This window comes from Anastrepha obliqua, chromosome 3 (assembly GCF_027943255.1).
Source record: "Anastrepha obliqua isolate idAnaObli1 chromosome 3, idAnaObli1_1.0, whole genome shotgun sequence".
In the NCBI taxonomy this organism is placed as follows: domain Eukaryota; kingdom Metazoa; phylum Arthropoda; class Insecta; order Diptera; family Tephritidae; genus Anastrepha; species Anastrepha obliqua.
The window spans coordinates 37,611,772-37,900,129 of NC_072894.1; positions in this window are offsets into that span (position 1 = coordinate 37,611,772).

The window sequence follows — 288,358 nt, forward strand, 5'->3', positions numbered from 1 at the left end:
AAATCAACCCAGACGCTGCCAACAATGACTGGATGGAAGACCGATTGTATTCAACTAAACTCACTTTATACATTTCGTTTTCAATTTACTCGCTTCTCTCTCTCTCTCTCTCTCTGTCAAATCCCGTATGACGTTTCTCGTAAACTTACCTACGTAAAGCTGCTCTCACAATTGGTCTACGGATGGTCAAAACTCGAATAGGCTCTAATAGTGGTACCTACCAACATAAATATATCCTATTCGTTCATAACTGACAGCAAAATGAAGCGAAATGGTTGCAATGTCAAACTGTCGTGATTGGGCAGCAGCGTTGTGCTATTGGTTAGATTTATTTTTTATATCATATACAGACACAAATAATAATGGTAAAAGTAGAGAATTTAAAATGTTTGCCGGAAATTAATGATGGACGGTTAGTGTTCCAAAATAAACTATTTCTTTTCTTGTGACAACTCTGCGGCACATACTCGCTGGCACATGTTGCTACTGACTATAAACGGGTCGAGTGCAATGTCCAAAGCCAATAGAGGACAGAGTCAACTACTGTCGTTGCAAGGAAAAGATGTGCAGTAAAATACAAAAAGAGAAGAGGTAAAAGGATATCATTACTGAAATTTGTTTTGAAATTCACCGAACTCTACTGTGTACGCGTATAAGTGCATATGATAGCAGTTACTGAGATAGCGACACTTACATATGACTGATTGCTTTGTGCTACGGAGCGCTCGAGGTGGTCGAAGGGCACAGAGCTTATCACAGCTTTTAGAACAAATTAAATTTATTTACAAGTATAAACTGTATCTATGATCTACATTTTCTGATATTTAAACCTTAAACTTTTTAATACATCTTTCAATTAAATTTTCATATTATAATATATTTTATGCTTCTTACTGTTTCACATCAGTTCGTCTTGCTCTTAAATAAGCAGAAGGAAAAGTAGTCATAAATATTTGAATGAAGGTGATTTAGTATTGGAAATTTGGAAGCTCAGCGTGCCTATCAGAATTTCCCATAGGAGACTAGTATGGCTTTCTGGCAACTCCTCAGGTGTATTTAAAAAATGAAAATCTTAATACTCGTAGGTGAATCTTGAAGTGCAAATGCCTTGCCTGATTCCACTTCAACAACCTTCAGATAGTTAACAGTGAATGGACCTAAAGTCCCACCTAACAAGAACTGCAGGTTTTTTAGTCTCAGAAGCTTATGCAGTTTCTTCTCACTCACTCAGTCACATGTTGCAGCTTTGTAACCTTATCTGTCAATTCTCTCATCCAGAGTTTACTGAGCTGGTCGAATGACTCACTTTTGAGGTGAATTCAAACATTTCGTACCCACACAGAGTAACTATTTTAGCCAGATCATTATATAACCGACCGTTTTGACGACTGGAGTATTCTACTGACAGTTCTGCACAAAAAGGTCCGAGGAAGTCTAACTCTAAGACGAATTTCGTACCTCTGTATTTTTTAAATTTAGTTATTTTTTTATGCTTAATTTTTTTGATAGGAAATGTATGCATGTGTGGGTTTTGGGTACAACAAAGTGAGTTTTTGATGTTTACTGTTTTAAAAAACCCACCGCCATAGAGCGTAAGAATGCAAAATTTACATAATTTGACTATTTTTAAAGGAAGAACCCGGAGTCTTCCCATATTTAATTAATAAAAAGATAGGAAACTAGAAGGAATTCTGTTCAATGTTCTCCTCCAATATTTTTCATTAAAATACTATCATAATGTGGTCCTTTATCAATTACTATTGTTTGACAGTCAAGAATGGTGAACTGTTCCGACATTTCTATTCACTAAAATTTGGCAAGCGAATGGCAATCGCGGTATGCTGACTGAATTTTTGGTTTCCAAAAACTAATTAGCTAAATATCGACGTCATCAGTATAGGTAGTTCTCATCCGAGGCTTTGCTTCGTTTTTATTCGATAGAATTTTCTTGTGACGGGTCCCAAACCCAGCACATCCCATGTTGCTTCGCATTATCACATTAGCTCAGAGGATACTTGGGCTAAGCCCGGAAGTTGTGAGCTGCTTGAACCATATGCAGAAGAATCGTCCTAGCCACTCCCAAGAGAAGGGACCTTGTCCACTTGCGTGGACTTCTACGTATGGAACCATCCCCCGAGGTTGTAAGAGACTTCGTTTAGTTGGTGACCAGCATTAACACCCATAACAATGCCAGCTTTGAAATTCAACGAAGAAACTCTCTTTGTAAAATATTCTCTCGATGAAAAAAACTAACACTCTACAAGGTTCTCATCATGCCCGTCCTAACGTATGGCACAGAAGCGTGAACGATGACAATATCCGATGAAGCGGCGCTTGGAGTGTTTGAAAAGATTTTTGGACCTTTGCACATTACCAACGGCGAGTATCGCAGGCGATGGAACAATGAACTATAAGAGCTTTACGACGGCATAGACATAGTGCAGCGAATAAATATCCAGCGGCTATGTTGGCTGGGTCATGTCGTCCGAATGAATACTAATGCTCTGGCTCCGAAAGTATTCGAAGCGGAACCAGCTGGTGGAAGAGGAAGGTCCTCTCTGCGTTGAAAAGATTAGCTGGAAAAGTACTTGGATGTGTCCAACTGGCACTGGTTTGCACGATAAATGGCGGCCAAAATCGTGGTTATCGTTCCAATCAAGAAGAAGAAGAAGCATCGACGACTTTTGGTTCCAACACTTGTCATACAGCCCACTTAACAACCAATTCATTACAATACTTAAGCATCATCTATATAATACATTAGAAAAATCGAAAGAATCGGACCTCAACCGACACGTTATCCCCATAATTGCATTAATTTGAAAAACTGCTAGTTGTAGCTGATACTTTGCTCTACAGTAGAGAGTTTTGACCAAATAAACATCGAAAATTTGTTTCCAGTGCACAAAAACCACATACAAGCATACATTTGTTTCTAAACTGATTTAACAAAAACAGAAAAAAAACTAATTCGAACTAATATACACATTTTAAACCGTTTTTTTAAAAGGCTACTTGGCAAAGCTAAAAACAAAATACGAAAATATGTGCTTTTAAAAAAGCTGTGTTGGCCCTTTTTTTACATTTGAAAAGTAGCAACTCTTGCGGCATTTAAATCATTGACTTTAGCCCACAAACAATTAAACAAACTCATTCAATATAAGCGGCTTAGACTTCCAAACTTTTTATGCCAGACCATTGAGTTCTACTGGAAAACACTAAGCATATTATACCCGCCCGAGTATGTTTTGCCTGGTTTACAGCAGAAGGACTCTACTAAAAAAAAAAAGAAGAAAAAAGGAAAAAAGACGTACTAGCACACACAAACAAAGAAAGTGCAAAAACAGGTTTCCGCTTAATGCTGATCCGCTGTAACTGAGCGACGTCGTCTATACCTTGTGTTAAATGATTGGAGATTAGAAACAAAACAACAACAAAGCCCAACATCATACTACTGAAAGTTTTTGCTATGGTTTTTTGTAGCTCCATTTTTTCTAAATTTTGTGTAAGCCAACAAGCAAATGCTAGCCTAAGTACGTACGAGTACTCGTAAATATGTATGGTGATGCTGTTGCAGTTCTAGTGCTTCCTGCCAATAGCGAAATTGGAGCGATATTTTGTTAGCGTAAAAAAAAAATTACTGAAGTTTTTCAAGCTTTCACAATAAGGTTAGGTCGATGTTGAAATGGAACAAGATAAGCTGTGTGTGAGGTATTAACGAAATTCTGCTTTCACTTGAAGGTCTCATGTACGGCATTATCCATGGAATAGGACACGATTTAAGTGCCTGCAGTAGTTTGGTGTGGTGGGATGACAATGATCGGAGAGACTTTTCAGTGATTTCGCTCTATTGATCTGGCAAAAATTGTGTAACGGCCTTTGTTATGTTAGTCATAGGTCGATTGGGGCTAATTGGTAACTCAGCTCCTCAGCGACTTCCAGAATGGGTATAGCAGGGTCAAATTGCTCAATTTTGTTATCCTATTTATATCACCTTCGTGGGAAGTGGTCATACCTGCAAGCTGTTATAATAAACTTTATTATTTGCACCTGCTGACTAATCGTGTTTTGTCACGGTGATTTGGCATTAGCCACTAAATAATAATTAGCAGATTTGATGGGAGCTGCTAAAAAAGCTTGATTACATCGGCCTGTCTCTAATACAAAACTCTTTTACGTAAAATATTTAATTGACGGATCTACGCTTTTTATTCCATATAAAAAACGTTCGAGTATGTAATTTATACGGAAGAAAAGTTGTGACACCTCATTAAAAAAATATCATTAAAAGTCAACAGTTAACATCAATCAACACTTTGTTATATTGGTGGTGGTGGAGGTATTGTGTGAGTGGCACAGCCCAGACACAATTCCAAAAAAAATGCCATTTTGACTCACCACTTGTAGAAACATTTGATATTAGTCGAACCATCTTGGTTTGAATATGAATCTGCCCGTTTATTTTCTTTTCTGCAATTTCTTTCAAGTTAAGCATTGAGAATTCTCGGAAGGATTCATTTGACATTTTACAGTTTTGTTGTTTTATAACCAATTTTCATGATTTGTGCATGTTTAGAAAGGCTAAGGCTTTTACAATTACGCGCCAAAATTTCAAATCAATCAGAGCAAAGCTGAGCGAATAGTAGCACTTGTACTGAAAGGTTATATGTCAAAGTTTCAGGCCAATAAGAGCCAAATTGAGGGAGTTACATCATCTTTACCGGGGAGATTTGACAGTTTTGTTGTTTTACAACCAATTTTCATGAGTTTTGCATATTTAGAAAGGCTTAGCAAAATATCAGGTCAATCGGAGCAAAATTGAGGGAGCTACAGCATAGCGAAAATTTCAAAACATTAAGGAAGACAAACCATCTACAGCAATCCAGTGCTGTTGATGTAGCAAAGTAGATAAAAGGTATCTGGGCTGAAGAGCTGCCCCAGGCTATCCCCAAAGGCACACTAAGTAACTTCAAGTGGGACCAAAGCGTTTTCGAAATAGCACATGATAAGAAAGAACTCCAACTCTCTTGTGATTTTTTAAGAAAGAAATTGTCCTGTTTCTCTTTAGCAACGGCCAAGAGAATACCAATGTCTGGGATGAAAACAACTGAGTCCGGTTCTGTCGAACCCTTCTTGGCAAGCTCATGGGCGATTTAATTTCCCTGTGCGCATCCCTGGAACCCCAATAAGAGAAATGTTTCCTGCTCGTTCGCAATATTGAGATGTTCCTAATGCGGGTATAACATACATTTTCGTTCGGTTTTTGCTTATAAAGTCAGCTGGACCGCCCTGTATTACCTCAGCACTAACAACTTGAACATATAACTCTTATTTATTATCCATTCTTTTGTGCTTGCCCTTTGGCAAGTGTTGCATTGTTCACAAGTGCACCGTAGAAACACAAAAAAGCAGTAATATCAATAACTTAATAAACAGGTGCCAAAGGCGCTCAAAGAGCAAACGAATAAATAAAAGAATAGAGCAATAAGATAACATATCCACTAACAAATATCACTTGCACACTTGAAAGTAAATACAATAAAGCGTGAAATAATAGAAGCCACTTAAATGCAGATTATTGCATTGGCAAATCCAATTTCTGTTTGCTATTTGCTAAAAGCGTGAAATTTTCAACGAGGTGACTTTAATTTTTTATTTATGATTTTTTTTGTGCTTGCTAGAATTATTTTTTTCTCCTTGGTTGTTGGGGAGTATATTTTTGTCGAAAGATTCAAGCAAGCAAAAATTTAAAATCTGCACAGTAAAGTGATTTAAATTGACATGACTTGTATTCAATTTTATTTTACATCGGTGTTAGTGATTTGTATTGACTGCAATCAGGCAAATGGTGCAAAGATTCTATAATATTTCGAATTTTAAGGCAGCTCTTTCTCCACGTGATCATTCCAGCCTAAAGGTAGTATTCTTCTTCGTCTGCCACCACCTTCATGGCATCGAATACATTCTTTAAAGGTTGGACACCTCCAATAATTTCGTATAACTTGATTTACTAATACATTTTTCAGCCATGGAAATGAACTGACTAAATTTTTAAGAAAGAAAAAGCCTTGAAAAGCCTTTCGTAAGCCAAACGGTTTTCGAATAACAGGTGTTATTTCGCTATTTCGGTAGATATCACTTTTGAAGCTGTCGTCTTTTGATATTTAACAAGTCGTACCTACGCCATTAATAAAAATGGAACGATAGACGCTTAAACAACGCATTGAAATTATTAAAATTCACTGTAAAAATGGCAGAGACGGTTCGTAACACTCGAACATTTTTGGGTCATCGTGAAGCACCTTGTCGCACGGCAATACAGAAATTGGTGAAAAAATTCAAGCTGTGGGGACAAGTTAGTGATGAGAAGAACAAAAACCCGTGCACGTCGCTCAAAAACAGCCGGAAATCGAAAATATTGCTGTTGTAGCCGAATGTGTTAAAAAAACCTCAGATTTGCATTCCACAAACGTCATTACACCGTATTTGGGGCCTAAGACGTATGAAGTCCAGTTAACACAAGAACTTAAGCCGGCCAATCATCAACAACGTGTCCTTGCTAATTGGGTCGTTGAAATGCATGAAAACGATCCGGAATTCCATCGAAAAATCATCTTGAATGTGAGGCCCATTTCCACCCCGGTGGGTTCGTCAACAAGCAAAATTGTAGAATCTGTAAAATCCAAGAGTTATGGTGGAAAAGCCTATCTAGCCTAAAACTGTGACTGCGGTTTATGGTCCGGTGGAGTCATTGAACCTTACTTTTTCGACACGTGAAGCTGGAGCAACAGTTGCGGTGAATGGATTGCGCTATCGAGAGCTGATTAACGATTGGCCGGAATTGGGTGGTATTGATCTGGACAACGTTTATCGTTTATTTTCAACATAATGGAGCCACATCAAGCACCGAAGCCATTGATCTTTTACGAAAAAGTTTCCGGACCGTGTTATCTCTCGAAGAGGTGATCACAATTGGCTACTGAGATCTTGTGATGTAACACCTTGTGACTTTTTTCTTTGGGACCACGTGAAAGATCTACGCCAATAGTCCAGGGTCTCTTCGAGACCTCAAAGATGGAATTCGTGAGACTATCGAGGACAAAGGGCAGCCACTTTGCAATTCGGTTATGGAAAATTTCATGAAAAGGATATTGTCACGTAAGCGTGGTCGTGGTAGTCTTTTGCCTGATGTTATTTTCCACTATTAACGGCATACCTTCCTCTTTATAATGAAATAAACATCCGATCGTTTATATTAAAAAATAGCATTTTTCTTTGAATATCAAAATTACACCTTTTATTTGAAAACTTTTTATTTGTATATTACAGAAAAAAACGTGTGCCCATAGACGCTTTGCCCTGCTTATGGTTATTATAAAATTTAGTATCGAATTTTGCATACGTAGTGCCGCCACCGTCCTTTACGGATTTACTCCAACTGCCTATTACTAGCAGCAGATTGCGGAATTCAATTAACTATTATTTTGCTTTTTCTTCATATGGCTAATAATAGTTAAAAAAATCAGGACTAAAATATTTCACCAAACCAATTCCTATGAAGAAAATTCCTTTCAAGCATTTCAAACTCTTTCAAAACAGTTCAAATTCAATCAAAACAATCAGCTGTCGACTTGTCAATTTTGGAGCTTGAATTTAAATATAGAAATATGTATTGGCTTATGCGTAAGCAATCACCACTATTTATCCGAAACAAGATTACTTTGTACAAACAAATACTGAAACCTGTGTGGACTAACGACGATTGTTCCAGCCACAGCAATATTCAACTAATTCGGAAGTTTCAAAACAAAGTGCTAAAATGTGCCGCGTTTGGTGCTCCTTGGTATATCTGTAGCTTTTGTCTTGAACATGACCTCGTACCTGACTCAATTTCAGGCACAATATGGAAGCTAGCCAATTCTCATAGAGAGATACTGATTAAACACATCAATAAAGTGGGGAAAGAAGGCTTAAGCGCAAATAGCCGCTAGACTTGGTCAATTAAAAAATAAACAAAAACATTATTTATTTCCATAATGCAAAATCCCCACAAAATGCTCGTTAGTTTAAATATTTTGTAAAATTTGATTAAGTAAAATTAGGACCTGCATACATCCTGATGTATAGAACGAGTTTCAAATCTATGAAGAAACGGGCTTCAAAAATTTCAGCTTAAAAGAACACAAGATAAATGAAGAAAAGGAAAAAATAAAATATTGGCTTAGGTAATCTCTAACAACAAAGTTCTTGCTTCGAATTTTTTTGACAATTGACTTCCATAAATATTAAGGGCCATGATTAAAATCAATTTCGATGAGAAAAAAAAAATCCATGAAAAAATCCTCTTTCCACTTTATTTACATTTGCTCGATGCCATCAGCATTTGAAACTAGTGGCGCATACTACTTTTATATGTAAATATGTTTACTTAATTAAATAAGCCTCTACTCTAATGGACAGCTCATACGAGCACATATTGCATGTCGTTCAAAGTGACGTCCTTCAAAAACAATTGTTGGGTGTGCGTGTCACGCATAAAATGGCCAACCAACCAATGCTCCGACAAACTAAGCAATATTGCATATGCAAATAGTAGTCAGTAATTTATAATCACATTAAGTACATGCGCACACCTCAATTGAGCGCCCATCAGTACATGACAAACTTAATTAAATCGTCGCATTCTATGTGTGGTATTGTATTTGCGGAGATATGGGTCAGTTAAATTAGAATTGCCAGCTGTGATGAAATATTGTCATTTGTAACTTAATGATAATACATTTTATTGCTCCATAATTGAGGTTCGAAAAGCTTTTGGGTATATTGAATGTGTTAGAAAAATGAAAATAAAATTGAAATAAAATCAAAAACAAATATTGCAAACACAGTCAAACACGGAGGTAGATATTTTCCTCGGCTGGAGCAGGTCAGCTTGGCTAAAGTGACTTCAAAAAATATGATGCAAATTATGTGCACGCATGAAAGGAAAGTCTTCGTTTAAATTGTCGAATAAATTGCTTGAGTGACTCTACCTTTCAACAGGATACTTCAGCTTGGTTGCATACGAGCAAGATAGCAAAGCAGTTTTTTTTTCTGGGATTAATAAATTGAAATGAGTCAACCATTTGGGTCACAAAAATTGCATACAAAGTTTGGTGTTGATTAGAAAATGTTATGTAGAAGTACTAGAATAGCAAATAAAAATACAGGATTCAGGCAATTTTTTGTTTGCTGTTTGTAAATTTAAATCATTTACTATTCTTTCACGCTGTATTTTTCATTATAAGAAGTAGGATGTTTAAGAGTTTTATTTTTATATAGAGTTCTAAGCTCTTGAAACTCTAATTTTCAAGAAAAGTAGTTTTCCTTTTTATTTGAATAACTATCCCTTCTTTCTTATCTTATTTTCTCCCAGATGATTTTTGTCTATATTCTCTTTGGCGGAAAGAGTGAGTGTAATGGGGCTAGGGGTAGTTAGTCATATTTTGACTTGACTTTAACAAAATTTCAGAAAAATATATTAATAATTGTAAAAGTTATCGCTGTTTGTAAAGAGCTCGTTTCTCCAGAAGTCCCCTTGCGGTGATCATCACAACCTTGGAGATTCATCGAAAATCAATCGGGCAAAAGATATTAGTTTGATTAATTCATAATTTTGTGCCTGATCGAACCTTTTTCTTTTTCAAAATTAACAATATGGCGGCCTTAGGAAAGATTTTTCAGATTTTCAAAAAAAAACCGTAGTAAAAGTAGTATACATTTTATTGAAATCTATCAATCGGTTTTTAAATTGCAGAGATCAACAATTCAAAAAATAAAGTTTTGAGAAAAACGCATAAAGTTTTGCTATCGAGCGCCCTTTGTTAATTATTGAATAACTCGAAAAGTGTTTGTCGGATTCATTTCAAATTTTCACACAATATTTTTAAGATATTCTACTTTAAAAAATGGAGAAAACAGATCAAACTTTTCGAAAATTCTGACTACCCCTAACTCATGAAATTCTCAATCTATAACAAATCTAACAACAGATTTGACACAGAAAATAAAACTTGCCCAACGTGTAATTTAGGCGAGTTTGAAAGGATAGCACATTTCCTGGCGCGCTATCCAATATTAAGAGAACAGAGAAAAGTCTTTTTCGGAAAATTTACGTTTAATAACTTAGGACTGTTTGAGATTCTCAATGGAGAAAATGCTAATTGGGATAAATTCTTGCATTTAATTGAATATGTCCTTAGATATAGAGATTACTTCATAAAATATTTTAACTGGTTTTAAAACCGAAAACCAGATAATTGTTTTACACAAAAAAATAAGTCGACAGATGAATCATGCCATTGCTGGTAAATTATTAAGATTTTTTTTCTTAATACTAAATAAGCAATTATAAAAATTTTGTATATTTGACTTTTATTGCCAATAAATACTACCACTAGTATATTTCTCATCTTCTTCTTCTTTCATAGCGTTACAACGCGGGGTGCGTCAAAGCTTCCTTCAAAATGCTCCCCCAAAGCGGTCTACTTGAGCTGTTGCTTCATAGTTACGTATTCCCAGCTTCTTAAGATCGTGTTCCACTGCGTCTATCCAACGGTTCCTCGGTCTGAATTTGGACTGCACGTCCATTAGCTTTCCTGTCAAGGCTTTCTTCACGATACAGTCAACAGGAATACGGATCACATGACCACATGACCTAGCTTTCTAGTTCTGAGTTAGATCGTTCAGTTCAGAGTTCAATCGGATTCTATAAGTACCATTCTAATTGAGCCAAAGTTCTTTTTTAAAATTTTATTTACATTTATACTTATAGTATCATAAGTAACCTCAGGCAGCCTTAGACGGTATGGACGAATCAAACCGTAAAGAAAGTATTGAAAATAATCTAGAAGAGATACGTTGTGGGTACACTTCAATTAAAGATTATTTTTTTAATTATTTATTTAATTACGTCTAGAGTTTAATGTTGCAGATATTGGTATAGTATACTCGTAATGCCAGTAAGACAACAACTTAAACAACTAACCTTAAAAAGACAGTAAGTAAAATTTCATGATATCCTATTCATTAGTTTGTGAGTTATTGTGCTAAGAGTGACGCTGCTTTTGTTATTTTCAAAACAATAGATCAAAAAGAATTTCGTGTTTTAATTTTACACTGCTTCTCGATGGAAAAGAATAGCGTTCAAACGAAGCAATGACCTGATAAGTGTTATGAGGACTCCACTGCATCAAAGCCCGCCATAAAACGATGTTTTGCTGACTTCAAACGTGGTCGTAGAGACACCGATGATTTGGCGGACCTCGTCCAAAGCACGTGAAAGCACAACTATCGACTAGAAAGTTATGTCTTCAATATTTTGGGATGTGTGTTGTGTAATATTCACTGACTATCTTGAGGAGAGAAATACCATCAACAGTGAATATTATGAAGCGTTATTAGAGCGTGTGAAGGCCGAAGTTGAAAACAACCGTCTGTATATAGAGAAAAAAAGGGTTTCATCAAAACAACGCACCGAGTCACAAGTCAATCAAAATAGTGTCAAAACTGCATGAATTGAACTTCGAATTGCTCCCACATCCACCATATTTACCAGATTTAGCTCCCAGCGTCTACTAGCTGCTAGCTGCAGTCCTAAAAAAATGCCCGTCGGTAAGAAATTTTGCTCAAATTAAGAGGTTTTCGTTGAAACTGAGGCCTATTTTGAGGTAAAAGATAAAACGTGGTAAACAAAAGTGGTAATAAAATGTTAGAGCCTCGCTGGAATGATTGCGTTCCTCCTGATGAAAATTACTTAATTTTTAATAAAAAAAATATATATTCTTATATTATATTATATGCTTAGTAGCTTCAACAATTTTTTGACGTTAAGGAAAAGACGATTGATTACACACCAGTTAGTATAGAGTTCTGGCGACCGCCGTAGCCGAATAGGTTGGTGCGTGACTACCATTTGGAATTCACAGGGAGAACGTGGGTTCGAATCTCGGTAAAACACCAAAATTAGGAAAAAGATTTTTCTAATAGCGGTCGCCCCTCGGCAGGCAATGGCAAACCTCCAAGTGTATTTCTGCCATGAAAAAGCGCCTCATAAAAAAATATCTGCCGTCCGAAGTCCGCTTCAAACTGTTGGTCTATGGAATACCATCAATAACAACTCTAGAACTCATGTTGTAACAAGATGTAATCCAATTCAATATTTTGTGAGAAATCTTATCAAAAGTTTTATAGAAATCAGTGTATATAACACCCATTTGGACGCCAATAACAGTTTGCCGTAAAAATTGAAATCTTAGTTGATGTAGGTCGAGCCGCCACAATCCCGTGCTGATTAGGACTAATCAGTTGTTTAACAATAAAATAGAGTTTTTCTTTAATGAATCATTTAAAGTGTTTAGAGGCCGAGGATAGTTTTGAAATTGGCATATAATTCGCAATGTTGCTCTTATTACGACTTTTATAGAAATGCTGAAAATTGGGTCCTCGCTATGAGCAATCCAGCCGAATCACACCACCTGAGCAGATTGTTTGTGTTTGAGAATCTTTCTTCAGCGCCTCGTTGCATACATTTGGCGTAAAGATTAATATTTTCAATGCCATTCGAGCAATATTCCTGTGTCTGAAACTTACTCTGGCTGATTTGGGTATCTCATCTGATCATGTAAAGTCAATAGGAGTAAATGAGTACTACGCGAGTCCCAGCGCACTACTTTCGATCACAATTGAGCCTGAATACTGTGCACTACATGCCTGATGTGTTGCTGCTTGCAGCAGAAGTACTTCGAGTTTAACATTGACTGAAACACTATATTGGTGCAGAATGGGAATTGTTCGACCGATTTTGTTCAAAAGCCCTAGAGAAATTAATATGCGACGGATTTTAATAATTTTTTTTAAACACTCGTAAATGATTTTAGAAGAGTTTGTCTTGATCCAAATTTCCATTTTTGTTTTTATAAATCAAAACGGACTCCTGAATAGGGGTACCTTTATAAAATATTCAGAAAAACTTGGAAAACAAAATACGTATTCAAATTTGGTTTGGATTTGTTTTCTTGCAGTTGTAAGCAATACAACAGAGCAAGTACGTCCTTGTATGGGGTGAAATTATCCCCTAACTACCTAAAAGTTCAAAAACAAGTTTTTTTCATGGAGAAACGTAGAATATATACCGGAAAATTAAAAACAAAATTGATATTTATTTTTTGAGGTTGCTGATACGTTTGTCTTTGAGGGGTCCAATTGAAAGTCAGTTTACGGTCAAACCTAGAATACTCACTTGAAAAGTGTACACAAATTTATGTAAGTATTTACACAAGATCAAGTCCAAAACAAACAAGACTGAGCTAAAATAGAAACGACAAGAGGTTTGTTCTGATAACTTAGAGTTTATTTATTATAAATAGTCCCCCTAGCCTCGATGCACTGTTTTGCTCGCTCTAAAAGCTTTTCGAAAGCTTGTTTCAAGTCATTGACCTGTACGTGCCTCAGGATGTCGGTACAAGCCTTTCGGATGGCCTCTGCGGACACAAAACGTTCTCCTTTCATGGTCAAAGGCAATTTTCTGAATAGGTCAAAGTCATAAGGAGCCACATCAGACAAGTACGGTGATTGATTGATGTTTAAAATGCGATTTATAGTCAAAAAATTATCACTGGAGTGGATCGATGAGATAGTGCATTATAATGCAATAAGCGCCAACTTCCTCGTTTGCGGTATTCAGGGCGAATTCGACGAATGCGATGCAACAAACGCCTCAAAACGCCAAGATAGAAGATTGCATTGACGGCTTGGCCTGTTGGCAAGAACTCCTTGTGGGCAATTCCCTTGGAATCATAAACACAAATGAGTATCGACTTGATTTTTGATTCCTCCAAACGCGATTTTTCGGGTGCTGGCTGGTCGAGGTCTTCCATTCGGCACTTTGACGCTTAGTTTGAGATTCATGTTGGAAAAACAAGGTTAGGAAGGAAGTTCTCGTCTTTTCTCGCCTCTTTAATGAGGTCTTTCGAATGTTGAATTCTGAGCAATTTTTGGTCCTCAGCTAACTTGTGCCGAATGAAACATGCACAGACTTTCGCAAGCCCAATGATCAGTTAAAATGCGATAAATCGCCGATTTTAAAACAAAATTTGACATTAGCTCTTTGTTTGAAACTCATTTTTGTACCAATGACACAAACATACTGACACTTTAGACGCAAAAACTTCGCTTTCACTAAACCGAATATCACCAAGCTTTCACTGGCAGTCAGCTAGGGATGTAACTTCCAATGCACTAACTCATTAAAAAGATGGCGCCATCGAAAACATTTTTATGATGCCAGTCTTAATTATTTTGGACTTCACCTCGTATACATGTTTGTGGTTGTTTACGAGGTCAATCTTAGCTCTGTATCCATCAGGGTTGATTCCAAGGCAATAAATTAATAAATAGCCTTGAGATCAGCGAAAACACCCCTCAATTACCACAAAGCTCCTCTTCAGCATGCCGCTACTTTCAATATTTGTGGACAGATTTTCATCCGATTGAGTTATGCGCGAGTGGCGGAGGATTTTTTGTAGGTCATAAGTTCCGGAGTATATGGGGGATTTTAATTATGATATTCTGAGAGTTTCTGCTTTTTTGTTGCTAAATTTTTTTTAATTTCCATCTTTTCTAAATTTCATTATATGTGTTCGTCCATCTGGCAGTATTCCGCAATAGAAAGAGTAAGGAAATAGATACAAGAATATGCGGTGCAGCCTCAGAGAGCTTCGCTAATGAGGTTTTCACCACTTGGCTATATCTAACATTTTTAAAGATTGCTGTAAACTGTGCACCTAGCAGATTTTTTCATATTGTTTTGTCGCGTACACTCTTAGAAGCAGTTCAAACGATAGTAGCTTTACAGTTTGCCATATTCATTTAAGTTCATATTTCATTCATAAAAAAGCATGCCTTGCCTTTCAGCCACATTGCCATGAGTCGCTTTTTATTACATGCTGCGAATCGTAAATAATAACTTACACATACATACCCAAGCACTTTGTTTCATATTCAAATATAAGTACACATATATTCTCATTATTGTAATAGCGCAGGAATATTTATTTCCCACAACCAGCAGACAAATACTTTATGGACCTATTGCCATAACTTTTGCAACATTTTTCAATTATTTTTGTTTCACTGCATTTCGCTATTATTCTCAAAATCCTTTGCACTCAAAGGCAAATGCTCAAATCCCTTGGAATCTATCTTGAATATGTCATCACTTTTTCATAGAATTTCTACTATTGCAATATATGAAACTTTGCCACATAGCAATCATAGTTCTTCGTAAAAGAGCAACAACAATAAGTGAACAGCCAGTTGCAACAAAACTTACATAAAAGCAGCTTTCAACCGCTAGCAGCTGACTTCATTACCATTTGTGGCGGTTCATATATTACATTCACACCAATGCAGTAAAAAGTTGCACCGTTGCCGGATGGCACTATCAGTAGACAAGTAGCAAGCACACAAGAATACGAGAAATAATGTGAATATTTTCTTTTTCGTTCAAAATGGCGAAAACGAAGAAGCAAGTAAGCAGCAATAAAAAGAGCGTGGATTGTATGTATTAGAACCCTGCTTAGTGCCAAAATTGAGACAATGGACAGCTGGAGGTGACCGAGAAGCCAGCTAGAATATGTGTTTGTAAGAGAGAGCAAAAGCAAACTGCTTGCGGGACGATTTACGACCGCAAAATGTGAAAACGGATATAATCAGTACAATTTACTGAAGTTCTTCTAGCGACGCGTTGCTGACGAGAAACGATGGATTGCAAATGTAAGAAGGAAACTGAGCGACGGGATGCAGCAACAACTGCATTTCTGCTCTTGATAACCAGTGAGCTGATTGACTCAGATCCGACCAGACTGGCAGTTGACTGTGCGACAGATTAATGCTTAACGCATTTGACTAATGGATATTCAAGGCATGGATCAGCAGAGAAATATGACGCTTCTTGACATAAAATCTTCTACAGTGCAAAGTAAGTAGAGTACGTACGCTTTTGATGTGCAAAAATACAAGTACCTCGGAGTCGTACTATTTCTAATGAGGAGCACAATAAGCGTATAAGCGAAAATGAATGCATATTACAATACAAATAATCTTGAAACGAGAGGCTTGCAGTTTGCAATTGAAGCAATTATTTTTGCATTAAAAGTTAATTCGATGAGAACTGGGAGAAAACTGAATTGAAAATTACAAGCCTTAATACGAGAACTACATGCATCAACATCTTATAACATATCTTACAACAATCAGAAAATAAGTATGTAAGCAGATGCTTTCCATTTCAATTCAACCGGGCTATACGGGTCATGGTCTTCGATTTCGATGTAACTCAAATATTTTGCTCTCTGGTCAAAATAATGAGACACGTATTTTTTTGTTCGCCCGAAAAGTTTTTTTTTTCAAGAGTTAACGGCAATTTTGTTCTTCGGCTCAAAATCGATTTTTTATTCAATATATAGAAAATTTTTTTTTTTTAAATGCTAATAACTTAGTCCAAAATGAACCGATTTTAATCATTCTGGGTTCAAAATGATCGTCATTACTTACACGAATGACTTCATGTAGAAACAATTGCAAAAAAGTAGTTAAACATTTTTTATTTTGCAAAAAACAAAAAATGCGAAACAGGTTTTTTACTCAAAAATTCATTACTCAAAAACAACTCATTTTAGCTACTGGGCATTCAGTTTAATTGAAGTTTGAGGTGTCCTCTTGATTTGGAAAAAGTTATACAAACCAAAAAAATATATCTTTGAAATATTGAATTTCGAAAAAATTTCAATTTTTTTCGTTTTTGCTAAATAAACAATTTTCAACTACGTTTTTGCAATTGTTTCTACATTAAGTCGCTCCTGTAAGTAATGACGATCATTTTGAACCCAGAATTATTAAAATCGGTACATTTTTCATATTTTTTAATTTATAAAATTAAAAAAAATCGATTTTGAGCCGAAAAACAAAATTGCCGATAACTCTTGAAAAAATTTTTTTTCCGGCGAAAAAAAAATACGGGTCTCATTATTTTTACCAGAGAGCAACATATTTGAGTTACATCGAAATCGAAGACCATGACCTGAATAGCCCGGTTGAATTGAAATGGAAAGCATCAGCAAATAACAATTCACCGGATGTTCCAATTAGGGCAGGATTTTTGTATTTTAACGTTTGTCCCACTTGAAAGGTTTTGTTTTTGCATAAAATGCAGAAAAGGTAAACGAGGTGGATCAATATTTGTATGATATTAAGTCACAGTGACAATTGTACCGTTTGCTTTAGCCTTAGCTGTCATTATATATTACATACATACATATGAACATCTTTATATATAAGTGTGCTGTTAGCATGTCATTGTACCGTTTGTCGTATGTTATAAATGCCAGATTCTCGGCGTCAGTTCTTTTAGAATAAACAGTACTCAACTCTTTAGTTCACATTTAACATACAATAGTTTTAGGAAAACGTTAAGAAACTTGTTGAATTAGTTCCTCCTATGAAATTACGTATACGCCATGGATACCTCTACATCATCTTTTCCTTTGAAATTTTAAAAACTTTTAAAAAATGAAATTGTTCAGTAAACGAAGAACTGAGTATGCAGCATTGCTACTAAAATATATACGTTAACGCGCTCATAAATTTTTTAAACGTTGATATTTGCAGCACAGATTAGTCATACACAAATTTTGTTACTGCAAAACTTAATTTTTTTTGCAATTTTCCACTTAAACATTATTAATTTCTTTACAATTTCGAAGCAAGTGGTCCTTAATATCGTTTTTCTTTCTTTAGCTTTGCAACTTACACATTATTAAAATTAATTACCATGTTATTGCTTATGTTATGAAGAACTTTTCACTATAATTTTATTAATTTATGATACAACCAGAAATCTGAACGAATTTTTATCAAACACTACCCAATTTTTTTTGCAAGGCATTCATCCATTCTCATGATTTCCAAACACTCTATCTAAATCTCTCAGCAGTTACGTTCTATCCATTTTTCAGAGAAATAGATGCCAAACTATTTTTCTCGTGAAATTAATTGACGCGTTTATATTTGCAGCTCACTTCTATTTGGCTTGGCTGTAATATAGAATAAGTTGCTTCTCGGGCCTACATCACCATCTATGGTCTCATTTCTCAGGAACTTCAGAGTTTTAATTTTTTTTTTTCAAAACTATACTTAGCAAAAGGCTTGCCTCATTTGTTGATTTTTGCGTGAATTCAAAATACTCAAACATTTTCGTAATGCAATAAGATCACCTAAGTTTAGTGAATCGTTCTTAATTCGCTGGTCAATCTTGGTTAGTCGTCTATTTTGGGCCTGTACTCAGGTTCCACTTACGTCACTATAATAGTTTTTAGGAATAGTTTGTTGGAAGTGCCCAACATTGTTACGTCATAGAAAGTGAAGGCGGTCACAAGCGAGTGTCTTCAAATGCTATGCCATCAACATTTGCTTTTTGCTCCAACAAAATCTGAAACCCATTTAGAGTAATGGCAAACAGAATTTTGCTGTGAGAGCTTTGAAGTTTGTCTTATGTTTTCTCTGTAGCCTGTGTTTTCGTGTCTGCATGTGAACTGTTTCGAGTGAAACTCAAAGCAAAATATCCCAATGCGTTGCTAAATCATATGACTTTTCCATACTAGTAAAAACTTTTTTCTATGTTGCCAATTCAGTGAACTTTCATTAGTTCTGACGTTTATTGAGCTTCCTCAAGGGGCAAAAATGAATGACATCCGTTGTGTTGAAAATATATTAACAAATACTACGCTGGTAAATAAAGTTCCAAGAGAAAGTTATATAAAGGTATGGCAAGCAACGGCAGAGAACAGCAGAACATAGAAACGTTATATACGCAATGGCTGTATGCGCGACATACCGACATAAATTATTAGAAACTACTGAGGAAGATGTGATTGATGTGATGATTTCCGCAAGCTTGTCTTTGCAAGCGCGTAGTTCTAGTTGTGTTCATCGCATCGGTTCACGCTAGAGCATTTTGGAAAGCTCTTTTCACGTGCTAACACGTGTTTGATTAATTGTTGTTTGCTTTTAGTCGTTCGTGAGTTATAGCGTCGCAAACATGGAGCAAAATAAAGAGAAAACACGGCATATTTTACAGTACTACTACGATAAAGGCAAAAATGCATCTCATGCTGCCAATAAAATTTGACCCGATACAGTTTCCATTTCCACCGCACGACGATGGTTTCAACGTTTTCGTTCTGGTGCAGAGGTGATCGAAGATGCGCCACGGTCCGGAAGGCCTGTCGTCGAAAATTGCGCTAAAATCGCTGAATTGATCGAAAGAGACCGGCATAGTAGCAGCCGTAGTATCGGCCAAGAGCTGGGCATGAGTCATCAAACCGTTATAAACCATTTGAAGAAGCTTGGATTCAAAAAGAAGCTCGATGTATGGGTGTCACACGATTTGACGCAAAAAACATTTTTGCCCGTATGGATGCATGTGAATCGCTTCTGAATGGCAACCAAATCGACCCGTTTTCGAAGCGGATGGTGACTGGCGATGAAAAGTGGGTCACTTACGACAACGTGAAGCGCAAACGATCGTGGTCGAAAAGCAGTGAAGCTGCCCAGACGGTGGCCAAGCCTGGATTGACGGCCAGGAAGGTTCTTCTGTGTGTTTGGTGGGATTGGCAGGGAATCATCCACTATGAGCTGCTCCCCTATGGCCAAACGCTCAATTCGGACCTGTACTGCCAACAACTGGACCGCTTGAATGCAGCACTCATGCAGAAGAGGCCATCTTTGATCAACAGAGGCCGAATTGTCTTCCATCAGGACAACGCCAGGTCACACACATCTTTGGTGACGCGCCAGAAGCTCCGGGAGCTCTGATGGGAGGTTCTTTTGCATCCGCCGTATAGTCCGGATCTCGCACCAAGTGATTACACCTATTTCTGTCCATGGCGAACGAACTTGGTAGTCGGAAGTTGTCCACAAGAGAGTCCTGTGAAAATTGGCTCTCCGAGTTTTTTGACAATAGGGAAGCGAGCTTCTATAAGAGGGGCATTATGAAGTTGGCATCTCGTTGGGAACTCGTCATCGAACAAAACGGCGCATATTTGACTTAAATCGCATTATTATAACCAATTTATGAACAATTGAAAATTCAATAAAAATACCGCAAGACTTTTTTGACAACCTTATATTAAGTGAAAGACATGGGAATAAATTTATATGAAAGTGGTGTAGTACCTCAAAGAGATCCGAAACTTTCAGTAAAACAATGAAATAAATTACTTCAACACTTGTTTGTTTATTAGCTGGTAGTCTACGACCATAAATCGTCTAAGAGAGACTTCTCACAGACTACCATATAACCCAAACTATCTCAAACCCTATTTAAATAAATAAAAGGTAAGCATAATTATATGACAGAAGCAAACAGCAACCGCGGGTACCTTAAAATGGGTTCATGACCCCTTAGAGCAAATAAAGTTTTGGTTCATCGCATTCGTTATAAGTTACAATGATACAGGTAGCATCGCGAAACGTCATGGAGGTGGTCATCAAAAGATTGCAACGTCATGTGAAATGGTGCAAAAAGTGAAGAAGCGGCTTGAACGAAATCCTCGCGGAAGTGCCAATCAAATGGCAAGAGAACTGAAAATATCCACCATAGCATCCTCGACATACTGAAAAATCAAATAAAATCTCAAAGTCAAGCCTTACATGATCCAAAAGGCGCATGATTTCACACCCAATCAGCGACAAGGCAGACTTGAGCGAGCGAAGGAGTTGCTGCGCTTGGTTGAAAGCCCTCAATTCCCGAACATTGTATTTTATGACGAGAATATTTGTCAAATTAAGCAATTCATAAACTCCCAAAACGATAGGATTTATTCCTGACTATTCATAAGAGGAATTGAGTCATCGATTGGCCACCACGGGACAGCATTTGCCACAGGCAATGGTTTGGGCCGCTGCACTGTGGTCAAGTAGCCCGGCGTTCTGGCCAAAAATCCCAAAATCGAAAGTTACCGTTTGAGGTAAAGCTTCATATATTCGTCAACAGATGGCACTGGAGCATTAAAATCCAAAGGGACAGATGTTTACATTGAACAGATGTTCCGTGGTGAACGCTCAAACTTGACATTTGTCGGGAATCGCGCGCGACAGTACGCATGCACGTTTTCGAGCGCCACACAAAAATAGTTGCAAATTCACCATTTTTCAACGAAAAAGGGCAAACTAAAATGGATGTTTTTCGGAAAGGTACGTTTATTACGAAAATACTTTACGGTAGCCATATTGTTGTATTTTTAGAGGCAATATTAATGACGCAATACAAGCTTTTTTTCCCCCTTTTTTTTCAATTGCACTTCTTCTCGTAGATAATTATTTTTATTGCCACGAATTGCCACGGAGATATTTACGTTTCCTAGTGCAGAAAAGTATACAAATTTCGAATCCGTTTAGATCTTGCTCCCGCGCTATCCCCGCTCGTCAAAAATACGCTTTCTTTGCAGCAGGTCGCTGCCGAGCTTGAAGCGCGTGTTGGGGCATTTGAGCCACGGGGGGCGATCGAAACTGGCTTTATTTGTGTGTATGCCTGGGAAATGTTAGGAATGAATGTAATATATGCAGAGTGTTTATTTCTACTTTTATCCCAATTTCTGTAGTGAATATTGTTATTAAAACAATAAATAATTATTAATAAATGCAAAAGAGTGCTAAAAATCATGTTTTGATTATATTCAAAAATCATATAATAATAATAATAAAATAATTAATGTAATAAGTATTTTTAAATGGTAATTAAATTATTATTTTAAAGTAATTTTTTTTTAATAGGATTCAAGAGCAAAATTTTTTCATGGACAAGGATGAAAATATTCGATGCCATCCATGATGTTTTTCTGTCAGAAAAATTTGATAATTTAATAGAAATTATCTGTAATAAACTAATGGATGACGCCACACCTTCCTTTGTTATCGAAAAAAAATCAAAAATGGCTTTGATAAAAGTTATTTCGGTTTTGAAAAAGAAATGGAAAAATGCTCGCAGTACGGAAAATCGTTTTCTGGAGAGTAATAAAAGCTGGTTGGACGATTCAACGAGCGAAACGGTGAATAGTTTACATAAATTTACATTAATATAAATATATTTATAGTAATTTATATACATTAATGAAGTTTTCATTAAACCAGATCAACTTTATGGATCTAAAAGTCAGTGCTGATGACAGTTTGAAGTCAACGACACCAAGGAACAGTGGTGGGCGCGGGCGTCCAGAAACTTCTTTTTCGGAATCCAGTGATCGCTCAAAGAGAAGGAAAGCTCAGAAATTGCGTGACAGTTACAGTGCACAAGAGCTATCGTACGCCACGAAAATGGTTCTTCGTGAGTCTGGAGCTACCTTAGCATCGAAAGTCGTCGCAGATGTTACCACCACATCTCCCATGCGAGCAAGCAAGTACATCAATGCCATGAAGGCTAAAACGGAAACACAAATGTCCCCAAACACCGCTTTAGCACTCGTATTTGATTCGAAATTTACTAAGTCTCAGTACATAAATATGAGACACATCACGCAATTGCATAATTGTAAAGTTTTTCCCAGTTACAATTCCGTTTTAAACGCGAAAAAACTATGCTATCCCGAGGATATTTCTATTTCCGAAAACTGCGCACAAGTTAGATTGCAATCACTTTTGAATCATACAGGGCAACGGATATTAGAACTCCAAAACGATGTCTTACATACCATGAAAGCCAGCATTTATGAAAATTTAACGCTCGTTGTAAAGTGGGGGTTCGACGGAAGTTCCGGGCAAAAGGAGTATAAGCAAAAATTGTCCGACCCTAATAACTGCGACACAAATGTTCTCCTCACTTCCCTCGTGCCCCTGCAACTCATTGGCTACGACAAGGACGAATACGATGATGTTGTTATTTGGAAAATACCGCGACCCTCCTCTCCATGGTATTGCAGACCTATTAGATTGCAATGCATACGCGAAACCGAAGAATCCACACTTGAAGAGAAAAATATTGTCGACGAACAAATCTCAAATCTGAAACCTTTGCAGGCAGTGATAGACGGAAAAGATTGTAAAGTAGGTTTTAAACTGACTTTTACAATGATTGATGGCAAAGTCTGCAATACAGTAACTGGCACTAAATCTGCAATGAGATGTTATATTTGCAATGCGACATCGAAAAATTTTAATGATTTGGAGGCTATGCGAGAGTTGGAAGTTGATGATTCAAAATTAATTTACGGATTATCTACATTGCACTGTTGGATCCGATTTTTTGAATGCTTACTTCATGTTGGTTATGAACTGAAAAGCGAAAAATGGCAAGGTCATGGCGAAGATGTTAAGCTTTCTTTGAAGGAAAGAAAAAGTTTCATTCAAAAGGCTTTCAAAGATGAATTAAACCTCCTCGTTGATCGCCCAAAGCAAGGCATGGGTAACTCGAATGATGGGAATACGGCTCGGCGTTTTTTTGAAAACACTGAGACGTCTGCTCGCATTCTAGGAATCGATGTTGAACTCATCAAACGATTTCATATAATTTTGCAAGTCGTTCCTAGCGGGTTTCATGTAAAAGTAGATAGCTTCGGCCAATATTGCGATGAAACCGCCGATTTATTTGTAAAGTTATATCCGTGGTACTGTATGTCGACAACTGTGCACAAAGTGCTGTTGCATGGCCCGCGAATAGTAGAACTGGCTATTCTGCCAATAGGACAGCTCTCCGAAGAAGCTCAGGAGTCACGAAACAAAGACATACGAAATTATCGCGAACACTTCTCCCGCAAATGTTCGAGAGAAAAAAATATTGAAGACATTTTTCTCCGACTTCTAGCTTCTTCGGATCCGTTGATTTCTAGTTTAAGAAAGACTCCTCCCAAAATAGGAAAAAGTTTGTCACCGGAAGCAATTGCCCTTCTCAGTTATGAAAGGCATGATTTCGCAGATGCCGAGGCAGACAGCATCCTTGATGTAAACAATGACGAGGAGATATGAATAAATGTATGTTCTTCCTATTAAAATTTAAGTTTATTTCATAAATAAATGTATGATACGTCACTTTCAGTTTAAGTGTATTATTTTTCAAGACTTATTTTCCCTCCTTTTAATGTGGCATATTCTTTTGAAAATCGTACGTCTACTGTCGAAATCAGCGACCCCAAAAACCTTGGTAATGTGAATTTCAGTAAAATCTGAAAACTTTTCGCAAAAACTGTCCGCCATTTTGGGTCCGCCATTTTGAATTTTGAAATTCTGATCTCATATTCACAATCAGCGACCCCAAAAACCTTGGTAATGTGAATTTCAGTAAAATCTGAAAACTTTTCGCAAAAACTGTCCGCCATTTTGGGTCCGCCATTTTGAATTTTGAAATTCTGATCTCATATTCACAATCAGCGACCCCAAAAACCTTGGTAATGTGAATTTTAGTAAAATCTCAATACTTTTCGCGAAAAATGTCCGCCATTTTGGGTCCGCCATTTTGAATTTTGAAATTCTGATTTCATTTTCAGAATCAGCGACACAAAAAACCCTATATGTAAAAATTTCATCAAAATCGTACTATTTCTCTTTGACTTATTGTTTTATGACCAAAACGTCTGGCTACTTGACCACTGTGCGCTGTAACCGCAGATGGGCGCTCTCCAATCGTTTTCATCGAGCCTGGTGTGAAGTTAAATGCGAAATATTATCGGAAAAGCATTCTGGAGGTTGTTTTGAAGGCGTGGGCAGACAAACATTTCTGTGGCAGTCCACAGACGTTACAACAGGACTCAGAACCATCTCATAAAGCTCGAGTGAACCAAGAATGGCTAAAAAACAACGTTCCTCACTTCATAACGTCCACACAATGGCTCTAAAATTTAGCAGACGTGAATCAGATGGATTATTCTCTTTGAGCCATTTTGGAGGGCAGGGAACGGACTAAGAGATTTCCAAGTCTCGGGGCGCTTAAACAAGCCATTACCTGCGACTGAACGAAAATACCTACAAGTCACATTCTTAATTCTTAATTTTGTATTATTTTCACACATTTCTTACTTTGAATTCACTAAAGCTAATTCTCCATATTAAATCTATGGCCAAGGTAAATGCAAAGAAAACACAGAGATACGAATTAATGGCGGGCAGGGTAAATACAACCTAAACTAATCAAACTACCAATTAAAAACAAAAAGATGCTATACAATAATTTTTGAATAACTTTTTTGCTAAATAAAAAAATGATTTTAAATGAGGGGAAGCTTATTTGAACGCTCCTTTTCTATATCTGTTTCTAGTTCAGAAGTGTCAAATTATAAATTTTCTGATAGGGTCATTAATTTTTTGCCACCTTGTACACGACAGAGGAAAATAGCCTCCACCGGACTCCCTAAAATAGATTCATGTAGACGATTTCCAAACCTCGTATTTCTGATCACCAATAGTAAGATGTAAAAAGTCCGCCAAAGTAGTAATTTTCCCACGGGCTCTCTTAATGCACAGACATTCAAATTTGCTTCATATAAGTATATGATAAAAGCACTTAACGCGTGTGTGCGTTGTACTTACTTTTCCCAGCTAAATTGAATTTTTGTCATAAATATGTAAAAAGTTGTATTTCCCTTTTAGTTTTTTGCCACTGGCCTGATGTGTGTTCGAATTCTCTCTTCATACTTGTGTAGAAAGCAGAAGCCAACAGTTTCACAAATAGCTTTTACAAAAATTTAGCACAAGTACCCACACAAAGCTTATTTAAAATCGATATTGAACCAATTGGAAATTTAAAACTGTCAAAAAGTTTCATAAGCATAAATTCCTGTTTTTGCTTCTTGATTTATTTAATTTAAATTTTTGGTTATTATGTACGGGTGTGGAGGTGAAAAAATTTTAACAATTTTATTGAATAACTTATTTCTAACTCACTGCCCACACCATTTCGTTGCATTATAACGGGTGATTTTTTAGCTATTATCTTTTTAAACAGTTGGTTTAAACAGCTGACGCATGTTTCGTGTTTTGCTTCACTGTCAAACATCTTCAGTTTGGTCAATAATTTAACCATGAATCGTCTTACAAACGAACAACGCTTGCAAATCATTGAATTGTATTATAAAAATGCGTGTTCTGTTAATAAGGACTTGATGGGAGCCTTTAGCGAGGTCGAGCGTTGCGAAATATTGGGCTCTTCCGAGTTTTTCGAGGATTCCTTCAATGTTTGGCATTGGAAATTTATCGTTCTCGATTATCTCGTTTAGCTTTCTATAATCGATTACAATCCGCCATTTCTTTTTCCCAGAATTGTCCATTTTCTTTAACACAATCCATAATGCTGAATTGAAGGGTGAATTGCTTTCCTTGATTATTCCCTGCTCTAACATTTCGTTTATTTGCATCTTTATTTCTGCTTCGTGTACTTGTGGATATCTATATATTTTCGCGTAAACTGGTTTACTAATTGTTGTAATAATTTCATGCTGAATTTCGTCTGTGTGAGTAAGTTTATCGCCTTCTTTAATAGGTCGGTATTTTTGTATATTATCTTTTCCAGTTGAAATATTTCTTCTTTATTCATTTCATTATGAATAAGTTTTTTCATTATTTCCTCATTCGGTTGACATTTTTCTAATTCACAGATTTGATCTATATCATAAGGGCAAGCCTTAATAGCTATTCTTATTTGTTTATTTCTTTCTATTTCTTTCTAACACTTGCAATACTTTTCGTTTCGTATTTCCTTTCTTAGGTTTCCCAATTGATGGGAATTGTGGTTAGCGTTTCATGTGACGTAACTCGCGCTTCTTCCTTTTTATGGTCAGTTTAATCGACCCACTGAAGCGGCTATTCGAGCTATTGTGACTAAATTTAGAGCCAAATTTACATTATTGGACATCAAACCACCAACACGCTTACGTAGAGTGCAAACTGAAGGAAATATCGCAGCTGTATCGTCCAGTGTTAATGATGACTTCTCGGCCTCTGTTACTCAACAACGTGGAACATTTTGCGAAAGGATTTAGGTGTGAAGCCTTTCAAAATACAGCTGGTGCAAGAATTAAAGCCGAACGACCTACCGCAACGCAGAACTTTAGGTGAATGGGTTCTTGGAAAGTTGGCCGAAGATCCACTTCAATTGTGTTCAGCGACGAAGCTCTTTTGTGGTTAAATGTTTGCGTAAATAAGCAGAATTGTCGATTTTGGAGTGAAGATCAGCCAGAAGAATTGCAAGAGCTACCAATGTATCCAAAAAAGTTCACAGTTTGGTGCGGCTTATGGGCTGGAGTTATCATTGGACCGTACTTCTTCAAAGATGCTGCGAATCGTAACGTAACTGTGAATGGAGAGCGCTACCGTGAAATGATGTCCAACTTTTTTTTGCCCAAAATGCAAGAGCTTGACTTGCATGACATGTGGTTTCAGCAAGACGGTGCCACATGCCACACAGCACGCGTAACAATGAACTTGTTGAGAGGCGAGTTCGGTGAACATTTTATTTTACGTTCGGGTTCTCTCAATTGGCCGCCCAGATCGTGCGATATAACGCCTTTAGATTATTTTTTGTGGGGCTATGTTAAAGCTCATGTCTATACAGACAAGCCTGTTTCAACTAATGCATTGAATGAAGACAATATTAAAGTACTTATATGTGCGATACCGGCCGAAACATTGGAAAGAGAATGCCAAAATTGGACTAAGCGGATGGACCATTTGAAGCGCAGTCGCGGTCAACATTTGCATGAAATAATCTTCAAAAATTAAATTATATGGACTCTACTATCGATTTAAATAAAAATTTCATGCATTTTTCTGAATTTTACGTGTTTTTTTTAACTTTCCTATAGATCTTAAAAAATCACCCTTTATTTGTTATAATATTGCAAAATATTTCTTTTTTAAAAATATGAAATGAATTTGCTTCAAGCGGAAATTTGAATCTTTGCCTGTAAACAAATTTATATGGACTGATATTTAAAGGTTGATATATGGCAGCAGAAGTGTGAATTTGTTTAAAAATGATAACGTGAAGCTTGATCTTTTCAATGGTGTCATACGATTACTAAATATTTTTGTTGCTTGCAAGTACTTCAAAGTTCCATCTATTTGAAAGACTTGAAATAAGTCATATAATTTTAGTGCGACAATTTTTTATCATTTTTGACGTGAATTAAACTAAAAACAATGCACCGAGTATTCACTTCGCCTTTTTGGAATGAAGCACCGTCTCGAGTCACCACCTCACCACCTTTCGTTGGTTTTTCGAACTCCATCGTCATCGCTCTTTGCTTCCATGCGAATTTCGTGAAGTTCGCCCAAAATTGGTCGTTGTGCCAGAAATAACCAAGGATATGAGTGAACTAATATTGCCAGATGCGATTTGGGGAGCAACATCAAAGCGTTAAAAGGATATAATAGTTTTTAAAGTAATTTAAAAAATATTTTCCCTACAATTTTTTTAATGATTTCTTCCCATCATAGAAATATTAAGTGAAAAATCGTAAATTCAAATCTCTACCTTGTTCTTCTTCTTAATTGGCGCGATAACCGCTTACGCGATTTTGGCCGAGTTTAACAAAGCGCGCCAGTCGTTTCTTTCTCGTGCTAACCGGCGCCAATTGGGCACACCAAGTGAAGCCAAGTCCTTCTCCACCTGATCTTTCCAACGCAGAGGAGGCCTTCCTCTTCTTCTGCTACCACCAGCTGGTACCGCATCAAATACTTTCAAAGCCGAAGCGGTTGTATCCATTCGGACGACATGACCCAGCCAACGTAGTCGCTGGATCTTTATTCGCTGCGCTATGTCTACGTCGTCGTGAAGCTCATACAGATCATCGTTCCATCGCCTGCGATATTCGCCGTTGCCAACGTGAAAGGTTCCAAAAATCTTACGCAGAATCTTTCTCTCGAACACTCCAAGCGTCACTTCATCGTCCAAGCTTCTGCACCATAGTTTAGGACGGGCATGATGAGAGTCTTATAAATAGAGTGTTAGTTTTGTTACTCGACTGTTTGTTTGAAGACAGGAGGTACTTCGTTTTGTCCTCGTTCACCACCAGAGCCATTCGCTTTGCCTCTTTATCCAGTTTGGAGAAGGCAGAACTAACAGCGCGGTTGTTAAGGCCGATGATGTCAATATCATCGGCATACGCCAGCAATTGTACGCTCTTATAAAATATTGTGTCTGAGCGATTAAGTTCTGCGGTTCGTACGATGCTCTCCAACATCAGGTTAAAGAAGTCACACCACAGCAAGTCATCCTGTTTGAACCCTCGTTTGGTATCAAACGACTCGAAGAGGTCCTTCCGAATCCAGCGCTTCTTTACCAGGGCTGGTTTTTCTCGAAACTACTTTTTCCGGCACGGTCTGCATGATAACTCATACTGTTTTTAATAGAGGGTTTTCCAATAACAGGTGTTATTGGTGAATGGATTGCGCTACCGAGATATGATTAACGATTTTTTATGGCCAGAATTGGATGGTATTGATCTGGATAATGTTTATTTTCATCAAGACGGCGCTACGTGCCACACAAGCAACGAAACCATTGATCTTTTACGGGAAAAGTTTCCGGGGCGTATTATCTCTTGAAGAGGTGATCACAATTGGCTACCGGGATCTTGTGATTTAACACCTTGTGACTGTTTTCTTAGGGTCCACGTGAAAGAGAAGGTCTACGCCAACACGGTCGATTCAAGACCTAAAAGAGAGAATTCGTGAGGTTATCGAGGACATAGGGCAGCTACTTTGCAATTCGGTTATGGAGAATTTCATGAAAGGATATTGTCCTGTAAGTGTGGTCGTGGTGATCATTTGCCTGATGTTATTTCCACTATTAGCGGCATACCTTCGTCTTTATAATAAAATAAAAATCCGATGATTTATATTAGAAAATAGAATTTTTCTTTGAATATCAAAATAACACCTCATATTGGAATACCCTTAATTAAAAAATGCAGTAAACAAATTTGTAGGGCGTTGGTTTACTTGTATGATTTGAAATGAGCTGCCTTTGCTATATTATAGTTGTTGTATATTTAGCCTTTTGAAATGGAAATTTTTTTATATTCTGAAAAACATTCTTCTATTATTTCTATTACTCAGAGCATACTGCATCCGTTAGATCTTTGATGAAAAAACATACCTTTTTGTGCACTCCATATCTGAGCTACCTGCTATACTGTGCTCTTTACAGCAACGGTAATCCACGTATTTTCGAGTTGTATTTATAATCAAAAATCGACTTTTTGGAAACATTTTGTTGAATATCTCAGTAGGGTTTTAACCGATTTTGGAAAATAAACATTCGCTTTTATAGAAAAGAAACATAGTCAAACTTGGAAAAAGTCGAAAAAAGTGAAAAAAAATTATACGCAAAGGTTTTTGCACCCATTTTTTAAACCATTTGTCTTTAGCAATGCGCATTGACAGTAACAGCTCTTTCATTTTCAACTTTGAAGAAAAACGGGCCAATTATTCCACCAGCCCAAAACCACATCAAACAGTAGAAGCAATGATTTTGCAGAAACTACACGAAGGTTTTCTTGTCCCCAGCTGTGGCATTTTAGTCTTGTTGACAATCCATCCAGTGTGAAATGAGCTTCAGCACCGAAGGTAATTTTGTTCTTAAAGATCGGCCATTTTCATAATAAGTTTGAATAATTTTATTGCATTGTTCTATCGTGCAAAACGGTGTAAAAAAGTTACCATCTAGAAATTATTCACATGTAAGGGTCACTTTGAAAGTACCGTTTATAAGTATTTCATATCCCATAGGTTTGCCAACAACTTTAGCAAATTGTGAATGTAACGGGCATCACTTTACTAAATTTTCATCTTCATATCTTAATAAAATACGCCCAAACTCGTTAGACGTATTGCTCTCATTACATTTAAATCTAACATCAGATCGGATTAGATCTGAGATCGGATAAAGCGACACCCAGTTTGAATATGTCAAATCTTAATTCCGTTCGCCTCTCTGATGTTACAAGCTATAACTTTCATTGTCTATGAGTTCTTTCCCTTAAAAAAAATTAAAAATCAGTCCAAATAAAATTTTACTTAAATGTGCGCGAGTATAGGAAGTTCGGCCCGACCAAATTTAGCCCTGTATTACTTGTTATTCATATTTTACTTCAGAGCTCGTTTGGAAGAGTTCTTTGGATATGTTTTTCTTCCTCGCTTATTTCTATATTGTTATGACAGTAGTGAAAATAATTGCAAAGTGAGTAAGCAAAAAAAATGGTAAACCAAATGAGCTTACTATTTTTTTCTGTTCCGCTTCTATTCTGAATTCTTCATATTTTATTGGGAATACAATTTTAATTGGGGCTTATTGCAAATGGCATCGTGCGCAATAAAATTTGACACTTGTGAACTAGACAGCTACAGAATACAAACAGACAAGCAATAGAGCGCTATACTTGACAAGAGCGTGAAATATTTGTCGTCGATTTCCTTATATAGGGTTTTTCAGTAAGAGCGCTTCAACTTTTGAACTTTTTTGAATAAAACACAAACGGTTTGACTTTTTTAACTAATTTTTTTTTTATTATCGAGTTTGAACATATACATTTAAGTACGAAATTCGATTTCTTTTGCATGACCACCGCGTGCACGTTTTACGAAGTCCAATCGTTGAACCCAATTTTCGACCACTCTTTTGCATAAATCGGCCGAAATTCCAGCAATTTCGCGTTCAATATTTGCTCTGAGCTCACAAATCGTCGCCGGCTTGTTACTGTAAGTAGACCATTGACTTCACATAACCCCAAAACGGGACTGCTTGTTAAATGGACCGTAAAATGGCCATAATGCTCTTAAAGTAGCAGCAACAGAACGATTATTTTCATAAAAAATTTGCACAATTTGCAATCGTTGCTCAAGTGTGTAGCGTTCCATGATGAAATATATACTAATGAAGTTTACAAATGATAAGCGAAAAATAAAAAGTATTGCGTCGTTCGCCCTCCCTATCGGAAAAAAGTTGAAGCGCACCGATTGAACAACCCCATAGTTGCGCACCAACTGAGCAATCATTTCGGCGCTTAGCTGCTTGACTCGAACAGACTAAAATCACACGAGACCTTGCAGGGTGTGACTACCACCGGACTGGTCGTACTGCCGATACCGCTGAAAACATTCACAGAATAGATCCTCGAGCAGATTTTAGTAAAAGACTAACATAGGTATGTTCCCATCCAAAGTGCAAGCAGTGCAGCAGTTCAACTGCGAAGCCATCCTCAATCTTAGCAACGAAGGGGCCGATTTTGCATCGAAAATCATTATGGGCGACGAGGCGCATTTTCAATTAAGCCGTCACATCAATATGCAAAATCTTCGTTCTTAGGGCACTGAAAATCCGCGTGTGATGCATGAAGAGCCATTACATCTACTAAAAGTCACTGTGTGGTGAGGCGTTCACGTGGGAGGTTTGATTGGGCCATATTTTTTGAGGGCGTCAGCGGCAATACGATCAGAGTTACTGTCAAATGCTGTCAAAATTCGATGAACAGGGTTTGGTAAATATGTGATTTCAAAAAAACTGTGCAATCGCACTCATAGCACGGGACACAATAGATATTGTGAGCGAAGCTTTTCCTAGTCGCGCAAACTCGCGTTTTAGCAATTTGGCGTGACCAGCAAGATCGCCTGTTTTAACCATATAAGACTTCTTAGTTTGGGGTTACTTGCAGTTGGGGCTTATACCAACAAGCCTCTGACAATTGCAGCCCTTAAAGAGAATATTTGACAGGAACAATTATCACCGGGAGTTTGGTGAAAACTCATGAAAAATGCGATACATAGGCATAAATGGTTGATACACATTGGCGTCAGGCACTTCATGGACATTATCTTCCTACTGAACAGAAAAAGTTATAACGATTCATATAAAATTTTTTCAGAATAAATTTTTTATTTACTAAGTTATTTAAAAACAAAATTGGATAATTATTTTGCCCACATGTTGCTCTTAACTTGTGTAGAAGTCACATAGCGTATGCCGCACTAAACGTACATAGGTATTTTGATCTAAAGTGCTTCAGCTGACCTAAAGTGCAGGTGAGTGGGCCACATATGGTTGCGACCGTTACGAAATTGCAAACATGTTTACACTTTTTAGGTGTTTTTATTTTTATATTTTTAATGCGAGTGGTTCGTGGGTGGTCCTTTTCTTCGTATGTTTCTTTCAGTGCCTTCATTTCCTACATTTTATTGTTTAACCTCTTTTTTGCAACATTACTAAGCCACTTGTGGTCAGCATAATATGTAAGAATTTTTTAATTTTTTTTTTAGCGTAATACACGTTAATGATTATACTACAAACATGTGTACATACATGCATTGCAATCTTTTAAGGGGACGCCTAGAGAGCCTGCTATGGGATATGACCACTTAAAAAAAATATTTGGAAAGAAGGGGAATAAACATTTATTGTAACTACAACCGTTCAAAAGTATCATTCTACTCTACTTGAAGACGATGCACCCTTTTCATTGCTCAGATAATGTTAATGGACTTTTTTTCATTTAATAGGTGAGAGTTATGAAACAGTGGAATAACTTTTTCAACATTTCTGGGGAGCAATTTGTCACTGGTTTAAACTCGATACGAATTTCACAGCAAATATCTAAGCCGGCTGGTGTCTGCTGCTATAAATATTACACGTTTGGTGTTTTCACTTGAGTTGAGGAATCACTTCTTCTTCTTTGTTTGCAATTCGTTACCGAGTGTAAGCCATCTTGTATAAAATAAAATGTAAAGGGTTTTCCAATAACAGGTGTTATTTTGAATAGCCCATTATTTCGGTAGATGTCACTTCTGAAGCCGTCATTTTTTAACATTTGACAAGTAGAAACTACGCTATGAATAAAAAAGGAACGATACACGCTTAAACAACGCTTTCAAAACGCAAATTATTCAAATTCACTATAAAAAAGGTGAAAATTTGGCAGAGACGGTTCGTAAAACTCGAACACCTTGTCGGACCGCAATACAGAAATTGGTGAAAAAATTCGAGCTGTTGGGACAAGTTAGTGATGTGAAGAATGAAAGCCGTACACGTCGCTCAAAAACAGCCGCAAATCGAAAATATTTCTGTTGTAGCCGAAGGTGTTGAAGAAAACCCTGATTTGTCCATTCCTCGTCGTTGTGTCAAATGTCAATACACCGTATTTTGCATAAAGATTTGGGTCTTAAGGCTTATAAAGCACAGTTAACACAAGAACTCAAGCCAGCCGATCATCAACAACGTCGTGTCTTTGTAGATTGGGTCGTTCAAATGCATGAAAATGATCTGGAATTCCATCGAAAAATCATCTTGAGTGACGAGGCCCATTTCCACATCGGTGGCTTCGTCCACAAGCAAAATTGTTGGATCTGGGTCTCAGAAAATCCAAGAATTATTGTTGAAAAGCCTCTCTATCCTCAACGTGTTATTGTTTCGTGCCGTTTATGGTCCGGCGGAATCATTGGACCATACTTTTCCGAAAATGAAGCTGGAGCAAAAGTTAAGGTGAATGGATTACGCTATCGAGAGATGATTAACGATTTTTTATGGCCGAAATTGAATGGTATTGATCTGGACAACGTTTATTTCCAACAAGACAGCGCTACGTGCCACACAAGCAATGAAACCATTGATCTTTTACGGAAGAGTTTCTCTGAAAGAGGTGATCACAATTGGCCACCGAGATCTTGTGATTTAACACCTTGTGACTGTTTTCTTAGGTCCACGTGAAAGAGAAGGTCTACGCCAACACGGTCGATTCAAGACCTTAAAAATGGAATTCGCGAGGCTAACGAGGACGAGGACATAGGGCAGCTACTTTGCAATTGGGTTATGGAAAATTTCATGAAAAGGATATTGTCTCGTAAGTGTGGTCGTGGTGATCTTTTGCTTGATGTTATTTTCCACTATTAACGGCATACCTTCCTCTTTATAATGAAATAAACATCCGATCGTTTATATTAAAAAATAGAATTTTTCTTTGAATATCAAAATAACACCACTTATTGGAAAACCCGATATTAAATCCAGTGGATTGGTAAAACACTCTTAACTTTTTTACTTTTAGTCTCTCCGAAGGGTTTGAAGCCACAGCTTGTACCTAAGACAAACTGATTTTTATGTCACGGTAGTCGCTTTGCTTTTACTAAATTAAGTCCTAAAGCTACACAATTCTATTAAAAAGCTATGTATTTGCGGCCCATATGTATGCTATCTTCTAAATCTAATGCTGCTTTAAGGACATTACGTAGTAGCTCAACAATAATAATTCTAATCTAACCCAAGGACTCAATATTATTTCTAATAATACATCTTACTAACCAGTTTTCACAGCGACTAAAAACGATGTTTACTTGCTCGAATTTAAAAATTATTTAAATTAATTTCTTAGATAACACAGTCCTGCGAGGGTGAGTTTCTAGAATGGCTGTACTTGTTTCTTGTAGTTTTTTATGCGCGGAAAACGAATCTGACCTTCAAAATGCTCCATCACCTCAGGATTTTTGGTAAATAAAGCCTAAAAGGTCAAAAAATGGCCATTTTAGCCATTTTTGATAATTTTTTTTGGGATAGAAAATTTTTGTTTTTCAATTTTCGACGAAAAGGTTGCATAGTACAACTCTTTCGCTTCAAAACCCATTTTTTTAAATTATTGTACGATTTTTAAAAAAAAAAGTTATGACATTTTGAAATTAACAGTTTCAGTTACGTATACGTTGGGTATAACGTCTATTGGTTGAGTTTTAAGATGAAACATAATATTACGAAATTTTTTAGCGAAATCTTAGAAACATTTCAAAGAAAGTGTAATGTGTTGATCTATACTAATATTATAAAGAGGAAAACTTTGTTTGTTTGTTTGTTTGTAACGAATAGGCTCAAAAACTACTGGACCGATTTTAAAAATTCTTTCACCATTCGAAAACTACATTATCCAAGAGTAACATGGATTACATTTTATTTTGGAAAGTTAGGGTTCCGTAAGATATTTGGATTTTTCGGACACAAACTGAAAAAAATCTAATATTGTATATTAATATAAAATAAAGTCAACTTTTTGTGTGTGTTAGCTAACCGGCCGTGTCTTTGCACCAAATTAAACCAAACTTGCACACATTGTTAAGAAGGTATTGAAGATGATTTCCGTATAGTTTGGATACCTATTGGTGGATAGGGCTCGAGATATCGGTCAAAACGTGGACCCGGGTAACCTTCGGATGTGTATGTACAATATGGGTATCAAATGGAAGCTGTTGGTGAATGCTTTAAAAAAAAATAAATAATTGGCGCGTACACTTCTGTTAGGTATTTGGCTGAGCTCCTCCTCCTATTTGTGGTGTGCGTCTTGATGTTGTTCCACAAATGGAGGGACCTACAGTTTCAAGCCGACTCCGAACGGCAGATACTTTTTATGAGGAGCTTTTTCATGGCAGAAATACACTCAGAGGTTTGCCGTTGCCTGCCGAGGGGCGACCGCTATTAGAAAAATGTTTTCATTAATTTTGCTTTCACCGAGATTCGAACCAACGACCTCTCTGTGAATTCCGAATTGTAATCACGCACCAACCCATTCGGCTACGGCGGCCGGTGAATGCTTTAGTTCAGAGTATTTTTCATGCCGCTCCGTGACTAGGGTCTCGAGATAGAGACCAAAACGTGGACCCTAGAATGTGTTTGTACAATATGGATACCAAATTGAAGCTGTTGGTGAATGCCTTAGTACAGAGTATTTTTCATTCCGCTACGTGACTGGGGTCTCGAGATATAGGTCAAAACGTGGACCCGGGTAACCTTTGGTTGTGTATGTACAATATGGGTATCAAATGAAAGCTGTTGATAAGTGCTTTAATACGGGGTAATTTTCATACCTATTGATGACTAGGGTCTCGAAATATATGCCAAAACGTGGACCCGCCGTGTCTTTGCACCGAATTAAACCAAACTTATGCACATTGTTAAGTAAGTATTGAAAATGGGTTTCGTAAAGTTTGGTTGTAATTCGGAGAAGTGGCAACGGGTACAGCGTTCTTTTGAACCAGCCATAATGTCGCTTACTTTTTTAACGCTTGGGGTGGAACTAAACTGTCAAATTGACAGTGTGAATTACAATGTGTCAATATTTCTTTCTGATTTGGATGCCATAAGGAAAAAACGTAAGTGCAACATGTAAAAATTGTTTGTGAATTTTTTTGGAGTGGATTTTGGAACAGTGAATAATTTCTTACGAAATTTGAGAATTTAATGTGAAATCCGAATGAAATTATGTGTTCGTGGAAAAAACAATTTTTTTCGTTTTTTTTTTTTGAAAAATATAAATGGATAATGGTTAAAAAAGCTCCAATGCTTAATAAAACATATAAATTGAAACGAAAAGTTTATGGATGATCAGGAAAAAAGACGATTGTTTCTTAGTTATTCATATGCGTTGATTTGAAATTTAAAAACAATCTTCTTTTTTCCTGATTTTCAATTAAATTTTATATTTACTCAAAAACAAATAGAAAAACAAAAAATATTGTTTATGCCAAAGCGCTTGAATAAAGAATAAAGAAATAAATAATATGAAAACCATATATTTTCTGTTCTAAACCATATCTATTCTATTTTAGTGTGTCCAGTGAAGGGGGCCGGGTTTGCTAGTATAACATAAAAGTCCAACAGAAATTTCAAATTACATTGCAGAACGCTCTTAGCTACGCTCTGTCAAAACTTATAATGCCCGAAATCATGTATGTTGGTGACATTATATATATTAAGTATTTACGTTAACAGCCTTTCCAAATGATTTGCTGCTAGCTTTGAATGACTGTTAATATGTAATTTGTATGTATGTATGTACATAAACGAATGGAAAGTAAAACGAATTATAATAACGAAATAAACTTAAATTAAATAAACGAAAATAAGAGAAATAATAGAAAGTTCATTTCCTTACGCAGTTACGATTATAATTAAAAAAACGTATAAAGCACTTGATTTTAAAATAATTAGAATTAGTTGCTAAAAGTTTCTTAGACGTCTATATTCTATTTCTCTTGCAAACCTACATAGAGCAAAAATACTGGGATATTTATACACGAAATTAAATGCTGTTAACATAAATATTATATTTGAAGCTTATAGAAATGGCAATGTAATTTGCAAAAATTTAAATAAATCGCTGCACCAATGTCCATATGAAATGGACACCCAGTTTAAGAAAGTAATTTTGAGAAAATACGTTTAGAGTTTAATGAAGACTTACAAGCAGCTTCAAGGTACTGTAGCAGGATGGCATATTGAGCTTTAAGAATATTATATATTCTTATTAAAATTTGTTTTTAAAACTCAATTTATTTTTTAAACTTATTGAAGAATTGCATTTTTCCCAAAGACCGAAGAGTGAGGTTAAACTGAAATTAATACTCACTTTATTAAGAATTTGACAAAAATATTATTGTCCAAAACTTTAATTTCATCATCTTATTATCGTGGGTTCGATATGATCAATATCAATAATAATGAATGAAAAAATAACTTTAATAGTCTAGTGGCATTTGCAGTAGCAACTAAGTCCGGAAGAAAAATATTTCTATACACAACATCTATACATATGTATATATATATATTATATATATAAGTAAATTTCTGTTAAGCAACGCACACAACTTGCACGTGCTTATTGAAAACTCAATTTCACACAGAACATTTAAATGGAATGGAATGGAATACTTGTGCGAAAAAGATGCTGTGAGAAGAATCAAAACGGAGCACGTTAATCCCGCCTCTGCACAGGTTGAACCATCGAGTGAGAAATACTTCAGATGGTTTGTACTAAAACTCTCAATTTAGCCGATAGTGATGCAAATTTCCTTGCAAAAGAAATTGTAGTAAACATTCTCAGCTGTAATTGTGCTGTTATGAATGCTGTACATCCACTCGGAACATTTGGAGTACTCGTATGCAATACACTCACAGTCCTCTCCGTGGCAAGAAACGTACACGAGTGATGCATGAGCGAGTAGGCTTAGCAGTGAGTGGCAAATAATCATTGTAATCATTACAGGACAGCAGTAGCAGCAGCAGCATGGAATTTTTTGTTATGTATGGCATCTCTGCTGTGAACCTATGAGTTCGTTTCTATATAAACACGAAACGAGTTGAGTCGAGTATTCGGTTAGTTAGCATTCCAATATTTTAGTATTCCACCTCATTCGGCGTACTGCTGGACCAAAATGGCAAGCAAAAGGTGGTATACGACACAGCATCCAATTGGCGAGCACACACCCACACACAGACGCTTAAACGACTGTTGGAGAAGTGGAATTAAAATAGTAAGAATGGCATGAAATCAAGCTTTTCGGGGCTTAGGCTACGTAATGTTGCTAGGGAATTTTTAGTACTTATTAAAACGCGTACTCTAACGAATCAACATGCGGCAGAAATGCGATTGAAGTTTGCTAAAATTTACGTGATGTAAAATTAATGTTCGCTTGTGGCTACAGGCGATAGTAGTGCAATTTAATGTGTCACGCTTCATTTCTTTTCAATGAATTTGTCAAGTCATTGGAATATTTAGCTTTCTGGTTTTCATTTCCTTGTTTTTCATTTTCGTTACATCTTATTATCACTTTGTTTGCAAAAAATTCTTTCTCACTCGCCATTTATGCAAATAAAATGAATAGCAAGCGGCTTAATATCATACTAAATTAGCACGAGCTTTGAGTTTACCCAAGTGCAAGGTACAACAAAAACTTTTTAGAGAGATAAACACGTGCACGAGTACTTTGTTAGCAAGCATAATCAAGTATTTCTGTTAGCTGTGTGTACGCGCTAGATATGTGGTGTTTAAACTGCAAGTGTAGAGAAAATTTAATACGGAGAAGCTCCTTTTTGGGTTGAATTGTATCGGGTCTTTTTTTTAAGAGTTTGAGAACTTAAAATGAAAATATAAAATAGAAATGTTGTGGGAATGAATTTTTGTTTAATACAAACTGATAGATTATTTCATGCAATTTATTTTTACATTCGATCAAACACATTTTTGGCCAATGTTGGCTTCCATTTTACAATAAATCGATTTTTAAGCGCGCTATATGGATATATATATTAGCTTACGCCTCATTTCGAAAAAAATAAAGACCGATGATGCCGCCAATGCTCAATGAACTTCGTCAATAGATTTGTTTATTTATTTTTCCTTAAGTAAATTTCCACAATGTTGTTGTTTCCAATGCGTTGTTCTGTGGTTAAATGGTTAGTAATGACTTGACAAACCTTAGTGAACAGAAATACAGACACAGTTTGCCATTCTCAGCTATTAAGCCATAGTCATCGATATCGCTAGTTCTCACTCGGCTAAAACGAACACCGCATATGTTCAAGGAATAAACAGCCATATGCGGAGGAGCTCCAACTAATGAGTAATCCCACAGGTATGTAAAAATTTTATTAGAAAAAATATTAGAGCTATAAATATATTTAAGAAATAAAATATACGGTTAGAAAAGTTATGAACTAAACAAACTTAAAGATATAGTAATAAAAAAGCAGCTGTTGTAGAGTAGGTTGAAAGTGCAAATGCCAGAAGAAATGTAATTTTGCAGCATTCGCCCCTTAAGGGGTAATACCCATCAAAAAGCATTTCTGTTATGGAAAAGCTTGTCCTGAAAAACCGTCTGCCACTCGGAGGTGACATAAAATTGTAGATACCTCCATTTGTAGGCCAACATCAGGCCATACACCACAGAAGCTCTGTCAAATATCGGGCAAATAATACATGCAGGTCACACAGAGGCTACAATCCTTCATCAACAAATGCCGCCGCATTATCTGCAGAATATTCTGGCCAAACACCATCAGTAACGACGCTCTGTGGTGATTAACAAACGAGGAACCCATCTTTAGGTAAATCAAACACAGAAAGTGGCGCTGGATAGGTCACATATTGAGAAAACCACCGGATAGCATCGCGAGAATGGCACTGTACTGGAACCCGCAAGGGAGCAGAGGTCACGGTCGACCAAAAATACTTGGAGCAGTTCGATGCTGCGCGAACTAGCAGATGCCTATATCTCATGAGACGGTGCAAAAACAATAGCACAGAACCATCTACGATGGAAAGGTTTTGTCGAGGTACTGTGCCCCGAGAGGAGTGAACAAGGAAAAACAAAAAAATACATGCTCGTGAAACAAGTACTTATAAATACCGCTCGTCAAAATAATACGCGGTTTTATGTGACTGCGTATACATATTTCGAATAACAACCCAATAAAACTCGACCAAAATTGTTCACACTTCATTTAGATCCATCATAAATATTATTGGGATCAGATAAAAAACACAATCAAATTTATTATATAATATTTTAAGTAGTGTTCCAAATAACGGACGACTCGGATGCAACATATTGGGGATGCCAGTATAAGGTGTGATTATTGATGCTAGCATTTAGAGATACTTTTGATGGAATCCCGAAATTGCGCGACGAAAACATGGTGTCTGTTTGTGATGCCAATGTTATGGGTAATTATTGATTCCATGATGTCGAGGTATTTTTTTATATAATTCCGAATTTCGGCAGTCATCCGGAGACACGATTTTTGAAAAATTGGAAAAAAATCAGAATGCCATTTGTTTATTGCTAAACCCAGAGGAATTTTAACATTTTTATTATGATACTCAATAAAATTAAGTAAATTAGTACTTTACATTTAGATTAATTCTTAAAGTAGTGCCTGCTCATAGATATCCCAATTCTTGTTTGCGCTACTATGCACTACCGAAGGTGACATCAAAACAAAATTTTTTTACAGCACCAGTCCCGTCAATTAACTGAGACTCCTCCTATTATATCTCTATTTTTCATTCTGTAAGGAGATTTCCCCTTTTCATTTATTTTGCCAAAGTATTTTTAAACGAAAAGCGCAGCCGAATACAAAGTACAATTGCGAAATTTTGTATGTATAAATACATGTACAAGGCAATTTATTTACGGACACGATTTTTCTACTTTTTCTGTACCACTTTCTTTTATATTCACCAATGTAATGATAGACACTGAAAACTGTCCTTCCTTTCAAGGTCGTGCTCTTGTAAATCCCTTCACCACAGCTTACTTCCCGAACGTTTTTGTTATAGGCGCAACGGAACAAGTATGACTGAGATGGCAACTTTTTAGACAGGGGAAGAGAGGGGAAGCAGAAAATTCTTAAGAAAACAGAAAACCGTGTGAAAAGAAGGAAAACATTTAACTGTAAAACAAATATCTCTCTCTCTTAGAAGTGGTGGCTGAAAAGTGGGGAATGGCCACTTAAGCTCTGCACCGTCTTATCGGTGCTCATTAACGCTTGATAAGACATGCAGCATCGAGACCTCTTTTTCTCGCCAAAAGAAATTTGCGCACCTACAAGGCAACGGTCAATCAAGTGTTGTTGGTTTTCCTTTCTTTGCTAGAGGTGTCGGTTGGTAACTTTGCCTTCAATGTTGCCTCGTTTCCTTTTTTCCCCCCTGCAGCTATTAAAGTTTTCGCATTACTCCGCCACTCGTAACACTCATGGATGGATGCTGGTAATTTCCTTTTCACTGCATTGCTTTTTTATCGCCCATTCTGCTACTTTATTTTGCAACATTTTAAAATTTTCTAATTGAATAGAGCGATGAGTCAAAGTAAAATGAGTGAAAACGATGCCGCCACGAAAATGATGCACAAAGCGTCAAAGGCTCTTGATGAAACATTCTTGTAGCGCCGTTTCCTAATTAGGTCAGCTAGTAAAAGAGATGAATGAGTAATACCAGCATCGCACTGCCGGGAGCTGAATTCGAAATGAGTATAATAAAACATAATTGCTTAATTACGAACGCCTACGCATTCATCCTACCTTATTCCATCACCTTTACACCTACAATAAGCGCATATACCTATAATCCATACATATAAACGTATTCTTGAGCAAGTGCGAAGCTACATAACTGTGTACATGGTTACACCTTAGCTGTCCGAGCTTTAATGCGCCCTCTTTCACAATTTTTTTTTTTTTTTGCTTTCATTTTGCAATGTTCTATTATTGGCTCCTTCTGTGCAACTCTTTAGTATCCGGCTCTACGCATAGCAATTTGCGTTAGATTCACTTTAAGCAGCAGCTATTTTAGTTTAATTAAATGGTTATTCACTTAAGTTTCGACGAAACTAAGTGCACCCACACTAGCTGGTGCTGAATGTATCGAAAACGAGAAGATGTTAACCAAGAATTAAATTCTATAAACAAAGGGTGATTTTTTAGCTATTATCTTTTTAAACAGTTGGTTTAAACAGCTGACGCACGTTTCGTGTTTCGTTTCACTGTCAAACATCTTCACTTTGGTCTATAATTTAACCATGAATCGTCTTACAAACGTACAATGCTTGCAAATCATTGAATTTTGTTATAAAAATGCGTGTTCTGTTAAGAAAGTTTAAGATCCACTTCTTTATCGAAAAATTGTGTTCAGCGACGAAGCTCATTTTTGGATCAATGGGTACGTAAATAATCAGAATTGTCGATTTTGGAGTGAAGATCAGCCAGAAGAACTGCAAGAGCTACCAATGTATCCAGAAAAGGGCACAGTTTGGTGCGGTTTATGGACTGGAGGTATCATTGGACCGTACTTCTTCAAAGCTGCTGCGAATCGTAACGTAACTGTCACCATCCACAGGGAAATGCTACGCCACGCGTAACAATAGACTTGTTGAGAGGCGAGTTCGGTGAACATTTTATTTCACGTTCGGGACCTGTCAATTGGCCACCCAGATCGTGCGATGTAACGCCTTTAGATTATTTTTTGTGGGGCTATGTTAAAGCTCATGTCTATTCAGACAAACCTGCTTCAATTAACGCATTGGAAGACAACATTAAAGCATTTATATGTGCGAAACCGGCCGAAACATTGGAAAGATTATGCCAAAATTGGACTAAGCGGATGGACCATTTGAACCGCCGTGGCGGTCAACATTTGCATGAAATGATCTTCAAACATTAAATTATATGGACTGTATTATCGGTTTAAATAAAAATTTGATGCATTTTTCTGAATTTGACGTGTGTTTTTTTGAAAAACTTCCCTATAGCTCTTAAAAGGCACCCTTTAGTACAGGAAATGTGTAGAAGATGTATATTGAACTTAGGAAAGTATTCAAGCTGATTTTCAAGTAATAATTTTTCTGGTTGGTTTCATAAAATAACATCTATTGAAGAGTATTGATTTTTTTATTATTAATTGTCTAGTCTAATATAATATTAGAGTATACCATAACTTGAGTGATATAACTTTTTGTGCAAAGGCTTTTGTCAAGGGCACACATCTCTTCTTCTTAATTGGCGCGATAACCACTTACGCGATTTTGGCCGAGTTTAGCAAAGCACGCCAGTCGTTTCTTTCTCGTGCTAACCGGTGCCAATTGGACACACCAAGTGAAGCCAAGTCCTTCTCCCCCTGATCTTTCCAACGCAGAGGAGGCCTTCCTCTTCCTCTATTACCACCAGCTGGTACCGCATCAAATACTTTGAAGGCCGGAGCGGTTGTATCCATTTGGACGACATGACCCAGCCAACGTAGTCGCTGGATCTTTATTCGCTGCGCTGTGTCTATGTCATCGTAAAGCTCATACAGCTCATCGTTCCATCGCCTGCGATATTCGCCGTTGCCAACGTGCAAAGGTCCAAAAATCTTACGCATAATCTTTCTCTGAAACACTCCAAGCGTCGCTTCATCGGAAGTTGTCATCGTCCACGCTTCTTCGCCATACGTTAGGACGGCCATGATGAGAGCCTTGTAGAGCGTTAGTTTTGTTCGTCGAGAGAGGACTTTACTGCTCAGTTGCCTACTTAGTCCGAAGCAGCACTTGTTGGCAAGAGAGATTCTACGTCGGATTTCAAGGCTGACATTGTTATCGGTGTTAATGCTGGTTACTAAGTATACGAAGTCCTTTACAACCTCGAAACCATAACAAGGGTACACATACATACATATAACTGCTATTTTTGTTGTTGTTCAGGTAGTTGAGTATTTGTACCAAATAGTCTTAATTAGCGACTAGCGCCGTTTTATTACCACTGTTCTCCTGTGATGTCCTTGTTTTTAAATTAGATCCATTTCGTGACATCCAGGTAGAACAGCAAATTTTTTATCTTTATGTCTGCGATTTCATTAATTTGCTGTAGGAAAGGTTTATCGAATGAGCGAAATTTTGTTCTGGTTAAACCCGGATATTCGCGGAAACGATTTTCTTTCACACGCTCCGCTTGACAGCTTCTGTAGATGGGATTGAAAGGAAGGTTGACACTGGCTGCATGATCCCCTACCTTCCAGTGACCTGTAAGAATGCGAGAGCATCCTAAGAGGTAGTTCGTCCTCCGGGTGTTGTACAACGGCCATGTTTTTCTTGTTGTAGTGCATGTATCATAGGTTATTGCTTCCACCTTATTTCGGCTAAAGCATAGTAGTGTGACGCAATGGATGTTTTAATGGTAGTGAATGGAGTAGCGACTGCCACCGCCTCTGTTATGTCTAGTGTCAAAACTTTTCTTGCTAGCTCGGCTGCTTTCTCATAACCCTCCATCTTTTCGTGTCCGGGAACTCATACCAGAGTAATTTGAAGCCAATGACCAAGCAGTACTAGTTCCTCTCTACATTGTGAAACTAGTTTGGATGAAATGGTGTTGAAGTGTAAGACCTTGATAGCTGCTTGACTGTCTGAAAATATAGCTACTCTGGCACCAATCCCTTCGTAGGCTTTCAGTGATTTGCAATCTTCCTGATTGCAAATAGTTCTACCTGGAACAAAGCTGGCATAGTCAGGAAGTCAAATTGATTTGGATAAGTTGAGCCGTTCTGCATAGAGGCCAGCTCTCACACCACAGTTCATCTTAGAATCGTCAGTGTAGATTTCGACATCTAATCTACCAATACTTTCTCTTTCCTCCATTCGGCTCTCATTGGAAAACGTACCGTAAATTCTTTCTCTAAGTTGAGGTCAGTGATCATAAAATCTTATTTGTTTTTGAGCAGTGAGGGTCCCTGTAGAAGGATCTTGCTGTGACCGTACAATCTTGTTGTTCAGCTTCCTACATGTCTGAGTCTCACCGCACTGCATGTGACGACTGTTTTTATGAATACACAAGTCTAGTGGTAACAGATGAGTTAGCATGTTAAGCGCTTCAGTAGGACTGTGCTAAGCGCTCCTGTGGTTAAAATGCATGCTGATCTTTGTATCTTGTTTAGCTTGGTTTGGTTGTATTTCTATTCTATCGCGGGCCACCAGACTGGTGCCGCATACATTACTAGTGGTCTTACAATGGTTGTGTAGGACCAGTTGGGTAACTTTGGTTGAAGACCCCATTTTTTACCCAACATTCTCTTATAGGTATAAAATGCTACAATAGCTTTCTTTACCCTGTATTCTACATTGAGTCTTCAGCTGAGTTTGGCATCAAAGATAGCTACCAAGTATTTTGTTTGTTTAGTTAGCGTTAGACTAACTCCGTTTAATTTTGGGAGATAAAGGTATCTTGGTTTTCTCAGTGAATAGGATCTGTAGAGATCTATGTCTGTCCCTAACGTGTTAAGACCCTCAATAATGGAGCTTGTGTTAACGTTGCTAAAGGCACCCTCTATGTCGAGAAAGGCGACAAGTGAGTATTGTTTGTATTCTATAATCAGGAATTTGTTGTACGCCTCTGAAGTCCAGTTTGCCATTCTTAGTTGTCACAACCTAGTTATCGATGCCGATAATTCACATGCAACTAAAAAAAACTCGATATTATTTTTTAATTGGTCAAGAAATATAAAGGGAAGCATTTTCATTATGGAAATAAAGCACCCGTAACTAGATAGTTGCCGAGAGTACTACCTCTAAATATTTTGAATGCCTTTGCGTGACTCATATTTTGTAATAGAAAAATATTTGTTTCTGAACGGTGCACCCTTTTATTTTAAGGCCAAAAAATAAAATAACCAAGTAATTGGTGTGCTCGCTTCTCTTAGGTGTTTGCTTCAGCTCCTCCTCCTATTTGTGGTGTGCGTCTTGATGTTGTTTCAAAAATTCGGGTACCTACAGTTCTAAGCCGTTTCCGTCTGGTAAATAATTTTATGAGGAGCTTTTTCATAGAAGGCATACACTCAGAGATTTGCCATTGCCTGTCGAGGGTTGACCGCTACGAGGGGTGCCTTGTATATGTCGGGATTTGGCAACCCTGGTGTTGGAATCTGCCAACTGTCAGCTGTATCGCAAAGTTTGACATTTTTTGGCTTTTACGTACTCAGAACGTTTTGAAATACCAGCGCTATTTGTGTTGTTTACAGTACTTAAAAGATTCATCTCGGTCCAAAATTAGAATTAAATCATGAACATTTTCGTGCGAATATTTTTTACAACTTTCGACGTGGATTAGCTCAGCAACATTGCATGGATGAACTTAATTCATTTTTTGGCGATGAAGCTCCATCAAGGACCAGTGTTTATCGATGGTATGGTGAATTCAATCGTGGTCGTAGTTCACTCCAAGACGAATTTCGTGAAGGTCGTCTAAAATCAGTTGTTGTTCCGAAAACCATTGATGCTGTGCGCGAACTGATATTGCAAGATCTTCATGTGACCTATCGTGAGATTGAGACAATCTTAGGCATTAGTGGGACCAGCATACATTCAATATTGCATAAACATTTGACTGTCAAAAAAATTTGTTCGCGTTGGATCTCACACAATTTGTCAATCGCTCAAAAAAAAGGCTCGTGTCGATTGGTCGAAGGAAATGCTCAAAACATACGATCGCGGGGCTTCGAAACACGTCTATGACATCGCGACAGGTGATGAATCTTGGATTTACGCGTACGAGCCCGAAAGTAAACAGCAGTCGACTTTATGGGTGTTTCAAGATGAGCCAAATCCAACAAAAGTTGTTCGCGCACGAAGCACTTCCAAGCAAATGGTCGCCTGTTTTTTCGGAAAAACTGGACATGTCGCAACCGTACCACTAGAACAATGCAGAACAGTAAATTATGAGTGGTACACAATCATTTGTTTGCCAGTTGTCTTCCAAGAAATTAGGAAAACCAATCGCCAAGACGGATCACTCTTCACCATGACAATGCGAGCTCTCACACATCGGCTCAAACAACTGCATTTTTGAGCACCGAAAACATCGAATTAATGGGTCATCCGCCGTATAGTCCTGACGTATGTAAAAAACAAACTGAGTGGTCAACGGTTTTCGACACCTGAAGAAGCGGTTGCGGCATTCAGAATGCATGTTTTGGAGGTACCTCATTCAGATTGGCGAAAGTGCTTCGACAATTGGTTCAAACGCATGCAAAAGTGTATAGATCTTCATGGAGAATATTTTGAAAAACAATAAAGTGATTTTCGATGATTAAAATTTGTTTTTGTTCTCTAATCCCGACATATAAAAGGCACCCCTCGTATAAGAAAAAAACCTTGCCTATCATTTTGGTGTTTCATACACGGATATTCGAACCTACGCACTTCCGAATGGCAGTGACGCACTTATCCATGCGGCAACGGCGGTCGCTTCAACTTGTGCTTTGAATATATTGTGACGCGATGCACTTTTACGTTCTGAAACATCTTTACTACAGCTACTTAAAAGTTTTTATTTCACTTGTGCTCACTATACATTTATGGAATGCCATATATGAGTATGAATGAGCTCAAGCCTTTTGTCTGCATCAAATTTTACGCTACACAACGAAGCAGAAACCAATAGCAACCGCAACACCATCATTATTACGGACTTAACAGTTCTTTATGCAAATGATATCAGCTGCAAAATACTTAGGTGCATATCATCAGATGTAGAGCAAAAATAGTTTGAAAACAGAAAAGTGCCTGCCGCAGCTTGTTTAGGTTGGTTGATTGCAGTGGTGATGGGATTAACAATACTGCTAATTGATTCACAAAAGCTGACGGTTGCTTCAGGCAAACTTAAGAGTTTAGTGCACATCACCAGTACTTGTGTACGTGTGCTTTGCAATGAAGCATGTGTCGGGGTGTGTTGGATAGTGAAATTCCACTGACATATCAACGTTTGTTGTTTTACCATTTAGTTCTGCGTAAAAATTGGTTTACTTGTGCAAAACTGCTTGTACGTATAAAGTATTTTTATGATATTTTCAGGTGCTTTCAATAACTTTTCAAAAAGTGGTTGGTACGAAACAAATCATATGCAATTGAAATCAGCAATTGAATAAAAGAAAAACTAAAATAATATCACAAAAACGATATGTGATTATCGTAAGTGGAGTCAATCTGTCGAAATCTTATTTGAGATATCAGAGAACGTAAATACATAGAGAAGGTTCAGTCCTGGTCCGTTCCTCATTTTGGGCAGTAACAAAAGTAGGGTAAAAAATTCAACTCAGAAATTACTTTACCACAAGTTGACATTAGGAAACTAGTTAATATCGCTGCCGGAGAGAAATGAGATTTAGAGAGAGACACCCAAGTATGAAAAAATGTAGTTTACATTAGCTTTAGCTTACATTAGTTTTGTTAGCATTTAACATTTAAACTGTTCATGTGTTCCTGAGCCTCCTCTGTAAATTGATCCTATGTTTGCAATATTTATACCATCCGTCGTAGGCCGCAATAGATTTTTTATTATCGTCCGATACGACGGAATCTAAAGGTGGCTGATAAAAGATTTTTACTGAAATTGCAGAAAATAAAAAAACTTTCGAAAGAATTCATCTCCAGTATATTTTCTGTCTTCATACCACCAATTCTAGGCCGCAATAGATTTTTTATTATCGTCCGATATGACAGAATGTAAAGGTAGCTGATAGAAGATTTTTATTGAAATTGCAAAAAATAAAAAACTTTCGAAAGAATTCATCTCCGGTATATTTTCTGTCTTATGTCGCTTTACTCAGCCAGTTGTGACTGGGATAGATCATCATCATCATCTTTTGGCACTACAGCTCTTTGTGAGTTCTAGCCTGCTGTACTTGCGACCTCCATACATCTCATCGCTTGCGACTTTTTTCCCAAATTCCTATTGATTTCCTCCTCTAATTCGTCGGGAAATCTTGTTCTCAGTTTTCCTTTTACTCTAGTGTTCTACGCTCTGGCTTCTGCAATTTTCTTCTGTGCCCTCGTTCCGTAGATTCTCGTTATATGACCCAGCATCGGTGCACTTTGATGAAACATATAATATTTTCGCCATTTTTAAGTTGGTCTAGCTCGTCGTTCCACCTTATGTGCCACTTGTCGTGATCTTTGATTGCTCCGAATATTTTTCTGACTATTTTTCGTTCGAAGGTTTGCAGTTTTGCTTTGTCTGCTTCAATTAGCGTCCACGATTCAGCTCCATAGCATAAGACTGGGCTAATTATGGTTTTGAAAGGCATCAAATTGCATTCACTGTTTAGTAATTTCACTTTGAAGAGTTTCGTTAGTGACGCACACGATCTGTTAGCTGCTTCAATTCTCTCATCGATGGCGAGGCTTGTTGAATTGTCTCTTATCAGTTTGAAGCTTACGTAGGTAATGGATTCCCCAAAATTGAAAAGGAAAATCGCCAATTTGTAGTTTGTCTGATGTAGGCTTATTTTGTTTGGTCATCATCATATATTTCGTTTTAGCTTCGTTGATTTCAAGGGAACTTCTACCAATTGCAATTTCAATATCCACGAAGGTTTTGGATATGGTGTGGATGTTTTTGCTGTAAATTGCTATGTCTTCACGTATCGGAATAATTGGGTACTTCTGTTAAATATACAAGTATGTCTAGTCTTTTTGCGTCACTTACTTCATCGATAAATCTTTTTCAAATTCCTCATCACTATTCTGGTTTCTTTGCGGAGGATTTTACATTTATGAATTAATGTGGGGGGAGCCATCTTGCTGATGCTATCGAAAGCTTGCTTAATGAACTGCATGTGCAGCCGAATGTTGTGCCCAAAATATTTCTCCATTGGCTGTTACAGGCAAAAGATTTGATCTATAGTTGACATTCCTGATCGAAATCCACATTGATACTCCGGAAGAGTTCTTTCTGCGTGATCTATAAGTCTATTGTTTACAATACTTTCGAAAATTGTATACGTACGTGGGAGTACTATTGCTGTGTTCTAGTCGCCTGGGAATATTTCATCCTTCCAAGTCAATGCTCTCAGGTGATGCATCCTTTCAACAAACCCGGTAGTTGCGCTTTTAGGATGTCAAGTATTTCAGTGTCTTCTCCAGGGCACAAACATTTCGGTGGTAGACTATGGACGGTTCAACAGGTCTCGGCACCATCTCACAAAGCTCGAATGAACCAAGAATGGTTTAAAAACGACGTTCCGAACTTCATAACGTCCACACCAGACGCGAATCCGATGAGGTATTCTCTTTGGCCCATTTTGGAGACTAAGGTCCGAACTAAAAGATTCAAGAGTATCGAGGCGTTGAAAAAAGCCATTGTCCGCGAGTGGGCCAAAATACCGGCAAGTCACATTCGTGCAGATTCCAATTCGTTTCTGGAGACTATAAATAAAAGTAATTTTCCAAACCAAATTTATGGCCTTTTTAATTGGTTACACTTCGAGTGCCAGACCCTGCATTACAAAAATATGAGCCCTACTGGATTTGTTAAAAATTCTCATTTATAGTATAAAGCGATTTTTTATAAAGGGTTTTTCAATTGGCGCGGGTCAATTTTGGCGCCCTGTGGCAGCCATTTTTTTTTGGTGACATCTGTTAAATTTTTTGTTTATTATTCAGTTGTTTATGCCAAATCATCATGGCAAGTTACACGATTGAACAGCACGTTCAAATGATAAAACTTTATTATCAAAATGAGTGTTCATTAACGCAAACGTTGCGCGCATTGCGCCTATTTTTCGGTAGACGTGGTGGCCCTTTAAAGTCGACTCTTCAACGTTTGGTGGCCAAATTTGAGACGACCGGGTCAGTAAACAATCAGCCAACAGCCGTACGTTCAAGGAACACAAGATCAGCCGAGAACATTGCCGCGGTCCGTGAAAGTGTACAGCAGAACCCGAGGCAGTCTATTCCTCGACGTGCACAAGAACTTGGCCTTTCGCAGACTTCAACTTGGCGAATTTTGCGTCGGGACTTGAGCCTACCCTAGGCAACGCTGTTTGTTCGCTGACTGGGCTTCGAATCGTTTGGAAGAGAACCCCAGATTTGGGCGAAAAATCATCTTTAGTGACGAGGCTCATTTTTGGATGAATGGCTGTGTTAACAAACAAAATTGCCGTTTATGGGACGACACCAATCCACACGAGGTGATAATGCATCCTCAAAAAGTTACCGTTTGGTGTGGATTTTGGACCGGCGGCGTCATTGGTCCGTACTTTTTTGAAAATGACGTTGGTGAGGCGGTCACCGTCAACAGCGAGCGCTACACAACGATGATAACCAATTTCTTATGGCCCATATTGAACCATATGGATCTAGACGACATGTGGTTCCAGCAGGATGGCGCTACGTGCCACACAGCAAACGCCACGATTGACATTCTGCATGAACGATTTGAGGGTAAGGTTATCTCTCGCAGAGGTGATGTGAAGTGGCCACCAAGGTCATGCGATTTGACCCCGCTAGACTTTTTCCTGTGGGGTTTCTTGAAGTCTCAGGTCTATGCAAATAAACCACATGCAAATAAACCACGGACCGATGCTCTATGCGGATGCCGGATCTATGCGGAAGACTCATTGAAAATTGGACCACTCGGATCTGTTCCACCGTAAGAAGCCGAGGCGGGCATTTGAATGATGTCATATTCCACACTTAATGGCATATATGCGCCTTTCAAATAAAAAAATAATTTTGTCAATAACTCACACTCCAATACTTTTATAAAAAAAGTTTAGTTAGTACGACCAAATTTGAGTATGCTTAATTATCTTATGAAATTTAAAGCTCACTACGAAGGTGAAGTAATACACCCGCTATCCTCGTGTGCTCCATTCAACCTAAGCTAAGGGGAATTTAAATATTATTTATTATTTTTTTTGTTAATTTGCTTTACCAAGAAATAGAACGTCTCATAATTGATAAAAGCGATGATTTTAAGCACATAAGAGCATTTATATACGTACAACCTTTGAAAAAGAGCAAGGCACCGACTCTTGCCGTTTAATTCTAAAACTGTTTTCCCAAACAACATATACCTGACTGCCACAATTGTTACCGCAAGTTGCAAGCTATTAGAGAAACCAGCAGTTATGGTATTTACGCAAATACACTTGTATACATTTAAACTTTGTTTTATTTATTTTTATTTATTATGGTTAGGTACAATAATACAATTATTATACTTAATAACTAACAGGAGTGCTAGCAGCCAAGGCCTTCGACTCTCTTTTAAAATTTTGTTAATCCTGTAAAATGTACATACATATACATATATTGTCTTTAATATCTAAGTAGAAAGTTTAAAATTATTTAGATTTTATGTAGTATATTACAAGCTTTAAGATAGTTTATGAATTTAGACATGTTTTCAAGGTTTATAGTAGTTAGAAGTGTGCTGGGTGAAATAGTTCCGAAAAATTTTAGTCGAAAGACATTTAGTTGACTGCAGTCGTTTAAAATATGCTCTGTGGACAGTGTGCTGTTGCAAAAGGGACACGCTGTACGTTGTGAATTTTGTAATAAGTGTTCATGTGTGAGGTGAGTATGGCCAATACGAAGGCGAATGAGTGTTTGTGTTTGCTGTCGAGTAGATGTGATTGGGAAAATAGCTTTTTCTCCATGTTTATTAATCAATGTGTACTTATTATTATAATTAAGCCATTTAGTTTTTTTATCAAGGGCTAATGTTCTGTAAATTGCGTTTAAAATGTCATTGTTGCTTGTTGTGTGAAACGTGAAGCAAGGTGTTACATGTGTATCATCCGCAGCGCGGTCTGCGAGTTCATTTCCTTCTAAGCCTTTGTGCCCTGGTACCCACATGATTCGGATTTTATTGCTGTTTTTAATACATGTCGTTCTGATTTCGGATACGATATTGTTAGCGTTGCCTATGTTGCGTATTGCATTGATTACGGATTTGCTATCGGAACAAATTACAAATTTCCCCTTATTTTTTTTTGCGTAATCGGTAGCTAATTTTAAGGCTAAAGCTTCGGCTGTAAATATTGAACAATGTTGGTCAATGATTCCTCGGGTAATTAGCGTGCCACTACTTCTCAATACTGCAAACGAGGTGCTATATTCGGTTTTCGAACCGTCAGTGTATAAAAAATTCCAGCCTTTCTTCCGGTATGGTTCAATTATATTAAGAAAGGATTGTTTAAAGGTGGCACTGGTAGTACTTTCTTTAGGAAATTTCTCTAATTCCAAAATAAATGATGATTGGTTTAAGTTCCAGTGTGGCTCTTTTTCCGGTTTGATCAGTTGAGGTCGAAGGATGATTTTTAATGTTTTAGCAAAGCTTATACATCGCCGAATCGTTGACTCGAGCTTGTAATTTTTTTTGCTTTTAATTGTTGATAAAACATCCTTGTAGAGGAGCTCATTGTGGGCGTTATAAAGTTTGGGGATAAGCTTGTATGTAGATTTAGTTACTAGCTCCAAAATACTTGGTAGTCCTGCTTCAGCAAGGATGGCAAACGTGGGAGAAGTTGGGAAGGCATGGATGCTTCTTCTCACTGCGGTGTGGTAAGGTTTGTAAAGAAGTTTCAAATTGCTGACAGCGCACCATCCATATACGGGCAGAGCGTATTCAATTTTTGAGAGTATTAATGCTTTCGTAACGTTAATTAGGGTGCTAACATGAATTAAACTATGTTTTGAGGAAAGAAATTTTACAATATTTAGTCTGGCTGCTAGGCTCTTTCTTAAATTTATACATTGTTGTTTAAAACTAAAATTTTTTTCGAAAATTATTCCTAAAATTTTAATATGATTAACAAATTCAATATTTATGCTGTCAAGGTACAAATTAAATTTCTTACAGTTAATTTTTCTACAAATGTGAAGCATTTTACATTTATTAATTGATAAATTAGCTCCGGACGAATTGCCCCATATTTTTATGTCACTTAAAATATTTGTGAATAATGATTTTATTATATCCATGTCAGTTATGTTTGTGAACAGTATAGCATCGTCAGCATAAATTGAATGCTCTATTTTTTTGTACTTGGATATTATTTTGCTCAGTTGTTCAAAAGCAATTATAAACAGAATCACCGATAATGGCGATCCCTGGGGCATACCGTTGTGAAGAGGGAAGGTATTTGAATACTGAGAGTTAATTGTAACCCGAAACTTGCGGCAGGTCAAAAAAGCTTTAACTACATTAAAGACTTTTGGACCAATGCCCCAAGCTACGAGCTGCTGAAGGACCACATGCACACCGATACGGTCGAAAGCTCTTTCGAAATCCGTTGCCAATATAGTAACGTGATTTCTGCATGAAAGTGCATTGGACACGTAATGTTGCAGGTGCAGCAGCACGTCGATTGTACTCTGTTTACCTCTGAAAGCAGTTTGGTTGGGGCTAATTAAGTTGTTTCTGGTAACAAACCACATTATCCTTTTGGCAATAATTTTTTCGAATGTTTTGGCAACGCACGATAAAAGTGAAATAGGTCTGTATCCGGAAATTTCCGATGTAGGTTTATTTGGCTTGGGGATTGGAACAACCACTGCGGTTCTCCAGTCTTGAGGGTAAATTCCTCTATCAAAAATGTTATTGAATAAATGAATCATTCGGCTTTTAACTGCCGGAGGAAGGTTTGCTATCATGGGGTAGTTGATGCGGTCGAAACCTGGGGTTTGCCCCTTAGATCTTTTTAGTGCTTGCTCTAATTCTACAGAAGTTATATTAGTTTCTATTTTCTTTGCAAGATTTGAGATGCTGGATGGTCTGTAGTTGTTGTGTAGTGTTGCGTTTTTCTGCTTAATAAACTCTGGATGGAAGTGTTTGTCTTCGGAATAGAGAGACCAATTTATACCGAAAAAATTTGCAATTTCTGTAGCGCTTGTTATGATTTTTGAACCGGTGTTTAGTAGTTTAATAGAAGTATTAGTTCTGTTACCTGTCAGAATTTTTATGTCATTCCATATCTTTTTAATAGGGGAATTTGGGTTAATTTTTGAGGTAAGGTTTTCTAGGCTCAAGTTTTTGGCGTCTTTGGCCGCCTTTTTAAAGTTTGATTTGGCTTTTTTGTATAAGATGAGGTTTTCCTCGCTTCTAGATCTTCTATAGTTTTTCCAAAGGGTTTGTTTCTCTTGTCTGAGCTTCTCAATGTTTGAGTTCCACCAGGGTATAACTGATTTTGCGCGGAAGGGTTTAGATTGTGGAATTGACATATTTCCTGCAGAACGAATTATTTTGTTTAATTTAGCCGCTTCTTTATTTATGTTATGTGAGTGATTAGATTGAGAGGAAAAATGAGTGCAAAGATTTTGGTATAAAGGCCAGTTTGCCGTGTCGGTTTTAAATTTAAGTTTTGGTCTAATTAGTTCATAGACGAGCGTGGATTGCATGCTAGTGACAATAGGGAAATGGTCACTACCGTGAAGGTTGTCCAGAATTTGCCAAGTGCACTTTGGGGCTAGCCTAGAAGAGCATATGGTGAGGTCTACATGGGTAAACGACTGATGTGTGGAAAAGTGGGTGGCTGATCCGTCATTCAAAACTACCAGGTCTTCGCAAATAATAACGTCTTCGATTAGGATACCTCTTTCATTAGATTTCTTTGAACCCCATAAAGGGCTCCAAGCATTAAAGTCGCCAGTGAGCATTATTGGGGGTGTGGCGTTGCGGGTAATTGTGGCTAATTCGTTGGTGGAAAAATTTTGGTGTGGTGGAATGTAAGTATTTATGATTGTGAAACTAAAATCAATTGCTATTTCAATTCCTATCGATACGATCGATGAAGTAACATGTGTTTTTTTATGAGGTATATGATTTTTTATCAATATAGCAATTCCCTGTTTAGAGGAATTTATTGTAGGTAGATTTGCAAAGTATCCGGTGTACCCTTTTGGGAGTACTGTGTTGTTTTGAGTATTGGAAAAATGCGTTTCTTGAAGACATATAATATCTGGGTTGAAATTGTTTATCAACAATTGGAGACCGAGAAAGTTATTGATGTAGCCTTTTATGTTCCACTGTAAGATCTTCATGTTCGTTAACAGAGTAAAAGAAAAAGGGCTTGCTTAACATAACTTTATAAGTTGTCATTCATGTCAACATTTTCATTATTGTTAGTGTTTGTAATATCGGAGATTGAGTAAGTATTTGTTGTGTGAGTGAATTGTTTATCGGATGGTGTGCCTGTTGTCTCTTCGTACATATCGTAATCGTTTTTGTTGTTGGAATTAGTTGTTTGAGAGTTGATAGAGGTAAAGTTTGTAAAAGCCGTTTGAGTAGTGGGAGCGTTTGAGTGTTCGTTAATTGAAATTGAGTTTGAGAGTGTATTTGCAGTGAGGATAAATTGTGAGAGAGCGTTTGAGTCTATGTTACTATTGAAATTGAGTGAGTCTCCTGAGAAAGGTTGAAATTTGTTACTGTATGCTGGAACAGTGAATTTGTTCAGAGAAGAATTTGGGAGTGATGCTGATGAAACTGTATTTGATGTTTGTTCTGCTGAAGGTGAGTTGGTTTTTGGTGAATTTCTGGATTGTTGATTTGTTGGTTTGGGGAGAGAAAAATTTATATTATTAGCAGATAAGGCTGCAGAATTTGTGTTGGATTTTTGTTCTTTCAAGGTTAAAGTCTTTGTTGGTGGCTCGTTGAGCTGAGTTGTTGAGTTGATAGTTGACGAGTGTGGAGTAATAAGTGTGGAGGCGTATGTATGCGGGGAAGAGATGGTTTGGGTTTGTGCTTTGTGTAATTGTCTAGCTTCGCGCATAGAACATTTTTTTGTGGTTTTGATTTTTAATATTTCTTTTTGTTGTATATATTTTTTGCATTCCTTGGACGTAGCAGGGTGATTATCGGCGCAATTAGCGCAAAAGATACGGGTACAGTCTTGTGTGGGGTGAGGAGGCAGATTGCAGTTAGCACAAGCTGATGCGTTTTTGCATCGCTTCATGGTGTGCCCGAGTAATTGGCAATTGCGACAACGCATTGGATTAGGTATATACTCACGTACTTTTACTGAATGCCAAGAAATGTCAATTTTGTCAGGGAGGTTATAAAGGTCAAAAGAAAGTAGGAGTACCCCACTTGGTTGCGATTTTCCGTCAACGATTTTAGGGAATTTAAATACGGATACAACACCTTGTGAACTTAGCTCCTCCGTGATTTCATCTTCGGGTATTTTATTGAGGTAGGGGGCGTAAATAGTGCCTTTAACTAAATTAAGGGAATTATGCAATGTGCATTTGATTTTGCAAAGTCCGTGTAGTTGGGTGGCAGATAGAAATTTGTTAGCGATAAGCTTATTTTGCACTAGCAGTAATAGGCTACCATCTCTCAACTCGGAAATTGATATTATTTCTTTGCTGATTAAATGTAGTGATCGCTGAACTGCAAAACATGAGAAGTCCGATATGGGTTTGGTTTCATCGAGGGAAGATATTATCACAAATTTCGGATTTGGTGATTGCACTTTGGGAAGCGCAGGGAAAGCGTCTATTAGTTTGCTACTGGAAAGCTTTTTTTTTTTTTGCTGTGGGACTGGATGCTAAAATAGCAAACCGATTGTCCCCAAAAATGGGAGGCCCAGAGGCCATTTCGTTCACTTACTAATACACTAGGTCTCTATGTGAGAAATATTAAATAGCACTGAGTAGTTGAATAAATGAAAATTCTTAAACACCACACACGCGGACTAGCGTAAGAAAGAGCAAAGCGCAGACAAGAACTCAGAGAAATCGAACCGATCGCTATGAGTGTTAGTCGGAGACTGAAAAAAAAACTTTGTTAGAAAATACCAGTGTTGCCATTCTAGTGTAGTTCAACTAATAGTTAGTTAGGTTATATAGCTGCTCACTTGAGCCGCTGTGGTTCCATTGAAAATATAAAAGGAGTGGAAGAGGAGGGGGGATATTATTCTATTGAAGTTGAAATATTTTAATTTAATAAATTGCAAGGTCTCTAAAGGTTATTTTAATTTGGCATATTCAAATTTTTAGAGACAAATTCTGCCGACTAAACTAAATATACAAAAAAAATTATATCAATTTTATTTACGTATATACATATAAGCATATATATAGTATATTAGCTGAGCAATACCATGCCATGTGAAACAATTATTTTTGGTATCATTGGTTCACTTGTATGAGCTGAGTATAATAAAAAGTGAACTGGAAAAAAAAATGTTGTCTGCTTCCCTAAATATAATTCAGTGGAAATCCCACTACTCAAAGCTGGTTGAATAAAACCTAAGCAATTAATAAAAAAAGTAAGAAAAAATGTGAGGCGGAGGTTTTTAAAAAATTACAAAAAACAAAAGGTGTATGTGTCAGCTCCGACACGCGACTGGAGTTTACTCCTTAAGAACGATTACCGTGATATTTAAAAATATATTTAATATGCAAAAGGAGTAAATGAAGACCTTTTCTATATTACTGGAAAAATATAAATTTATTTATTCTATTCGCTATAGTAAGCCACCTGGAATGAACAATTTTTTTGGGGTTTTTCTTTTTTAAGCTGTCGTTGCAATGTCCACTTATAATAGCACTACAAATATCAAATAGGTATTTTTGATCCGTACTTAAATCTTTTTCACTGGATATATCTGGTAGTGTGAATATAATTGGTTTATAATTGACGAAAGAAAGCTTCTCACAATCCTTAAATTTTTTCTCTATTTCACCGTTAAAGCTTTCAGACGTAGAGCCATCAATGTATTCAAACAAGTGTCTAAGCGGTAGTTCATTGGCGTGTAATTGGCAGAGTAAGGGTTTTTGAAGACAATCTCCTCCAAAGGTTCAGCCGATATCACTGGTATATGTAGGTTCTCAACGAACGCACAAGCACTAGATAGGAAACGGAAATAAGCACCAAAATGTGGGCAGTGTTATTTCTGACTAGAAATTAGCAACCACAAGGTAATATATATTTCCTACAAGTTTGCACCAACAACCAAGCGCTACATGGCAGGCAGCGCTATTTCCCACAGGGAAATTAGGGACCAAAAGGAAATATATATTTCTGACAAGTTTGCACCAACAACGAAGCACTACAAGGTATTTCTCACTGAAAATTAGGAACCACAAGAAAATATATATTTCCTACAACTTTGCACCAACAAACAAGCGCCACAAGGTATGCAGTGCTTTTTCTCACTAGAAATTAGCACCCACAAGGAAAATATATTTCCTACAAGTTTGCACCAACAAAGTAGCGCCACAAGGTAGGCAGTGCTTTTTCTCACTAGAATATAGAAAAAGGGCAACGCGTCACTTCCGTCAGCGTACACTTCCGGTGATTCACACGATTTTACTACCCATATTTTTCATACCATGGACCTTATATATCGTTTCTTAAGGGGTAACACCACTGTAGAAATTTCAAAAAATTGATTTTTTTTTTATAAGCTTAAAAGATTCTTTGAACCTTTTAAAATACAGAACAAAAAGTTTTATACGTTACCGAAGTCTATTTCATAAATATTTTAAGCTCCTAACCAAGCGTTAGTGACTGCTACCTAACGACTTCTCCAAATTTCCAAACTTTAAACGCGTTTTTCTCAAAACACGTTTTCTGAAATTGGCACGCAGCATAACTCAAACAATTTTAAATATTTTTAATCAGATTTTTCACTACGTCTGTATAATAACCTTCTTAAGAGAAGAGCGTAGGGGATTTTCGATAGATTAATTTAAACGATTGTTATAATTATTTAAGTGCCGTTTTTTTAGTCCAAAATAGAGTTTTTTCCTTCAAATGCTTGCTAATTCCACAAAAATAAATATTTTTTAAATCCCCTACGTGTTGCTCTAGCTATTCTTATCTAGATTAAGAAAAAAATGTTTCTTTGTTCCAGATTAAAATTTGCACCCTCTGTGCTGCGTGCCTCGGAGCTCCTTCAATAGAAACCACATTACAAAAATGTCTCCAATGCCGCCATTTTGTAAAATTTTTCGATCAAACATTGTATTTTTGTATTTTAGTACATAAGTAATAACTTCCCAAATCAGAGTGATTGTTTCCCCTTTCCTTCTACACAAAAAAATTCTTTAAAAATCGTGTTTATTTTACGCGTGTACAGTGGTGTTACCCCTTAAGGAGTAAACTCCAAAAAGTTACAAAAATTTTGAACAAAAAAGTTTAATTTTTTTTCTGAACATTTTTTTAAGCATATTTTTACTAGATTCGGTTATTTTCTCTTAAAAACTTTAACTCTCCATCATTCACATATTTCGATTGACACATTCGGTATGCATGAGGACCCACACGAAAATTGCTAGTAATTACACATAAATACAGGGACGAGCGACGTAACGATGAGAAAGACAGTAGTGCTCTAAGTATTTGAGATTATTTGCACGCCGGAAAACATCCGCTTATCAGCAGTGGCCGTAATCCATTTTTCCGTTGTCTCTTTGGTGTATCGTTCATTTTACGAAGACGAAGGGTTAAGAAAATGTTTAATGAACCGAAAATATTTTACTTTAAACACTCCAAACCAAAACTTACGACATTTAATGAATCTCTAAATAGCTATTTTTTTCAGTTTACCTCTTATTTTATGATGTGATGTCTACATTAGCATACGTACACATACATATCTATATCACTAGCGTTGTGTGTAATGTATCATCATCATTTTTTCGTAGAAAGTTTTACTAAGCTCTCTGGCTCTGGAAAATTTCTGAAAAATCTCTGTCAAATGATGAGTTAAAAAAAGTTTAAATGTTAAAACGAACTGAAATATTATATTTCATTTTAAAACACTCCGAACCGAAATTTTCTCTTAACTGTTAATTTCTTTTCAAAATATTTTCAGCTCACTTTTTATTATATTTGAGGCTACAAAGAAACTAATTTCCAGAAAAAGGCACCACAATTTCTAAAATACTTGGGTTACTTCATAAGGAATCGCTCATTTATCAATTAGCAACACTGGTGCAAGCTGATATTTTCCAACAAATGTGCGTTCGAAATTCGTTTTCCTATTTACTTTTTAACTCATTACAGTTGAAATTGTTCAGTTTACCTGCGCTTTCTCTTCGTTTATTTATTTTTCCTCTTTTTTATTTTACGCTTTAACTGCTTCCATTTGGCATGTGGTTTTGTGTTATGGCACGCTCTTTGTTTTCGGCTGACAAAGACTGCCACCGTTACTTGCGGAAAATGCCATTCACAGTTACCAGCGAGACGGGAACATTTGTTTAAAGTGTTTTGTTGTTTTGCCATTTCATTGTCGCTGTTTTTGCATCCACAAACCCTGTTGCAACCACAGCAGGCGTTGCCACCGGTGCGCCGGTCTGGTTATGTGTGTGCATGTGCGACAAAGATTTATGTAGTGCTCATTTGGTAGTGCGCAGCTTGGCTACGGTTGTCACTAAATTACCTTTTTTGTTGTAATTATTATATGTACACACTTCAAAGCGCCATAAAGAGTGTCGACATTGGGAAAAGTTTTGAGCACACACACTACATATTCATATACCTTCATATGTGTGTATGTATTGTACATACATACATATATGCAGTAAATGTTGTACCAGCTTTGTCCCGTAAGCGTCATTTGCAAATAACCTTAAAATGTAATTTTTTTGCATTTAAATTAATTTAAATAAATATTTATGTTCTACGTACACAAGTGCATACATACATACAAGCGTAAATGGTGTGTTGTCAGAGAAGGCGTTGAGTATTAGCGGTGCGATTATGTCCTAACCGACAATTACGCAAATTTAATGGAGCATTAGGGAATTCGGAACAAACAGTTAAAACAATAAATTAATATTTGTATGGCGGCCGCCGTAGCCGAATGGGTTGGTGCGTGATCACCATTCGGAATTCACTGAGAGGTCGTTGGTTCGAATCTCGGTGAAAGCAAAATTAATAAAAACATTTTTCTAATAGCGGTCGCCCCTCGGCAGGCAATGGCAAACCTCCGAGTGTATTTCTGCCATGAAAAAGCTCCTCATAAAAATATCTGCCGTTCGGAGTCGGCTTGAAACTGTAGGTCCCTCCATTTGTGGAACAACACCAAGACGCACACCACAAATAGGAGGAGGAGCTCGGCCAAACACCTAACAGAAGTGTACGCGCCAATTATTTATTTTTTTTTTATGCGCGGACACACACACAACATTTGCACGTGAGAATAGTTTATTATGTATGTATGCATTATTGATTGTGTCATACGAATTGCTAAAATATTTTAATTGTGGCCGGTGCCTTAATATGGATCGTTTGACAGCTTTAAAAAATGCGAGTAGAAGATAAGCACAACAAAACAATTTTTCTTTAATATTTTTAATAGAGAAAATCGTATCAAAATTGTAATCATGCTCTCTGCATTACGCAGTTTTTCATTACATAAATTAAAATTTTTCTTTTCGTATTTTATTCTATTTTTCTATATTCTTTTTGTGTAATTTAATTTTTTTTGTTACCGGTTACCGAGAAATCCGCTCTAGATTCTAGATTCTCTAGATTCTTAAGAAACATCATAAAAGTTCAACGATTAGCTTGTGTAGGAAAAACAGATGCGCTCCCATCGACGCCTCAGGTGGGGTTGGAAGTGATCCTAAATATTTCACCTATTGATATATTAGTTAAAGAGATAACAGCCACATTTGATTCCCGGATAAAGGAAGTAGGTGTGCTAAAAGAAAACATGCACGGTCATGCATCAGTTCTACAAAAACAGACTATCTGGTGCCCAAGATAGATTTGAACAGATACTATAAAATACGAATATCTGATGAGAAGGACCAGAAAGATCAGAGTCATATCAGATGATTATGGACACACGGATGGATCGGGAGTACAAGTAAATTAAACACTTAGTTTATTGTTAAACATTTTTTTTATTTCCCTTAGATTACCAAGGGCAGCCGGTCTCAGCGAATGAGTTGAAATAACTGGTTACATTAAAGCGACGCTAGCGTCTAAATACCTACACTCTTGCCCTAATTTCAGTTACCGCACGTTATTAGCCGCGTGACTTCTGCACTTTCAATTGCTCGGCCAGTTCCGCTTATTGTCTTGTATTTGTTTTGTTGTTCCCACGCACAAGCCTATAAGTGTCTTGCCGGCAGAATGGCCGTATGAGTTAGTAAATCGGTATTGAACTTTTGGTTGTTGTTATGTGCAAAGCTATAGACCCATCGTCGGCAAATTTGGTCGAATCGATGTTTTGGCCGGATGAGTGGTTACCTGTGTTAACTTACACTCGAAACAATTAGCCTTAATTTGGGAGCCTTCCCAGAATACAGCCTAGTGTAGCGTCTTCCAAGCTGAGATCTACGCTAGAAACCAATAGAAAGTGGTATCTGACTACTAACTGCAGGGTCTCCAAAGCGCTCTAGCCAAAACTGAATCTCAAGAGTACAAAATGTCTGCTGGTTTCAATAGATCAACTAACAGCGCCCTCACAGGGTCACTGTTTTATTGGAATCCTAGCCAATAGAATGTGTGCCTCACAGTGACTTCTGCAGGAGTCGTGGAGATGAGGAAGAAATCTAGTCCATATAACTCCTCTTTTGTAAATGTCCTGCGGTTAAAAAACGACGTCCCAAAAATCTTGGCGATTATTTCTGTGAACACCTGGAAAATTAGGAAAACGTCTTACTGGAGTACTATTTATCTTCTTAAAAAGATCTAAGGCTGGTTCGTTAAGGGATGGAGATCAACTGCAGGTACAACAATGGGCCTTAGAGCCACCAAGTATCTGGCTAACCTAACCTAACCTACTTAAGGACTATATTGTCCTACTCATTTCTGATTAATTTGGTTAGTCGGCATGATGTCTAAAACTTAACCGTTTTTGAGATATTAGATTTAAAATATCAAGGGTTCGCTTCTTTTTTTGATGTTTAAATTAATTAACTGTAAGGGCTTGGTTCAAAATTAATTAATTCTTATTATTATACGAATTATTTAAAAAATTAAGTGATGCATAATATTATGTGAAGTATGTGCCATTGGAATCTACAACTTTACTTCATCTTTCAGGCAGCATACGGATTCCTCTGACGAAAAAATGGAGTTCTCTCGTAAGAAGTGAATCGCTCTCCAATAAGAGCTGACTGCACTGATCAGTTTGTCATGTCAACCATCCCATTCAGACCGCTTTTCTTTGAGAGTTCGATTCAAACGGATAAGCTGTAGTCGGTACCGTTCGCCAGTGATGGTTTCAAATTGTTTAAGGAGTTCAACGATGGACCTGGTTCTCCTGGCTCCATAATTTTAGACGCTTACAGTTATCATAATGAATCCATTTTTCATTGCCAGCGACGATGCGATGCAGACAACCTTTTCTTTTCTGCCGTTCAACAAGCACCTCACACGTCACCAAACGTCTCTCGATATCCTTCTCCTTCAATTGATGTGGCTTCCAGTTACCTCAGTTGTCTGCTTTCTGGACCATTCCCATCGCGTGAAAACGTTCACCGGCGGTTTATCTATCAACATCCAACTCTTTAGCAATATCATCAAATGATAGGCATGCATCTCCATCCAATAATTGTTGTAGTTGAATATCTTCGATGCTCCTACGCGATCTTTATCACTCACGTCGAAATTGCCACATAAATATATTTAGAGCCGCGGTCGCTAAAGCCTTCAGAAGTGGTTCTCTTCATCGCTTGCTGAAAGCGTCACAGCTGGCTACACAAGTCAATTGTGAGTTTGGCTTCAATAGATCATTTTTTTAATGTAAAAAAACTAGCAACTCAGCCCCTGGACAAACAAGGTAACAAAAAAATATATAAATAAATAAATAAATTATTAAAAAGGGATTTAAATGTTACATTTATATCTGAATAAAAGTTCGCACAGTTTTATATTTTTTTCGTCTCACCGACTTTTTGCTGCCATAACTTTTGACCGCAGCCATTTTCATATTTCTTGTCACGATAGTTTGCGTTTCATTTCCAGTTTTATTTTCCCATGCCTCGATTTAATTTACTATCGCACTGTTAGCTGTGGTTGTCCTTGTCGGTAAATTATCACCCCAAACAATTTAATAATTAATGTAGAGTTCCTTAACTCGCAAAATAATAAGCATATAAAATTAGAAAAACAAAATACATGAATGCTATTGTACTAATACTGTTATATTTACTTATATAAAATTATATTTGATTGATATAACTGAAATAAGTTTCCACTGACATTTATGGAATGAAAAGCGTCTTCACTATATTTATATACTCTCGCGCGTATGTCCTTGAGGGTGTTATGGTTTCGTTCACATAGCGATTGGATGTAAGGTTTAATGGAATGAAAATAGATATAGACATATACAAGGTGTGTTCCAAAAATGGAGTGAATTTAGATTAAAAAAATATATATTATATATTTATTTATTCATTAATACAATAATTAACTCAGATATAATACTCCTGTGCCAGCGTTTCTTCCAATACTCGAAGCAGTTCGGGTATGCACTTTTTGGTATGTGTTTGAGCTCTCTCTGCAATTCGGGTTTTATCTCTTCAAATGTCGCAAAACACCATCTTCCGTCCTCTCATGGGTCTTTTTAATCTTGGGAATAGGAAAAAATCACAGAAGACCAAATCTGGTGAATACGGTGGCTGAGGCATGAGTGGTAAGAACTCTTGCGACGTTGTGGTAAGAACACCTGATTGACTACGCCATGGTAATCGAAGAAAAAAGTGAGCAAAACCTTGACATTTGATCGACCTTGGCTTATTTTGGCCTTGGCTCTCCTGGAGTCTTCAATGGGACGATTGAGCTTTGGACCTCCTCAGCAACTTCTTTAATTGTGATTCGACGATTCTGCATAACAATTTTCTTCACTTTGCCAACATTTTCATCGGTTGTTGATGTGCTGGGGCGTCCAGGATGAGCGTCGTTATTCACATCTTCTCCGCCTTCGGTGAAAAGCGTGTATAACATGTAAGCATTTGTTTTTACTCAAAGTACTCTCACCGTATGCCACTGTCAACATTTCAAGTGTTTTTGAGCAGTTAATTCCACTTTTTGCACAATATTTGATGCAACTTCTTTGAGCCATTTTTTTCGATAGCATAAAATCGCCAAACACGCAAAATACTTGCCTTATTTATGCCTCTCACAAATAAACTAAAACCGTGAACAAGACGAGTGTACCAACAAAAAAAAATAATCAAAAGTCGAATGTACGTAGCCTGCGAAATTTGAAAATTCATATTATTTCTTTTTAACTTCAGGTTGTTCCACAAATGGCGAGATCTACAATTTTATGCCGCTATAGACAGAAATACACTCGTCATAGCCTGTCAAGCGGGCTCGCTGTTAGATAAACCTTTTCTACCATTTGGTGTTTCATTATGCGCACAGTGGGTTTCAAACCCGAGCCCCGCCAAATGGTATTTACGCACACATCTTTTTGACTACGATGGCTGTGCCATAAACATACAATTATACAAATATATTCTACACATTTGTTTGTGTTACACTCTGCAGTCGTTAAGGTGGTAGTCTGGTCAAATACTCATTTTTTATAGATATTTTTTATGAATTTTTTTTAAGAAAATAAAATGCTATCGTTTTGATTTTGTAGTATGTTATTATTGACATCAAATAGTATACAAACACCATTTAAAGTAAGCGTCTTAAAAAAAGATAGGTGGCTTGTCAACAGAATTTTGGCTCTTCAAAACATCTGAAACGAAAAAGTTAAACTGAATCTTAAAAAAAAATCCTATAAAATATCTATAAAAAATTTTAAAGTAAGCGTCTTAAAAAAAGATAGGTGGCTTGTCAACAGAATTTTGGCTCTTCAAAACATCTGAAACGAAAAAGTTAAACTGAATCTTAAAAAAAAATCCTATAAAATATCTATAAAAAATGAGTATTTGACAAAACTACTACCGTAAATACCGGGCAAACCTTATATTAATATAACAGCGCCTAGTATTTTTGAATACTGCAAACACTAAGGTCGTTCACCAATTTCCCAATGGAATAGTACGAAACATTCATTAACTTGACTCAAAAGCCCAATTTAAGGGCTAACTTCTCATGGCGACCTCAGAGAGGCAGGACGCCTTTGAGCCACCACATCTCTTTCAGTGATAAATAAAAGTTCGTTCTAGCCGCATCACTCACACGTATGTTATGTGCATATATGTATACAACAGTACATAGGGTTGTTTATGCAAAGCATTGCTAACTAAATTTTGTACACTTTCTTACCTTTTATTCAAAATATGTACATTGCGTCGTCACAAATGAACACAGCATTCAAATAGCTTGAGAAATTCAATATCTTTGTTAAGCCGAATATTTGTTAAGAAAATAAATAAATGTTTGCATAGTAAGCTCAAATTCAAAAATAAACATTTTTTATCATCAATAAATGCAAAGGTAAGTTATAGTTGTGCAAACAAAATATTTATGTAGTCGATACGCACACATGAACAATGGGAACTGCAATAAATATTGAAATTTAAAAATGTGGATTCAAGCAAAATATCTAATATTTTAAGAATTTATTAGTTCAATAAACAATAAATATATTTCACACATCCACACTTCTTATAAAACTAAGATCCTAAAACATGTGTAAATATATTTACTATGTACGTACTATAATACTATGCACAGAATGCGCCGATTTGTACAACGATTTTTGTGCTGCAATGCTAATCTCTTTTGGGTGGTTTTTCGACATAAATTGCATGAACTTAAAAAGAGGCGTTTTTGTTGAAATTTGTTGAAAAATCATGAAATTAATATTCAAACTGCAACAAATTTGTTAAAAGAAATCATAAAATTAATATTCAAACTGCAGCAAATCAGAAATGATGTAAACGATGGGGTAGTGTTTTTTTTCGCAATACATCTTTGAAATATTTGCTATCGCTATGCATTAATAAATTTTTACAAATTTTTTCCCATTTCTTTGACTATTTTGACACCATAGTCGAACGCGTTGATGTGTAACTTCCATTTGGAAATACCCTGGTTCGTATCTGCGGGCATAAATGATCAAATAATAACTAGAACCTGTTTTTTCTAGAATCGTTCGCACTTTGGCAGGCAATGGCAAACCTCCGAGAGTATTGGTAAGAGAGTAAGTTTCCACCTTCGTAAAAGAGGTGTCGCTGCTGATACCATTTTTGTGTTCGCTCTAGTAACTCACTGGTGATCTGAAGAGTAAAGATCCTTTTTTATCTGACATCAAAAATGTCTACGTTCGTCCCAAAAAAACAGCATTTGCGGGAAGTCATGCTTGGGAATGGTCCAGGCTGCCACATTAAATGAAGGAGATGGATATCGAGAGACATTTGGTGACTTGTGAGATCCCTTTTTAACGTCAGAAAAGAAGAGGTTTTCTGCATCGCATCGTCACTGGCGATGAAAAATGAATCAATTATGATAACCCTAAGCTTCAAAAATGTTAGAGCCTGCCAGGTGGACCAGGTCCTTCGACAGCGAAAAAAGATATTCGTGCTTCAAAAGTTATGTTATGCATCTGGTAGGATCATAATGGTGTCATCTATTATGAACTGCTTAAACCATCTCGAACCATCACTGACCATCGTTACCGACCGAAGTTAATGAGTCTGAATCGAGTTCTCGAAGAAAAGCGGCCGAAACGGGTCGGTAGACATTACAACTGATTTTGCTGCATGACAACGCCAGGCCACCCGTTACTAAATCTGTCCAGAAATATTTAGAGAGACTGAATTAGGAAATCTTGCCCCACCCGCCGCATTCCCCAGACATTGTGCCTTCGGACTACCATCTGTTCCAATCAATACAGTCAGCCCTTATTGGAGAGCGGTTCACTTCTTACGAGAGCATCGCAAACTGGCTCAGCGAATGGATCAAGTCAAAAGAACTCTTATTTTTCGGCAGAGGAATCCGTATGCTGCCTGAAAGAAGGAGTAAAATTGAAGCTTCCAATGATGCAAACATCATACAATATCAGGCATTATTTAATTATTCGTAACTTTGGCTTAGAAAGGGCGGACATTTATTACCATACCCAATATTTCCGCTATAAAAAAGCCCCTCATAAAAAACCATCTGCCGTTCAGAATCGGCTTTTTTATTATTATTTTGCCTTTATGGCAAATCAGCGCTGGGCAAATAATTAGTAAAGATGTGCTAAATTCGGGCCGAACTGAGCTTTTTATATATCCGAACATATTAGTACAATAAAATTTATTTTGGACGGGGTACAATAAATATTATTATAAATATCATAGCCTATGAGCTTAATTTATCCCAAAAATCAGCAGCCCGGTTATATTATAACATTTAGTTCAAACGGAATTTAGCATTTCCTTACATGGTTCATGACAATTTCACTACAATTGAAATAAAAACTTAAAATTACTAGTTTCCATTATACTATTTCTATCAATTACTATTTCTATTATGACAAACAAAAAACCAAAAAATATCCTAGCTGATCTTATATCAGCAACTTTGCACGCCAGAAGCCAAGATGCCACTATCGCATTCGGAAAACAAATTTCGTCATTTTCAACACGAGGAGCGACGTGGTTTGAAAATAATAGAATCGTACTTGATCTGTGACAGTAAGTTACTTCACTAGTTCAAGTTTTACCTGCTTACTTAATGTAATCTTCAAAAGTCACAACTTTATATATATATATAATTGGCGCGTACACCCTTTTTGGGTGTTTGGCCGAGCTCCTCCTCCTATTTGTGGTGTGCTTCTTGATGTTGTTCCACAAATGGAGAGACCTACAGTTTCAAGCCGACTCCGAACGGCAGATATTTTTATGAGGAGATTTTTCATGGCAGAAATACACTCGGAGGTTTGCCATTGCCTGCCGAGGGGTGACCGCTATTAGAAAAATGTTTTTCTTAATTTTGGTGTTTCACCGAGATTCGAACCAACGTTCTCTCTGTGAATTCCGAATGGTAATCACGCACCAACCCATTCGGCTAGTCATAACTTTAGATACTCGAATTATTAGTTTCACTTCTAAGTGGTCATTGATGCCACAAATGTTCTGGAATTTTCGTTTTCTGATTCCACCGTCTTTAACTTTTTAATATAATTTAATATAAATAAATGAATTTTTTTTTTTTTGCCGCCAATAAATCTACATTTTGATTATATTAAATTCTGGGAAACTGAGTTATTTATAGCATCAAAAACTTTCCAAATTGCACTTATGTATGTAAACGGATATGCGTAGTGCGGCATTTATGCTTTACATGCACGAATGCAAGCATACAAAGGATGCAGGATATAAAATTTTCTAGAGGAAAATAATAAATGAAAAAAAATTTATAAATTGTAGCAACTGTTTTGGTTACCAAAAGGAAAAAAGAAATGAATATTTCCACCAATTTAGAGAAAATTGCGTATAATTTATAAAGTGCAGAGTTACATGCCGTTTTGAATTGAATTTTTCCTACTCCTTTAAAATAACAGCTGAAGTGCATTATACTCAAGTAGGTCCATAGGAAGTTAGGAAGTTGCAGCATCTAACTGCAATATTTTGTGCACTTAAACACGCTGGAATTCAAATAGATATGTATGTATAATAATTTATATCCTTACGTTTGAGCTATTTTGCATGCATATGTGAGAAAATTGAGAACTATTGCTTATTACAAGGGCAGTAAGGATTCAGCTCATCGCAGAGCATGAATTGCATTATTACTACTGCAATTTGCAGCTGAAAGCAGAAGCTAGCCTTTTATTACTTTTCTGTACTAGCCAAATGCGTCGCACTACGAAACCGTTAGATTATTTTTTTCATCAATATTTATTTTACCAATAAAATGGCGTATGAACCACCACTCGATCGAGGTGTTACAATTAGCGACACAAAAGTGCTGGGTATAGCAAATATTTTCCCCACAGTTCTTTTAGTGCGCTGATAATAAAAGTGAAGAGCCTCAATCCCAACGATCTCTATTTTATTGTGGGTGACATCAAGGTTTTGCCTGAGAACACTCCTTGTCAAATTTTCTGAATAATTTTCTAGGACAGTTTAATCCTCCAACGACTTTGCAAATTTTTTGAGTGGTTTCTTAAAGTAAGGATAAAAATGACGCTTGTGGTTATATTTCGGGAGCCAGGGGTCGATTTTGGACTGAGTTTTTATACCGTTAAATTCTTGACTATACTTGTGATTTAGCTTTCATGAATAACGAAAGTGAACGTCAGCTGGCGCACCCGCGGTGGGTGTGATTGTTGGAGGGTACGAAACGTGTTGAAAAATATTTTTAACAACTCATTTTATACCGACTGAAATTTTTTTCATGTATTGTTGACATTTAGTAGAATAAAAAACAAATAGTGAGTTGCGCGCTAGCGGGGTAAAGCACGCCAGCTGAAGAGGTGAACTTGTAAAATAAATTAAAAAGTAAAACTACTTTATGCCGATTGAAATTTTTTTACATAATTTTGGAAACATATGAAAATATAATAATGATGGTCAGCTGCGTTTATAGCGGTGGAAAGACCGTCAGCCGAAGCATTGAAAATTCTGCGCGGCGCCGAGATGCATGAAATAAAAATTTTTTTCGGCACGTTTCGCAGCATCCCACGCACTTACCCACCGCTACTGGATCAGCTGACGGTTGGTTTCGTCATCCATTGGATGACGTCTGCCGTCAGTTATAAAATCAGTCGGCATGAATTGTTGTGGTCAAAATGACCCCTGGCTTTCGGACTATTAGTAAAGAGTTAATAGGCTGAAATATTAAATGAATTATTGCAGGGAAAAAGAAATCCATTAAATTTTGAGTAAAACTCAAACCTTATTTAAGATGTTTCAGATTTGGGTCAAATACATACAGTTTTGTTGTATAATTTATTGCCATTTTAAAAGTAGCTTCATAATGCCTTTTTAATAGACGTATTGGTTCTTTTGTCGAAAAACTCTAGTAATCGATTTTCACTATCTTCTCTTGATACCAATTTTTTATCACCCAGGAAGTTTTGCAATGAGAAAAAGAGGTGGTAATCGCTTGGTGCTAGGTTCGGACTATACGACGGATGCTTTAAAACATCCCAACCAAGCTCCTGGAGTTTTTGTCGAGTCATTACAGACGTTAGTGGCGTTGCGTTGTCCTGAACGAAGACAACACCTCTGCTGTCGGCCAATTCTAGCCGTTTCAGGTCAATTGTTAGCTTCAAAGGGTCCAGTTGTTGACAGTTTAGATCTTCACTTCATGCTTGGAGATAAGGAAGCAACTCAAAATGAATTATTCCTTTCAAGTCCCACCAAAAATACAACAGAAACTTGCTGCCGTTAGTCCTGGTTTGGCCATCGTTTAAGCTGTTTCCCCACGCTTTGACCACTTCTTCGCACAATATTGCCGTTTGTGAGCCATTTCTCATTCTCAGTCACCATCCGTTTAAGAAATTGGTCGATTTCACTCCGTTTGACCAAGGCTTTGCAGACGAATATTCGATCTATTACGTTTTTTGGTGTTACTTCGTGGCATCCATATATCTAGTTCCTTTTTGAAACCAACTTTCGCGAATGGTTTAAAACTGTTGTATGGTCGATCTTTAGCTTCTGGGCGATACCACGACTGACCGCTAACATGCGGGTCGCAGTATCGGCACCAAAAACACCATTCGCAATTTCAGCGATCTGGCTTGCATTTTCGCCTTCATCAAGGAAAAACTGTAAAGTGTAGCAAATTTTCTCTTTGCTGACTTCAAATCTTAACAAAAAACAGCAAAATAATTTTTGTAATATAGTTTGAAATGTCACCTTGACAATGAGCGTATACTTTAAATTGTTTGATTGATACCTTACGAGATATCGATTCCTACAGCCATCTACCGAGGAAGTAATAGATTTCCTTTCAACAAAGTAATATATCCCGTGAAGCCTGTTTGCTAACAAACGAGGTTTGTTAAGTGTGGATCGTTCATGCATGCAGGGCTCAAGGTCAATTGAGTACCTTAGGTGGCGCCATTAAAATACAGTTATTATATTTTTCGCGATTTTGGCAAGTCTGACGTCAGCTTCCTTCGCAATACAAAGCAAACGAACAAAACAAACGAATAAAACAAACAAAAGTAGGAGAGGTTATATATTTGTGAAAATTCAGTGAATGGCTTGGTAGTACGGAGATTTGTCAGAAAGTGTCGAACTAATGAAAGTGAAGCACCGCATCTTAAATTGTTGAAACACAAACGATTGTAAAGCCTCCAAATGCACTTCCATTGTGGTTTTTATCGGAAGGCACCATGGCAAGAAAGTGGGTGTGTGCGTATAATTTCTTGTGGTTGGTTGTTTCTATTGCTTTCACCTAGTCTGCCTTTATACAAACTAGTAATTCCTCTTAATTTGGTTTGTTTATTGATGGACTCTTACGACACGGTGAATTCGGAAGGCGCAATCTATTATATTTTTCTATCATTCTTGTGTGGGGCTACGACCTTTGTCTTTTCTAAACGTTTGTTGGGCTCTTGCACATTTCATGAAATGGGTTTTCACCTTGACTGCTGATGAAGAAGGTCTCGTAAACCCGCAACTGCAAGGAAGTGTAAGTAAATTAAATTTTGTCTATTTTCCAATAAACATTTGAATTGTCAGGATTTTAGCACAAATATTTTAATAAACTCTTAAAGATAGTGAAATCGAATTGCTGTCTTGCGTGAAGAACTCAACATTAATTCGCTCAGATATGTATATATTTCACCTGAGCACTTCATTAAGCCGCAAAAATATACGAGCCAACTTTACTGAATAGGAATACTTTCAGAAAATATTAACATAATTTGGGTGGGTTGGAGCTTTCATAAAATGATTACACAGTGTATCAATTATATTTTTACTAATCAACCAGTAAATTGTTATCGATATTTTTGTCCATGTGGGGTAAACAAAAATTTTACTGATAATTGCAATTGTTAAGGTATCATATGAAGATGAGGTTGACAGTTGAGAAGGATAGCTTTTTATTCGCGTAACCAACCCCATTAGTCCACATAAGGTGGTGTTTAGTGCGCCGTCTGCCACCTATTATGTAATAGGTGATTATTATGAGGCCATAACTTTTGAGAGTATGTGACACTGGTTGCCTGTAATGAATAGAATCTTCCATTTCCAAAAGGACATCGCTTTTATTTGCAATCGAATCGATTTCCGACATCTCTTAAGTCAATAGAATCGATATTTGTTAACGTTCAAAACTTGAATTTGGAAAAGAAAATCAAACTTGATACAAAAGACTTACATACATCTAATTTACAAAGCCTTCATTAGTGGGTAAAAGGTATAACCCCTTAGTGGAATAATATAAGAATATCAGTAATATTTTTATAATCTATATATTAGGGTCGATTTCGTTCGATAGACCTTGCTACCCCGCAGGAACCCTAAACGAACAGACTGGTCTCTTCAAAAGATCATCTCGGCGTGTATCTCGCTGAACCACGTTCCTGCTAGCTGGAAGAAAACCAAAGTGGTCTTCATTCCTAAGGCAGGAAGGAGGGGCCACGTCCTGGCCAAGGACTTCAGACCTATAAGTCTTACCTCCTTTATTCTCAAGGTGTTTGAAAAAGTGATCGACTGTAACATCCGAGAGCACTGGGAAACCAGCATATGCCGATGACTTGGTCCTGATGGTCTCAGGTTCCTTTCCATCAGAAATGGCTGAAATTTTGGAAGGAGCACTGGCTATACTCAGCAGATGGGCCGCCAGTAGCGGTCTCAGAGTCAACTCTGACAAAACGGAGTTGATGCTATTCACCAGAAAATACAAGCCTCCACCTTTTAAGCTTCCTAGACTTAACAACCAGTGTCGTACACTTTCATCGGAAGTCAAGTATCTTGGTGTAATACTTGACCCCAAGCTCCACTGGAAGCTGCACATAGAAAATCGAGTTAAGAAGGCTAATATAGCCTTCTACGCCTGTAAATCTATGTTCGGCAAAAAATGGGGCCTCAAGCCACGTGTCGTACTTTGGATGTACAACTTAGTGGTTCTTCTAATTTTGACATATGGCTGCCTAGTTTGGTGGGTAGCTCTTCTGAAGGGCTACAACTTCACTAAATTAGAGAGAGTGCAGAGAACTGCAGAGAACCACCGCTGCGCTCAACGTTATTCTCCACTTAACTCCTGTGGATCTGCAGGTTAAATCCATTGCTGCTCAGAGTGCTATTATACTGAAGGAGTTTGGCCTTTGGAGACAACTCCCTGTAGGGCATAGCAGCATCTTGAAGCAGATCTCCCCTTCCTTCTCTGATATTCGCACCGACCTCTCCATCCGCAAACTGTGCTTTGAGGGTTGTGCTAGGGCTATCTTTCCGAGCAGGCAAGATTGGAAAGAGGGGAGAGTTGTTACGGATATAGATGCCTCTGTTTTCACTGACGGATCCAAAATGGAGTCTGGAGTGGGAGCGGGGGTCTACTCCAAATCAGCCAGCATTTCGGTCTCCTATAAACTGCCAGAGACCAACAGCGTCTTTCAAGCAGAGGTCTTCGCGATCCTGCAGGCATGCAAAATGCTTCGGGATCGCTATTGGGAGGGAGACATTAATATTTTTTCCGATAGCTAAGCTGCAATCAAGGCACTGTCGTCGCCGTATTGCAGCTCTCTTCTCGTGAACTCCTGTAAGGAGGAACTTAAACGCCTCGAACGTGCAGGAAACATTTCCCTCATCTGGGTTCCTGGGCACAGGAATATAGAGGGAAATGAAATTGCCGATGAGCTTGTCAGGAAGGGGGCGACAGAACCGAATCCAGCTGCCCTCTTCTCAGACATCGGTATCCCCTTGGCCGTCGTTAAAGGGAAACTACACAACTTCTTTCTAAGAAAAGCGCAAGACAGATGGAGGTCTGTCTCATCGTGTGCCATTTCAAAAGCACTATGGCCTCAATACGATATAAAAAGAACGCTTAAGGTGATGGGAACCCCCCGCCATTCAATTTCCAAACTCATTGCGGTGATCACTGGCCACTGGGTGATCGGCACTCACGCGGAGAAGCTTGGAATTCCGTACAACCCCCATTGCAGAAGCTGTGGGGATTCTACAGAGAAAGAGACTATGGAACACTTTCTCTGCAGATGTCCGGCTTTGGCGGCTATGCGCTTGAGATTCCTCAGCGTCCCCTTTGGGTATGACTTGATGAAATTCTCCAGCCTAGATCCCTTTTCTCTCCTCCGCTACATCAACAGCACTGGATGGCTGTAGACGGTCTTATCTCCTCCCTTAATCCTTTCACAGGTAGTGGTCCACTTTATGGTATCAAAACGGCACGTAAGTGCTAATTGTAGCGTACCTGGGTTACTCTTGCCATCTTACCTACCTACCATATATTAGGTACAGGAATATTTTCGTCGCGTTTTTATATTTTCTTTTATTTTACAACTATTTGTGTGCTGTTTGGCAAACGGTAAGTATTTATTCAATAGAAATCTTTCTGTTAATAGTAATATAAGTAATTAATTTTTTTTTTAGTTTTGAGGCTTAGGCATCGAATACCCAGGAGGCAAATATCAACATTTTCGTCACCTGCTCATCGAGGTCAAAAAGCAGCCGTATAGTATAAAGTTCCACAATGGGACTTTCACGTTGATGACACCTCTCTCAGCGGTATGCCTCTAAATTCAAATTCTTCATCCAAAGAAGATCATGATATGTGTTTGGTGGCACTGGAAAATACTTGTAAAGAATGCCACCACCAACAAGGAGCTCTATATTGCCCAGTTACACCACTTGAATGAGGCTATTCGACTGAAAATACCTAATCGACATGGTCAGGTTGTCAGAAAAGACAAGTCTTCAAAGCCGCACTGGAAGAGCTCGAATGGGAAGTGCTTCAGCATCCACAGTATTCTCTGAATCTTGCATCGACCACTTACCATCTCTTTCGCTCCCTGTCAAACAACTTCAATAACAAAGTGGTCCGTTAAAACTGGTAGAATAGTAGTCAGGTTGTCAGAAAGTGCATCGATAAGTGTGGGATAATTCTTAAGATGTCAAAGCTACGCAAGTGTACGTGTTTGCATGGTACAAAAAAAATCGATGATGCGTTCATACTTGACAGTTGATACATACGCACATATGAGCCTACAGCAAAACAGCCAACGAACGAACCAGCAGTACAAGTGAACAAATGAAAAGAACAAGCAGCGAGGTTGGTATTTCCGTTTGCCTTCACTGGAAGAAAAGCTAACGGAACTTTGTAGTGAATGGTACATTGAATTGTGTGCGAGCAGCCACACATACTCGCGCACGCACACCATACATACATACATATGCTAGTGTCCTGGCAAAAAAAACTGCACCAGTATGCAAATAAGTCAGCTACAGCTGTGAATGCCACCGCAACCGAGAACGGGTACTAGGCGATGTGTCGGGCGCGGGCGTTAGTTGCCATGAAACGCCCGCATCACTGTTGCACAAATTCTCTTTGTCAAATACTTTCTTGGTTTGTGCAAAATTCTTGACGGTTTGTATTTACTTGTATGTATGCATTTGTACATTGTAGTATGTGTGGATGTTTGAGTATTAGCTAATGTTTGCCTTTGACCACAGTAAAAAAAAGTTAAAAAATTCTTTGCTGATAGTTCAATTTGTGCCAATTAAATTAAAGTTGCTTGTAAAGTAAAAAAATGTTTCTGTAGAGAACTCAGCTCACTTTAAGTTTTATTTAAATGTATTACTTTCAAGTATTTCTCGCTTATAAAGGGTTTTCCAATAACAGGTATTATTTTGAATAGTCCGCTATTTCGGTAGATGTCACTTTTGAAGTTGTAATTTTTTAATAAGTGACAAGAAACTACGCCATTAGTAAAAATGGAATAGCATAGAATGGATACACGCTTAAACAACGCATTGAGATAATTAAAATTCACTACAATACAAATGGTGAAAATTTGGCAGAGACGGTTCGTACACTCGAACATTTTTGGGTCATCGTCAAGCACCTTGACGGACCCCAATACAGAAATTGGTGAAAAAATTCGAGCTGCTGGCTCAAGTTATTGATGTGAAGAATAAAACCCGTGCACGTCGCTCGAGAACAGCCGCAAATCGAAAATATTGCTGTTGTAGCCGAAAGTGTTCAAGAAAACCCTGTTTTGTCCGTTCCTCGTCGTTCTTTGGAATTAGGCATTCCACAAAGATTTTTGTCTTAAGATTTATAAAGTCCAGTTAACACAAGAACTCAAGCCGGTTGATCATCAACAATGTCGTGTCTTTGCTAATTGGGTCGTTGAAATGCATGAAAATGATCCGGAATTCCATCGAAAAATCATCTTGAGTGATGAGGGCCACTTCCACTTCGGTGGCTTCGTCAACAAGCAAAATTGTCGGATCTGGGGCTCAGAGAATCCAAGAGTTATTGTTGAAAAGCCTCTCTATCCGTAAGGTGTGACTTTTTGGTGCAGTTTATGGTCCGGCGGAGTCATTGAAACTTACTTTTTCGAAAATGAAGCTGTAGCAACAGTTATGGTGAATAGATTGCGCTATCGAGAGATGATTCGCCATTTTTTATGGGCGGAATTGGATGGTGTTGATCTGGACAACGTTTATTTTCAACAAGACGGCGCTAAGTGCCACACAAGTAACGAAACCATTCTTTGAACATCGAAATAAAACCTCTTATTGGAAAACCCATTACTTCACCCCACTACCCTATTTGATTTTTATTAACTACTTTTGCATGACGAAGGCGCCGAAACGGATTTATTGGCTTGGCTTATTTTCAATTGACTACAAGCTGATTATTTTCAAGTGGATTCGTATACCTTTCTAAGCCTTTAATTTTTTTTTCGTATTATGGGAACACTTCAGCTGTGCATTTCACACATTTGTTTATGTATACATATATAGCGAATTGCATGTGTACAGTGTTGGCGGAAAAGTCGTCGTTGATATTTAAAAACTTTATGTTGCCTTACCTGCTAATTCCATTCAACTACATTATTCTAAGAGTATTATGCTTCTATAGTTAGCTAAAGGACATATTAATTTTTCAACTAATTTTCATAATTTTTTTTTTGTTTAGCTAAGTGAAGTAGGAAATACTTAGTGAAAAATCGTAAATTAAGAAATTTTTTAAAGGGCCATTGGCAACTGTCGCGGATTTGTTAAAATAATAGATGATCTTAATAATTGATTAAGAACAGCCAAAACTTCGAACCCTTGAACTAACACCCTAACATTTAAAAAAGTGGACGCTGAAATACTTTTTTAAAAAATTTTTATAATCGAGTGCCACAGAAACGGGTCAGAATCGGACATCATGCCTTTTAATCAAATTAACCAAAAATTGCCTAAATAATAATATCCTTAAATATTTAAGACGACTTTCCCGGTAACCCTGAATGTATATCTACTTATCAGGCATGTTCTGAAAAACGCGCGATTTCAATGTTTGTTGCGCACTACATAACATATGTAGGAGTAATCAAATAGATGACATTGAAACAGAAAGCGTATTAGAAAACATCCAATTGATGAGGAAATTGCTGAAAATGAGGAAAACAGTAGTTTATATAGTGTTGGCAGAAATATAAGAGACTCTATTGCTAGAAATTTAATATTATGAAACATACAATTTATTCATATTAAAAGTAAATATATACATAACAGTTCAATAAGATTCTTTTATTTTATTTTTTAGCCTCTATCTCAAACATTTTAATTTTAATTTTAACTGTTTCATGTTGCAACTGCTCCATTTTGAGGTATTGTCTTTGCTTTTGCTCTATACTTTGAGTTTTCAAGCGATTTTGCTCTGCCAGCAATTCATTTTGTTTCTCAACAGCAGAACAAAGTCGTTGAATCTCTTCCCTTTCATCTTCCTGCAATTTTGCAATCTTGTGTTAGTTTTCGCAAATGTTATCTAAAGTGGTGGATATTTTCTCCATACAAGTATATTGCGTTGCCATACACGTCTGAAGGCTGTCCTGCGTTGACACTCGTGGCCTTTTTGCAGCTCTCGGGGTAGCCACCGCTTCCCTACTTGTTTGGGGACGTTCTTCCTCAGATTCGATAGCGCTATTATTTTCTTCTTCTAGAATGGTTTATGCCCTCAATGGCTACAAAAATTCCAGAAGTTCTTGCAACAGATTCTTCGTTGCTCGTCAGTACATGCATATTAAAGGGTCCACCTCCTGTTGTCCTCGATTATAGATTGTTATGGGCAACCTTTTTCCGAAGGCACCCCTTTCAGTCAGACCATATCTTGAAAAAAGACAACTCAAAAATATTTATTTTAATATTTGACTAAATACTTACTTTTTTCCATCCATTAACATCTTTTTGGGGGCGGTCCTTCTACATCTAGCAGCGTCGTTAGCTCTTTCCAGTTTTCCTCAACAGCAACTCTGTCGCCCTTCGAAAAATTCTTCGCCAAATCTGGATGAGATTCCAAAAACTCGACTAAAATTAGCTCTTGCTTGGAGTTCTTGTGCTTGCCCCTAAAAGTTTTTGAATAAGTTTTAAATATTTTAAATAAACACTTTTATTTACATAAATATATGCAGTTATTTTTAGTAAATACTCACATTTTGATAAATTTATTTCAACAAACGGCTTATAAGAATGCCACAAACCGCTAACGTTTAAGTTGCCGAAAATTTAACTGGAAAATTTTAACGATTTCGATTTCCAGAACAGGGTCACAAAACGATTTGCTGATGCTCGAAAAAAAACGAAAACGGAACGATTTACAGGACATGTCAAACGATTTGAAAACGGAAAATGCGAAAATATTGACCGAAAAAGATGCATTGGTGATGGTGGATGCATTCAGGGGATTGATAAATTTAAATACCCAGGTTTCTTCAATAGCAGAAAATCTGACACTCCCCTGGGAATAAATAACCGAGTAAGCATAGCAAATAAAGCAATGTTGGCACACGTAAAATTATTCAAGTCTCAATTGCTATCAAAAGTTCAAAAGATGGAAATATATAAAGCTCTACTACGACCCATACCAATATACAGCAGTGAGGTATGGGCACTTAAAACAACTGATATCGACCAAATATAAAGATTTGCAAGAAAGATACTGCAAAAAGTATGTGGCCCTTTCCGCCGGAATGACGAAACATATCGGATAAGATACAATCACGAACTCGATGCATTGATTCAAATTAGAAACGCAATACACTTTATAAAAAGTCAACGAATCTGATGGCTGGGGCACATGTGTGGGATCCCCAATTGGAGAGCTGCCAGTATAGCGTTCCATAGGCAAGTGGTTAGACGGAGAGTTCGAGGGAGGCCATACAAACGCTGGATTGATGAGGTCATAACTGACTTGCGGGAAATGGGGATAGCAAACTAGAAAGGCGTAGCAGAAGATAGATCGGAGTGGAGAACCGTAGTTGCGGAAGCAATGACCTGCACAAGACTATAGTGCCATTGATGATGATGATGAAATGATTTAAGTAAACTTTGTTTACTGTCTGAAGACATGGCCATAAATGTGAACACTAATTTTACCGCTCTATTTTATTTGTAATGCATAATCAATATCATTTCAATGGCACAAGCCTTTAGAACTGGTTGAAAGTTATCCAGTTATCTACAAATACAACGCATGCTATAAGACGAATTCACACTATCCATTTACACAAATTTTTCTTTACAGAAATACACTCAGAGGCTTGCCATACCAGCCAAGGGGCGACCGCTATTAGGAAAACCTTTTCTATCATTTGTTGTTTCGTGCCTGGACTTTCGAATGGTAATCGCGCACCAGGATCCGCTATGGCGGTTATCAAGCCATATGAAATATGAACTCTAAACCACCTTCAGTAAACTCGAAAACTCGACTTGGATTCAGAAAAGTATTATTATCTTGTAATCTTCTGTAGCGGCAGGCTAATCACCTACCCGGTCAGAAATCGAATAGAATAACGAAACCAACGCAAGGCTTGTCGTTGTCCTATGCTCCCGAGAGGAGTGAACAAGCAGAAAAAAAATCCACTGTAGACTTAGTCGATTTATTTTTATTACTATCAAAAATTACTTAGACCTAACGTCAGACCTTTCACCTAATTTTATGGGTTGCAATTCTAATTTCCCAAAGATGAACTCACGGCTAATCTGTTCAACAAGAAATAACATCATACTAAAGCGACTTATGCAAACTGTAGCTCTGTCTAAAGCACCACAAAACTAAGTCGTATGGAAGTAGCTACAGAGTGTGGTCTGCTATTGTTTTTAAACTAAGAAGCTAAAGCAACTTGCAGTTTTTTTAGTAGCACTCAACATATTGTGGTGACAAAGCCGATTTCAACGGAGTTAAAAAAAAAAATACTATGTGGTGAATTTAAAACAAGGCAGTGTAAAAATAGCTGCCGAACCTCTCGGAAGCTGTGAGGTTATTCCAGATGAAAGCTAAGAAAATGAAACTAAAGTATTTAAGTGACGTTTAGTTTACGTTTAATTAGACCACTAATGACATTGCTGACAAGAACTGAGAAAGAGGCATTTAGTAAACACCCTGCTGAAGTTTTCAAACCCTTTGCAAGTGAAGTGCAAGAATATAGTGTTGGCTAGTCTAAATTCTCGATGCATCTTTTTAGATGAAAAATACTGTAGCATCTTTCAGTGAATTGAGCTTATTAGCTAAATTAATAGTGGTGAAAGGTCAATAGAATGGTGTTGAACCAGCGCAAAACGATGTCTGTCAACAAGCAAACAGTTGACAGTTATGATTTTGAGCTTGTAACAATGTCAGCCTGGAAATCCAACCAAGAATCTCTCTTACCAACAAGTTCCACTTTGGACCAAGTAGACAACTGATTAGAAAAGTATTCTCTCGACGAACAAAACTAACATTCTACAAGGCACTCATCATGCCCGTCATAACGTATGGCGCAGAAGCGTGGGCGATGACAACATCCGATGAAGCGACGCTTGGAGTGTTTGAGAGAAAGATTTTGCGTAAGATTTTTGGACCTTTGCACGTTGGCAACGGCGAATATCGTAGACGATGGAACGATGAGCTGTATGAGTTGTACGACGACATAGACATAGAGCAGCGAATAAAGATCCAGCGGCTTCGTTGGCTGGGTCATGTCGTCCGAATGGATACAAACGCTCCGGCTTTGAAAGTATTCGATGCGGTAACAGCTAGTGGTAGCCGAGGATGAGGAAGAGGCGTTGGATGAATCAGGTGAAGAAGGACTTAGCTTCACTTGGTGTGTCCAGCTGGTTAGCCGGTTAGCTCGAGAAAGAAAAGATTGGCGCGCTTTTTTAAACCCGGCTAAAATGGCGTAAGTGGTTATCGCGCCCATTAAGAAGGAAAAGAAGAAGAAGAAATATCAATAGAGCATCACGTCAAGTAACTAAAACATTCTCAGGAAAGAGTCAAAGTAAGACTTGGCATACCTTTCACAAGCTTTGATTGCAGAGTTAGTGGAAGATAGCAGCGGTGAGGCTTGAACAGGTGGGCTCCTTCAGAATTTGGAATTTATTTCCATTCAGCTTTAAATAAATTGCTCATGCGTATTTTTCAAACAATTCTTTTCTGTTGTCATTAAACAGGAAGCCCAAATTTTCAATACTTCCCTCGATTTATGACTTTGTTACTTCTCTCAACCTTAATTTCACATCTCTCGCTCTTGTGGTATTTTAGTGGTTAGCGCAACATTTAAAACAGACAGCGGCTCATAAAAACAAGTAAAAGATTGCTAAATTCGACCCGTTCTTTATACAGCGTCCGGCACGAGTATCAGCTGTCTGTTAGTTGGCTAAATGATAATCCAGAAACATTTGGCCGAGAGTAAATGCGAAAAAAGAAAATCAGCAATGTATTTCAAACATAATAATGAGATGGCATTATATTTGGCTTGAAAATCACAACCAGCGATTGTTCGTGAGCTCGAGCATATTAAAGTAAATAAAGTTTTTGTTTATCACACCACTACTCGTTACAATGATACTGTTAGCATCGTGAAACGTCATAGAGGTGGTCATCAAAGATTGCAACGTCACGTGAATTGGTTCAAAAAGGGAAGAAGCGACTTGAGCGATATTCCCGACGAAGTGCCAATCAAATGGCAAAAGAACTGAAAATATCCGACCGAAACATTCGCTGTATACTGAAAAATGATCTGAAAGTTAAGCCTTTCAATATCCAAAAGGCGCACGCTCTCACACCAAACAGCAACAAGTCAGACTTGAGATAACGAAGGAGTTGCTTCGCTTGGCCGCAAGCGATCAATTTTTGAACATTGTGTTTTCTGACGAGAAAATTGCTTAAATTAAGCAATTCGTAAACTTCTAAAATGATAGGGTTTATTTGACCGAGTGAACCAAAAGTGGCTAAAAAGCATCGTTCCGAACTTCATAACGTCCACACAATGGATCACAAATTCAGCAGACGCGAATCCAATGGATTATTCTCTTTGGGCCATTTTGGAGAGCAAAGTCTAAACTATAAGATTCACCAGTCTCGACGCGCTGAAAAAAGTCATTGGGCACGCGTGGGCCAAAATACCTGCAGGTCACATTCGGGCAGCTTGCGACTCATTTCTGGACTATCTCAAGGTCATAGTCAAAGCAAAAGGTGATCATATCGAGCAAAAGTAAAAGGATTCTTAATTTTGTATTATTTTCACACATTTCTTACTTTGAATTGAATAAAAGCAATTTTCCAAACCAAATTTATGGCCTTTTTAATTAGTTACACTTCGAGTGCCGGACCCTATACCAGTATATTCGCGCAGATTTTAGTAAAATTCAATCTGGTCTCGGTGCTAATTTTTGAAATCAAACAAACCCATAGACAATGACATGCTATAGCTAACAACATCACCTGATTGACGGATGGAAATTTAGTCTTAGCGTATGCAAACGCAACAAGTTTCATTAAACATATTTTTTAAACATATATGTTTTTGTACGTACGGACGGATGACATGATTACATCGACATATCTCATCGTTTTGTACATTTCAGTGTGTCGACCTCGACTCCTTTATGCTGTTACATACAAACTCTTTTGTAGAAGTGCGCTCGGGTACACAAATTACATTATCAAATTTCGCTGAAGTGCATACATATGTACGCCACGTTTCATCGGAAGGCTTTTATGCACAATTATCTGTGCTCGTGAGAGCTAATTTAAAAATGATTTGCTCAATGGTGCGGAGATGGCATATTCGGTAGCAGTGATGACATTCCTTCCGTTCGTGTCTGCGCCAAAGCGACTGCCGTGATTACTTTCCTGTTAGCGCATATGCATACAGAGTACACATATACATACATGCAAAAAGTATACTCCTCAGTCTGGTTCAATGTCTGTATTCATAAAATTTTCAAAAAAGAAACTGCTACCAATTTTTCATCGACTGTTGATTTTATTGTTATCACAAATGTTATGTCTCGCCATTTTTTATGCCTCAGTTGTTTTTGTTTGTTTTGGTGTTTGGTTCCCATTGGTACGTGCTGATATATGTATGAGTATGTACTGCCGACTGTTCTCCATTGCCTCATATTCTTGAAATTTTCGGTCGCATAGACTTATACCGGCGTGTTTCGAAGCGCACAGCTGCTATCCTTTTAAGTGTTACAACCCAGGTCGACCGGTTGGTGTGGGTGCAGTGGTTGGTTGCGCCATTGAAGGATGTATTGTATTCGGAAATTATTTTTCACACCACGCTCAGTAATTCATTAGGTATAATTTTTTTCCTGTCGTTTTAAGAAATTGTACCAACAAAAAAAAAACTAGAAGTTAATAAATTAGTTTACACCTCCAATAAAAAACTAAGACACACGCAGCACCACCAGAAAAACTGGTTGGGAAAAGGTTCTTAAGCTATTGTAGAAATAAATTTAGAAAAATTCAGAAAATATTTAAGTGGTGAACAAAAAATTTCAACAAAATGTGGATTCAAAAATTTTAAGAAGTGGTTTTATTTATTAACTTAAAAATCTAAACAAACATAAGGAGATCAAGACTTTGATTTTATATTGACTTAAATTCATATGTGTGTATGTATTTACAAGGAGAAGTCCAAAATAAACAAGACGGAGCTAAAATAGAAATGACAGGAGCTTTGCTCTGATAACTTAGAGTTCATTTAATCAAAATAGTCCCATCCGGCCTCGATACACTGTTTTGCGCGATCTAAAAGCTTTTCAAAAGAGTATTTCAGGACCGGAATATTCTTCAGGATGTCGGTGCAAGCCTTTTAAATGGCCTCTACGGACGCAAAACGTTTTTCTCTCATGGCCAAATGCAATTTTCCAAATAGGCAGAACTCACACGGGGGCCACATCAGGGGAATACGGTAAATTATTGATGGTTAGAATGCGATTTCTAGTCAAAAAATCACTCACAAGAGTGAATCGATGAGATGGCGCATTATCACGGAATAAGTGCGCTTCCTCCTTCGCTGTATTCAGGGCGAATTCGACGAATGCGATGAAACAAACGCTTCAAAATGCTAAGATAGAAAATTGCATTGACAGCTCGGTCCATTGGCATGAACTCCTTGTGGACAATTCCCTTGGAATTGTAAAAACAAATGAGCATCGACTTGATTTTCGACTTCTCCAAACGCGATTTTTTGGCTGGTGGCTCATCTGAGGCCTTCCATTCGGCACTTTGACGTTTAGTTTCAGGTTGATGTTAGAAACACCACGTTTCATTATCAGTTACAATATTGTAAAGGAAGTTTTCGTAATTTCTTGAATTTTCTCGTCTCTTTAATGATGTCCTTCGAATGTTTAATTCTGAGGAATTTTTAGTCCTCAGTTGATTTGTGCGGAATGAAATGCGCACAGACCTTTCGTAAGACGAAATGATTGGTAAAAATGCGATAAATCGATGTTTTGGAGATTCTCAACCCCGATTCCATGCACTTGAACGATGATTTCGGTTAATTTTTGAAAAATTTACGAACATTTTCGATTTGGGGATTACTGATTTTGGGCGACTCGTTCATTGTCATTTATGTCCTTACTACCATTTCTGAACTGTGTAAACCACTCATGAACTTTTACACGAGACAGACAATCATCGCCATAAACTATTTTCATCAATTTTAAAACAAAAGTTCATACTAACTCTTTGTTCCAAACTCATTTTTGTACCATTGACACAAATACATATTATATATTGACACTGTAAACGCACTAGCTTTGCTTGCACTGAACCGAATGTCACCAGGCTTTCAGTGGAAGTGAGTTAGGAATGTAACTTCCAACGCACTAACTCATTAAAAAAATGGCGCCATCAAAAATATTTTTGTGACGCTAGTCTTATTTATTTTAGACTTAATCTTGTATTTTAATGGCCTCCAAATATTTAGTCTTCGTATTTTTATTTAGTCTTCGTATTTTGATTTGGTGAGCCAAAGTTAAAATTTTAAAAGTTATAATGATTTATAAGTACCTATAAAAACATATAAGCGCATGATTCTATAATAAAAAGTTTGCTCTGTAAAAAGCTTTAACGTTCCCTCTTGACAAATCGGCTCCCTTAGCAAGGAACTGTGTTGCTAACTCCTTAAATTTTGAGTAAAAGTGGAGGAAGGGTAAAATTTGTAGGAAAAACATATTATTCTCAAAAGGGTGTGCTGAAGGGCAAGATTTTCTCTGGGTTGAATCGACACCTCCAGTTGTAGCATATACCGTTCAAATCAAGACATGGAGCACTTTTTGGCGTAATGCGCACGAACGATGAAATTTTTGACAGTCCGCGCCGAAAGAATTTCAAATCTACTAGGTTGCTTTAAAAATACCTAAGCTACCAAAAATGGTGCACTTAGTAATATGTAGCTAACAAAGTCCGCAACACAATATACGGTAACATGCAAGCTGATGAAGCTAAGTGGCTTCACCTAGGTGACACATAGTGCAGAATTTACAAGATTTTATTTCTGATGATAAGCTTTCAAAAAGGAATGTATAAATTAATTGGAAGTAAAAATAATAATTGAATAAACAAAATTAGTTTAGAGTGCACGAAAAATCGTGACTTGGAGGCAAAACTTCTAACATATGAATAAATCTATAATTGACGCAATAATCTCTTACGCGATTTTGGCACAGTTTAACTAAGCGCGCCAGTTGTTTCTTTCTCGTGCTAACTGGCGCCAGTTGGACACACCAAGTGAAGTTAAGTCCTTCTCCACCTGATATTTCCAACGCAAAGTAGACCTTCTTCTTCCTCTGCTACAACCAATTGGTATCGCACCGAATACCGGAGCATTTGTATCCATTTGTGTTACACGACCCAGCTAACGAAGCCGTTGGATGAGTACTCCCTGCACTATATCTAAAAAATGTCGTCATAAAGATAATACAGCTGTTTGTTTGATCGCCTGCGATACTTGCCGCCACCGCAATCGAAATCATAACTGCCAACAGTGACGAGGGACACGCTAGTTTCACTCACTTTACGATTTATTTTAAATTTAAAAATTTATTTAAAAAATACTGGAATCAGTTAAAAATCATTCTTTGAAACTTCTGGTAATAATTTCTATTTGTACGATATATCAGGTCAGTCCATAAGTTCGTGCGTTTTTTAAAGGTGGTTTTAAAATTAATAAAAAAGATATTTAAAGTGTTTATTAACCAATAATATATTTTCCTTCATTATTAACAATGTCTTCCCAACGTTTAGGCAAATTCTTAGAACATTTTGAGAACACACATTCACACTCTGCTGAAAGTTGGAAAGGAAAGTCTATGCGGAACCCATTTTTCCAGCTTTGAAACCTTTCCCAACTAAACCAGGTGCCTGTGAAGTGTTCCATGCGATGAATTTAACCTCTGAACTCTAATATCGACTGTCAAATTTGGCTCAGCTTCCACGGGTTCGAGCAAGGCATCGGAGTTAAAGACTTCAGGACGACCAGCACGCGGCGCATCCTCCACGTCGCAGTTAATACTTCGGAATTTTGAAAACCACTTTTGTGCAGTCCTTACACTCACGAACAACGCTTGGAAATAATTGAATTTTATTATAAAAACGCGTGTTCTGTTAAGAAAGTTTATCGCGCGCTTCTTCCATTTTATGGTCAGTTTAATCGACCCACTATTCGAGCTATTGTGACTAAATTTAGAACCAAATTTACATTATTGAACATCAAACCACCAACACGCTTACGTAGAGTGCGAACTGAAGAAAATATCGCAGCTGTATCGTCCAGTGTTAATGATGACTTCTCGGCCTCTGTTACTCAACAACGTGGAACATTTTGCGAAAGGATTTAGGTGTGAAGCCTTTCAAAATACAGCTGGTGCAAGAATTGAAGCCGAACGACCTACCGCAACGCAGAATTTTTGGTGTATGGCCTCTTGGAAAGTTGGCCGAAGATCCACTTTTTTATCGAAAAATTGTGTTCAGCGACGAAGCTCTTTTTTGGTTAAATGTTTGCGTAAATAAGCAGAATTGTCGATTTTGGAATGAAGATCAGCCAGAAGAATTGCAAGAGCTACCAATGTATCCAGAAAAGGTCACAGTTTGGTGCGTCTTATGGGCTGGAGATATCATTGGACCGTACTTCTTCAAAGATGCTGCGAATCGTAACGTAACTGTGAATGGTGAGCGCTACCGTGAAATGATATCCAACTATTTTTTTGCCAAAATGCAAGAGCTTGACTTGCATGACATGTGGTTTCAGCAAGACGGTGCCACATGCCACACAGCACGCGTAACAATGAACTTGTTGAGAAGCGAGTTCGGTGAACATTTTATTTCACGTTCGGGACCTGTCAATTGGTCACCCAGGTCGTGCGATATAACGCCTTTAGATTATTTTTTGTGGGAGAATGTTAAAGCTCATGTCTATTCAGACAAGCCTGCTTCAATTAATGTATTGTAGGGCAACATTCAAGCATTTATATGTGAGATACCGGCCGAAACATTGGAAAGAGTGTGCGAAAATTGGACTAAGCGGATGGTCCATTTGAAGCGCAGTCGCGGTCAACATTTGCATGAAATAATCTTCAAACATTAAATTATATGGGTTGTACTATCGATTTAAATAAAAATTTCATGCATGTTTCTGAATTTTACGCGTGTTTTTTTTAAAAACTTTCCTATAACTCTTAAAAAATCACCCTTTAGTTCCGTTATATTCTGGGAATTATTTGTATGCAAAAATCGTACAAAAGTGAAATTGTGGGTAAAATACGCACGAACTTATGGACTGACCTGATATTTATTTATACATACATACATACCATATAAATATATTCGTATAGAAAATAGATTACACGACCCATAAAATATTTTATTTGAATCCAAATACTAGTTTTAATTTAAACCTTCCTGATTTTGTTTCCATTTAAATGCCACTTTTACTGAAAGTGACTTAGTTTTTTCCATTTTTTCATGCTTCTTAAATTCAACTTTTTGTAAGAGAGTGTCAAAATTAGCGAGCCAATTATCAATGACTGAATCATGATATAAGCGTATATGTGTGTACCTCCCCTTTTTTTTGAAATTTTTGAATTTTAATTAATTTTATGACTTACATTTTTGTTTTTCATTTGAGCGAGAATATGTCTTTCAAGTGGCTGAAATTGTGGAATGTCCATGCATAATTTCTTCATCATGAAATTTCTCCTAACGGCTCACATTTTTCATCGTTTGTGCGACTATCAGATCAAGAACATCGTTAGTAAGAGTATGCACCTCGCCATACAGAACCCCACAAAGTGATTACGCAAAATATTATTCTACTAGTCACCTCTATAAAATATCCAAAGTTCACAGAATAAATAATTACATGGTTAAATTCATAAGGAAGCACACACAAAGATGCCTGAACTGAACAAAGAGTACATAAGAAACTCTCGGGAACTATGATTTTTCCTGCCCGAGGCCGTTGTCTATCTTGACAAAAATAAATTGGTGCTGAATGATGAGGTTCTGCTGATATTATACCACGGATACCGTAGCTCTACTGATAAATCTATCAAATCCTCTATACCTGACGAAAATTAACTTCGATTCGGAGATTGTAAAGTTTACAAGACATTAAATGTTGGTAAAAAGAATAATATATATGCATAATATAATGGCGGCTGGCGTAGCCAAATGAGTTGGTGTGTGACTACCATTCGGCATGCGGCGAACGTAGGTTCGAATTTCGGTGCAACACCAAAATGAAGAAAGAGTTTTTCTGTGATAGCGGTCGCCCGTCGGTAGACAATGGCAAAACTCTGAGAGTATTTCTGCCAGGAAAAAGCACCTCAAAAAAAGATATCTGCCTTTCGGAGTTGGCTTAAAATGGTACTTCGCTCCATTTGACGTAAAAACGCACGCATACAGTACCACCTTAAATATTGGAGATTCTTTTTTTAATACCTGTCAATAGTGTCATAGTCAAAAAAATATTTGTTTTTGATAAATCTGCAGAAATGACCACAAACTCGTCCTTATTATCTGTTTAGAGTATTTGCTTTTATGGAAAACAATTTTTAATTTTACGCAGGCAGTTTTGAAGCCGGTATTTCTGTTTTTTGTTTTTTTCTTTGTTTTTGAGTTATAAGTACACTATCGAAGAAAATTAGCGTCATGTACTAGACATATTTATAAACTCACTGTTGGAAAATATAAATATTAGCATAGTTCTGCTGTTGTTCGAGTGAATTTATAACGGGGACTATCTCACGCCCCCTTTCTTACTCACATAAGCCACTAGTAATTTTCTATTGTTCGAAACTAATATTAAATTTAGGCGATGGGGTTGACGTTTCGTTACATAATAGCAACACGGGTGAGGAAAATCTATACTAATTCAGCCAAATGCTTCTAGTTCTAGAAACTGCTTTCACTGCGATTAATTCCAATTTGCATTGTAGTGATTTTACAATAATACTCTTCACATAGTAAATATTAATCACTGCTTATTATTTTACCCGTCTGTTGTTGTTTCCATTGTGGCCAACATAGTGAAAGTGTTGAAATTCCATACTCTAATTTGCCTTTTGTCAATTTTAATTGAATGAGTTCAGCTTGTGCAATCACTCACATTGTCACACATATTATGTATGTGCACACATTTTATTTACGTATACAACTAAATACATACATACATATTTAAACTAAAGGCACTAAATTGGGGCAATATTAATAGAGCGACTTCATATATTAAAGTCTGTATACATATAAGTATAAGAGCACATAAGCTTTGTCCTGTGAACCTTTCATTTAGTTATATATATAGTTTATTTTATATTTAGTTATATTTAGTTATATTTGCTTTTACACTTGCACATATACATTTATATACAGGGTGTCCGGTGACACACAGGAATTAAAAGTGAATTTTAAAAATAAACAACACGCATACACTCACAACCCATTTTCCTTCCGTGAAAGCTGCAGCGCAACCAGAAAAACTAGATGGGAAAAAGGGTAGGTAATTATAAAGGTTTATTTCAATAACTAAAACAAAGAATTGTTTTTTTAATTATTCCTGTAATTGTTTTGTAATTATTTTGAATAGGCCGCTATTTCGGTAGATGTCACTTTTGAAGCTGTCATTTTTTGATACTTAACAAGTAAAAACTACGCCATTAATAAAAGTGGAACGATACACGCTATAACAAAGCATTGAAATTATTAAAATTCACTATAAAAATGGTGAAAGTTTGGCAGAGATGGTTTATAAAACTCGAACATTTTTGGGTCATCGTGAAGCACCTTGTCGGACCCTAATACAGAAATTGGTGAAAAAATTCGAGCTGTTGGGACAGGTTAGTGATGTGAAGAATAAAACCCGTGCACGTCGCTCGAGAACAGCCGAAAATCGAAAAAATTGCTGTTGTAGCCGAAAGTGTTGAAAAAACCCCAGGTTTGTCCATTCCTCGTCGTTCTTTGGAATTAGGCAGTCCACAAAGATTTTGGTCTTAAGACTTATAAAGTCCAGTTAACACAAGAACTCAAGCCGGTCGATCATCAACAACGTCGTGTCTTTGCTAATTGGGTCGTTGAAATGCATGAAAATGATTCGGAATTCCATCGAAAAATCATCTTGAGTGATGAGGCCCATTTCCAATCCGGTGGCTTCGTCAACAAGCAAAATTGGCAGATCTGGGGCTTAGAGTTATTGTTGAAAAACCTCTCTATCCTCAACGTGTGACTCTTTGGTGCGGTTTATGGACCGGCGAAGTCATTGGAACTTACTTTTTTGAAAATGAAGTTGGAGCAACCATTACGATGAATGGATTGCACCACCGAGAAATGATTAACAATTTTTTATAGCTGGATTTGAATGGTATTGATCTGGACAACGTTTATTTTCAACAAGACGGCGCTAAGTGCCACACAAGCAACGAAATCACTGATCTTTTACGGGAAAAAACCTCCAATAACACCTCTTATTGGAAAACCTTTCACATCGGATACACTCTTGAAATCTGGCCCCCGTACTACGTTCCACTCGCTGGAGAAGTATTGTCGGCATGCAATTATTCTCGTGAACGACATTTTCTCCTCGCGAACGATATTTTCTTCACCCATTTAAATGAAAATTGATTTAATGACTCCAAAAGAGACTACTTACCGTATGAAATCGCTAGAACATTATCCCGCAGAAATGTTTATGCAAATTGTGGTTGTTAGGCTTAAGCGCTGCTACGATTTGAATTCTGATGAAAGAGGAACTCTAAGATTCTTCCTAAATACTTTATGTACAATGGAAATGTATCGAAGTCTCGGTGCAGCAGCTCTCTTGCGCATGGATGGACGCGGATTATCATCAAAACTTGTAGTGACCAGTTTAATGTTTTCATTTGTTCCTGATGTCCAGCTGGGACTGCGCCCTTAGCTGTATCTCACCGAACTTGCTCCCCAGAACCTTCGCACCCATGAATGTATGAAATCTTCCCTTGCGACATGACGTAGATATCGAATACTGCAACGTCAACAAAATCTATTACGAGCAGGTGCACACGAATTAATGGCCTTGAATAACAAACATCGACGCAAACTCGGTCCCCTCCCCGCTCATACGCTTAGCGGTCAGGCAAAAACTTTAAATTTAAAACCTAATTTTATCAGTCGATACCCTGTATATTAACAGTATTTCTCTTGGCATGTATCGGGAGTTTTCTTAGCTGCATAAAAACTATCAATATTGTCACGGATCCTTTAAACCAACACTTAAAAAAAATGCCGAGATTAAATCATTCTTACCACAGAGTTAATTTCGAAGTCACCACCTTTTAATTGCATTTCTTATTCTCCATATACGCTGTCAGTGGGCCGCTTTCTGAATTTGCTTGCTTTTGTGTTGCTGTCAAAAACGGAGAGAAAGACCGACGCCGACGAGCAGAGAAGGAGTTCGAGTGCAGAGTAGCAGTAGTGAGTGCCGCAAGAATTTTGATTATCTTTTAAAAAAGGCTAACTTACAGCCGAATTTAACGTTTTTGTAAAATGATACATGGAGTTTAATAAAAATATTCATATGAATTTATATGTGATTTTGTGGACAAAACGTAGTGACCGCACATCTTGATATATTGCCCGGCCGTCCCTTCTGACAATATCGATAACTATGGTTTGACAGCTGAGAATGGCAAACTGTGTTGGCACCTTTTTTTAGCAAGGCTTGTCAAGTCATCGTGAATCGTTTAACGCCAGAACAAGCCTTACAAGTTGAAGAAATTTACTTAAGGAAAAAAAATCTCTTCGCGATGTTCATAGCGCACAGCTGTATTTATCGGCCCCTATGTTTTTCTAAGTAAGAAAGCAGCTGCCGTTACGGTGCATGGTGAGCACTATCAAGCTATGCTGTCCGATTTTTTGTTTCCAAAAATTAATCAGCCAAATATCTACGACATTTGGTTCCAATAAGTCGGCGCATTTTGCCATACATCGCGCTTTAAAATCGCTTTATTGCTATCTTTAAGACACCATTGACGCCATTTGGCCAGCTTGATTGACTTATTGAAATAAGTAGTCAAAAATTCGACTGGTCGAGTGGATCATGAAACTTGTAGCCACGGCGGATATTTGCCGAATGTCATATTCGAAAAGTAAATGCTCTTAAAAAACACCCGATATTTACGTATGCACATACGCACATAAAGCAGGGTAAATAAAAGACTGCGGAGCCATGGTGGCATTCAAATATACTTCTATATAAATATATGAGTGTATGTAATCCACATCTAAGCAAATAAATTAAATTTTTTACAATAATACTAAAATAAGAATACACAATTGACAAATAATTATATAACAATACCCATCATTCCACATTGAGTTATCTTGTTTAAATTTTTCGTTTTTTCAATATTCAGACATTTTTAAATTAAATTTTTAGCTCAATGAGAAATCTCTATCATCTCAACGCATTCTTTTACTACATTTCTACTTATTTTGCAGGCGAAACAGAAATAAAAGCAAGAAACTAGAAAAAATTAGAATAACGTAAGGGCATTATTACATAACAACGGCATTAGAGTTCAAGAGGAGAATGGAGTTCGCTGGGTAAACATCACAACCCACAATAAAGACGGAGGAAAGGAGTTATGGCGTCAAAAGTTGCATTATAGTTGAATCAGTCAACAGTCGTAATGGGAGAACCACGAAGCGCATCAACCTAAATAACGACATAGACGGAAGTTGCAGCAACACTCTAGCAAGAGCAAAAACAGATGTTGAGAATAACGAAGCTGGCCAAAGGCAATTTGTAACAAAAGAGCAACCGATATAACCGGCTGATTGTAGTAAAATAAAGAAAACAACGTGAAACCAAAGTACGTTATAAATTAGAATATCACAATCGAGCAAGACGTGTCAGCAGACATAGAAGCACTTAAGTGTTTTGGGACTGATATCGGACAGAGACCGTTGCAATTGCATGCTTTGTATGTGTGCGTGGGTGTGAGTGCTTCGTTTGCTGTTTCGGATTTGTCTTCTATTTGTTCAACAGCTTATAGTAGGGATGCCGATCAAGGATATTTTTTAAATACTAAAAATACCGGAATTACTTGTCAACAATCCCGATATTCTCGCGTTTTGAAATTTCTTATGGAACATATCAGATGAAGACAGAATTTCCCTTTTTATAACAAAAAAGCAACATTAAAAGCTCTTTGCGCTTTACAAAACTTTTGTGGTAGAAATGATATAGGTTTTCTGAGTTAAATTTTCAATTCTGTAATGACTCAAAGATTAATATTCGTACCAAAGAGTATTAAAATAATCTGATGAACGACTATACACCCTCAGGTATGTACTTATACATATATAAATATTTAACAAAATTAAATTCTGACCTTATCATATTGCCCCGGGCCAGAGAGAGTCAGAAGATACCTTCTCCGTTTTAAATTTGTTTGTGTTGCTCTGTTTTCGACATACAAGGTGAAGTCCAATGTAAACAAGACTGGCGTCATAAAAATTTTTCGATGGCGCCGTCTTTTTAATGAGTTAGTGCGTTCGAAGTTACATTCCTAGCTGAGCTCCAGTGAAAGCTTGGTGACATTCGGTTCAGTGGAAGCGAAGTTATTGCATCTAAAGTGTCAGTATGTTTGTGTCATCGGTACAAAAATGAGTTTCAAACAAAAAGCTAATATTAAATTTTGTTTCAAAACCGGTAAAACGTTTACTGAAACATTTAAATTGATGAAAATAGTTTATGGTGATAATTGTCTATCTCGTGTTAGAGCTCATGAGTGGTTCACGTTTCAGAGATGGTTATGAGGACGTAAATGACAATGAACATACGGGCCGCCCAAAATAAGTAAGCACCGAAAACTCCATCGAAATCGTTCGTAAATTTATCAAAAATTAAACGAAATAATCGTTGAAATTTATAGAACCGGAGTTGAGTATCTCCAAAACATCGATTTATCACATTTTAACTGATCATTTGGGCTTACGTAAGGTCTGTGCATGTTTCATTCCGCACAAGTCCCCAGTTAGACCAACAATTGCTCAGAATTCAACATTCAAAAGACCCCATTAAAGAGGCGATAAAAGACGGGAACTTCCTTTACAACATTGTAACTGGTGATGAAATGTGGTGTTTCCAAAACCTGAAACTAAGCCACCTCCCAAAAACTCGCGTTTGGAGAAATCAAAAATTACTATTCTAAGGGAATTGTCCACAAGGAGTTCGGGCCAATGGGCCAAACCGTCAATCAAATTTTCTATCTTGGCGTTTGGAGGCGTTTGTTGCATCGCATTCGTCGAATTTGCCCTGAATACCGCGAAGGAGGAAGCGCACTTATTCCGTAATAATGCACCTTCTCATCGACTCACCCTTGTGACTGATTTTTTGACTAGAAATTGCATTGTAACCTTCAATCACTCACCGTATCCGTCTGGTGTGGCTCCCTGTGATTTCTACCTATTCGCAAAATTGCATATGGCTATGAAGAAAAAAAACGTTTTCCGTCCGTAGTGGCCATCCAAAACGTTTGTACCGACATCCTGAAGAACATTCTGATCAATGACCTGAATCACTCTTTCAAAAAGCTTTTAGATTGCGCAAATCAACGTTTGGACTGTTTTGAATAAATAAACTCGAAGTTATCAGAACAAAGGTCCTGTCGGTTTTTTTTTATCTCAGTCTTGTTTATTTTGAACTCCACCTTATACTTCAAATTACCTTATTAGATACTTATGTACGAGCATTATTAAGTTCGTATATATTTTCCTATTTTCTTTGGAGTTATGACTAATGAAATAATTTAAAGGTTTAGATAAAAGTGTATTTTATATCTATTTATTTATTCTTTGTTACAGGCAGGAGGGCTTCGCAAAAAATATTTATAGCAGTTTTTTTTATTTGAATTATCCGAAAATAATGACTACATAAATTCAGTGACTAATACCGAAATTCCGGTATTTTAAGTGTAACCTCCCAAAAATCGCTGCAACGTTAATGTTGAAAAAATCTACATCCCTAGTTTATGCAAACTTATTAATATCTTTTTATTGCTATTGTTACTTTGTGAACAGCAGCGCCAAAGCAAAAGCTTCTCGAAACAAGCTCGAGACAATGGGAAGTGATAGAAAAAAGACGGCAACATTTTCCATTGAAAGGTGAAAGTTAGAACGAAATGGAAGAGTTGCCTTTTTAAACCATAAGTAATTCCACCCAAAATGCATATCAGCGGTTTTGAATTTAAAGACAGTTTGTATAGGAAAGGTCTTTTGAAAACAGGCATATTTTGTATCTTGGCAACAAGTGCTACTTTGGACTAAGTAGGCAACTGAGCAGTAAAGTCCTCTCTCGAGGAACTAAACTGACCCTCTAACGAAAGAAAGGTTCTGAGGAAGATTTTTGGACCTTTGCACGTTGGCAACGGCGAATATCGCAGATGATGGAACGATGAGCTCTATGAGCTTTACAACGACATAGACATAGCGCAGCGAATAAAGATCCAGTGGTTACTTTGGCTGGGTCATGTCGTCCGAATGGTTACAAACGCTCCGGCTTTGAAAGTATTCGATGCGGTACCAGCTGGTGGTAGCAGAGGAAGAGGAGGGCCTCCTTGGCGTTGGAAAGATCAGGTGGAGAAGGTCTTAACTTCACTTGGAGTGTCGAACAAATGACTGGCGCGCTTTATTAAACGCGGCCAAAATCGCGTAAGCGGTCATTGGGCCAATTAAGAAGAAGAAGAAGAGAAAGAATTGACTGCAGACAAATCTCAGATACGGTTTTTCGTAATAATTTGTCCACCGCGCTATATAGCAGATACATTTCTTCCAAATATCAAACTATAAGAATTTGTTTTTGGAATGTTTTGATCCCAGTGCCGCCCAGGGATACATTTTTTTATTCGGTTAGTTTTATAATGATGCGATTTGCAGAAATGGAGAAGAATAAGACAAATATCATTTTCAGATGAATTAGACCAAGACTCCACTGTAAATTTAGAAACATCAGAAATGGTGCAGATAGAAAAAGATAAGGAAAGAAAACGAACAAAAAATGAAAATAGTTACGCACAAAATATTAGAAAAATTAAGAGAAATCATGACGAAGAATACACGACAAACAAATCAAAACTAGTGAGCGCGAAAATTTTTGAAAATAAGGATTGCTTTTGCTCAAAGAGATGTTTGGATCGCGTAGAATATAATGAAAGAAAATCTAATATAATTGTGAGCATTTGTAGGAACTAAACGATTTTGAAACCCATAATCTATATATCATATCTGTAGTTCGATTAATAAAACAAAGGATGCCTAGAACTTTTGAAAGACCTATGAGAAAATGCAGCTAAAAAAATTGTCTGTCAAAAAATAATAAGTCAGAAGTAGTGTCGATTTGCAGAAACCTTTTTTTAGACACCTATAAAATTCCAGCAGCCCGGTTAACGTGTGCTCTTAATGCTGAAACAGCTGAATCTTCACGAAGAATATATGAAATTAAGCTGAAAGCTGTACGAGAACATATTTTAAATTTTCCAGCATATGAGAGCCACTACACGAGAGCTCATCACAGTTCTGATGCCAAATATTTAAGTCCTCATCAAACATTCGTAAAATGTATAGCCTATATATGGAGAAATGTGAGGAAAACAACCAATCCTTTGTTAAGGAATAGATATACAGGAAGTTATTTAATACTGAATTTAACTTAAATTTCCATGCCCCTTAAACACACACTTCCGATTCACTGAATGCAAAAATCCGAGTATGCAATAATGAGTAAGAGAAATTACATCTTATACAAAGTCATGATGTACATTTACAAAATGCCGAAAGAGCTAGGAACTGTCTTGCAGATGACTAGAATGAAGCCAAAGAAAATTCCAGCGAATACTTTGATTTACAAAAAGCATTTCCGTACCCTAAACTGTTTTTTTTTTGTTAGCCTATTATAAACGAAATATGTACGTTTATAACTTGAACTTCCATAATTTTCATAATGACAATCTCAAGATGTATGTATAGTATGGGATGAAACTACAGTATCAAGAGGTGCACAAGAAGTAGCATCATGCATTTCAGCGCATGGAGGATATTATAACTACTCAAAAATACGAAATAGCTTACAGTGATGCGTGTTAAGGCCAGAATCGTAACATTAAAGTGACACTAACAAGGATAAAAATTGTTCAGTCAGATAAGAATAATATTGAAACAGTAGACCACAAATTTTTGGTATCGGGACGTTCCTTTCTACCGAATGATCTTGATTTCGGTTTGATAAAAATGAAAAAAAAAACCGAATTACTTATACAGAATGAGCATTGGTATGATTTGAAAGAAAAATGTAGAAGTAAAAAGCCATTTTTGGTAAAACGAATGTCGCAGCCGACCGAATTTTATTTCAACGAAGTCACTAGAAGAATCAGTAACAAGAAAGGTAAAAAATACCGCGGGCGAATCTGTCTGTTGGCTGGAAATTCAACGGAAAGAAAAGAACGGCTTGAAAAATGGCCTTTTAAAATGTTCTACAACACTTCTTTAGATGATTCCTAATTCCCCGTTTTGGATCTTTGATTTAAAAATATACGAAAATATTAAATTACTTCGATTATACACCAACCCTAGACCTGCAACGGAAGAAAAACACAAAGATATTATGTGTTTACTACCCTCCAATTTAACACGAACATTTTAAGAGTCTTAAAAACTAGAAAAATTAGTACAAATAGATTACTTTTTAAAAATCATTAATAAATGTTTATAAATTATTTCATTAACGTTATTGTTTCAAATTTAATTGAATGTCCTATAAATAACTTAATGGAATAAACAGCTATGAGTTTATTCCATTAAGTCATTTATAGGACATTCAATTAATTTTGAAAATGGTCTAGGTCAGCATTTTCGTATGAGACAAAACTTCATATTGATAATAAATTCCCATTAATCAAGACGAAGAAATATATAAATTAAAATATCGCATAATATAAAAACATTTTTTAACTCGTTCAAAGGCATTTCATTAAATACTTCGAAACAAGAAATTTAGGAGTTAGACCACTTTCATAATTATGGGCACTTATGATGTATGTATACGAGTATGAAACAAAAAAATCGGACTATAAAAGTATACAATTTCTACAAATATGTCGTCCCCAGCATCCCAGCGGATCCAATGAAACTCGCAAACCTCTCCCAGCCATTTACCAGTCATTGCAATCGGATGGAGGCGTTTATAAGTGAATGAACTACTTACAAACAAAATGTCACTTGCATTATACACATATACAAATATATATGAACAAATATATTTATACAAAACTTGTAAATAATCTATGTAAACAGCTCACTTTTATTTACGAGTATATACAGAAAACAGGAGGTTGCTTATTTTTTGATGTTTTTCGCATTATGGCTTACCTGTAACTTATTTTGCTTTCTCTTTTTGTGAATTGTGTTCCTGTTTATTTTCAGCATACTCTTAGCCATAACAAGTGGCCACCAGTCAATGGCCGTCTGCGGTCATCGACGATGTAACTACGTATCTGCGCCAACTGCAGTTATAAATGCCACCTGCCAGTGCGACCAGTATTGTTGACCGGTAGTCGCTGCAAGTGATCTGACCGGAAGTATTGGGCAGGGTGTTTTTTGAAGAGCTGGTGAATTTAAAATGATAATAAAAAGCGGAAATATTTTTGGAATGATTTTTTTGTATTATAATCTGTTACACAATTTCATGGTATTTAATTTTTTGTATATGATATCCGCCGCTGCGAGTTCCATGGTCTATTTTATCAGTCCAATTTTTGACGACTTTTTCCAATAAAACTGATAATAAACCTAAGTAGGTAGAAGTGGTCTGCAGTGTTCAAAGAAACTCACTTAGACCGCTGCCGATCCATGGTGATGCGACAGTCATTTGCAGTAAGGCCGAACAAATTTAAGGTTCGCTTCAGTTTGAGTCCGCTAAAGTTTTCTACGTGGTCGAAGGGATGACGCATCGACATTTCGGCGTCTTCTTCAACCCTTCGCCCTATGAACTTTGCAAAGAGATGAATTTTTTTCATAGTAAATTTCCACAATTTGAAAGCATTGTTCTGACGTTAAACGATTCATGATGATTCGCTAAAGCGTAGTAAACAGAAATGTTAGTTATCAAATCATAGTTATCGATATCGATAATTTTCATGCATCAAAAAAACATCCGATATTTGACTCATTCGACATCGGCACCTCAGTGGTCAACAATTTTTGGATGATATAAATGCACAAGGCCATACCAAATGTTTTGCGATTGATAATACACCAAATTTGTTTGAACTATTGAACTACAGTACATATAATTTTATGTATGTACTTAGGGTTGTCATAAATTCTGTGAAAAAGCTTGCAATGAATACGGCGGGTCTAAGTTTGTAGAACAAGTTTCGTTATTTTTGCTTTTGTTCGTATGCATTGTCTACTCATGAATTCTACTCAGTTTCGTGGGAAATTCTTTTTATAAACAATGGAGTGGGGAGCGAAGGAAAATCGCATTGAAGTGACTGCATTACATAAGTGTGGTAAAGTGCAAGTGACATTTACGAATCGCTGAAAAAACTTAATACTCGTATTTCAAGGCAGAAAAAGAATTGGTTGCCTTCGCGTGGTTCGAATCAGTGCAGCCATAAAATCCATTCGAGAAAGCAGAAAATCATGTTCAGGGAAGACTAAGTAGAGATAATCTCCACATGAAAGCCTTCCGTCGCTCAACTGGTGATCTTTTGACGACGCGTTTGAAGAAAATTAGACTCGAGAGATGCAAGCAGGTTCTTCGGTGTCACGCGGTCAATGGCCATGAAAATATTCTTTTCACAGATGAGCAAAATTTCACTCTTGATGAAGATTTTAAAAAGCAAAGCAACAAAATCTATGCTAAAACTTCTAAAGACGCAAAAAGTTTTGTTACAAGGGTTCAGTGTGGCCGCTAACCAGCCTCTGTAATAGTTTGGTGGGGAGTGCCTATTAAAGACGTTACATCGCTTCATTTCTGCGAAACATAGGTTAAGACCGAGGCAAAAGTGTACCAGGAGGATGTCTTAGAAAGCGTGGTGAAGCAGTTGAGCAGTCCTTTCTTCAATGGAGAGCGTTGGATCTTCTAGCAAGATTTCGTTCCAGCCCATATGGCAAAAACCACCTAGCAGTGGCTAAGAAACAATATTCCAGGGTTCATAGCCACAGAGGATTGGTCGTCTGGAAGTCCAGATTCGAATCTATTGGACTACAGTTTGTGGTCAAAATTGGAGAACATGACTTGTCGAGCACCTCACAGAAATTTGGGGACCCTCAAACAGTCTTTGGTTCGAGCAGGGACGACAATATTCGTGGAAACCGTACGTGCTGCAATTGCTGTGGCCTAATCGTTTGAAGGCTTGGGTAAAAGCAAATGGTGACCATTTGGAATGAAAATAAAAATTTTTGTTTTTAATATTTGCGTGATTAGATAAAACTTACTTCATTAAAAACAGTATTAAAATTTCATATCTATAATGGACTTAACCTGTAACAGAACTTATGGTAGGACTAAGTACAATATGTGAGAATAAAGAAGCCGTGATTTATATTGACAGTGGCTAATATCAAGAGAATAGGAAGAATAGGACTGCGTTTTTACTACATAAACAAACTACTATCGTCCGTTCTTCAAAGTTAGCAAAAAACCATAGAATAATAACTAGACTCACATCACAAACTGGAAGAGAAGCTCGGCTTAAATACCGTTCAAGGACGTACACTAAAGTGGAGTAAATTTTGTCTATAAATCGTTTTTGGCATAGCTGCAGAAAGTTCGCTTTCTATCCCAGAAATAAGGGTGGAAAATATTATTTGCCCCATTTTAAATTAAGATATGCTTCCGACGCCATTAATTTTTGAGGAGCATTAAAAAAAATAAAAAAATGTGCAAAATTATGTAGGTACGTTTATGGGTGCATATACAAGTATACAGGGTTTGATTGAAAAGTAATGAGAAGATTAAGCAGTTTTATTAAACCTTTTGGCTTATACAACTAATATTCTTCAAAATAGGACCCTTGAGCGTCAATACAGCGCTGGTAGCGGTCATTCCACTGCAGGAAACATTTTTTAAACTCATCCGCCGGAATCGCGTTCAACTCGGCTGTCACAGTTTTTTGGATCACCTCGATGGAGTCGAAAAGCCTCCCCTTCAGCTTTCTTTTCAGGCGTGGGAACAAAAACAAGTCCGGAGGTGACAGGTCTGGGCTGTAGAGAGTGTGGGGAAGCACCGAAACCCCCATCTTGGCCAATGTAGAGGTGCAGAGGAAGGCGGTGTGCGCTGGCGCATTGTCGTGATAAAGGGTCCAATTGTTGACGAGGTCGGGCTGAACGACTTGTGCGACCGTTTTACCTGGGCACTGGACAGAGATTGGTCCCCGTAAGCCTTCTTTAGTAGCCCAATGGTTTCGGTATTCGTTTTGTTTAGCTTTATGCAAAATTTGATCGAGTAACATTGCTCAAACGATCGCTGCATTTTCGCCACTGCAAAATCCTAACACACTTTTAAAACAGCTTTCACGCGCGGAGCGATGCTGACTGCACCGCTGTTGTCAGCGAACTGGGACCGGTTTTTAGTGGAAGGGGAAGGTCCAACGATCATTTTCCCCCACCAGCCGATTCGGTTGATCGCTTGGCAGACGCTCCACGCGAGAAGGCTCATTACTTTTCAATCAAACCCTGTAATACCCATGCAACTTTGTCATGTTTCAGTTTTCGTTGTTCTTAGTGCTTAGTTTTTATTATTTTACCTTAGTATTGCAGTTAAAAACAAGTTACAAATAAAATTTAAAAAACATATAAAATATATTATATATAAATTTATTATCTGTGCTAAATTTCGCTTGCTTCTCCACATTTGATTAGGCTGGGGCAACTCAAAATATTACCGCTAAAAGGAAGTATTTTATGATTTTTATTAATTCTTATAATTAATTCATGGCTATGCCATTCCAGAAAAAAGTAAAAACAAAAATTCCACATTCCATCACTGCAATGTTATGTACATCCACATATGTCATACCAATATTATTAAAAAAAATTCTTACCATATACATAGAGGCATATTCATCAGCTAAAAATTCACAAAAATTTAATTTCGGTTGTAGTCAACTGGCAATTTCTACTCAATTCTGGAACCCTTTATTCGTATCGAAAATTTCAATAATAAAAATGTGCATTTGATTTACTTGCTGAAATTCTAAAATTTAATTAAATCACTACTGATAAAACGTGATAAAAATAAAATTCAGTCAAACTGTGGGGCGGTACTGTTGCCACAAATGACAATGTCTGACAAGTTGATACCGACAGCACAAAAATAAGGTGGGCAGATAGTTGTGTGAATGGCAAGGCAATGTAGTATTTGATATACATAAATGCATATGTATGTATGTATATATGGTATATGCATGGACCAGTTGATTTTAGTTATGAACATAGCATAGCTCAAACGTAAGGAAAGATAAAAAAAATCTGTTTGTTTATGATTTCAGTTTTCAAGCAGTCATGTGTTTGAGGTGCTTGAAATAGGGGCAGTTTTATATGTCGCGTTAAACAAAGCTATGGATTAGTTTTAGTTATTGCTTTTGTGATTAATTACACTTCGTTTTATTTGAATGACTATCTTTGTATGAAAATCGCTAATTAAACAAAAAGCTTAAAACCAATGAAGTCTGAACTCTGACTCTGCCACATTTTTTTTCTCTAATATAGTATAATTACAAATACACGGTTTTCTTAATGGGTGATGAATTTCCATTGCTACTTCTTTAGAGACGAAGACGTTTAAAGCGAAATAAAACACGGAAAAATGTTTTTAATATTTATCAAATTTGCTTTATTCGGCAGATAATTTTATAGTTTTATTGTTTGAATTTGATTTTGGGCATGTAGCCACCTAAAGGGTGGTTCATATTGTATTTTTTTAGTTTTCATTAACAAACATCAAGCGGACTGTTTCCTTATTTATGAGACACGATTTCATTCATGTTACTGCCTCGACTGGCTTCTCAGTAGCGCATCCTATTAGAACAGTTTTCTAAGGCCTTAGTGACGATTTTCTGCTCTATCGGACGAATGGCTGGCACGATGTTCATCTGAATCGTGCAAGATTCTTTTGCATAACATTCGTCCCTTACGACACCCTACAATGGATACTGAATGGTTTATGGACATTGCCGAGACGATTGAAACACGACTTGTCTCGCAAAATATCGATTGTGGCATGGCGTGCCATCCTGCTGCAACCATAGATCGTCCAACTCTATGTCTTCAATTCCCGCATACAAAAAATCCTTTATCATGCCTCAATAGTACTCACCGTTGACCAAAATGGCATTTCAGGCAGCATTTACAAGAAAAAAAATGGGTCACCGCTCCAAAATCCGCATTGAACTCTCATTCACTGAGAATGCATTGCCTTCTCGACGATCACGCGTAGGTTTTACGATTCCCAGATGTGGCACTTTTGTCTGTTAACATAATCAATGAAATCAAAATTCGCTCGGTCAGAAAAGATGATTATTCGAGCAAAATCGTTGTCCATTGCGAGCTACTCTAAGGCTTCAATACTTCCCAATGTTGCTCAAGCGTGAAACGATAACAAAAAAGTTTCTATAAGTTTCGAAAGAGTCGTGATAGCTTTCAGCTTTCAAAATAGTCACAATGGGCTGGTACGCCCATGCTAATTACTCTCTTGTTAGTTCAAAACAAAAAAAAAAAACCTCTCCGAGTCATAAGGGGGCGTCCATAAATTACGTGAGGTGTTTTTTTAAATTTTCTATGCCTCCCTCCCCCCCTGGTGAGATGTCGTGAGATTTTATTCAACCCCCTCCCCCATCCCCCAATCTCACGTGAGATTTTTCAAAATGTGGGTTTCTTCTGTAAACGCGTTGGATTGTTATTGTAAAAAGAGAAACAAAAATTGCTTCGTTCTTTTATTTACAATTAGTTAAGACTAGTAATCAATATTGCTGAGAGTTATCATCATCATTAGCATTACAGTCTTGTGCAGACCATTGCTTCCACAACTACGGTTCTCCACTCCGATCGATTCTCTACTACTCCTTTCCAGTTTGTGATACCCATTTTCTGCAGGTCGGCTGTGACCTCATCTACCCAGCGTTTGTTTGGTCTCCCTCGACATCTCCGTCCAATTGGTTGTCTATGGAACGCTATATTGGCAGCTCTCCATTTGGGCATTCGGTACATGTGCCCCAGCCATCTGATTCGTTGACTTTTTATAAAGCGTATTGCGTTTCCATTACGTATCAATGTGTCTAGCTCATGATTGTATCTTATCCGATACGTTCCGTCATCTCGCCGGGAAGGACCATATATTGTTCGCAGTATCTTTCTTTCAAACCTTAGAATTTGGTCCATGTCTTTTGTTTTAAGTACCCATACCTCACTGCTGTATGTTAGTATGGGTCTTATAAGCGCTTTATACATTGCCATCTTTTGATCTCTTGATAGCAATCGGGACTTGAATAATTTTATGTGAGCAAAGAATGCTTTATTTGCCGCACTTACTCGGTCATTTATTGCCACGGAAGTGTCAGAATTACTGCTGATGAAAAAACCTAAGTATTTAAATTTGTCGACCTTCTGTATGCATTCACCATCTATTTCAATGTGTGCATCTTCACTCGGTTTCTTTGCGAAGTGCATATATTTCGTTTTATCTATGTTTACCCGTAGACCCACTTTTAAAGCTGTGTTTTTCAATCGCATATAAATTTTCTTAAGCTCATGTTCATTCTGTGCAATCACGACAATGTCATCGGCATAAGCTAACACCTGCGAGCTGCAATTAAAAATCGAATTGCCACATTTCAGTTTGCATACTACCTCAAGTAGTAATAAATTAAAAATTGTCGCTGATAGTGAATCGCCTTGTTTTACACCTGATGAAATGCTGAATTCGTTGGTAACATCTCCATTTATCATAACCTTGGCATTAGTGTTTGATAGTGTCATCTGAATTAGTTTTATAATTTTTACCGGTATACCTTGTTTAAGCATTATGTCGTTCAGACAGTTTCTATTGATGCTGTCGAAAGCTTGCTTAAAATCAATGAACAGACAGTGCAGATTTAGTTCGAACTCTCTGTGTTTCTCAAGAATTTGCATTAGTGTGAAACATTGGTCTGTTGTGGATCTACCCTGGCGAAAACCGCACTGGTAGTCATCCAAAATTTCCTCAGCATATACGCTCAACCTTTTATTGAGTATATTTGTAAAGACTTTATAACCAGTGTTGAGGAGAGATATGCCTCGATAATTATTACAATTTGTTTTGTCGCCTTTTTTATGTAATGGTACTATAAGGCTATTGTTTCATTCTTCCGGTAGATGTTCGGTTTCCCAAATTTTGCGTATCAGTTCTGTTATCATGTTATTGAGTACTTCACCGCCGTATTTTAGAAGTTCTGCATTTATTTGGTCACTTCCGCTGCTTTTATTATTTTTTAACTTTTTCAGACTTTCTACCACTTCGTTACGACCCGGTGCTTCTATGAAGTTTTCTGCTGTAAAGTATGTCTCATCTATACAGTGTGGACCGTAGTCTGTTGCATGTTCTATATTCAGAAGATCACTAAAGTATTCTTGCCATCTATTCAAAATTTTTTCTCTTTCTGTTATTATTTCACCTTCCTTGTTTTTGCACAAATTTGTTCGTGGCTGATATATCTTTGTTTGGCTTCTAATTGCGCTGTACATATTTCTTACATTTCCTTGACTGAAATCATTCTCGATACGCTGAACTTTGCTGTTGATGTCCTGTTTTTTCCTTTGTTTTATAATTTTCTTTGCGGCTTGCCTTTTTTCGTTATATTCAAGTAGGTTTTGTCTTGTTCGTTTGTTTAAATATTTTCTTCGCGCTTCGTTTTTTGTTTCAATAGCTGCTTTACACTCTGCATCGAACCACTCATTTGTGGTACATCTTTTTGTGCCTATTTTCTCTTTAGCTGCTCCAATAACCGCATTTTTTACTTTAGCCCAGATTGTTTCTGCTGAGTCTTCCTTTGTTACGATTAGATTACTCTTTATGATTTCTTGGTATGCACGACGCTCTTTCTCATCCGCTGAAATTCGCTCAGTACTCCATTTTACTTTCTTGAACCTGCGATCGTTGCCTATATTTGAAATTTTTTGCCTTATCCTGGCAATCACCATATAGTGGTCAGAGTCACAGTTTGCGCCTCTAAACGATCTGACGTCAATGGCCGAGGTTGCGTGTCATCAATACATGATCTATCTGGTTCGATCCTCTCCTTCCGGGCATTTCCCAGGTTTGCTTATGAATTTTCTTGTGTGGAAAAGAAACGCTGCTTATCCACAGCCCGCTCCTTAGACAAAAATTTATTAGTCGTGCACCATTATCGTTCGATTCGTCATGTAGAGAGTGCTTTCCCCCAACGTCTTTGCTAATATTGGTGTTTCCCACCTTTGCATTTAAATCTCCGAGGAGCATTTTTATGTCATATTTACATGATTTTGACATCACATATTCCAGTTCTGCATAGAAGGAGTCTTTTGCAAAATCGTCTGAGACATCGGTAGGCGCATACGCGGCTACAACTGTTATGTTCTGAAATCTTCCTTTGAGTCTCATGAGGCAGAGTCTTTCACTAATTGGCTCGAAAGCCATTATACTTTCTCTAAGTTTTTTGTCAATGTAAAAGCCCACACCTAGCTGTCCTCGTTTGTTTGGACCACTGAAGAAAATTGAATAGGCTTTCTTTCTTATCTCACCGTGATCCGCAAAGCGTATCTCTTGTAGAGCTGCTAAGTCAATATTATATTTCATACACTCATCCGCTATTTCGGACATCTTGCCGGCTTGTAGCATTGTTCGTATATTCCAAGTAGCAAAACGTAAATCATAGTCCTTAATTCGTTGCTTGGGTCGGTATCTTTTAATTGTATCAGTTATCCGAGGCTGTTGTTGTAGATTCGCGACAATAAATACTGGTATAAGGTTGTCAGCCTTAGGACCAGTCCCCTCTAGGAGAGCCAGATCACCCACTTCTTTTGTTCCCTTTCCTTCCATTGGGGTTTCCCACTTTGTGAGGTACCCAGTCTCTGGTTAGGGTTAACAGTTTCACCGCTCGAAGGATTCAAGTTGGGAGATTGACAGTAAGAGGTGATATACATCATATCTCAAGATCAGTATTCCAGTTGCACATTACTGCCCTTTGCGAAACCTGCTGAGAGTTATAAGTGTAATAAAAATTTAACAAAAGAAGACTTAAATCGTAACTACTGCGATTAAAAAAAGAATATCTACTCTAATTCAGTCCATGGAGAATCATGCGCGGTTTCAAGAGAGACTATTGGGACCAACATGTCCATATGATTTTCAGTAAAATCATCTGCTCCTTCAACTTCGTTCTGATCTAGCCACAGTAACTCATTAGCTTGACTTGTGACAATCCGTGAGGGTCGCACTTTGCGGAACAAATACGCTTGCTTAGCTGGTGCAATGTGAGCTGCTCGCCTGTGATAGATGCGAAGTAAATACCGCATGAACTGCAGCATCTTTTCTCTAAATTACACGTATAATTGGGCAATAGAGATCATAAGGCGTGCTGATGAAGGCATTCAGCGGTTGAATCGGTAGGCGTATTCGAAATGGAGCGAATGACTTTCCGTCATGTTCTTTAAAGTTCGAAATTGTCAAACGTCCATCAACCTGAGTGATAGGGTATGGAGGTGGCAGAAAACGGTCGTGAAGAATCATATGCAGATCACTCCGGCGTGCGCTGCAGCACTTAGGTCAAGCTCCATATGCAGCTTAGCAATCTGTTTCTTCATAGCATCTTGTGCTGGAGTGGAACGTACATTAGATGGTGTAGTGTTCGACATAGCTTCATCCACATCATCGCTGATCACAAGAAGCTGATTTTGAATTATGTGAAAACAGTGAAGGAAATGACCGCGCTAATATTTTGTAGTTATGATTTTAGCATATTTTATCAAGAATTTCACTGTTTCAGTTTTTTTTTATGGTATTAATTGTACCAATAAACTTTATATAAAATAAGTATCTTCTTAAAAAAAAGAGGTTGTCTGTAAAGTCGGTTTACTGACGATAGTTTGACGTGATAACGTCATAAGAAAATACTGATTGAATGGTTGCATTTTTCAAAAGAAAATTTTAATTTTATTTGTTTGATCGATATTTTGTATGGATATAGAGAATGAGTTAACATTAACATAACATAACATAACATAACATAACATAACATAACATAACATAACATAACATAACATAACATAACATAACATAACATAACATAACATAACATAACATAACATAACATAACATAACATAACATAACATAACATAACATAACATAACATAACATAACATAACATAACATAACATAACATAACATAACATAACATAACATAACATAACATAACATAACATAACATAACATAACATAACATAACATAACATAACATAACATAACATAACATAACATAACATAACATAACATAACATAACATAACATAACATAACATAACATAACATAATATAACATAACATAACATAACACAACATAACATAACATAACATAACATAACATAACATAACATAACATAACATAACATAACATAACATAACATAACATAACATAACATAACATAACATAACATAACATAACATAACATAACATAACATAACATAACATAACATAACATAACATAACATAACATAACATAACATAACATAACATAACATAACATAACATAACATAACATAACATAACATAACATAACATAACATAACATAAAGCATTCACCAACAGCTTTCATTTGATACCCATATTGTACATACACGTCCGAAGGTTACCCGGGTCCACGTTTTGACCTATATCTCGAGACCCTATCTACCAATAGGTATCCAAACTATACGGAAATCATCTTCAATACCTACTTAACAATGTGTGTAAGTTTGGTTTAATTCGGTGCAAAGACACGGCGGGTCCACGTTTTGGCATATATTTCCAGACCCTAGTCATCAATAGGTATAAAAATTACCCCGTGTTAAAGCACTTATCAACAGCTTTCATTTGATACCCATATTGTACATACACAACCAAAGGTTACCCGGGTCCACGTTTTGTTCTATATCTCGAGACCCCAGTCACGGAGCGGCATGAAAAATACTCTGTACTAAAGCATTCACCAACAGCTTCAATTTGATATCCATATTGTACAAACATATTCTAGGGTCCACGTTTTGGTCTCTATCTCGAGACCCTAGTCACGGAGCGGCATGAAAAATACTCTGGACTAAAGCATTCACCAACAGCTTCCATTTGATACCCATATTGTACATACACATCCGAAGGTTACCCGGGTCCACGTTTTGACCTATATCTCGAGCCCTATTTCCAAAATAAAATATAATCCATGTTACTCGTGGATGATGTAGCTTTCGAATGGTGAAAGAATTTTTAAAATCGGTCCAGCAGTTTTGAGCCTATTCATAACAAACAAACAAAGTTTTCCTCTTTATAATATTAGTATAGACAACATATCTTATAAGGTATATGGTAAATATTAAAATACATTTTTTCCTTCATATATAATAAAAAAGGAGACTTCGTCGCCAAGTACTGTCGTTCACTCCGGTGGACGAGCGTCTCGCAACAATCCGCATCAAAGCCAGATTTTTCAACATATCGCTAATTTGCGCCCACGCCCCGACGGAAGAGAAGGACGATGCGACCAAAGATTCCTTCTATGAGCGCCTGGAACGTTCCTATGAGCGCTGCCCCCGCCACGACATAAAAATCGTGCTTGGCGACTTCAACGCCAGGGTGGGCAAGGAGGGAATTTTTGGTCCCACAGTCGGAAAATTCAGCCTGCACAACGAAACATCCGGTAACGGACAGAGGCTGATCGACTTCGCCGGGGCCCGAAACATGGTAGTCTGCAGCACCAGATTCCAGCATAAGAAAATACACCAAGCTACCTGGCTGTCTCCTGATCGAAAAACGCGAAACCAGATCGATCATGTTGTGATAGATGGAAGACACGCTTCTAGTGTATTAGATGTACGTACGATCCGAGGACACAACATCGACTCGGATCATTACCTTGTTGCAGCCAAACTGCGCACCCGCCTCTGTGCAGCAAAAAACGTGCATCTACCTACGCAAAGAATGTTCGACATCGAAAAGCTGCAATCACAACAGACAGCCAGAAGATTCGCCACTCGACTCTCACTCCTGCTCTCCGAAAGCACTGCCCAACAAATCGGCATACGCGAGCAATGGAGCAACATTTCTCGTTCCCTACGTACCGCCGCCGAAGAAGAAATCGGATTCCGGCGAGCCCGAAAAAACAATTGGTACGACGAGGAGTGTCATGCTGCCGCAGAAAGAAAAGATGCCGCCTATAGAGCCACGCTGCGATCGGGCGCAACGCGAGCCATATGGGATCGCTACAGAGAGCTGAAAAAGGAAGAGAGACGTATTATCCGACAGAAGAAACGAGAGGCCGAAATACGTTAGTGCGATGAGCTTGAGATGCTGGCCAATAGGAACAACGCCCGAAAATTCTACCAGAAAGTTCGGCGGCTTACAGAAGGTTTTAAGACCGGGGCGTTTTCCTGTAAGAACAAAGACGGCGATCTGGTGACTGACGTACAGAGCAATCTTAAATTATGGAGGGAACACTTCTCGAACCTGTTAAACAGTGACAGCTGCGCATGTCATAGAGAATGTGAAGATCCCGATACCCCAATCGATGACGACGGAATTGTAGTTCCGTCACCCGATCATGACGAGGTGAGAATAGCGATAACGCGCCTAAAGAACAACAAAGCCGCGGGCGCCGACGGACTACCGGCTGAGCTATTCAAACATGGCGGCGAGGAGCTGGTAAGGTGCATGCATCAGCTCCTATGCAAAATATGGTCGGATGAAAGCATGCCTGCCGATTGGAATTTAAGTGTGCTCTGCCCAATCCATAAGAAGGGCGATCCTGCAATTTGTGCCAATTGCCGTGGGATTAGTCTTCTAAATATCGCCTATAAGGTTCTAGCGAGCGTATTGTGTGAAAGGCTGAAGCCCATCGTCAACCAACTGATTGGACCTTATCAGTGTGGCTTCAGACCTGGAAAGTCTACCATCGACCAAATATTCTCAATACCCCAAATCTTGGAAAAGACCCACGAAAGGAGAATCGACACACACCATCTTTTCGTAGACTTCAAAGCTGCATTCGACAGTACAGAAAGGAGTTACCTGTATGCCGCTATGTCTGAATTTGGTATCCCCGCAAAACTAATACGGCTATGTAAGATGACGTTGCTCAACACCAGCAGCGCCGTCAGAATTGGGAAGGACCTCTCCGAGCCGTTTGATACCAAACGAGGTTTCAGACAGGGTGACTCACTGTCGTGTGACTTCTTTACCCTGATGTTGGAGAGCATCGTACGAGCCGCAGAACTTAATCGCTCAGGCACAATATTTTATAAGAGCGTACAATTGTTGGCGTATGCCGATGATATCGATATCATCGGCCTTAACAACCGCGCTGTTAGTTCTGCCTTCTCCAAACTGGATAAAGAGGCAAAGCGAATGGGTCTGGTGGTGAACGAGGACAAAACGAAGTACCTCCTGTCTTCAAACAAACAGTCGGCGCACTCGCGTATCGGCACCCACATCACTGTAGACAGTTATAATTTTGAGGTTGTAAAAGACTTCGTGTATTTGGGAACCAGCATTAACACCTATAACAATGTCAGCCTTGAAATCCAACGTAGAATCTCTCTTGCCAACAAGTGCTACTTTGGACTAAGTAGGCAACTGAGCAGTAAAGTCCTCTCTCGACGAACAAAACTAACACTCTACAAGACTCTCATCATGCCCGTCCTGACGTATGGCGCAGAAGCGTGGACGATGACAACATCCGATGAAGCGACGCTTGGAGTGTTCGAGAGAAAGATTCTGCGTAAGATTTTTGGACCTTTGCACGTTGGCAACGGCGAATATCGCAGACGATGGAACGATGAGCTGTATGAGCTTTACGACGACATAGACATAGCGCAGCGAATAAAGATCCAGCGGCTACGTTGGCTGGGTCATGTCGTCCGAATGGATACAAACGCTCCGGCTTTGAAAGTATTCGATGCGGTACCAGCTGGTGGTAGCAGAGGAAGAGGAAGGCCTCCTCTGCGTTGGAAAGATCAGGTGGAGAAGGACTTGGCTTCACTTGGTGTGTCCAATTGGCGCCGGTTAGCACGAGAAAGAAACGACTGGCGCGCTTTATTAAGCTCGGCCAAAATCGCGTAAGCGGTTATCGCGCCAATTAAGAAGAAGAAGATATAATAAAAAAAATTAATAATTATAACATTAAAACAACAGGTATTATTAACAAACTTGGTTTTATTTTGAATTCTTCAAGTGAATCAAATTAATCATAATCAATAAGAAGGCATATGCAAATACAAATACGTGAATTTATATATGTACATATGCGCATATACATACATATATACGCTCACTTAAGTAGGAGAGAGCAAGATGTCGAACGTTGCCGTTCGTTTGCTTTGTTTGCTTTGTCGTTCGTTCCGTGCTTTCGCTTGCAGTTCATTCAATGCAATGAGCAAGGTAACTACATTTGAGCAAGGTAACACTAATGAGCAAGGTAACACTAATGATCAAGGTAACACTAAAGAGCAAGGTAAAACTAATGAGCAAGATAACACTAAAGAGCAAGGTAACACTAATGAGCAAGGTAACACTAATGAGCAAGGTAACACTAAAGAGCAAGGTAACACTAAAGAGCAAGGTAACACTAATGAGCAAGGTAACACTAAAGAGCAAGGTAACACTAATGAGCAAGGTAACTACATATGAGCAAGGTAACACTAAAGGGCAAGGTAACACTAAAGAGCAAGGTAACACTAATGAGCAAGGTAACGACACATTTTTTCGTGCGTGCAGCCTGTTAAATCGAATTATAAGACGTTATCACGTCAAAAATATAACCTACCTTTTGAAGGTAATGTGATGTATTAACTCTTCTTTCTTCGGGAATTTTTGCTTCGCAGTATTTCATAATTTTATCACATCGTCGTGGCAGGACTTCTTCGCCTTATAGACGTATCTTTTGACGTATGCGTTATAAAAATCTTGATCATTTTAAATTAGTAAGAGCATGAACTGAGTCGAGTAAAATATTTACAAGAATAAACAAAGAAGGTTGGAACCTGTCCGTGTGTCGCTGCCACTCAGCTCGGACGCTCTTGTTCATTGAGTCGCGCGTTCGGCTGATAGTGGCGCGAAAACAAACAGATTAAATTGAGCTATTTGGTATAAAACAAATATGGTGCTTTGACAGTAGTAATGTACATATAACGTCGAAGTATGAATGAAATTATTTTCTTTCGAACGAATTAGTGAATGACCTTAAATCATGTACATTCTGGATAATGGACCAAAATAGTATACTTTGTTTTGTTTCAATCAGAAAAAAAATTGCGTGATATTTGCCGAGACCCCCTCTCTCTATACTTGATAAATTTCAATTTATTGCTCTGTACAAACAATACCTTTGGTGTTACTGCACACAACGTCATTTGACATGTCAAGTTACATTTTTGTGAAAGTAATATTCCAAATATTTCGATTTATTTATTATTATTGAGTTTATATCTTATCTGTCACATGAAAATAATTTGTAATCTGAGCTGGTAGTGCAAGGACTATTATGTGGGTGCATCGAAACTTCACAGTCATCAAGATTATCTTCTCTGTTGATCAAATCTCTCTTGCTTGTTTTTTGTTGCTGGAAGGATGCAAAATATACTACAACTGAGATTAAGTAAATAAGTTCAACATTTCTGTAAATATGTGAACCGCAACCGTTAGTTCACTTACCATTCCTGTTTGCTGTTACAAATACATATGCATGTGTATGTATTTAATTAAGAGACACATGGCATTTATTAGAGGCGCAAATCAAATTTCAGTAAATTGCCAGATCGCTAGCATTTTGCAAATGCTTTCAATTAGAGATAGCATATAATATGTGGCCGTGTCAGGTAGCAGTTATAAATCGATTGCCAATCGACTAACTAATCATCTTGCAAAATACGCTTGTACGGACTTAAATACTGGTAAGTAATCGTAAAGCAGACACTCATATTAGCAGACACATATACCATAGATAAAATTACAATAAGGATACGAACGAGTTTACAGATAGGTAATTTGCAACAAATGGGTGATTTTTAGGGATACATACATTCTGAAATTTTGGCATTTATTAGACTAGATGTTTAAATTGTGTGGAAGGCAAATAAAATTAATAAGTGAATAATTCAAGTATTTAATATTAACACTAGAAGGGTCGCGTGTCTAACTATACCTTCAAAGACCGCAGCCGTCAATTTGACGGTATTAGAGATTCAATCAGAATGCACATGAACTTATTGTATATTTCGCTTTGAAATTAAACAAAAATATTTAAAATTTTATTTTTATTAGTAGTTACAAATTAAGGATAGCACTTAAGTCGAGTAACATTTGTAACAAATAATATTTTTTTTTAATCTTTTATACATTTACCACAAACAGCTTTTTTACATATTGTGCAGTTTTCACACGCTCTATTTTTTTTACAATTATGATTGACTTGACATTGCCGCCTCTTATTGTTTGTAGTAGATTGTTCACCTGTTTCAAAATTACTTTCTTGCCTTTGAGTCGTAGCTGAAGTAGTTCTATTTTCCAAATACTCTGCACGTAGATCGTTCACTAATTGTAAGATAAAATCATGCCGAGAAATATTTATTCCCGTAACTTTTCGGTACAGAATCCATGAGTTTATAGCTGCTAAATCAAGTAGAAATTGGTTTGTTATTTTCAATATATCGCTTGGCGTATGGAGTAGGTCCTGAGATTTCTCTAAGTATATTTTGCTAACTGCAACGTCCTACTTCAAAAGCGTTCGGCGAAATACAAGTCCATTCTGTGCCGTCACTTGCTATCCGTAGTATACCGACTTCTGGCCCCGAAGTTGTCCTAGATGAACGTCCACCGCGCCCTGTTCGTCCGCCACTATTTGCTCTACGAGAAACCGTTCGACCTCTGCGCAAATTTACGGTAAAAGTTTTACCTTTATCAGGGAAATCTGCTTCGGAGTCGTCTGATGAAGAAGTGACCTGCTCCGGCTGAAATTCTGCATCAAGGTTTTCAGAGAGATTCATTGATAAATCGTCAAAACTCTCAGCACCTGATACATCTTCTTGTGTATCACACAATCGCGACAGTTCTTGTTGTATTTGGGAAGTAGTGAGACAGCGATGCATTTTTATAACCCACTAAAATATACCAACGTTTACTACGTCTCAATTTTGTCGGTTTGCATTGAATGCAACAACAATTTCTGTCAGTCTGCATAACAATGACTAAGTTTAATGTAAACAAGCAAGGCAATAACAAATTACACAGAATTCAAATTTGAAATTAAACGGATGCTTAGTCCGTAGAAAGCATTGTTTTCTACTATTGTCGCTGCCGTCAAATTGACGGTATGCGGTCTTATTAGGTATTTCTAAAGGAATTTCATAAACCACATATATACTAAAAGTTTTCTATAGTTATTTGAGCAAACAATAACAAATTAGGAAAAGTAATAAAATATGAAAATGAACAAAAACATATTTTGCAAAATATTTAAGAATGAAATCGTGATGCCGTCAAATTGACGGCTTTGGTCTTTCTAGTGTTAAATATGCTGCCTGATGCCCAAGAGATGTATTTCTAACTAAGAACTGTTTTCAGTATTTGAAGGTAATCTGCACTCAAATCCTTTTCTGGAGGCATAGGATATCCCTTCACCTCTAATTGCAAATTCTTAACTAGCCATTAGTCTTGTTAATTACTACTTATGGTGCCGCTTATTCACTTGAGGTTACTAGCTTTAAGGCACCATTCGATACAATACGACTGATTTTAGTTTGAACTGCTTTATATTGCTAGAAAGGCTAATTGAACCGGCTTGGGAAATGTTGGTTTTACACCAGAATTTAGTACAATTTTTTTTTTTAACTGATTTCTTATTGCGACTTTAAGCTATATTTTTACTTAAAGCTATTGAATTAATTTAAGAGAGATTTATGGACTGCACTCAGTGATGTAAATATTTACTAATTGCATGATAAATTATATTATAGACTGATTAATTATGACATGAGGTCTGTTAGAGACTTTTACTTGAGTCTGTTGAAGATTATGGGATTTGCAATTATTTCTGTGATAGAATGGTTTGAGTACAATTGGAGTCAAGAGTTGTGTGATTTGGCAAATTTTCTTATTTCTCAAATTATTGTGGATACTTTGAGATCACGTTGAATTTGTGCATTTCTGACATATAAGAAAGGTTTGATATCATTCAGAGGTTTTCCGACTGGAATCTTTGCAGCATTTCGATGATGCTGTTAGCCGCAGTTCCCAAAGTTGGATGCCATATATCCATATTGGTTTGAAGTTAGCTATATAAAGTGAAAGTTTACTTCCGAGAGAAACATGAGAATTTCGATGTAGTATCCCAATAAAGGTTTCTGAGTTTTAATCCTAGAGCCTTCCGTTGGTGAAAACATGGGCTTTCCATGTAAGTGCGCTATCAAGATGCATGCCGAGATACTTTGTGACGCTAGTTTGGGGGATGATTATAACTGGTGGCGTTAAAGTAATCCTCCTATCAGAAAATGCTATAAATTTTGCGATTGGCCACTAATGTCAGTTCTGTTTTGACATTTGTGTAGTAAACACATGCAAAATACACGTTAATAAACAATGTTACGCTACACTGCTCCAGAACGCGGAATATTGCTGACTATTTATTTGACCAATAATCGATCGGTGACTTTGGCACAACGTGAATTTCGTCGCAGATTTCCTCGCCGTCCAACGCCTACTGGTGAAACACTGCGCCGTTTAGTCGCTCGCCTCGAGGAGACTGGCACAACACGAGATGCTGCCAGGTGTGGCAAGCCCCGGAGTAGCCGTTCTGCAGAGAATATTGCTGCTGTAGCCGAGGATGTCATGGAAGCGCCGTCGACATCGACCAGACGACGTGCCACGCAAATGGGTATCAGTCGACGGTCTTTACAGCGAATTTTGGTACAAGATTTGAAGATGTTTCCGTACAAAGTGCAGACGGTGCATCAGCTGTTAGCTGCTGACCGCCAATCGCGTCTAACATACGCTCAAGCCATCCTTAATCACCACTAAGAGGAAGATGATTTTTCATCAAAAATAATCATGAGTGATGAGGCCCATTTCCATCTTAGCGGGTACGTAAATAAGCAAAATTTACGCTTCTGGGGCACTGAAAATCCGCGTGTAACCCACGAAGAGCCATTACACCCGCTCAAAGTCACTGTATGGTGTGCTGTTTTCGCTGGAGGAGTCATCGGACAGTTTTTCTTCGAAGACGACGCGGGCCAAACGGTTACTGTGAATGGTGAGCGCTACAGAGCAATGATCAACGAGTTCTTTTTGCCGCAACTTGATGAATTGGAATTGGAAAATATGTGGTTCTAACAGGACGGTGCAACGGCACACACTGCACGTGCTACAACCGATATGCTGAAGGATGCATTTCCGGGTGCCTAATCTCCCGTTTTTGCGATTTGCACTGGCCAGCAAGATCGCCTGATTTGACCGCTCCAGACTTCTTCTTGTGGGGTCGCGGATTTATGTCAACAAGCCTTAGAATCTTGCAGCTCTTAAAGACAATATCCGTCAAGAATGTGAGGACCTATCGCCGGAAGTTTTGGCCAAAGTGGTGGAAAATGCCATAAAAAGAGCTCAAATGGCAATCAACTGTGGCGGCGGCCATTTACATGACATCATATTTTTGACTTGATGTAAAAAAAAATTAAAAGACCAAATAAAAATAATCCACAAGAAGAATCAAGGTTTTTCATTTTTTTTTTTTAATTACAGCCAAAAAACATCGCAAGGTTACTTTTTCGCCACCTTTTATTATTGAGTTTAACGGGTGGGCAAGTTTTCGATTTAGTGTGAAATTGACTTAGGAAGATTTTGTCACGTTTGGCTTAATGCGCCACTCTTTCAACCAATGAGTTATTTTATCAACTCCTTTCTGTAGTTTTTGGACGGCTGCATGGGTCAATTGTGAGTTCGGCAGTGTTCTAACTATTGTTTCTTCACAAGCTGGTAGATGGGTATAGCAAGTATAGGATGGGACCCATTATACTGCCTTGGGGTGCACCAGCTGAACTTTCACGTAATTCAGACTGATATTGGCCTTGCTTGACAAAGAAGGTAAGACTTAATATATATGTAATAGTCATTGGTAGAGTGTGTTTCATTTTATAAAGTAAGCCGTCGTGTCAAACGCTGTCAAAGTTTGAGATATATCGAGGAAAGCCGTTGTGCAAAATTTTTTTTTTGTTCAAATGCTTCATGTATGCTGTTCGTGAGTCTGTGCACTTGTTCGATGGTACTGTGTTTTTTTCTAAAACCGACTTGATAAAATATTTGCTTTAAAACTAGTACAAAGGTCTAGAGACTGCTGAAAATACTCGCCTGTACGTGCAAAGATCCTAAAGAAGGAAAATCAATTTTTCTTGAAGTGGCTCTGAAGATAAATAATTACGCGCGCTTGAATCCTGTAAATGAATGTTGAAATTCATTTTCTTAAATCAGTCAAAGTTTTAGATATTTTTACGCTTTTCCACTGTGGATTACTATTAAAGATAATTATTTCTTCATACCATTCCAAATGACTTGGAAATTTAAGACTCTGAGTGTTGACGCAGTTCTGAGTGTTCTATATGTAGAAGCACTAAATGGCTGTCCAATTAGCTGATAACTAACTGAAAATACTAGCTAAAGAGTGTGTGTAATTTATCATAATCAGCAAAGCAGCAAAAAGTCGAGAAGCTTCTATTTTTTGAGAAGTGCAAAAATATATTAAATTTATCGCCTTGAAAGTTGATTCAACTCGTTTCTCACTAACATTGCGAATCTTTTCTATAAAAAACTCACCAGAGTCTCGATGTAAATAGGTTACAGAATTTAATTTGGACACTGGAGAAATATGATAGGTTTTCAAACTCCACCTACACACCGACCTATTCTTGTATGTAGTGAAAGCATTGAGTTCACTGATGAGACTTATAGCATTTTGACTTAAGGATATTGGTGGATCCGTAGGTATAAGTTTTACTATTGACTATTACTGAAACCGCGTTTCTGATGTCGATTAAAGGAAATTTTGTTGATTGCTGAATCGAGATTTTATACTTGCATTTATAACCTAGTGTTGAGAGTTGTTTCGTAGAGTGGTGCGATACAGAAAACTTCGCCGATTCGCCACGTACGATTCCTTCAATTATCCTTGTGGTATTCCTCCTTCTTTTGCGCTCAATGCAGCTCTGTAACCCAAACTGCAAAGCTCTGTCAAGGCTTCATCACGGCACGTTAGAATTGGAGACGAGCAGCGAGTACCTGCTGCATTTCCGTATACGGGGCATGTAGTTTAACAATAAGCTTACTAAAACTCTTACTATTGACATCTATGCCAAATATATTTCAATATTTCATAATAAACTTTTGGAAATATTTTCGAGAATGCAGTGTTCTAGTATCTGAAAAAAAATACTACAATTTGCTTAATGGAAGCGTGACCGCCAAACCTAGAAACTCGTTGACCAATTCGATTCTAATAAACTGCATTGTATTGGCTTAGAATAATTATGATATTATATGCAAATATTCAATGAAACAAAAGTCACCACGATTAACTATAATGGCTGCACATTTCCGAATCATACTTTGTGTTAATTTCTGTGCAAGTTGTGGAAGTTATCGGCTCCAAATTATCCGAATTCGCCTGGATAATTATTTGACTGTCCATATGTGGTGGAAAATTTAAAAATGAGTTTCAGACCAACTGCAGAGTAAAACTCCTACTAGCCACAGTTGAGAAATGATTGATACTTACAGCAGCGGATGCAGCAAAATGTTCAATAGTGGTTTGACTTAAGGTAAGCAATTCAAACCCCCTTCTATTGTCTAGAACTTGCTCTTCATTCATCTGTGCCGTCACTCGTGCATTTCCTTTATTCTGTCTTTGTCGCTCTCTCTTTACTTCCCTGCCTAGTAATAGATCACCAGAGACTCGGATACCACAATTTCCATTCACATTGCCATGTATTCGCCGTTTTAGTACTTAGCACATTGTTGCATACGAAACTTTCAATGGATTTGACCGAATGTGTCGTCAATACTCAAGCGTTAATGGGAGTTGTGATAGGCAACTCCGCTTGGCCATAGATTCGGTCACCTGCTCGAATGCCACGAAGCATGATATTGTCTGCATGACGCTAACTCTTAGCTTTGTGTCTACTTGTGTGTGTCTGCATTGGTGATAAACTAAGTTATTGGCATAGGGATGGCTGAGGAAAGTTAGTTTGGCATCGGGAAGGATAAGAGTTGCCTAAGCCTTGCGCTTTTATTTAGCGGATCGAAATAAGTGAGCTTTGTGTAAGTTTAACTAACTAGTGGATAGTTTTCAGTGCATACGACTATTTTCATAAACAAATCATTTAACTATTATACTTTTTCTAATTATTCAATAGGCAATATAAAGGGTGGTTAAGTTTTAAGGGCCGGTGTTGATTTTTAATAAAATACAATTTTTTTAGGAAATTATTGTCACTTATCTTTATTATGATAATATTGGTATAGATCAATTATGCATAGAACAAAATACCGGCCAAATGGCCGCCTCGGCCTCGGCGGCACACCTCCATCCGATGGTCCAAATTTTCGATGACGCTGAGGCATAATTGAGGTTCTATGCCGTTAATGTGCCGAATTATCTCACCCTTTAGCTCTTGAATTGTTGCTGACTTATCGACGTACACCTTTACTTTCAAATAACCACAAAGAAAGAAGTCCAACGGTGTCAAATGACATGATCTTGGCGGACAATTGATATCGCCGCGACGTGAGATTATTCGGCCATCAAATTTTTCCCGCAAACGAGCCATTGTTTCGTTAGCTGTGTGACAAGTGGCACCATCCTGTTGAAACCATATATCGTCCACATCCATATCTTCCAATTCGGGCCATAAAAAGTTCGTTATCATCTCACGATGGCGAATACTATTCACAGTAACTGTCTGACCGGCCTCAATTTGGAAAAAATACGGCCCAATGATGCCGCCAACAGCGACCCTTGAAATTTAACCACCCTTTACTTTAATGGCTCAAATTCATTAACGCTGTTGATTAAATTCATTAAAGAATATTTCCACTTCAAAAAATGTGATTTTAAGTGCAGGACATGCGATGCGTTTTTTCTTTAGTTTAACTTCTAATTAGCCATATCTGCTGATGATAACTTTGACTTTGTTGTAGTTTTGTGGGCTGAACAATTTTCAACAACTATGAAAGCTAAATGCTGCTGAAATGAAAATATCATTTATTTCATTGGCAATTACTAAGAATTCAACTACAATTTGCATGTGCCACTAGCACTGTTTTTCTGTGATTCTTGAAATTTGAAAATTCAAAAATCTTTCTATAAGTGGAACTTTTTTTATTAGGTTTTCTTTGCAAATATATTCAAACTTTTTTGCAATTACGAATATCAGATTAAAAATTGTATTAAGTTATTTCTAGCCTCAATACTAAAAGTTATTAAAGCAATTGGAAATGAGTCTTAGTAATTAAATAAATACCAAACCTTTTCATGAATACTTTAAATGGAATGCAATCAAAAATCTGAAATGTGATATATTAACATTTTTTATACTTTACTTTAAAATATATAATTTGTCTTCGATGCAAGTTTGCAGGAAACTTGGAGACTTTTCCAATTTTAAATAATTAGTATAGAGTTTGCTGATAGTAAAGCACACTTTTTACTGCGTTTATAGCAGCATTTTTCATGGTTGACTCTAGTAGAAGTTAAAACAGGTAATTCAATTTACTCATCTTGATAAGAGTAGAATATTAACTATGATAAAAAAAAATAAAAAGGAAAAGCATAATACGCCTTTTTGCGTATTGGGCCGCGCTCCCCCCGCTAGTACCAAGCTGAAATAGTATTGGAATGCATTTTTTTCTTATAACCTGTTAGATAATTTCATAGAGTTTTTAATTTTTTAAGAGGATATGCGGCATACATAGGTATGTCCGCCAAGGCTACAATTTACATGTTCCATTCGATCAGTCTAATTTTTGGCTACTTCATCATTTTGCATCAATGCTAAATGAACGTCGCGAACTGATTTATATTTTTTAAAATAAATTTTCACAATTTGGAAGCGTTGTTATCTAAAAAATATCTTCGTAACAAATGCACAAAGCAACAGAAGAAGAGGCCGGCCTAGAAAACGATGGAGAGAAGACATCAAAGGTGACTTTGGAGCTATGGGTGGGACCGAGTGACGTGGAGGGGATTTGTAACGGAAGCAATGGTTCACTCCGAACTGTGATGCTGTGGGGATGATGATATTCTGGCGTTAAACAATTCATGATGACTTGTGAAACTTTACTGCATGGAAATGTCAACCCAGTTTGCCATTCTGAACTGTCAAACCATAATTACCGATATCGATAGTTCTCATGCAGCTAAACAACGTTACCATTTCAAGCATTTCATTATTATAGCCCGTGATTTCAATATGCCTGATGAGATTTTTTTAGTAGCAGCTGCACTCCACGTTGAACAAATAGATTTGAAAAAATTTATGAATGACATTTCTAAGAAAAAGTATGATATTCTTACAGGAATGTTCTGCTATTCCGTTTTATAGGCATCTTAGCATCTTTAGTCTTTTATATCATCTCCTTTAGCCAACAATATCATATATTCTAATCACCCTTCCTTTATGCTTAAATCTCTAATCGCATATTTTTTAACATTTTTTTTTAGTTGAGGTGTGACAACATGAAGTTACAGTTGAACATCTGAAGCATCCATCAGTGACTGGTAATCGGCGCATCTGATAACACCCGTTTATAATAGCATTTACTGCTTAAGATGGACGTCAAGGTAGAACAGACTGAGGAGGAAATTTCCGTTTTGGTGAAACAGCAGCAAAAAAAGCCGCCTGTGCCCTAATGCGATGCTTAGGCGGAACTCGAATTACGAAATATGCAACGCAAGGGTGCAGCCTCAATAGGTGTATATAATTTTTATATATATATTTTTTTTTAATTCATGCGCTCGAATTACATTCATACCTACTAAAGTACTAAGTAAGAATTGCATGTACGAACAAAATCAAATATGCGCGATTTCGTTCGCTAACTTTTGTTAGTCTTGTGGTCGATTTCATGGTTTCGTAAATGAAGAGCTTATAGTTCTTTTGGTAAAAGCTTCGCCTGCTCACTTTCACAAGTTGTGTATCATCAACAAAGTTTTGCAAATTCCTGAAAACATAGTAAGTAAGGCAAAAGTACTTGGCTTTACTTAGTGTGTTTATATAACGCTGGTTACCACGAGGCAGGAACGTCTGGTGCAATTTGCTAAGCTCGGAAAAAATGGATTAAACGGCTACCGCACTAATCACTTGATGCTTGGTCTGATACATACGACGGATGCGACAGAATTTCCAAGCTAGCTGATCTCTCGAAACGTTGTCTGGATGGGCATAATAACCCTCCTAAGCGCCAATTTCATTCAATCAGTAATAGTCGATTTCTCCTTCAATTCAGTCAGTTGTTGATAGTAGGGGTTACCACCAAGTGTTTGACCCAATAAAAGTAACACACACTGGCAGACTCCTTTCCAATTTCACGAAACAGGCAGCAAAAAGTTTTAATCATCCACTTTAAAAGTCGGACAACAGAATCAGAACGTAATGATTATCTTGAGTTTGGTCCTTCATATTATTTTGATTTCGTATTGAGCTCACTAAATAATCTCTAGTTTCCAAAGGTTGCGGTGAAATCTCAAATGACAGTGCGACTCTACGATTTCCATGATTTTATCGAAATTTTCGATGATTGGCTTAGCAGAGGGTGCTTCACATTTAATGCCCTTACATATCTGAAAAGAACGCTTGAAACTACCGTTTTTATTTTATATTTGATACTCTATCTTTTTATCTTATTTGTAGCAGTACTGAAAAAATATGTCGAAAACTCTTCAAACGTCCAGAGAACAATGGATGGTTAGAACTTTCTAGTTTGTCAATGTTTACGAGCCAAATTTTTTAATAAAAGTATATTTTTGTCTAATAAATCAGATAAATAGCGGATATTATAAATAGCTACTAAGTAAAAAAAAAAAAAAAAAATTAAAAATAAATACATAACTAAAAATAAAATAAATATTTTATTGTATATAAAAACCATTTACCAATAATTTTAATACTTATGGAATGCTTGATGTGAGTAATCTTATATATTTTTTTTAATCTTATATATTTATATTTTTGGCAGTTTTTAATACTTTCTGTTTTTGTTTTTTAATTTTCATTATTTTTTATGAAGTCAATCTATGCATCTTTTAAAATGAAGTCCCGGAAGGCAGGTTTTGCATTTTTCATAATTTGAAAAAGCCTATAAAAGGGGCATGGCAATAAACCAAAATGTATTAAAAAGTCATCAATAGCAGCTCTGATATCAAAAACGAATTAGTCGATGCAATAATTTTTCTTTTCAGTTAAAATTTCATATGTTCACTTTCGTTCTGCATCAATAAAGTCAGTTAATTGGTTTCTAATATATAAAAAAAAAAATGTTTGTGTACTCGTCTGTTCGCTGTGTGCCAAATGTACCGAGCGGGCTTCATCGGAAATAAGTAAGCAAAGTAAAGAAGAGAAAATCTGCGCTCACGTATCTGCTCAGTCATTTGTTTTGTTGCTTTCTGCTTTAGCGTTTTTGCATTTGCATTTCTTTTTTTTGATTGTTTTGCTTTTTAATACATATTTATTATTAAAGGAACATTTTTCCAAATAATTCTGACTGCTAATTTATTGATGTGTTGTTACACAGAAACACCTTTCACTGCACTAAAATCAGTAGGGTTGAATTAAATCAAATTGGGAAAAAGTGTTTAAAGGAATGAATCGAATACTGCTGTACTTGGTTTTAATGTCCTTTCCCTTCAACATACTATTATTTTTTGATAATTTTTTTTCACAAAATTTTGATTTTGATTTCACATATTTATTTATTACTATTTTTATTTGCGACAAATAAAGGTTCAGCACGTTGACACTGAAGACAGATCTACTGACCATGACTTTTATAACTTTGAAGTTATGAAACTAGTTTAGCGATAACTTGGACAAATAGTGTTTTTGCATGTTTATGTATATTTTCTGTCTAAATTCTGAGGATAGAATTCGCATTTATGCTTTTTCCGTTCTGGTTCTGGGGTATTTTGTTGTTTATTGAGAGCATTCTTCTGCGACAACTTAGCTCAGTTTCAATTAGGGGAAATGTCAGTGCAAACCTTGCTTTTTATATCTACTCCATACGCAAAGTGTTAAATATATTTATAACCAATGTCGAGTATTGAAAAATGAGTATTGATAAACGAAGTGCCCACCTGCTGCAGGAGCGAACCACTGATTAATTGGATTTAAGTCCATCGACAGTGTCAACGCAACCTTTAGTAAGATTGTGCAATTCAATAATTTCTGAAACTTTTTTATGTGTCGATGAGGTTACAACATTGTTGTTATGCAGAGTTGAGAGTAGCAGTTTTGATACTTTCATTGCCACTTTCTATAACGACGAGAGCCTTTCGCTATAAGTCAATGAATTGGTAGAATTGTCGTATTTTCACATGAGCGAAATTTTCTATCGGCAATGGCAGCAGATATTTTGATGGCTTACAATTTATGTTCAACACTGCGTATGAGTAACGCTTATGACTTTCACCCAGCAATTTACAGAAAACATTTTAATGAGTTTCTATTGCTGAGAAATGATATTATTAATTACATAGATTTTTATTATTATATTATCATGACATTAGCATTTCAACATACTTCTTATCCATGATTCAATAATAAAAGGTTTGCTCAGTAAGCAGCTTTCTCGTTCCCTCTTGACAAATCAGCTCCCTTAGCAAGACACTGGGTTGCTAGCTTTAGAAATGTTTAGTAAAAGTGGGGGAAAAGTAAAATTTGTAGAACAAACATTTCATTTTCAATATGGTCTGCTTACGAGCAACAACTCGCTAAAGAGTTTTCATCGGTATGTTCAGACTATGGTAGTATGATTTGGAATACATACCGCTTAAGTCAGGACATGATAGAGTAATTGAGGCAATCCGAGATCGATAAAAGGAGAATTTAAAAAGCTTTATTTCTTATGATGTGGTGATTTAGAAGGAATTCATGTTTTGAAAAGAGCATTTCCCAAAGAGCTACGACAGGGAGAATAATGGGATAGTGCCGACGCAATCGATAACATTGCAGACCTGATTATAAGAAAGTTGATATTGACGGAACTTGTTTTCAAAGGATGGATGAAGTGTCCAGAGGAGGCTTAGCTAAGTACAGTACCAGCATGAAAAAGCTATTCATAAAAACTATATGCCTTTCGGATTCAGCTTAAAACTGTAGGTCCCTCCATTTGTGGAACAACATCAAGACGCATGTCACAAATAGGAGGAGGATCTCGGCCAAGCCCCTAACAGAATTATACCCGCCAATTATTTATTTATTTTCAACGAAATAGTTTCATATTGGCGAAACTTTACAACTTCGCGATCGGTTTTAAATTTAAAAATTAATGCACAAAATAAAATCTTGGATTTAGAGAAATAATTTCTTGTTTTAATATCAGATTTGGCAATTTCCGCTAATAACTTCTTTTTGTACCATTATTTAAATTCAAATATTATTTAAAATTTATTTTTTAAACCGTTCGTTGTTTGCTTCTGCAATGAATTGTTCATACATTTTTATTTTATTTTAATTAATGACCTTCTTGGTTGAGTCTTTGAAAAAAGGTAAATATAAATCCTCATTCCGTATAGCAGATGGTGAAAATTTGTGTTTCTCATACTCTTGCTCAAGTAAATCGGAAAACATCTTTACATTTTCTTTTGTGAAACCCATTGCTCTATCAAAATACGTTCCCGTTGGAGAGCGAAAACTAAGCTAGGAAATCCATGCAGACAACCTTTCCCTGCACATTGTTGAAGGACCGAAAATTTGTTTGGCATTTCATTTCTTTCCGCCAATTGAAACGCCAGGCAACGAATATGTGAGGTCGCAAAGTCTTGATTCCATTTCTAATGTATATTTAAGTATATTCTAAGTGGGGGTCTTGAAAGCAGACTATCGGATGCATTACTCCTTGCCGTTTTTTGCAATGTAAACGCGGCACATCAAAAAACTTTGATGCAAAGAGTGTGCCCATCTCCTCATTCCTAATAGTTACAATTGCTTTTTTCATCATACCGGGGTCCCATTTCTTTATTTCTCCATTTTGGCATGTCTAAATATGTATAATTGGAAAATATAAAACAGGAACGGGTGGGCTACTAGTTCACAATACCCGATGCTGACTAGCCCACATTAGTCACTGTACCACTTACAAGAAAAAGCGTTACAAACTTTTGTTTAAATAAATTAAAAAGAGTTTCTCACCGCATTAAAAAATGAAGAATAGTTTAATAATCCTATCCGAACTTTCACACTTCAAAAATAATCACTTGTTAAAAAATACCATTAATATTACACGCCACTGAAAAACGAATCGGCTGCACTTCACAAAATATTTTGATCGACTGCTCATCAGCAAAGAGTCCAATTCAAAAGCCGAACAGCGTAAAACATCCGTTATATGAATTTAGAAGTTCATAAGCAATCTTTCTAGTGCATGTTCATTATTATGAAAAATATAGACGTTGACCATATTACCCGAATAGCTCACAATACCCGATCTTACTCTTTGCTTTTTGGTGCAGCAAAATTGATGAGACTAATACCATTGTCATTGCTGGTGTCGTGCAGGCTGGGCATGGTGGTGCGCTTTCTGTATATTTTATCTCTTCCCTCTTTAGCGATCATCACCAATAATGATTTTCATGTAAACATCTCCCCTGGAGAATATACCCCTGATATATGCAATCTAGTGAGTCATAAAAAGTTTCGCTTTCCTCATCTAATTTGTCTGCGGTCGCGAAGAGGCTATTTATGTTATTCTGCTTAAGTTTTAAAATATGGACCATGTCCGTTGATGGGTCGACATTTAATTATATTTTGCACCACTTTAGATAAAAAACCAAAGATATAGGGTTTTGGGTTGCAGCTGTAGAGGGAATCGTATTTTGGATTCTGCCTAATTCCTCTCCGTTTTCATCTAAATTCTTCTACAGTCATGATACTCGCTTTGTAAGGTGCAACATCGTGAGTCAAATTTTGAAGTTCTTTGCTTTTATGTAAAATGCGAACATTCCAAGTAAGTCATTTGAAGTCGTTGTCGTTGTTTCCTGTTTTCATCCCAAGCTTAGTTTCAACGTCGAAGACAAAGTTTTTTGTTTTGTATCTTGAACCCTATAGGAGTACCTAACTTCCTTTGCTATCCAGCCTTCCACTGGGGTTGAGTACCAATTGGGGTTAACGGTGCCTCCACGGGAAAAAGGAAAGGAAGATTGGAAATAAAGTTACGAGGCTTCACATCCTATTCTGCAACTGTCACAAAATGCACATCCCCCCCTTCTGAGACATCTTTTTATTATTTATACTTAAAAAATAATCACTGCACTTATTTGTTAATGAAGTCTTTCAAAAGACAACTGCGGAATGCACAACGCCAGGAAAATATTGGCGGATTTTCATAAACTCAACAGAATAATAAATTGGTTATATCCTATCAATTAAAAAACTATTACGTAAACGCTGTACATCACAAATATAAAATAAAGCTTTCAAGCGATTTATGATATTGCTTTCAAGTTGTTTGATGTTTTACAAAAATAAGAGTGTCTCACTTAGAATTAAAACCATTTTAATAAGTGGAAGCACTTTAAGAGCACACTTTAAAGGAGCTCAATCATAAAAAAATGTTTCTCAATTGCTTATTGCTTGAATTGCGTATTGCTTGTAAATTTCTAATTTTCTCTCCGGATGGTCAAGTGGGCGCTTAACTACTACTGTAAAATCAACCAATAGAGCAACATGTTTTTCGCTTTCAACTTGCTCGCAATGAAATATATGATTTCATATTTATATAGAAATTTAACTGTTTACCCGGCAATTCACTTTTAATCCGTTATAAATGCCTTTTATTACCCAACTTATCGAGGCTTATCAATGCAATGCATTAAAAGGCATAAAAAAATACTAATTGGAATGTAAAATTCAAAGCTATAAAATATAACTGGCAGGTTATAAAATAACAAAGACTTCACAAAAGATAAAAATAGAAATTGAAGCGCAAAAAATAAATATAGAAAGAGTTTAGCTCACGCAATATAACATACAAACAAATATTATTAGATGCCATAGTAGACTATCAGATTTCCGGCCAATTCAACCGCTACCGCAATGGCGAGCACTTAAAAACTGTGTGGCATAAATAACCATTACATAAAAGTAAAATAAAAAAACAAAAAAATAAAAATATAAAAACAAATGATATACCCAATGGAATACCTTTTTTATTGAACCCTGCCACTTAATTTCAATCTTCATTATGTACGTGAAGGTGGCACCCACTTTGCACTATCTTCACATCTTTTACCGCCAAAGATACTGGTCCATTCTGCGCGAGTAGTAGCAACCATGAAAGAAAAGAATAATAAAGGAAACACAAAAATATTGCAAACGGAATTGTTGCCATCTTGAAAAGACAAAGGGCAAGAACGTGGAGCAAGCAAGAACATCTGCTGTTTACTCGTAAGCAGGCAGAAGCAATGGCAGGCGCAATGAAGTAGCACCAAAAAATGTAAGGAGCTTCTTTCAATTTTCTGAGTGCAATTGTAACGCAAAATTATTCGTTCAAGTATTGTGCTCCAGCCATTTGACTTGTCTTCTCTGCAGGTTACTGAAATATTTACAATGATTATTTTTACAATTTTCTATTAAAGTTTTTAATTAAAGAAGAGAAAAGAACTTAGGAATGAGTGGAAGTAAATATACAGGGTAGGCCATTTAAAGCGGGCCCATCTGGCAACCCTATAACTTTTGACAGGAACGTCAGATCGACTAATGACATAGCGCGTTGGAAGCGTCAGTCCAAGACAATTTTTACCATGGAGCAGTACACTCCAAAAGAACGCGCTGAAATAATTCAGCTTTACATCCAAAATAACTTCTCAATTGTGAAAACTCAACGTGCGTTTAAAAAAAAAAATAAAGTTAAAAGTGCGCCATCCAAAAGCACTTTACAGCGTTTATACGCAAAATTTATTAACCACGGTAGTCTCAGCAATACCAGCCACGCATCCAGACAACGTACACGACGTTCTGCTGAAAATATCGAGGCTGTACGAGCCAGTGTTGAGGAGGCTCCGCGAACATCGAGTTATCGTCGTTCTCAGGAATTAGGCATCGCCAGGACAACACTCAGGCGCATAATTCGCATCGATTTGAAAATGTTTCCGTACAAAATTCAAATGGCACAAAAATTAAACCCGGCTGATTACCCGAAACGGCTTGATTATGCCAAATGGGCCGTCGAAACCGTTCGAAATGAACCCGACTTTTGGCAAAAAATCATCATGTCAGACGAGGCTCATTTTCAGTTGAATGGAGGCGTAAACAAGCAAAATTGTCGCTTCTACGCTGCCGAAAATCCTCAATTAGTTGAAGAACAGCCTCTCTTCGATCAAAAAGTGACTGTGTGGTGCGGTGTTTGTGCGGGAATGGTCATCGGACCGTTCTTTTTCGAAAATGAAAATGGAGCCTCTGTCACCATCAATGGAGAGCGTTATCGTGCCATGATACGCGATTTGGTTATGCCAATCATCGAAGAAAATGACATGGAAGGCTACTGGTTCCAACAGGACGGGGCTACATGCCACACTTCTCGCGCTACAATCGATTTTTTGAAGCCATTGTTCCCTGGAAGGTTGATTTCGAAAAATGGTGATTTTCCGTGGCCACCGAGATCACCAGATTTGACGCCACCGGACTTTTATTTGTGGGGTTATCTGAAATCCAAGGTATACATCAACAAGCCAAGGACTCTAACTCAACTTAAAAACAATATCCGACGCGAAATCGCCGCCATACCGGCCGAAATATTGGCCAAAACGATGGAAAACGCCGAAAAAAGGACACATTTGGCCATCAAGGCCAGAGGCAAACATTTGAAGGATATCATTTTCAAAAACTAGCTGGAACAAATCTCCTTGAATCAAAATAAATGATTTTTCATATCAACACAAAAAAAATGTTTTTTTCAATGTTTTTTTTCAGAAACAAATGGGCCCGCTTTAAATGGCCTACCCTGTATTAACTTCAAATTGCAATGGAGCAACCGGCAGAACCATGTTCGCGCTCGATATATATTTTTGGAAAGCCCCAAATAATTGCAAAAGAAAATAATTACCCATTTTCTCCTGCTCGACGAAGATAAGCCACATAGGTTAATCCTATATATTCTTCTTTTTCCAGTTGGTGCAGAAAACGCCGTAAGAGATTTTTGCCAAGTTTAAACAAGCAAGTGAAGTCAAGTCCTTTAACACTTGATCGTTCTAACATAGAAGAGGCTTCCTCTTTATAGGTAACCATCAGAAGATAGTAAGGGTGGAGCTCTTGCATTCATTCGCGGGGCATGTTTTGTCCTGCGGAGACACTGACCTTATGCTACTCAGTGTTCCATTGTTCTTTCTCACACACTTTCAACAGAATATTTTTCTCTCATCGCATGCTGCCATTGTTCATTGATTTGGATACTTAGTTCAAAAGGCACATTTTTTCAATGAGGATTCTCTATTGGTAGTAAACCCAATTAAAGAATGTCTTGTACCTATAAAAAATTATGTATGAAAGTTGCCTATATGCTGAACTGCAAATGAGTTAACTGTTTGTATGATGGCGGGATATGTCAGCCGCTTCACTTCGCCATAGAGCTATTTGCTTCATAGACACGTTACGAAAAGGCAGAAGCGATGGTGGATGCTCAATAAAGCAAAATTGTCACGGACCCATTTGCACACGCTCTTAAATGAAGAGTCTGATGTTCGTAAATTTGTAGTTGGAGCAATCTTATCCACGGTCAGAATAAAGAAATAGCATTGATACTATGTATAAGAAATTATCTTGCCTGAAACTTCATCTCGTGTCAAGCGACTTATCTACTTCCAATCAGGAGTTCAAGCTCAACACCAACTTCCACAATCCTATAAGCTTTACTGAAATATGAAATTGAGAAATCGGGGCATACAAAGAATAGAATGTGATGCGCGGTAATATCTTTTTTGAATCTTGTGCAAAATTTGCATGAATATCCGTTCGATGATATTGAGGACATGATTGATGAATGCCGATTAAGTATTCATCATGGTGGAAAGATTTTTTGTGGTATTGCTATTGCCAAACGGTAAGCCAGCTCTCAGCGAATTTGAGAGAATCAGTTATTGGGCTGACATAGCAGGGGTAACGAATTGATTTGTTTACGTAAAAACTAAGAAAGTGTTAGTGATATACGAAAAGCAATAACACAATCACTTCATTGGCGTCTGAACAAAAACTGATAGGACGAGTGCGTGAATACAAGTGAAATGATTGCGCAGAATTCGGCTGGCGAATCACTACCGTGACGTGGGTGCAGAAGTTCCATTTAAAATTTTATTTTTCACCATAGTTAAGTGTCAAACCTATTAATGTAATGGGTTTTCCAATAACAGGTGTTACAGGTGAATGGATTACCTTATCGAGAGATGATTAACGATTTTTCATGGCCAGAATTGGATTGTATTGATCTGGACAACGTTTATTTTCAACAAGACGGCGCTAGGTGCCACACAAGCAATGAAACCATTAATCCTTTACGAGAAAAGTTTCCGGACCGTATTATCTCTCGAAGAGGTGGTCACAATTTGCCATCGAGACCTTGTGGTTTAACACCTTGTGACCTTTTTCTTAGGGACCAACAGCCCAGGGTCGATTCAAGACCTCAAAGATGTAACGGAATACTCGGTTTACACAACCGCTACTTCTACAGTACCAGTGCAAACTTCATACTTAACCAGTGCAGCTGCTGCTTCTACAAAAAATATATAGTGGCCTAACAAAGGAAATATTTATATGAAACTATAGCATTTATTTGGATCAATTTGAAATTAAATTAAAATATTTTTCCGTTTTGGTAAATCATTAATCATTAGGAATACGCATTTACTTCCCATTTTATGGTACACAAAATTATTAAGTAAAATATTAAATTTGTGAAACAACGGTTGGGTTAGGTTAGGTTGGTATGGTTGCCCAAGGAATGAGCACACTTGGAAGAGGAAAAAGCGGATTCGTCCTTTGTGATATCATTATGAAGGAGGTGAGGTGAGAGAGGAAGACCGATGGGATGAGAGCAGAGGGCGGAGAGAGGTGGTTCTGGGATGGTTAGGAGGATGGGTTAGAGTGTATGGACTACGAACGATGACTGTGCTGCGTTTGCGTCAACCGTTTTGTGCTACTGATCAAATTCATCAGATTTCTAATGTCAACGCCTGCTATATCAGTAGGCGCAGCAAGAAGTAAGAGCCAAGATGCCTGGATCTTAGCCCCGCCAGGGAAGGGCTGCTAAGGAGTAGGTGCTGAGATGATCCCACCTCATCCTCCATACATCCATCGCAAAAGGGACTTGAGCCTCACAGCATGCATTCCTCGTGCATAGTGACCTGTGAGAAAACCCACGAGATTCGAGAGCTGACATTTTGTCAACCTCAGATGCTCGCCCGAGCGCCCCCGATCCACACGTGGCCAGAAGGATTTCGCGACCTTACAAGTTTGTGTACTTGCCCAACTCTCGCTGAGTTGGCGCGATGCCCATCTTTCCAGGAGTAGACCACAGGTAGTCAGGGGATCCCAATTCTCTCCTTTCGCGGGTAGATCACCTCACATGTCCTTTGTCTGGCCAGCTCATCCGCCTCGCAGTTTCCCGCAATGTCGCTGTGACCAGGAACCCAGATGAGGCTAATGTCAAAGAATTCGGAGGCAGTCGGAAGTGAGGTCAGGCATTCCCTGACCACTTTCGAGTGCATCGTCACTGACCCGATGGCCCTGGTGAAACAACGGAAAGAAAGATATATACAACGAGAGAAAATAGAGTACAGATGGCAAATCTTTCTACTTTAGTGTTCATTCAGTTCACATGGCTTGAGATTTGGAAAACTGAGTCCTGGGTTACTTATTTATTTTATTTAAATAATCTACAATATAAATTAATTTACAGACTAGACAAAAATGCAAAGAAAATCAGGCCAGATTTGTTACAAAACTGTTACACTTTGTGGTGCATTATTACAAATGGTGTACAATGTGTTAGAAAGGCATTGTCACCTTGAAAATCTTAATTGAAAATGATTTTTTTATGTTTTCTTATGACAATGAATATAATAGATTCTTGTAGCGCAAGGGGACATATATAAGGTTAATGGACATTAAATAAAGAGCTTTAAATTATTAAATTACTTATAATAAATACTCAAAAATTTCACTACGCGATCTTTTCAAAATGAAAAATCTATCTCAATATATTTATAGATTTTGCGTAATTTACGCTTTTCCGATCCTATCCCGACCTTTGAAATGGGAAACTTATTGATGAATTTAAAATCATTAGAGAATAATCCTATCTTTGTCTGTAGTTTTTGTTTTTACCCTTGGTGTTGTTGAAGTACGGTGCTTCTTGAAAGGATTTTCTTTAATATTCCGGCCAGAGCTCTGCCTAGTTCGGAGTTCTTCTATGTTGGTCTCTCAAAATGCTCCTATTACTAAATCATTCAAAAACAGCGCCTGAATTCATGCACCATTGATGAAGGTTGTTCAAGTCAAGTTGAAGCTTCTTGGCATCTACTTGGTCCTTAATGGATGAGAAAATGTTTATCTCATCCGCGAAGGGCAAGAAATTCGAAAAGCAAAAACATTTGCTTATGATATTGATAAAAATGACAAAAAGCAGTAGTCAAAATATGCTACCTTGGGGGAGACCTGAAGTAGCACTAATACTCCATCAATTTTTACAACGCATCACCTTAAGCCATTGCAGAAAGGTGGAGTGAAAACACAAGCAAGCTAACTTGTTTAATAGAATCTCGTGCGACACTTTGTCAAATGTGCTAGTGAAGTCCGTGTATGTAAATGCAATTAACCTAAAGTTCTTTGGAGTTCTTTCAGTTAAAAAATGCTGGTAAAATGTTGTTTACAATGCATTCAAACAGTTTAGAAATGTTTGATAGCTTGGAAATCGGCCCATAATTGTGAACACCATGTTTGCTTCCGCTTTTAAATTTCCGTTCATTTAAAAAAGTAGCCAAAGGTAAAACTTTTTTAAAAATAATCTGAAGCGGAACTGCCAACGCTGTACAATTCTTGAGCAAGACAGTTTAAAGACCATCAGCCTCTTTATGTGACGAAAGTTTGAGAGAAAGCATCCCCTTAAAATGTGATTACATGAGATATGAAAATTACTAAAATTTAGAAATGAAGATATCTCGGATGAAAAGTGAGGAGACGCTTTGATATAAAAAAAGTCTGCAAACAGATTGCAATATCAACTTTCTCGTTGGCCAAGCATTCGTCATGCGATTTATTGAATAACAGCTGTTGCATGCATCTTTCAGGTTCCATACAATTTTACTTGAACAGATTTGTTGCTCTTCAGTCTCACTAATGATTAGCTCGAATATTTCACCAGTTCCTTTCCACACTAGTCCCGAACTATCGAAAAAGCAGCGCCTCGGTGGACAGTTGACACTACCGAGGGCAGCACGACATTTAAAAACATTACTTGCCTGCATAGGAAAGAGAAGGGACCAGAAATAGTTCGAAATTCACTGGAAATGCCTTCATGCCTTCAAAGTTTATTGATACCGTTCTAAACACAATTTTGGTGGATATCATAGAAAAGATTGCATGGGATTCATTTCAAGATAACAGAAGAGCCTTTCCAAGTGGATCACCGCATACGAAAGATGGAAAGGACGAGTGAAAAGCCTGCGGTCTGCCAAAGGAAGCTTTGAAAGTATTTCTAGCCCTTTCCGACCTATGGCAAATCTAGCCAACCAATTGGTATGCATTTTTGGTCCCTATCACTTTGGTCAGTGTAGAAAATAGCTAAAAAGTTTATTTCGCCGAATCTTCTGTGTATCCTTTATTTCCAGGATACGCACAATTGTAGCGTTTCGGCCTGAATACAAAAAAAAATCTATAAATAAATACAAATGCACGTTGCTAGAAATGTTAATTTATTTTATTTTTATTAGGCACTTTTATTATTTTTCTGTATGATATTTCGCAAAACAATTTTGTCTTTTATTTAAACACAAATAAACTTTACATTTGGTACAAAATAAACGTGTGCGGGATTTACAACAAACACGCCTGCAACATCTTGCTGATGACAAATCATGCTCCTCTGGTATATGATTGTACCTATCAAGCCTCTTATCAATGCATGGATGTTCAGATGGTCGATATTTTTTAGATACACTTGGAGTTTCTTCTTCTTCGGTATCGGAGATATACTCTTCACGTGGTCTTTTCGCAACAGCTATCAGTTGCTTAGCTAATGCTAATCTAAAACTTAGTAAGTCATGAGAATCCGCTCGAGATTTCGAATTTATTTTGCAAAGTTCTCTGTGCTGTAGCCAAGAGTTGCAGCATGCAAGATCAATAAAATGAATGAAAACTTTCAACGTCCACTTACGAGTTTTGAAAAACGAACGGTATGCCTCCATTAATTGATCACATATATCTACCCCTCTCATAGACTTGTTGTATCCTCGCACTATCCTTGGAGGCGGTACTTCAGCATACCTCTTTTCCTTTTTTTCCCAGCGTTTTACATGGGAAACAGGCCCGCAACCATAAGCTGATGATGCCAAGATTACCGCTTTGGAATCCTTCCACTGGACCACGACAATATTATCCTCGCTATGACAAAATTCTTCCATATCACCCCTTTTCATTTGCCTTTCATTGGTAAGGTGGATGTTTTTTATTCTGTTCCTCATTATAGTCCCTGTAGCATAAATACCACGGTTTAGTAAAGCCTGAAGGAGTGGTATTGTCGTAAAGTATCGGTCAAAAAACACTTTTGAACCTTCTGGAAGTATTTCAACTAAACGTAAAACGAAGGCTGGACCTACGCCTAAGTTCGTATTGGAAAGTGGTGTCGTCTTTCCTTGGTAGATTTCAAAATCGAGTACCAGCTCTTCAGATGTCGTTAATACTTCGTTCTTTAATCCCACTCCTCTAGGTTTGTTAGGAAGGCTTTGTCTCATGGGGCAACAACCAGTAAATGGGATCATTTGCTCATCTATGGAATAATTATATCTTGGCTGTCTAGGAATGCTCCGACATGCCGATCTTACAGCTTCAATTAATGGATTAATCCTCCAAAAAACATTTGATTGTTTCCCTGCTTCTGTCACTTCATTTTCGTCCATAACATGGAGGCACATTCGAAAAAGAAAAAAACGATCACGGGACATTGTATCAGCTACAATTGGAAGCCTCGTTTTGGTCTCCCAGTACATGCGCAATCTTGGATAACGTATGCAGCCCATCGCAATATTTATGCCAAAGAAATTCTTTATTTCACAATTGTAGTCCCCAGTGGTTTTCCTTTCGAAAACATATGGTATCTGTTTGTGTATTCCGCAACGCGTTTGAAAAAGTCGTCATTGAAATATTTATAAAAATAGTATTTAGGGGACTCCACATCTACGTTAACTACCACAGAAATGGAAGCACTATCTTCCAGATTTATTTGAAATGGTCTTTTCCTCCAAATTTCGCGGCGATTGCTGTTTTCATTTGGTGGTTCCTCAGTACCTTCGCCATTCCCTTCGTCACTGTCATCACTTTCATCATTTGCTGATTCACTGTGTGCACCAGGTAACTCCCAAGTAGCATCTTGATGGTCATCATCGCTACTAAAGTACTCCAAATCCGAGTCTCATAGTGCACACAATATTTCTTCTTCGTCTTCAGTCAATTGCTCTGAGTGAAAAAAAGCAAACAAATATTTCGTTAAATAAGTCCTAACACGCACAATTGTGTCACTTCAAACTAAAATGGCTGTACATTAATTAACGTCACAAAAATACACTTAATTTCACTTTTTAATTAAAACTTCTTTTGTTATTATTATGATAACACATTTTTTAAATATAAATTTCTCTGTTTACACAATTTAAATAATTTTTCTAACTTACTCTTTCGATTCATTTTTGCAAATGATTGAACTGACACATCAAAATAGCGAAATTCGCGAAAAATAACGGACACCAATAACTGTTCGTTGTGCTTTTATTAAGAAAATAGCTCGCACAGTTGTGTATATCAGGTTGAATTGCACTAGCGCAGATATTTTCGGAAATATTAGGATTTAAATTTATACGCACAATTGTGCGTACACGGTCGGAAAGGGCTAGTATAGGCTTCAGGATATGCCAGTACCAAATGGGTTTGTATGAACTTGCATGTGCGTATATGTATGTATGTATGTATGTCGTATACTCGTATACGCAAAGATCACTGTGCTAACATTATTATTAATTAGACCGCCACTGTATATTGCAACAAAAGGCAGTCACGCGTATGAATAGTGGTTGTTGCTTGTGCCATTGCAGTTGCTGATAATATAGCGCGTTAATATCTCATTATTCGCGGTCGCACTGAAACGCGTACATACTATATGCACACACTTAAATACATGGATATATGTGAATTTAACCACACAAAAGTTATCGAACAATTATGTGCAAATTAGTTTGTGGAAAATTGTTGTATTATGAGGTTGGATTTATAGGCGCAAGAAAGAGATGAAAGGTGAATAATTAGTGCATTATTTTGTGGTGTTAAATCGTGAAACTGTAAATATTTATATTTATATTAGTATATTTATTTTTTGTCAACTGACTGCAGTTCTCAACTTTAGCTATGCAGAATTTCTGCATATCAATTCTAGTCGATGTGTTGTGACTCTGGTTAAATACAGCGGTTAGTTAAGTAATTAGCAACTGCGGACGAAATTGAAGTCACTAAACTACAAACAGACAAGCATATACCATTTGGATAAAAAAAATCCCGGAATATATTCAGCAAATTCAAAACACAAGTTTATTTCTCACAAGTAATATTATCACATTCAAAGTACTCTCCATCAACAGCAACGCATTTGTGCCAGCATTTGATTCAGCCATAGCTGAAACATTTCATGAACTTTATTTTCGGTATAGACGACTCTGATGTCTTCGATTTTTTCATTAATTCCTTGCGACGGTTAAAATACATTCCCCGTAGTGGTTTCTGACTCGATTAAACAGAAAACCATCGCAAGTAGCATTACCAGGAGAATTTCAAGGCTGTTGTATGGCATTCGTTTCGGTCCTGTTCAAAAATTCACGGATAATAATGACACTGAGCGATGGTGCGTTATCTTAGTACAAAATCCAGGAGTTGTTTTCCCATAAATCATTGTTTTTTTGGTCAATTTCCTCATTTGAATTTCTCATAATGCCCAAATAATAGTCCTTATTAAATGTGTCATCTTCTGGCAGAAGTTTGTGGGAATCCATAAAACATATAAGCGTGGTTTTCTTTTTTGGCTGAATACGACGTGGTTTTTATTTTTTTGGTCTTATTCATTCGGAGCTCTCCACTCATTGGCCTGATATCTGGATTGCCTGTCGTACTCATACACCCAAGTCTCGCCTCCAGTGATGGTGCGTTTGATGAATGTGGTCTAAGTCGGACTAAGTCTTGTCTCCTTTTTTCCATGGAATTCAGGTCCTTCGGGCCAATGATCCACTTTGCAGCAACATAGCGCAAGCTCAAATCATTAAATACAATGCCCAGAAGAGATCTATAAGCAATGCTCAAGATTTCTGAAAGAACTCATTTCACTGACGTTTTCATCAGTTTTCGCTGTCGATGGCCAGCCAGTATGCCCGCCATCTCCGATGGACTCATCATCTCTTTCCCCAATATTACAGCTTTTACAGCCCATTAATTAGGTAGAGAGCGGTCCGCGCGCTCCCGTGCCTCAAACTTTAAACTCATTTATTTCGAAACGAGTTTTTTCGGCCTGGTGTTATCAAAACAAAAAAAAACTTCTCAGCAAATCGTCTCAAATTTATATAATATATAGGGCGGGCCATGTAAAATTTGATTTTGGAATCGGCTATAAAAAACAAAACTAATCAATATTTTTTCAAACTTTTTTTATATTTTGAAGATTGAACATTGTCATTTATGAATGAAAAATAATATCGTTCAAATGACTGCCACGACTGGTTTTACAGTAGGCCATTCGATCAACCCAATTTTTAAGCACATTTTCGATTGTTTGGGCTCCAGTTTCATGAATGGCTACTTCGGTTTCGTGTTTTAAAGCATCAATCGTCTCTGGATGGTTCGCATAGTATTTGTCCTTAACGGCTCCCTACAAAAGATAGTCCGCCAGACCAGAAACCGCACCAAACAGTGACTCGCTGTGGATGCATTTGCTTCTCTACAGTAACGTGTGGATTTTCTGAGCCCCAAATCCGACAATTTTGCTTACTGACGTAGCCACCGATGTGAAAATCAGAAAAGAAGAATAAGTCTCACCACTTTGGAAATAGGTTTTCAATATTACCCAATTTTGTTCAAGCGTATAGCGTCCCATTTCGTAAATGTCAAACCTTTAAGTGAGTTATGAACACATTTGACATGCCATTTGTGTTACCATTCTCAAAAAAATAGGTGGTTCAAAAAGCAAACGCTATATGGCCCACCCATATGTTTTTCACAACATCAACGGCTATCGCTCGTACTAGAATCATGTTTTTATTTCAATTATTTCGTATTTTTTTGGTTAAAACATTGAAAAAAACCCGATTTTTAGAGTATCAAATTCAAAACCGCGCCATTTTGTTAAACTTTTTTTATTCTAGTAAAAGAATATAGCTACAGTCGTACGGATTGACTTTTGTGTTTCAAATAAGTACAATAACCGAAATGGACAACACCGTCCAGGTCCAATTTTTAAATTTAAAAAAATAATTGGCCCATACACTTCTGCTAGGTGTTTGGCCGAGCTCTCCTCCTATTTGTGGATTGCGCCTTGATGTTGTTCCTCAAATAGAGGGACCTCAGTTTCAAGCCGACTTCGAACGGCAGATATTTTTATGAGGAGCTCTTTCATGGCAGAAATACACTCGGAGGTTTGCCATTGCCTGCCGAAGGGCGACCGCTATTAGAAAACACTTTTTGTATTATTCTGTTGTTTCCGGCACGTAGATTCGAACTTACGCACTCCCAAATGGTAGTCACTCGCCTACCTATTCGGCTATGAAGTTATTTTAAAGGTTTTCAGTATATTTAATTTGGACATACTCAGATACTGCATTTTTTTTTGTGTGGTGTTTATAAGCTTCTTAAAAATTAGCTACCATAAAACGGGTTTGCTTCAACTCTACTCAAATGGAGTTTTTCTTTAAAGAAGGTACAATTTAGTAAAGCAAAAGTGATGAAGAGACAATTTCGTAAGTAAAATTACCACAGATGCAACCACCAAACTGATAGAACCTTTCTGAAAAATGCCAATCAAACACGTTCACTCACAAGCAATTTCGAATACTATGCGAATTTACATGAGAGGAAGGTAAACCTAGTAATTTGTGCGTTCTAAAAAGTGCTATTTGTACTTATGCTTATAAGTGTGCACAAGAGGAAGGGCAAACAACAAAACGAAAACAAGCGCCAACTACATGCAAATTGTTTGAAAATTGCTAGCCACTGTTAGGCAACAACAAATTTGCAAGATGGGGAGGTGATTTAACGAGCATTGAGGTTATGTGGCTGGCTGCTTTTTACAAAGCAAACTAGCAACCAGACTAAGCAAAAACAAAAACAAAAGAGATGAAAGATAAAAGAAAAGAGAAATAAAAATGGAAGAAAAATCCCTACTTACACACATTGAAATGCCAATATCCACATACATACATACACACACACACACACAATGGCAATGACATAAAGAGAAAGTGTGTACTTACTGTGGCTGACTTCAACCGACTGGCGGAAACCACAACAAATGATGCCATCATCCTTTATGAGCTTTCTCAAATGTAGCTAATAGATACTCTGTTGTCGCCATCAACTTGGGCAGAAGTTATTCCAACTAACTGTGCATACAAGTATGTGCAGCAGCTACTGACGCACTGACTGAGCAGTGTCAATGTGAATATTTCACTGCTTGATTACTTGAAAGCTTGAGTGCCTCTGACTATTGTGGTTGCTCTAAATGTTATTTCAAGCGCAAGTAGTGTTGGTACTTTAACGCTTATACTTCCGGTTTGTATGTGAGTGTGCGGGTAAAATTTCATACTCAAACGCTTTCTTTTATCAAAATGTATAGTTAACCTTCATCCTGCATTTTTGGGAAATTTTGCCCAATCGCAACTTTAAGGTTAGTTATTTCGAGTGTTTTCCAAAATATTAATGTGAAACATTCCGACAATTATTTATTTGCTGATATTCAGCTCTATGCGAAAACCATAACTGTACGTTACCTAGTTACTGTATTATACAATAAAAAAGAAAAAAAACAAAAATCTATAAAAATTTTGTCCATTGCAACTTTTAATAATATGAGCTTATAATGGCAGGAGCTCATCAGAAGTAACACCTTTTTTAGAAATTCTGGGAAAAAGTCTTGTATGGGTTTTTGTTACTCCGGTTCAGCGAAATCTTCGTCTACTTAATTTTTTTTTGTCGCAAAATAGGTAGGTAGGTAGGTAAAATGGTTGAATAGCCAGTCTGGCACTCCCAAGTAGCACTTAAGCGCCGTTTTGATACCATTATGAGACCTCCAACAGGCAGATATCTACTTATACAGCCAGCCAGAGCTACTGATAAAATGGAGAAGATTGATTGGATTGAGGTTGGCGCACGGCCCCAGGCTGTGGAAGAAAGGAGCTCCCAGTGTCCTTAGTCGTCTAGCTGCCAAATCTGGACATTTACAAAGAAAATGCTCTACAGTCTCCTTGTCTGAAAGGTCCCAACAGCTTCTGCAATTGGAGTTAAATGGTAGCCCTAGTTTTTCCGCGTGTGTGCTGATCGTTCAGTGACCGGTAAACACAGCTACGAGTTTGGAAATTGAATGGCGAGGAGTCCAAAGAACTTTCTGAGTCCTTCGAATATCGTATTGAGGCCAAAGGGTTCTCGAAATAGCACATGAAGAAATGGAGCTCCATCTTTTCTGCGCTTTCCTGAGAAATAATTTGTGCAGTTCCCCTTTAACAACTGCCAAGGGGATGCCAATGACCAGGTAGGTGGTCTTTGAGGCCAATTCATTCCCTATCCTGGCAAGCTCATCAGAAATTTCATTTCCCTCTATGCTCCTATGTCCTGGAACCCAGATCGTAGAAATGTTACCTGCACACAGAAGAGATTTGATCTCCTACTTGCAGGAGTTTACTAATTTGATTCTGTACCATGGCGTCGTCAGATCCTTGATCGCAGCTTAACTATCGGATAAAATGTTAATGTCTCCCTCACTTCCACGTTCCCTAAGCATTTTGCATGCCTGAAGGATCGCAAAGACTTCTGCTTGAAAAAGACAAGGAGGGTTTGGTAGTTTAAAGGTGATAGATAAATTGGCTGCTTTAGAGAAAACTACTGCTCCGACTCCCGATTCCATCTTGGCACCGTCAGTGAAGACAGAGGTGCAAGTTTCGGTGCAGATTTTACTGTCGATCTAATCCTGCCTATTTGGAAAGATTGCTCTAGCACGACCCTCGAACTCTAGTTTGCGGATCGAGAGATCTGATATGGTGTTAACTGCCCGAGGATGCTACCATGTCCCTTGAGAGATTGTCTCCAGAGGCCAATCTCCTTTAACCCGATTGCAAATGACGTAAAAGTCGATGGGAAGTAAGTGCAAAAGGATATTCAGGGAAGCACTGGGGCAAGTTTTACATGCTCCGTTGATGCTAATGCATGCCATTCTTTGCACCCTCCCCAATTTAGTGTATAACCTTTCCGAAGAACTTCCCACCAAACCAGGCATCCATCCATACGTTGAAATTTGCAAAACCACTGCTTTGTACATCCACAGAACGACCTGTGGCTTGAGTCCCCATTTTTTTCCGAACATAGATTTGCAGGAGTAGAAGGCTATAATGGCCTTCTTAACCCGATTTTGAGTGTGTAGCCGTCAATGGAGTTTGGAGTCAAGTATCACTTCAAGATACCTAACATTCGATGAAAGCGGAACAAGCTCCGTTTTGTCAGAGTTGACTCGGAAGCTACAAGTGGCAGCCCAGCGACTCAGTACAGCCAGTGGCCTTTCCGAAATCTCAGCCATGACTGAGGGAAACAAACGATCTCGATACCATCAGGACCAAGTCATCGGCGTATGCTACTACCTTAACCCCACCCTTATTTAGCATTATCAGAACCTCGTCCATTGCAACTAGCCAAAGTAGGGGCGAAAGAACATCTCCCTGCGGCGTCCCCTTGTGAAGAATCAAGTAAAAAATAGTACTTCGTATCGGTAAGCGTAATATTAGTTTGGGGAAAAAGAAATTTATTATTTTCTCGGTAGATGGCTATACTGATTGATGTGTCGTAAAGTATCGATCAAACAATTTAAAGCATCTGCTTGTTATTAAGTTGACATTTCACATTAAAAAACTCTTTTGCTGTTTTTTGTTTGTTCCATTCAGTTGTGAGTTATAGGGTGTAAGCAATGGAAGTCAGCAAATAGGAAATTCGGTGCCGATATTCTAACAGCTAATTACGTGCAAGTTTGGTTTCTTCGATTATGTTCAGACATAATCGTAATAGCGCGCAGGAGCTAAAGATCCACCATAAAACAGATTAAAACAATTTTGTTTAACATTTTGAGCAAAAGTAATGAATTTGTTTTCCCCCCAAACTAATATTATTCCTTATTATAGGGAGCAAAGTTTTAAGGGGCGCCTGGAAACAAAGTAATCACACACCATTTCATGCATTTTCCGAATTGCTATTAATATGTTGCAGTCGTTTATCGTGTCTGTAGTGGACGATATGAAAGGCAGACCCGTATTGAGTTCAACAATGCCATTATATAGATTGCAAAGCATGAGCCGTGTTCTTAGATTTGATAATAAAGCGGATAGGAAAACCCAACGCGCTGGAAACAGGCTGTCCTTAGTGAACTCGCTTCTTGCGGTGCATATTCATGTATCTCCTTAAATTAAAAGAAAAAAATGTTTTCAAGTCATTTACTCTAAGTGAAGGAATCCCTTTTTCTCAAAAGAATTATGTCCATAAATGAAAACCGAAAATTAATTTCAAATCATCAATTCGCTTTCAGAAAGGCACACCGTACCATCGAACAGGTACACAGACTCGTAAATAGTATCCACAAAGCTTTTGAGCATATTGCACAGCCGCATTTCTCGACATATCCCAAGCCTTTGAACACGTTTGGCATGACGGATTGCTATGCAAAATAAAAGACGTCTCACCCTAAAATTATTACACTTTTATCAAAGACTGATATTTCTTTGTTAAGCAAGACGAAGAACATTCTGAACTCTGTGAAAGTTTAGGTGTATCTCATGGCAGTATAATGGGTCCAGTCCTATACTTGCTCAACACCCACGATTTACCACTCACTGAGGAAACTATTGCCGGAACTTTTGCAGACGTCACCGCTGTTCTGGCAATTGACTCTAGCCTCCAAAAGGCTTCACTCAAACTCCAAAAAGGTCTTGATAATTTAACTCAATGGTTAAAAGATTCGAGGTAATACCACGTAATCGTGAAACTTTTGCAACTGTGCTATTCACACATTCGATGCAAATGTTAAAGTGTAAAAATATGGTAATAAAATATGACGGGAACATTTAATTTAATAGGGTTATGCGAACTTTTTTACTGAAACAAATACAGTTTAATGAATTAGATAAATTATTTACGAGTGCGTTTATATTTTGCAATGCTCAAAAGTAGAAAATTGTCAGTATATACACACATCATAAACAGAGCTGGGTAGATGTAATTGCATTAAAACTACAATTAAATTACTGAGAAATTAGTAATGAATTTTTTCAGTTAACAGTGAAACACCTGATTAATTTTTCAAAAGCAATTTTTTTTGTTAAATACCACTACAAGGAATTATATTTTGTAATTGGAATTAATTATGTGTAAAATATTTGTTTTTTCCAAGTAGTTGGAAAGGAATTTCAAACTCATGTTTTTCATTTTTTCAGTTTTTTTCACTACCTGGAATTGCAAGGATACTTTAGATTTTTCACTTTCGCAAATTAATTGAAAAAGTATTAGGTGCGGAACTAAGTTTTCGCTGTTTTTGATGAAAATACAACTTTATTCAGAAAAAATGGTTACAAGTGAATCATTGAAGGTATTGCCCATCGCTGGCTACTACTTTTCCCCATCTTTCTGGTGGATCTCGTATACCGTCGCGGTAAAACTGTTTATCTTTTGAGGCTATCCACGGATCAAGGTATTTTTTGATGTCTTCATATGAATAGGGCTGCTGGTCAGCTAGACCATGTCCGATCGATCGGAACAGGTGATAATCGGACTGCGCAATATCTGGAGAATATGGCGGGTGGGGTGGGATTTCTCATTTCAATGTTTCCGGGTAGGTTTTAACGGGTTTGGCAACGTGAGGCCGAGCGTTGTCATGCTGTAGAATCACTTCTTCATGGCTCTCCGCGTATTGCGGTCGCTTCTCGCGCAGTGCTCGGCTCAGTCCCATCAACTGAAGTCGATACCGATCCCTAGTGATGGTTTCGTTTGGTTTTAACAGTTCATAATAAATAACACGAACTTGGTCCCACCAAATACGTAGCATAACCTTCGCAGCGTGAATATCCGGCCGAGGCGACGACGTAGGAGAATGACCGGGCAGTCCCCATGACTTTCTTTTCTTTGAATTGCTGCAATGAATCCATTTTTCATCACCCGTCACGATGCGATGAAGAAAACCCTTCCGTTTTTGTCGGATCCAATATCGGCACTTTGTTTCACTTAAAGCAGTATCTCGATAAACGTTTTGTAACTCTCGATGGGCTTCAGCCGCCGTTTTTTTCGAATGGAAGAGGAAAATCCACACTTCTCGCAAATGACGATTATTTGGTACAAAATCAGACATATTCACAAAACCAAAAGTATATGATACCAACACAAAATCACTAATCACTATTCACCATATGTCTAAGCTTGGTTTATGACGTTTAAGTTATGTTAGAATTGACTAGCACACACTGCTGGCGGCATCTATTGAACTTAGTTGCGCACCTAATAATTGAACAGCTGAAAGTTTAATCATAAATGAGAAATAAAAATTGTTTGTTGTTTTCATATATTAAAATCGAGACCGCACATTGGACATCTTTGTACCTTATTTCCTAGCAGGGTAAGCTAAAGGCATTTTGACATAATGACAAATTAAAAAAAGGGAAATTGTTTCCTTTTATATCACTTCAGGAAATGTGCTTTGGATTTCAATAAAGTCAGCACTTTGATGTGGTGGTTGGAGACAACATGGCTTCGTGGAGAATTTAAAATACCTGCTCATGAAAAAGGTGTCTCAATTAGCGCCGAGGAGGTCTATGTTGTATTGGCTTTTCTGAATGGTTTTTCTAGCAGCGGCAATTCCTTCAATTTATTTAAGTAGTTGACATCCATTCTTCGCTTTCAAATATATATTAAGTATGAGAATAAGTTTACACCCTCGTAGAAGAGGTGTCTCTGTTGATACTATTTTTGTGGTCACTCTAGTATCATAATATACTGGTGATTTAATATGCGCGGCTCCTGTTTTATCTGACGTCAAAAATGTGGTTTCGACGCTTCGACGTGAATGATAAAGACCGCAAAGGGGCACTGAAAAAGATACTCAACTACAACAGTTATTGGATGAAGACACATGTCGAACCCTTGATGATATGTCTAAAGAGTTGGATCACGATTGACAGATCAATGGTCGGTAAACGTTTGCACGGTATGGGAATGGTTCACAAAGCAGGCAACTGGGTGCCACATCAATTGAAGCAGAGGGATATAGATATGAAAATGAAAAACCTTCGGAAGCCATCAATGGCGATCGTTATTGACTGCAGCTAATTCGTTTGAATCGAGCTCTCAAAGAAAAGCGGCCGGAATGTGACTGTAGGCCGGACAAACTGGCAAACTGATTTTGCTGCATGACAACGCCAGGACACACCTTTCTAAATCGGTCCAGAAATATTTAGAGGGACTGAATTGGGAAATCTTGCCCCGCTCGCCGTATTCCCCAGAAATTGAGCTTTTGGATTGCAATCTGCTTCGATCAATGCAGTCAGCCCTTATTGGAGTGGAATTCACTTCTTACGAAAGCATCGCAAACTGGCTCAATGTTCGTGGCGAGAGTTCGTGTACTGCCTGAAAGATAGAGTAAAGTTATGGCTTTCAATGGCACATACTTTACATAGTAACATTTATTACTTAATAGTTTAAATAATTCGTAACTTTGGCTATGAAAGGACGGAATTTTATTCACATACGCAATATAAGTATGAAATACTGAAACTAAAAGCAGATAGCCAAATGTAATATTTTTTGTTTTGATTTTTTTTTTGCTACTAGAACTAGTTTTTCATCGCCAAAGTCGTAGAAAGAGTCGATTTTGGCTGAACCATATCTTCGACTCTGTTGGGAGCTTGCCATTCGATAATATTGAAGAAATGGACTTAAATGCGGCAGCAAACAAATTTTTAATAAATTTTTTTTTTGATTTTAAATTGGTTTTGAAAGTTGCAGTTGGAATTGGAAGAAAAAAATATATTGTATTTCTGAACTCCATTCAATGGAGTCAAAAGAAATAAATTAAATTCTTAAAATACTTCCTTTCAAAGTTATTGGAAAACAATTACAATAGTACCACCTAATTATTTTCAGTTACAAAATACAGTTCCTTGTAAACTGTAAAAAAATTGCTTCTGAAATTACTTCTAACAAACTGAAAGAGGAATCAACTATTTTTCTGTCGACTGATGGAATCGGTGGCTATAATAATAAAAATTCCTTTAAATTTATAATTGAAAACTAATTTCGTTCCAAAATGAATCATTGCTACTCAGCTCTGCCGATAAAGCATGTACCAGTTTCCAAAACTTCTGATTCAACTAAAGATTATAAAGTCTATTTGCACACACATTTTCTTATCTCACTTTCCTACATATCCTTACATACACACCTTTTCCAAATCTACAATTTTATTATGCCCGACATTCAACAAAACTATTCAAAAATCCCTTTAGCAACTTTGGTTATGATTTCAATTTTCTTCATTTGTATTAAAATTAATAACTTCCATAAAAAGAATTTCTCTCTTGTGGTTTGCTATGTGGTAAATCAAACACTCGTATACATACAGGTATATTTGTGTTAAGTGTGTTCCTATATTTTCTCTTGTATTTGTGTGAATTCCCAAATGTAGATATATGACCACACATCAATGCACATTTTAATTTTCATCAACATCTTAAAATAGTTGTGTTATGCATGAAGATATGAATGGATGAGCCGAGATTACAGTTTTGCTATGAAGAAATAATTTTTGAATATTCTGTAAAAACGGAAGTGTTACTCAACCCAGCCGAGTCATGAATCATGTGTCAACAATCAGAACAAGTGGGTGTCGAAAAGAGCAGAGTGTGTGCAATATATGGAAAATGAGGACACACATGCCATTCCATTGCATGTCAGGAAGTTGTTGATGATGAATTCAGTAATATGTAGTCAAGTGTGGCAGTGGTAGAGAATTGCTTTCTTTTTTTTTTGTAAAATTATTTATATGTCCCATCAAACGAATTATTGTGCTCCTGTTGTAGGTTTCACTTTACTTGCAACCGAGCTGTTACTACTAAGTACAAGTGTGAGTTCCAAGCCATGAGTGACTGATTTCTCCGTCAATATTGATGAATGTAAATATGAGTTCTAGTGACTTCTGATATAGATGGTGTTAATTTTCAATTTGGAAATAAATTTTAAATTAAGAATTCTCTGAATTATCACATGAAGTAGAAAGTTCTGAAGTAGGAACAATTTCATGATTTCGTGCTTAAAGAACTCTTCGCCACTATTGGGAAAACTTTTCGCATGATTCCTTTGAGGTCAGTTTTCTACCATGAAGAAAAGACTAGAAATATTGGAAAACGTAATAGCCCCCATTTTGGGAACAACATCAAAGCGCTCGCCACAAATAGAAGGAAGAGCTGGCAAATTATTTATTTATTTCATTTAATACTCGCCTGGAAACAACCTATCACAGTTTTTAGCGCGCCGTTGATGGAAGAAAATACTTCTCCAATTCACCCGCTACGTATGTATGTTTCAGTTCTATCACCTGCATTATATGGGAAATTGTTGACACTGGAAACCCGAATTAAGACACTGGAAACCCGAGGAAAGAGCTTTTATTTGATTATTCACTTCACCAGACACATGGCAAAACCTTCCTTTCAAGCAATACAATGTTGGTTTCTACGCTATCCTAAACTATACCAATAAAAAATTAAACGCAGTGGACACGTAATTGTCAGTTTGGGCCATCTAACTTGTGAATTTTAACTACTAATTGTTTTTAATGTGTCAACTAGAATTCATTCTTCTTATTCTTAATTGGCGCGATAACCGCTTACGCGATTTTGGCCGAGTTTAACAAAGCGCGCCAGTCCTTTCTTTCTCGTGTTAATTGGCGCCAATTGGACACACCAAGTGAAGCCAAATCCTTCTCCCCCTCATCTTTCCAACGCAGAGGAGGCCTTCCTCTTCCTCTGCTACCACCAGCTTGTACCGCATCGAATACTTTCAAAGCCGGAGCGTTTGTATTCATTCGGACGATATGACCCAGCCAACGAAGCCGCTGGATCTTTATTCGCTGCGCTATGCCTATGTCGTCGTAAAGCTCATACAGCTCATCGTTCCATCGTCTGCGATATTCGCCGTTGCCAACGTGCACAGGTCCAAAAATCTTACGCAGAATCCTTCTCTCAAACACTCCAAGCGCCGCTTCTTCGGATGTTGTCATCGACAAAGCTTCTGCGCCATACGTTAGGACGAGCATGATGAGAGCCTTATAGAATGAGAGAGGACTTTACTGCTCAGTTGCCTATTTAGTCCAAAGTAGCACTTGTTGGCAAGACAGGTTCTACGTTGGATTTCAAGGCTGACATTGTTATCGGTATTAATGCTGGTTCCTAAATATACGAAGTCTTTTACAACCTCGAACTGTCTACAGATTTGGCGTATTGTAAATATTTGGTCGATGGTAGACTTTTCAGCTCTAAAGCCACACTGATAAGGTACAATCAGTTGGTTGATGGTGGGCTTCAGCCTTTCACACAATACGCTCGCTAGAACCTTATAGGCGATATTTAGAAGACTAATCCCGCGATAGTTGGCACATATTGCAGGATCGCCCTTCTTATGGATTGGGCAGAGCACACTTAAATTCTAATCGGCAGGCATGCTTTCATCCGACCATATTTGGCATAGGAGCTGATGCATGCATGTGTTATACTAATATTACTGGTAGCTCGTCGGGGTCAAAATTATTCTTATAATCAAACCGAACGGTGATCATAGGGCAATAGCTATCCCGTGTATCTATCTAAAGTGGTGGAGCATTTACTAGGTTGTTCAATAAGTTTTGCGGTTCCAAAAGATATGGCCTTACTCTAGCGCTTAATATAATACTAGATGTGGTACCTATAGATATCGCAGGCAGAATTGCCGCTGCACATACCGCAATAAGACTGAGGGGCTTGGTCTTTAAGCTCAATCTCACATATGGGCTCACAAACATCCTCAGAATCTTTAATTTCCTTCCCCTGTCGACGAATCAGTGTGTGCCCTCGCTTAGTCCAAGCAGAACCTTCTCCAACCATATTCCCATGGTTAACCTGTTCACGCATGGCTCCAAGTTAGATGGTAGGGTTGGAGGAGGAGTATTCTGCAAAGAGCTCCCCATCAAACTCAAATTCAGGTTACCGGATCACTTTAGTATGTTCCAAGCAGGGAAGCAGGTGACTGGCTACTTATTTGCGTAATAACTGTTAAGAAGGTAAATGTTTACTCCGATAGCTAAGCGGCAATTAGGATCCTAGGCTCTATTATGGTGCATTCGAAACTGATCAGGGAATGCTTGGTCTCTCTTCGACATAAGGATAATTTCAGTACCTGGTCATAGTGGTGACATTACTGGAAACTGCGAAGTCGACGAGCTGGCCAGACAAGGGACCTGTGAGGTAGTGTGCCCGCGAAAGGGAAGGATCGGGATCCCCTTGACAACCTGCGCTCTACTCCTGGAAGGATGGGCTTTGCACCAACTCAGCGAGGCCACGTTTGGATAGGAGGCGCTCGAGGGATATTCTCAGGATGACAAAATCCCATCTCTCAAATTTCGTGGGCATCCTCACGGGCACTACCCGCGAGGTATACATGCCGTGAGACTCGGAATTATTTCGAGTCCTTTTTGCGTCAGCTGTATTGAGGACGAGGTGAAATAGTCTCAGCACCTGCTCCTTAGCTGCCAAGCTCTCGCGGGACTAAGATTCAAGCATTTTGGTTCTCACTTCTTTTCTGCACTGCTGATATAGCAGGTCTTGATATCAAAAATCTGATGAACTTCATCACCAGCATAAAGAGGCTAACACAGTTCATAGTCCACATATAATCAACCCTCCCCACCCCTCTCCTTTTCGTCCTATCGTTTTTTCCTTCGCCTCTTTTTCCCCTCTTGCAATGGTATCACAAAAGATTAACCAAACTTCTTTTTTCTAGTAGGCCCACTCTCCGGGCAACCATTACTACCCAACCTAAAAGCTATGACGTTGGTACTAGCATAATTGTCTTTGTTTTGTTGATACACTCTTCATAAGAATGTACATGAAGTTTCATTTCAAGCTGTCAATTCATTCTTTGTTTACGAGCCTGTATCGACGTGTCACAATATTTTGCAGAATGGAAAAAATTAAGTATCGCGCAGCGATTAAATTTTTATTTTTGGAAGGTTTAAAAGCAAAGGAAATTTACGAAGAAATGTTGAAACTGTATAAGCTATCAGTATTTTTGTCATCCATTAGTACATTAGAAGATGGGTTGCTGAATTTAAACGTGGTCGTACAAGACTTCAAAAGAGTCCATGTCAAGGACGTGAAAAGCAGCAACAACACCAGAAATCTTAGAAAAAATATAAGATATCGTATCGGAAAATCTTCACGTGACTGAAAGGAATTTAGTAGAAGCCGTAGGCATCTCTTTAGGCAGTGTAGGCAATATTTTGACTGAAGTATTTGGTTTAGAAAACTATGTGCATAATAGTGCCACATTCGCTAACAATGGAACAAAAACACATTCGAATGCGACTTTCTCAGCAATATTTTGAGCGTTTTCGAAAGGATATATTACTATGGGTATATTACTATGATTTAAGATCAAAACCAAAGACGAGTTCGTGCCCTGAAATGGGCCAAGAAGGTGTTAGCATAATTTAAGGGTACGAAAAGAATTTTGTTTGTGATTTAGTTGCAAACTGGTGAAACAAAAGATGTTGGATATTCTTGTATCCTTTTAGACCAATTAAAGTAACAAATTCGGGAAAAAGACACAGTTTGCATAAGAAAGCAATTCGTTTTCATCGGAACAATGCACCGTGTCACAAGAGCATTTTGAAAGCGACTACAATCTATGAATTAAAGTTTGAGTTGTTGAAGTGCCCACCGTATTCACCAGATTTGGCTCCTAGTGACTTACATCATGCGACTTCAACCTTAAAAATATTCATGCATGGAAACAGCTGACGAAGCGTTTTTCTCAGCCCTTCCAGATACTCACTTTAGGGATGGAATTCATAAATTGGAATCTCGTTGAAACAAGTGTATTGATGTTCAGGGAAAATATACTGTTATTACTCAAACCATATGGTTGTGGTTTTCTTATCACACCGCAACCACAACCTAGTAATGCACTATTTAAAAAAAGAAAATGCGGTAGTGAGCCAATGCCAATATAGGTAGCTTCAGATGCAACAAAAGTTGGCATAACTAATCTATCACAAGTAATTAAGGGATCTCAATACTCACACGCTAAATAGGAGTCAACAGTATCTGAAAGCCAATTTTTTTCGTTATTTGGCTTTGAAGCCATCTTGGGATGCTATTATTGCCGCAATTTCTGTCCCTGACATTAGTGAGTAGTATCATGTCTGGTAGACATGTAAAAATACGCTGTCTTGGCCATCCTACTCATATAATGAAGACATTCCAGCAAGGTGAACCTAAGAAACGGCACCCCAAAAATGAAAACGAGGAAGTGGAAGACCAGATTTTTCTTAAATAATTCACTGAATCTACATAATAGTTGGGTATTGATTTGTAACTGACAGCACATTTTTTAGCAAAGAGTAAACAGTAAAAACAATTTTTTACTCACATTTTTTTCCAGTAATCAGTAAAAGTTTACTGGTAATGCAAACTAAATTGCAGAATCAGTAAAAAATTATATTCACTTTATTTTTAGTGCTACTGCAAAGTGCCCATCTATGTCTGCCACAAATGCTGAAAATTATTCAAAACTCATTGCGTTTCAAAAATCAGTATTATTTTCTGCCTCTTGTTTTCTTTGCCCGATCAGCTTAGTTTACTCGTCCTCATAATTTAAAAACTCTCGCATAAAAAAGAGTATTTTTCCCCCATCCGAATAACTAAATATATTGTGTGATATTTTTTTTATTTACATCTTAACGTTTTTCTTGATATGTGTGATAGGTGCAATAAAGTGCTCCGCAGTATCGTTAACGCACCTTGGGTTGCTCGGAGCAACGCCATACACAAAAATCTGCGGATGAAAATAGGCAACGACTAAATAAACTCAATCATTGACAGTCTTAACCGGCACACCAATATTGAAGTTTCCACTCTTTGGAACGAAGCAATATGTATGTACCGGAAGGTTGAGGAACAACTTCTGAACCTTATGGTTAACCTATTTTTATATGTAATATGACGACGTTTTGAAAAAATATTACTTCTTCGTTATGTTAATTAGGTGTAATAGCATGAAACGTAAACAAATTTTTAATGTTTCAATAAAATTGAAAAAAAAAAATTAAAAACATAAAAAATTTATGATAATTAAAAGAATGAATAGACAAAAATTTAAAAACTTAGTTTGACAAAAACATAAAAAAAAAAAATTACCTCATGTCTCATAAAATAATATTTGTTTTGCAGAAACATATCTGAAACATGTGATTTTGCAACTGGTACATTTTTAATCACACTTAAAGTAGTAAACCTGCTTCGAAGAAATACCAGTCTTGCACAGGAATACTTGCGGGCAAGTTGAACTTGATATTCTGGGATGTTTGCGATATGTATAAAGAGCCTTTCAAAAGTGACGCCTAGATATCAGTAGGGAATAGTTCTTAAAAGGTACCGCTTTTTTATGCCACTTTTGACTTCTGTTGAGTCGACAGATGTACAATTTTACACGATAGAACCACTTCTTAAAATAATTGAAAGTGGTATATATAGGGCCCGCCATTTATCGTTACGGATTTAAACTAGGTATTATTTCAAGAATGGTTACACTTAGCTGTCTTCTGATTTGACAGAAAATTAGTTTTATTCTTCCGCTGAACGAAAATGGTTGTGTATACGCTCAAAGAACGCTGGGAAATATTGCGATAGTACTTTGAAAATCATGGTAATGTTGCAGAATGTGTACGAAAATTACGTACGGCAATGGGAAGAAGAAAAGCACCGAATGAAGCGTATGTGCGTTACTTTGCGAAAAAAGTACGGGAAACTGGGTTGCTTATTGACAAACCAACGCGTGTTCGACCAGAAACCGTGCGTACACCCGAAAATTTTGCTGCTGTGGCTGAGAGTGTTCGTGAATCACCACGAACATCAGTTCACCGTCGTTCTCAACAATTGGACATTTCGGAGACATCATTGAGACGAATTTTGCTTAAACACCTTAGTATGACGCCGTACAAAGTCCAAGTCAGCCATATGAATGAAGTTGTGTTCCATCATTAACCGGAAGGATTGTACTTCAAAATAAAAAAAAAAAACAGTTTGGAAAAATATTGAGTAGTTTCTTTTTTATAGCATTTTTAATTCCGTAAAGTTATATGGCGGACCCTGTATATAGGTATATATATATATATATACATATATATATATAATTGGCACGTACACCCTTTTTGGGTGTTTGGCCGAGCTCCTCCTCCTATTTGTGGTGTGCATCTTGATGTTGTTGGAGGGACCAACAGTTTTAAGTAGACTCCGAGCGGCAGATATTTTTATGAGAAGTTTTTTTATGGCAGAAATACACTCGGAGGTTTGCCATTGCCTGCCGAGGGGCGACCGCTATTAGAGAAATGTTTTTCTTAATTTTGGTGTTTCACCGAAATTCGAACCTACGTTCTCTCTAAATTCCGAATGGTAGTCATGCATCAACCCATTCGGCTACGGCGGCCGCCGTAGTAGAAATGAAAAAAGTCGATGTTTAAGAACAATATTTCGCAAAATTCATAATTATTTTCGGAAATGGAATGGAAATAATCATCTAAGCTGTTCATACAGGATTCATAGCCCAGGCACAATTTATTGTAAGAACGTACAATTTCTGGCATATGCCGAAGAGAATGGCCTGCTTCACGTTAGAAACACCTGGTGGAGAAGGACTTGCTTTCACGTGGTGTATCCACTGGGGCCGTTTAGCATGTCAAAAAATGAAAGAAATTCGTTGGTAAAAAAGAAGAATCATCTGAATGAGACGACAATTCAAAGGTAGGTGATAACATTTTAAGAAACTTAGTTTTTTTATTTTATTTTATTTTTTTTTGGAGCATTGGTACAATAATAAATTATTTAACAAATAACTGCTAGCAGCATTAGCAACGAAGGCATTCGGCCAAAGGAAACTCGTTCTGTCGAGGATGTGGAAAGATAACTGCCAGATCAAAACCTGGACGTTCTCTTCATACTATTGTTGCTGTAGCGCAAGGTGTTGCTGAACAGCCTTCAATATTTTGAACTTCTCAGCAATTGACTGTTCTCATGAATCGACTGTTTGGCGAATCCTACCTGTAGACGTGCCCATGGAATACATTTAAATTATACCATTTTTCACACATAATTCAGCGCTTAAGAGTTTAGAACTCTTTGTGAATAAAAATAGTGAAATCTGAAGGAATCCAAATTTGTGCACATTTTATTTTAACACAACATCCAAGCGCATCTTTTGAAAGACCCTTTATATGCATTCACATGTAAATGTAAAAGTATATTAAATTCAAGCCGCCATATACATAAACAATTTCTAATGCACGCACGTGTCACAAGTCAATAATATCAATGAAAAATCTTGCAAAATTACTTGCAAGATTGATTGGTTATCGCCACCTAACTTTGCCAAAGGCGTTGCGACAAGATAAGTGTTCGGCAGAGTGCCATACAAGAATGTTTTTAAGAATTTTTATAAATTACACCCAAAGCTTGTAGGGAGATTCAACGCACAAATCCAAAACTCAGGGTGCCACTTAAACTCATTAACGTAAGTGATTTTTCTTCATCACAAAGCAGTTAACAAAAGTAGCAACAACAAGTAAAGCATGCATACATACACAAACAATTATTTCGTTCAATTGCGCCAGGTGGGTGCTTGAATTGTATGTTTACCATCACTGAATTTTCGATGCTTTTGATTGATTGCTGTAATTTTGAATAAATGAAATATTTTATATTGAAGTACTAATGGATGTGTCGCGGGAAATCGGGTGGTAGTAGTAAAAAGGAACTTCAATTTTTTTGTTATATCGCCAGTAATATTAATTAATCACCGATAAGAAAATTTTAAACAATGAGTTTGGCAGTAGAATTCATTCAGAAGAGTACGACTGAATCCTGCATCTCCGTTTTTAGTTTAAGCAATTTCAGCGAAATTCTTAATACAAAATTCAAAGTAGTTGGAAAATTTATAAATTAAAAAAAAAAATGTATAAAGGTTGAGTTGCTTTTGTTAATATTTTAATATCATAAAACATGTCCTAAGAATTTTTAACATACGGTAGAGACTTTGGTAAGTTTCGAAAGCCTGTACCCCGTCATTGTAGGACTTTAACCCAAACTATACCTACTACCGTCAATGTACCGATCCCCTCCCGATACAACCGTTAAGTAAATCATCGGGAATGCGATTGAGCACTAGACTCTACGTCAGTTACTCTTCACAAGCAGTCCATCAAAAGTTGCATGTACTTTAATACTCACCAAGTTTTGTTTATTCCCCACCCCAGTTAAGCCTGTCCATCCCCTCCCTTGTAACACTTCGACTTTGGAGTCCGTTTCTTTTTCAAATATCATCTGTTTAGCTGCCGCTTACCTCGTGTTGCTGTGTGCTTTAATGAATGTTGCATATCGCTGATTGCCAACGAAATTTTATCCCACACATTCTTTACTATCGGTACTATCGGATCTTCTGATAGTGCAGCTAAATTACCTCTGATAGTCGCAAATCGTGGGTAAATGCATTCCTTGCATCTTCCTCGTCGTGGCATACTGGGCATTAAGGTGAGTCACGTATCCTAAGGCGATATAGGTACTTCTGGTAGCAACCACGACCTGTCAAGAATTGTGTTAGGTGGAAGTTCAGCTTAGCATAGCTTCGATTTAGCCATTTTTCGATGTTTGGGATTAGCGTGTAGGTCTACCTTCGCTTTTTGGCTCGCTTATTTGAGCAAGAATATAGCCTTCTCTGTTTTCCTGATCGTTGCAATGTTAGTTCGACCCTGCTCTTTTAGTGCATACACTCTTCTCGCTCTTCTGCCAATATATCGATTGACGTCATACCTGCGATCACCATTGCAACTTCGTCCGAGGTGGTTTTGTCGAAGACGCTGTCAGTATGTAGGATATATATTTAGCTTATTTTTGTCAAAGGTGGATTTTTAACTTTTTTAATCTTAAAGATTTTCGCTTAGAGAAATAATGGCAATGTGGTCTAGATATCGGCCTCCAAAAGAATGGATGATAAAAAATTGATTTTGATAACCATGACAGTGAATGGTGTACACTTTCTTTTGACTTTGACTGTGTATGAAAAAAAGTACGCGAATTACACACTGGGGTAAATTTCACCCCATCACTTTTTAGATCTCCATAAATTCGGTACGCACCAACTACTGAGGACTTAGTGCATCAATTCGAAGCTTAAAATCAGCATTACTGAAATACAGCTAACGGTATATTTCCTGATGTTAGATATAAGCAAAGTAAAACTCTTTAAATATTTGTATGGTGTCTCATACCCCAGTGTGTCTACCGAAGGTCGGGTAAAATTCCGGATCGCTTCAGTAAATTAGAATTGACTATCGCATATGCACCGCGCTGAATCCTCCGCTTGCAGATGCACTTCCCAAGCATTTGTTTCACACCTGTAATAAATCTGGCATAAAAGTCTTCCTTCGTAAGATTATTTGGAACATAAAAATAATCTTTATTCGAAATCACTTGATCCACTAGTATCACTGCCTAGCAACATAATAGGACTATGAATAAGTTCGTGCGGTTTTACAACAGATGGCGTAACTTGATTATTATTCCATCGATCCACATTTCCAAACATTCATTGGAGAGCTACTGTCGTAAGGCACAAACGTCAGTATAAGTTTTTTATTTGAAGCGTAAACAACAATATTTTTACCACACTTGAAAATGTCGAATTTCGTGCCAAATAATGTGTTTTTGCGGGGAATTCTTCTTCATTATTTTAATATGAAGAAAAAAGCAGCCGAAAGTCATCGTATCTTGGTGGAAGTTTATGGTGAGCATGCTCTAGCTGAGCGAACGTGCCAGAAGTGGTTTGCACGCTTTAAAAGTGGTGATTTTGGCTTGGAAGACGAAGAACGCGAGGGTGCGCCGCCAAAGTTCATGGATACCGAATTGGAGGAATTGCTCGATCAAGATCCGGCTCAAACGCAAGAAGAGGTTGCAAAAACTTTGGGAGTTGATCAATCAACCATTTCCAAACGTTTAAAAGCCATGGGAATGATCCGAAAGGTAGGCCATTGGGTGCCGTATGAATTGAAGCCAAGAGACGTTGAACGCCGTTTTATGGCATGCGAACAACTGCTTCAACGGCACAAAAGAAAGGGTTTTTTGCATCGAATTGTGACTGGCGATGAAAAGTGGGTCCACTACGACAATCCAAAACGTCGGGCAACGTATGGATACCCTGGCCATGCTTCAACATCGACGTCGGCGCAGAATATTCATGGCCTGAAGGTTATGCTGTGTATCTGGTGGGACCAGCTGGGTGTTGTGTATTATGAGCTACTGAAACCGAATGAAACGATTACGGGGGATGTCTACCGACGACAATTGATGCGTTTGAGCCGAGCACTGCGAGAAAAACGGCCGCAATACGCCGATAGACACGACAAAGTTATTTTGCAACATGACAATGCTCGGCCACATGTTGCACAAGTGGTCAAAACATACTTAGAAACGCTCAAATGGGATGTCCTACCCCACCCGCCGTATAGTCCAGACCTTGCGCCATCCGATTACTATCTCTTCCGATCGATGCAACATGGCCTGGCTGACCAGCACTTCCGTAATTACGATGAAGTCAAAAAATGGATCGATTGCGGCAAAACCGACCGAATTTTTCACAAAGGGAATCCGTGAATTGCCAGAAAGATGGGAAAAAGTAGTAGTAAGCGATGGACAATACTGTGAATATTAAATTTGTAACCACTTTACGTCAATAAAGTTTCAAATTTCGAAAAAAAACCGCACGAACTTATTCATAGTCCTATTACTTTTACAGAGTATCTCATATGGTGTTTTTTTAATCAGTGACTGCTCTTTTTCATTCAAAATTTTGACAGAAAATCAGTATCATATTCCCGCAAAAAGAAATTAATCGCTTTACGCTTGAACAGCGCTCGGAAATGTTCCAAATTTATTGCCAAAATCAATGTTGCGTAGCCCAAGCAATGCGTTTATTGAAAAGACGTCAAAATTATGTTTTCCGACGATTTTTATTTACAATATTTATTTGAATTTTGGTCAGCTGATAATTTCGTGAGGAAAGAATGAGATTTGTTTGTTATGGTGGCTTTTTACAAATTCAAATAAATAAAATAAAAAGCCTCCACAACAAAGAAATCTCATTCTTTCCTCACGAAATTATCAGCTGACCAAATTTCCAAGGAACAGAGGAAGAAACGAAATGTAAAAACAAATTATCAAAGGCAGCATAAATTTATGCTTACCCCTCCTATCGCCACATCAGATATTTTTAAATATAACCACTTATCTACTTAGAAATTTTCTACCGTCAAATGACTCCAACACGAGTATAGTAGCTCTGCAATATACGGAATGGAAATCGAAAATAACACACTAAAAATACTACAGCTTCAAGCCGACTCCGAACGGCAGATATTTTTATGAGGAGCTTTTTCATGGCAGAAATACACTCGGAGGTTTGCCATTGCCTGCCGAGGGGCGACCGCTATTAGAAAAATGTTTTTCTTAATTTTGGTGTTTCACCGAGATTCGAACCGACGTTCTCTCTGTGTATTGCGAATGGTAGTCGCACCAACCCATTCGGCTACGGCGGCCGCCAAAAAAGAAAATATAAAAATAAAATTAAGAAGAAAAAAATTCGAATGATTTTTATTTATTAGGTTCGGGAATAAGTTCGTAGCGTTTTTACGAATGACTTTTATTTAAATAAAAAACAATAACTATCAATAAATTAATCAATTATAGATTCGCCGTTGCTGTTAACAACCTCTTCCCACCTCTCGACCAATTTGTTGATGCCTTTCCGCCAAAAATCGCCTGGTCTGGGGTCAAATAAGTTGTTGAGCCAGTTTTCAAAGACCTCTTATTTTGTAACTCTCTTTATATGGTTCGACAGGGAGTAAAAAACTTGGTAATCAGTTGAGCGCAAAGTCCGGAGAATACGGCGAATGCTAAAGGGCCTCCCATTCGAAATCTTAGAGTGACGCTTTGACGATTTATGCAACATGTTGACTGGCATTTATCAGCAGTGAAGTATTTTCAGTCGAATAGCCTCATTCAAGTGGTATATCTAGGCAATGTAGAGCTCTTTGTTGACCGTGACATTCTTTTCGAGCATTTCCAAGTGCACTATGCCCTCTCAGCCCCACCAAACACATGATCTCCTTTGGATGAAGATCCAGTTGGACTCTCGGCTTTGGCGTATCTCCTAGATCCATCCACTATGTTACTTTCTTTCCTTCATATTGATGTATAGACACCAGTTTTTATCTTCCTTGACGAGTCGGTACAAAAAGCGCGTGTTGTTCGATGGCGGGAGAGATGGTGAGAAAAAATTTGAAAGCGACTTTCTTTGTTTTTTTCGACAACTAGGTTTTTTGAGGCAACCAGGCTCTAAATTTTTCGTTAAGTCCCATTAAATGAAGGAGATTAAGAGTCGTTTTATGATCGCAGTTCATTTTTTCCGCCAATTCACTCCTTCAGAAGTGATTTGAGATGTTCTTCATTGAACTCAGAAGGCCTTCCGTTGCTGAACTTTTCAAACATTCTCAAACCAAAGACTCATCTATGGCACTTTCTCTATGCACGTCGCAAATATCCCAGGCTGCTTGCGCAGCTTTTTGGCTTCGTCGAAAAGCAAAGCAGATGTGGAAAATGTAGGGTTTTACCTCTTACAAGTAACATAGTTTTGTAGAGCACAAAAAGCTATGAAATTAGCTTATTTTCTTTCCAGCAAAGATCAGCCAAATAGGTGAGCACAAATAAAAAAAAGTAAGTCGCAGTTGTCTTTATCGCTCTTTTCTCTTCGCCTGCTAACGCACGTCTACCAAATAGTTCACATTAACGCATTTAACACCATTTTTAGATTATCAGTATTGGAGTAGCAGTTTGAAATAATTTGCATATATACATAAATAACAGATAACTTCTTATAGACACAAAAGGGGCATCTGGTATGAAGTATGTACATATCTATATTCAGTATGAAAGTGCTTACATCCAAACGCTTTCCATATATCACAAAAGATTGAGCACTCGCTCTTGGCACTTTGGCAACTAAACAAAAATATGTATACCTCAACTTTTATGGTCTCCCATTTCTATTTTCACAAATGCAGTTCCAATGAAACTCAGTCAATAATAACAGTTTGCAGCGGAAGCAGTAAAAATGCATTTTTATGAGCACAACTGTGACGCACAATAAATCTTTATTGGAAACTCGTTTGCATTAGCAACAAATCGTAGTAAACAATGCAACAAATACACGCACGCCAGGAACTACGTACTTCTCTCTGTCTCTCGGTGTGCATGTCGGTGCCAAAAGTGGTAAAAATATGCGAAGCGAGTTCGCTAACGAATAACACTTGTAAAACATGCAGCAAAACAAAGCGAACGAAAGTGGGCAACAAGCAAACTGTTAGAAAAAACAACAAAAAAGAACGAAATGCATAAAAAGAAAGCTATAGTGGCCGTAGCCATCTACGAAGGTGAAGCAGTTCAGCCAACGCTGCCAAGCATGAAACAAAAACAAAAGCATTAGAGGAGACATAGTGAGAAACAACGAAAAATAGCGAAAATATAATTTGCAACCAAATTGATTGTGGCTGCATCGAACAAGTACTCAGAGCATTGCAAGGTGTCACTACTATGAAATGGGTGGTAGGGGGGTTTGGTTATGTTGGTTATGGTTATGTGGTACATAAAAGGTTCGGTTTCATGACAGTAACATTGAAAAAAGTGTTTTTCAAATGCTCATCACTGCGCCGAAATATTTTCTTGTTTATTACATTAGCTTCACATTGCTTAATTTTATTTTTCGCTTGCGTGGAACAAAAGGGTTGGTAACACGTATTTACTCACATTGGTTATTACTCATACGCCGTGGCGGTAAGTACGCTGATGCATTGCCACAGGACGAGCTGCTACTTACAAAGGTATTAATATTTGTGTGGAAATGATTTATTTGTGAAGCGGTTGAAATCAGAATCTAGAAGAAACTAAGAATATTGAAAAACATGTACAGAAGTGCTAAATTCGGTTGGCATCGAACTTTATATGCATTTACCCGTGGATATTTTTAGTAAAATTTAATTCAACAGCCAATTTTGAAATTAAACAAAGTATAGAGAAATTAATTATAGGTTGTTATGTCAAAGGGGTGCACGAAAATTTAGTTTTATTTATCTGAATAATAATTATGTCGGCCCTAAATCATGTGGGGTTCGTTATATGTCTGTTATCCTCCACAGGAATAAATTTCGTACTTTAAATAAGTCTTTGTATAAGGAATACATTCACAAATTTGAGCTTAATATAAAAAGTAATCCGAAGAATTTTTGGCGATATATTAAATCGATTAAAAAGGCCTCTTCTATTCCTAATTCTGTTTTTTATAGGGACGTTGCTGCCGGCTCTGTCAGTGAGGCAGTGAATTTATTTGCCGATTTCTTTTCATCAATCTTTATGTCTGATGAAGATATTCAGGAAGTACATTTGGCAACCATTCACCATAATTTCTTGGGGAAAGTGTCTTCTTCAGTACACTTCGGTACACTTGTTGTATCAGATGATTATGTCATTGAGGGATTGTTAAAGCTTAAAAACTCTGCTCATTCGGATGTTGATGGACTTTCGGTAACTTTGCTTAAAAATTGTCGCTCTTTGGTACAACCTCTTAAGCTAATTTTTAACAAACCTTTGGCCGAAGGAATATTTATTGATGATTGGAAGCTGACTTCAGTCACTCCTATTTTTAAAAGCGGTAATAAAAACGATATTGCAAATTATAGACCAATTTCCAAATTATCTGCTGTATCTAAACTTTTTGAATGCGTTGTTTTGAGTGCATGCAAGTTATATTTTAGCGTTAAACATCTAATTAGTCCTCGACAGCATGGTTTTGTTGCTGCAAGATCTACGTTATCTAACTTATCCGTTTTTACTGATGATTGCCACACAGGCTTCCAGAATGGTTTCCAAACTGAATACGGATTTCTCTAAAGCCTTTGATAAAATATCCCATACGATTTTAGTAACTAAATTGGCTTGTCTCGGTTTTCATTCTTCGTTCCTTGATTGGATTCGATCCCATTTAATAAAGAGATGCTGTACTTTATTTATCGATGAAGTTTCTTCGAAACAGTACACTGCCACCTCTGGTGTACCTCAAGGTAGTATTTTAGGAGCTTTGTTATTTGTTTTGTTTATTAATGATATTTGTTCGTGCTTTTCCTTCGCTAATTTTCTTCTCTATGCTGATGAACTAAAATGAACTAGTGATTCAGCCGCCCTACAGTCCGAGTTGAATAATTTATTTTCCTGGTGCCTTATGAATCGTCTATTTCTTAATATCGAAAAATGTCATAAAATCTCATTTTCTAAGTTTCAAGACCCCCACTATACCTCTTATCCTATCAATTATACATTTCTTGCTTCGTCTGATGTGATAAAAGATTTAGGGGTCTTCTTTGATTCTAAACTTAATTTTATCGCGCACCTAAATAATGCCATTTCCAATTCACTTGCTATGCTCGCTTTTGTTAGACGTCACTCATCGCATTTCACTGATCCATATACTCTTAAGATTTTATACTCTGCGTTTGTGCGGTCCAAATAAGATTATGCCTCTTTTATTTTGAGACCTTATCATGCAGCTCATATAAGTCGAGTGGAGAGGGTTCGAAAAATTGTTGTGCGTTTCGCGCTACATTCACTCAATTTCTCAGACCCCAAACCATCATATGACTCACGCTGTCATTTGATTAGTCTCTGTGCATTAAGTGACAGAGGTAAGTGAGAGGCAGTTTCTTTTATCTTCGATCTCGTTAATGGACTAATTGACTGCCCGTTTCTTCTAGAAAGAATACATTTTAATGTTCCTTGCAGGAATTTTCGCCATTGCAAAATTTTTCATGTTGGCGTTAGGAGGAGTGCCAATGCGCCTCTTGTTAGAACATTGCCTGATATTAACTATCTCACCTACCTTTTGGATCTAGACTTTTCCAAGACGAAACATGTATTTAATACCCAATTAAAAAATGTCTTCCTTTGTAAAAAATCTAAATAATTACCTAGTATATATTTGTTAATTTAGTTTCCTAAGCTTTATATCTATATCTTCTATATAAATACTCTAAGTTCTATGTAGTCTGTAAGGAACTTTGAATTTCTTGACTTACTAAAATGAGTAAATGAATGAATAAATGAATGAATATGTACCGCTTTATCCAAAAGTGCGCGCGGTACTGCCAATTTTTCAAAATTTTACTTCCGTCTTATTTATCTGTATTTTCATAATTTTTACAAAATTTCAGTAATTACGTTTGACTGGAGGTGGTTTTTGATCGTTTTCACCCGTTCACAATGTCAAACTACCTAGGATAACTTAGGACTGCATAGCTTTAATTCAAGCTAATATTTACTTCAGGTATAGTGCTCATAGGCAGACGGGCGGACATGCACCCCCATGCTATATTATAAACGCACCATAATCTTATTTACGCCGCTCGGGGATATACCTTAACTTAACAGCAAAGCCCCTATGCTTCTGCAAATAGTCTGATTTAATATCGATTTTCTCTTTTATATTGATCACTAACGGCGCTAGTTTTATTACACCCTGTTGCAGAAACGCACAATAATCTCATATTTTGTATTGTGATTTAGATGAAATATTTATTTATGCACTCTTTGGATACTTGTGATAAGACCAATACGCAACGAAACTACAACAAAAACAATCTCACTTGTATTAGGCAAGAAGAGAGTAGACAAATATGACCGTTGCAAAATTACAAACGCACTTTGGTGGTTCTTTTAAAAACATTTTATTTGCTCTCCCTAGTAATGTGTTGTATTTCCATTATTTTTAATAACTTCAAAGATCCTGTTCGGTGTTGAATCAAATAACTTTTGCACCAATTGCTCGCTAAGGAAGTCGCATAAATGAAAAATGGCATCTCTCAGTTCTTCCTTGGTAGGGCACTGCTCCATTTTTTCCACAAACTGCTCGAGCCAATTCACGCGACACGTTTTCCATAAAATTGGGATCTGGAGAACTTCATGGGGATTCAAGAAAGCGTATACATTGTTTAACAAAACAACTCGAAGTGCGATGAGATAAATGACAGACCATTTTGCTTTGCTGGAGAACCGAATTTTCGCCAGAATGCACATTGAGAAATGACATCGAAATTAAGCTTACATTCTGTCAAAAAATATCGGAAATTTTTCATATAAAAAGCGCGCGTTACACATACGAGTATGTCTAAATTTTTTTTACTAGAATGTTGGTACAACTGTCCTCTATAGCAGGGCTTCTTAAACTGTGGATCGCGACCCCCAGGGGGGTCGCGAGACTACTGAAAGGGGGAAGAAATTAATTTTTTAAACTTAAAAGCACAAGAAGAATTTGCCGAATTAACAAGTGATACTACCTTGCGACTCAGATTTTCTCAAGTGCCTGTGCATGAATTTTGGATAGAAATCAAATCAGAATATCCCCTACTATCGGAAATGGCAATGAACAAATTACTGCCATTTTGTACAACAAATTTATGTGAATCAGCCTTTTCCACATTAACTTACATAAAATCAAAATACCGTTCAACTTTCATAAACGTTGAAAATTTATTACGATCTGCACTAACTCAAATTGAGCCTAGATTTAATTATTTGTGTAAAAATAAACAATCACATCCGTCACATTAATACTGTTTGATGTTAATAATATGTTTTTATTAAAAAAATTGTTACAAAAGTTTATTTTTTCTATTGAATAAGTGTATATATAGTTTTATGTCATTCTATTTATTGTGTTTTATTACGACCGATATTCCGTCAACGTTTCCAATTATATATATGTGAAATGAATGGGTACGTATTCTTTAATCCATATTTTATTTACATTGTAAAATAGTGCGATATTACATATACATCTACGGTTAATATATATTTCATTATATGGAGGAGGGGGTCGTTTAAAATTTCCTAAGCTTGAAGGGGGTCGCTATATAAAAAAGTTTAAGAAGCCCTGCTCTATAGTGTGGCAGAGTTTGAGCGTAATTTGTCAATTAGCTTGTTTTTGGCATTCAGTTATATCAGTCAACCTCAAGTGTGCTCTGCGATTGTCAATGTATCGAACAAAGATTTTGTCTTAAATTTTGTGTTTTGAACGGGATTTCGTATGCGGAATCATTTAAAATGTTGCAGAAAGCCTATGGCAAGTATGCTTTATCAAAACACGTGTCTACGAGTGGCATAAGGCTTTTGCAGAGGGCCGAAAGGTAGGGGAAGATATGCTCCGATCTGGTCGCCCATCAACGTCTTAAACTGATGGGCTGAAAACGTCAACAAAGTCAAGAAAATGTTGCTGGCAAACTGGCAATTATGTTTGAGGGAGGTAGCTCGTGACCTTAGGGTATCCCACGAATCAATTCGCAACATTTGAAACCATCCATTAGGCATGAAACACGTGGCTGTTCGACTCATTCCCAGACAGTTGAATTTCTTTCAAAAAATGCATCGGAAAAAGGTGGCTGAAGACATGCTTGAGCAAGGCAATTCGGACTCAACCATAAGCCAATTCCAGCGCATCATAACATATGATCAGACGTGGGTGTATGAGTTTGACATGCAAACCAGTCAACAGGTGCTGAATGGCGCTATTCATATGAGAAAGAATATTATTGCGAAGTTATGCGACGTTTGAGAGAGAATGTACATAGGAAATGGCCTAATTTGTGGAAAAAAGCTCGTGGATCTTGCACCATGATAACACACCGTCTGACAAGGCTCATATTTTGACCAAAAACTCGACAAATATCATCGAATAATGACCGCACTCACCGGATTTATCCCTCTGTGACATTTTCCTTTTCCCAAACTTTAAAATTTCCACTCTATGGACGCCGCTTTGAGTCTATAGAGGTCAGAATTCTCATAAGGAGCTGAAGAAGACCATCTTCAAATGCATTTAAAAGATGCTTTGATTACTCGACTATTCGTTGGCATATTTTTATTACTTCAAATGGAGCGTATTTGGTAGGCGATAAAATAAATTTTGATGATTAAGCAATTATTTTGTGATTTAGTGAACAATTTCCGGTACTTTTTTGACGGAATATATGTCGCCTTCAGAATTCATGCGTATTGATGGGAAGTGCTTACTGATCTTTCCAACTGTACTCACTGCTACAGGCACCATCGTAAATTTTTGTTTTTTTTTTTAATTTCTTGACTCTAAACGCAAATCTCTCGCCATACTTACTCAGTCCATCTGGCTTATCTAAGTTAAATTTATTTCAATCAGAAAAGATAACCGTAAAATTTTTTTAATTTCAAAATCTCTTACATATTTGAAAAGCTGTTTTATTTATTTTAAGCCACAAGATTCTAAAACGATTATAACGAAAGAAGGTTTTCCATTTAATTTTGTGGCGTACGGTGAGTTTTGGATGTGGCTTTACTTTAGAGACTCGACTCAACGTTGCCCGAGAAACATTAAGATCACATTCAGCCTTGATATCACGTAAGCTCTTTACACTGGTTCACGCAACGCGAATAAGTTTTCGCACTTCAAGGGTGTTTGAAATTTCTTAAAGTGGCCAACCATCTTCAAGTGTCTACATATCTTAATAACCGCACCATTCTTCTATAATTTTGCAACAATTCAGCTTGTCTATTCACTTCTTGTCTAATAGAAATTGTTGTTCTTTTATGAGGGGCCTTTATGATGGCAGATATACTCTCGAAGTTTACCATTATTTAACTATTTTAGTGTTGGCCGTCATGCGTTAATTATGCTCATTGCACTGGTACTGATTGTTATTACTAATTTGATTTGTATTTGTTTTCTATCTACTTCTTTTCTACTTGCTAATAGAGGAGGAATACTTGTAAGGCACAGTGGAAAAAATTGTTGTAGACAAAAAACGAAAAGACTTATTGCTATTTCAAAGAATTGATGTGGTCATCATCATCATCATCAGGTAGCGATTACAGCTCAGGGTGAGCTTTAGCTTCATCCACAATCCTCTTCTAATCGGTTCATAGCAACAGATCTCCAGCTCCTAACTCGTAGCTTTTTCAGGTCGGCTATGGCTTGGTCAAGCTAGGTTAACCTTGAACGTCCTCGGGCTCGGGTCATTACACAATTCGTTGATAATAAATATTTTTGGGGGCGGCTGTCTTCCATGCGCACAGTGTGCCCTAACCATCGAAGCCTTTGGGATTTAATGTATTTCACGACGTCTTCTCCCTGGCATAAGTTTAGCAACTCATCGTTGTAGCGTATTCAGTACGTTCCATCGTTGCAGCGTATGGGGCCAAAACCCTTCGGAGTACTTTTCGTTCGAAAACTCTTAAGCTACTTTCGTCTTTGCTTGTCAATGTCCAGCACTCGCAGCCGGAGGACAGCACCGGTAGTATTATTGATTGGTAGAGGCGGAGTTTACATTCATGTGTGAGCAGTTCGGACTTCAGCAATTTTGTGTGGGCGTAATATGCTTTGTTTGCAGCTATTATTCTGTCTTGATTGTGTCGTAACTACTGTTCTCATTTTTTATTAACGCTCGCAAATATTTGAAGCGTTGAAGTAATGCCCTGATTTGGATGTTTTCAGGACTATGTCTTTCTTCGCTGCGGGAGACCTTCAGATATTTAGTTTTGCCTTCATTTATTCTGAGGCCTACTGATTTTGCACGAAATTCAATATTACAGAAGGTTGATGTGGTACAAAAAGTAAATTTACGGTACGGTTATAACTGTGAACAAAATAATAAAATTAATGAGTCACATCACATTCCTACAAGCGAACAAAAAAATAAAGAATTGCAATGAAAATTGATTTAATTTCAAAAAGAAATTTAAATTTATTTAGGAGTGTGTACTGGATATTTTCTACCCCCGCATTCGTATTTCATTAATCCATCGATTGCTGTAATACCAATGCTTCGTTACCAAGTTAATTATACATTTTTTAAATAAACATCTGTAAAGTTATATTTGAACCTAATTCTGAGAATCGAAATGGATAATCAAGGTGGCAGCCAAGCGTTGAAGCTGAACTTCATTGTGATGAATTTTTTAAAAACGCTTTTCAACAAATGAACGCTGCAGTCGAGATATTCTCAATCATCAAGTTTAATGTCCCATATTTTTCTAACTGCAAATATGAAACTAAAACAAAGCAGCTGTGAAATTCACATTTACTTTCGCTTACTCAGCGGCCGCAGCCGTTTAGGTTCATGCATGGTTACCATTTCTGGCTACCATCCTGAATTCAAAATCCGACGTTCTTGTAAGAAACGTGTGGCATTTGTATTATTTTTTATAAAAAGTTATATTTCTGTGAAAAACTAATTTGCTTCTTTGGTAGCACAAAAGTGCGCAAAAATATACAGCAAATTGGACTTTGCCGTTTTTTAATATTTAACCTCTACGCAACTTAAGTTTTCTAACATTTTTTTTTTTTTACCTATACCAAGGCTACCGTGGTGAAAGAAGAGGTAAGCATCCTTTGAAAGCTAATCGCTGAAATGGGAAAAATCATTTTAAGTTCCAAAAGCCGTATGGTAAGCATCGACAGCAACAGTATTAGCAGCAGCAGCAGCAACAGCTTCTTCTAACTTCTGCGCCGGCTTAGCACGTTTACAAAGCCAATAAATGCATATACAGGGTGGTGAATTGCAACATGACTAGTTGTATTTAGTAAAAGTAGCTTGGCAATAAAAACACAACTTAAAGTGCAATTTCTTAGATGTATTTATCAAATGCCTAAAACCAAAACCATGAATGTACCATACGGACAAAAAAACATGTTCTAGTGATAAAAAAATGGAATATTTACTTATCTTGGCTTAAGTAATTTTTGAAAATGCAAGCAAAATTTAAAATATTTCAACCAGACTTGGTACAAATGTCTGTTGATATCGCTGTTATAGATAAAGAAAAACTACTCCAATTTGGTGCAAAGCTGACCCTAAAAGCTCAAAAGAAAATTTGAAAAAATTGGCGGTGTCGCTTGTTTTGATAAAAAGTAGGTGTATGTTTTACCTCAGTAAAACATAATATATCAAGTAGTAAGCATGGTTTTATGGCTTCTAGGTCAACTGCCACTAATCTTGTCTTTTTTCAGATTTTTGTACGTCGGCTTTTCATAGTAGCCTTCAAGTTGATGCAGTTTATACGGATTTTTCCAAGGCCTTCATTAATTCTACCACTCAACCTTAATCTCTAAACAAATAAGTTTTGGGTTTCAATCTACTTTCCTTAAATGGATAAAATCGTGCCTTTTCAATCGTGAACGTGTAGTTGTTATCTCTTTTATGGTCTCTTCCGGCGTCCCCCAGAGCAGCATTTTTCGCCCTCTATTCTTTGTAATTTTTATTAATGCCATATCGGAATGTTTTCATTTCTCTGCAGAGGACTTAAAAAATTGTAAAAATGTACGAAACCTGTCTCATTCAGATGATCTTTAATCAGACCTCAACAACTTCCTCCCATGGTGTTATAGGAATCTACTTCATTTAAATATTCAAGAATGCTTCCATTTATCATTATCTAAGTCAAAGCATTTAATATCTGCCTTATATTTTATAAAGAACTCGCATCTAAATACTCTTAATGATATGATTGATTTGCGAGTAATCTTCTACTCCACCTTTCAGTTTCTTAGTTTTGTCAGAGCCAAATCGTATTCTACACTTGCCTTCATTCGACGTTCGACTTTACGTTTTCTTATACTTTGAAGTCACTATTTACTTCACTCGTGCAATCCAAGTTGGAGTATGTCGTCTTTATTTGGAAGCCTTATCGTCAGTGCCACATCAAAAGAAGTTTCTTCGTTTTGCACTCAAATTTTTGAACTTCGCTGATCCGATTCCTTCATATAGTGCAAAGTATGCATTACTAAACTTAAAATCGTTACAAAGTAGAAGAATGATATTATACTTTGTCTACTTTGTAACGATTTTTAATTTCGATATTAGAAAGAGAACAGTTGACTCGTCTTTTGTTTTAAAGCGCATGCCTCGAAAAAAACTTCGGAGTAATAATTTATTCTTCCTGGAGCGGATTAGAACTATTTATGCCTCGAAAGCACTTTTTATTAGAACATTGAATTGGTTAAACTCATTAAAGTGCTTTGGCTTTTGCATTATCGCTATCTAAGTTAAAATTATCACTTAATAATTTATTTAAATAGTATCGAAGTATGTGAGTAAACATAATTCTTAAAAATACTCTTAGTTTTTAGATTTACTAAATGAATAAATAAATAAATACTTGTAAATAAAAAAATTTGCAAAATAACCATCAAGAGATATGTCGCCGACAATAGCGCCGATATGATAATATCCGATGCATCGACGCTTGGAGTGTTTGAAAGAAGGATTCTGCGTAAGATTTTTGGACCTTTGCACGTTGGTATCGTCGAGCATTTTAGACGATGAAACGATGAGCTGTATGAGCTTTATGACGACGTATGTAGATATAGCACAGCGAATTAAGATCCAGCGGCTACGTTGGCTAGGTCATGCCGTCCGTATGGATACAAACGATCCGGTTCTGAGAGTATTCGGCGCGATACCATCTGTTGATAGCAGATTAAGAGACCTTCTCTGCGTTGGAAAGATCAGGTGGAGAAGGACTTGGCTTCACTTGGTGTGCAAGTGGCCCTGGTTAGCTCGAGAAAGAAACGACTGGCGCTTTGTTTAATTCGGCCAAGAAAATATGCCGCCGTCCCATCAAACATTCATTTTCAAAAAACAGAACAAATGTGATATGAACCATTATAGGCTATTGTATTTTTGATCCAATTTTATTTCGAAATTAAGTACTATAAAATAATTCAAACTATTTGAATCCGTCAAATGCATATTCTGTAATAATAAAACGAAAAGTAATTTTCTATGACTTTATGACTTTTCAAAATAACTCCACTTTTGTGCAAGGGAGTGAAAAAGCAAAATTGAAGTGCAAGTGATGAATTTTAAAAAAATTACAGGAGAGTGAAACGTTAGTACTTTTTGACAAACATATATTTGCATGGAGGCTAGTTACTAGAATTTCTTGTCGTTTTTCTTCACTTTACAACTTGTTTTTATATAGGGTTCCATAAAATCCCCCCCAAAAAAAACAAAGCTCTGTCATTACTTTTCTGTTAAATAAAGCTAGTGCAATGAAACGATTTCAACGCCTTATTAATTCATGCAGCAACAGGTTAAAAATGCAGTAGAATTACTGCCTATGATGTGTTTAAACTAAATTTTTTTCTACCCGTATTAATAGTATCTGATATTACCAGATTCATTAATTGAATCAAAAAATTAATTGCCAGCCCAAATTAAATCGGTCCGAATCAAATTGCACACTTCTTTACTTGCTTTTTAACGATTCTCAAGGAACATCGACCCAATTTTATTAAATTGTAGATTTTTTAAATAACACGCCGTAAAAGTCACGACACTAAGCTGCCACAGGTGTCCAAGTGAAACGCTACTGAAAAATAAACTCGACATTGAAGTACCCAGTATATGAACGAGTTTGCTGAGCTAAGCCAGCGAAAAAAGAAATAAACGAAAAAGTACATGCAGGTGCTTTCTCTGTAAAAGTTGAAGGATTACAGCCTCAAAAGCCAGGGCTAAGTGAATTACTACCACACGTGAATTCATGTATGAACATTTATTTTCTTTCATTGGCCGGAAAAAGTTTTTCGCATGCTTCAGTGCAATTCTCGCTACTAAAAATTAAGAAATGTTTGCTGCCGACTACAGGAGGCTTTACACAAGATAGTTTTCAAGGTGAGCCGAGAGCCAAGTAATTTTTAATAGCATAAGTTTTGCTGGAAGCCTCTTTTAGCGGAGCAAACGTGTTAATATACTCGTGCATGCATTTTTATATTGAATATTTACCTGTCTATGCATGTGCAAGCGCGTATGTAGAAGTTTGTAAAGTGTTTATTATTTGCCGGATGTGGGTATGGTAAAGCTTAAAGGTCATCATATATTTACACGCACTCATATTTTGTACAATAATATTTAAAGAGGTAAGTACAAAGCATATGAATGAAAATATTATTATACTTATTTTCGTACTGCTTTGCTGAAGCAACTTTTTAAGTTTTTGCGAAATGACTTGCACATCGCAGCTTGGACAAAATCTTTACGGTTTTTGTTGTATAAAGTAATAAATGTAAAATTTAATCTTCCTAAATATTCATAATATTTAGCAAAAAATGGAAAACTAGAGTATGCCGTTGTTATATTTATTTTGCTTGATTCATTTCTCAACATAAAATGCCAAAAAGCGTCCACTCATTTCATTGTAACGCAAAAAAGCCAAAAGTATACGAGTGCAGAGAGTTCACGCCACAGCTTAAATGAGGCAACTTAAAAAAGAACAACTATTTGCTTCCAATTTTTAACATTTTTAAAGTATTTAGTACTTTCTTGGGTATGTTTTATTATCAGTTACAGCTTAAAGTCTACGTGGAATGGAGTCAACCAATTTTTTGGTGCATTCTTGACTAATTTGGTTCAACTCTTTAAGTATCCGATTTTTTTAATCAAATTTATTATAGACGTCATATTTTATTTGTCTTCAAAATCAACCAAAAATTTTCTACGACGTTCAAATTCAGTAATTGTGCAGGAGATTCAACATTGTGGAGATATTTATATATTATTATTTGTAACTTGTGCTTAAGGTCCATACCTTGATAAAAGCGAAAGTCATCTTCAATTTGTAAGTATCTACGGTTTTTAACCAAATTTTCTTGCAGAAGTTTTAAATAAACATATTTGTTCACTATTTCCTCAATTAACGTTAAATTTCCGTGTTTTATAGTAGCTCGCAAATTTTGGGGTTATGGCCAATACGGAGGTCTGTCATCTGCTCCAAATAAGTTCATTTTTACCTCGTCTGCAAAAAGAACGGTTCTGTCGTCCCTTATTTATCTCACAATTTTTAAGCGTAAGGCCTTCAATAAGGCGCTGAGTTGATGATGAACTTAAGTACATATCTTCAGCTATTTTACGATCGGGCATTCTTTTCTTGAAATGCTCCGCAACTAGTTCCCGCTTTTCTATCGAAATACGCAGTGCCATATGTGACCTGGTCTACGAAAAGGTACCTTACGTTCGAAAACAAAAGTTTTCGAGAAAACAGCTGTTAAAGTTTAAACTTCTAAAAATCCTTGTAACTTTTTTAAATATTAATATTTTTCAATCCGGTTTGGCTTATTTTCTTCAGCATAGATCACAGTATCAATAAAATCACAGAAGCAGTAAAAAACAAATAATAACAGTTTTTAAATATTATAATTAACTTTTGATGTTGAAACAATGCCACAATTCGTGACAAAAATTTTGACAAATCCTTAAAAACCACCATTTATAAAGTTATGAATACATTTTTTGTAACAAATTTTTTGAGAACAGACATCAGTATCGTATTCATTACAGCTCAGACGGTCCAGAAATGGTTCAGTTTTTAATTTGCACAAATTATTGTCTTCGTTATTCTAATTTGTATCATGATAAAAAAATCAGTCTTTTTCGTATTTGTACTTTTCTTTTTTTTTACTTTTAACGAACTTTTAAACAAATTATGACTTTCCTGTTTTTCACCATTTTAAAGAGCCTTTCACACACTATTCGAATCAACAAAAAAGTGAAAAATGATTTTTTTACACGTAAGGTACCTTTTCCTAGACCAGGTCACATAAATAGAAAAATAAGTGTACATAAAATTTAGTGACAATTCACATACATTTTTATGTCAAACTCACGCTAGAAACTCTCTCATACTAAAGATACTATTTCGTTTGTTGAAGCTTGCGCCGGAAAGAGCAGTCTCTGAACTGCATCATTTAGGCTGTGGCGTGAATTCTCTGTAGATTTTTGTTTTTTCGTACCTTTCAATAAAATTAGTGTACACTTTTCTGTAATTTGGGCTGAGAGATAAAGGGTTTTCAAATAAATGGTGTTATTTTGAATAGCCCGCTATTTCGGCAGATGTCACTTTTGAAGCTGTCATTTTTTCATATTTGACAAGTAGAAACTACGCCTTCAATAAAAATGGAACGATATACGCTAAACCAACGCATTGAAATTATTCAAATTCACTATACAAATGGAGAAAATTTGTTCGGTTCGTAAAACTCGAACATTTTTGGGTCATCATGAAGCACCTTGTCGGACCCTAATACAGAAATTGGTGCAAAAATTCGAGCTGTTGGGACAAGTTAGTGATGTGAAGAATGAAACCCGTGCACGTCGCTCAAGAACAGCCGAAAATCAAATATGTTGCTGTTGTAGCCGAAAGTGTTAAAGAAAAGCCGGGTTTGTCCATTCCTCGCTAGGCATTCCACAAACGTCATTACACCGTATTTTGCATAAAGATTTGAGTCTTAAGGCTTATAAAGTCCAGCTAACGCAAGAACTCAAGCCGCCCGATTATCAACAACGTCGGGTCTTTGTTGATTGGGTCGTTAAAATGCATGAAAATGATCCGGAATTCCGGAAAAATCATCTTGAGTGATTAGGCCCATTTCCACGTCGGTGTCTTCGTCAACAAGCAAAATTGTCGGATATGGAGCTCAGAAAATCCAAGAGTTGTGCTGAAAAGCCTCTGTATCCTCAGCGTGTGACTGTTTGGTGCGGTTTATGGTCCGGCGGAGTCATTGGACCCTACTTTTTCGAAAATGAAGTTGAAGCAACAGTTACGGTGAATGGATTGCACTATCGAGAAATGATTAACGATTTTTTATAACTGGAATTGGATGGTATTGATTTGGACAACGTTTATTTTCAACAAGACGACGCTACGTGCCACACAAATAACGAAACTATTGATCTTTTACGGGAATAACACCTCTTATTGGAAAACCGTATATAATAAAAAAATAAATAAGTAAATTTTATTGCACTTCTTTTTTTCAGAAGGTAATATAGATGAGTCTACAGCACGTAACTCAATTGCAAAGTTCAAAAATGGCGACTTTGACATCGATGACACGCCCTGCAGCGGAAGGCCTACTGAATACGATGAAGAACGACGTCTCAAATCACTTTTGAAGAAAAGTAGTCGCCAAACCAGTCGTGAATTGGCGGAACGAATGAGCTCCGATCATAAAACGATTCTCAATCACCTTCATGCAATGGGATTTATAGAAATATTGGGAGCCTGGTGTCTCACGAGCTCAGCAAAGAAAACAAAAAAGTCGCCAGCGAGCAACACGCGGTCATAAACAACGCATTTGTATCGAATCGTCACGAAAGATGAGAAATTGTGGTGGCACTGGGAGGGCATAGTGCACGGGAAAATGCTCGAAAAGAATGCCGCGGTCAACAAGGAGCTCTACATTGCCCAGCTACACCGCGTAAATGAAGCTATACGACTGAAAATACCTGATCGACATGGTTCAACCGCACTCCTTCACGCCAACGCCAGGCGCCATGTTGCACAAGTCATCAAAGCCGCACTCCAAGAGCTCGAGTGGGAGGTCCTTCAGCATTCGTCATATTCTCTAGACATTGGACCAACCGATTGCCATCGTTTCCGCTCCCTGTCAAACCATATGAAGGGCGTTAGTTTCGATAACAAAGTGGCTCAATAGCTTTTTTGATACCAGAGCAGACGATTTTTGACAGATCGGCATCAACAAATTGGTCGAGAGGTGGGAAGGGGTTGTAAACAGTAACGGCGAATAGATAACTGATTAACTTATTGATATAATTATTACTTTTTTTTTAATAAAAGTCTTCGATGAAAACGCTACGAACTTATTCCCCAACACTATACAATATAAAAAAAATACCTGTATTTATACTTGGAAACACTGGCGAAGCATGAATGTCGCTTGTGAGCCAAGGGACTAAAAACAAAGTCGCTGAACATCGATAAACTGTACAAATTTTTCGCTTAGTGGCGGATCGAAATCAACTGTTGTGTCGGCTTGGATGCTACAAACAGCAGAGGTGAGAAGAAAGTTTGAAGAAAATAGTTGTATTCCGGTAGCGGCAAAAACTCACACGAAGGCTTCCCATTGTCTATCAGTGAATTAAAAGTCAAACCATTTATTTCTTTGTTTTAAATTTTTGTTAATTTGAGTCTGCGAATTGTTATTGACAAAAAATGCAGTCATACTCGGTTTTGACAGTCGCCTGTTCTTTCATGAACTAATTTTTTTACTTTATTTATTCATTTATTTATTTAGTCTAGGATATACATTCATATCATTGCATACTAATACAAATGCATAAGAATAAATTACAGTGATTATGAGAGCGATTGAGTTAAATAGTTTATTACAAAGATAAAAAACTAAAATATTACGAAGAGCATACCTTGGAGAGAAAAAGTTTAACTCTAAAAAATTAAAGAAGGTACTTAACTCAGCAATAATTCCTTTAATTTGAGCGTTGATATTCCAGACAGTTTTACTAAAAATATTAAAGTGTGACAGGCTCCTATTGGGAACTTTAAAATTAATTCTGTTAAAAGGGCTGCAAAATTAATTTTATAAGAAAGCTAATCGCTGAAATGGGAAAAATCATTTTAAGTTCCAAAAGCCGTATGGTAAGCATCGACAGCAACAGTATTAGCAGCAGCAGCAGCAACAGCTTCTTCTAACTTCTGCGCCGGCTTAGCACGTTTACAAAGCCAATAAATGCATATACAGGGTGGTGAATTGCAACATGACTAGTTGTATTTAGTAAAAGTAGCTTGGCAATAAAAACACAACTTAAAGTGCAATTTCTTAGATGTATTTATCAAATGCCTAAAACCAAAACCATGAATGTACCATACGGACAAAAAAACATGTTCTAGTGATAAAAAAATGGAATATTTACTTATCTTGGCTTAAGTAATTTTTGAAAATGCAAGCAAAATTTAAAATATTTCAACCAGACTTGGTACAAATGTCTGTTGATATCGCTGTTATAGATAAAGAAAAACTACTCCAATTTGGTGCAAAGCTGACCCTAAAAGCTCAAAAGAAAATTTGAAAAAATTGGCGGTGTCGCTTGTTTTGATAAAAAGTAGGTGTATGTTTTACCTCAGTAAAACATAATATATCAAGTAGTAAGCATGGTTTTATGGCTTCTAGGTCAACTGCCACTAATCTTGTCTTTTTTCAGATTTTTGTACGTCGGCTTTTCATAGTAGCCTTCAAGTTGATGCAGTTTATACGGATTTTTCCAAGGCCTTCATTAATTCTACCACTCAACCTTAATCTCTAAACAAATAAGTTTTGGGTTTCAATCTACTTTCCTTAAATGGATAAAATCGTGCCTTTTCAATCGTGAACGTGTAGTTGTTATCTCTTTTATGGTCTCTTCCGGCGTCCCCCAGAGCAGCATTTTTCGCCCTCTATTCTTTGTAATTTTTATTAATGCCATATCGGAATGTTTTCATTTCTCTGCAGAGGACTTAAAAAATTGTAAAAATGTACGAAACCTGTCTCATTCAGATGATCTTTAATCAGACCTCAACAACTTCCTCCCATGGTGTTATAGGAATCTACTTCATTTAAATATTCAAGAATGCTTCCATTTATCATTATCTAAGTCAAAGCATTTAATATCTGCCTTATATTTTATAAAGAACTCGCATCTAAATACTCTTAATGATATGATTGATTTGCGAGTAATCTTCTACTCCACCTTTCAGTTTCTTAGTTTTGTCAGAGCCAAATCGTATTCTACACTTGCCTTCATTCGACGTTCGACTTTACGTTTTCTTATACTTTGAAGTCACTATTTACTTCACTCGTGCAATCCAAGTTGGAGTATGTCGTCTTTATTTGGAAGCCTTATCGTCAGTGCCACATCAAAAGAAGTTTCTTCGTTTTGCACTCAAATTTTTGAACTTCGCTGATCCGATTCCTTCATATAGTGCAAAGTATGCATTACTAAACTTAAAATCGTTACAAAGTAGAAGAATGATATTATACTTTGTCTACTTTGTAACGATTTTTAATTTCGATATTAGAAAGAGAACAGTTGACTCGTCTTTTGTTTTAAAGCGCATGCCTCGAAAAAAACTTCGGAGTAATAATTTATTCTTCCTGGAGCGGATTAGAACTATTTATGCCTCGAAAGCACTTTTTATTAGAACATTGAATTGGTTAAACTCATTAAAGTGCTTTGGCTTTTGCATTATCGCTATCTAAGTTAAAATTATCACTTAATAATTTATTTAAATAGTATCGAAGTATGTGAGTAAACATAATTCTTAAAAATACTCTTAGTTTTTAGATTTACTAAATGAATAAATAAATAAATACTTGTAAATAAAAAAATTTGCAAAATAACCATCAAGAGATATGTCGCCGACAATAGCGCCGATATGATAATATCCGATGCATCGACGCTTGGAGTGTTTGAAAGAAGGATTCTGCGTAAGATTTTTGGACCTTTGCACGTTGGTATCGTCGAGCATTTTAGACGATGAAACGATGAGCTGTATGAGCTTTATGACGACGTATGTAGATATAGCACAGCGAATTAAGATCCAGCGGCTACGTTGGCTAGGTCATGCCGTCCGTATGGATACAAACGATCCGGTTCTGAGAGTATTCGGCGCGATACCATCTGTTGATAGCAGATTAAGAGACCTTCTCTGCGTTGGAAAGATCAGGTGGAGAAGGACTTGGCTTCACTTGGTGTGCAAGTGGCCCTGGTTAGCTCGAGAAAGAAACGACTGGCGCTTTGTTTAATTCGGCCAAGAAAATATGCCGCCGTCCCATCAAACATTCATTTTCAAAAAACAGAACAAATGTGATATGAACCATTATAGGCTATTGTATTTTTGATCCAATTTTATTTCGAAATTAAGTACTATAAAATAATTCAAACTATTTGAATCCGTCAAATGCATATTCTGTAATAATAAAACGAAAAGTAATTTTCTATGACTTTATGACTTTTCAAAATAACTCCACTTTTGTGCAAGGGAGTGAAAAAGCAAAATTGAAGTGCAAGTGATGAATTTTAAAAAAATTACAGGAGAGTGAAACGTTAGTACTTTTTGACAAACATATATTTGCATGGAGGCTAGTTACTAGAATTTCTTGTCGTTTTTCTTCACTTTACAACTTGTTTTTATATAGGGTTCCATAAAATCCCCCCCAAAAAAAACAAAGCTCTGTCATTACTTTTCTGTTAAATAAAGCTAGTGCAATGAAACGATTTCAACGCCTTATTAATTCATGCAGCAACAGGTTAAAAATGCAGTAGAATTACTGCCTATGATGTGTTTAAACTAAATTTTTTTCTACCCGTATTAATAGTATCTGATATTACCAGATTCATTAATTGAATCAAAAAATTAATTGCCAGCCCAAATTAAATCGGTCCGAATCAAATTGCACACTTCTTTACTTGCTTTTTAACGATTCTCAAGGAACATCGACCCAATTTTATTAAATTGTAGATTTTTTAAATAACACGCCGTAAAAGTCACGACACTAAGCTGCCACAGGTGTCCAAGTGAAACGCTACTGAAAAATAAACTCGACATTGAAGTACCCAGTATATGAACGAGTTTGCTGAGCTAAGCCAGCGAAAAAAGAAATAAACGAAAAAGTACATGCAGGTGCTTTCTCTGTAAAAGTTGAAGGATTACAGCCTCAAAAGCCAGGGCTAAGTGAATTACTACCACACGTGAATTCATGTATGAACATTTATTTTCTTTCATTGGCCGGAAAAAGTTTTTCGCATGCTTCAGTGCAATTCTCGCTACTAAAAATTAAGAAATGTTTGCTGCCGACTACAGGAGGCTTTACACAAGATAGTTTTCAAGGTGAGCCGAGAGCCAAGTAATTTTTAATAGCATAAGTTTTGCTGGAAGCCTCTTTTAGCGGAGCAAACGTGTTAATATACTCGTGCATGCATTTTTATATTGAATATTTACCTGTCTATGCATGTGCAAGCGCGTATGTAGAAGTTTGTAAAGTGTTTATTATTTGCCGGATGTGGGTATGGTAAAGCTTAAAGGTCATCATATATTTACACGCACTCATATTTTGTACAATAATATTTAAAGAGGTAAGTACAAAGCATATGAATGAAAATATTATTATACTTATTTTCGTACTGCTTTGCTGAAGCAACTTTTTAAGTTTTTGCGAAATGACTTGCACATCGCAGCTTGGACAAAATCTTTACGGTTTTTGTTGTATAAAGTAATAAATGTAAAATTTAATCTTCCTAAATATTCATAATATTTAGCAAAAAATGGAAAACTAGAGTATGCCGTTGTTATATTTATTTTGCTTGATTCATTTCTCAACATAAAATGCCAAAAAGCGTCCACTCATTTCATTGTAACGCAAAAAAGCCAAAAGTATACGAGTGCAGAGAGTTCACGCCACAGCTTAAATGAGGCAACTTAAAAAAGAACAACTATTTGCTTCCAATTTTTAACATTTTTAAAGTATTTAGTACTTTCTTGGGTATGTTTTATTATCAGTTACAGCTTAAAGTCTACGTGGAATGGAGTCAACCAATTTTTTGGTGCATTCTTGACTAATTTGGTTCAACTCTTTAAGTATCCGATTTTTTTAATCAAATTTATTATAGACGTCATATTTTATTTGTCTTCAAAATCAACCAAAAATTTTCTACGACGTTCAAATTCAGTAATTGTGCAGGAGATTCAACATTGTGGAGATATTTATATATTATTATTTGTAACTTGTGCTTAAGGTCCATACCTTGATAAAAGCGAAAGTCATCTTCAATTTGTAAGTATCTACGGTTTTTAACCAAATTTTCTTGCAGAAGTTTTAAATAAACATATTTGTTCACTATTTCCTCAATTAACGTTAAATTTCCGTGTTTTATAGTAGCTCGCAAATTTTGGGGTTATGGCCAATACGGAGGTCTGTCATCTGCTCCAAATAAGTTCATTTTTACCTCGTCTGCAAAAAGAACGGTTCTGTCGTCCCTTATTTATCTCACAATTTTTAAGCGTAAGGCCTTCAATAAGGCGCTGAGTTGATGATGAACTTAAGTACATATCTTCAGCTATTTTACGATCGGGCATTCTTTTCTTGAAATGCTCCGCAACTAGTTCCCGCTTTTCTATCGAAATACGCAGTGCCATATGTGACCTGGTCTACGAAAAGGTACCTTACGTTCGAAAACAAAAGTTTTCGAGAAAACAGCTGTTAAAGTTTAAACTTCTAAAAATCCTTGTAACTTTTTTAAATATTAATATTTTTCAATCCGGTTTGGCTTATTTTCTTCAGCATAGATCACAGTATCAATAAAATCACAGAAGCAGTAAAAAACAAATAATAACAGTTTTTAAATATTATAATTAACTTTTGATGTTGAAACAATGCCACAATTCGTGACAAAAATTTTGACAAATCCTTAAAAACCACCATTTATAAAGTTATGAATACATTTTTTGTAACAAATTTTTTGAGAACAGACATCAGTATCGTATTCATTACAGCTCAGACGGTCCAGAAATGGTTCAGTTTTTAATTTGCACAAATTATTGTCTTCGTTATTCTAATTTGTATCATGATAAAAAAATCAGTCTTTTTCGTATTTGTACTTTTCTTTTTTTTTACTTTTAACGAACTTTTAAACAAATTATGACTTTCCTGTTTTTCACCATTTTAAAGAGCCTTTCACACACTATTCGAATCAACAAAAAAGTGAAAAATGATTTTTTTACACGTAAGGTACCTTTTCCTAGACCAGGTCACATAAATAGAAAAATAAGTGTACATAAAATTTAGTGACAATTCACATACATTTTTATGTCAAACTCACGCTAGAAACTCTCTCATACTAAAGATACTATTTCGTTTGTTGAAGCTTGCGCCGGAAAGAGCAGTCTCTGAACTGCATCATTTAGGCTGTGGCGTGAATTCTCTGTAGATTTTTGTTTTTTCGTACCTTTCAATAAAATTAGTGTACACTTTTCTGTAATTTGGGCTGAGAGATAAAGGGTTTTCAAATAAATGGTGTTATTTTGAATAGCCCGCTATTTCGGCAGATGTCACTTTTGAAGCTGTCATTTTTTCATATTTGACAAGTAGAAACTACGCCTTCAATAAAAATGGAACGATATACGCTAAACCAACGCATTGAAATTATTCAAATTCACTATACAAATGGAGAAAATTTGTTCGGTTCGTAAAACTCGAACATTTTTGGGTCATCATGAAGCACCTTGTCGGACCCTAATACAGAAATTGGTGCAAAAATTCGAGCTGTTGGGACAAGTTAGTGATGTGAAGAATGAAACCCGTGCACGTCGCTCAAGAACAGCCGAAAATCAAATATGTTGCTGTTGTAGCCGAAAGTGTTAAAGAAAAGCCGGGTTTGTCCATTCCTCGCTAGGCATTCCACAAACGTCATTACACCGTATTTTGCATAAAGATTTGAGTCTTAAGGCTTATAAAGTCCAGCTAACGCAAGAACTCAAGCCGCCCGATTATCAACAACGTCGGGTCTTTGTTGATTGGGTCGTTAAAATGCATGAAAATGATCCGGAATTCCGGAAAAATCATCTTGAGTGATTAGGCCCATTTCCACGTCGGTGTCTTCGTCAACAAGCAAAATTGTCGGATATGGAGCTCAGAAAATCCAAGAGTTGTGCTGAAAAGCCTCTGTATCCTCAGCGTGTGACTGTTTGGTGCGGTTTATGGTCCGGCGGAGTCATTGGACCCTACTTTTTCGAAAATGAAGTTGAAGCAACAGTTACGGTGAATGGATTGCACTATCGAGAAATGATTAACGATTTTTTATAACTGGAATTGGATGGTATTGATTTGGACAACGTTTATTTTCAACAAGACGACGCTACGTGCCACACAAATAACGAAACTATTGATCTTTTACGGGAATAACACCTCTTATTGGAAAACCGTATATAATAAAAAAATAAATAAGTAAATTTTATTGCACTTCTTTTTTTCAGAAGGTAATATAGATGAGTCTACAGCACGTAACTCAATTGCAAAGTTCAAAAATGGCGACTTTGACATCGATGACACGCCCTGCAGCGGAAGGCCTACTGAATACGATGAAGAACGACGTCTCAAATCACTTTTGAAGAAAAGTAGTCGCCAAACCAGTCGTGAATTGGCGGAACGAATGAGCTCCGATCATAAAACGATTCTCAATCACCTTCATGCAATGGGATTTATAGAAATATTGGGAGCCTGGTGTCTCACGAGCTCAGCAAAGAAAACAAAAAAGTCGCCAGCGAGCAACACGCGGTCATAAACAACGCATTTGTATCGAATCGTCACGAAAGATGAGAAATTGTGGTGGCACTGGGAGGGCATAGTGCACGGGAAAATGCTCGAAAAGAATGCCGCGGTCAACAAGGAGCTCTACATTGCCCAGCTACACCGCGTAAATGAAGCTATACGACTGAAAATACCTGATCGACATGGTTCAACCGCACTCCTTCACGCCAACGCCAGGCGCCATGTTGCACAAGTCATCAAAGCCGCACTCCAAGAGCTCGAGTGGGAGGTCCTTCAGCATTCGTCATATTCTCTAGACATTGGACCAACCGATTGCCATCGTTTCCGCTCCCTGTCAAACCATATGAAGGGCGTTAGTTTCGATAACAAAGTGGCTCAATAGCTTTTTTGATACCAGAGCAGACGATTTTTGACAGATCGGCATCAACAAATTGGTCGAGAGGTGGGAAGGGGTTGTAAACAGTAACGGCGAATAGATAACTGATTAACTTATTGATATAATTATTACTTTTTTTTTAATAAAAGTCTTCGATGAAAACGCTACGAACTTATTCCCCAACACTATACAATATAAAAAAAATACCTGTATTTATACTTGGAAACACTGGCGAAGCATGAATGTCGCTTGTGAGCCAAGGGACTAAAAACAAAGTCGCTGAACATCGATAAACTGTACAAATTTTTCGCTTAGTGGCGGATCGAAATCAACTGTTGTGTCGGCTTGGATGCTACAAACAGCAGAGGTGAGAAGAAAGTTTGAAGAAAATAGTTGTATTCCGGTAGCGGCAAAAACTCACACGAAGGCTTCCCATTGTCTATCAGTGAATTAAAAGTCAAACCATTTATTTCTTTGTTTTAAATTTTTGTTAATTTGAGTCTGCGAATTGTTATTGACAAAAAATGCAGTCATACTCGGTTTTGACAGTCGCCTGTTCTTTCATGAACTAATTTTTTTACTTTATTTATTCATTTATTTATTTAGTCTAGGATATACATTCATATCATTGCATACTAATACAAATGCATAAGAATAAATTACAGTGATTATGAGAGCGATTGAGTTAAATAGTTTATTACAAAGATAAAAAACTAAAATATTACGAAGAGCATACCTTGGAGAGAAAAAGTTTAACTCTAAAAAATTAAAGAAGGTACTTAACTCAGCAATAATTCCTTTAATTTGAGCGTTGATATTCCAGACAGTTTTACTAAAAATATTAAAGTGTGACAGGCTCCTATTGGGAACTTTAAAATTAATTCTGTTAAAAGGGCTGCAAAATTAATTTTATAAGAAATAACATCGAGCAAAAAGGAAGCAGACCAGGCCGATCAATTGGCATAAAGAGAATTATGAAAGCTTTGGTTAGAAGAAACTTAAGGACCGTAGTATATACCGAATAAACGCCTTCTGAACCGATTCCAACCGTAAAATCCATGACAACACCTCGATACAAAACTTAGTATACTTCGATTTTGAAAGTCTTGAACGAAGTCTACGTATTAGAAACACGACACGATATTTGGATAGGTTTATGAAGATGATTTGTATTTGTTCACCACAAAAATTTGTGCAGGTAAAGTAAGAGCACAAAGCAACAGAAAGGTTTTGCTGACCCGCAATTTAATAATTTTCCCTTACCTGCATGTAAATTTCACTTAGAAAGCGACAAAAACTCGAACACTGTGTCAAGTTAGAAACAACCGCGAAAGAATTTCAAAACGCAGTTATTCAGGAGACTCCTAAGACTACGCATTAAGTGCATTTGTACATACATATGTAAGAATATACATACAATTATTATTAGGCTCATTGTTCACAGCCGGTTGTTACCTGTTAAAAAGCTGCAAAAAATTTCCAACAAAAACATTTACTGGCCTATCTGAACTTTGCCGCTTTCCAAGCTACTGAAAGGAGCCAACTAAAGTCATTAAAGAAATGTTAAAATATGTTTGTGCGTACATATGTAAGTATATGTGAAGTAAAAATTGTTTCATTGCGACGCAAAGCGTAAATGCCAACAACATCTGCGTTGGAGCGAAAAAAAACGTTGGAAAGGGAGTGTGGATTATTTTTACTTATTTGTCGTTAACCAACTCAGATTGTGAATGTTGCGCAGCATGTGACAAGAAATGGCAAAGATTTTCATTTTAATGTAATTAAATTTTCTGTGGACAGTAAAGATTGCTCTTAATTAGACGCAATCAGCTTTTTTGGTGTAGTTGTGTGTGAGTGTTGCTTGCTTAACTTTCGCGCATTTGCATTTCTTGGGACCTTATTGGTATTTTCTTACCCACGTGCACTTAAGGACCAAGGGTACTACAAGTATAAATTTGTTGACATAACGGTTGTATATAATAACGGAATGGAGAGAGATGTAGACATACATATATATAAAAATACTCAGAATGAGGAGAGGAGTCGATTTAGCCATATCTACGTGTCTGGACCTAATATTAAGGAGGAATGCCACTGTGAAAATTCAAAGAAATCGATTTTTTTTTTGCATACATTGTTAGTACAGGGTGGGCCAAATAAGACCTACTAATGTTAAGCACAAATAACTTTTTTATTTTTTGACGTATATGTTTTTCTCTTTTTGTAGGATATAATTGAATTGTTGGAAATTTATTATGGAACCCTACCGCAAGACCACCAACAACGACTACAATACGCTATTCGTTTTACACAATTAGCCACACAAATTGATTTTTTAAATAATGTTTTGATGTCGGATGAAGCGCATTTCCATTTAAATGGTTATGTCAACAAACTAAACTGTTATCGAGAGAGAGCCCATATTTCTTCGAAAATGAGGATAAAACGCCGTAATTGATTTCAGGAGCTTCTTACAGAACATTGATTGAAAACATTTTGCGGCCAATGGCGGAGCAGATCCTAATTTGTGGTTTCAACAAGATGAAGCAACTGCGCATACTGCTAGGCAGTAGTTTTTAGTCATTAGTAGGTCTTATTTGGCTCACCCTGTATAACTGCTCAAGAAAATGTGGTAAAAATTTTAAAGTGAAAATCGCTTTATTCCCGATTCTATGTGCATTTAAGTGAGCGCCCGTCGGTTCAAACGCGTTTTTCTCGAAACGACTTTTTTTGATACGGTGGCAATGATTTCTCGAAGACTAATAAACCGATTTTAATTCTCAGTGCATATATCAGTTTTCGGCAACGGATTTCGAAATCAAACAAGGTCAGAAGTTATCTAGTGATTCTCTTCCGATGCCTATTAAAATTTTACATTGCTGGTATGATCCCGAGACTGCCCATACTTCGGTTGAGGCTTCTACGCGCACAGAGTATATCCTTTCTTATTTAAAAAGGTTTTTTTAAACTGGTAGTTTTATCTAAATGAATTCTAATACAGATCATAGAATGATTGTCGTGCGTTTCACCTGGAAAGAAGAATTGACCCACATTAACTAGTGAAACTGGATAAATTCAAATCCAAAGTCAGTCAAATAAAAAGTCAGTCCCAACCAAAACAATTCATTGGGCTTGGAACGATATGACACATGCAATATCCACAATTCGTACATAAATTAGCACAGGACTTCCGAGAACGGGAAAAATATGTCTTTTGTGGAAAGTCTAAAGTAACAGGTGGCGCTAAAGTAATCCTCCTATCAGAATATTGCTGCTGTAGCCGAGGATGTCATGGAAGCGCCGTCGACATCGGCCAGACGACGTGCCACGCAAATGGGTATCAGTCGACGGTCTTTACAGCGAATTTTGGTACAAGATTTGAAGATGTTTCCGTACAGAGTGCAGACGGTGCATCAGCTGTTAACTGCTGACCGCCAATTGCGTCTAACATACGCTCAAGCCATCCTTAATCACCACCAAGAGGAAGATGATTTTTCATCAAAAATAATCATGAGTGATGAGGCCCATTTCCATCTTAGCGGGTACGTAAATAAACAAAATTTATATTTCTGGGGCACTGAAAATCCGCGTGTAACCCACGAAGAGCCATTACACCCGCTCAAAGTCACTGTATGGTGTGCTGTTTTCGTTGGAGGAGTCATCGGATCTTTTTTCTTCGAAGACGTCGCGGGCCAAACGGTTAATGTGAATGGTGAGCGCTACAGAGCAATGATCAACGAGTTCTTTTTGCCGCAACTTGATGAATTGGGATTGCAAAACATGTGGTTCCAACAGCACGGTACAACGGCACACACTGCGCGTGCCACAACCGATATGCTGAAGGATGCATTTCCCGGGCGCCTAATCTCCCGTTTTGGCGATTTGCACTGGCCAGCAAGACCGCCTGATTTGACCGCTCCAGACTTCTTTTTGTGGGGCTTTTTAAAAGTTTTGGCCAAAGTGATGGAAAATGCCATAAAAAGGGCTCAAATGGCAATGAACTGTGGCGGCGGCCATTTACATGACATCATATTCTCGACTTGATGTAAAAAAAATTAAAAGACCAAATAAAAATAATCCACAAGAAGAATCAAAGTTTTTTATTTTTTTTTAATTACAGCCAAAAAACATCGTAAGGTTACTTTTGCGCCACCTTGTATATCAGATAAGGATTGTCAAAGCTTTTGTCAAAGTTGCAGTAATTGTTAAGGTTCAGCAGGAAAGTTACTACTAAGTTAAGTTGCATGTTGTTTCTGTGTGGATTGGGTTTGTCAAACTACGAGCTTTTGAATTTAGCATATTCACCTATCTAAGGCTTCGAAAAAATATAGCAAATGTGAGATATATTAATAAATCAATGCTTTACAAACAAAAATGCCATAAAATATAGCATATAAAGAACTTGGTAACTAGGTAACTAGTAACACATAGGCTGAAAAGTCCAGGACCTAACGCACAGGTGTCATTTATTTAATTGCATGCACCCCCGCTAAAATTTTCTTAAATTCCATTCATTACTTTGTGAGCAATTAGGCCAAGAGTGAGGCTACTTTTACTATTTTCAAAACAATGGATTAAAAATAATTTCGTGTTTTAATCTTACACTGCTTCTTTATGATAAAAAATACCATTTAAGCAAAAAAATGGCCTGGAAAGTGTTATGGATACTCCGTTCCATCAGAAACAACAACAAAACTCTTTTCCATCAGAAACAAAACAAACACTCGCTCGTAAGTAATGACGATCATTTTGAACCCAAAATTATTAAAATCGGTTCATTTTTGACTAAGTTATGAGCATTAAAAAAAAAATTTCTTGTATTATTAAAAAATAAAAGGAGGTTGTCTGTAAAGTCGGTTTACTGACGATAGTTTAACGTGACAACGTCATAAGAAAATATTGATGGAATGGTTGCAATTTTCAAAACAAAATTTTAATTTTATTTGTTTGATCGATATTTTGTATGGATATAGAGGAGGAGGTAAATGGAATTGCAATGGAATAGGTCAAGTTACATATACACAAACGTGAAAAATGACGAAACATTTATCAAATTCATGAAAGATATCTTCAATTTCGATTGTGCATCAGACGTTAATAAGTCAACAACACTATGAGGCACCATCATCGATTTGCCTTTTTCAAGACACTTTACACTCGAAACACTCCCTTTCATTTCCTACTTTTTCTATCATCGTCCTATTCTCAACAGAGAAATGGTTCATTACCATGCACACAGGAAGGAGGCATATGCAAATAGTTACAAGTATGTGAATTTATATACAAATGCGCATATGCATACACATACATACATATATATGTTCACTCAAGTAGCACAGAGCCAGATGTCGAACTTTGCCGAACGCGGGGGCCGATTGTGCTTTGTTTGCTTTGTCGTTCGTTCCGCGCTCTCGCTTGCAGTTCAAGCACATTAGCTTACATTTGCTTGCGTACGGAATAGATTCGTATATTTGATATGTCCATATGACTTGTATGCATCTTTACATATAGATTTATTCTTTTTGAAAATTGCGCGAAATTGTATATGTATATGCATGTTTATATACATAATAAATATTACCATACATTTTTTCCTTCATATATAATAAAAAAATTAATAATAATAACATTAAAACAACAGGTATTATTAACAAACTTGGTTTTATTTTAAATTCTTCAAGTAAATCAAATTAATAATAATCAATAAGAAGGCATATGCAAATACAAGTACGTGAATTTATATATGTACATATGCACATATACATACATATATACGCTCACTTAAGTAGGAGAGAGCAAGATGTCGAACGTTGCCGTTCGTTTGCTTTGGTCGTTTCGCGCTTTCGCGTGCAGTTCACTCAAGGTAACGGCAATGAGCAAGGTAACGACAAATAAGCAAGGTAACGACAAATGAGCAAGGTAACGGCAAATAAGCAAGGTAACGACAAATGAGCAAGGTAACACTAATGAGCAAGGTAACGACACATTTGTTCGTGCGTGCAGCCTGTTAAATCGAATTATAAGACGTTATCACGTCAAAAATCGATTTTAAGCCGAAAAACAAAATTGCCGATAACTCTTGAAAAATTTTTTTTTCGGGCGAACAAAAAAATACGTGTCTCATTATTTTGACCAGAGAGCAACATATTTAAGTTTCATCGAAATCGAAGAACATGACCCGAATAGCCCAGTTGAATTGAAATGGAAAGCATCTCTTGTCATGGCTAGGCATAGAATTTTAGCTTTGGACGACATACGCATTTAGAGGAATAAAGGAGTGAGTGCCTTGTATGTTCGGTTGTATGTACAAGCATATGTGTATACTAATAAGCATTGTTTTGCTTTAAGTTCAGAATACAAATATGTACGTACATAGGCTAGGACATCAAGTAGGCATACGCACATACAAATATGAGTACATACAAAAGAGAATTGTTTTAGCATTTATTGGGCAGGAATTCGATCATTCTCGTATTTACTCCATAATTATTGCATGAAATATGATAAGGCGATGCCCGTCAGGTAGGTTACGGTTGCTGCAGTGCATACATATGCGTGCAACACTATATTTATTAAAGATGCAATTGGGGTTAGTTGCGCCATATATGCAAATACGTTTGTTGAATTTTTCTTTTATTTATTTTAAATCACAGAAGCCAAAAACTGTGCAGAACCAATGTAATATACTTATACAGAATTCACTGTAATCAGCTCTGTTAAGAACTTCCCCGCTGTCGAGTTGGGCGAGGTGAAAAAGTCTTCGCGGTTTCACTTCATTCTTGACAATTCACACTATCCGTAGCCCGTGAGGCTTCTCTATACCTTAACGTTCTCTGCTGACTTTACAGCGAATTAGGAAGGCGCAATCTCTTATTCTATCATTCTTACGATTGCGACATCCATGAGAGCATTTCTGGCTAAAAAGAAATGGCGCTGTAAGGGGAATTCGCTCGTGAATAGCGATTAAAACGCAGAACAATACAACAATAAAGCTAATACAAGTATTCAATTATTACAGCAAGTCAACTAATTATTTCAAATTCACTGAGAGCAAGTTGTAATTTATGTTGTTATCCAATAAACAATTTCGGCTACACCTGCACAGAGGCAGTTGCCATTAACAACTTTCAAATAATAACACCAACAATATCTCTACAGAGTCCGGCACTCGAAGTGTATGCTTACTACTGTATTACTTTCATTCAATTCAAAGTGAAGAATGTGTGAAAATAATACAAAATTAAGAATCAATTTACTTTTACTCGATATGCAAGCTGCTCGAATGTGACTTGCAGGTATTTTGGCCCACTCGCGGACAATGGTTTCTTTCAACACCTTGAGACTGGTGAATCTTTTTCGGACCTATCGGACCTAATCTATCGGATTCGCGTCTAGTGAATTCGAGAGCCATTGCGTGGACGTTTTGAAGTTCGGAACTTTGCTTTTTAGCCACTCTTGGTTCACTCGAGCTTTGTGAGACGGCACTGAGTCCTATTGAAACGTCTATGGTCTGCCACCCTATTGTTAGCAGGGTTGGGTATAGTTAACCAGATAATCAATTCAATAAGTGGATAGTTAAAACACTGAAAAAACCATAGACTTAGTGATAATGAAACTCTTATTTTAACTGCCACTATAAAATTAGTGATAGTCCAACTGCTACCACTCAGTGCTCAAATTAGATATGTACATATTTTATGAATACAACGCCACCAATAACTATAAGTTCTGGTTACTAAAATGTTTACACTATTAATTGGCAGCAGGTGTTTTCGAATTTTTCATCCATCAATTCATACAATTTTAAGTACAAAAATTACATATAATTAAAGTAAAGGGGCTAAAATGTTATTTTCAATAAAGTCTTTTGTAGTCATCAGCAACTTAACCAGTTGTAGTTCACCCCGCACCTGCGCGTTTTGTTTGAGAAGGCCCCAATGCCATCATCACAATTGGCGTGCATGACCTTCTAGCAAAGGATTTATACCCACATGAATTTATGTGATCTGCATACATATTTCATCAATGAATTTTTGCTGCCCTATCTAGCATTAAAGTTAAATTTTCCATTAGTTTCGTGCCACATGCAATAAATTTTATCGCGGTAGGCATATTAATTAAATTTATTTATTGTTTATTTTTTTGCGCAGAATTCCAACGAGCTTTGATAAAATAATTCCATTTTTAAATAGTTTATTTAATAGTCTATTTCGTTTGCGATGGTTAGAAAAAATGATTTAGTGAAAAATGCCAATGCTTGCTTTGTGAAAAAATTTTTAAATATCAAGTAAAAAATAAATTTTCCCTACAACAAGTAGAGAAGTGTTGAGGTGGAAATGACATTTAATAAATGGTGAGATGATTTACTCATAAAAATATACATAGTTAATATTTTTGTATAACTTTAAGGTTATTTTAAATTTTACAGTTAGTACTTCATCAGCTACAATCACATTGCAGTTTGGTAACAGGCAAGTAGCAACTTTTTTACCCTTCGGTTGGGTAACTTTCATAAACTTGTTTCCACAAAGCGAGTTAATGTTTTTGTTTTCATTTTTTTGTAAGTATTTAGATGAAATAAATTTAAAATAAATTGTTTAATTTAATTTATTCGAAGGTATCAGATAGTATAATATCAAGCGTGGATTTTATTCACATAAAGAATATTTTTATTAGAAATACATACATATAATAATAATAATAAAGAAAAATATGTACCTTAGACTATAAAAAACTATATAAACTAAAACTAAAGTTATAAAAACACGAAAAAAGCAAATTCATGTAAATTGCACTATACTTTAAAATAAAATTTATTAAAATTAAAAATAAACAATGAAATTGTCAAAATTTTTCAATTTGTAGTGCACTTTCCTTTGATGCTGATAATAGCCACAAACAAATATTTAGCTTAGCTTTGTCAAAGTTGAATTTTTAATTTTTTTAATCCTATTTCTATAAGGAGTGATTTTCCTTTAGAGCAATAATGGCAGTGCGGTATGGAAGATGGACTCTAAAGAAAGCGAGTTAGAAAATTCTTTATCTGATTTGGATGTTGAAATAATTGAATTTGATGATCATGACAGTGTCCTAGACTTGTCAATGATATGATGTACACTTTCTTTTGACATTGACTGTACATGCGAAAAAAGCGCGCGAATTAGACTCTGGGGTAAATTTCTCCCAATCCCTTTTTTGTATCAGCATAAATTCAGTGCACGCCAACTACTGAGGATTTACTGCATCAATTCGAAGAGTAAAATCGCTGAAATACAGCTAACGGTATATTTCTAGATGTTAAAACTAAACAAACCAAAACCTTTTAAACATCTTTTAGGGTGACTCTCACCCCTTTGTGTCCATCGGATTTTAAATGCGCTAAAGCGCCTAGCAACTTTGAGAATTTTCAGCGCGGGACTTACATTTTTTAGGGTTTCCTGATCCCCCTTCTAAGTTCTAAGAACTCCTTTGCAAAATGCTTCTTTTTAGGGATATTCTGATCTCTCTTAGTATTTTTCCTTCATTTCGTAAATGAAAAAAAATTCTTCACTCCTCTGAAGCAGTTTCTTTTGATTTTCTAGCCATGTTTTAAACAATTCTCTTATTTTATTTTACATTAAGAGGTTACATGAGTCCAGAATTTTCATCGATTTCTTTCGATATTTCGAAAGTATGGTATCTTAGGAATATACTGTGAAACTTTCATATGGAAGTTCACTATATTATATGCTCTACAGCTCATTAACGAGAGCGGTCCGCGCGCTCCTTCACCTGGACTGGTTTTTCTCTCTAACTCATACTGTTTTTAATAAAAGGTTTTCCAATAACAGGTGGTATTGGTGAATTGATTGCGCTATCGAGAGATGATTAACGATGTTTTTATGGCCGGAATTGGATGGTATTGATCTGGAAAACGTTTATTTTCAACAATACGGCGCTACGTGCCACACAAGCAACCATTGATCTTTTACAGGAAAAGTTTCCGGACTGTGTTATCTCTCGATGAGACCTCAAAGATGGAATTCGTGAGGCTATCGAGGACATAGGGCACCCACTTTGCAATTCGGTTATGGAAAATTTCAAGAAAAGGACATTACCTTGTAAGCGTGGTAGTCGTTTGGCTGATGTTACTTTCCACTATTAACGACAAACCTTCCTCTTTATAATGAAATAAACATCCGATAATTTATATTAAAAAATAGCACTTTTCTTTGAAAATCAAAGTAACACCTCTTATTGAAACCCCCCCCCCCCCCCCCATTATTTAGAAGCGGTTGTTTTTTAAATATTAGTGCTTTCTCTATAAATTTGATTTTTGATTTTTTATTCAAAAATTTTATAAACATAATACAAGTGGGCATTTATGACGTAAAAATCATATTGTATTTGAAATGCCTTAAATTGCAAAATTCTTCGAAGTTCCAAAATCCAGCTCGACATAGTAAAACTGCGACTTTATTTCACAAGATTTTTTTTACTTTTTACAGATCTATCAACATTTCAAGGAGAAATGATAAAGACTGTGGAGCAACTTTTTTTTCATTGTACTTTGGGTCACGTGATTTTTTATATACTAATTTTTGTAAAGCAAAATTAAAAAAAAATTTTATAATTAAATTAACAGTCTGGTCAAACACTCGTTTTCTGAAAGTTCACCGATTTTGTTATTTTTCATAAAAATTTTCCTATTGTAACACCTGCCAGAATGACAAGCCTACCGAATAATGATCAGCTTAACTTTTTCGTTTCAGATATCCTGAAGAGCCAAAATCTGGTTGACAAGCACACCTATCTCTTTTTAATACGCTAACTTTGTTGCCACACTACTACAAAAAACTATGTCAAAAAAAAAAAAAACAAAAAATCTATAAAATCAAAACGATCGCATTTTATTTTGTTAAAAAAAAATTCCTAAAAAATATCTATAAAACTTGAATATTTGACCAGACTGCTACCTTAAGTACTAATGCACAATTTATAAGATTTGTTTTATATTTATTTCTATTGTTATCCCTTACAAACAAAACAAAACAGTTTTTTAGCGCATTTTTGGCGCTGTAACCCCTTAGCTGAAATCTACTTAACCATCGAATTTTACTAAGAGAATGAAATTAGCGGTGCCTTTTGTAAACCCTGCTCGTATTACGATTTAACGTCATTTACTTAGTTGCTGTGAATTCAAGTCCGTTTATGTTTATAGCGTTTTACAGTCATAATTTTGTTTTTGAAGTGTTGAATTATTCCTTTCAACAGAAAGCCAAGTGTTTATATGCATTAAAAAATGTGCTTTTGAATGTGACTTTGGCATAAAATAATCTTTCTCAGTCACTGTATACAATTTATGATGCGTCTGTTTCCGTTCTTCAGCTGTGGAAATCGTCTCGGGCTTACTCGCATAGGGTATCAACTTATACGCAATGCTCCATTGAATGAGTGTCCATTTTCCATTCATGGAAGACTTAAATATCCATGTTTTTTATGGCAGCAGTTGGCACTAAACCTGCAATGATTAAATTTCGCCGATTCAAAGAAGGCTTTAGACTTCTCAACTGCAACACTAAAGGCTTTTAATCAACTTTTTAGCCGCAACATGACCATTGCACAACATATTTTTTTACACCTTTCTTATTACTTTTTCATTATCCTCCCCCCTACTGTCGCAAATTCCCACCTGTAAATGAAAGTATTTGACTTAAGCGCATTACACGTCCAACAGACAAACGTCAGCCCAACTGCTGTGCCTCAAATGTATTTTTACAACTCTTCACACTACATTTGCTGGCTCATGCTGTTCTTAGGTACACGTGTATTTGTATTATATGTATGTCAATAAATCTGACCAGCCTTAGATAGACTTGGTACGGATAATATTTCATTGTTCTTGGTAAATAAGGTTTACTGCCTATTCGCTCAGCAGCAGCAAATTAAACTTTTGATTGCTAAATTCAGCAGCGCTTTATTTTTGATTATAAGTAGTAAAAGCTACAAGTATTCAAATGGACAGCAGTGTCCATAGCCTGATCGTGTGGATGTTGGTGGTTGATATATTTTACAACAAGAAAAGCAGATGTTGCGATTAAAACGAAATGACGTCTGGTTTTATGCCTATCTTTGGCAATAAAATCATTGTAAATTAAAACGTTAATATAATTAAAATTTGCGAGCAAACATTTATTTGATAATATTGCAGCAATAGAGAAGTAATTCTCACTGGCTTTTACTAGAGAAAGTTATTCGTAGCAGTGTTCAAATCAGGTAATAAATTTCTTAACAAAACCTTTGAAAATGTAAGTGGAGGGAACTTAAGTGTTTTGTTAAGCTCTTCTTTTATTATTTTAAACAAACAAAATGGGAAGGAAAAGCCGCTTTTGACATCGAAAGTGCTTTTTCGTGCTGCATGCATACGTATCCCGTAAATATCGCTAACTATTAGGTGCGCAACTAAGTTCTAGCTGTTTTTTTTGACGAAAATACAACTTTATTCTGAAAAAAATGGTTACAAGTGAATCATTAAAGGTATGGCCCATCGCTGGCTATTACTTTTTCCCATGTTTCTAGTAGATCTTATTTACCGTCGCGGTAAAACTATTCTTCTTTGAGGCTATCCACGGATCAAGCTATTTTTTGATGTCTTCATATGAATGGAACTGCTGGTCAGCTAGACCATGTGACATCGATCGGAATAGGTGATAATCGGACGGCGCAATATCTGGAGAATATGGCGGGTGGGGTAGAATTTCCCATTTCAGTGTTTCAAGGTAGGTTTTAACGGGTTTGGCAACGTGAGGCCGAGTGTTGTCATGCTGTAGAATTACTTTTGCATGCCTCTCCGCGTATTGCGGCCGCTTCTCGCGCAGTGCTTGGCTCAATCGCATCAATTGAAGTCGATACCAATTCCCAGTAATGGTTTTGTTTGGTTTTAACAGTTCATAATAAATAACACCAACTTGGTCCCACCAAATACATAGCATAACCTTCGCAGCGTGAATATCCGGCCGAGGCGACGACGAAGGAGCATGACCGGGCAGTCTCCATAACTTTCTTTTCTTTGAATTGCTGCAATGAATCCATTTTTCATCACCCGTCACGATGCGATGAAGAAAACCCTTCCTTTTTTGCCGTTGATTTTATTTTAAGTTCTGAAATATAGTAGCAAAATCCGTATCAGAAATCATTCAAAACTTTTCTTCACAATTATAAGTCTTTTTTTGAAAAGTTACTTACGCCTTTACCTTTAATTGGAGGTATGCAGCTTTAAAATTCACCAAATATGATTTATAAGCAAGTCTGTAAAATTTGCAATTTCTGCAGATAAAAAAGTGTTCTTTCCTCCATTCGTTGCACTGCACAACGTATCGAATCTAATAGTGGAAGAGTTGAATAAAAGTTCACTGCTTAACATTTCAAGGCTTGAGCTCGACTTTCCCTAAAAAATGACTCAAATTGGTCAACAACGAACACGGTTCAATTATCCATTGGTTTCCAATTTAACGTTTCAAGGTAATCTCCATGTTGGCCAAACTTTCATATTTGCAAAATTGTTCCCATATACCGATGATGATGAAATCACCTTCATCTTTTTCTGGGAACACTCCTTTATCAGCTTAACCTTCTCAAAATACTTTCCTTCAAGTGGTAACTAGGTACCACACGATCTATGGTCAGGTCAACATGAAGCTTGCAGAACAATATAAACTATTATTATTATTTATTTATTAAAATATAATTAAAATTATGGATAAATCTAATGTAATCGCATAAGATACCAGGGTTATCGGCTCAATAACTTTACTTTTAATCAAACAGTCGTGTAATAGATGAGTTGTGGAGTAAATGCATTGCCGTGGTGAAGACACAATGAGTTGCTTTACAATTTCGACCACTTGTGGCAAATGAGTCTCTAGTCGAATGTGTAAGGAATTTTTGCCGAGATCATTGCAACTTCCAGCAGGGCATCTTACTAATTCACACCGCGCATTAAAAGGGAGTTTCTTTCAACCATAAATATACCGGTTTTGATGTGATCAGCGACCGCCCCGAATGTAAACGCAATTGAAGGCTTGTGGAGCATACTTTCGGCCAGTCAAAGCAGTTAACGTCAACGTTCATGTTTTTTGCTCGCTCTGCCAAGTTGGTAAAAACAAATTTCATAAATTATACCTATGCTAAAGAGGACAGTAAAGAAACGTGCAAGCTACTTTGCCTACAAACCTCTAATAATTTTGTGTCATCAATTTTATGCCTAACTAAGGAGGTTCAAAAAAAATTGTTCATATCTACACATTTTAATAGGTAAATTAGTAAATAATGCGAAAATGGTAACTGCTAAAACGTCAATTCGTCCCCTTAGTATAACAATAGCCTATGTGCTCATAGGCTATTAGGGTAAATGCGGGTATTGTGGTATAGGCGGGTAATGTAGTATAGCAGCTTTATTCGAAAACTAAAGTCGTGGAAATAACGGGACCAAGTTATATATTTCGGCATTCTCAGAATCTTAAGAACGCGTGATTTGATTTGTGTTTTGCAAGGCATACAGTGAGTCAGTTGTAAAAAATCGCGTGGTCGTGTGGTTGGCATTTTTTTGTGCTCAGTGGAAAATTTCTGGCAAATTATAATCTTGTGCTTTAAACTGCATTTATTCATCGCGAAGTAAAAAGTGAGTTTAATACTAGTGAAGCATATAAGCAATATTTTTGTATATTTGATCGTTATTTAATTATTCAAAATTAATTTGTTCAATCTCTAATGCGGCTATTGTGGTATAGGTAAAGGCGGCTAAAGTGGTATAGTGTACCATATTACCCTCTCGATCAAAAAAATGCCGAAGAAAGGTGAAATACAAAAATGGAAAGCAGAGGATATGAAAAAAGCTATCCAAGCGGTTAGAAAAGGTGAAATGGGTATTCTCTTGGCTTCCAAGACATTTAGTGTCCCCCATACCACTCTGCAGCGCATGTCAAGAAGCGAGAAATCCATCGAGGAGCTATTGACAACTAAACTTGGCCGGGCTCCGATTTTAACAGCGGAAATTGAAAATGACTTAGTTAAATATTTACTAGAAATGGAGTCAAGGTACTGGGGACTAACACGCGCAGACGTGCGGTCATTGTGTTATCAAATTGCCACAAAAAACAACATTCCCAATAAGTTCTCCGTTATTAAAGAGTGCGCTGGCAAGGATTGGCTAAAAGGCTTCTGTAACCGACACCGAAATGTTCTGAGTTTTCGAAAGCCAACTGGAACAAGCGTCGACCGTGCACGTGGTTTTTCTCGAGAAAATGTTGATATATTTTTCAAATTGCTGGAAGAAGAAAACGCAAAACATAATTTTCCGCCTACTCGAATCTGGAACGTTGACGAAACCGGAATATCAGTAGTTCCTTCGCAGCAGGCACAAATAATAGCTCGGAAAGGAAAAAAACAGATTGGAACAATGACTTCAGCTGAGCGAGGATCGCTTGTTACAGTCATCACTTGCATGAGCGCAGGAGGTGGTTTCGTACCACCATTTTTCATCTTTCCACGAAAAAACCATAACCCTCTTCTAATGAAAGACGCTCCCCCTGGCTCAAACTCGGCGTGCCATTTGTCTGGATGGGTTCAGATTCCCATCTTCACGAAATGGTTCAGGCATTTTTTAAGCGTAACGAAACCATCTCCGTCTGAACCTCTGCTTCTTATATTAGATGGGCATTATAGCCACATACGCAATATAGAAGTTATTGATCTAGCCCGCGAACACAATGTGACTATACTTTCTTTGCCACCCCATTCAACACACAAACTTCAACCGTTGGATAAGGCTTTTATGGGACCTTTTAAGAAGTACTACAATGACGAAATAAGACGATTTATGCGTGAACAGGGCAGAAAAGTTACACATTTTGATATCGCTGGACTATTTACTAAGGCTTATTTGAGGGTTCAAACTGGAGAAATTGCAATAAATGGTTTTAAAGCCACGGGGATTTATCCGTTTGACAAACATATTTTCACAGATGCAGATTTTATAGCTGGGAACTCATCATCATCAGGTACAATCCAGTTTTAAATATAAAAAATCTTGCTAGATATATTGTCTTCTCAGAGGATCCAGTTGAAACCATAAATTCAACGACAGAAGAAACCCCAAGCGCATCAGCCATGGAAATTGAGCCTGAAATTCGTAAGTTTCGCAATAAAATCTATAGAAATTTTAGGAACGCTATTTAATTTGTTTATAGAAGCAAGCACAAGCCGAGGACTCGTTACTCCCTGGGAAATATCTCCACCACCAAAGCTACGAGATCCTCCACCTAATCGGAAAGGCCGGAAAACAAAGGCAACTGTTTTAACAACTTCGCCTTATAAGTGTAATTTGTTACAGAGCATTGAAAGCATTAAGAGGAAACGCAATGCTCCGGTTAATCCATCCCCAAAACCCTCTAATAAAAAAAATATTTCTACCAAATCGTTTGTTGACTCGCATTCAAGTGACAGTGAAGAGGAGTTTCCAGATGTTCCACCAACAAAAAAATCCTCTTGCAACTACTGTGGCAAAATTTATGGGCAGGATATAATAATGAAGCCTTGGACCTCTTGTCTGCAATGCGAACAAATTTGGGCCCACGAAAAGTGTATTCCCAATCGAAGTGCTATTTTTCTTTGCGATTCTTGTAGGTAATATTTTTACAAATGCTATGAATTTTATTGTTGCGTTTTTTGTCATTTGAAGCTTAAAATATTTTTGTTCAATATGTTTTAATTCATTTCATATTTCTTTTTTAAATGGTTCGCAATAAAATTTTAGTTATCAATCCAAAGTAACTGACTTATTATTAAAGGCATCATATGCGGGTAATGTGGCATACTATACCACATTACCAGAATAAGGTATACCACATTACCCGCCAATTTCTTCAAGGGCTTGTTTCCGTCTTTTGCAGTACTTTCTTAAATATTTCTGAAACTCGTGGCTCTAAGGCTTTTGAAGCTAGGTTTATTTGAACTTAATAACAGTAGCATATTATTGATAAATTTTCATTCAAATCAAATAAAATTTAACGATTTTATAGACGGAAATAAAATGGGTATACCACAATACCCGCAGTTACTCTATTTTTTTATTGAATTTTTGGATTCTCCATCGTCGATTTTATATGTGGTCAAAATTTTGTCAAATTCTAGTCCCATAAAGTGGGTCAAAACGTCATTCAAAAAATAATAAATATTTACAGACATAACGAGATTTGAGTGAGAGCTACTTTCGGCAAAAAGTTTGAAATTCATTTTCTCAAAACATCAAAAAATTTATAGGCTATTTTAATACTAAGGGGCCGAATTGTTGCTGCAAAAGAGCATTCGACTGTGTCTGCTTGTATACACTCCGCTGCTATTTCTAATATAACTGCCAATCGTAATACGAATGCTCTCTCGAGTTTATTGCATGCACATAGGTATAGTTGTTGATGCTAGTACTGACACTTCTTTGCATAGTTCTATTGCTACTGTCGCTGTTGTTGCTGTTCTATCGCCTTCGCGCTCTATTTATGTAGCTGAGAATACTGCACCGATGTCTGACTCTGTTGTTGCTAATGCTGTGGATTGTCATGACACGAATGATCTCTTACTCGGTTTTATCACATTCGTATTCTTTTGTTGGCGCTAATGCTTCTACTGCTATTGCTGCTCCTATTGACCTTCGGACTTTGCGGTTGATCATACAACACTTGTTTCACCAATGCCGGTGAACGCTCATTGGTCGAGGTCGAAAGGTAAGAACAGTAAGCATAGAAAAAAATTTAAATACAGATTTGGAATTGGTTGACCACATGAAATGGTTACATTTATCGTCGTTCAAGTCTTCTGTCTCTGCTGGTAACATTATTGATTTTATTAGCAAGTATGTCGCTGTTGATAAGCAATATACGCTCAGTGTAATTGAAACGTGACCGGCAAAATTCAAGCCTTAAGTTCTGTTACAAAACAACGTAAGTGCAGCTAAATAGACCTATCTCTTTTGCAATATGCATTGTGCAATTCGTTAGTTCTGAGAGAAATTTAGAAAGTGTACGGTGTTTCTACAAAATGAAGTCCGTGTATCACAAACGATTTGAGGTAGTGTTCCTATGGTCACACCCTGAAGGTCGAAAAATGTCGCGTTCATCACCAGTAAAATAATCGCAGAAGTCAAGAACGTTCATGAACAAATAAGTGCAATGGTATATAGAAGTTGAAAATGAAGTCGAAAAATAAAAATACCTACCTTTGTTTCTGTCGAAATCGAATTTTTCCTTGCGTGAAACTGAACTACTTATTCAGCTTGCAAATCTGCGTCTCGTAGAAATAAGATTTGACTAACTTAAATCGGAATAGCATTGTTGTTATGATATTGATGAAATCATAAGCCACGTTTCCCTAGATTATATAGTTATGATTCACATTATTCTCCTTTTTTCTAGCTGTGTGGTTTCTGATGCCCATTCTGACGGTGCTGATGTTGTTTCGTTTCATATCAGGCTTACTAGGTGTTGATTGGCTGCTTATTTTCATGACCGCTTGTAAGTTGGGTAAATATTAAAATTCGTTGAACAGTTTTCCTTTTCATCACTTTCTTCTTCTTTTACGTCTATCAAAATTTAATATATTCCATATACCAATTTATCTACCTGAATAGACTTAAAGCATGAATATCAAAACATATAGGAACAAGTGCAATCCTTTATCCACAAGATATGTTCGCAACCATATATCTTTCAAAATGATTATCTTTCTTTGGAGCATACGTGTCAACCCATTTGATGAGTTATAAGTCATGGGTTCAGAAATCATCTCATACCTGCATAGCTAAGTATTTGTTTAATAAATGTGATGGTTCAGTATTAGGGTGGTATGTCAGAGTTTATGCATATCTACTTAAATACGTGTATATGTATTTGTACGAATAGAAGAAGGTATGTTTTTGATGTCAGAAAACCACAGTCACAAGTGGTTGTACAAATGGTGAATATTTTTTTGGAAACACAACGTCTACTACTTTGATTTATGTTTTTTAGGCAAAGTAGAGCTAACCTCTATATTGTTTCAGAGTTTACTCGTGTTCTAACCACATTTAAAACCAGAAATTTTATGAGGAGGGGTTTAGTGACAGTTTGAATTCCAAATATCAGCTGGATCTCTGTCGCATTGATCGAAAATATAATATATGTCAGATGAGGTTGCAAGGTAAAATACAATCATACTTTTTTGTAGAACACAACTTGCAAAAGGCTATTTAAGAAATTTTCATGTAAGTAAGCTGGTGAAAGGTAGAAATAAAGCGCAGTTTGCTATAATCGAATGCACACGTCATTAAGAAGATAGACTTGAACGAACCCAAGGCGTGCATCCCTGAAAAAGAGGATATATTTGAGGTCAACGAAGTGATCACTAGACACTGCTTACTAATAAAGGGTGATAAATTTAGAGGTATCGGATTTAAAAGTGAAATTAAACAATGAAAATTCAAATTCCTGGTACAATCTTTATTATTTTTGTGTAGAACAATTCAATACATTTTTTTTTTGACATAAGCTCTTTCCACTGTTGGCCGCCGTAATTCGGTCGTCTGTAGACTTCAATTTTGAATGAAAAGCTGGAGGACTTCAGTGGGTATCTCGTGAATACCCTTAGTAATGTTGGCTTCCGATGCCTCGATCGAAGCTGGTTTATGTACAAAGTATTAAGACTTTCGATATCCTCACAAATAAAAGTCCAAAAGATATTACAGGCTCTTAGTGGTCGCTCCACTGGTCCGAGACGAGAGATAAATTGCTCACCGTAATAACGACGCAGTACATCCATTGTTTCACAGACAATGGCCATCTTATTGGAACCAAATATTGTTTAGATTCCGGGCTTCGACTTTTGTCATCAAAAAGTTGTTTATCATTGGCGCCAGCATCGTCTTTAAAGAAATATGGGCCGATGATTTTTCCTGCTCACAGGCCGCATCAAACCGTTGTTTTCAATGGATGTAATGGCTGCTCTTCAATGGATGAACGGGTTGCTCTTTAGCTCAAATGTGAAAATTTTGCTTACTGACATAGCCATGAAGTCAAAAATGGGTCTAAATCGCTGAATAAAATTCGTTGGCCTGAGCCTGCGTAACACTTTTCGATTTTCGTGATACAATTGCAAGATTTGTCATCGTTGTTTAGGTATAGAATTTTCCATAACGAAATTCTAATGAATTTTAAAAAAATTATGTAGTTGGTTTGGCAGTAGTCATATGTGGTCTGTCAAACCCCGAATGGCAGAAGTACCTCCAATCTGAGTACCCTTTAGAAAAGCACGCAGAAAGGCAAACATGACGTAGAATCGGAAAGGAGAACATGCCGTGGAAAAGTGATCATTTATTTTCTCTGCACTGCCCAGCAACAGGCTTCCACATCTCGAGACTCCATTTATAGCCACTATAAATAATAAATATGGTATAGTTTAGCCAGATTTGGTATCATAAGGGTCTACTCCCTTTGCCAAAGTGTGCCGTTAGATCTAGCGACAGCCACTAAGAGCAGTTGCTTGGAGGACTCTAAGGAAGTTAAAATCAAAAAATTGTGTTGTGTATTGTAAAACTGATTATTCTACTTATCCAAACCCTATGTAGAACCACTTAACTGATCCATATATTTTTTTCAAAAAACAATTTTTTGCGAATGCAAATGCTAAGTAAATATGACCGCATGACTACCATTGGGTGGGTCAGGGTTTGAGTTGCACTGTGACGTAAAACACTAAATAACACGAAAAGTTACATTGTAATAATGGTTGCTCCCCTAAGCATTCGCGGGCATTTCTGTCATGGCAGAGTTACTTTATAAAAACCATTTGCAGTTCGAAGGCGGTGTAAGATTATAGCTCGCTCCAATTAGTAGGTCAACATCAAGACGCATACCGCAATATGGTACAAGAAAAGCTCGACCAAGCACTAATGAAAGTACATCCTTGTAAATAAATATAATTGAAAGATTATCTAGCCCTCAGCACTATCTTTCGGTATTTCTATAATGACTTTTTTAAATAGTTTCTTATTCTAAAAATGTGTGAACCACCCTAGTGTAAGCGTCACTTAGGTAGATCTTGTAGAATACCTAAGCTAACGCACGTTTTAAACAAGAAAGTCACATCACATTCGCTGACATTTCCTAATAAAAACACGTAAAAAATTGCCACGTTGTTAGTGCAACAAAAAAAAACCAAAAACATTCGCATTCACGTTCAAATCCGCATTGGGAGAAGCAGGCGATAGCAGGCGAATTACTAGCGCGTGCCAACACAAAAATGATGATGTGTGACTTTTGATGAAACGGCTGTCATTGGGAAAAGCAAAAAATGTTCGCATATCCTTTCGTATTTGTGCACTATGAAATATTTATAGGGATAAGGGTATGCAAAAATTCCACTGACATTCCAATAAATTACAACTCACAATATGAAATTGCTTTTCCAGCGAAATATTCGTATGTTCTATAAAATGTTATAATCGTAAATGTAAGGTCCTTCGTTGCATGTTTTATGATTTGCATTAGCAAACATTGCTGACAGCATTCCAGGCTTATTACATTAATAAATATTAAAACTATTCGCTATTAAGGATTCTCAGCGCATGCAATTCATAATTGAAACAAGTTTTTTTTATTTGCATAAACTAAAATGGGAAATGTATAAATAAATTTTCATTAAACACATCTGCGTGCATTGATTATTTATTCAAGATGTATGCATGTATGTATGTATGCATTTATGTTGCTGTGAAAGTTCGTAATTTGCATGCTCGGGCAATAGGTATCATTGTTTTTGCACTGTTGAATTAGGGCTGTGTTTCCTCTTGTGTGGCACATCAACGCATTTGCAGCTTTCATTATTGAGTAGAAAAAATTCCTGATAGAATGAAGAATACAAAAAGCGCTTGAAATAATTGAAAATTCGTATTTCGAGCAATTAATTTTGGGATGCTTGCGTTTCGGATACCCGTAGGCTATTACAATGAATTATACAAGTAAATGTAACTGAAAGGCAAGTTGAGTTGTATACCACATATTTACAGGGTGATGCAAAGTTGTTTTTGGAATGTAGGTCATTTTTAGAATAAGAACTCTTTTCCAAGTAAAATAGGAAACGTCCCCTTAAATTGGAAACAGGCATACTCCGCGTCAACTATTTCAAAACACGTAACTAAAGAGCTCCACCAGGTATAGCTTTACACCGAACAGGTCTGTGCGTGACTGCAAGTCAACCAGTCTAACCTAACCCAACCTTATCCACAAGAGTCTTGAAGTCCAGTGGGAGTTATAATAAATAAAATAAAATAGTAAAAAAAACAAAACTTTGGAATGGTGGTCGTCCCTCAGCACTCTATCAGCATTTATGTCAAGAAAATATCCATTGTTTAGGGGTCGGCGAACATTTTGACGTGATAACGTCTTATAATTCGATTTAACAGGCTGCACGCACGAAAAAATGTGTCGTTACCTTGCTCATTTATCGTTACTTTGCTCATTTGTCGTTACCTTGCTCATTTGTCCTTACCTTGCTCATTGCCGTTACCTTGAATGAACTGCAAGCGAAAGCGCGGAACGAACGACAAAGCAAACGAAAGGCAACGTTCGACATCTTGCTCTCTCCTGTTTAAGTGAGCGTATATATGTATGTATATGCGCAAATGTACATATATAAATTCACGTATTTGTATATATTTGCATATGACTTCTTATTGATTATTATTAATTTGATTTACTTGAAGAATTTAAAATAAAACCAAGTTTTTAATAATACCTGTTGTTTTAATGTTATTATTAATTTTTTTATTATATATGAAGGAAAAAATATAGGGTAATATTTATCATATACCTTATAAGATATGTTGTATACTAATATATTTTATATACATATGCATATACACATACAATTTCGCGCAATTTTCAAAAAGAATAAATCTATATGTAAAGATGCATACAAATCATATGGACATATCAAATATACGAATCTATTGCGTACGCAAGCAAATGTAAGCTAATGTGCTTGAACTGCAAGCGAGAGCGCGGGACGAACGACAAAGAGCACAATCGGTCCCCGCGTTCGGCAACGTTCGACATCTGGCTCTGTCCTACTTGAGTGAGCATACATATGTATGTATATGTATGTATGTGCGCATTTGTATATAAATTCACATATTTGTATTTGCATATGCCTTCTTCCTGTGCGCAAGGTAATGAACCATTTCTCTGTTGAGCATACGACGATGATAGGAAAAGTCGGAAATGAAAGGGGGTGTTTCGAGTCTAATGTGTCTTGAAAAAGGCAAATCGAGGATGGTGCCTCTTAGTGTTCTTGACTTATTAACGTCTGATGCACAATCGAAATTGAAGATATCTTTCATGAATTTGATAAATGTTTCGTAATTTCTCACGTTTGTGTAAATGCAACTTGACCTATTCCATTACGATTATATTTACCTCCTCCTCTATATCCATACAAAATATCTATCGAACAAATAAAATTAAAATTTTGTTTTGAAAATGGCAACCATTCCATCAATATTTTCGTATGACGTTGTCACGTTAAACCATCGTCAGTAAACCGACTTTACAGACAACCTCTTTTTTCTTAAAACTGTAGGCTCCTCCATTTTTATGAAAGCATCTATAGGCGGCCGCCGTGGCCGAAGGGGTTGGTGCGTGACTACCACTCGCAATTCACAGAGAGAACGTAGGTTCGAATATCGGTGAAACACTAAAATTAAAAAAACATTTTTCTAATAGTGGTCGCCCCTCGGCAAGTAATGGCAAACCTCCGAATGTATTTCTGCCATGAAAAAGCTCCTCATACAAATATCTGCCGTTCGAAGTCGACTTGAAACTGTAGGTCCCTCCATTTGTGGAACAACATCAAGACGCACACCAGAAATAGGAGGAGGAGCTCGGCCAAACACCCAAAAAGGGTGTACGCGCCAAATATATATGTATGCATATATAAGATCGGCCACAAGCCCCTTAAAAATTTTGTTTTTCCTTGTTCACTCCTCTCGGGAGCATAGGGTCTCGACAAGACTCAGTTTTGCGTTGGTTTCGTTAATCTATTTGCTTTTTGACAGGGTAGGTGATTACCCTGCCGCTACCAGTCCTAAGAAGTGGGAATGCCCACCTGTCGTTTCCTAGGAACAATGCCTTCTTACTGCTTCAAGCGCCATCTGTGTTTCAAATTTTTCTGCCATAAGGTTCACACAGATGGTTGCGGATTTCGCTAAATTTGGTGTGTCTGCGCTATTACCACGATTGCCCGCTTCCACTTGCTGGCGCCACTGATGCATTGTGTAACTGTGTCTTTTTCTTCAGTTTTTTGCTTGTTCTAACAGCCACAATGCAAGTAATGCGTTTACTATTTGTGCGGGAGTAAGGAATGGAAGGATAAGGTTGTTGGGGTTGCGGAATTATTATATTTTTATTTCTGTAAAACTAGGTAAGTTTGGAAAAGTGCGAGGACCGTGTTTTACGTGGGATTCGAACCCACAACTTCTGGGACGGCAGACTAGTGCACTTACGCTAGACTACCGAGGCGCGCACTGATAATTATATAACATTATTTACTCCTTTTAACGTTATTTACTGCGTCATAAAAGTCTCAGCGTGAAAAAAACCATGTTCAAATAATAAACTAATACAAATTCTCCTATTCGCTCTAATAAGGGAAACAAAAACGTGCACAAATAAATTCACAATACATTTTTTCTGACTAATGCTCAGTTTCTGGGCAACCTAAAAAAGTGGTCAAACGCCATGGTGAAAAAATGTAAAAGATGGGACCAATATCAGACCATTAACTGGCTCTCAGCGAATTTGAAAGAATCAGCTGACCGGCTGACGTAACCGGGATCATGGCAGCAGTTTATTTACGGGATCGTGGCAGCAATTGTCATACGAAAAAAATCGTCACAGTCAACGCTCATGTTGTTTTGTGGTCTGAACAGCGACTGATTGTACGAGTGTATGTGGACGTGTGAAATGAGCGAGCAGTATTCTCCTGACGAGTTCCCGGTGACGTGTCAGTCATAATTACTCGCTCAGTTTCGTTTTTTGCCATAGCGGAACACCAAAACTGGTAATCTATCTTTCTTGTTCAAATACCGGTTGAACTTGTTTTGCACCACGGTTCTAAGAAAATTGAAGAATGTTTGGAAATTATACCGTTTTTACCTCTTTTGGAGGTAGACCTTTTTGGAGCGCTGTAACACACAACACAAAATATTAAGAAATATAATTTTTTTTTTATACTTAGTATCATATTTAAATCACAGTACGATAAGACTCGATTTTTTTTTTACTATGTACATATATACATATGTGACTTGCCAAACCAGATTTTAGGATAAACTAGTTGTTCCCAGGCATTCTGAGCTCGTATCTAAGCAGCATAACTTAAGCAGCAAAGATAAGGCAATTACTTTGCTGACGGCACAAGTCAAAGATGTTCGTTTGCTATTTGAATAAGTTGGTTAGCGGTCGTGCAGCTAAAAATGTATTGAGTGAAGTTAATCGCACATTCTCTTATCTTCTCCACATGCTGTTCAATGTGCATGCTTTCCATCAGCTTCTGCTCTTAATATCGTGACTATGGCTTGCAGTGCTGTGTATGCTGCTGCTAAATTACCCTCTCATTATTTTAACGCTCATCCAGCTAGCAACAATGTAATGTTGACATCTCTTACTCTGTTCTGTGTTAATTTCCCTGCATTGCCACCATTCGCGATTCAATACTTTCGCTGCTGGAAATAATATCAACGCAAACTATCTCTCTCTCTCTCTCTCTCATGTCCAACTGCTACAGATGCGAATAATTTTGCATCTAATGATCTTATTAATGATTGGCTAACGATTTCAAGAAAGAAGAAGAATACGACGATTTACGTGTTCTTTAGTTCTAATGTTAATAATGAGAAAAATTTGTTTACCTTTTTTTATGCACTTAACCCTTTCAATACGGATTTTTTTTAAGGGGAAAAGATATTTAACCATGAAAAGTTATTACTAGTGATCTAAATAGTATGTCCTCTTGTATTAATAAAGAAATTATTTCTAGGAATTGAGAAAATGTCCTGGGAAAACACTGTCCCACCCGTAATGAAAACTCAGTAGATTTATAATTGTCGTTTTTCCACTTACTGACCTAGCACGTGCTACGATTTAACTACGACTGCAAAACATGTGTAGAGAAAAATACAAAGTATAATGGGTCATACGGAGCGTAATTGATGGTATATCTCGTAAAAAACTGATGGGAAGAAAATACACAGCGATGCAAAGAAATATTTGGCATTTAGTAAAACGAAAACACTCATTGGGACGTATGTGTCCCATTAGTATTGAAAGGGTTAATGCAAGAATGGTAGAGAAATACATAGATTGCGCCTTCCGAATTCGCCGTGTCGTCCATCTCAATATAAACAAACAAAAGGAAGGGGAATTACTTGTTTGTGAAAAAGCAGAATAGGCGAAAGCAATAGAATTTACCGAACAGAAGAAATTATATGCATACACACACATTTTCTTGCCTTAGCACCGATAAAAAACACAAACAAACTGCATTTGGAGTCTTTATATTCATTTGTTCTTTAACAATTTAATATGCGGTACTTCACTTTCATTAGTTCGATTAGTTTAAATCTCCGAAATCACAGTACACCAAGGCATGCACTGAATTTTCGAAACCTGTAATCTCTCCTACTTTTGTTCATTTTGTATTGCGAAGGGAGCTGACGTCAGAGTAAAGTAACTGTTTCCTAATGGTATTATTATTAATAATTCATAAAATTATTAATTAATATAACTTTATAAAAATTTGAAATTTGTATAATATTTGCTTCAGAAGGGATAGAGAGAATAATGATTGGGTAAAAAAAATTTAATATTGCTGTTGCTCTAAAAAAGTCATCTCCTATAAATTCGCCTTACTTCTGACGTTCCTGTGCGCCTTTTTTAATTTTTTCTACAGACGGAAACTCTTGGAGAAACCCCAGTGAATTAATTCCTGCCGTTCATAATTTCCGTTCATAGACTTAAGGGTGGAAAATTGTACCAGCAATTGGATCATCTCTATGCTAGAAACCAGGATCATCAAATCTAGCATGGATAATATCAACATAACTAAGAGAGTCAATAGGAGTAGTCCACAGGGGGAGTATTATTCCCACTTCTTTGGTTATGTGTGATTAGCAAAATCTTAATAAAACTTAATAGAGGTGGGGTAAAAGCGGTGGCGTGTGCTGATGGTGGGGTGCTAATGGTGTCAGGACTGTGTCCTAATGCGATCAGTGGGATCATTCAAAGGGCATTAGGCGAGCTTAATTCTTGGGCAACAGGCTGTGGCCTAAGTTTAAACCCTCGCAAAATAGAACTCATGCCACTTTACCATCAGCTTTAAGGTACCAATCTTAACCCTACCAAATATTAACGGACAAACCCACTCACTTTCACTCAGTGCAAAGTACTTTGGGGTAATTTTGGGCTCCAAACTTAGCTGAAAATTAAACGTCGAAGAACGGGTAAGGAAAGCTGAAATTGCTTTATATGCATACATTATGGATGTATGAGGCGGTTATACGACCTATTTTATCGTATGGCTCGGTAGTTTGGTGGAAAGCTCTAGGGAGAGAGTACAATACCAAATTACTAGGCAGAATACAAAGATCAGCGTGTGCAATAACGGTCGCTCAACGCACTTAAACACGTTATTCCAATAGACCTACAAATTAAGAAGACGACAACCATGAGTGCATTTAGGTTAAACGAAGCGGGTCGCTTGAAAGAAAAAAAACTTATGGTCATGCCAGTCTACTATTGCGACAAATTTAGTTAACCTCGGTTAGGACTGACTACATCGTCCCGACGGTAACATTCAATAGGAATTTGCCACTCTTTTCTCGTCTAAGGAAGAAAGGAATAAGGGATTCTCTCTAAACAATTTAGACAATACAGTCTATACAGATGGCAGTAAAATAGACTGTGGTGTTGGTATGTATATATTCCCATAGAATACCTTTGAATCGCGGATTGTAGATGGAGAGACCAGACGAAATGCAAAATTAGCAGAACGTTATGGCCCACCTACAACCTCAAACAATCGTTAATATTGTTAAACATGAAAGGACGGAACGCCTGGAGACTAACGGCAGTCATAATTGGCTTCTGGTCTATCGGGGAACATGCCTCCAAAATGAGCATCCCTCTCAATACATACTGTCACAGTTGTAAACAGCCGGAGAAAAAGGAAACAATCCTCCACTTCCTCTGTGAATGCCCTGCCCTATGGAAGGAAAGAATGTTAACTCTGGGTAAACCGCTGTTCTAGAGTCTGGAACGGCTGTCTGGCATAGACGTCAACAGCCTAATAAGGTTCCTGAACCGCACAGACTGGATGTAGTCATGCTGAAAATAACTGGCAAACAAGTTCGTAACGAGAATGTGGCAACAAAATGGTGCGGAAGCGCTAGTTGGATTCTGGAAGAATCACCACTCAAATCAAACAACCAATCAGACCATATTACTTTTACTAGGATGCACTATTTTAGCAAAGCCTACACCGTTTTGCCTCAATGGATGTTGTTAGAAATAGTTTCGACCCCAAATAGGGTTTGACCGATAACGGATATATACGTAAGCAGATTGGGAGGTGTTCACAATTTTTTTTCTTCACCTAAGAGGTTAAAAAAATAACTAAAATTTGCCAATTAGACACCACGAATGGCCGCGTAAAATTTTTGAAGGTCCTAACTTAATTTGAGGAATAGTAAGTAGTTTACTTGAGCCACCCTTTATATTTGCATGGGAATACACGCATACCAAATATTTACGCACATATTACGCTTTTGTATTTTTTGGCATTTTGCATGCAATGAAATCATTAAAACAATTAAATTGCATATCACGTAATAAAAACTACAAACATATAACTACTACGAGGCACATGCATGCATACATACGCACATATATAATGCATTATTTTTGTTTGGAAAGCTTTTGTTTATTTAGTTCTTGTTGATATTTATTATTATTGCATTACCGCACTTGTTTGTATATCGACTTAAATACTCGTACAGTACAGTGCGAATTCGGTAACCGTAACCCTCAACACGAGCAGCGCTTTAATTACTGCAATTCTCTAAGTACAAAATTTTTACTTCAGTAGTTGCAACTTTCTTTTTTTATGCTAACTTAACTAAACGTTGCTGTAAAATAATCTTTTGGAACATTTAACAGCAGTTAATTTCTTTTTTAATTTAGCAAAAAATCAAGGATTTTAACTTAAAAGATGCTGTGAACATATGTACGAGTATGTACAGGGTTGCCCATATTCGACGGACCCATCTGGTAACCCTGAATCTTTTGACAGAGACGTCAGATCGCTTAATGACATATCGCGTTGGAAGCGTCAGCCCAAGCAGATTTTTACCATGGAACAGTACATGCCACGCAAGCGCTCCCAAATTGTTGAAATTTACATTCAACAAAAGAAGTCAATTGTGAAAAGAAGAAAAAGAAGAAGAAAATAAGAAAATTGTGCCAAAAAATGCCAATTATTAGTCGAAAGCGTATGAAGCAGTTCTGGTTTCAACAAGACGGCGCTCCACCACACACAGCTCGCACCACAATCGATTTTTTGAAGAAATTGTTTCCTCGTCGTTTGATGTCGAAAAATGGCGATTTTGACTGGCCACCGCGTTCGCCCGACTTAACGTCACCTGACTTCTTTTTGTGGGGATATTTCAAATCAAAGGTTTATATTAATAAGCCAAAGACTAAAGCAGAGCTCAAGAACAACATCCGTGAGGAAATAACCGCTATTCCAGTCGAAATGTTAGCTAAAACTATGGAAAATTCTGCAAAACGGGCACAATACGCCGTACAGGCTCAAGGCGGTCATTTGAGAGATATCATATTCCAAAAGTGATGTGAACAAATCTACTTGAACCAAATAAAATAATTATTATCGTCAACATAAAAAAAATTGTGTTTTTCTTTGATTAAAAAAAAAACACATGGATGCCATGGCCAACCCAGTACAGGCGGGCAATGGTAAACTTTCTAGTGTATTTCTACCTCGTAAAAAACCATTTGCCGTTCTGAGGTAACATAAAATTGTGGATTCCTCCACTTGTGGAACAACATCAAGTCACGCACACAAAAAATGGGGAAGAGCTTGGTCAAACATTAACAATAACTAAACAAATCAGTAGACGATATAAAGCGTCAATTTATATGGAATGAGATGATGAAAACGTAGTCCTCCTAGCGCTTTATGACCTAATCTAAAAAATCTAATTAACGGAAAGTAACTCCTTTTCGCCACCTAAAATCAAAGTCGCGAATACCATAAAATCCTCTTTTGAGCTTAAGATATTATAGTTCTAAAATAGCTCATGGAGAAGGCTATGTTAAAAGTAAGGCTTGTGGAATAATTTATAAGATGCAGCCGAAATCCTCCGATGCTAGCGCTGCACTACTATCAGTTTATATATTGGGAGGTTGAATTAGTTTTAAAGGTTATTTTCGAAAATTTGGGGCTTTATTGTGAAAAAACGGTACAAAATATTTTATTCGAAGTATTGGCCATCGCTAGCTACAACTTTCGCCCATCTTTCGGGAAATTTCCGGATGCCGTTTCTCCAAAATTCTGGCCGCTGCTTGGCTATCCATGACTCAACCCATATTTTGGTAGCCTCGTACGAGGAGAACCGCTGGTCCGCCAAATCGAGACTCATATGCCGGAACAAATGATAATCGGAAGGAGCTATGTCTGGACTATACGGCGGGTGGGGTAACACTTCCCAGCCAAACGTTCCAAGGTATTTTTTGACAGGTTGAGCAACATGCGGCCGAGCGTTGTCATGTTGCAAAATAACCTTGTCGTGCCTTTTTACCGTTTCCGGCCGATTTTCTTTCAATGCCCGGCTTAAACGCATCAATTGCAGTCGGTAACGATCCCCCGTGATTGTTTCGCCCGATTGGAGCAGCTCAAAATATACGACGCCGACCTGATCCCACCAAATGCAGAGCATGATTTTCTTGCCGTGAATATTCTGCTTGGCCGTCGACGTTGATGCGTGGCCGGGCAAACCCCATGATTTTTTGCGTTTTGGGTTATCGCAGTGGATCCATTTTTCGTCGCCAGTCACCACCCGATGCAAAAAACCCTTCCGATTTTGTCGCTCGATCAGCAATTCGCACGTAAAAAATCGCCGTTCGACGTCGCGCAGCTTCAACTCGTACGGGACCCAATGTCCTTGCTTTTGGATCATTCCCATCGCTTTTAGACGCTTGCAAACGGTTGATTTATCAACGCCCAATGATTCTTGGGTTTGGCACGAGTCCTCGTTTACCAATTCCCCCAATTCCGCGTCCTCGAACTTTTTGGGCTGGCCAAGACGCTCCTTGTCTTCGGTGTGAAAATCACCACTTTTGAATCGTCGAAACCAGTACTCACATGTTGAAATCGACGGAGTATGGTCTCGGTAGGCCTCCTGCAGCAATTCACGGGCTTGGGCTGTATTTTTTTCAAATTGAAGCAGAAAAGCAAAGCTTCCCGCAAATTGCGTTTCGACGGCACGAAAGTTGAAATACTCGGAGCACGAAAACACTGCGTTGTTTATACTTCAGCGAAATGACAGATACTGATAAACAAAGCCTAGGGATGAGGCTTTGTCATGAATATATATTCAGTATTGCCAACGCGATAAAGTGATAAATAGCGCCATCTGTGTGTCACCTTTAAAACTAATTCAACCTCCTAATAATAGTTTTAATGTTATTGTAAACCTTTATAAAAAACAGATGCACGCGTGTGCATGAAAGGCTTCATGAATAAGTCTTGCATATTTTTCTATTTAACTACCATTGTTAGATCATTGAACTCGCCCTCGTCAAGTTCAATAATTTAGTTCCCGTCAGCGAGTGCGTACTGTATATGAACGCAGCTCTGTATGTGTTTACATACATGCATCCACATTTGGCTATGCAAAATTTACAAAAACACGCACATGTTTAAGTATAAGATCTGATATAGGCAAATAAACTGAAAAAGTAATAACCAAAATCTAATGGCTTCATCATTTGTTTTTGTGTATAAATAATTTGCACACATGAATATATTTAAACAAAAGAGTAAATTCAGAAAAAATCTAAATGGTAACGACTGGGTGGAAAACTTTTTGTTCGTCGTGGATCCGCATTATATCTAGAAACACCTCTTTTCACTGAAAATTATGTAAACATATGTAATCAGACGTGGAAGTGATATCCTTTTTTTAAATCCTCCTTATTTTGTTATAACTATTACATTAGTCGTCATGTAATCATTTCTTGACCTGAGAAATAATACCAATCTACCTCGCGCTAAGAGAATGTTTGCACCAAATTTATTTATTTATTTATTTATTTATGTATTTAATAACACTGTGTGACAAAAAAAAAATTAAATATACTTTAATGGAGACCTAGCACAACTTATGGCTATAGAAAAACTAAACAAAATGGTATATGAGAAATTTCCAATACACGTTTCAGATTGTCTTCCCGATAGAAGTAAATCCCGAGAAATGTCCTGAAAATCTGAATTTGATACAATGTGTCGTTTTGAAGACTTAGAACCAGACGGAAAGTACTCTTCATCATCGAGTTTATTGTTATCAGTTTGATCATCATCAGCAATGAGTTGAACTTCCTTCAGTTCCTGCAGTTGAGTCAATCATATCGTCCAAGACTACGGGGTTCTTAACAGTTGCAACATCAGCATACTTTATGTGCTTTCGAGTTTTATAATGTTGACCGTTTACGTCCGTTTTATAAAAATAACAATCATCTGGTTTATGATAAGGCTGATGATTCCACATCATCCGAGAATATTGAGAAATTCGACTTTTCTGGCAAAGTTTTGATTTATGTCTCTTGAATTTCAATGAAACAAACAATAAAACTTTAACGTTTTAATAAGGTTAAATTATAATAACAAACTTCTTTTGTTAATCAATGTACAGTGTGAACTTTGGTACACTTGGGAGCTTTTCCATATTTCTATTGAAAAAAAATGTGCTATAATATGTCAGATATCTTCGTCAGTTCTAACCAGTTCTGTTGTATACATTACAGTGTACTCTTATGTATACATATATACTCCAATAAATATTACGTATCTATAAGAACGCATCAAAACACGTCCTTATTCCCATTTAGCGTAAGCTATACCTACATACCAAATTAGAAAAAAAAAAAAAATCTTAAAACTCACACAACTCTTTTAATTTTAATTCAATTACAGTCACATATCACTCATTCTACGCAAAATTAAATTTACTATAACAGTAGTGTACTAAAAAAAATCCTCAATAACGGATAATATCGTAAAAATTATGTCAAAGTTGTAAAAATAGAGAAAAAATAAAAAAATTCCAAATACTTCCGTCTACAGTCTCGTCAGTTGTCATTTCAGAAAAATTGTCAACACACTGTCAAAAAGGCTTGTTTTTGTTCTTTCGAACGAAAAAAACAAATTCGAAATCGGAGGGAAATTAGGAGTGATGGCCAAGTTAGGAGTGATTCTTCACATCAACCTACTGAAAAACGGTTTTATGGCCATAAAACGAGATTTTGGGGGTGTATTGGAAATTTCTCCTATACCATTTTTCTTAGTTTTACTGTACCTACAAGTTGTACTAGGTCTCCATAAAAGTATAAAATCACTGTCGCACAGTGTAATCTAATAATAAAACCAATTTCACTGAAATATCTTAATTTATGTTTGAATTATCACCACGCATCAACGGACGGATGAACAGACATGGCTAAATCAACTCCTATTGTCATACTCAGGATTTTGGTGTATATATAGGGTCCGGCCCTCGAGGTGTAATCAATTAAAAAGGCCACAAATTTAGTTTAGAGAATTACTTTCATTCAACTCAAAGTAAAAAATATGTGAAAATAATACAAAATTAAGAATAAATTCACTTTTGATCGATATGACCATCTTTTGCCTTAACTATGACCTTCAGATGGTCTAGAAACGAATCGCAAGCTGTCCAAATGTAACTTGCAGGTATTTTGGCTCACTCGTGGACAATGGCTTTTTTCAGCGCCTCGAGACTTGTGAATCTTTTAGGTTGGACCTTTCTCTCCAACATGGCCAAAGAGAATTCACCATCGGATTCACGTCTGTGAACTCAAGCGCCATTGTGTGGACATTATGAGGTTCAGAACGTTGTTTTTTAGCCATTTTTGGTTCAATCGACCTTTGTGAGATGGTGCTGAATTCTGCTGAAGCGTGCATGATCTGCCACCGAAATGTTTGCCTGCCCGGCTTCAAAGCAACCTCCAGAGTACTTTCCGATTAATATTCTGCATTTACCTTGACGCCGGGCTCGATGAAAACGATTAGAGAGCGAACATCTGTGGTTACAGCAGCCCAAACCATTACCTGTGGCGTTCAAATTCTCTTATGAACGGTCGGTCAAATAAATCCTATCGTTTTGGGAGTTTACGAATTGCTCAATTTGAAAAATTGTCTCGTTCGACAATACAATGTTCGAAAATTGACTGCTTTCGCCCACGCGAAGCAACACCTTCGTTCTTCCAATTGTGACTTGTTGCTGCTTTGGTGTGAGAGCATGCGCCTTTTGGATCTCATAAGGCTTGACTTTGAGATAATTTTTCAGTATGCTGCGTATGCTTCGGTCAGATATTTTTAGTCCTTTGCCATTTGGCACTTTGTCGGAGGTTTCCCTCAAGTCGCTTCGTCACTTTTTGAGCCATTTAACGTGACGTTGCGGTCTTTTGATGACCACCTCCATGACGTTTCTCGATGCTACCAGTATCATTGTAATGAGTAGGGGTGCGATAAAAAAAAAGCTTCATTTACTTAAAGGTGCTCGAACTCACGAACAATCGCTGGTTGTGATTTGTCAGCCAATTACGTTTGAAATCCATTACTGATTTTCTTTTTTTGCGTTTACTCTCGGCAAAATGCTTCCGCGTCGTTGTAAACCATACTCTGGACTGTCCTAGTAGCGTTGGACCTGAAGAAGGCTTTTGACACAGTTAGCCATTCTACGCTGCTAGATGATATTTATCAGTCGACACTCCCTCCAGGGCTGAAGAGGTGGTCCGCAAACTACCTGAGCGGTCGTCATTCCTCAGTGATGTTTCGAGACCAAACATCAAAGCATCCCTTGTTGTTCAACTTCTGCATATTGAAACTCCCCCAACCACCAGAGGGAGTCTCCCTGGTCTCATACGCTGACGACTGCACGATAATGGCGTCGGACAATGACGGCCTGTGCTCCAAAGTAAACAACGATCTCACGAGCTTTCTCGCTTTTTCACTGAGAGAAATCTACAACTTTCCCCCACTAAGTCCACGGCGACCCTCTTTACCACTTGGACAAAGGAGGTCAAACTTCGTCTCAAGGTTAAAATCGCTGACACACCAATTCCGACAGTAAACAATCCCAAAATTTTGGGTGTGACCTCTAACAGTTTGCTCTCCTTCTCTGCACACACTACCGCTATTGCTACTTAAGTTCAAAATTGCAACAAGGTCATCCAATCGCTTACCGGCAGCACTTGGGACAAAGACAAAGAATTGTTGCTATCGACATTTAAACCGGCCGGTTCTAAACTATGCTGCGCCTGTCGGGTCGCCTGGAATCAGTGACACGCAGTAGATAAAGCTAGAGACATGCCAAAAAATACTGCCATTCGCACAGCGAGCGGTTGCCTCCAGATATCCCCCATTCAACACCTTCACAATGGGGCACAGATGCTCCCTCTGCACAAGAAACTGCAGCACAAGAAACTGCTCAGCAAGCAGTACCTGTTAGGGAGCTACTGCAGGTTTCACCCTTGTAGACACCTGCTTGAGCCAGAACCGCCTCCTAGGCACATCAGGAGACACCTCTCCAGGACAAAACTGACAGAAATCTACTGGACCAGACAGTGTTTAGACAGTCATTAAACGACATTCATCGAGAGATCGTCACCATCTTCTTAAGCTCCCGTCCACTGAATGCCGCAATCGGAGTCCAACCACCACCGATAGTAGGTGAAGAGCTCCAGCTTCCCCGTGCGACACGCGTAACACTGGCGCAATTACGTTCTGGATACTGTAGCAGGTTAAGTTATCCTAGTTATCCAGAATTGACCCCGATATACCAAACATATATTCGGCATGTGAAGGAACCCCCACGATACTAACCATCTTTTCACATGCCGTTTAAAACTTACTCATCTAACACCCCTCTCCCTCTGGACCCAACCCCTCGAAACAGCATGTTTTCTGGGCCTACCTTTAGATGACCTAGACGGAGACGACCGGTGATACACCCTACACTGACGGGGCTTCTATTACTGTTAAAACAACAATAACTGTCACTTAGACTACTAATAGACAACTGATGCCCGTGCATAATCAGCAGTGGCTCATAGAAGTTAAGAGTATTTTAAAAGACGCGCCTAAATGTGGGTTTACTCGCAAAAGAAAATATATAAAAATTTAGATTCTTTCAGTTTTCATTATTTTTATCAAAATACGACTCTTAACAATTAAATGTGAAAATTACATTATTTAAATACTCACAATAAGTACCCCGTAGACGTGCTAAAATCATTTTTGCGAACTTGAAGATAATGATGTTGCAGGTTGTTTAGCAACACTTTGCACCACAGTATTTAGTTTGACAGTTTTTTTTCAATGCTCGACAAAAACCAGAAACTTTGCACCAACATTTCAATTGTCGACTAAAAAACCATGAATTTCGCCATATGTTGTTCATAAAGATAAACCATTTTCGTCATAAATTTCATTAATTGTTGTTCAATACACGTTGTTCTATCGTGTAGGCCGCCTCGACTTGGTTTTGCTCTCGTTTAGAAACAGACCAAGACTGTTCGCTATTGCGTTAATTTTCAAAAATTTAAATCATAATTTAAATAAAATCATTGCGCTTTTCGCCCAATCTACTTGTACATATATCTGGGAAACTCAAATTGGCGAGTTTGGTTCTCAAAAAAATCCGTTTTCCGTTTCTCATAATTGCCTCAATTGTTTAGTTCAGTCTCTCAAATTGTAAATTCGCATTATAAATTTTATTAATTGTGATTCAGCCACATATTCCTGGGTGACACATTTACACTCAGAGCACAAATGAGGCGAAGTGGTCTACAATTGGCGAAATCGCACCAGAAATTTGTATCTCGGGCTCAGGTTTTGCCTGCAGGGATTGCATAATGTATTGTATTGTACAATTCTATGGCTTCTGCAAAAATTTATTGCTGATGAAACATTGCCATTTTTCATGCTTTTGTTAAAATCAAATAAATAACAGAGTTTTTCGAATTTTTTAGACTATCTGCACGGCCATTGTTTGCCGTAGAAAGGTGTCACTTTTATAGATATAACGCTTAATAGTCATTAGTAGTCAAGTGGAACACATACTGATTGTTAATGCTAATGAGTTTTTAATTACATGTGTATGTATGTATGTAGCATTGTGAAGGAACTGTAAGGCACAAGTAAGCATATTTACCATATTTACATATCTACATATTCACATACGTACTTAGTTACTCAGTATGATTGCACAAATGCATTCATTCGTCTCTTTATAGCGGAAGGTTTAACAACTGAAACAAAAAAAAAACACACTGATGAAATCAAAATTTGGAAGTTGCGCTCAGTAAGCAAAACACTTCAATACAATTTAAAATATTTATTTTGTAATATATATGTAAGTGGGACTCAAAGAAATTCTCTGAATCCATGAAGGGTCAGAGTGCTAAATCCGCTCGTAATAATAATTTATGGATATGTAGAGACGCTCACAGCTGTTGTTAGTTATTTAGCCGAGCTCTTCCCTCAATTATGGTGTGCGTCTTGAAATTATTCCACAAATGGAGGGGCCTTCTGTTTTATGCTGACTTCAGATGGCAGAGAGCTTTTTATGAGAAACTTTTTCATGGCAGAAATGGTATCAGCGTTTTACCATTGCCTACCGAGTGAGGACCGCAATTAGAAAAACCTTTTTTTATAATTCTCCACAGCGGAATTAGAAGCCGAATCCACCATATGATGGTCTAACGCAAAGACTGCCTTTCTACGTTCATATTTTTCGTAAACTCTTTATGGCCTTTTTTCCTGCCTTAGTCTGATTTTTTGTCGTGAAAAGTAGAAAAGAAATTCAATGTGTTAAACATTTTTACAACCGTAGCCTCCACTATTTGGGCAATAAGAATGAGCCTTTGACTGCGTTACTGGAAAAGCCGGCATTTTTTTCACGGGAAATAATTGCCTCTTCGGTTCTATTCGCACAAATTTATCTGGGATGTTTCATGCTGTTGCCACAAGAAGAACAACAATAGCACTAAGTAATTTAACCAACTGTAGACGGGCTGGGATGTGAGTCAACCCACAAAATGTTGAATAGACTGTGGATTGGTTATTTCTAACATGTGGACGCTTACCGTTAAATATATTTTAGCAACGGCGATTTACTCCTCCAAATCATCCAGAGTGTCTTCAGTAGTTGGTGCGCACCGAATTTATGTGATTGGGTGAAATATACCCCAATGTGTAGTTGACTATTTTTTTGCACATATCGTTAACGCCAAAAGAAAGTGAACTCCACATATTGACAAGTCTGGGACACTGTCATTGTCACCAAAATTAAATATTTCATCATCCAAATCAGATAAAAAGCTTTCCAGCTCGCTTTATTTTAGAGGCTGACTGCCAGACTACCTATAAAACAAAATCAATCCTTATAGAAATGGAAATAGAAAAGATAAAAATTCATCTTTGTCAAAACTAAGCTAAATATTTGTATGTGCCTACTATCACCATCAAAGGAAAGTGCACCACAAATTGGCAAGTTTTGATTATTAATTAATTTATTTTCTAATTTAAATTAATTTTGTACACACATTTAATTCATACTACTGGAAAAACCATATAATGCAACTAACTAACTTTTATTTCACTAATTATATGAATTTGCTATTTTGTCATACTTTTGCTACTCTATTTTTAGTTCATATTATTTTCTGAAGTCCAAGATAGTTTTCGATACATTTTTTTTCTTTAGAACGAAAAACATATTTTAAATTTTCTTTATATGAATAAAGTTCAATTATGTTATTATATTATTTGATATATTTAAGTAAATTAAATTAAACAATTCATTTTAAATTCACTTCAGCAAAAAAGTTTAAATAAAAATTTCAAATCTTTTGTTGAAAAAAGTATATGAATAGCGGTAAAACTTACCACAGTGTGTCCGTAAAGGTTAATTCAATTCTTCACAGAAGATGTGTATTATTGGGTTGGGAATAAGTTTTTATAGTTTCTTTTATTTTACAAAGCTTTGTTTGCTGTTTGGCAAAGGGTAAGTATTCATTCGATAGAACTCTTTCTGCTTTTTACTAGTTTTGAGGTTTAGAAATGGAATACCCATGAGGTCAAAAAGCTGCCAAAGCAGTCCGAGACATTTGCGACGTGTATAAAGAAGATGTCGTCATAGGTGAGTCTATAGCATGGAAATGGTTCTCAAAGTTTTCCAAAAATGGCGACTTTGACATCGATGAATTCGATGAAGAACGTCTCAAATCACTTTTTAAGGAGAACAATCTCCATAGCAGTTGTGAACTGGCGGCAAGAATGAGCTGCAATCATAAAACGATTCTCATTGATCTTCGTTCAATGGGATTTACAGAAATATTAGGAGCCTGATACCTCACGAGCTCAGCAAAGAAAACAAAGAAAGTCGCCAGCTAATTGCTTCTCAGCAACTTGTCAGCCCTCGAGCAACACGCGGTCATAAACAACGCTTTTTGGACCGAATTCTCACGGGAGATGAGAAATGGTGCATATACATCACATGAATCAAAGAAAGAAGTGGGGGATCCAGGAGATGCGCCAAAGCCAAGCGTCAAGCCCGAACTTCATCCAAAGAAAATCATGATATATGTTTGGTGGAACTGGGAGGGCATGGTGCACTGGGAAATGCTCGAAAATGTCAACAAAGACCTCCAAATTGCCCAGCTGCACCGCGTGAATGAGTCTATTCGACTGAAAAGACCATACTACGGCTCGACAACGTCAGGCCCCATGTGACACAGTCGTCAGCTGTGTTCTCCGCACCTTACACAGACCGATTACTATATTTTCCACTCCCCATGAAGCCATATGAAAAGCTTTGCCCTCGATAAAAAAGGTCCTTAAAAACTGGCTCAACAACTTCTTTGACACCATTTTTTGATTAAATAAAAGTCTTCGGTAAAAACGCTACAAACTTATTCCCCAATTACGGATCAAAATCAAGATATGAATCGTACATAGGTAAACAATTTTAAGTTACCCTTAAATTTCTTCTAGGGCTACACAAAACCTTAGTCACCGCGAGTTTAACGCTTTGGTAATTAATCGAAGTTGATATTTTTTTTCTATTTTAATGTTTAACATTTTCTTTTGAAGAGGTTTTGAGGGTCACTATAAAAAAATATTATAAAAATAAATAAATAAATAATTGGCGTGTACACTTCTGTTAGGTGTTTGGCCGAGCTCCTCCTCCTATTTGTGGTGTGCGTCTTGATGTTGTTCCACAAATGGAGGAACCTACAGTTTCAAGCCGACTCCGAACGGCAGATATTTTTATGAGGAGCTTTTTCATGGCAGAAATACACTCGGAGGTTTGCCATTGCCTGCCGAGGGGCGACCGCTATTAGAAAAATGTTTTTATTAATTTTGCTTTCACCGAGATTCGAACCAACGACCTCTCTGTGAATTCCGAATGGTAATCACGCACAAACCCATTCGGCTACGGCGGCCATAGTATATATAGGCCAAAATAGTTATAGATGTTTGTTTTAATAAAGCAAAGAACTATTTTTCTTGACCATCCTTCTGTCCTTATACTCTGCGGTGAAAAGCCGAACAACTCTGCAATTATTTTGGTTCATGAACTGATATTTCGTACTAATTCAACGCTGACTGCAATAGGACTAGTTGCAAAATGCTCAAATAGAGCTATGTGAAAAGAAAAACTTATCCATCTATTACTTTAAATAGAAATACTTCAAAAAATGTAGTGAGCCTTAGGCAAATCAAAATTTTAATGGGGTAATCAAATGCTTTTTTTCTCATTGTGATCTAATTTACTCACCAGTACAACGCCAAATCATGGACTTACTGAGTCGTTAACTGGTATAACACTAATAGACAAGCCAGCAAATTATATTACGTAAGACATCGCCGTATTCAAAATAACTGTTACCAGCATTAAAAAAGATACGAGTAAAAGACTAACTACTTCAGCTGCAAATAAAATTGCAGGGTATATTCACATACACTCACACACACACACGCGCTGTTAATAGTTTTTTAGCCAAACATACCAACGACAGCAAAACCACCGAAAAAGTCAAGCAGCGCACCAAAAATAGCTCATTAGTTTTAAGAATTGTGTTCGTCCAGGGCTAGCATTTGCATTTTCTCATTCATCACCCGTCATAGTGGCATGAGCATGAACGTTTTAAATAGACGCCCAAACATGCAGCAGAACTCGCACGCTCGCACATCCACCCTAGCGCTACTATTGACACATGCTGCAGGTTTTGCGTTGCTCAAAAAGTAGCAGTCCAACGATAACGGTTAACGGTCGTCACTGCAAAAATTACATGACAATTAGAGCACTGGCACAACCTCATCATTTTGCAGTGTTGTCACCTTAATCCAGTGGCTTTTTAGTGTACGGTGGGCGTCATTTGACTGACTCAAGTCATTCCTGTGCTTTGCATTCTCCCATTTCTTTTTTTTTTTTAGTTTTTATTTATATGTTAAGTTCTCTTTGTTACTCTTTCACTGCCGCCCTCTTTATCACGCTTTTTGCGGAAATGCATTTTTTATGACCCACCACAAACGCTTCGAGCTGCTAATTTGTAGCGCTAAAAAGTGGAATCCCTATGAAGTCGACAGTTGTGCCAGCGAAGGGAAGCATTACGAAGGCGTTCCATGTGGAGTAGACTGAACGTTGATGTAGCGAGAATCTATTTATTTACATATTTTCAAGCTGAATGTAAAGCTTTTAAAAATTCATCTTTGTTATTAAACTACTTTCATTCTTTGTTCGGTTATGTGAAAGCAAAAAGTTTAACTAATGAAACATTCATAGCGGCCTGTACCTGCCGAAAAATAGGATATTATTAGTAATTCATTTTAGGTGTTAATTTAGGGCTCATACATGATATATATATATGTATGTTTATACATTTCAAATACTGTATAATTAGGCCCTTCTAATTTGGCTTGCTAAAATATGAATAACGTAAAAATTGTGTTAGTAGAAAAAAAATCAGCGCCCAGTTATACCTCACAGCTGGATTTCGACCCGCTTTAGTACTTTTTGTCCGCAGTTTATATCATTGCTTTAAATTTTCCGCTGTCAGAGTACCCACAAGGAGCGTTCTGCTGCCATTAGTAGAAAGCGGAAGAAAAGAACGGTGAAGTTTTTATAAAAAGATGAATTCAATATACTTTAATATGAATGACAGCATGAATATTCATAAAATTATATCAGACAAAAAATGCGCACATACATATATAAATAGGAGTACATACTTATATTTTCAGCTGCATGAACGGCTTCTATTTCAAATGCATGGAAAGAAAGAATGAATGAAAAGAAGAGAATCGGCTGGGGATCATTCGTTAGAATTAAGTATACGAGTATGGTATTTCTACACTCGCCTGCACTTCCGCGCAAAGGTATTATAATTTTGTTCACATAACGGTTGTGTGTAACACAGAAATGAGTCGAGATGGATATGGACATATATGAACCGAAATGATAAGTATAATGAGAGAAGTCGTTTTAGCTGTATCTGCCCGTCTTTGTATATATTACAATTATAAGATAGCAACCAATAAGAACTTCTGTCACACCAAAAAAAACCAATACCGGCAGTCGTAATTTGATTATGTACCAATTCGATTACTTTGCGCCTTCCACGCATTAATTAAAGGTGGTGGCACTAGACCACCAACAATGTTTTGCTCATTTGATTGTCAAACCACTGTATTGGCAACGGAAATGGTGATTTTTTAAGAGCTATAGGAAAGTTTTTCAAAAAAACACACGTAAAATTCAGAAAAATGCATACAATTTTTATTTAATTTAATGTTTGAAGATTATTTCATGCAAATGTTGACTGCGACTGCGCTTCAAATGGCCCATCTGCTTAGTCCAATTTTGGCATACTCTTTCCAATGTTTCGGCCGGCATCTCTCATATAAATGCTTTACTGTTGTCTTTCAATGCGTTAATTGAAGCAGACTTGGCTGAATAGACATGAGCTTTAACATAGCCCCACAAACAATAATCTAAAGGCGTTATGTCGCACGATCTGGGTCCCCAATTGACAGGTCCCGAACGTGAAATAAAATGTTCACCGAACTCGCCTCTCAACAAGTCCATTGTTACGCGTGCTGTGGCACCGTCTTGCTGAACACACACACACCACATGTCATGCAAGTCAAGCTCTTGCGTTTTGGCCAAAAAAAAAGTTGGATATCATTTCACGGTAGCGCTCACCATTCACAGTTACGTTATGATTCACAGCATCTTTGAAGCAGTACGGTCCAATTATACCTCCAGCCCATAAACCGCACCAAACTGTGACCTTTTCTGGATACATTGGTAGCTCTTGCAATTCTTCTGGCTGACCTTCACTCCAAAATCAAAAATTCTGCTTATTTACGTACCCATTGATCCAAAAATGAGCTTCGTCGCTGAACACAATTTTGCGATAAAAAAGTGTATCTTAAACTTTCTTAACAGAACACGCATTTTTATAATAAAATTCAATGATTTGCAAGCGTTTTTCGTTTGTAAGACGATTCATGGTTAAATTATAGACCAAACTAAAGATGACTGACAGTGAAACAAAACACGAAACGTGCGTCAGCTGTTTAAAGAGCTAATAGCTTAAAAATCACCCTTTAGAAAATTTAGAAAACAAAAAGTGAAATCGCCTTGTTTTATTCTGAGCTGACAGTCACATGGGTACGGCGAAAGAAAAAACAAATCAGCTGATTTACCGATACTACCTTTAAAAGATTCGCCTTGCGTTGGTGGTTTATTAGTTGATAGTTCTACAAATGTGTTTTACTGTCAACGATATTATTGACTTATTTCTATTACTTTGGTAATGCTCTATCACACCGGCAGAATCATTTGCGAATTACTTTAGTTTCAGCCACTTGAAGGAAATATTCTTAAAATAGCAAAGTTTTTTCTATGAAAATAGCATAACTTACTTCCTTTTATTTCTGAAATTGGTCTGCTACTTCATTTAGTTTTAAGAATATTAGGTGAAACAAATATGGAATAGTAAATTCACGCCTGACCCAACATTACTTACCCACGCATATTTCGTAAAATTGTATTTACCACACCAGTCGAATTGATGGAAGTGTAGAGTTGACATGTAAAAGGTGGGCTTAATTTTCATCCGATCGCAATAATATTATATTTACCTGGGATCTAAAGAAGGTAAGGGGTAATATATGTATCAAATTTGGCCACACTATCGAGATATGTGAGTTGTTTTCGAGATATATGCCTTTATGCAAAGGTGGGCGTGACACCGCGAATTTTTAAATTTTTTTCTAGTTTCTTTTTTAGGTTCATCACTTAACTTGAACATGAAAATAACTCAAAACGAATGCTTTTTAGGTTCCAGAAATCTGCTGCAACATGCGACGTGAAAATAGCGGTAACAAAGAGTAAATCCTCCTCTTAGAAGTTTGCTTGCTGTTTATGGTAAAAGTGGGGAGCGGATGACTGAGTTTAGGCACTTAGGTGCTTGTATAACGCCATCCAGAGGTCGAAGAAATGAAGTTAGGATGTAAAAGCATCTAGCATATCTGGCTATTTACGTGATGTAGTATGGAAGAATAAGCTAATGAGTATTAGAAGTAAAGCCGGTATCTACAAAATATGCGTCAGACCCATTAACATGGATGGTATGGAGACGCGAGAAAATGCGCTTGCAACGCAGTGTATAATACAAGTATTATAAAAAAACAGAAATGCAGATTTTACGATCTATAGGGGGCTAATTCAGGCTTGACCATCAGAGGAATGAAGCTATAAGAGATATATGTATATAAAATTGAGAACATAACCAAATAGAGTAGAAAACGATGGAAAGAATGGAACAAACATATTAAAAAAATGCTCACAGAGCGATGAAATTAGGAAAGTTGAGAAAACCCATCGCAACTAGACCTACAGGGAGGCCTCCTAGAAGATGACGTGAATGTTGGGCACCAGGCTCAGGATCCGAATAATAATATTGGATGTATTATAAAACTTGTTTATATTGTATGCAATGCAAATTTTAAGTTTTGTTAGACTTATATATAGATAATCGTTTACTGCTAGGTTAGGTTGGTATGGTTGCCCAAGGAATGAGCACACTTGGACGAAGAAAAACGCATTCGTACTTTATGATATCATTTTGAGGTGAAAAGAAAGACCGATGGGATGCAGGGAGAGGGCGGGGAGAGGTGGTGCTGGGATGGTTTGGAGGGTGGGTTGGAGTGTGTGGATTACGAACGATGACTGTGCTGCGTGCCTGCTCTATCATCAGGCGTAGTAAAGACGTAAGAGCCAAGATGCCTGGATCTTAGCCCCGCCAGAGAAGGGCAGCTAAGCAGAAGATGCTGAGATGATTCCACTTCATCCTCCATATATCCAGCGCAAAAAGGGCTCGAGGTAATTCCAAGTCTCACAGCATGCATTCCTCGCACATAGTGACCTGTGAAAAAACCCAGAGATTCGAGAGCTGATATTTTGTCAACCTCAGAAGCTCCCCCGGTCCACACTTGGCCAGAAGGATTTCGCGACCTTGCAAGTTTGTGTACTTGCCCAACGCTAGCTTAGGTGGCGCAGTGCCCATCTTTTCAGGAGCAGACCGCAGGTAGTCAGGGGCATCCCAATTCTCTCCCTTCGCGGGGAAATCACTTCGCATGTCTCTTGTCTGGCTAGCTCATCCGCCTCACAGTTTTCCGCAATGTCACTGTGACCAGGAACCCTGATGAGGTTTATGTCAAAGAATTCGGATGCAGTCGAAAGTGAGGTCAGGCATTCCCTGACCAGTTTCGAATGCACCGTCACTGACCCGAGGGCCCTTATTGCCGCTTGGCTGTCGGAGTAAATATTTACTCTCTTACGCATGTGCCAATTAGCTGCCTCCTTAATTGCGGCTACCTCTGCCTGGAACACACTGCAGGGATCAGGTGCTAAGTGATCATCATTGTTTCCGTGAATATCTTGTAGGAAATAGGACACCAACAACACCTACACGGCAGCTTGTCCGATTACTGGATAACGCCTGCTTCTAGTTTAATCTGAGTTGAGCCGTCTCGCGATCCACAGTTCTTTTCCAGGTTTCCTTTGGCCTGCCAGGTGCTCTTTCTCTCGCTGGGAGTGGGTTCCATTCCATTCCCTTCTTCGCTATGTTACCGTCTTTTTTGCGTAAAGTGTGACCAATCCACTTCCACTTCTGTCTTCTAATCCTAGTGGAATTGTAAGGAAGTATTATAGCGGTGGTGATTTCCCTGGTAGAGCGCCTATGCAGCAGTACCGACAGCACATCCGCTTGAAGAGCTTAACCTTAAACTGGATCTCAGTTTGTTATTTCACCATACAGGGTACAATATTCCGCATACCCCTATGAATTCAGGGAGGGAATGCTACCACCCTGGTCAACTTTGCAGCCGGGGTATGTAAACTCCTTTCTTGTTTATCTCTTCTCTCTCTCTTCTCTTGTTTCTGCAATTTAAACACACACCCTGCCAGACTCATCACCTATGTCTTGTCAAAATGCATTTTAAGGCCGGCAGACATAGCCTTAGGATCGGTTAGGCGATGTGCCAGGAGGCATATTTTGTCAACATAGTCGATGCATTGTAGCGTGATTCGATAATTCATTTAAGACCGCAGTTTGGGAAGAGGGCTTAAGGCTGCTTCGAGGAAATCTCCTATTACTAAGTGGAATAACACGAGCGATAGAATGAATCCTTTTTGAATGCCGCTTCGAAATTGAAAACGGATAGCTTTCCCTTGTGCAGCACACGGCATTTAGAGCCATCATAAGTTGTTTAAATTATTGAAATGAAGGGGCGACCTTGATGGTGCAGGCCAACCCCCAAGCAGTCAGCTCTGACCTCTACTCATTGTTTGATGCTAATTAATAACAGCGTTTACATGGTCAGTACAAGAGGATTCCTCTCGAAAACCAGATTCGGCGCAGTCGATTGTGGCATAGAGGTGATCCCTTAGCCGTTCGAGAATGACCTTTGACACAATTTTAGATACCGCGGGCAGCACAAGAATTGCCGTACGGCAAATTGTTCTTTTTTTATGATGAATTTGTTTCTATTATTCGATGTCCATGCAAGAAGATTCGAACCTACGGAGAAGAATATTACTTGACCAAATTTAAGAAATTTCGCTTCATTTATAACGGAGATATCACCACACTACCTTGGATATGCACTGAGACTCATTGAAGTATATTAATTTTGCCAAGTTATCGTGCGCATGGAAGGGCAGACAAGAACATACATGCCTTTATCGACTTCTCATCATCTCATTATCGATATCTCATAATTCATATTAACAAGAGTATAAAACCACAAAAAAATTTACTATTTCTGTTGTATTTTTATGGCGTCAATACATTACAGAATTTAACTAGTTGCAAAAAAGTAGTTAATCACATGTCATTTTGTACGTAGATATATGTATACAGGAAGTGCATATAGTGCCTCGTTTTAATCATATGCTATTTGGACACTATACATTTTGACAGAAATTCGGCTGCGTCGGAATAAAAAATATCGTAGGTGCAATTTCGACTGTCAACTGACATATCCCACCCACAATTGGGGCTAGGAAAAATCTGCTATTATACAGGTATTTTACATCTGTTCTTGCAACAGAATTTAGCACAGATATACATTCAATTTGCACTCATTGTAGTATTTGCCAAAAGCTCGAGTCAATTGTCTCTTGCGCCCCCGCATGCCATTTAGTGGGTAGAAAAGTATTTGCTCTGAAATTGAATTGCATCAATTCAGTGAGTCGCATACGAGGTAAAAGAATTCTGCAAATTCGCTACCTGACATACTTATACGCAAACCTCAAAAACCTGTAGCACAACTGAATAAGTGAATCGGGCGATTCTGAGAACTATTTCGAAAAAGTGTAGTCCAAAAACAACACTTAAAACGGACTTAAACAGTTTTTGCTTTTTTATTAATAAACTTTTGCTACTTCCCTTAACCCGCTAAGGCGCAAAGTAATGTGCGCTTGAATAAGAACCAATAAATGAACTTAAGAAGATAAAATTAAACACAAGAAGGCGCTAAAATTTTCTAAACTTTCAAGCAAGTAGAAATGAAAATAAAAATAAAAATTGTGGAAGAAAAACAATAAAAATCACGTATCCAAACTTTACCCTTTTTCCAAAGCTGTCCAGCTGCCGATTGTGTTACCTGAGATAAACGCTGCCAAGACTTAGTCAAGCTATTTTATATGTATGCATGTAGTAAATGGCTGCAAATTGAGTCACAAAAAAGACGTAAAGCAAAACCATTACATAATGGTTAGTACAAATTCTTACAAATTATCGGGAACGCCGCAAACCACCGCTCAGCGAAGCTAAGGGACTGCGGGACGTGGACGACAGCGTGTAATAAATAGACTGGGTTTGCTGCCAACTTTGCGATAAGGTGCTAAAATATTATTTTCTTTTAGTATCAAAAGGTGTGCGCTGGGTATATAAATTGTGAGGCAAAGCAGAAGCTTAAAACTACTATCCAAGGCATAATCGAAGACAATTTATATGTGGCTGTTGCACTGCAGATATGGCAAAGGTTCTGTCTAGTAAAATAATAAGTATCTAAAAATGTACTGTGAGTGGTTGCCATGCATGCGTATACAAGTTTATAAATAAAGGGTCTTTCAAAAGTGAGGCCCAGATGGCAGTAGTGAATAATTTCTAAAATGGTACCTTGTTTGACATTTGCCTCGTAAACAGATAAACAATTTTACAAGATAGAACAATAATACAGGGTGGGCTATATAGCCTTTGCTTGCCACCGATTTGTTTGAGAATGGTAACACAAATGACATCTCAAATGTGTTCATAATTTACTTAAAGGTTTGACTTTTACGAAATGGGACGCTATACGCTTGAACAAAATTGGGAAACATTGAAAACCTATTTCCAAAGTGGTGAGTCTTCTTCTTCTTCCGCAGTTACAGTAAATGTCGAGCGTTACCGTGACATACTCAACGAGTTTTTGTTTCCAAAAATTGAAGAGGATGACATGGACGACATTTGGTTTCAACAGGACGGTGCAACATGTCACACTGCCGAAGTTACACTCGAACTTTTGGCTACCGTTTTTGAAATCCGATATCAATTGGCTGCCTCGGAGCTGTGATTTAAACCCGTTGGACTATTTTTTGTGGGGAGCCGTTAAGGACAAATGCTATGCGAACCATCGAGTGACGATTGATGCTTTAAAACACGAAATCGAAGTTGCCAATCATGAAATTGGAGCCCAAACAATAGAAAATGTGTTTAAAAATTGGGTTGATCGAATGGCCTACTGTGAGACTAGTCGTGGCAGTGATTTGAACGATATTATTTTTTATTCCTAAATGACAATGTTCAATCTTCAAAATAAAAAAAAAGTTTACAAAAATATTTATTAGTTTTTTTTTATTGCCGATTCAAAAAGCAAATTTTACATGGCCCACCCTATACAATAAAAATTAATACATTGAATTATTCAAACTTATTATGGTCGACCTTTCGGAACAACATATCGCACAATTCTTGATTTTTTTAAGGAAATGATCCGACGAATGAGTCGACACTTGAAAGTTTAGTAAAAAAATTTGAAGAAATTGGTTCTGTCGAGGGTAGGAAACAGGTGGAAGACCAGCAGACCGCAGGCTGGACGTTCTGTTGAGAATACTGCTCCCTCAACGCAAACTGTTGGTGAAAAACCTTGAGCATCCATATCTTGACATTCTCAACAATAAATGTGCTGACCCTATGCAGACTGGCTTTGCTTACTTGGCTTTGATAATTGTCATAAATTAATAGAACTGCAGGGTTCAACTTCATCCAGCTCGCGCATCTGATTCACGGGCATCATTTGTCTGTTAGCTGGCTAAAAGACAGTCCAGAGTATTGTTTACAAAAGCGCGGAAGCATTTTGCTGAGAGAAAACGCGGAACAGAAATCAGTAATGGATTTCAAACATAATAGTGTGGTTGCATTATGTTTGGATGGAAAATCACAACCAGCGATTGTTTAAGAGCTCGCGCACCTTAAAGTAAAAAAAAGTTTTTTTATGGCACCCTTACAATTCGGAATTCATAGAGAGAACGTAGGTTCGAATCTCGGTGAAACACCAAAATCAAGAAAAGCATGTTTCTAATAGCGGTCGCCCCTAGGCAGTCAATGGCAAACCTTCGAGTGTATTTCTGCCATGAAAAAGCTCCTCATAAAAATATCTGCCGTTCGGAGTCGGCTTGAAACTGTAGTTCCCTCTATTTGTGGAACAACACCAAGACGCACGCCACAAATAGGAGGAGGAGCTCGGCCAAACACCCAGGGTGTACGCGCCAATTATATATATATATATATATGTATATATACTCGTTACAATGTTACTGGTAGTATCGCGAAATATCATGGAGGTGGTCATCAAAAGACTTTGACTTGAGCAAAACCTCCGACGAAGTGCCAATCAAATGGCAAAAATCTGAAAAATGATCTCAAAGTCAAGACTTATGAGATCCAAAAGACGCACGATCTCACATAAAAGCAGCAACAAGTCAGACTTGAGAGAGCGAAGGAGTTGTTTCGCTTGGTCGAAAGTGGTCAATTGCCGACCGTTATGTGACGGTAAAATGATTCAAGTTGAGCAATTCGTAAACTTCCAAAACGATAGGATTTATTTGACCGACCGTTCATAAGAGAATTTGAATGCCACATGTAATGGTTTGGACCACTGTAACCGCAGATGGGCGCTATCTAATCGTTTCCATCGAGTCCAGTGTCAAGGTAAATGCGAAATATGTATTATCATTATCGGGAAAGTATTCTGGAGGTTGCTGTGAAGCCGTGGGCAGACAAACATTTCGGTGGCAGACAATGGACGTTTCAACAGGGCTCGCCACCGCCTCACAAAGCTCGAGTGAATGAAGAATTTCTAAAAACAACGTTCCGAACTTCAAGACTCTCAAATTCACCAGACGCAAACCCGATGGATTATTCGCTTTGCGCCATTTTGGAGAGCAAAGTCGGAACTATAAGATTCATCAGTCTCGAAGCGCTGGAAAAAGTCATTGTCGACGGGTGAGCCAAAATGCCTGGAAGTCACATTCGAACAGCTTCCGATTCGTTTCTGGTCTCCGTCTCAAGGCCATAGTCAAGGTAAGAGGTGGTCATATCGAGCGAAAGTGAATTGATTTTTAATTTTGTATTATTTTCACAAATTTTTTTCTTTGAGTTGAACAAAAGTAATTTTCGAAACTAATTTTAATTGGTTACACCTCAAGTGCCAGACCCTGTATAATAATATATTGAAATGAGAACAAATGATAGTTCTGCTTGAAGTACGGCGAAATTTTAAATAGCTCAATGTTCCATTTCACAGCGCTTTTCACAAAAGAAATGTAACACGCCTGTATTCAGGTTCATTATTGAATTTTAGGGAGATTAGAGGGGTTGTTTACTTACATTTGCTTTTCAAAAATGTTTGGGGAAAATTTGTCGGTCTCTTCCTTGTTTACAACTGTAACAGTATGTGTTGTGCGTGATGCCCATTTTGGCTGCTTGTTCTCCGACAGACCAAAAGCCAGTTATAACTGCCGTGAGTCTCCAGGCGTCCTGTCGTTTCATGTTTAAAACCGCGCCATTTTGTCATTTTTTTTTATTCTAGTACGGGACATACAGCTGTGTCAAAAATATAGTAGTGCACAACCTCACAGTATTCATATTCATTTTTCTATAAGTTAACATTACAAACTAAACTGGTTTTCATATATTTCTAAGAATAGAATACAATGAAGAGAAAAGTGAAAAGATACCGTGAGTTTTCCATTGGTTTGTATAATTTTTTGATGACTTTTGCGAAGTGCATCGAAAAGTGGCTGTTCAATTATAATAGTGGTTACATTAAAGGAAAAACATAACTGAATAACTTCATTCAAAAATGATTTTTTGAGTTCTTCATACTTAATGCAGTCGAATATTTAGTTGTGTAGCCTTTATCTTTAATAACGGTTTCGTATCAGCGGGTCATGGAGTCGATAACGCTTCAAGGGGATTTGAGATCATTCTTGCTGAACCACTTTCCGCTCAGCTTTATTTGAAGCATCTGCAGCTGCCACAACCCGCTTAAAATCTCCCAATAAGTTTTCGATCGGATTAAGATCTGGGAATTAAGGTGGCCATGGCATTAGATCGATCTTTTCGGATGCAAACCAATCTTTCGCAAACTTGCTCATAATTTTCGCGTCGTTGTCCTGTTCAAATGTCCTTTTTATAGGCATCTCCCAACTGGCATATGGTAGCATTGTATTTTGTAATATGTCTACATAAACATGTCTATCCAAACGCCATTGCAAGCCCATATCATTACACTTAGGTCAGCATGCTTAACTATTTTCTTTGTGTGCTTGGATTATATTCGGTGTTTGGTGGACGTCGTACATACTACCTAGAGCCTGTTCCACCAAATAAAATAATTTTGCTTTTGTCTGTCCACAAAATGTTTCGCCACTTTTCTGCGGGCCAGACCAGATGAGCATTTGCAAATTTGAGTCGTCCTTCCACATGCTTCCTAGTCAAAAGGGATACTTTTCTAGGACTTCTGGCATTTAGATTTTGCTCAATTAGACGACGATGGACTATAACGTCACTAACCGAGAAACTCAATTCACTTTTTATAACTTAAGATGATGCTGACGGCCTTATCTTGCTAAAGCGCACAATGCGTCTATCTTCGACAGCGGTTGTTTGGCATTTTCTACCTCGATTTTCTGGCTTTTTTATAATGAATCGCATTAGATATCATGGTAAGGTGTGCAGCCGACAATATTTTCAATTTCCTTGTACGTTTTGCCTTTGCTCTTAGACTAACTATCAAATCTCTTTTCTCAGCCGTGCAATTCTTTCCCCTGGCCACTAGAATAAAAAATTGTTACAAGCCCAGAGAAAATCATTCCCCAAAACATTATTTACACTTACTATTGAAGTTTTTTGTTGTACTAATAAATTATTATAATTGGTTAATTGGTTTATAACCACTCACACCAAGCTCTACTAAAGGGTGATTTTTTAAGAGCTATAGGAAAGTTGTTCAAAAAAACACACGTAAAATTCAGAAAAATGCAGGATATTTTTATTTTAATCGATAGTACAGTATATATAATTTAATGCTTGAAGATTATTTCATGCAAATGTTGACCGCGACTGCGCTTCAAATGGTCCATCCGCTTAGTCCAGTTTTGGCATACTCTTTCCAATGTTTCGCCCGGTATCTCACATATAAATGTTTTAATGTTGTCCTCCAATGCGTTAATTGAAGCAGGCTTGTCTGAATAGACATGAGCTTTAACATAGCCTCACAAAAAATAATCTAAAGGCGTTATGTCGCACGATCTGGGTCCCCAATTGACAGGTCCCGAACGTGAAATAAAATGTTTACCGAACTCGCCTCTCAACAAGTCCACTGTTACGCGTACTGTGTGGCATGTGGCACCGTCTTGCAGAAACCGCATGTCAAATCAAGCTCTTGCATTTTGGCCACAAAAAGTTGGATATCATTTCACCCATTATAATTATGAACAACCACTTTTCGGTGCATTTCGCAAAAGTCATCAAAACCTTACACAAAACAATGCAAAACTAACGGGATCTAATCGCTATTCTCTTCTTTGCATCCTATTCTTAGAACTCAAATGAACACGTGTTCATTACACATTGTTTAAAATGTCGGAAAATGAATATGAATGTTGTGAGGTGCGGCACTACTATATTTTTGAACACAACTGTAGCTATAGTCACACTGATTAATAATTTTTTTGGTTTTTGTGTTTTAGATAAACAGAAGAGCTAAAATGGGCAACACCGTCCAGACCCAATTTTTCGGGAGGGTCAACTTCATGGCTTTTTTAAAATTGTTAAAATTAAAAACTATTTTTTTTTTCATTTTTGTATTATGTATAAAAGAAGTTATATAAAAAGCCTATAAGATTTAAATATCTTTTTTCATTTTTTTTCCAAATTCCTGAAAACACTCTAAATTTTCTAGATCTAGACCACCGGGACCACTTAAAACTTCAAATTATTGTAATATTTAGAAATAAGGTGCAATTGGTTTAATAAGATAATAAAAAATTCACTTTCGAAGTACATTTAACCGCTTTTGTCTCGTTGGAGTAACTGCGACGGCACAAAGGCTGTGGCACCTTGCAAGCGTTAATTGCATTATATTATTAAATTATTTCCCATGCACATAGGAACAAATCTTTATAAGTATGCAAATGTAGTTGTGTGTACATATATAGCACACGAGACACTTACATTCGCTTTCACACACCTGCAACGCTGCAACACTTTGTGGTGTCTACAAATGTAGTTCACCTCTGCATTTACATACATACATATGTATGTGTGTGTATAGTACATCTTTGGCTGCGCAATGAGCTTTTAAATGTAAATGACATTTGCTTTCAACATTTGCTCAAGTGCGCTTTTCACTTTGCCGTTTGCCACTTGCAATTCCGATAGCACTGCGCCGCTGCTGCTACCTGTTGGTGTGATGGCACGTAGTTGCACTCAAGTGTTGGCCCAAAGTGTTGGCGCGATGTCCTTTGGCATGCCAATGCTGTGAAACAATGGAACAGGCCCCCGTGTACCTGTCACACCACATTCCAGTGCGATGAAACTTTTATTGCAGCCAGCTAGTCGAGATACAAGCGACAAAAAAAACGTAAGTAGACGCAAAGTGAAGAGGAATAGCGGACGAGGTTGCTTTTGAGACAAAGGTGGACCCTTCATTTCAAAGCATACGGCAAGACTTGAACATTGAGGAGTGTCAAGTTGCTCTTTTGTTTTGCCACCATCTAGAGTGCATTGCTACTTGCCACTGCTGTGGATTTTGCTTTCCATGGTAACGAAATCTCAACTCAGCTAAGTATCTATCTACGAGTATTTTCAATTTGAATGATCTTTTGTACTTTTATTGTGAACCTTTTGCATTGCCGCTGGTGGGTAGGGGGGATAGTTTTGTTATTGGTGTGATACTTAAGTATGCATTTTATTGTTGTTATGTCGCAAGTAAATTGTGCTTGATAGCAGCGATTGCATAAGCAGCCTTACGGCCATTTACATTGCAAATTCGATGCAAGTGGCAGAAAAAAAGTCTGTAAGTAATGCAATGAGGCAAACATTCGTTTACACACAGTTGTGGGGGAATGGAAATTCAGCAATGTTATATTTAATTTAATTCGAATTGCTTACGTGTTAAACTTAAAGACAGTTTGCTTTTTTAGAAATTTTTTCAGTATGCTAGCGCTTTAATTACGACTTAGTTTCTCCATACCATCGATGGTTGCAAGGCCATTATAGCGTTTAGCAATGATATAATAAAATATTAACTACTCCGGATCTTGCTCATAACCATTCAGGAACAAATTGTGCAGTCCTTTCCTCAAATTTCTTTGCTTTTGAAGAAGTATTTCGAATTTATGCGTTCGACGTGCGTTTTTTGGCAGAAGATACATGTCAACTAATGATGTCACGATTGCCACAATTTTTTTTTTAATTTTAATAATTTTAAAAATGCCGCTGAACCTACCAAAAAATTGGACCTGGACGGTGTTGTCCATTTTGTCTCTTTTAATTATCTGAACAACAAAACCCTAAAAATTGATTAATGAGTATGGTTGCAGCTATGTCCCGTACTAGAATAAAAAAAAATAAATAAAAAAGCTTGACAAGAACTCTGAAAATCGGAATTATTTTTCAGTTTTTTGATAAAAAAAAATTCGAAATAATTGAAATAATATTAATATATTATATATTATATATATTAATAATCATCTTAAAATTTCACATGGTTCGGTTAATAGTTTTATTTTTTTTTGACAACACCAAGTCGAAAAAAGTAGGCCTAAAATAATTAAGGTTAAAGTTTTGGGAGTGGATAATGCGACCATTGATGCCACCGAGCTACGAAACTGATTCTACCAGCTAAAACGGCCTTCCAAAAATTTGGCGGTATATTCTTAAAAGCCTTTACTTTCGAAATATCAAAAAAAAAAAAAGAAATCGATTTTTTGAAAATTGTACACCATCAGGACCCCTTAACAGATGTGATAATGGAAGTACTTTGTATAAGAATAATTGAATAATTTGACTAAGCAATAACACAAATTTATCACATTAGCAAAAACAAATTGCAAGGAAGATGTGCTTTCTAAAGGCCCCAGAGGTGCTAAGCCGTGATGGCGATGTCACGTTTGCTTTATACTTAGAGCAGAGTCTCCGAATTATTTATGGTTTGGAAATAGTTGTTAAATCCTGAAGCTGCTTACAAAGGACACTATAAGACTTAGGCTTGACCACACAGCAATCTTTTTTCTCCATTGGTCGGCATATTTGTGATCAAACTTTGATGTGGTTTATGGTCCGGCGGAGTCTTGGACCTTACTTTTTCGAAAATGAAGCTGGAGCAACAGTTTCGATGAATGCGCTATCAAGAGATGGTTAGCAATTTTTTATGGCCGGAATTGGATGGTATTGATCTGGACAACGTTTATTTTAAACAAGACGGCGCTACATGCCACGCAAGCAACGAAACCATTCTTTGAATATCAAAATAACACCTCTTATTGGAAACCCCTTTACTTGGCGCTTACACTCTTTAGTGGACATTTAGCTGAGCTACTTCCTTCTCCTATTTGTGGTGTGCATTTTGATGTTTTCCCACGTATGGAGGAAAGTGCAGTTTTATGCTGGTTTTTTATGAAGACCTTTTTCATGGTAGAAATACTCTCGGAACTTTGCCTGAGGGGCGACCGCTATTAAAAAAAAAAACATTTTGTCTCATTACAAAAAAATAATACCAAGCCATCAATTTGGATCTAGACGACAGCATTCAACTGTGCAACAAGTCCACAGAGTTATAAACAAAATACTAGATGATATGGATAATAAAAGGCTCTGCATAGCTGTCTACCTAGATATTGCAAAAGCTTTTGACAGGGTGTCGCATAAAGGACTAATGCACAAGCTAAGCAAAATATTGCCACGGAATCACTTCACCGTTCTCAAAAGTTATCTGGAAAACCGACATTTTTTTATAAAGTTTGAAGACGAATGCTCAAGCAAGATGCAAATAACAGCAGGTGTGTCCCAAGAAAAAAAAAGCTACTGACATTCTTCAACAAACAATAAATGAAACTGTAGCATAGCTCGATAAATGGGGAATAGAGGTCAACAAAGATAAAACGGTACAAGTAATTTATACAAATAAAAAGCCCAAGAAACACAAACTAACAATAAAAAGCAATGAAATAAAAATCCATCCTAGAGCAAAGTGCCTTGGCATAACTATAGATGAAAAACTAAATTGGAAACCACATATAAAAACAAGCGAAATGAAATCAAAAACAAGTCCAGACAACTATACTGGCTGTTGGCTAAATTCAAAACTAAGCCTTAACAACAAGGTATATATAAATCTATAATCTCACCCATTTGGAAATATAGGACAGAAATCTGAGCCCAGCAAAAAAAATCCAATATCAAAATAATTCAAATGACCCAATCTAAAATACTTCGAACAATAACAAAAGCAGGCTGGTATATACCAAACGTAATGATCCACAGCGACCTCAATATCGACACAATATATCGACACAAAATTATGACAATTAGAAAATACAGCATCAAGCATGTACAAGGTGGGCCATATAGCGTTTGCTTTTTGAACCATCTAATCATCATTTTTTAAGAATGGTAACACAAATGTGTTCATAATTTACTTAAAGATTTGACTTTTACGAAATGGGACGCTATACGCTTGAACAAAATTGGGAAATATTGAAAACCTATATTATTTCCAAAGTGGTGAGTCTACTACTCAAACTGTGAGAAACGAAAAATCATCTTTTCTGATGAAGCTCACTTTCTCATCGGTGGCTACGTCAATAAGCAAAATTGTCAGATTTGGGACTCAGAAAATCCACACGTTACTGTAGAGAAGCAAATGCATCCACAACGAGTCACTGTTTCGTGCGGTTTTTGGTCTGGCGGCGAGGAGCCGCGGTTACAGTAAATGGCGAGCGTTACCGTGACCGTGACGAGTTGTTTCCAAAAATTGAAGAGGATGATACCGTTTTTGAAAACCGAATAATCAACCGAAATTCCGATATCAATTGGCCGCCTCGGAGGTGTGATTTAAGCCCGTTCGGCTATTTTTTGTGGGGAGCCGTTAAGGACAAATGCTTTGCGAACCATCCAGAGACGATTGATGCTTTAAAACACGAAATCGAAGTTGCCATCCATGAAATTGGAGCCCAAACAATCGAAAATGTGCTTAAAAATTGGTTTGATCGAATGGCCTACTGTAAACCCAGTCGTGGTAGTCATTTGAACGATATTATTTTTCATTAATAAATGTCCATGTTAGATCTTGAAAATAAAAAAAAGTTTGAAAATATATTGATAAGTTTTTTTTTATAGCCGATTCAAAAAGCAAATTTTACATGGCCCACCCTATATGTCTATCCGTCTAATTAACCGAGCTGAAACAGGCATTGCCCATACAGTCCGGCTCACTTGATTATAGGCAGTACTTTTTATGGGAAAAATGGTTATAAAAGCAACCGTATTTGATCTTGTAATCCAAGTGATCGAAATATTATTCCAGCTAACGGTATTTCGCAGCAGTAAAATTTCAGCAGATGTAATACTGTATTTGACATATTTGCTTATTTATTTATTGGAAATTTAGTTTTCTTTTTGCATTTATTATTTAAAGCATAATAGTTTACGCTACCGCCTTCTTTATTAGTTTCTTCGTAAATACATTGATGAATGGATTTGTACAAATTCTCCAGATAACTTAACTTAGAGATATCAGACCAGGACATTTTAGTGACTCTAATTAAAGCGTATTTGTCTTCAAATTGTTGTTTGTTCTCATAAACCTTACGAAAAAGCAGACCCTATAGATTTTTAATAATTTTCAGATCTGAGAAATACGATAGCCATGCCAAAGTTTCAACGTTTTGGGACGTAATCCAAGTTTTGACAACACTTGAGTTGTGTACAGGTGAATTATTCTGTTCAAAGATCCAATAAATAGGCTCAAATGCTTCACGAATCTCGCGTTCATAGCTGTTTCCCGTCATTTTGTAGTCTACAATTTTACATAGTATGATATTACCCCCCTTACCATAACACCTTCCCTCCTTTCTTATGCCTTGGAAGTAGTAGCTCCATCCATCCAGCCTTTACCGATTGAACTTCTTCATCTCACTAAGTAATATTTTTTCAATTCACCGGGTTCGTTATTTGCAACAGAACTCCAAGCCATGTTGCCCCTTTTAAAATCGAGGTGGCGTTCTTTGCGAATATTATTCAAGGGAATTTTATTTTTATTTTTTATGCCTCAGATGTGGAGCATTTAGAATAATCCTTCGAATAGGGATTTTTTGGCTGCAACATTAGCCACATGTTTAACATTTGTTGTTGAAAGAACGGAATTTGATGCAATTTTAAAGATTTAACGAGCTTCCTTCGATGTCAAAGCCATCGATGTTGAATTATCAGTAAACTTTTAGCCACTAGGTCAAAATTGGTTGCTTCAGTAACCATTTATTCCATTTTTAAATGAGAACCCCATTCTTGATCAATTGTGTGCTTGTGTTAAGCGATCATCTCGACATGGCTCTTTATACTTACTTGTATCTTACATACCGCCTAATAGTAATTTTGATCTTTACAAGTCGCATACTGAAAACATTGTTTCCCCGTTTCTAAATAAGGTTGATGATAGCCATATTAATTTTTTTGGGGATTTTAATTTTCCGAATGTTTCTTGAACTACTAACTTCTGTGAGCATAGTCTAATCCCAACTAATGTCAGATCTTCACCAGAATCATATGTAATTGATAATCTATTAAGCCTTGATTTAGTACAAATTAATTCTTTCGAAAATAAGCTTAACCGAATTCTTGAAGACGACATTTCTCCTCTCATCCCAAGACGAGACATTTCTCCTCTTTTGCCTTTTCTAAGTTAAGCAGCATTTTACTTGACATCAACTGGGAAGATTTGCTTTCTGGGTTAGATATTGTTGAGTGCTATTCTACCTTTAAAGCCCAGTTGCTCAAAATTTTTTTTATGAAATATGTACCAAAATTTTAGAAACAACCTTTTAAACTTCCATGGTAGACTTATCAACTTAGAAAACTTTAAAATAAGCCGAATAAGCTTCATAAGCAATTTTTAGAATCTAAAAATGAATCTATCTTTATAAATTACCAGCATTGCTTAAACAAATAAATTTTTTTACAGAACTATATTCTTTGGATTGAAGACAATTTTAAGTTTAATTCCAAGGCCTTTTGGCGATTTGTAAAATATAAAAAGTCAAGCGCTGGAGTCCCTTCTGCGGTTCGTTTTAATGACAAATCAGCTACTACGGCTGTGGACGTAGCCAATTTGTTTGCCGATTTTTCAAATCGAATTTCACTAGTGATGATACGTATTCGTTTTCTTCTTGTTGAATTTTGGCTTTTTAAACCTCGTTTCTCTTTTAATAAATCTCTATCTTCGGGAGTTTTTATCAACGATTGGAAAATCACAACTATCAACCATATTTTCAAAAGTGGCAAAAAGAATGATGTGTTATCTCGAAGCTTTTTATTATTTCTAAACTTTTCGAAGGAATTGTAAAAGAAAAAAATGTACTTTGCAACTAAGAGCTTAATCTCGCCTAATCAGCATTTATTTATCTCGGGTAGGTCTACAGTTTCCAACTTGGCTACTTCTGTTGAATATTGCTTTGTAACTTTTGCTGAAGGCTTTCAAGCCGATTGTGTTTACATGGGCTTTTCTAAAGCAGTTGATAGAGTTTCTCATACAATTCTATTACGTAAATTAGCCTCGCTTGGGTTTCATTCTGTTTTCTTTCAATGGTTAAAATCTTATTTATCCGATAGGCGATGTGAGGTAATGATTGAGGGTGAATGTTCGCAATGTTTTATTGCATCTACAGGGGTGCCACAAGGCAGTATTTTAGGGGCTCTTCTCTTCGCTCTATTTCTTAATGATATTAGTGCCTGCTTTTCGTTTGCCAACTTTCTTTTGTATGCTGATGATTTGAAAATATTTTCTGCTATTAGAAAAAATGCGGATATTCCTATATTGCAAACGGAAATTAACGCGCTCGTCCGCTGGTGCAGTAACTCTGACACCTCTCTAAATATAATATTAAGAAATGTTTTCATGTCACTTTTGCCAATACTCAAAATGTTATCCAGTCACCTTACATCACTGATAATACTTTACTTCAATCTGTTCATGAATTCAAAGATTCGGGGTGATCTTTGGCTCACATTTTTCATTCAACAGTCTCATTAACTTGTGTCCACTTCGTGTGTCCACTTCTTGTGTCAGTTTTATACGGCGTTAGCTCGATGTTCTCGGACCCTTACACTCACAAATTACTTTTTACTTCCTTTGTTCGCTGCAGATCAAAATATGCAACTTTTATCTGGAGTCCTTGCCCCCAATTTGCTATTGAGAGAATTGAACGGGTACAGAAGGTGTTCCTTAAATATGCTCTCAGGTTGTTAAAATTCTCACATCCTATCCCTTCCTATCATTCCCGTTTTATTTTAATTAACTTAAATTCTCTAGAGAGTAGAAGATCTATACTCTCATTGTCTTTTGTTTTTAGTGTAATTAAAGGAGAAATTGACTGTTCATCCCTATTACGTTGCATTCACTTTCATATTCCTATTCGATCTCTACGCAATACCTACCCATTTCATCTTAAGTTTCCTAACACGAATTATGCGCGTAATGCTCCTATTGCCCGCGCTTTAAGAGCATTCAATGAGATCTCGAGTTCTAAGTATTCCGCTTGACTTTTCGGTTTCAAAGAATGAATTTTATAAATTTCTAAACTCTTTTTTTTAATTTATTTAATAATTATCTGTAGTAATTTAAGCTCATATTAGATCTAAGTGGTCTGTAAAAACAATAATTACGTTTTAGACTTGAAATAAACGAAATAAAAATTATTGTCTCTAATCAAGTGAAACTGTAAGTTTGTTTGATTCCAAAAATTAGCAGTCGACCCAAATTAAATTTTAATAAAATATGTGCACGGTTATAAATTCTATCCGTACCGTATTTAGTCTGCTTTATTTGTTTTACTTTAAGTTCCGAGTCTAGCAATTATTACGCGTAGTCAGAAAACAATAAGATAGTTAATAAAGAAGTACTCGCCGTATTAGATTAGCAATACTTAGATTTATGTTGTAATTTCAGGTAAGGGCCATTGAAGTATGCGATGACACACAAAATACTTTTATTTTCCACTTTTAGTTATGAGTCCCAAAGGAGGGTGAAAACAACAACTTTAAAAATTCCTTTGGTAGCTGAAACGGAAATAATTCCAAGTTAATTAAAACAAAGTTCCATTGTGTGGGGTAATTAAGTTCAATGAGGAGCCTGGAAACAGAAACAACAAAAACATATAATGCCTTCATAGCTAAAAATCTCCGAACTAGTTCACGGTTTCTGTGTACATGAAAATTATAATAGAAACATTTTTCAATTTATTTAAGTGAATTAGAGACTTAAATGAAGGTCCAGTAGAAAGCGACTTGATATTGTTTTTGTTCAAAGGTAATTTAATGAGTCTTTATGAAAGCGCCCTAAATGAGACTGCATACTCGTATACATTTTGCTTAATTTAAACTGGTATTTTATCTTGATTGACGGTTTCTGTCGCTGCCGTACACAAATGCACCTGTGTTTGTATTTGTTGTATTTCACTTATTATTTACTGTCCACATATATTGACTTCAATGTACTTACTTAATTAGAGTTTGGATATTTAATTAAATTTTGAAGGCATTTCGATTTGCGTTAAATTTAATTTAATTGATCTTTTTTGATTGCATACAATGCCAAAGCAATTTAGTAGCTCTTTTATGCAGAAATATTTTATGCATATTTTAATTAATTCCTTTTTCTTACTTATACACCATTTTACAGAAACTTCGCATGAATTTAGGAAATGCGTATGTAACACAGCACAAAGAAACTTGAGCATATAAATATATCTACAGGGTTACCGGAAATGTCATCTTAGATTCTTAGGGATATTTTTAAAATAGTATTTCTGGTTAATTTGGCTATGTGACGTGATGTCCCAAACTTAACTGCTTTCGAGATATTCGACTTTAAAGATTTTTTAAAACTATTTACTTTACTTGTAACGAGTGGTTAAGATTTAAGGGCCGGTGTTGATGACGCTGAGGCAAAATTAATGTTCTATGATGTTAATGTGCCGAATTATCTATCCTTTAGCTCTTGAATTCTTGCTGGCTTATCGATGTACACCTTTTCTTTCAAATAACCCCAAAGAAAGAAGTCCAACGGTGTCAAATCACATGATCTTGGCGGTCAATTGACATCGCCGCGACGTGAGATTATTCGGCCATCAAATTTATTGCGCAAAAGAGCCATTGTTTCGTTAGCTGTGTGACAAGTGGCACCGTCCTGTTGATACCACATTTCGTCCATAAAAAGTTCGTTATCATCTCACGATAGCGAACACTATTCATAGTAACTACCTGACTGGCCTCATTTTGAAAAAAAAATACGGCCCAATGATGCCGCCGGCCCACAAACCGCACCAAACAGTCACTCTTTGTGGGTGCATTGTTTTTTCGGCAATCACTTTTGGATTATCACTCTCGTAAATGCGGCAATTCTGCTTATTGACGAATCCACTGAGGTGAAAATGTGTCTCATCACTGAAGATGATTTTCTTCACGAAGTGCGCGATATGCACTTCGATTTGAACGCCCATTTTCATATTAAGCCTGAATAACTTTAACGCGTTGCTCAATTGTGCATCTTTCAAATTGAATTAGTCTGAGATTGAAAAATGTCAAATGAAATTCAGAAAGAAACTTGAGGTTTAGGTGTGATCCACACTCAACATCGGCCTTTGAATTTTAACCACCATCAACATAAGTCGGGTTTTTTCTTTACGAGAACTGCGATTTTTCACTAAGTGTTTATTACTTCTCATCATTAAAAAATAATAATTTTTTATAGAAATTATTGTACAAATCATTTATAAAACTGGTTGTTTTTTTGTGGTTAAAAAAAATACTTGTATTTGATTACAGAGGGCATTCCTGAGGGAAGTTGATGTCAGCATCGTGTGCTGCCTCATTTCAAACGAAGGCAAAATACATTTCTATGCGAGTAAGACGTGTTTCGTGATTTTCGCTAAGATGAAAAAAGAGCAGCACCGTTCGGTTTTTCGCTTTTTGTTTTTGGATGGGAAAAAATTCGAGGAGATAAAAGCAAAGTTGGATGCTGTCCATGGGGACGCTTCGCTATCCAAGACCACAGTTAGATATTGGTTCAACGAATTTGAAAGGAAGCGAACATCCGTTTTTGATGAGGAGCGACCAGGACGCCCGGCAGACGTGGTTACCGAGGAAATGATTCAAAAAGTCCACGACATGATTCTCGTCTATCGACGAACGAATGTGCGCGAAGTAACAAGTACCAAGGTGTGTCGACCGAAACGGCAATTAATATTTTACATGATAAATTGGCAATGAAAACATTTGCGCCCCGATGGGTGCCGTGATTGCTCACAAGCAACAACAAGCGAATGCGGATTTTAACGTCGGAGCAGTGTTTGGAGCAATTTAAGCGAGATCCGAAGGAATTTTTGCGTCGAGTTGTCACCAAAAACTGCGTCACAATCAAAACAATGAAATTCTCCTGGCGAAGGTGCAATGTAGAATAAGAGAATGTTAATTAAGAAATGGGGTATTGAACCAAAGCTAACCAATTGATCCTATACAGCCATTGTAAGACCGATACTAATGTATGTAGCACTAGTATGATGGCCTCTTATAGAAAAGAAGTGCATCCAAACCAACCTGAACAAAGTACAAATATAAGCGTGTATTCTAACGCTCAGGAGTGCTCAGCACTAGTTCTACTGAAGCGCTTAACGTACTAATACATTTAGCACCATTGGACTTGCGCATAAAAAAAATCGCTACATGCAACACGGTGAGACTCCGGAACATAAGAAGCTGGACAATAAAATCTTAAGGTCAGAGCAAGATTCTTCGAAGAAAACATGACCGTCGTACAACATAAAGATGCCCGTTACGATGCTCTCGTCCAAGCATTTCACGTATCACTGCAACTCTTATAGGGCCTCGGAAAGTAGAGGATCATGCAATCAGACTTAACTTAAATGTTTCAATTCTATTTGCAAAAACTGTCAGACGGAGGGGGTGAAAGAAAGTTTTTTCACTACTATGCGAATGCCCAGGTAAATCTAAAGCAAGACTTCGCTCTTTCGGTAAAACTTTCTTACAGAAGGTTAATCAAATCTCAGGCATAGAGGTAAAAGGTTTGCAGCTATACTTTGATGTCACGAAATAGACAAAAAACAAAAAAACAGTGCGTGTAGGGTAGTACACATAGCAGAAGTGAAACTTTCAAGGCAGATAAAGAAAGAGGTAGAGGCCCGAGAGAGAATGAGTGAGAGAGAGAGAGAGAGAAAGAATATATATCTAAAAAACAAAAAACACAACTTTTACAGAGAATACAAATAAACAAAATTTACAAAAAAACGAGAAGGGTCGACCGGTGTAGGTAAACGCCGGACACAAACCGTGGTAACAACGCGCACTACTCCGAGCATTTATGACCCGCACAAGCCCCGCAGTGATTTCAGGACCGCAACAACGGCACAAATTACCTCAGGGCAATACCAATATACCCGACCTTGGAATGAATAGCACTTTATAGTACGCACAAGCACTAGCCAGGAAACGGGAATAAGCGCCAAAAAGTAGGTACCAAAAAAACAGACGCCAAAAAAATTGGGACCAAAAAACGCCTCAAACAGTAGGCACCAAGGACACATAACGCCAAAAAACAGGCTCCAAAAATATATTTCCTACAAGTTTGCACCAACAAACAAGCGCCAGAGAGTAGGCAGTGTTATTTCTAGCTAGAAATTAGCAACCACAAGGAAAAACTCGGCAAAAATAGTCTAAAGTGTATCTAAGATATATATAATGTATAGCTCTCTCTGTCCTTTTCCTCTACATTATATCTTTTTTCTCTCTCGCGGAACGAAAATGCCCAAAACGTTGCATGGCCTTGAAATTTTATTCTCCATTCTCGCTCGTCGCTCGTCGTTCGCTTGTTAAAACATTTGTATTAGTCTGTAAGACATTTTCTATTTCTTGACTAATTTTTACTTCAATAAATAAATAAACACGAGATGTCTCTTATAGATTGAGATTATGGAAAAACGTACATATCTATGTAAAACTGATAAATTTAATTAATTTATTATAAAAAAATAGAATGAGGTAAAAAGTTAATTGCTGCGAATATGAAAAAAGGTCTTAGAGCTAAATAAGGATGTAACGCAAAGTAGCATAATTGCATAGTGATGATTACTATTTTCAAAACTATTCAAAACTAACCATATATGTAAATGGCGCGGTGTGTAAAGAAGTTACTAATGAAACTGTTACTTATTTTGATGTGGGTTCATATTAGTGAATATGAGATGTGTCTATTGCAACAGGAGATTTATATATGCAAAGTCAACAATATTGAAAGTGATGACATTGATGAGGATATTTTTAACGAGGATGAGGATATTTGGCGACTCCAATCACACACTTAAAAAAAAGGGGATTAAATATCACATCTGAAGGCAGTCAGACAACGGCAAAAGTTCTTGGAACAAATTTTAGCGACACGGTTTCAATGAACTCAGCTACAAATGAAAGCAATAAACTTAACAAAAATGTGGAGAAGGAATATGTCACTTGGAAAAAACAGTGAATGCAAAAGAAATGGAGCGGTTAGACGAATGCTACCAAATTAGTATAAAAAAAGAGGTTGTCTGTAAAGTCGGTTTACTGACGATAGCTTAACGTGATAACGTCATAAGAAAATACTGATTGAATGGTTGCATTTTCAAAAGAAAATTTTAATTTTATTTGTTTGATAGATATTTTGTATGGATATAGAGAATGAGTTAACATTAACATAACATAATATACTTTAACATAACATAACATAACACAACATAACATAACATAACATAACATAACATAACATAACATAACATAACATAACATAACATAACATAACATAACATAACATAACATAACATAACATAACATAACATAACATAACATAACATAACATAACATAACATAACATAACATAACATAACATAACATAACATAACATAACATAACATAACATAACATAACATAACATAACATAACATAACATAACATAACATAACATAACATAACATAACATAACATAACATAACATAACATAACATAACATAACATAACATAACATAACATAACATAACATAACATAACAAAACATAACATAACATAACATAACATAACATAACATAACATAACATAACATAACATAACATAACATAACATAACATAACATAACATAACATAACACAACATAACATAACATAACATAACATAACATAACATAACATAACATAACATAACATAACATAACATAACATAACATAACATAACATAACATAACATAACATAACATAACATAACATAACATAACATAACATAACATAACATAACATAACATAACATAACATAACATAACATAACATAAAATAACATAACATAACATAACATAACATAACATAACATAACATAACATAACATAATATAACATAACATATCATAAAGCATTCACCAACAGCTTTCATTTGATACCCATATTGTACATACACGTCCGAAGGTTACCCGGGTCCACGTTTTCACCTATATCTTGAGACCCTATCTTCCAATAGGTATTCAAACTATACGGAAATCATCTTCAATACCTACTTAACAATGTGTGTAAGTTTGGTTTAATTCGGTTCAAAGACACGGCGGGTCCACGTTTTGGCATATATTTCGAGACCCTAGTCATCAATAGGTATGAAAATTACCCCGTATTAAAGCACTTATCAACAGCTTTCATTTGATATCCATATTGTACAAACACATTCTAGGGTCCACGTTTTGGTCTCTATCTCGAGACCCTAGTCACGGAGCAGATGGAAATACTCTGAACTAAAGCATTCACCAACAGCTTCCATTTGATACCCATATTGTACATACACATCCGAAGGTTACCCGGGTCAACGTTTTGACCTATATCTCGAGATCCTATCTACCAATAGGTATTCAAACTATACGGAAATCATCTTCAATACCTACTTAACAATGTGTGTAAGTTTGGTTTAATTCGGTTCAAAGACACGGCGGGTCCACGTTTTGGCATATATTTCGAGACCCTAGTCATCAATAGGTATGAAAATTACCCCGTATTAAAACACTTATCAACAGCTTTCATTTGATATCCATATTGTACAAACACATTCTAGGGTCCACGTTTTGGTCTCTATCTCGAGACCCTAGTCACGGAACGGATGGAAATACTCTGAACTAAAGCATTCACCAACAGCTTCCATTTGATACCCATATTGTACATACACATCCGAAGGTTACCCGGGTCAACGTTTTGACCTATATCTCGAGACCCTATCTACCAATAGGTATTCAAACTATACGGAAATCATCTTCAATATCTACTTAACAATGTGTGTAAGTTTGGTTTAATTCGGTTCAAAGACACGGCGGGTCCACGTTTTGGCATATATTTCGAGACCCTAGTCATCAATAGGTATGAAAATTACCCCGTATTAAAACACTTATCAACAGCTTTCATTTGATACCCATATTGTACATACACATCCGAAGGTTACCCGGGTCCACGTTTTGACCTATATCTCGAGCCCTATTTCCAAAATAAAATATAATCCATGTTACTCGTGATGTAGCTTTCGAATGGTGAAAGAATTTTTAAAATCGGTCCAGTAGTTTTTGAGCCTATTCATTACAACCAAACAAACAAAGTTTTCCTCTTTATAATATTAGTATAGATATGGTAAATATTACCATACATTTTTTCCTTCAGATATAATAAAAAAATAATAATAATAACATTAAAACAACAGGTATTATTAACAAACTTGGTTTTATTTGAAATTCTTCAAGTAAATCAAAATAATAATAATCAATAAGAAGGCATATGCCAATACAAATACGTGAATTTATATATGTACATATGCGCATATATATTACATACATATATACGCTCACTTAAGTAGGGGAGAGCAAGATGTCGAACGTTGCCGTTCGTTTGCTTTGTTTGCTTTGTCGTTCCTTCCGCTCTTTCGCTTGCAGTTCATTCAATGCAATGAGCAAGGTAACTACATATGAGCAAGGTAACACTAATATGAGCAAGGTAACTACATATGAGCAAGGTAACTACATATGAGCAAGGTAACTACATATGAACAGTAATGAGCAAGGTAACTACATATGAGTAAGGTAACTACATATGAGCAAGGTAACTACATATGAACAGTAATGAGCAAGGTAACACTAATATGAGCAAGGTAACTACATATGAGCAAGGTAACTACATATGAACAGTAATGAGCAAGGTAACACTAATATGAGCAAGGTAACTACATATGAACAGTAATGAGCAAGGTAACGACACATTTTTTCGTGCGTGCAGCCTGTTAAATCGAATTATAAGACGTTATCACGTCAAAAACCAATAAGTAAAAAAAAATAAATAAATATATAAACTAACCATATCGGGATTTAATAGGCTTGCCGCCGCTAATCAATAGGAATTTTCATAGTTTTTATCGAAATATGAAAACCACAGGCGAATGCTACGTGGAGATTTGATTCTTATTACTTTAATACTTATGAAACATATAAAATAAAGGTTTCTTCAAAAAAGAGTCCTAGATGCCAGTAGTGAATAATTCTTAGACGGTAACTTTTTAAATGTCATTTTTGTCATTTGTCAAGTAGACACATGTACAATTTCACACAATAGAATATTACCTTAAGGTACTGAAACTTATTATGAATATGAGTCGATCTTTCAGATCAACATATCACAAAATTTGTGATTTTTTGGGGAAAATAATGGTGCGAATGAGTCGACAATTCAAAGGTTGGTAAAAAATTAAAAAAAGCTGGTTCTGGTTAAAAAAATGACTAGAGCTGTTACTGTCTATGAATATTGCAATGGACAACTACATAGTTAAAGATTTTTTGTGGCCTAAGTTTGATATAAGGGACATAGAAAATTTTGATTATATTTGCAACAGAATAGAGTCATGAGTCACACAACATGGAGATAAAATGCATTATTGCGATTTCTGTTTTCCGGTCTATTAAATTCATATAATGGTGACAAACTGGTCATCTCGATCATGCGATCTAACAACACTAGACAACTTTTTGTGAGGCTTTTTCAAAACTAAAGCCTACGTGAATAACCAATCAGCAGCTGCAATTCTGGAGTTTAAATTCAACATCCGGATAGAGATTACTGAATAGAATGCGATAATTTGTGAGCGAGTGCTTGAAAATTTTTATTCCAATTAGGTTTAGTGGCTGTCATCTGACACACTTAGATCTGAATAGTCCCTTGTGATAATACTGGATATCGTCCATTATACTCCAGAGTCTTCTCTTAACCGACCTCTTGACTAAGTGAATTTTGTTAATTTCCGCAACCCTGTCAAATTCGCTGTGAGCAAAGTAGCGGTATCACGATCGGCGTCACCTTATTATTCTCTCCATCGTAGGTGTACTGTAATTAATCAGTATGCGTGACTATATTCTCGTTATTTTTCATAAAATCAGATTCTGCTGCGATGTCGACCGCACAGAATTCCAGCATCATAGAGTGTAAAATCACACACGATTCAATAACATCTCTCGCAGATTCGTGAGAGCAGCACTAAATGTTTGAGTATGTATGTGTTTGTACAGGAATCTTGAATTCAGGACACCAAATGCTGTATCAGTACAATTTCTTGCAGTAGCGAGTTTTTAAGAAGTGTTTGGGTTAGCTATTGATTTTATTAACCACACCCCGAGAGGATATCCGAAGTTATGCGTTGCACTAGCAAAGTTGGTGTTAATATGACAAATGTAGGCCGTGATTGCAAACCTAGGAAATGAGTGCATTACTTTCAGTTGCGGTTTATATATTGATACAAATTATTTTTTACAGTCCTAGGGCAGTCAGAGGTCCGAAAAATGATGATTTTCAATAATTCTTTTCTTTGCTAGTCAGTTGCTTTATTTTACAAAAATAAAAACATAGCATTAGTACATTATGTTTCGACTTGAAAAATTTCAAAAAAAAAAATCATAATTATGAAAGTTATCGCTGTTTGTGTAGAGCCCGTTTCTCCAGAAATCCCTTGCGGTGATCATCAATGATAATTTAATTAATAATTATTTTTGAGAAAAAAACCGAAAATTAATTGTTAAAAAAATAGAAATTTTTGAAAAAAAAGCTTTAATGAGGCACGAGTTTTCTATGTTTTTCAAAAACAATTTAAATTTTATTGCAATCTACAAAGTGGTTTTTAAGTTGCAGTGATCAACGGTTCAAAAAATATAGTTTTGAGAAAAAGAACACATTTAAAGTTTTGCTATCGAACCGGACCACTGGAGCACCCTTTGTCTTTCCCACGACAGTCGGTTCTAGGTTACCGAAACGAGCCGGATTTATATCCGACCAAGGACTGTCACTTCAACCGTATATGTACGGGGAGTGCTTACGCTGCTACAACAACAACAACGCTCTTTGTTAATTGTTGAATAAGTCAAAAAGTATTTGTCGAATTCACTTCACATTTTCACACAATATTTTTAAGATATTATAGTTTAAGCAAATACAAAAAAATATTATAGAATTTTTTGAAAATTCTGACTACCTCTAACCCCTTAATACTTTAGAATCCTTTCCATTTCATATAGATTTTAAAAAGTAGTTCAGAATTGTGGTTGCACTTGACTGCATGTTCGGTGCTTCTTACACCAAGCAGCGTAAAAACTATTGGAAGATGATTATATAATATTAATAATTTAAAAATTGTTGTTAATCTCTCATACCCTGCCATTATCGAAGACGATGGATGGCAGGAAGGCTTAGTTCCGAGAAGTGGCACCATCAATGTATTTACCGATAGATAAGAAATGGAAGAGGATGCTGGCGCTGGTATATATTGTGTGAAACTAAGCATAAAATATTATTTAAACTCCCTAACTATTGCACTGTGTCTCAAGTTGAGATATTTTCTGCAAAGAAAGCAGTAGAGTTTTTATGTACAGATGCAATAATTAACTGCTCAATAAACTTCTAAGTAGATAGCCAAGCGGCTATAGAAGCGATAAAATCATCCAAAGGTATCCATCAGTGTAAGGAAGCAGATAACAAGCTCGGTTGTAACCGTAGACTTTGTATATAATGGGTGACTTGCAGGAGATCAATTGAGTCAGGTGCTTAAACCCCGGCGCACAATTCAGACACAGCTAGAGGAGCACATGTTATGAAAGGGAAAGGCAAAAGACGGATGGCTTAGTTTAACCAATTGCAGATATAGTTTTATAGGTTATTTCGTTTGATAGAATAAACTGTAGAGCTTTAGTTGGTGTAATAACAGGACACTGTCTAATTGCAGTGTGCTTATAAGTTAAATCTTACTCTTAACGATGCTTGTAGGAAATGTATTGCGCTGAGTACAAAATAAACTCTGGATCATCTTCTATGTTACTATCTGGTTCTTTCGAAAACTACACTATACCACCTCCGTACTCCCAATTTTGAAAGACTAGAATCTATCGCTGAACTGGAGTTTGAGCGACTCCTAAAACAGTGCGCGCATCTTGTAGTCCAGTCAAAAGAGACAAAAAAAATAGCCAACTAAGTAATTTTAGGAGTATGCGAGTTTATGGTTTTATTATGTAAAGCCCATCACTGTGCACTTAAGTTTGAGTTTTCGGGGTCGGGGGTTGTGTCCCGCGGCCGCCATCTTGGAAATAAGGGTGCAACTGGTTTTTTGCGTTTATCTCGTGAATTCCGAGAGTTACGAACATTTTGTAAGATACTTTTTTGTAGAAAATAATATTATCTACAACTTTCATTCAAAACTTTTTATTGTAAAATTAATAATAAAAAAGTTATAAACAAAATTACGCGAAAAATTAAGGGATGAATTGTTTTAAAGCGTAATAACTTATTTTTTATAGATTTTATGGAAAATATACTTTAGAGCTTTTTTATAGAGCATTCTTTTGTGAACATTTCTGTCTATAAGTTTTTTCCGCTATCTTTATTTAGTCGTATGATTTTGAGCTGCTAAGCGGAGCAACCAATACATTAGCGAAGCGCGTACATGATTACATAGGCCGACAAAATTTAACCAACATTCAGACCCAGAAACCAGACTATATATTTCCGAAGGTTTATGATGCGCTGAATCCAAATCTGGCCTCAGAATTGCTCTATCAGCTCTGGTTTTCGAGATATCCTAACCTAAAAGTGCAAAAAACACCATTTTTGCCCATATTTGAGGTTATGTAGCCTTGCAGATGTTATCTTTCACCAAAATTAAAGGATGGCATCTTTAAATGCAAGCCTTCTTTTTTCAAATGGCGTTTTGTTTACTCAAATATCATTTTTTTTCGCAGAGATATCGCTTTTTGAAATTTTCATGCTTCTAAATTTTCCTACACCTGAAAATCGATTAAGATAACATAGGCATGATATAGTCGATTACTAATTTTCTTGAATTGAGTCTTATTTTTCTTAAAATTGAACAAGTTTTATAAGCACTTCCGATTTTTCAATCTTTAATTTTATGTACAACTTCGACTCACGTTGTGCACATTTCACAATTAAATGTTGATTCAAATTAGATTTTAAATTTAGTAGAATAGGTGGGGGGAGTTTCGTTGTCTGTGCTAGAAAGTGCGAGGCTTTTCTTTTCAGTTGCTTTTATTTTATTTTATTTCGTTTCGAATACAAATACACTTAATTTGTTTGTCATTAATGCAAATCTTATCTTAATTTCTTTCTAATGGTCACAAAAAATTGGCGCTTTGGCATAGCAGGCACTTTAAATGGCGATCGCTTCAGGCAAATGTGGTGCAAGTACATAAACCGTATTCCTATACATTTTTTTATTTTTAGTTTTATTATACAATTTATATGCTTGAGAGCTTGCTTCTGAATTTGAAAATTACGCTTACCCAAAATCACAGCGTAGATTCGTCACAGTATAGTGACAGTCACGTTCGCAAGACAGTTTCAGTAGCAAATAAAAAAAATTACTGCAGAAATTGAGGAAAGTCAACACAAAACTTAAGAAAATGTCAAAAAGTTAATGAGCAGAAATAAACTGTCGCTATTCTGATAGCTGCTTTGACAGGCTAGAAAGCAGGCAAGCGTCAACAGGCAACAATCAGCATAGAAGCCACAGCACCGAAAATAACTCAGCACCAAAAATAACTCTGTTCATGGCGAATGCACATGAATAATGAAGAGACGCGAAGGGCAGCGCTGTGAGAGAGATTGAATTATTGTAAGATAATTCCCTTAATTTTGAAATAATATACATACGCATGCACACAATCACCCAAGATTACGGAGGCTATACGTTTATGCTATTATAAATATGTTTTGCCGAGCAGTTAAGCCAACAAAGCATTTAGCTGTGTAATTATGACATTATACGAATATTATTATATGTATGTATGTAAGCAGGCACATTGGCTCTCTGTCTGATTGTGTATGTTATCCTTGCAAATATATTTGCTGATTAAATTTAAGATGCGAAGGAAATTGTTTGCAAGTAATTAATAAATTAGCAACAAGTCATTAATCCTTTTAAGTTGAATACGTCAAAGTAAGTTCATAAATCTTCATCATCACTTCTACATTGATGACATCTAGGAGGACATTTGGAAAGCATTTTGATGATGAGAGTATTATAATTACGTATTACGCAATTTTAACATCCTCAGCTGCAACAACAGCGGTGTTGGTTCTGCATTTTCTAAAGTGCCTAAAAAGAGAGGCAATTAGGAGGCGAAACACAGTCGAAAGGTATGAACGTTTTCACGGCTGGGGACACAACTTCCAATTCACTGTTATTATTTTGAAGTAGTAGAGAATTGCGTTTACTTGGTATATTACGCAAACGCGCTTAATAATATCAGGCTGGATTATTTTAATAGGTTAATGAATCATTGGTGAATAGGGTATCACTCCACTCTGCTAATATCTGCCTATGTCGGCATAGTGTAGCGAATAAAGATCCATCAGCTCGGCTGGGTAGATCGCATCATATGAATGGCTACAAAAACTCTAGTACGAAATACATATATTAGATGCGGTACATGCTGCTGGCGTCAGAGTTAAAGAAGAACCTTTTCGGCTTTGAAAAAATCTATTCAAGAACCTAATGGTTTCATCTCATGTTACTAATTGGCTTCAGGAAGCACGATAAAGTTGTAGCGATGGACACAATTTAACCCTCCGATGTTCATATGGGTCTGGCCAGACCCATTCGATCTTTAAATGTATGTAGATCTTTTATTTTGAATATCTGAGGCTTCTTAGTCCATGACTTCCTAAAATGTAGTGTGCTAAACACAATGAAGTAGCAAAATTAAGATTTTTGCTATATTTGTTGTAAAAATAATAATTTTAAACTAATTTCGTTAATTAAGCTCACATGGGTCTGTGCAGACCCATATAAGCTTCTCATGTAAATTGGTTAACCGTCAGGTGTAAACAACTAAACTGTTAGCGGAGGCAGCGGCAGAGATAATTTTTTAGTTGACATTTGAAAATTAAAGTGAACACGGAAGTGTTTTTTTAAATAAAATGGAACAAGTAAATATGGATGAAGTTGTTTGCTTCGTAAGCTAAGTGTAGCAAATGTGAGTCCGGAAGAACGTCAGCGACTTCAGGCACAAATTGAAGAAATTATGGGACAGGACTCCGATCCATTTGAAACAAGTGGCGACGTAGAAGATGATGATTATTTTCCAGATGAAGATAACTTCGGTGAAGCATCAGATATAGAACAAGAAATCGAGTTAGAGGCTGTTCTGTATGAAAACCATGATGATATTGAGGATTTGTATAGAGAAGCTATCGCCCTTCAGGCTTCAACCACAATGGAATCATGCAGCACATTTATTACCCAGGGCCTTATATACAGGTCGAAAGATGGTAAGATGTAGAATTCAAATCCTCCACCACCTGGAAGGCCTCGATGTCACAATGTTACACATTTTACTCGTAAAGGGCCACTACGAGGAGCGTCACCGAGTCATAAAGCTCTTTTCAAGCTATTGCTGTCTCCTGAAATCGTAAGTATCATTGTGTGGGAAACCAACAGAAAAACCGTTGAAGCGTTTCCTCTATGGAATGAAAAGCATCCCAGTAATAAACAGCGTTCTTGGGTAATGACTAACGAAGACGAAATGTATGCTTCTTTTGGGATCCTACTTATTGCTGGTGTATTCCACTCGAATTCTCAGCCAGCGAAAGAATTGTGGGCCAGTTACAATATGCCAATTTATAAGGCCACTATGTCATTGAATCGGTTCAAGAGCTTAACTACTTTCATCCGTTTCGATACCAGTGGTGCTCGTGCTGAGAGGTTGAAGCGAAGCAAATCTGCTGCCCTGGACGATGTATGGCTCATGCTGATGGCCAATTTAGAGAAAGCATACACTCCGGATTGTCATGTAACCGTCGGTGAACAGTTATTTCCATATCGTGGGCGCACTCGATTCACCCAATATATTCCGAATAAGCCGGCAAAATATGGCATGAAAGTGTGGTGGATTTGTGACTCTGTTTCAAACTACCCTTTGAAAGGTATAATTTATACCGGAAAACCACCAAGTGGTCAGCGAGAAACGAATCAAGGTGAACGGGTCGTCATGAAATTAATGAAAATTATATGGACAGCGGTAGGACTATTTATGCTGACAATTTTTTTTCAACATACAACTTGGCAGAAATGTTCATGGATCGTAGAGTGGCTTTCGTCGGTACCATAAGAAAAAATAAGACCTTCATTCCGCATGAATTGCTTAACCGAAGCGTGATGTTAAAAGCACTTTATTTTGTTATCACAATATAATATCACTCTGTGCTCGTATGTATATGGCAAAGCCGATAAAGCCAGTAATTATGTTATCCACTGCCCATTATCGTCAAAGCACCGATCCATTGAAAGGATTCAAGCCAGATCAAATTTTGGACTACAATAAATTTAAAGCGGGGGTAGATACAATGGATCAAATGTTGACTGGCTATTCGTGCAAACGCTCGACAAACCATTGGCAGTGGCCATCATCTATGACGAGCTGAATCCGGCAAAGCAGAGTGATAAGAGGCGCTCATTTATCATTGAATTGGCACGGCAGCTAGTTATCCCACAAAAGACGAAACGGGCGCCTAACCCATTAGTATGGAGGTTTGCTCATATAAGACAAGCAATGAATCTTTTCAATATCAAGGTGAGTATGAATTATATACACAACTACATATATCTCCGCGTATAAAGATATGTGTATGCATGTATTCATATTTACTAATTTAAAATAAATTATTTCGCTACTTTTAGGTACCGGAATCTTGTCCATCGACATCAGATGCAGTACAGCAACAACCATATGCTCAAGTTGCTTCAACACGGTCATCGTGCTACCATTGTGCTGCTTCTTCTTCGAAAAAGCGACGTAAAACTCGTTATAACTGCAGCAAATGTAATCGTCCCATATGTCTTAATGAACATTCCATGCAACTATATAGTTGTAAACCCAATTGCTCTTCGTAATTAATACTAATCCGTTCAAATAAATAAATAAAATTATTTTTAAAACCGTATTTCTTACATTATTTGTATGGGTCTGGGCAGACCCTTATGATGCACTTACCGCATCATAAGGCACCGAACATCGGAGGGTTAATGAACACATTTCAGTTAATAGTGGTAATGTATTGTGTTTTTAAAAGCTTGAGAATTTAAAGTGATAATACAAAACACAAATATAGTTGGAAAGAATTTTTTTTTTGCTACAAACTGGTAGACAATTTCATGGCATTTATTTTTTTAATGAGATATCCGTCAAATATTAGCCACAGCTATGAATTACATAGTTCATTCATTCAGCCAAGTTTTGGATTACTTTTTTAATAAATCTGAATAATAAATCTAAACGAGTCCAATCAGAAAAAATGCGACGCAAACGAAGGTTAAGTTAGGTTATGGTGGTAGTCGGTCCGTATGACCAACTCACTTAGACCTTACAGGTCCATTGTGATGCCACTGTGCGACACGAGAACCTTGTTTATTTAACTTCATGACATCATTTTAAGGTTCTTATGAAACGCAGGATTGCTCCAATTCCCACGCTACTTTTGTCACTGAGCAGTTGTAGAACAGTACCTTTCCAAGCTAGCTCATCGGCTTAACAGTTTCCCTCAATATCCCTGTGCCCCGGAACTTAAATAAGGCTGACCTTGAATATGACGCTAATATCATTTAGGGCTGCCCGGCATTCCTGTGCAACCTTCGATCTTAGCATAGCCGCATTAATGGTCTCTGGATATCCGAGAATATATTTATATTCGTTTTTATTAAGGCGTGCGTATTTAGATATGTACCAACTTCTTTTATAGCTAGAACCTCTGCCTGACAGACGCTGCAGTAGTCTGGTAGTCGAAGGGATAGTCCCAGTCCTACTTCCTTCGAAAATACTCCATAGCCAACTTTATAGTCTAGCTTGGAGCCATCTGTATAAAAATTTAATTCCCGCCTTTTCCGTGGCCTTGGTGTCTGCCACTCCATCCTTGACGGTATACTTGTCTTGAAGAGTACTCTAGTCTATTTATTGTTTGTGACTGTTTAGAGTGTGCAAAATACAGGCGCGGCCAAGCCGCCGTTCTTTCCATAGCGCCATACTTTTGAGTCTAAGCGCCGAGGCAGCGGCCATGGGGTAGTCCATGGGGTAGTCCTTAAAGCACCAGAGATGTATACAAAAGCTATTCTTTGGACCTTACATATGTTTTTAGCGTAACTCGCTTTTTGAGCAGATGGCCACCATACAAGTATTCCAAATATTAAGATTGGTCTAACTACAGAAGTATAGAGCCAAAGTGTAACGTGACGTGTTAACCCCCACAAGTATATGATGCAATGTTGGCCGTTTTTACTGCTTCCTCAGTACTAGGTTTCCACGTGAGCTTCTTATCTAATATGAGTCCTAAGTACTCGACATTCTCTCTCAAAGGAATCTCCACACCCTTAAAAACCAGCGGGGAGATTATAGGAAGCCTATGTTTCCTTGTAAAGAGAATTATTTCAGTTATAGCGAGTCCCCTACTCTCAGTCCAGCCGCTACACAAACAATGGTTTTTAGCTTCAGTTCTTGTACGAGCTGTTTTTTTAAAGGCAAAATTTTCCACGTAGTCGAAGGACATAGGCGAACAAGTTGAGAACTTTAAGAGCTTCTTAACAGGTTTATTTATTTCTTTTAAGTAAATTTTCACAATTAGGAAGTGTTGTTCTGGGGTTAAACGATTCTTGATGACTTGCTAAAGGACACTGAATAGAAATAATTATCGATAGCGATAGCTCTCATGCAGCTAAGATATTCTACATTTCTTAATTTGTCATCCTTCTCTACTTTAAATCATGTTTTCTTAATTGACACCAAAAAAAAGCATGCGTGTTGTGTATGTAGTCGAAGAACTTAAAAATAAAATAACTTGAATTCATATTAAGCGGCTGCCGTAGTCAAAGATGTTGGTGCTTGACTACCATTCGAATTCTGAGGATGTAGCGTGCAAAACAAATTGTATTTAAGCACTCCATAAATGTTATATTTACCATATTTGGTACGGTTTGAAATAAGATTGGTGTGTTATGTTTTGTTTTTAATTTTGCTAAATTCCTTCAAAAAGGGTGGCATGCATATGAAAAAAGAACAAAATAAAAAAAGAATTGCTTTAAACAAAAAAAGTTAAATTGTACAATAATCAATTTGTGGGTAAAATTTAATTTTTTATCTATATATATTTTTTTCCATCTAAAAGAAAGGTAAGTTCTGAGAAAACGTAGGTTCGAATCTTGGTGAAACACCCTGGTGTTGAAGGTGTTTCTGATAAAGGTTGCCCCTCGGCAGGCAATGGTAAATCTCCGAGAGTAGATATTTCTGCCATGAAAAAAGCTCCTTATAAAAAATATATCTGGCGTTCGGAGTCGGCTTCAAACTGTAGGTCCCTTCATTTGTGGAAAAACATCAAGGCGCATGCCAGAAATGGGGGGAGGAACTCGGCTAAACACCCTAAAAGGGTGTACGCGCCAATTATATATATACCTTCTGCTCAAATATACACGAGACGGTATCAATAAAACGGTCCGCGGATGGCATATGGCAAAAATAAATTTTTTGTTTTTGGTAGGACTGTTATAAGCTTACATGGCAAATTTCAGCGTGATATGTCACATAGTTTGTTTTCTGTGCTACTGTAAACAAGTCAAGCTCGAGTGTGTTCTTCGAATTTAACGATGGAAATTCAAGTTGAACAAAGAATTTGTTTCAAATTTTGTAATTCCAACAAAATTTCGGCTTCAGATGCCTTAAAAATGTTGCAGACAACCTATGGGGACTCTGCTCTATCGCGTGCACGTGTTTTCCAGTGGTACAAATCGTTCAAAGAGGGCCGTACATCGGTTGAAAACTTGCCTCATGAACGTCGTCTAGCAACATCAGTAAACGACGAAAACATCGGAAAAGTAAAGGAAATTGTGCTTGAAAATCGCACAAATCGCAAAATCGGTTAACGCTGAATATTATTTAGACGTTTTAAACGGTTTGCGCGAGAACATTCGTCTTAAAAGGAAGGAATTGTGGGACACCAAGTCATAGTTCTTGCATCACGATAATGCACCAGCTCATACATCACGTCTTGTTCGCGATTATTTGAACAAAAAAAATGTTAATATCGTTCCGCAAGCACCGTATTCGCCTGGTATGGCTCTATGTGACTTTTTCCTGTTTCCCAAGCTCAAGTTGCCGCTCCGTGGAAAACATTTTGAGACAATTGAAGTCATAAAAGAGAATTCGAAGAACACACTCGAGCTTGACTTGTTTACAGTAGCACAGAAAACAAACTATGTGACATATCACGCTGAAATTTGCCATGTAAGCTTATAACAGTCCTACCATATGTCATCCGCGAACCGTTTTATTGATAGCGTCTCTTTCATATTTGAGCAGAAGATATATATATATATACATATAACTCCATCTATCACGATTATTTTATACTGTTGCCGTTATGTGAGCCGTTACCTACTCAACATTATAATACCCGTTTGCACAAGTTCATGGGTATGAATATGAGCACAGTTAGCAAGGAAAGTTGTCTACTTGTATGTGATCATATAAGCAATAAGCTCTGACGATGATTACATACGACCGCAACATGACTTGTTTTCTGCAATCGTTGCTTGGTGTAAAGGTAACAAGAAATTTATGTCAGTGTTACACAATAACGAAATAAGTTTTTTGTGCCTCCTTTTCGATTTCAGTGGAATCGCTAATAAACCACAACGATTTTCTATACGAGCTGAAACTGTCAGACAGATAGGCGAATCTATTAAAGGTGGTATCGATAGACCAGCTGATTTGCTTTTTTTCTGTCGCCGTGTATATCCGGATATCTGAGTAACTCGAAATGACGAAGGCTGTTCCACTCGCACCAACTTCATGTGGGCCGTGCAACATAGTTCGTCCTTTTCTTTTATATGTACTTCTTTTTTTTTTCGTGGCATTTCTATGTACAAAAATGTTGGTGTGGGTCTAGTACCACCACCTTTACTGCATGCGCCTTGGTTAAGTAGAGATACTTCGTGACTCTGTTGGCTCTGTGACTCTATTAGTTTTTTGTTGCAGGTCTAAAAAGCAAATAAAAGAAAAATATTGATTAAATACGAAAAACGTTTAAAAAATACAAATTCATTTGGATATTCCAACTTACTTCCATAGTCGCACCAGCCGAACAACAATGCATCAAAATGTCAATTTGAAATGTCATGTGAGACAAATTCTGGAATTTGAGATAGCTTTATACCCACGACTTTCAAATTCGGTTAACTCCATACAAAAGCTAATGAGAAATTTCTGCGTGGCGTGCGTGGCCACGAGGGTTAATATTTATATTTCTGGCATTAGCCAATTCTAGTGTTATCAGACGTCATCTGATATTTTTATTGAAAAGTTTGACATATCTTGTCATAAGCCCATTCAAAATGTTTTGACGTGTGAGCCATTGTGAGTATTAGGTTGATCTGTTAATTATATTAATTCGAGATAAAATAACGGCGGCTTCTTTTGTTACTGTTTGTATTGCTTCCTTTGATATTAGAACTGTCTTGAAGCATTAAGTAAGTATTATTAAGCTGTGGGGAAAGTGCTACAAATTTAGGACCATTGTCCTAGAATTCCACTTCAAGAAATTCGCAGAAATGTATGTATGTATGTAAATGAAAATGTTATCTGATATATGAAATTGAATATTTGTTTGTTTGTACGTGTTTTGAAAGCGTAAAAATAAATTTAAAATAAGGGGTATATCTAAGCTGCAGTCCAAGCATACGATTCAGTCACAACAACTTCCAAACTGGTGGAATAAAACAGAAATAGCTTTACCACCTTGAATGTAAGCCACGAAGTTACTTCAATCCGGATTCCTGGACATCAGAACACTGAAGGAAACGAAAAAGCGTTCGAATTACACTAGTTTACACCAAAAATGGTCCTCGACCAAAAAGCGTTTTTTACACTTATTTGAGGTCGCTGAAACCAAAAATGAATTTTTTTTTTCAAAGAACGATTTCCGCGATATTCCCAAAAAACCTGGCAATAGTGCAGTTATTACCTGCAGTCTCGAAAACAGTGTGCGCCATTTCTTCGAAGTGCATAAATTTCGAAAGGCACACATATAACCTACATGGCAATATATAATTTGTGTCAATGGAAGTCGTAGTTTTCGAAAAACAGAGGTGTCTGACGGGTAGCCATAGAACGCTATTGCAGGAGCCTCTGAACAAGAAACCCAATCGAAAAAAGGAGATAAATGGTCCGGAATATCGATCCAAACATCGGCGGGAGTAGTGCCTGCTACAAGCATTAGCAGCGTGGCGACCATAACCAAAAAGATTGAAGGTCACGAGAAGCTGCAACGGTTGGTGCCGTTTCCGAGAGCAGGAAAGGGCCGACGAAGAAGTCGAGTAAGGAAGGACAGAAAGTCATTGCCCAATATAAACTGCTGATCAAAATTCAAATGCGGCCGGGCACCAAAAGCTCCCTCACGCGAACAGAGTAGAAGGATTTGAAGTAGGTCCAAAACGAAATTACGAAAGGATGGCAGCATTCTTCAAAAAACGAAATGTTTGCGGCAACGAACCCAGCCTTCGCCAATAAAAATCGAGGAGAACGTGGCAAGAAACATGAAGGAGACGAAAAGGCAAAGATACGGGTAAGAAGAAAAACCAGTGGGTAAGCGCCGTCGCAAGAATGCTGCTGCTAAAAGTCCTAGTGACCAGCCGTGCAGTGCCAAGAAGATATCTAAGGTCAGTGATGTAGCTAAACGACACCTGGTCGTAGCACTGATTGACCAAAGTCATCCGAACCAAGGCATGACGACAGATCAATGAAAGCAAGTAGATGAAAAACTGCTGCAAGCCATTGTTGTGCGGATTGTAGACGAGCCGGACAAAACCTCGCCCTCGTTCGAAGGAGCGGGATGGTTCATGAGCGTGAAAATACTGAAGTGCAACGATGATGCGACCCTAAAATGGATCCCTCCGACTATTTCGACACTGTATGGTTAATGAAACGGTGCAAAACTGGAAATAGTGGACAGAAACAATATTCCATGCGAACCGAGAGAAAATATCCGAATATCTAACACGGTTAAGCCATAAGTTTTTCTACTGCTTTTCCAACGCAAAACTCTCGCATTCTGAAGGGAGACTGAAAACTTCTCTACACAGGGAAATCAGATGCTAATAATTATGGTGACCCGATCATCCAGATAAATAAGGATGCAGAGAACAAGCTGTACCCGTGCTTGGGCAGATGTCTTAGAACACCGGCAGTGCCTATCTACGCCTCAAGAAACGTCACTCGGACGGAAACAACAACACGCTGGAGGCTGCTGAAGTGGAGCGTGATCTCGGTTTGAAATCCGTGACAGATGCAACACTGGCACTACAGCTCAAAGGCGTCCAAGCGGCCAAAGTGGAGACGAATGCATCCGATCATTTATATTAAAAATAGGATTTTTCTTTGAATATCAAAAATCATTCCCAGGTAGCTTACTATATATGGCCATTTTCGACTGGATTTACCTACACACGTATACGAATTTCGCTCACAACGTGCAAGTGGGTAAACAAGAGTAAAAAATATTAAACTTAAGTATTTGGAAAAGTCTTACAAACTGCATACGTTACAAATTCTGCAGTTGGTGACATCTCCATTTCCAACAATTTCAAATTTCTCTAGCCGATTGCTTTGCGCCATTCGCTCTTTGCGACTAAAACGAATTTAATAATGTTTCAGGAATTTCTCACAAAAAACAAAAACATAACGAGATCAAATTGTGTAAAATAAAATAAAATGCAATGCATACCAAGTGATGGCAGATAAAAGAATCGACAGAGTATTACTTCAGATTTGCAGTGGGTGTGAAGCAGAAAAATCCAATAAGAATATATTGGCAACACATTGCATTTATCATTTGCTGATGGAGTTTAGGATATGTTAAATTTATACCAAAAATGCACATTTCTGCGCAATTTCTTTGATTTTGAGTTACTGATACTCTTCAATGAATTTAATGTTATATCGTTTGAGTGAACAAGAAAATGCCAAGGTTTTTTTTCACCTGCGCATTCATGGACAGGGGTATTATAATTTTGTCCACATAACAGTTGCATGAAAAAGAATGAAAGAGTAAAGAAGGATATAGACATATACTATAAGTAGATATATACAAAAATGGCCAGTATGAGGAGGCAGGCCGACCTAGTCATCTCTGTGCGTTTGTTCGTGAAATATTAACATATTTCCATCCAAGATAGGTTAGTATTGAATATGTGCGATATCGGCAAAATATAATCATGCCCACCTCCCATATATTGCCAATTGTGAAGAAAAAAGTCAAAACAATATGATATGTCTCTTACAAATAATGCAACATTAGACACATTTGGTGCAAATGATGAACCCAAAAAATGAATAAAAAAATAAATAGTTGGCGCGTACACTTCTGTTAGGTGTTTGGCCAAGCTCCTCCTCCTATTTGTGGTGTGCGTGTTGATGTTGTTCCACAAATGGAGGGACCTACAGTTTCAAGGCGACTCCGAACGGCAGATATTTTTATGAGGAGCTTTTTCATGGCAGAAATACACTCGGAGGTTTGCCATTGCCTGCCGAAGGGCGACCGCTATTAGAAAAATGTTTTTATTAATTTTGCTTTCACCGAGATTCGAACCAACGACCTCTCTGTGAATTCCGAATGGTAATCATGCACCAACCCATTCGGCTACGGCGGCCGCCAAAAAATGAATAGGACACAATGAAACCATTCCCATTTTAAAAACCCATATTAAAACTGAATTTCCGTCCCTTTATTTGATGTTGCGAGCCTTAACTCGATAATTTCTTATGAGTTTGGTTAATAACAACATTTCTTATATTTTTACTATCAGTTTAGGGCTTACAATTTACGTTTGTAATATTTAAACTTTGAATGATAAATGTTTTAAAAATATCCTTAAATATATTTTATTGTACAAAACTCAAATTAATATTTAAGAAAATTAAAATTTATAAAACGGAAAAAATAATAGACCAATGTTATTTTATTTAAAATAAACAAAAGTTTATAATTTGGGGCTTAGTAATTTGTATTGAATCCTCCTTTCATTAAAACACGTTGAAGTCATCGGGGTATGGATTTGATTAAGTTTCTTTTTAATATTTTGGCGGTCTCGGTAGTCTAGCGTAAGTGCACTAGCCCAGAGGTTGTGAGTTCGAATCCCACGTAAAGCACGGTCCTCGCACTTTTCCAAATTTACCTACTTTCCCTCTTTCTAAAAGAAAAAAAAAACATCACTCAATTCCACTCCTCAACCCCAAAAATCTTATCCTTCCAATCCTTACTCCCACACATTACTTGCATTGCAGCGGCTAAAACAAGCAAAAAAAAAAAACAAAGAAAAAGACACAATTACACATGCATCAGTGGCGCCAGCAAGAGGCAGCGGGCAATCGCGATAATAGCGTAGACACACCAAATTTAGCGAGGTGCTCAACCACCTGTGTGATCCTTATGGCAGAAAAATTTGAAACATAGATGACGCTCTAAGCAGTTAGAAGGCGTTGTTCTTAAGCAACGACAGATGAGCATTCCCACTATTTAGTACTGGTAGCGGCAGGCTAATCACCTACCCAGCAAGAAAGCAAAATAGATGAATGAAACTAACGCAAGACAGAGTCTTCTCGAGGCCCTATGCTCTCGAGTGGAGATAACAAGGAAAAAAAAAATATTTTGATCAGTTTTAGACCACTCGACATAAATGGCACTTCTTAGAATGAATTTTAGCGCACTCAAACTGTCTGCTGTGTGGGAAAACCGGTAGAAAAATTATTGCTCGTAAATTTTCAATTAAAGGGGTGGTAGGGTTTAGCGCTAAAAAAAAAACACTTTTTTTTGAATTTTTTACAGAAATATGGCTTAAGATACTTTAATAAAATCAGTTGCATGTTATTGTACATCTTTTCAATAAGTTTTTAAAATATATTAATAATAAAATATTGACAAATAAGCCCATGACAGAGTTTTTTTGGAGATATGTTTTTCGAGAGGTGCTCTGCGGTGCCAATCGGCATTCGTCGTAGAATCATCTGAAACTAAAAAAGTCGAATTTTTCAGTTAAAGTATGACGTAATGCTCTCCCCCCCATTAATAAAATTTTTGTAATATTTGTAACAACATATATGAAAAACAACCTTAAAAAAAAAAATAAAAAAAAAACAGTGGGGGGGGGAGGTATTTTTGATTTAGAAAACGTGTGCCAAATTTGAAAAGAATCGGTTGAATAGTTTCGGAGTTGTGATTGGCACCGGCTTTTAAGAATTAAAATTTTGACACTTAAAATTTTGACACAACATTCTCGAAATGATTTACTATAAGATGAGTGAAGAAAAAAAATTTCGATTTTGTGACCCTACGTTTTGGATTTCTAACACTTCTCTTGGTACACCCGCACTTTTGTGCCAAATGGAAGTTATTCAAAATAATAGTTCTGATTATTTTTCATTTCAAAGCAATCTCGCGCAATATTGACTAATAAAATATTTATATGGCTAACGAAAAAATTTTTTACAAAGTGGTGCAATTAGTGTTTGAAATTTAGTTTAAAAATTTCTGTACTACTACATTCCAAACATATAAAAAATTGCAACATTCTGCCCCAATTAGGCCGCAATGCATTTCAGAGACGAATATAGCGAAAACACAGTTTTTTTCAATTAAAACTGCTATGTCAATTATTTTTATGAATATTGGCTAAAAAGGATAATAAAAGAACTAAAAGTGTTGTTTTCAAATGTTCGTTTCATGCTTTTAATAATTTTTGTAGCTCGCATACACACAAAAAAAAAACAACTAAAACGAATGAGGAGAAAATTAGCTTGACTAGTGACAGAGTTGCACAGCACTATATTTTTTCATATGCTAATCAAGGCACACGCGTTGTATTGAAAACGAAATATGGGGGAAAAACGTTTAAACCAACACTTTCACGCCCATTTCCATAAAATTACAAAGTGCCTTAATTAGGATAAATATTAATAATAAGGAGAAAACAGGATATACACATTTTTTTTTTAATTTTTTTAGATTCTATCATTGAGAATAAAACGAACATGCATCAAAATTTTTCCATAACTTTTTTTATTATTTACAATTTTATTCATTTAAGTAACCGATGAATTTGTGTAAATCTATTGCCATATATTAAATTTTTTGTATATCCTGGTGGATATTTAAAGTGTCAAAGTTAAAAAACCAAAAGCGAATGCACTATTTATTTATCGAAATATTCCAAAAAAACAGATTTCCGTATCAGCAACTACGCTGGAATTTTTAAAGGAGTTGACTAATAATTGCACGTGCAGTGAAAAACTTTGATTTGTTGTCACCTAAAACCAAGAGTTGTTGGCCCATAATTCTGGTCTTTTTAGACGAATTGCTTCACGTAAACGACGCATAACGCTCAAATAATATTCCTTATTAACAGTTTGGCCTGGTGGAAGGAATTCATAGTGCACCACACTACGAAAATCGAAAAAAACTGTCTTCATGACCTTTATTTTTGAATGACTTTGACGTGCTCTTTTCGGTCTGGCCTCGCCTTTAGCACGATATTCGCTTGATTGGTCAGTTGTTTCAGGGTCGTAAGCATAAATCCAAGTCTCATCTCTCGTAATGATGCATTTGAGCTTGTCCTGATAGTCTGAAAGCAATGTTTCACACACATCAACGCGACGACTTTTTCCCAAGAAATTGAGAGTTTTCGGTACCAAACGAAATTTGACTTTTCGTAGGCCCAAATGGTCTCTCAAAATGGTTTTCACAGATCCTTATGATATTCCGATCATATCGGTAAAGTCCTTAACAGTCAACCGACGATTTTTGAGCACTAACCCCTTCACTTTATTGACGTGTTGGTCATCTGTTGCCGTCGATGGTCGCCCGGAGCGCTCCAAGTCATCAACACGTTCTCGACCATCTTTGAACTCTTTGTACCACTAATACACATTTTTCTGCGGCATGGTCGAATCACCAAATGCCTTCTGCAACATGCTAAACGTTTCCGCAGCCGAAATTTCATTCCGCAAACAAAATTTGATGGCACTTCTCTGCTCAATCAAATCAGACATTGTAAAAATCGAAAAATGCACTCTTGGTCGTTTGGTAAGCATAAGCGTAAATATATTACTGATAATGACATTCACATGAAAGTTGGTCCAGATGTTATTAACAGTGCTGCCAACTCATGAAAAAAAAAACTAGAGCGAAATTTTAATCCCGCGAAGTTTGACAAATAAATTCACCTTACTTTTTGCCCACACCAGTAGGAAATTATTTGTCACTTAAATATTTTCGTCGCGCAGTATAGATCGATGGGTTTGTGCGTGACTACTGTCACGTATTATTTAAACCAACACTTAAAAAACAATGCCGAGATTAAATCATTCTAACCACAGAGTTAATTTCGAAGTCACCACCTTTTACTTGCATTTCTTATTCACCATATACGCTGTCAGTGGACCGCTTTTTGAATTTGCTTGCTTTTGTGTCGCTGTGAAAAACGGCGAAGTAAGACCGATGCCGACGAGCAGTGAAGGAGCTCGAGTGCAGAGTAGCAGTAATGAAGCCGCAAAAATATTCATCATCTTTTAAAAAGGCTAACCTATAGCCGAATTTAACGTTTTTGTAAAATGATACATAGAATTTAATAAAAATATTCATATGAATTTATATATATGTGTTTCTGTGGATAAAACGTAGTGATCGGACATCCTATATATCATCCGGCCCGCCCCTCGTGACACTACTAAATGCTTATAATGAGACTTAGATTCCTACGTTCGGTAAAAAACATCAAGGCGTGTACCATAAATTGGAAGAGCGGCCTAATGAAACATGTACCAATGCGCCAATTATGTATTCGTTTGGGGAAAAAGAAATCTATTATTTTCTCCGTAGATGGCTGTAGCGATCGAAGTCCCGTAAAGTATCAACTAAACTATTTAAAGTTTATGCTCTTTGCCAAGGTGACATTTCACAACAAAAAAATATTTTTGTTTCTTGCATTCAGTTGTGAGTTACAGGGTAATCTAAATTGACAAGGAGAAAATTCGGTACATTTTACAGTTTTTCTTTGGTAAATGCGAAAAAGCATGCCAGGCCACTGAAATTATGAATGGTATTTATCGCGCCGATATTGCAACAGGTAGTTAAGTGCAATTTTGGTTTCGTCGATTCTGTTCAGGTATTTTCGATGTTAAAGAAGCACCTCGCACAGGTAGCCCCGTCTATGAAAATGTTGATAAATCACAGATACAGTCGAAGTTGGTCGACATGTTAGTAGTCATAATCGAGACAAAGATCGCCAGTTCTAAGCCAATGCGCAAAATATAAAAGGTGTTCTTTCTCCCAAAACAAATATTAACATACAATGGCAATAAATTTAATGATACAAGATAAGAATCCAATGAAAGCTCTTTGATCAGCTCTTCGATGAAAGCTCTTCAATTCAAAAGTATAATAGTTTTGAAGTTATTGCACTCCTCGAAAAAAGCGTTGTTGCTTATAAAAAAAGAGGTTGTCTGTAAAGTCGGTTTACTGACGATAGTTTAACGTGATAACGTCATAAGAAAATATTGATTGAATGGTTGCATATTTCAAAAGAAAATTTTAATTTTATTTGTTTGATAGATATTTTGTATGGATATAGAGAATGAGTTAACATTAACATAACATAACATAACATAACATAACATAACATAACATAACATAACATAACATAACATAACATAACATAACATAACATAACATAACATAACATAACATAACATAACATAACATAACATAACATAACATAACATAACATAACATAACATAACATAACATAACATAACATAACATAACATAACATAACATAACATAACATAACATAACATAACATAACATAACATAACATAACATAACATAACATAACATAACATAACATAACATAACATAACATAACATAACATAACATAACATAACATAACATAACATAACATAACATAACATAACATAACATAACATAACATAACATAACATAACATAACATAACATAACATAACATAACATAACATAACATAACATAACATAACATAACATAACATAACATAACATAACATAACATAACATAACATAACATACCATAACATAACATAACATAACATAACATAACATAACATAACATACCATAACATGCTGTTCAAGCAAGGTAACGACGTATGAGCAAGATAACGACGCATTTTTTGGTGCGTGCAGACGGCTACATAGAATTATAAGACGTTATCACGTCAAAAAATAATAATAACATTAAAACAACAGGTATTATTAACAAGCTTGGTTTTATTTTAAATTCTTTAAGTAAATCAAATTAATAAAAATCAATAAAAAGGCATATGCAAATACAAATACGTGAATTTATATATGTACATATGCGCATATACATACACATATACGCTCACTTAAGTAGGAGAGAGCAAGATGTCGAACGTTGCCGTTCGTTTGCTTTGTTTGCTTTGTCGTTCGTTCCGCGCTTTCGCTTGCAGTTCATTCAAGGTAACGACACATGGGCAAGGTAACGGCAATGGGCAAGGTAACACTAATGAGCAAGGTAACGACACGTGCAGCCTGTTAAATTGAATTATAAGACGTTATCACGTCAAAAAAAAATTATTTATTATGGATAGTATGCGAAATTTTGCAATGTGAGGAATAAATGAAAGCAATTTGAGAATGTATTGTATTTAAAAATGATATTTCAACTTCTATCTATATAAGACGGCCGCCGCAGCCGAATGGGTTGGTGCGTGACTACCCCTCGGATTTCAGAAAGAACGTAGGTTCGAAACTGGGTGAAAAACCAATATGAAGAAAAACATTTTTCTAATAGCGGCCGCCCTTCGGTAGGCAATGGCAACCCTCCGAGTGTATTTCTGCCATGAAAAAGCTCCTCATAAAAATATCCGCCGTTCGGAGTCGGTTTAAAACTTTAGGCTTTTCCATTTGGATATTTGCCATTGCCTACCGAGGGTCGAACGTTATTAGAAAAAGCTTTTATTTCATTTTAGTGTCTCATACACGGAGATTCGAATCCACGTACTCCCAACCCATTCGGCTACGGAGGAGACACACTTTAAAAACATGGAAATATTTATCAGAAAACGCCTAAATAGTAATATCCTTAGGTGTCTATGACGGCTTTCCGATTACCCTGCAGATCTGAAACACAAATTCTGAAATAAATATAATATTTACTAAACAAAAATTGTGAAAACAAAACTTCTTACACAAATGTTAAAAATTGCAAAAACAGGGTGTATGAAAAACATTAAATTATCATATAAACTCTGTTAAAAAAATTTAGATAAAAGAAATTGTTGTCATAGAAGTTTTACTGAGATTGCATCAATTAGATTCTTATCATAAAAAACTTCAATCAGTTATAATTTTCCTCATTCACATATCCAAGAGTTGGACGGAGATATCGTCGCTCATAATGATTTTCGATGAAAAACGATCATTCTCATGATCGAGATTCGGGATGGCTTGAGCTGCTCGTTAGCAGCTATCAGCTGGGTAGGGCAATATCTTCAAATTTTATATCAAAATTCTCTGTAAAGATAACAGATTGATCTTCAATTGCCAGGTGCGTCAACTCGTCGACACCTTCAGACTAAGCTGTTATATTCTCAGCAGAGCGACCACGCCGGGGCTTAAATACTTAAAAATATTACTATAGGAGTTTTATAATAAAGATAAGTGAACGTAATAGGTTGAAGCGGTCATGTTGTTTTGGCGGAGTATGTGAAACCTAGTTTTATTATTCAGTTACTTAGTTATCATCATGACAAGTTGCATGACTGAGCAGCACGATGCAAATGATACCGCATTATTAGGAACGATTTAAGTTTATGGTGCAGTTCAACACACAACACATTTTTCATGGAGCTTTCAGATGTCGTAAATCCATGCTAGTGAGTCGTAGATATTTTCAAAGTCCACATACTCTAGTCCATTGGTAGACGCTGTGGGGAAGTCATATTGCATGCAGTGTGGAAAGTGTAGAATGTTTATGCATAAAAAGTGGTTTAGTTCATATATCACGTAAAACTTTTTTTATTCCGACTTGATCTTATTGAAAAACATTTGTAAGTATGTATGTATTTAACACAAGTAAAACACATAGAACTTAAAGTAACATCTAAATCTACTGTAACTGTAGCACGAAAGTTACGTTCATTAATCAAATATGTTCAAAATAACAACAACTTTTTAGCCGTCAATCAGAAGAAGAAGAATCAGCGTTAAGTGAATATAAAAACTTAATCGCTGGGGCGTATGAGTAACCTCTTGTGGGTGATGTGCTGAGTGCTCTTTGAAGCGATTGCCCAAAAACGGAATAGAAGAAATTACTCCATTCAGTTGTAAAAGGAATTACATTAGTCAGACACAGTAGATACAGAAAACTAATATAGTTTAAGAAATGTGTAAGTTTTACAAAACTGAGTTTTGAACAGTTACGACCCTATCAGCCAATCACTGTAAGCTTAAATTTAGTCAATAAAATCCATTTTGCTGTTATCTGGTCGGGACTGCTAAAGCGAAAGTTAGCTTCCAGGTGGAAACAGAATCACTTTTAATTTATTCAAAAACTTACTCGGCGTTTCAATTATAAGGTTATGCCAGTGTATGAATTTCGACAAATTGGTTTTGTTTGCTTTAAAGAGACCCTAACACCAAGCCAATGCCGTACTAAGGGAATGAAAAGAGAAGAAAAATTCTAGATGCTTCCATTTTAAATTAGAATGTATGGCCACTTGAAACCAGTTCCCGAATCGACATTTTTAATGCAGTGAGACTCATAACTTAAGCAACTCTCGACCGATTGTCTTCTTCAAACTGGATTTAGTCGATTTCCTGTACTTCCACAGCTTTTTTATAAATAAATGTCAAATAATTTTTTAAATTTTAATTTTCAACAATGTTTTATGCTTAAATATACTAATTATTGTTACTTCTACAGTGGCCTAGCCTAGTAGGAAGCTACTTATACAAAATTGCAAATAGTGAACTGATACAGTATCGGCACCATAAACATTAATTACAATTTCAGCGGCCCGGCTTGCAAATTCGTCTTTACCAAAGAGAAACTGTAAAATATACCGAATTTTCTTTTTGCTGACTTTCATTGTTAGCAGCCTGTAACTCACAACTGAATGGAACAAACAAAAAACAGCAAAGAATTTGTTTATTCTGAAGTGTCACCTTGACAACGAGCATAATCTTTAAATTGTTTAATTGATGCTTGATACTTTTATTGATAATTGATTGATCCCTACAACCATCTATCGAGAAACTAATGAATTGCCTTCTGCCCAAACTAATATTTCAAAAATGTGGCAACTTCAAAATTGAACTTCCTGAATGATTGGCAGAAATGAAAAACACTTAATTAAAAATACTTTTCATGAACTACTCGTGATTAAATTAGTTAGTTGCATTTACTAGTTTCATATTTTGATATGACACCATAAAAATAACTCCTTTTTACATACAAATACCAATGTACGTAGTCATAGTGAAGTTAGAGCCTGCTAGAGCGTACTCCTCCTCCTAATCTGCGTAAGCGATGGAATCTAAGCTGCCAAGAGAAGTTACTTTTCACATCTTTTGCTGCTCACAAGGAAATCGCTCTCAAGATCGTGTAAGCTGCAAATGCTTTAAGGCCCTAATTTGACCAATAGCAACTTATGGCTGCGAAGCATTGGCTACGACCAGTGACAATAAGAACCACCTACTACGTTTTGGGCGAAAGATACTGAGGTGAGTATTTGGTCTAGTAAAAGAAGCTGATGGGTGGCCGCTGTAGCCGGATGGATTGGTGCGCGACTATCATGCGGAGTACGTAAGTTTGAATATCCGTGCATGAAACACAAATATAAAGAAAAAAGGTTTTTCTGATAGCGGTCGACCCTCGGCAATGGTTTTATGGCTGGTAGGTCAACTGTCATTCTGTAGGTAGGCGAACCTACGTGAGACGTGGTGAAGCAAGAAATGGGCCTGAAATGATAAGCGAAAGTTTGTTGAAGACCTTGCTAGCGATGCCGAAGCGGCAGCAGAAGTAAACACCATGAGACAGCTGTATCGCATAGTTGGCCGCTTAAGCAACCAGGGGAGTAACAGCAACCAACCGTTCAGAGATCTGAATGGTGCTATGCTGACTTCCAATGTTGACCAGTTCCTCATATGGAAGGCACACTTTGAAGCAACTAGTAACATTGCTCTTAGCAGTATACCTAGCTTTGAAGTGGGCAGCACAACAACAACCAGCACTAAAATAACAACATCCTGTCCCAGTCTAGAGGAGATTAAGGATGCAATTAAAAAGTTGAAGCTCAACAGAGTGGCGGGCGAAGTTGGTACACTGCCTGAACTAATGACTGCCGATCCGAAAAAATCAGCGGAAATTCTTCAACCTCACATCACCGCCGGCTGGAGTAATGAAAAGCTGTCTCTGTCCTGGACAAAAGGCATCGTCGTAAAGCTGCCCAAGAAAGGCGACGTGCGTGACTGCGGGAACTGGCGAGGAGTAATCCTACTTAACACCATCTACAAAATTGTAGCCGTAATCATACAAAGCAGATTCAAAGACTTCGAACGCTTTTTAACGAGAGACGAGCAAGCCCTCATCAAAGCTGTGTTGACCAAGCCAATGCACTTCAGATTATAAAGGGCCCGCCGTCTATCGTTACGGATTTGAACTAGGTATTATTTGAAGAATGGTAACACTTAGCTGTCATCTGATTTGACAGAAAATTAGTTGTATTCTTCCGCTGATCGAAAATGGTTGTGTATACGCTCAAAGAACGCTGTGACATATTGCGACATTACTTTGAAAATCATAGTAATGTATCAGAATGTGTACGAAAATTACGTACAGCAATGGGAAGAAGAAAAGCAGCGAATGAAGCGTGTGTTAGCAAGCAAATTGGGGCTCAGAAAACCCGCACGCACTCGAAGAAAAGCCGATGCATTCACAACGAGTCACTGTTTGGTGCGGATTTTGGTCGAGAGGCATCATTGGTCCATTTTTCTTCGAAAATGAGCGAGGAGTGGCCGTAACCGTCAATGGAGAGCGTTACCCTGCCATGTTGAACGAATTTTTGTTCCGAGAAATTGAAGAGGAAGATATTGGTGGCAATTGGTTCCAACAAGATGGCGCTACTTGCCACACAGCGAATGCTATGATCAATCTTTTGCGCACTGTCTTCGAAGATCGCATTATCAGCCGAAATTCTGATATCGTTTGGCCGCCTCGGAGCTGCGATTTGACGTCGTTGGATTATTATCTTTGGGGTGTCGTCAAAGACCAGTGTTATGCCAACAAACCAGCAACAATTGATGCACTGAAGACCAACATACGCGATGTCATAGCTGAAATACAGCCGCATACAATCGAAAATGTGTTGAAAAATTGGACCGATCGTATGGGATGGTGCATGGCTAACCGAGGCAGCCATATGAATGAAGTTGTATTTCATCATTAACCGAAAGGATTGTACTTCAAAATAAAAATTACAGTTGGAAAAATATTAACTAGTTTCTTTTTTATGGCATTTTTATTTCCGTAAAGTTATATGGCGGACCCTTTAGTAGAACAATCAGTTGAGTGGCGCTCCCCGCTCTACATGCTGTTCGTAGATTTTAAGAAGGCATCCTACACTATCAAACGAGACGCAATATGGCTGGCATTGAGTAAAAAGGGAGTTCCCGCCAAGATAATCTGCCTCATCAAAGCCCTCTTCGAGAACTCCGAACTGGCAGTGTTTTACAACGCCGATATCAGCGATCTATTAATTCACTACCAACGCAGGCGTAAGGCAAAGTTGTCCCCTGTCGCTCCTTCTCTTCGCCATCGTCCTTGATGACGTCATGAGCCAACTGACCCTGCACAAAAAAGGCATCGTATGGAGTTTCACTAGACATTTTGAGGACCTGGACTTCGCTGATGACATCTGTCTCCTCTCTCACAAACTCTCTGCCAATCAAACGAAGGAGGACAAACTAGTTCTGCTTGCACGCACTGTCGGACTGGAGGTGAACATCGCTAAGA